Genomic DNA, 288,358 nt, shown 5'->3' on the forward strand with positions numbered 1-288,358 from the left:
CAACCAGACTTACAACTCCAGACTAGGGTAGCAGAATTTCTAAGCATCTGCACCCCAAAACTACTATCAAAAATATATAAATTATTGTCTAAGATAGATGACACAATGTCTCTTCCATCCTCAAAATGGGAGGCAGATTTATCCATCAGTTCTGGTCATAGCTTCTAACCACAAACATGTTTGAAGACCTTCATAATGACTCGAAATCCTAATTTACAGCTCATACAATACAAAATCCTTCATAGAACACACTATACAGGACAAAGGATGTTCAGGATGGGTCTAACACACTCAAACATCTGCTCACATTGCACAGATAACACACCTGATGATTATGCACATGCTTTGTGGTTTTGTGCGCCTGTCCAGAAGTTCTGGCTTGAAGTCTGTGAGGACCTATCAACATGGCTAAAGTGTAGCATCCCTGCATGCCCCACACTGTGCATACTGGGTGACTTAGACAACATCAACATGGAAATTAACTCAGCACACATGGTTCTCACAGTGTTATGTATCGCAAAGAAAACTATTCTCATGAACTGGAAAGCGAAGAACAATCTGTGTATTAACCAGTTTAGAAATTTTCTTTTAGATTATATGAGCATGGAAACAATGTCTGCCTCCTCAAAACATCAATTGGCTGAATTTCATTCTCTCTGGTCCCCTCTGATTAGTTTTATCACATAGTGGTGGTGGTGGGTTGCTGGGTGATGGTGGGTCTCAGGCCCGGGCTGCTGCGACTGGTGTGACCGGGTGGTTTGTTTGATTGTTTTTTTATGTTGTTTGTTTGTTTTTTGTAGAGGTCCTCTGGGGTGGGGTTGGGTTGAGTGGGGTGGGGCGGGATGGGTACCTTCTGGGGGTACAGTAGCTCCCGGAATATGGTCGCTGCAGGCCCCGAGCCTGGTGGACATCAGGCCCTCCTGCCCATTGTTGGCTCCCAGGTAGCAGGGATGCCTATTACAGCCAGTCTCTGGCTGCCCTCTCTGGGGGAGAGTAGCTCCCCCGGTATATATCCCCATACCCCTCTCCCTTCTGGCTCCTGTACACAGCACACACTCACACATGAAGGGTTTTGGGGGCGTGTGTGTTCGGTGGGGTGAAGTGGATGGGGCCACGTAGGTGGTCCCCTTTGGTTGCACTCTGCAGTTCCCTGCCCCTGTTTTAATTACACCTTAGACATTACTACTTATCAAACACACTCACACACACACATTAGGTCTTTTGGGGCGGTTATACTGAGTGGCATGTGGTGGGCGGGGCTCTTTGGGTATGTAGGCTGCCCAGAGTGCCGCGCTCCCAGTTCTACAAGTTTGGCTGCCCCTCAATTTTAATTGCTCGCTATTAGAAAATATTGAAGAGCCAGAAGGGTGAGGGGAGGGGTCTTCTTCGCACACCCCTGCTTCCTGGTGTCTGTTCGGGGCAGGAGGGGCCAGGAGGATTAATTAATTGTTCTGCTGGTTCGGGGTCTGTGGTGGCTGGGGGGTTGCTGGCCCCCTGGTGTGCCCGCTGCACTATACCCCAGCAGAGTCGAGGGAGGTAGGACGTGTGGATGTGTGGATGTATGGGACGTGAAAGTGTGTGTGGTAATGATTGGGCCTGGATCTGGGACTTGCTGTCGCCTGGCCTGCCTGTGCTTCTCCCGATGGGGCGTCAGCGTTGCCTCTCCCCACTGCTCGCGACTTCACCCACCTGTGGGCACGTCTTGACTCCCAGGGCACTTGGCAAGGGGCGCTGGGGCAGGCGCTGACCCACTTTGTGGCTGTCTGGGGCGCTTGGCCCTCCTGGGTATTGGGTGGGGCCTCTGCCGGGGGGTTTGGGGGCTCTCGGGCCCCTGGGGCCCGGGTCCAGTGCACGGCCCATGTCCGGGCGGCTGGGGCCTGGCGGGGTCGGTGGGCTGTTGCCCCTGGCTCCCGGAGGGCCTCTGCCCTATGCTTATGGGGGCTCTTTCCGGGGGCTTCCTCTGCAGTCTTCTGGGTGGATGCGTGGTTGCCCCTGCGGTGGGCTGCCTGGGTTCTGTGCTCTGTGGGGGCTGCTGGTGGCCTGGGTCTTGTGGCCCTCTCTGCCTGCTTCTGATTGCTTGGGGGGGGGCTGTGGATTGTGGCCCTGTACGCTTATACACTCATAACTAAGCACGGTTATCATGTAGGTCCTGTGCCATGGGTGTTGCATGTTCTCACACACACACACACACACACACATTCATTAGTCCAGTAGCATGGTCGCTAAGCAGTTGATGTATTATCATGTCGTCTCAGGTCATCTATATCCACAGCTGTGTTGTATGCGATTGCCGCTTCTTGTGCTTGGTTTTGTTTGTTTGTGTGTTTGTTTTTTCTCTGCTTGTCTGCTTTCAGGTGCTCCTGGTGGCGCTAAGGCTGGATTCCCCTCAGAGGCCATGGATTGTTGTCTGTTTTGTTTTTTACAGGTGTAGCAGCTGGTTGTCTGGTTTTTGTTTCTATTTTTGTTCTGTTTCCTCTTCTTTCCTCTTCTTCTTTCCTTGTCCCCCGGTCCGGTTCAGTTCAGTTCATGTCATATATTGTAAACAGAAATAAATAAATGGGCATCAAGGGGAGCTTTACATTTATAAAACTTCCCTTGGCAAAGCAAATCTGTTTGGCATCAAAGGTATTCAGACTACAATTCTTCTGACATAATGCTGAACAGGACAAGGGGAAAAAAAAAAAAAAAGTAAAGAAGACAGTTCTGCCGACAGTCAGGCACTAGACCTGTTCTAAGTTCTATACTTTTTAAAAGGGGTATGTTTATCAACTATGGAATTAGAAGATTTACAAAAATGGTCAAGTGCTAGATCTTCATCTGAGATTTTAACAGTGTCATATAACTATTCAACAGATCAGTTAAAAAAAAGCCTGCTCATGGAGATGTTTCAGGATCTGGATACCAAGCGTGGACCTAATGTTTTCATTTTTGCAATTCTGATACAGGCTATTGAGCAGTGATAACTAACACCAAGTTCAGATACTGCGGATATTCTACCTTTGATTTGTTAAGATTGAGCCAATCAGGGACAACCTTGAAGGATCTCTTTGGTTTTGTAGGATCAGTAATTACCTGAGAAAGGTTGATATTGGTACACACCTTTTTTAAATGATCAGAGGCAGAGTTCAACTTGTTTAAATTAAAATTGCCACACAGAGATTGGGTTTAGGCCACATGCACACAGAATGACATCAACAAATATAAGAAATATTAAACATTTACACATAGATTTTTTAATACATGTAGAGGAATGATACTTTGAAATGTGCTCATTGCGGAGTTATGATCAGTTGAGTAATGAAGGTTGAACTATATGGGAAAGAGGTTCTATTCCCAGCATCATGATGGACACTCCTGATATAGAAGGTTTCGCTAACGCATTGGAATTGTTTTACTATTTTCATATGCATGTGCAATGAAGAATTGCTTGCTGCTGATAAATGCAAAGAAGAACAGCTTACACATAGATGCTCACATATAGGTTGCTGAATGCAATGAAGACCTGCTTATCCAGTAAAGTTCAATGTCAATGTGTAATATTCAATTAGGATTTGCAAAACAGTGAAGTTAAACAATGAATGGGTCCATAGTCGGTATGAGAAGACTACAGGAATATTTACCTGGGTGTACGTTCAAACAGAGATGAGAAAATTGCGATAAATAATTGTTTGTTTGTTTGTTAGTATGTATATGAATGTTATGTGTATAAACTGTGTTGAGTTATAGTTACTCAGTAGTGTCTCAGTGAAACAACCGACGGGGGAAGCCTTGCGGTGACAACAAAAGCAGTGTTTTACTGATCAGTCAAGTTGCTCCAGTGTACTCCATACAAACTGGTTGGCTACTGAAGGGATAGAAAATGGGGAATTCTTGTTTTAAAGCAAACAAGGAATTAGATGGGAAAAATACATGTTTTAACGGGACCCAGACAATATTAAATACTCAGACAGATGGGATAAGAAGTGTAGTTTTGTAGGAAATCACAAAATTATTACATGAAATTAGTGAAATCAATTGAAGAATGCCTTTCTGAAGAGCTGTTTACCACTGATGAGCAGCTTTGCGACCAAGCACAATGTAGATCGCTTTACTGACAAAATGATCTAATTTAATGGATTGGTTTAGACATGCATAACAGCATTTTAAGAACAAAGAGAGAAACAAAAAGGGACAACGCTTCATGGTGGAAGGTGATGTATAAATAAAAGTGTATATGATGAAGGGGGTGGCAACACCCATTCCGAAATCCCGCCATTCCGACATCCCGCTATTCCGACATCCCACCATTCCGACATACCACCATTCCGACATGCAAACGTCCCACCATTCCGACGTTCAAATGTCCCACCATTCCGACAAGGCTTTCTGTATAAGGAAATGTGTGTTACTCAACAGGTGAGTCCCTTCTTTCTGTTCATGCAATTTATATGTTTAACACATGTTTATAGACAAGCGTTATTAAAAACACAAAGTCTCGGCAACTGGAGGAGGAGAAGCAGTCCGCGGTGGTTTTCAATCACACACTCCAATGCCACTTGTTTCAACTTCCGAAAATTTAATCCAGGAAAAAAAGGCTTACAAACATGGACCAAAACGGCTCCATAACACGCACAAGAATCCAAAAGAAACGAAAATTAACTAAAAGAAAGCAAATAAACAGTATGAAGTGGTCAAAATTGGTTTTACGCATGCCTATGTGCGTCTGGCACATGCGTCTTCGGGCTCTCCCACATTGGTTTGTGGATGAAAGCTATATGTTCAGCTGTAATGTCATGTAAAAACAATCTCTACATGACATTTACTCCCAGGTGTGACCAGTTACGTCCTTAAGATATCAACAGGCTGTATGAAGCCTTGCGCAACGGCTGTGTGTTTGTGCCAAATGCGCAAAGCCCATCCGCGCTTCCCAAAATTGGAGCGAGTACTCATAAATCACGTGAATAACATGAATAAACGTTTTTACTGCATTTTGTTGTGTTTTATACGTTCTATGCTGTCATTTCTCTCTTCTCCTATTGGCAAGGCAAGGCAGAGTGCTCGCAACTGTGTCCTGTGCCGTAGCCGTGATATCTGTTATTGCAATTATTACTTTTGCATATGATGACAGCGTGCAAAAGACGCATGGGCTCTGTGGAGAGCTCCGCTCCAGCTGGCTGCTGTGACAGCTCACTGACAATGTATTTCTGCTTAATCAGTTTCAGTCTCGCCAGAGTTACATTAATATCTGTATTTTTATATTTGAAATTCAGGGGATTTTGATAATAGATTATTAAAGTTTGTTTGCGAGGCTGTGGCCTCTGCATGTGCAGAGCTTGTGCGCCAAACTTTAGGGCGTATTTGCGCCGGCATATCATTAGTGCAAAATGTTTTGGGTAAAAAATAGGCTATTAAAAGGAACTGTCGGAATGGCGGTATGTTAAAAAAAAAAAAAAATACCGCCATTCCGACCATAGGAGGAAAAAAGTGTCGGAATGGTGGGACGTTTGATAAAAAATTAAGTGTCGCCATTCCGACAATTGGAGACCCATGTCGGCGAGATGTCGGAATGGCAGCATGTAACCATGATGAAGGAGAGACCATTTGAGCAGCACAGCCTTTTCGCAGCACAGGGACAGCAGTCCAAGTTACAGGATCTCCCACGTGGTATCACCTGTCACATTGTGTCAAGGCATCAAAAGAAGAAAAAATCACCAAACTCAAGGACAAAAAGACGAAGACGCCGGTGAACGAAGAGAGAATACTGACAAACCAGAAATACAAAAGGATTCTCGATATCAAGATCCAGAAGAAGAGGCTAACAATGCCACGAACACTTACGATGCTGGGAATGATGCCAGCAATGAACAGAGAAGAAGATTCAGTGTCATCAATCTGCAACACGTGCCTCTAATGAGGGGGTGAATATAGAATCCTCAACGATTACAACGTCTCTGGGAACTGTGACAAAAAAACAAGGTTTAAACCATTTTGATATATATTGTAACCTATTGGCTAAGGAATAGTGCTGAAAATGAGGTAAATCTCATCCACCACTGTCCTTGGTCTTCTGTAGGGTTTTTAAACTAATACGTGGTGGTTTGTTTTTCCACAGAAATTTGGAGATGCATGAATCTAGTTACATAAACCAAGTAGCAGATGGTTTTATGGGGATCATTGAGAACAAATAGTTAACTTTTGGTAGTATCATCATTTTAATGGATGTAATTCTCCCCATAAGTGATATAGGTAAGGACTTCCAACGAGAGAGATCGTCCTCTACTGTCTTTAATAATTGCACATAATTTAGCTTTGTTAGCTCTGAGAGCCTGGAGGAAATGTTTATGCCTAAATATCTAATATTTCCTGACTGTAAAGTGATCGCAGGTATATTATGGACCCTACAGTTAATGGGCAGAACTGTGGTCTTAGACCAGTTGATAGAGTAGTCAGAAAGTGTTGAGAATTTATTTATGAGTGTGATCGTGTGAGTGAGAGACGTCTGTGAGTTCTGAAGGAAAAGTAATACATCATCAGCATAAAGACTTATTTTATGCTCAATATTTTGGGATTAATTACTCACAAACGGGTAAGAAAAGGTAGTATTGCCAGACCATACATGATCAAAACAGGGAGTGGAGGTCGTTCAGCTACAAGAAGGTGTGAATGTCCAACTAAAGTTTATAAAAAGCGGGTAAAACAAGGTGCGAATGCCCGACAATGCATGATCAAAAGAGGGAGCGGAGGTTTTCGGCTGCAAGAAGGTCTGAATGTCCACCCATAATTGCTGAAAAATGGGTAAAAAAAGGGTGCGAATGCCAAACCATACATCATCAAAAGCAGGAGTGGATGTGTTCGGCTAGAAGAAGGTTTGAATGTCCGACCATAGTTTGTAAAAAGCGGGTAAGAAAAGGTTCGAATGCCCAAACATAGACCATCAAAAGAGGGAGCGGAGGTGTTCCGCTGTAAGAAGGTGTAAATGTCCGACCATAGTTGGTAAAAAGCGGGTAAGAAAAGGTTAAAATACCCGACTGTACACAATCAATAGCGGGAGCGGAGTTGTTCGGCTACAAGAAGGTGTGAAAGTCCGACCACGGTCTGTAAAAAGCGGGTAAGAAAAGGTTCGAATGCCCGAATATATACCATCAAAAGTGGAAGTGGAGGTGTTCGGCTGCAAGAAGGTGTGAACGTCCGACCAAAGTTTGTAAAAAGCAGTTAAGAAAAGGTTCGAATATCCAACCAAACATAATCAAAAGCGGGAGCAGAGCTGTTCGACTGCAAGTAGGTGTGAATGTCAGATCATAATTTGCAAAAAGCTGATGAGAAAGGGTGAGAATGCCCGGCTATACACCATCAAATGCGGGAGCGGAAGTGTTCGGCTGTGAGTAGGTGTGAATGTCCGACCATAATTGCTGAAAAATGTGTTAGAAGAGACTAGAATGCCGGACAATACATCATCAAAAGCGGGAGAGGTGGTGTTCGGCTGCAAGTAGGTGTGAATGTCCAGCCATAATTACTCACAAATGGGTAAGAAAAGGTAGTATTGCCAGACCATACATGATCAAAACAGGGAGCGGAGGTGGTTCAGCTGCAAGGTGTGAATGTCTGACTAAAGTTTGTAAAAAGCGGGTAAGACAAGGTGCGAATGCCCGACAATGTATGATCAAAAGAAGGAGCAGAGGTGTTCAGCTGCAAGAAGGTCTGAATGTCCACCAATAATTACTGAAAAATGGGTAAGAAAAGGTGCGAAAACCCAACCATACATCATCAAAAGCAGGAGTGGATGTGTTCGGCTACAAGAAGGTTTGAATGTCCGACCAAAGTTTGTAAAAAGCAGGTAAGAAAAGGTGAAAATACCCGACTGTACACAATCAAAAGAGGGAGCGGAGTTGTTCAGCAACAAAGAGTGAAAGTCTGACCATGGTTTTTAAAAAGTGGGTAAGAAAAGGTTTGTATGCCCGAATATACAACATCAAAAGCAGAAGCGGAGGTGTTCGGCTGCTTGAAAGTTTGAACGTCCTACCAAAGTTTGTAAAAAGCAGTTAAGAAAAGTTTCGAATATCCAACCAAACATAATCAAAAGCGGGAGCAGAGCTGTTCGACTGCAAGTAGGTGTGAATGTCAGATCATAATTTGCAAAAAGCTGATGAGAAAGGGTGAGAATGCCCGACTATACACCATCAAATGCGGGAGCGGAGTTGTTCGGCTGTGAGTAGGTGTGAATCTCCGAGCATATTTTGTAAAAAGGGGGTAAGAATAGATTCGAATGCCCGAACATACACTATCAAAAGAGGGAGCGGAGGTGTTCCGCTGTAAGAAGGTGTGAATGTCCGACCATAGTTGGTAAAAAACGGGTAAGAAAAGGTTAAAATACCCGACTGTACACAATCAATAGCGGGAGCGGATGTGTTTGGCTACAAGAATGTGTGACAGTCCGACCATGGTTTGTAAAAAATGGGTAAGAAAAGGTGCGAATGCCCGACAATGTATGATCAAAAGAGGGAGCGGAGGTTTTCGGCTACAAGAAGGTTTGAATGTCCGACCATAAAAAAAAAAAAGCGGGTAAGAAAAGGTTCAAATGCCTGACTATACACCATCAAAAGCGGGAGCGGAGGTGTTCCACTGTAAGACGGTGTGAATATCCGACCATAGTTGGTAAAAAGCGGGTAAGAAAAGGTTAAAATACCTGACTGTACACAATCAATAGCGGGAGCGGAGTTGTTCGGCTACAAGAAGGTGTGAAAGTTCAACCATGGTTTGTAAAAAGCTGCTAAGAAAAGGTTCGAATGCCCGAATATATACCATCAAAAGCGGAAGCGGAGGTGTTCGGCTGCAAGAAGGTGTGAACGTCCGACCAAAGTTTGTAAAAAGCAGTTAAGAAAAGTTTCGAATATCCAACCAAACATAATCAAAAGCGGGAGCAGAGCTTTTCGACTGCAAGTAGGTGTGAATGTCCAGCCATAATTACTCACAAACGGGTAAGAAAAGGTAGTATTGCCAGACCATACATGATCAAAACAGGGAGCTGAGGTTGTTCAGCTGCAAGGTGTGAATGTCTGACTATAGTTTGTAAAAAGCTGGTAAGATAAGGTGCGAATGCCCAACATTGTATAATCAAAAGAGAGAGCGGAGGTTTTCGGCTACAAGAAGGTTTGAATGTCCGACCATAGTTTGTAAAAAGCGGGTAAGAAAAGGTTCAAATGCCTGACTATACACCATCAAAAGCGCGGAGCGGAGGTGTTCCGCTGTAAGACGGTGTGAATGTCCGACCATAGTTGGTAAAAAGCAGGTAAGAAAAGGTTAAAATACCCGACTGTACACAATCAATAGCGGGAGCGGAGTTGTTCGGCTACAAGAAGGTGTGAAAGTCCAACCATGGTTTGTAAAAAGCTGGTAAGAAAAGGTTCGAAGAATGCCAGTCCATACATCATCAAAAGCGAGAGAGGTGGTGTTCGGCTGCAAGTAAGTGTGAATGTCCAGCCATAATTACTCACAAACGGGTAAGAAAAGGTAGTATTGCCAGACCATACATGATCAAAACAGGGAGCGGAGGTGGTTCAGCTGCAAGAAGGTGTGAATGTCCGACTAAAGTTCAAATATATTAACAAAAGCGGGAGGAGAGGTCTTCGGATGAGAGTGGTTGAGAATTTCCAACCATAATCTATAAAATTCGGTGAAAAAAAGGTGTGATAGACCACTAAAAGGTGGAGCGGAAGTGTTCGGCTGCAAGAAGGTGTGAATGTGAAAAGCAGGTGAAGCAAGGTCTGAATGCCCAACCTTACATCATCAAAAGCGAGATCAGAGGTGTTTGGCTGCAAGAAGGCCATAGTTTGCCAAAAGCGGGTAAGCTGCGAATGACCAACTAAATATCAACGAAAGTGGGGGCGGAGGTCTTCGGATGCAACTGGGTGTGAACATCCCACCATACAAGTATGGTGGAGAGGAAGCTATGAACAGCCAACCATAGTTTGCAAAAAGCGGGTGAGAAAAGGTGCGAATGTCCAACCATACATGATCAAAACAGGGAGCGGAGGTGTTTGGCTGTGACAAGGTGTGAATGTCCACCCAAAATTAATGAAAAGCGGGCAAAAAATTAGGTTTGAATGCCCAAGCATACATCATCAAAAGAAGGAGTGGATGTGTTCGGCTACAAGAAGGTTTGAATGTCCGAGCATAGTTTGTAAAAAGCGGGTAAGAAAAGGTTCGAATGCCCAAACATACACCATCAAAAGAGGGAGCGGAGGTGTTCCGCTGTAAGAAGGTATGAATGTCCGACCATAGTTGGTAAAAAGTGGGTAAGAAAAGGTTAAAATACCCGACTGTACACAATCAATAGCGGGAGCGGATGTGTTTGGCTACAAGAATGTGTGAAAGTCCGACCATGGTTTGTAAAAAACGGGTAAGAAAAGGTGCGAATGCCCGACAATGTATGATCAAAAGAGGGAGCGGAGGTTTTCGGCTACAAGAAGGTTTGAATGTCCGACCATAGTTTGTAAAAAGCGGGTAAGAAAAGGTTCAAATGCCTGACTGTACACAATCAATAGCGGGAGAGGAGGTGTTCAGCTGCAAGAAGGTGTGAATGTCCACCCATAATTCCTGAAAAATGGGTAAGAAAAGGTGCGAATGCCCAACCATACATTATCAAAAGCAGGTGTGAATGTCAGATCATAATTTGCAAAAAGCTGATGAGAAAGGGTGAGATTGCCCGACTATACACCATCAAATGTGGGAGCAGAGTTGTTCGGCTGTGAGTAAGTGTGAATCTCCGACCATAATTGCTGAAAAATGTGTTAGAAAAGGTAAGAATGCCGGTCCATACATCATCAAAAGCGGGAGAGGTGTTGTTCGGCTGCAAGTAGGTGTGAATGTCCAGCCTGTTGATATCTTAAGGACCTAACTGGTCACACCTGGGAGTAAATGTCATGTAGAGATTGTTTTTACATGACATTACAGCTGAACATATAGCTTTCATCCACAAACCAACGTGGGAGAGCCCGAAGACGCATGTGCCAGACGCACATAGGCATGCGTAAAACCAATTTTTACCACTTCATACTGTTTATTTGCTTTCTTTTAGTTAACTTTCGTTTCTTTTGGATTCTTGTGCGTGTTATGGAGCCGTTTTGGTCCATGTTTGTAAGCCTTTTTTTCCTGGACTAAATTTTCGGAAGTTAAAACAAGTGGCATTGGAGTGTGTGATTGAAAACCACCGCGGACTGCTTCTCCTCCTCCAGTTGTCTATAAACATGTGTTAAACATATAAATTGCATGAACAGAAAGAAGGGACTCACCTGTTGAGTAACACACATTTCCTTATACGGAAAGCCTTGTCGGAATGGTGGGACATTTGAACGTCAGAATAGCGGGATGTCGCAATGGTGGGATGTCGGAATGGTGGGACGTTTGCATGTCGGAATGGTGGTATGTCGGAATGGTGGTATGTCGGAATGGTGGGATGTCGGAATAGCGGGATGTCGGAATGGCGGGATTTCGGAATGGGTGTTGCCACCCCCTTCATCATATACACAGTTATTTATACATCACCTTCCACCATGAAGCGTTGTCCCTTTTTGTTTCTCTCTTTGTTCTTAAAATGCTGTTATGCATGTCTAAACCAATCCATTAAATTAGATAATTTTGGCAGTAAAGCGATCTACAATGTGCTTGGTCGCAAAGCTGCTCATCTGTGGTAAACAGCTCTTCAGAAAGGCATTCTTCAATTGATTTCACTAATTCTATGTAATAATTTTGTGATTTCCTACAAAACTACACTTCTTCTCCCATCTGTCTGAGTATTTAATATTGTCTGGGTCCCGTTAAAACATGTATTTTTCCCATCTAATTCCTTGTTTGCTTTAAAACAAGTATTCCCCATTTTCTATCCCTTCAGTAGCCAACCAGTTTGTATGGAGTACACTGGAGCAACTTGACTGATCAGTAAAACACTGCTTTTGTTGTCACCGCAAGGCTTCCCCCGTCGGTTGTTTCACTGAGACACTACTGAGTAACTATAACTCAACACAGTTTATACACATAACATTCCTATACATACTAACAAACAAACAAACAATTATTTATCGCAATTTTCTCATCTCTGTTTGAACGTACACCCAGGTAAATATTCCTGTATTCCTCATCCGACTATGGACCCATTCATTGTTTAACTTCACTGTTTTGCAAATCCTAATTGAATATTACACATTGACATTGAACTTTACTTGATAAGCAGGTCTTCATTGCATTCAGCAGCCTATATGTGAGCATCTATGTGTAAGCTGTTCTTCTTTGCATTTATCAGCAGCAAGCAATTCTTCATTGCACATGCATATGAAAATAGTAAAACAATTCCAATGCGTTAGCGAAACCTTCTATATCAGGAGTGTCCATCATGATGCTGGGAATAGAACCTCTTTCCCAGAATAGTTCAACCTTCATTACTCAACTGATCATAACTCCGCAATGAGCACATTTCAAAGTATCATTCCTCTACATATATTCAAAAATCTATGTGTAAATGTTTAATATTTCTTATATTTGTTGATGTCATTCTGTGTGCATGTGGCCTAAACCCAATCTCTGTGTGGCAATTTTAATTTAAACAAGTTGAACTCTGCCTCTGATCATTTAAAAAAGGTGTGTACCAATATCAACCTTTCTCAGGTAATTACTGATCCTACAAAACCAAAGAGATCCTTCAAGGTTGTCCCTGATTGGCTCAATCTTAACAAATCAAAGGTAGAAAATCCGCAGTATCTGAACTTGGTGTTAGTTATCACTGCTCAATAGCCTGTATCAGAATTGCAAAAATGAAAACATTAGGTCCACGCTTGGTATCCAGATCCTGAAACATCTACATGAGCAGGCTTTTTTTTAACTGATCTGTTGAATAGTTATATGACACTGTTAAAATCCCAGATGAAGATCTAGCACTTGACCATTTTTGTAAATATTCTAATTCCATAGTTGATAAACACGCCCCTTTTAAAAAGTATAGAACTTAGAACAGGTCTATCCCTGGCTTTCGGCAGAACTGTCTTCTTTACTTTTTTTTCCCCTTGTCCTGTTCAGCATTATGTCAGAAGAATTGTAGTCTGAATACCTTTGATGCCAAACAGATTTGTTTTGCCAAGGGAAGTTTTATAAATGTAAAGCTCCCCTTGATGCCCATTTATTTATTTCTGTTTACAATATATGACATGAACTGAACTGAACCGGACCGGGGGACAAGGAAAGAAGAAGAGGAAAGAAGAGGAAACAGAACAAAAATAGAAACAAAAACCAGACAACCAGCTGCTACACCTGTAAAAAACAAAACAGACAACAATCCATGGCCTATGAGGGGTATCCAGCCTTAGCGCCACCAGGAGCACCTGAAAGCAGACAAGCAGAGAAAAAACAAACACACAAACAAACAAAAACAAGCACAAGAAGCGGCAATCGCATACAACACAGCTGTGGATATAGATGACCTGAGACGACATGATAATACATCAACTGCTTAGTGACCATGCTACTGGACTAATGAATGTGTGTGTGTGTGTGTGAGAACATGCAACACCCATGGCACAGGACCTACATGATAACCGTGCTTAGTTATGAGTGTATAAGCGTACAGGGCCACAATCCACAGCCCCCCCCCCAAGCAATCAGAAGCAGGCAGAGAGGGCCACAAGACCCAGGCCACCAGCAGCCCCCACAGAGCACAGAACCCAGGCAGCCCACCGCAGGGGCAACCACGCATCCACCCAGAAGACTGCAGAGGAAGCCCCCGGAAAGAGCCCCCATAAGCATAGGGCAGAGGCACTCCGGGAACCAGGGGTAACAGCCCACCGACCCCGCCACGCCCCAGCCGCCCAGACATGGGCCGTGCACTGGACCTGGGCCCCAGGAGCCCGAGCGCCCCCAAACCCCCCGGCAGAGGCCCCACCCAATACCCAGGAGGGCCAAGCGCCCCAGACAGCCACAAAGTGGGTCAGCGCCTGCCCCAGCGCCCCTGGCCAAGTGCCCTGGGAGTCAAGACGTGCCCACAGGTGGGTGAAGTCGCGAGCAGTGGGGAGAGGCAACGCTGATGCCCCATCGGGAGAAACACAGGCAGGCCAGGCGACAGCAAGTCCCAGATCCAGGCCCAATCATTACCACACACACTTTCACGTCCCATACATCCACACATCCACACATCCTACCTCCCTCGACTCTGCTGGGGTGTAGTGCAGCGGGCACACCAGGAGGCCAGCAACCCCCCAGCCACCACAGACCCCGAACCAGCAGAACAATTAATTAATCCTCCTGGCCCCTCCTGCCCCGAGCAGACACCAGGAAGCAGGGGTGTGCGAAGAAGACCCCTCCCCTCACCCTTCTGGCTCTTCAATATTTTCTAATAGTGAGCAATTAAAATTGAGGGGCAGCCAAACTTGTAGAACTGGGAGCGCGGCACTCTGGGCAGCCTACATACCCAAAGAGCCCCGCCCACCAGATGCCACTCAGTGTAACCACCCCCCAAGACCTAATGTGTCTGTGTGAGTGTGTTTGATAAGTAGTAATTTCTAAGGTGTAATTAAAACAGGGGCAGGGAACTGCAGAGTGCAACCAAAGGGGACCACCTACGTGGCCCCATCCACTACACCCCACCGAACACACACGCCCCCAAAACCCTTCATGTGTGAGTGTGTGCTGTGTACAGGAGCCAGAAGGGAGAGGGGTATGGGGATATATACCGGGAGAGCTACTCTCCCCCAGAGAGGGCAGCCAGGGACTGGCTGCAATAGGCATCCCTGCTACCTGGGAGCCAACAATGGGCAGGAGGGCCTGATGTCCACCAGGCTCGGGGCCTGCAGCGACCATATTCCGGGAGCTACTGTACCCCCAGAAGGTACCCATCCCGCCCCACCCCACTCAACCCAACCCCACCCAGGAGGACCTCTACAAAAAACAAACAAACAACATCAAAAAACAAACAAACAAACCACCCGGTCACACCTGTCGCAGCAGCCCGGGCCTGAGACCCACCATCACCCAGCAACCCACCACCACCACTATGTGATAAAACTAATCAGAGGGGACCAGAGAGAATGAAATTCAGCCAATTGATGTTTTGAGGAGGCAGACATTGTTTCCATGCTAATATAATCTAAAAGAAAATTTCTAAACTGGTTAATACACAGATTTTTCTTCGCTTTCCAGTTCATGAGAATAGTTTTCTTTGCGATACATAACACTGTGACAACCATGTGTGCTGAGTTCATTTCCATGTTGATGTTGTCTAAGTCACCCAGTATGCACAGTGTGGGGCATGCAGGGATGCTACACTTTAGCCATGTTGATAGGTCCTCACAGACTTCAAGCCAGAACTTCTGGACAGGCGCAGAAAACCACAAAGCGTGTGCATAATCATCAGGTGTGTTATCTGTGCAATGTGAGCAGATGTTTGAGTGTGTTAGACCCATCCTGAACATCCTTTGTCCTGTATAGTGTGTTCTATGAAGGATTTTGTATTGTATGAGCTGTAAATTAGGATTTCGAGTCTTTATGAAGGTGTTCAAACATATTTGTGGTTAGAAGCTATGACCAGAACTGATGGATAAATCTGCCTCCCATTTTGAGGATGGAAGAGACATTGTGTCATCTATCTTAGACAATAATTTATATATTTTTGATAGTAGTTTTGGAGTACAGATGCTTAGAAATTCTGCTACCCTAGTCGGGGGTTGTAAGTCTGGTTGGTGGAGGATATATCCATCCATCCATCCATCATCTGCCGCTTATCCGGGGGTCGGGTCGCGGGGGCAGCAGCTTGAGCAGAGAAACCCAGACGTCTCTGTCCCCGGCCACTTCCTCCAGCTCTTCCGGGGGGACCCCGAGGCGTTCCCAGGCCAGCCGAGAGACATAGTCTCTCCAACGTGTCCTGGGTCTCCCCCGGGGTCTCCTCCCAGTGGGACGTGCCCGGAACACCTCCCCAGGGAGGCGCCCAGGGGGCATCCTAACCAGATGCCCGAGCCACCTCATCTGACTCCTCTCAATGCGGAGGAGCAGCGGTTCTACTCCGAGCCCCTCCCGGATGACTGAGCTTCTCACCCTATCTCTAAGGGAGAGCCCAGACACCCTGCGGAGGAAACCCATTTCGGCCGCTTGTATTCGCGATCTTGTTCTTTCGGTCACTACCCACAACTCGTGACCATAGGTGAGGATGGGAACGTAGATTGACCAGTAAGTAGAGAGCTTCGCCTTCTGGCTCAGCTCCCTCTTCACAACGACGGGTCGGTGCAGAGCCTGCAACACTGCAGGCGCCGCACCGATCCGCCCGTCAATCTCCCGCTCCATTCGTCCGTCACTCGTGAACAAGACCCCGAGATACTTGAACTCCTCCTCTTGGGGAAGGATCTCATTCCCGACCCGGAGAGAGCATTCCACCCTTTTCCGGCTGAGAACCATAGTCTCGGATTTGGAGGTGCTGATTCTCATCCCAGCCGCTTCACACTCGGCTGCGAATCACTCCAGTGAGAGCTGAAGGTCACGGCCTGACGACGCTAACAGAACCACATCATCTGCAAAAAGCAGAGACCCGATTCTGAGGTCGCCAAATGGGACACCCTCAACGCCCTGGCTCCGCCTAGAAATTCTGTCCATAAAAGTTAGGAACAGAATCGGTGACAAAGGGCAGCCCTGACGGAGTCCAACTCTCACCGGAAACGTATCCGACTTACTGCCGGCAATGCGGACCAAACTCTGGCACCGGTCATACAGAGACCGAACGGCCCCTATCAAGGGGTCCGGCACTCCATATTCCCGGAGCACCCCCCACAGGACTCTACGAGGGACACGGTCGAACGCTTTCTCCAAGTCCACAAAACACATGTAGACTGGTTGGGCGAACTCCCATGCACCCTCCAGGATGCTGCCGAGGGTATAGAGCTGGTCCACTGTTCCACGGCCGGGACGAAAGCCACACTGCATCTCCTGAATCCGAGGCTCGATTATCCGACGGATACTCCTCTCCAATACCCCCGAATAGACCTTACCAGGGAGGCTGAGGAGTGTGATACCCCTATAGTTGGAACACACCCTCCGGTCCCCCTTTTTAAAGAGGGGGACCACCACCCCAATCTGCCAGTCCAGAGGCACTGTCCCCGATGTCCACGCGATACTGCAGAGGCGTGTCAGCCAAGACAGCCCTACAACATCCAGAGCCTTGAAAAACTCAAGACGGACCTCATCCACCCCCGGGGCCTTGCCACCGAGGAGCTTTTTAACCACCTCGGCAACCTCAGCCCCAGAAATGGGAGGCCCCGTCTCCAAGCTCTCCGACTCTGCCTCTTCCGAGCACGTGTTGGTAGGATTGAGGAGTTCCTCGAAGTACTCCCCCCACCGACTCACAACATCCCTAGTTGAGGTCAGCAAAGCCCCGTCCCCACTGTAAACAGTGTTGACTGTGAGCCGCTTCCCCCCCCCCCTGAGACGCCGGATGGTGGACCAGAATCTTTTCGAGGCCGTCTGGAAATCGTTCTCCATGGTCTCACCGAACTCCTCCCAGGCCCGAGTTTTTGCCTCAGCAACCGCCGAAGCCGTGGCCCGTCTGGCCCGTTGGTACCTATCAGCTTCTTCCAGGGTCCCACTGGCCAAAAAGGCCCGATAGGACTCCTTCTTCAGCTTGACGGCTTCCCTCACCACTGGTGTCCACCAGCAGGTTGGAGGGTTGCCGCCACGACAGGCACCGACCACCTTACGGCCACAACTCCGACCAGCTGCCTCGGCAATGGAGTCACGGAACATGGCCCATTCGGACTCAATGTCCCCCACCTCAAATATGGTTGAAGCTCTGCCGGAGGTGGGAGTTAAAGCTCCTTCTGACGGGGGATTCTGACAAACGCTCCAAGCAGACCCTCACAATACGTTTGGGCCTGCCAGGTCTGATCGGCATCCTCCCCCACCAGCGGAGCCAACTCACCACCAGGTGGTGATCAGTTGACAGCTCCGCCCCTCTCTTCACCCGAGTGTCCAGGACATACGGCCGCAAGTCCGATGATACAACCACAAAGTCGATCATCGAACTGCGGCCAAGGGTGTCCTGGTGCCAAGTGCACATATGGACACCCTTATGCCTGAACATGGTGTTCGTTATGGACAGTCTATGACTGGCACAGAAGTCCAACAACATAACACCACTCTGATTCAGATCGGGGGGGCCGTTCCTCCCAATCACACCCCTCCAGGTCTCACTGTCATTGCCCACATGAGCATTGAAGTCCCCCAGCAGAATGAGGGAGTCTCCGGTAGGAGCATTCTCCAGTGCCTCCCCCAGAGACTCCAAAAAGGGTAGGTACTCTGAACTGCTGTTTGGCGCATAGGCACAAACAACAGTCAGGACTCGTCCCCCCACCCAAAGGCGGAGGGAGGCTACCCTCTCGTTCACTGGGGTAAACCCCAATGTACTGGCACACAGCCGGGGGGCAATAAGTATGCCCACACCTGCTCTGCGCCTCTCACCACGGGCAACTCCAGAGTGGAAGAGAGTCCAACCCCTCTCAAGAGTACTGGTTCCAGATCCCAAGCCGTGCGTCGAGGTGAGTCCGACTATATCTAACGGTCTGATGAAGTTTCAACAATAAACAACAAACTTTGTATTATGAGAAAGAACCAGACTCATTCTTTAGGAATCCGAAAATAAGCTCTATTTTACGAGTTATGCACGAATTTGGATTCTCCTATAAAACGAATTCCTTAACTCAAACCAAGTTAAGACTGCTTTGTCCTTCATATTTATTCATGTCTAATCAAGTTTCAATGATAAACAACGTTGTACTTTGTAGAATGAGAAAGAACTTCTTCAGCAATAAGCATCTCTCGACAAATGACGAAATACAGATTTTGCTATAAAATTAATTGCTATCAGCCTGACTTAAAACTGTTTGTCTTCCTTATTTATCCACTTCAAATCAAGTTTCAACAATTAAAAAAATTTTGTAGTTTGAGAAAGAACAACTTGATCTTGAGCAATCAGTATAAAAAGAGGGTAAGCAAAGGTGCGAATGTCAAACCATACATGATCAAAACAGGGAGCGGAGGTGTTTGGCTGAGACAAGGTGTGAATGTCCACCCATAATTAATGAAAAGCGGGCAACAAGTAGGTTCGAATGCCCAACCATACATCATCAAAAGCGGGAGTGGATATGTTCGGCTACAAGAAGGTTTGAACGTCTGACCATAGTTTGTAAAAAGCGGGTAAGAAAAGGTTCGAATGCCCGAACATACACCATCAAAGGAGGGAGCGGAGGTGTTCCGCTGTAAGAAGGTGTGAATGTCCGACCATAGTTGGTAAAAAACGGGTAAGAAAAGGTTAAAATACCCAACTGTACACAATCATTACCGGGAGCGGAGTTGTTAGGCTACTAAAAGATGTGAAAGTCCGACCCTGGTTTGTAAAAAGCAGGTAAGAAAAGCTGCGAATGCCCGACAATGTATGATTAAAAGAGGGAGCGGAGGTTTTCGGCTGCAAGAAGGTCTGAATGTCCAACCATAATTTGTAAAAACCGGGGAAGAAAAGGCTCGAAAGCCCGACTATGCACCATCAAAAGCAGAAGCGGAGGTGTTCAGCTGAAAGAAGGTCTGAATGTCCATCAATAATTGCTAGAAAACATGAAAGGAAATTTTCGAATATCAAACCACACATGATCATAAGTGGGAGAGGAGGTGTTCAGCTGCAAGAAAGTGTGAATGTCCACCAATAATTACTGAAAAATGGGTAAGAAAAGGTGCGAATGCCCAACCATGCATCATCAAAAGCAGGAGTGGATGTGTTCGGCTACAAGAAGGTTTGAATGTCCGACCATAGTTTGTAAAAAGCGGGTAAGAAAAGGTTTGAATGCCCGAACATACACATAGACAATGTATGATTAAAAGAGGGAGCGGAGGTTTTCGGCTGCAAGAAGGTCTGAATGTCAAACCATAATTTGTAAAAACCGGGGAAGAAAAGGCTCGAAAGCCCAACTATGCACCATCAAAAGCGGAAGCGGAGGTGTTCAGCTGACAAGGGCAGAAAAAGACGGAAAAAGACGGAAAAAGACGGAAAAAAAAGCAGTAACATTTCTTGCAGACTGTCAGTATTTTTTTTGGAGAAGTTAAATTCTCTATTCAGACGCAGTCCTCTGCACCTCTACCACAGCACGTGCCAGACACAACGTCATCTTTTCCAGGGACACATCCTACTACACTAGCAGATAAGACACATCTTCCTAACATCACACTCAATAACAGAAGCATGCCATTTAGCAAAATAAAAAACTGACCATTTATACAGATTCAGCATAAACAGCTTAGGCTGTACATGTGGACATGTGTAATTGGAAAAGAAAAGTTTAGATATCTTTGTCATAAATGCTCTCACCCTAAGATTATCTCATCCCAACCCTGCTTCCTTCTTCCCCCATTCAGCCCTGAGAGTGAGGACAGATTCTGATTCATCATGGGCCTGTACTTAAAGAGTACCAGAGTTACATATAGTTATTTAGTCAAAAAATTTACAATGATAATGGAAGTTTTTACTAGAGCATTTATCATCAATTCAATAATTATTTTATTTTTAAATAAATTGGAATGGGAGAAATACCACATTGAATGGACAATCTGAAAACCGCTTTTCAATGCAAGTATTACAGTGAAGAGATAAGAAGCAATACAATGTCCAAAATAAATCCAGGAAGAACAGACTGTTTAAAACTAAACATTAGAACCAGTTTGTTGTTGAATTAAGATTTAACAGCTCTCTTAAAAAGTCAGACAAACAAACATAGCATTTAAATCTTTGATCCTTTAATTGAAAAACTGCCTGAACAAAAGATGTTCTACAAATTGAGACTTTATGATTTCCACCTGAAGCAGGTTTGAGACCGGACAGTCAGACCATATGACATATTAGAAAATATCGGGATTTAACAGCAAGGTCAGGCAGATAGGTGTCAGACAGTTTCTTACCATCTTAAAGCATTAAAGGTTAGCCTTTATTGTGTTAGAGATCACAGTAACATGACTTAAAATTTAGCTGATCTAAATACTTCTCCTCTGCTTATTTTCACCAATTCTGAGTTAATATTTATCATCAGTGTTTATAATTGATCTCATTAAACCATTTAACTATTTAACTGCAGCAGATCTATGAATCAATGGATCTGTTATCTTAACAGAGCAGCAACGTGCTTTATATAAAGGTTTAAAGTGAGTTAGATTATTAGGAAATAAACAAAAACACGGCAATAAAAGGCACAACGAGAGTCAGATATCACCAATGAGTTTCTTGAAGAAGAAAACTCTAAAAGAAATTTAAAGACAGCTGCAGTAAGTCTGAGTCATAACAAGTCAAGTCAAGGTTTGTTTTCATGGCACATTTAAAAAAAGCCACAGCAACCAGAGAGCTGTACAGCTGAACACTATATTAATACTATTAGCAAATTCTAACCCTGCAGATAAATATTAATTAATCTAACAATAAACATTGAATAAATTAGTGAAATAAAAACAGTGTTTACAGTTAAAGACATGCCTCTAAACCAGACATGTGTCACTGGAAAAGGAAAGGCTTTGTGACCTCAGCAGGCACCCCGGTTAAACACTTGAATCAATTACTCGAACTATATTATGCCATACTTGAACCAAAACAAGTTGCTAGAGTCGAGTGCAGAGGACATCAAAAGGGAGATGGGAGAGTAGCGAGAGGCAACAATGCGGCAGATAAGGCAGCAAAAACAAAAGCAGGGTATACTGCATTTAACCAGATGTCTCAGAAAACATTGGAGGAAAAATCACAACGAGAATTATGTTTAGAAAACATTAAAGAACTTCACGAAGCAGCGGCACCATCTGAAAAGCAAGCATGGAACGAAAAAAAAAAGATTCCACAGGACGCTGCTGGAATCATGAAGGCAAAATAGTAGCTCCAACTGGACTACTAAATTTGCTATGTCAAGAAGGACACAGTAGAGCTCACTGTGCTAGCTCAAAAGTAACAGCGCTCATTTCACAACACTGGTGGCACCCCCACCTAAAAGACACAATAAAATATTTTGTGAAATCTTGTGAAATTTGCAAGCTGTTCAATCTCAAAGCAGGACTAGGTAGTTTCCCAGTACCTGATGCCCCTTGGAAACAGATAGTAATTGAGTTTACTGACATGGGAGCAGCGAACAGGACTGAAGGTAAACTATTTCTTCTAGTGTGTGTAGCTCCCTTTTCTAGATGGGTAGAAGCCACACCTACTAAAACCGAAAAAGGAAAAGAAGTCATTAAATGGCTTACAAGAGAAATTATTCCAAGATTTGGGGTACCAGAAGTGATAAGATCAGATAATGGTACTCACTTCTCCAATGAAGAACTAGGAGAAGTGGAAAAATTGTTTGGGGTTACACATAAGCTCGGTGCAGTCTCTCACCCAGCTTTACAAGGACTAGTGAAAAGAGCAAATAGAACCATCAAAAAGGCCGAACAGAAGTCTGTGCAGACACACAGTTAACCTGGGCTGAAGCTCTACGTATTGTGTTAGCCTAAGATTTACTCCAAATGCCACCATGAATGTTGTCATGTTGTCCCACATGAGGTCATGCCAGGGAGGAAACACCCTGTCCATTTACAACTGCACCAACAGGCTCACCCCTTGTTGTACTACAGTATGGAAACTTGTGTGAATGTGAAACAACTGAATAACACGGTGATGAGTATATCTCAGCAGGTTACAGAAATACTCACCAAGGAACAGGACCAGGAAAGTGAACAAACTTAACTGGTCCTCTCCTATATGGACAGGACGCAGAAGCTACAACACATTGTGTAAAGGTATGGTTGACTGAGAATAGACTGAGTAACTGGATCCACAAGGATCACTGTACTCAGGCTCAAGATCCTACCGAAAGAACATTAACTGAGGTCCGGACTGACTTAGGAACCTCACCTGCTGACAAAGACTAGACCACGGGGACTAAAACTCTATCAGAGACTGAACGGACCACTGACGATGAAACCAAAGGAAAACACCACTGTGGAGACTAGACTGTAGAACCACAGTAGCAGAAACAATAAAGGTTACAATAACTAATTTTCACACCTCTCCTGTGTGAAAGTCAGACATTAAAAGCTCAAGTTACAAAGAACTACAACAGTAATCTGGACACACCCTCTCTTCCCACCACTCCACACCAGGTGACTAAAAGATCTCTGGAAAATGGCAACAACCCACTTCAATTACAATTTATTGAGAAACAAGATACAAGGTACAATCCGATCTGTGCTCAGTCATGACATGTTGGTCAAACGAAAAAGATATGAATGGGATGAATAAAATGTTCTGTGAGAACAGTTTTAATCATGTGTTCTGGTTCATTCGAGAATTTACATGGGAGATGACCCAAGTTGTTTAATCTGGTGCAATCAATCAATGAATCAATCAATCAAACTTTATTTTCATAACACTTTTCATAGAAGAAAATGATAGAAGAAAATAAAACAAAGCAGTGAAACCCAAGGCCACATATAGACACACATACACACACGCACATCTATACGTACACATACACCCACATACATCCACACATACTGGAAGGAAGAAGTAAAGATTAAGTAAAACATAATAAACTGAGGCAGAGCTGCTCGAAGTAAGGTAAAGCACAGAGCTTTGAACTGCACGATTAAAGGCCTAATTTATGTCAAGAAAAAACAAGAATGATCCTGAACAATTTAGCTAACATTCCAAAACTGTTATGAGGAAAAAATAAATTAAAAAAAATATTACAAAATAATATCAAGAATCTGGGCCCTTAGGTCAAAGCATGCATGCAAGATAACAGTGATCAATAACCAACCAAAGATCTGAACACAAGCACGATGCTGTGGCACTGCTAAGGAAAAAGTTAGCAGCACAAGGCCACATGGCTCATCTAAAAAATAAATAAATGAGGAATTGAGACAAATAGAAAAATAGAATAAACCTTTGTCTTTGATTCTAATTTGTATGGAAATATGTTATTGTATCATGTGATGTTATAAGAAACTCTGATGTCACACTGTTGGTACCCATGAAGTGTTTCTAATTCAAATGGAGCAGAAAAAACTTAATGCTGATCCTGAACTGTCTGTGGATGGCTCAGCATCACGAAACACAGCCACTGGTAAGAATTGAATAGAATTTAGTATAAAGTAACAAGTGAGAATTAAGCAGATCGTGCTGAAATTTTATCAAAAGCACTCTGAGCTGAATTAAGAGGACAGACAATATTTATCCCAAAAAGGTTATTCAGTTACTCATTGAGAAGAAATGGCTGCTTTCTTGATGCTGTGCTGCTCCCAAAATGAACTCTAACCACAAATATTTCTATCCTGCAGCAGTAACACAGGAGCAGAAACTGCAGTGGAAGAGTTCAGCAGAACTAACATACGGATGAGACTAAGTCTCATCGGGGGGGTGGAGATACAACAATTAATCATAGTTTACTAACACCTCAAGTTTTTCCTTTTGTCTTTTGTTCTATGTTGTCTTGTGTTTTGACTTAGTCTTGCTGTGTTCTCTAAATGGTTTGAAGTTTTTTCCACAGAAAAGGTTGATGGTACTGGATTTCACATTAATGCTGTACAGCAGGTTGGTGAGTCTAAAGGTACTGATTGCTTGGGGGGGCTGTGGATTGTGGCCCTGTACGCTTATACACTCATAACTTAGCACGGTTATCATGTAGGTCCTGTGCCATGGGTGTTGCATGTTCTCACACACACACAGACACATTCATTAGTCCAGTAGCATGGTCACTAAGCAGTTGATGTATTATCATGTCGTCTCAGGTCATCTATATCCACAGCTGTGTTGTATGCGATTGCCACTTCTTGTGCTTGTTTTTCTTTGTTTGTGTGTTTGTTTTTTCTCTGCTTGTCTGCTTTCAGGTGCTCCTGGTGGCGCTAAGGCTGTATTCCCCTCAGAGGCCATGGATTGCTGTCTGTTTTGTTTTTTACAGGTGTAGCAGCTGGTTGTCTGGTTTTTGTTTCTATTTTTGTTCTGTTTCCTCTTCTTTCCTCTTCTTCTTTCCTTGTCCCCCGGTCCGGTTCAGTTCTATTACATGTCATATATTGTAAACAGAAATAAATAAATGGGCATCAAAGGGAGCTTTACATTTATAAAACTTCCCTTGGCAAAGCAAATCATTTTGGCATCAAAGGTATTCAGACTACAATTCTGCTGCCATAATGCTGAACAGGACAAGGGGGAAAAAAAAAAAAAAAGTAAAGAAGACAGTTCTGCCGAAAGCCAGGGACTAGACCTGTTCTAAGTTCTATACTTTTTAAAAGGGGTGTGTTTATCAACTATGGAATTAGAAGATTTACAAAAATGGTCAAGTGCTAGATCTTCATCTGGGATTTTAACAGTGTCATGAGTATAACTATTCAACAGATCAGTTTAAAAAAAAGCCTGCTCATGGAGATGTTTCAGGATCTGGATACCAAGCGTGGACCTAATGTTTTCATTTTTGCAATTCTGATACAGGCTATTGAGCAGTGATAACTAACACCAAGTTCAGACACTGCGGATTTTCTACCTTTGATTTGTTAAGATTGAGCCAATCAGGGACAACCTTGAAGGATCTCTTAAGTTTGGTTTTGTAGGATCAGTAATTACCTGAGAAAGGTTGATATCGGTACAAACCTTTTTTTAAATGATCAGAGGCAGAGTTCAACTTGTTTAAATTAAAATTGCCACACAGAGATTGGGTTTAGGCCACATGCACACAGAATGACATCAACAAATATAAGAAATATTAAACATTTACACATAGATTTTTGAATACATGTAGAGGAATGATACTTTGAAATGTGCTCATTGCGGAGTTATGATCAGTTGAGTAAGAAGGTTGAACTATTCTGGGAAAGAGGTTCTATTCCCAGCATCATGATGGACACTCCTGATATAGAAGGTTTCGCTAACGCATTGGAATTGTTTTACTATTTTCATATGCATGTGCAATGAAAAATTGCTTGCTGCTGATAAATGCAAAGAAGAACAGCTTACACATAGATGCTCACATATAGGCTGCTGAATGCAATGAAGACCTGCTTATCCAGTAAAGTTCAATGTCAATGTGTAATATTCAATTAGAATTTGCAAAACAGTGAAGTTAAACAATGAATGGGTCCATAGTCGGTATGAGAAGACTACAGGAATATTTACCTGGGTGTACGTTCAAACAGAGATGAGAAAATTGCGATAAATAATTGCTTGTTTGTTTGTTAGTATGTATATGAATGTTATGTGTATAAACTGTGTTGAGTTATAGTTACTCAGTAGTGTCTCAGTGAAACAACCGACGGGGGAAGCCTTGCGGTGACAACAAAAGCAGTGTTTTACTGATCAGTCAAGTTGCTCCAGTGTACTCCATACAAACTGGTTGGCTACTGAAGGGATAGAAAATGGGGAATACTTGTTTTAAAGCAAACAAGGAATTAGATGGGAAAAATACATGTTTTAACGGGACCCAGACAATATTAAATACTCAGACAGATGGGAGAAGAAGTGTAGTTTTGTATGAAATCACAAAATTATTACATAAAATTAGTGAAATCAATTGAAGAATGCCTTTCTGAAGAGCTGTTTACCACAGATGAGCAGCTCTGCGACCAAGCACATTGTAGATCGCTTTACTGCCAAAATGATCTAATTTAATGGATTGGTTTAGACATGCATAACAGCATTTTAAGAACAAAGAGAGAAACAAAAAGAGACAACGCTTCATGGTGGAAGGTGATGTATAAATAACTGTGTATATGATGAAGGAGAGACCATTTGAGCAGCACAGCCATTTCGCAGCACAGGGACAGCAGTCCAAGTTAAAGGATCTCCCACGTGGTATCACCTGTCACACTGTGTCAAGGCATCAAAAGAAGAAAAAATCACCAAACTCAAGGACAAAGACACGAAGACTCCGGTGAACGAAGAGAGAGGACTGACAAATCAGAAATACAAAAGGATGCTGTAGCCTATTGGCTAAGGAATAGTGCTGAAAATTAGGTAAATCTAATCCACCACTGTCCTTGGTCTTCTGTAGGATTTTTAAACTAATACGTGGTGGTTTGTTTTTCCACAGAAATTTGGAGATGCATGAATCTAGTCACTTAAACCAAGTAGCAGATGGTTTTATGGGGATCGTTGAGAACAAATAGTTAACTTTTGGTAGTATCATCATTTTAATGGTTGTAACTCTCCCCATAAGTGATATAGGTAAGGACTTCCAACGAGAGAGATCGTCCTCTACTGTCTTTAATAATTGCACATAATTTAGCTTTGTTAGCTCTGAGAGCCTGGAGGAAATGTTTATGCCTAAATATCTAATATTTCCTGACTGTAAAGTGATCGCAGGTATATTCTGGACCATACAGTTAATGGGCAGAACTGTGGTCTTGAAAAAGGTGTGAATACCCCATAGAACACTAAAAGGTGAAGCGGAAGTGTTCGGCTGCAAGAAGGTGTGAATGTCCGACTATATTTGGTGAAAAGCAGGTGAAGCAAGGTCTGAATGCCCAACCTTACATCATCAAAAGCGAGATCAGAGGTGTTTGGCTGCAAGAAGGCCATAGTTTGCCAAAAGCGGGTAAGGTGCGAATGACCGATTATACACCATCAACAAAAGTGGGGGCGGAGGTGTTCAGCTGCAAGAAGGTCTGAATGTCCAACAATAATTGCTAGAAAACATGAAAGAGAATTTTCGAATATCAAACCGCACATGATCATAAGCGGGAGAGGAGGTGGGCAGCTGCAAGAAGGTGTGAGTGTCCAACCATAATTACTGAAAAATGGGTAAGAAAAGGTGCGAATGCCCAACCATGCATCATTAAAAGCAGGAGTGGATGTGTTCGGCTACAAGAAGGTTTGAATGTCCGACCATAGTTTGTAAAAAGCGGGTAAGAAAAGGTTCGAATGCCCGAACATACACCATCAAAAGAGGGAGCGGAGGTGTTCCGCTGTAAGAAGGTGTGAATGTCAGACCATAGTTGGTAAAAAGCGGGTAAGAAAAGGTTAAAATACCCAACTGTACACAATCATTACCGGGAGCGGAGTTGTTAGGCTACTAAAAGATGTGAAAGTCCGACCCTGGTTTGTAAAAAGCAGGTAAGAAAAACTGCGAATGCCCGACAATGTATGATTAAAAGAGGGAGCGGAGGTTTTCGGCTGCAAGAAGGTCTGAATGTCCAACCATAATTTGTAAAAACCGGGGAAGAAAAGGCTCGAAAGCCCGACTATGCACCATCAAAAGCAGAAGCGGAGGTGTTCAGCTGAAAGAAGGTCTGAATGTCCATCAATAATTGCTAGAAAACATGAAAGGAAATTTTCGAATATCAAACCACACATGATCATAAGTGGGAGAGGAGGTGTTCAGCTGCAAGAAGGTGTGAATGTCCACCTATAATTACTGAAAAATGGGTAAGAAAAGGTGCGAATGCCCAACCATGCATCATCAAAAGCAGGAGTGGATGTGTTCGGCTACAAGAAGGTTTGAATGTCCGACCATAGTTTGTAAAAAGCGGGTAAGAAAAGGTTCGAATGCCCGAACATACACCATCAAAAGAGGGAGCGGAGGTGTTCCGCTGTAAGAAGGTGTGAATGTCAGACCATAGTTGGTAAAAAGCGGGTAAGAAAAGGTTAAAATACCCAACTGTACACAATCAATACCGGGAGCGGAGTTGTTAGGCTACTAAAAGATGTGAAAGTCCGACCCTGGTTTGTAAAAAGCGAGTAAGAAAAGCTGCGAATGCCCGACAATGTATGATTAAAAGAGGGAGTGGAGGTGTTCGGCTGCAAGAAGGTCTGAATGTCCAACCATAATTTGTAAAAACCGGGGAAGAAAAGGCTCGAAAGCCCGACTATGCACCATCAAAAGCGGAAGCGGAGGTGTTCAGCTGACAAGGGCAGAAAAAGACGGAAAAAGACGGAAAAAAAAGCAGTAACATTTCTTGCAGACTGTCAGTATTTTTTTTGGAGAAGTTAAATTCTCTATTCAGACGCAGTCCTCTGCACCTCTACCACAGCACGTGCCAGACACAACGTCATCTTTTCCAGGGACACATCCTACTACACTAGCAGATAAGACACATCTTCCTAACATCACACTCAATAACAGAAGCATGCCATTTAGCAAAATAAAAAACTGACCATTTATACAGATTCAGCATAAACAGCTTAGGCTGTACATGTGGACATGTGTAATTGGAAAAGAAAAGTTTAGATAGCTTTGTCATAAATGCTCTCACCCTAAGATTATCTCATCCCAACCCTGCTTCCTTCTTCCCCCATTCAGCCCTGAGAGTGAGGACAGATTCTGATTGATCATGGGCCTGTACTTAAAGAGTACCAGAGTTACATATAGTTATTTAGTCAAAAAATTTACAATGATAATGGAAGTTTTTACTAGAGCATTTATCATCAATTCAATAATTAATTTATTTTTAAATAAATTTGAATGGGAGAAATACCACATTGAATGGACAATCTGAAAACCGCTTTTCAATGCAAGTATTACAGTGAAGAGATAAGAAGCAATACAATGTCCAAAATAAATCCAGGAAGAACAGACTGTTTAAAACTAAACATTAGAACCAGTTTGTTGTTGAATTAAGATTTAACAGCTCTCTTAAAAAGTCAGACAAACAAACATAGCATTTAAATCTTTGATCCTTTAATTGAAAAACTGCCTGAACAAAAGATGTTCTACAAATTGAGACTTTATGATTTCCACCTGAAGCAGGTCTGAGACCGGACAGTCAGACCATATGACATATTAGAAAATATCGGGATGTAACAGCAAGGTCAGGCAGATAGGTGTCAGACAGTTTCTTACCATCTTAAAGCATTAAAGGTTAGCCTTTATTGTGTTAGAGATCACAGTAACATGACTTAAAATTTAGCTGATCTAAATACTTCTCCTCTGCTTATTTTCACCAATTCTGAGTTAATATTTATCATCAGTATTTATAATTGATCTCATTAAACCATTTAACTATTTAACTGCAGCAGATCTATGAATCAATGGATCTGTTATCTTTACAGAGCAGCAACGTGCTTTATATAAAGGTTTAAAGTGAGTTAGATTATTAGGAAATAAACAAAAACACGGCAATAAAAGGCACAACGAGAGTCAGATATCTCCAATGAGTTTCTTGAAGAAGAAAACTCTAAAAGAAATTTAAAGACAGCTGCAGTAAGTCTGAGTCATAACAAGTCAAGTCAAGGTTTGTTTTCATGGCACATTTAAAAAAAGCCACAGCAACCAGAGAGCTGTACAGCTGAACACTATATTAATATGTGTGTCGGGCTTGGAGGTCAGTTTTGGGGGCTTGCGGGTGGGGATGTCTTGCGGTGTGGGGCGGGGTCCCTTAGGTGCCTTGGGGTGGTGGCTGCTGGCTCTGTACCGGGTGGCCGGGCCGCTCTGGCGTGAGTGGTGGTGCTGGGTCTGGGCCCTGGTGGCTGGGCGCTGCCTTGCGCCCGGGGGGTTAGGTTGCCCTGGACATGCCACAGTATGGGTGGGTTGGTGCAGGTCCTGGTGCAAGGCTTTTTGCTCTGGGACCTCCAGGGTGTCCGCAGGTGGTTGTTATCTTAAGGGTGTTGGGGCGTGCGGTGGGGGGGGTGCTTATCCCCTGTTGGGGGGGGGCCTGGGTGATGGTGGGTCTCAGGCCCAGGCTGCTGCGTCTGGTGTGACCGGGTGGTTTATTTGTTGTTGTTTGTTTGTTTGTTTGTAGAGGTCCTCCGGGGTGGGGTGGGGTTGGGTTGAGTGGGGTGGGGCGGGGTGGGTACCTTCTGGGAGTACAGTAGCTCCCGGAATATGGTTGCTGCAGGCCCCGAGCCTGGCCTGTGTTGGGTCCCAGGTAGCGGGGGTGCCTATTGCAGCCAGTCCCTGGCTGTCCTCTCCGGGGGAGAGTAGCTGCCCCGGTATATATCCCCATACCACTCTCCCTTTTGGCTCCTGTACACAGCACACACTCACACATGAAGGGTTTTGGGGGCGTGTGTGTTCTGTGGGGTGTAGTGGATGGGGTCACGTAGGTGGTCCCCTTGGCTGCACTCTGCAGTTCCCCGCCCCTGTTTTAATTACACCTTAGACATCACTACTTATCAAACACACTCACACACATTAGGTCTTGCGGGGTGGTTGCACCGAGTGGCATCTGGTGGGCGGGGCTCTTTGGGTATGTAGGCTGCCCAGAGGGCCGCGCTACCAGTTCTACAAGGTTGGTCACACCCCTGCTTCCTGGTTGCAGCTCGGGCAGGAGTGGCCAGGAGGAATTAATTATTCTACTGGTTCAGGGTCTGTGGTGGCTGGGGGGCTGCTGGCCCCCTGGTGTGCCTGCTGCGCTACACCCCAGCGGAGTCAAGGGAGGGAGGACGTGTGGATGTGTGGATGTATGGGACGTGAAAGTGTGTGTGGTGATGATTGGGCATGTGTCTGGGACTTGCTGTCGCCTGGCCTGCCTGTGCTTCTCCCAATGGGGGGGCGGCATTGCCTCTCCCCACTGCTCTCGACTTCACCCACCTATGGGCACGTCTTGACTCCCAGGGCACTTGGCCAGGGGCGCTTGGGCAGGCGCTGACCCACTGTGTGGCTGTCTGGGGCGCTTGGCCCTCCCGGGTATTGGGTGGGGCCTCTAACGGGGGGTATTGGGGCGCTCGAGCTCCTGGGGCCCGGGTCCGGTGCACGGCCCATGTCTGGGCGGCTGGGGCCTGGTGGGGTCGGTGGGCTGTTGCCCCTTGCTCCCGGGGGGCCTCTGCCCTATGCTTATGGGGTCTCTGTCCGGGGGCTTCCTCTGCTGTCTACTGGGTGTATGCGTGGTTGTCCCTGCGGTGGGCATCCTGGGTTCTGTGCTCCGTGGGGGCTGCTGGTGGCCTGGGTCTTGTGGCCCTCTCTGCCTGCTTCTGATTGCTTGGGGGGGGCTGTGGATTGTGGCCGTGTACACTTATACACTCATAACTAAGCACGGTTATCATGTAGGTCCTGTGCCATGGGTGTTGCATGTTCTCACACACACACACAACACACTTTCATTAGTCCAGTAGCAGTTGATGTATTACCATGTCGCCTCAGGTCATCTATATCCACAGTTGTGTTGTATGCGATTGCCACTACTTGTGCTTGTTTTTGTTTGTTTGTGTGTTTGTTTGTTCTCTGCTTGTCTGCTTTCAGGTGTTCCTGGTGGCGCTAAGGCTGGATTCGCAACAGAGACCATGGGTTATTGTCTGTTTTGTTTTTTTACAGGTGTAGCAGCTGGTTGTCTGGTTTTTGTTTCTATTTTTGTTCTGTTTCCTCTTCTTTCCTCTTCTTCTTTCCTTGTCCCCCGTTCCGATTCAGTTCTATCACATGTTATATATTGTAAACAGAAATAAATAAATGGGCATCAAGGGGAGCTTTACATTTGTAAAACTTCCCATGGCAAAGGAAATCTGTTTGGCATAAAAGGTATTCACAATTCTGCTGCCATAATGCTGAACAGAACAAGGGAAAAAAAAGTGAAGGAATTCATTTTACAGCAAAATCCTGAATCGTGCATAACTCCTCATAAGGAGTGTATTGCTCAAACATAAGTGTGGTTCTTTCTCATACAAGGTTATAAAAAGAAGTTTATGTTTGAAACCAGCTTAAACATTGACAAATATGAAGGACAAAGCAGTTTTAACTTGGTTTGAGTGAAGCAATTCATTTTATGGCAATATCTGAAATCTTGACTATCTCCTTAAAATAAAGGGAATTTCGGATTCCAGAAGAACAAGTGTGGTTATTTCTCATAGAAGGTAATATAAAGAAGTTTATACTTGAAACCAGCGTAGACGTGGATAAATGAGAAGGACAAAGCAGTTTTAACTTGGTTTAAGTGAAGGAATTGATTTTACAGCAAAATCCTAAATCGTGCATAACTCCTCATAAGGAGTGTATTGCTCAAACATAAGTGTGGTTCTTTCTCATACAAGGTTATAAAAATAAGTTTATGTTTGAAACGAGCTTAAGCATGGACAAATATGAAGGACAAAGCAGTTTTAACTTGGTTTGAGTGAAGCAATTCATTTTATGGCAATATCTCCTTAAAAGAAAACAAATTTCGGATTCCAGAAGAACAAGTGTGGTTCTTTCTCATAGAAGGTAATATAAAGAAGTTTATACTTGAAACCAGCTTAGAAGAGTCCCTCCATCTTTCCTCTTCTATGATTCAAGCAAAAGCGTTTTGACTCTGGTACTAGTCTTTCCCATAATATTAACTGGTGAGAAGCACCTTTTATGTTCCTTCCCATAACAAGGAATGGGGAGAGAAGCACCTTTTCCCATAACATTGAATGTTCCTTCCCATAATAATGAATGGTGAGAAAAGGGCCTTTTCTCATAACATTGTGTGATCAGCAAGCATAAACAACATAAATAGCTGGAGCACCATTTTGTCGGGAGACAACTCTGAGCGATCTTCCCGACAGGTTGTGTGGATTTGTGCGGACTTGTCTCTATCTTGCAAGAAATAAATGTTTTGTGTTTATCGTATCCAGCGACTCTGAGCCTAATTTTAAGAGAATTTTTCTAACATAATGGTCCTTCGAGCCGGATTCTAAGTCCTTTCCACCTTCCAGAAACCGTGCACGGGGGAGTCCAGGATTCCTAACTGAAGTCCTCTCAGCACAGTTTCTGATAGAGGCCGGCTGCCACTGGCTGGAGGAAAGGTGACAGGATCTATTTTTGAATCAGTGGACAGACTCGCTGGATTCTTCGTTGTTTAACTTACCAGTGGATTTATGGTAAGGAACCCTTTGTATTACTATTGTTGGTTGGAAATAGTGTGATTATTAGGGAAATTTTTGATTAATTAACTAGCAATTGATGGAAAACTAGAGGCCTTTAAATAGATTGAGTCGTTGCTATTTTCCTAAGAATATACTATTTCGAATGCAACCTAGTAAAGAAGCCTTTTAACTGGTAACTGTGTAAAAGTTATGTTGGATCACTCACAAATGAAGCAGTCAGAAAAAGTAAGCCTTTTAACTGGTAACCGTGTGTAGGTTGTGTTGGATTAACCCATAAAAGAAGCAGTCAGAAAAGGTCATCCTTTTAACTGGTAACTGTATGTTGTATTGGATAACCCACAAATGAAACGGTCAGAAAAGGTTAGCCTTTTAACTGGTAAACATGTGTAGTGGTGGGATTAACCAAGGACAACAAAAATGCAGTCAGAAAAGGTTAGTCCATAATCTGTGTGAGAAGACTACAGCAATAAATAACTCCGCGCCGCGTGTTAGAAACAGAATCTTTCTTAAGAGAGTTTGCGATGAAAGATCGCAAGTTTTAAATCCATGTTAGTTTTTGTTAGTGTTATACGTCTGATCATTTGTTTGTTAAATGGCCTGATTGTTGAATCGTTTGTTTGTGAAATTAATTTTTTTGTTTGTTAAAGGGGCTGGTTGTTGAATTGTTTGTTTGTTAAATTGTTTTTTTTCCTTCTTTGCTGCAGTGTTGTTTTATTTGCTATGTATGTATAAGAGTGAAACAGCTGCTGGTGTGTGATGTTGCTGCTGGTGACGACAGAAAAATGTGTTACTGACTAATTGAGTTGAAGTGAACATTGGAATCTGGTTGTTGCTCGTGACATAGCGACAGAAGTAGTGTTTCATTCAATAGTACTCACAATAACTCCACCAAAAATTGATTAGCTGCAAGAGGACAGTATGGGAAATATCTGTTTTAAAGCTAACCGGGAGTTTCAGAAAAAACCTGATAATATTGAATACTTAGAGAGATGAGAAAATAAATTTGGGTTTGAGGGAGAATTGAACATGGTAAAATTGCCCAATCCTAGAGAAGGGGAATACAAAAGTAATGTACAAAGTAAATCTAGTTTAAAAAAGCACAACAAAAAAAGAACAACAAGGATTAGAGCTAGACATTTGTACAAGTTTGTGTATTAAGATTTAGCAGCTCTCTTAAAGAGTTAAAGTTCAGAAGATCTCAGACAAACAAACAGATCATTTCAAATCTTTACTCATTTCACAGGAAAAACTGTCTGAGCAAAAGATGTTTTACAAGCTGAGATTTTTATCATTTCCATATCAAACCTGCCATTCTTAGGCAAAGTCCTAGGAAAAGTTGTATACCAACAGCTTTCTGACTTTTTCCTGTCTAACAATGCTTTTGATACTTTCCTCTCATAGTCTTGATTTTATGTATTTAACTGAGAGGTGAAACAACAAGACAAGACGAGAGTGGGGAGGGTCTTTGTGCCATATTCAGGGCCAATATACCCACTCACAAGATAAAACATTTATTTTTGTCCTTAATTCAAGCATGTATCATTTAAAAATGGAGATAAAATTATCTTAAATACTTTGTCTCACCGCAGAATGATTTTATTGATGATTTTACTGAATTTCTTTAAATTGTGTGCACTGCTGTTGACTGTTTAGTCATAACAGGGGACTTGAAGGTGCACATGGATGTAGCCCATAATAAGCAAGCTAAAGAACTCACTACTTTCCTTGAAATGTTTGGTCTAACTCAGCGTGTGACTTTGCATAGATGAAGAGAGAGTTATTTTTCTGAAATCATAAAAAAAAAAAAAAACTGCAGTAACAACTCTCATGTCTTGCTTGCTACAGTAAACAGATTAACAAACCCTCCAGGTTGCATTTAGAACTCATTTCTACATATAAGGGTAATGAAGTTGGAATATTCTTTAATGACAAAGTTCAAGGCATTAAAAATGAAATACTTTCCACCTGAAGCAGGTCTGAGACCAGACAGTCAGACCTTTCAGGTGCAGATGATTTTCAAGCCAAACTGAAACATTTTCTAAATTTGAGATTAGCTCTTCTGAAAAAAAATCATAAGTGTATCAGAAACATAAGCCGGAAATAGAGAATTTAACATATTAATGTTAAGTAATGCTATGGTTAAGTAATGCTTCATTACTTCTGATTGACTAACTTCCCTAAAACTTGTGAATTTATGAGCTTAGGAACTGACATCATATTCATCAGAGATTAAAGCATTTATCTCACAGAATGGGAACCAAAAGAGTATTAGTATATATATACATATATATATATATAATATATTTATATATATTTTATATATAAAATATATATTTTTAAAAAACCAACACAGCAATGAAATATGCTATGTGAGTCAGATATCAAACAATAGTTTTCTTAAAGAGAAATTTATAGACAGCTGCAATAAATCAGCGTAATATATGGAGTAATATATTAATACTATAAGCAGTTTCTAAGCCTGCAGATGAATATTAATTAAATTAAACAGAAAGGTTGTGCATGTGTGTTCAACAGGTGCCAAACTAGATGGGTCAAATGCAGAGAGTAATTTTGTCTGACTTGTAACATGACAATAAACAGTCATCTTAATGTGTTTGCACAGCAATGGAATAAAGAGGGAAAGCAGAGGAGCACTCTAACAACAAAAAGAAAAGGAAGAAAGGACTAAACTTTTTGTTGGAAGGGAGAGAAGCAACTATTTAGGTGATGAGGGAAAGCAAAAACACAGATCACAACAGGAGCAGTGACAGAGAAGGAGAGACAGAGCAGGAGGAGATACATGTCGGCTGTGTGGAAGGAGGGGGCATTGGGCGACTGCAGGAGCAAGAATAAGATAGAGGAAGATTTTGGGAGTCAGTTATGACTAGATAAGAAAAAAACAGGAGCTGTAACCAGGATAGAAGCAGAAAAGCCAGAAAAAGTGTTAAACTTAGAGGGAATTGAACTTATCTTATAGTATGACATCAAACCTGAGATTAGATTGAATGTTTCCGGGACGGAGGTAACTTTTCTATGCGACACAGGTGCAAAACGAACTGTAATCCATCCTGATGACATTCCGGGAGTTGAGGAATCCAAAGAAATTATTTGGGTCAAATCAACAAATGGTAAGAGCCATCCTGAGCGTTTATCAAAACTCTTGACAGTAACAGATACACAGAGTGGAGTAAGTTGTCTTGTCCACTCTGTGTCCCTGTAACTTACTGGGAAGGGATTTACTCCATTTATTGAAGCTAAGAATATTTCCAGAAGAAAAAGGGTTAACTGTAGTTCGAATGAAGTCCGCTCAAACAATGATTCAGCATGAGACCACCTTCATACTGGTATAGTTTGGATCTTGTGTCTACAGGCCCCAGCGCTATCACGCTTCCTCTCCTTAAGAAGGCAAAAGAACACGTCTCAGGAAAGCTCACCCTCAGGTCACCACATGAAGTACACTGTACTGTGTATTACAAATATACTCAAGGGGAGGACATATTTAATTTTTTAAACAAATGAGAAAGTTAAAACATGCTGAAGTTAAAACACTTATACTGGAATAAAGAGGGTTGTTGTGCAGTCAGCTGCTTACTCTCCCACAGCATGAGAAAGTTTTTAAGATCATGGAATGCACCCCATATGTCACTCTCCAAACCCACAGATGACCACTGGAGGCGTTTAGGTGTGTTTGTGACTGCATGTGAAGAAGCCTCAGATTGGGAGGAGGTGGATCCAGGAATAGAGTATTCTGAGAAACTGGATGCATATACTAGTCCATTAAATTGGACCATGGATGCAAAACCAAATGTACACTTACAAGGACATATCTGGAAGAATAAAGGTGCCATTTACTATGAAATGTAGAACTTATACTGCCAAAGAGTTTGTTTAAATATGCTTCAGTATCGAGCCATGGAGCACGGCATGTCTCTACAGGAGGGCTGGTAGCAATAATGAACAAGGTTTTTGCAGTGTATGGTTTTATTTATAATAAAATCATAATATCATAATATGATAATAAAGAATTTTTGTCTAACATGTCAAATATGTGCAAATATGATCCATACATATGGCCTAGGACCGGGACGAGGACAGTTCCCGAGGCCGGAGGACCCTTTTCAACACGTTTGTATGGATTTCATTGAATTAAATAAAGGGGTCTCCCTGGTGATTAGTGATGTTTTACCAAATGAAGTGAAGTATTTCCAAATGCACAGGCAGATGTACCCTCAACACTGGTGAATTAAATATTACCTAGATTTGGAATTCCTGAAAAAATCTACAGTGATAACAGGGACGCACTTTGTAAACAATATTATCTTCCTGATGGCGAAGAACTTAAAAGCAAAAAAGGATCTCAGAAACCACTGTGCATATCATCCACAATCAGCAGGTTTGCTGGAAAGACACAATTGAATAATTAGGTCAAGACTGAAGAGACTGGGAAGAATTGGGTTTACTGTTTACCACTAGTAGTCCTAAACATGCATATTACTCTAACTAGCACAGGATTAACTCCATTTGAGATAATGTATAATGTATGACCATTTTTACAACCACAGTTAAAACTATTCACTGGACATGATGAAGAAAGAGAAGAAACCTTAGCAGGATACATGGTTAAAATGTTAACAAGTAGAGAGATCTCTTCTGTCTAGTGTCTGTTCCAGGTGACCCTTTGGAGGAATCTCTAAAACCTGGAGACTGGATCCTCATCAAAGTGATAAAGAAACTGCTCCAGCCCAAGGTGGGAAGGTCCATATCAGGTACTGCTTACAGAAACCACAGCAGCTAAACTAATATATCCTGGATGCACTTATCACACTGTAAACTAGTAAGGCCACGACCTGCAGAAGTAGGGAAAGATTAGTTACCCACCACCGTTCTCTGAGGCATAAGTCTGACTACAAAGGGGAATTCTCTCAACAGGAGGGGGTTCGTCTCAACCTCAGTGAAGAAAACAACGGCTAAAACGAGAACATAGGGTGTGGCTAAAATAAGACAGGGATAGACAGACAGCAGCCGTGGCATCCATTTAAATTACCAGGATTTGTAGGTTAAAAGGAACCAGTTGTGTATTGTTAATCATTATTCTTATTATCGTATTCCTAATTCTATGGGATTAAGCACAGATTAATAAAAAACTAAAAGATAATGCACTACAATGAATCACACGGACACAGACTGACCACAGAGATAGGAGGTCCCTCAGGTCCAACAGACAACTTGTCAACCTATTTTTTTGTTGCAGGAATAGATGGGGTGGCTGACATTGACTTATGCTCAATTATTTTATGTAAAGACAACCAAAAAGCCCATGTGTATTCTGAAAAGTACATATGTGAAATGTATGTTAATACAAGATTTCTGAAGAATCGCCTGTGTATCAGTTGGAATTTTGTTAGAATGTATACAGATTGACAAAATATCCAATCTAATTCTATTGAATGAGCTAAAGCCAGAATATGAATTTAGAAATGAAGCATTACAATTGCATTACAATTGCATAATGAATCTTTTGTACCTAACACAGAGCAATGTAAAACTCTCTCTTTGTTGTTCCCAGCAGTTAAGAAAAGAGACAACTGCCCTCAGCGTTGGCTTATACGGGTAATTTATATATGTTTCATCCACAGGAGTACAGGTAAGAATGTGGGTACACTCATGTCACATAATTGTCAAGAATCCATCTATTGTCACTCAGGACGCAGGTAACTACTCAGCATCTTGGTTTCGGAACCAAACTTCCATGAGAGCAGACCTCTGGTGGCTGTGTGGGGATATGAAACTGAGGTCCGTCCTTCTGCCTAACTGGCAGCTGCACAATAGCCCAACTACTGATGCCTTTCCGTCTGTTCCCTGAGGGGGACTTTAAGGCCTTGGGTGAGAAGCTGCAATGTCTCAAGCATTTAACTGTGTCTGGAGGTTCATTTGACAACAGAGTGTACCTGGATAGCATTGGAATTCTGAGTCCCAGATGAATTTAAAGCTAGAAATCAAGTAACTACAGACTTTGAATCTTTTCTTTTCTGGTGGGCAACAATAAAAAAAAATGTTTATTGGATAAATTACATCTACAAGGCATTGCTGAACAATTAAAATGTTTGGAAATTTATCCTGTTCCTTTATTCCTAACAATACTTCCGCAGATGGCAGAATCACAAAGAGGGACTCGCATCACTCTCTGCAGAGCTGATAGAAAATCAACGATCCCTACACTGACATGATGGAGAAGTGGTTTGGTCTCTGTCTGTTGTCACAGCCATAGTAGCCACCTGTGCTTGATGTTGTATCAAATGCTTGAGAGGACTGTCCCAAAGACTGATTGAAACCATCCGTACCCGCATAATGTATCAACAGGTAGAGGGAGATGATGACAACGAGCGACACATGGATGATGGAGACGATGATACAGATAACATTTAAAGTACTTTGAATGACCCCGAGTGAATTCTCAATGATTTCTTTGATGATTATTTTTGCGTTCATATGAAAGACCAATGAACATGGGAATTGGACCTATTAAAAGACAATTCCTGAATGTAGAGCATTGTAAAGATGATATGTTGCTTCTTCCTGCTAACATTTGTCCACAGTTTGATGAACTGCATCAGCAGCAGAACCACTACAGGACTCAAAGTCAGGTAACTGACCAGGTTTCTGGAATTCTGGAATTCCCATCATGCCAAGATGATGGCGGAACAATCACAAATTTTTATCCACATGTGTACAAAAGGGTGGACGGCGAAGCTAAGCGCTCCACCCCAACCGAATGAAAAGCTGATTTGAAGAGTTCATTCCACCAAGACTGAAAAGGAAATGTCACCCATGAAATCAACAATGCTTTTAGGGACTTCTATAAAACCTTATATTCATCACAAAATGATCCATCAGACAGTAACATAGATCAGTTTCATAGATCATAGACTATTCTACCGTCAACAACCTGGAAACCACAATAGTCTCTCTAGATGCAGAAAAAGTATTTGATCGAGTGAACTGGACATTTTTATTTGCAGCATTAAACAAATTCGGGTTTGGGTCACACTTCATCAACTGGATAAGGATATTATATAGCTCCCCAAATGCAAGTGTCAGGACTAATGATCAAACTTCTCCAAGCTTCAGTCTGCAGAGAGGTACAAGACAGGGTTGCCCACTTTCTCCCTCACTTTTTGCTATTTTCATCGAACCTTTAGCAGCTGCTATCAGACAAGATAGAAATATTAAAGGCATCCAACCCCAAAAATATTGAGCATAAAATAAGTCTTTATGCTGATGATGTATTACTTTTCCTCCAGAACTCACAGACGTCTCTCACTCACACGATCACACTCATAAATAAATTCTCAACACTTTCTGACTACTCTATCAATTGGTCTAAGACCACAGTTCTGCCCATTAACTGTAGGGTCCAGAATATACCTATAACAAAGCTAAATTATGTGCAATTATTAAAGACAGTAGAGGACGATCTCTCTCGTTGGAAGTCCTTACCTATATCACTTATGGGGAGAGTTACAACCATTAAAATGATGATACTATCAAAAGTTAACTATTTGTTCTCAATGATCCCCATAAAACCATCTGCTACTTGGTTTAAGTCACTAGATTCATGCATCTCCAAATTTCTGTGGAAAAACAAACCACCACGTATTAGTTTAAAAACGCTACAGAAAACCAAGGAAAGTGGTGGATTAGATTTACCTCATTTTCAGCACTATTCCTTAGCCAATAGGTTACAGTATATATAAAACATAGTTTGCACCTAGCCCAATAGATGCACCATTGATATATATAGAACAAGCATTGTGGGATAATCTGGAAATCTCTGACCTGCCACTTATTAGTCAAAACGTAAAAAATCACAAATGTTTTAAAAGCATTAACATCAGCACCTCTCTGACAGCTTGGTGGGAATTTCTTAAAATAACAAAGTCTTCACTTGTCCCGTGTAAGCTTACACCCATCTGGAACAATCCTGACATCCTGCAAAACAAAAAAATGCCAAACTTTATTCTGTGGAAGATCAAAGGAATCAAACATCTGGAACATATAATCCAAAATGGAAATTTTATTTCATTTGATGAGCTCATATCACAACATGAGATAGGCAGCAATAAATTCCTAGAATATCAACAACTTAAGTCTATAATAACAAAGAAATATATCCTCCACCAACCAGACTTACAACTCCCGATTAGGGTAGCAGAATTTCTAAGCATCTGCACCCCAAAACTACTATCAAAAATATATAAATTATTGTCTAAGATAGATGACACAATGTCTCTACAATCCTCAAAATGGGAGGCAGAATTATCTATTAGTTCTAGTCATAGCTTCTGGCCACAAACATGTTTGAACACCTTTAGAATGACTCGAAATCCTAATTTACAGCTCATACAATACAAAATTCTTCATAGAACACACTATAAAGGACAAAGGATGTTCAGGATGGGTCTAACACACTCAAACATCTGCTCACATTGCACAGATAACACACCTGATGATTATGCACACGCTTTGTGGTTTTGTGCGCCTGTCCAGAAGTTCTGGTTTGAAGTCTGTACGGACCTTTCAACATGGCTAAAGTGTAGCATTCCTGCATGCCCCACACTGTGCATACTGGGTGACTTAGACAACATCAACATGGAAATGAACTCAGCACACATGGTCCTCACAGTGTTGTTAACCCGATTTTTTCATTGGAAGCCCAAGAATAAGCTGGAGAAATCCATCCATCCATTTTCTATACCGACAGTCCGTTAATCGGGTAGCGGGTGGGCTGGAGCCTATCCCAGCAGTCATCGGGCGAAAGGCGGGGTACACCCTGGACAGGTCGCCAGTCCATCGCAGGGCCACATAGAGACAAACAAGACAAACAACCATGCACGCTCACACTCACTCCTACGGACAATTTGGAGTCACCAATTAACCTGACATGCATGTTTTTGGATGGTGGGAGGAAGCCGGAGTAACCGGAGAGAACCCACGCATACACGGGGAGAACATGCACACGGGGAGACTCCACACAGAAAGGCCCCAGGCAGGGATTGAACCTGGAACCCTCTTGCTGGGAGGTGACGGTGCTAACCACCACACCACCGTGCAGCCCCCAGCTGGAGAAATCGTTTATTAAAAAAGTATTTATTAGTGGTCACAAGTAGAGTATATTGCAGCGCTGGACTCGGAGTGCCAGAGCTCCCGCAGGAAATCCGTCAGGCCGAGCCCCGTTATCCGGAAACATGTCATATTTCTTGTCAGAGTATAATTGGCCAGTTTTGAGTGGCATGATCAGGCCAGCTGCTGTCCTTGTTGTGTTCTTTGGATGTGATAAACAATGTGTGTGTATGTGTGAGTGCTGTTTTAGGTGTCTAATGTACCAGACCTATCTGGCTATAGAGATGTTTTGTCTGACCCAGTTGTTTATGTCATTCTAAGGTCTTGGACCATTTAAGGTCATCTGTTGTGCAGTATGAGCAGAGTGGAAAAGTACCAGCTAGGAACATAGGTTATTTAGTAAAATACAGAAAATGAATTTATAATTTCTAAGAAGAAAGCCAATTATAACAACTCCCCCTTTTGACATGATTTAATCATGTCAACTAAATGAGGTAGGAATGTTATATTCTGTATTGTGTCAGTGTTAGCGGCAGCCAACTTAGCAGGTCCCCAAACTGCAAGTTGCCAACTACCTTGAGGTGCAGCAAAACCAGACAGGAGATTCTTGTTATCCCCCTTTTGATATAACTTCATTATGTGAGCTGTTATGTGTAAGCTGTTCTTCTTTGCAATTATCAGCAGCAAGCAAGTTTTCATTGCATATGCATGTGTAAAATAATTGTAATGCGTTAGCTAAACCTTTCTGTATCAGGAGTGTTTATCATGATGCTGGGAACAGAACCTCTTTCCCAGAATAGTTCAACCTTCATTACTCAACTGATCATAACTCTGCAATGAGCACATTTCTTAAAAGCTATAAGTATCACACCTGTACGTGTATGCAAGGAATAAATTAATAAATGTTTCAATATGTCTTAAAATTAGTGTGTGTATGTGGCCCCAAACCCAATCTCTGTGTAGAATCTTAGTTCATTTTGGCCCAAAACTATATGTGGTTTAAGCAGTGGCAAGACCCTGCTCACCCATAAGTACCATTACAACACATAACAATAATTAACTAAGCTACAACAATTCATAAAATATTGAAACTCAAAAAGTGCTTAAGGCAATTAACATTACCATCAGGATCGTCCACTGTTCGCAGCGAATAGGAGCGAAAAACCCGATGGCTGATATCCGGGAAAATTCTCCTATGGCCCCATTCCCCCTTGGCGACCGACCACTTAATTACCTTTCAGTGCCTAAGGTCCCGCTCCGAACAGCCGATTCACACCAATGGCAATGGACATATGTATGAATTCCTATGATTAGTAATTGGTCTACTTAAAATCATTAAACTAAAGAGGAACATCACAAAACACAAAACAATACAGTACAGACATTTAAACATGACTTGAATATGAAGATATGACCCTGTTGAGAACAGATGAGTAATGATAGATGTAGTGTAAAAACTAACAATTTCTTTTGAGTGAAAATTTTATGATAACATTGTGCAGAGTGGTGTAGTGCAGCTCAGTCTCTTGTGGTCCAATCCTGTCACTGCTTGGTGTTTGGTTGTCCTTCTGGCTGAACCTCAGTTCAGCAGTCTGAGCTAACTAGGAAGGAGAGGTTACCAGCACTTCACTTCCACAAAGGGGTCTTTACCACCCGTTTTCCCTAACTAATCTTTTTCTTTGGGACAATTAAGGAGATAATTCAGATTATTTTGTTGACAGTGGTTGAAGGTTGTATGGTTGTTCAACCATTATCTTGGCATGATGATCGTGCCTCCCAGAATTTCAGACTGACGTCTTGTCAGTCACTTGGCTGTGAGTCCTTTAGAGGTTCTGCTGCAGATGCAGTTAATTTAAGCAGTGGATGAATGTTAGCAGGAGAGAGAACTGAGCAGCACAACATGTCATTTTCACAATGTTTTATATTCAGGAATTGCCTTTTAACAGGTTCAATCCCAGTATTCATTGGTCGACAAATTAAGTTTTCATATGAACCCCAAACAAAAACAAATAAATAAACCGAAAAAAAATAAATAAATGAAATGAAAAACAAAACAACTGGCCAGTTGATAGAAACCATGTTTTAGGACAGTACCTTAGACTCACCAACCTGCTGTACAGCATTAATGTGAAATCCAGTACCATCAACCTTTTCTGTGGAAAAAACTTCAAACCATTTAGAGAACACAGCAAGACAAAGACAAAACACAAGACAACATAGAACAAAAGACAAAAGGAAGACAAAGACTCACAGAATTTTGGGAAAATCTTGAGAAGTGTTAGTAAACTATGATTAATTGTTGTATCTCCACCCCCCCGATGAGACTTAGTCTCATCCGTATGTTAGTTCTGCTGAACTCTTCCAATGCAGTTTCTGCTCCTGTGTTGCTGCTGCAGGACAGAAATGTTTGTGGTTAGAGTTCATTTTGGGAGCAGCACAGCATCAAGAAAGCAGCCATTTCTTCTCAATGAGTAACTGATTAACCTTTTTGGGATAAATATTGTCTGTCCTCTTAATTCAGCTCAGAGTGCTTTTGATAAAATTTCAGCACGATCTGCTTAATTCTCACTTGTTACTTTATACTAAATTCTATTTAATTCTTACCAGTGGCTGTGTTTCGTGATGCTGAGCCATCCACAGACAGTTCAGGATCAGCATTAAGTTTTTTCTGCTCCATTTGAATTAGAAACACTTCATGGGGTACCAACAGTGTGACATCAGAGTTTCTTATAACATCACATGATACAATAACATATTTCCATACAAATTAGAATCAAAGACAAAGGTTTATTCTATTTTTCTATTTGTCTCAATTCCTCATTTATTTATTTTTTAGATGAGCCATGTGGCCTTGTGCTGCTAAATTTTTCCTTAGCAGTGCCACAGCATCGTGCTTGTGTTCAGATCTTTGGTTGGTTATTGATCACTGTTATCTTGCATGCATGCTTTGACCTAAGGGCCAGGATTCTTGATATTATTTTGTAATATTTTTTTAAATTTTCTTTTTCCTGGTAGCAGTTTTGGAATGTTAGCTAAATTGTTCAGGATCATTCTTGTTTTTTCTTGACATGAATTAGGCCTTCAATCGTGCAGTTCAAAGCTCTGTACTTTACCTTACTTCGAGCAGCTCTGCCTCAGTTTATTATGTTTTACTTAATCTTTACTTCTTCCTTCCAGTATGTGTGGATGTATGTGGGTGTATGTGTACGTATAGATGTGCGTGTGTGTGTGTGTGTATGTGTGTCTATATGTGGCCTTGGGTTTCACTGCTTTGTTTTATTTTCTTCTATCATTTTCTTCTATGAAAAGTGTTATGAAAATAAAGTTTGATTGATTGATTCATTGATTGATTGCACCAGATTAAACAACTTGGGTCATCTCCCATGTAAATTCTCGAATGAACCAGAACACATGATTAAAACTGTTCTCACAGAACATTTTATTCATCCCATTCATATCTTTTTCGTTCGACCAACATGTCATGACTGAGCACAGATCGGATTGTACCTTGTATCTTGTTTCTCAATAAATTGTAATTGAAGTGGGTTGTTGCCATTTTCCAGAGATCTTTTAGTCACCTGGTGTGGAGTGGTGGGAAGAGAGGGTGTGTCCAGATTACTGTTGTAGTTCTTTGTAACTTGAGCTTTTAATGTCTGACTTTCACACAGGAGAGGTGTGAAAATTAGTTATTGTAACCTTTATTGTTTCTGCTACTGTGGTTCTACAGTCTAGTCTCCACAGTGGTGTTTTCCTTTGGTTTCATCGTCAGTGGTCCGTTCAGTCTCTGATAGAGTTTTAGTCCCCGTGGTCTAGTCTTTGTCAGCAGGTGAGGTTCCTAAGTCAGTCCGGACCTCAGTTAATGTTCTTTCGGTAGGATCTTGAGCCTGAGTACAGTGATCCTTGTGGATCCAGTTACTCAGTCTATTCTCAGTCAACCATACCTTTACACAATGTGTTGTAGCTTCTGCGTCCTGTCCATATAGGAGAGGACCAGTTAAGTTTGTTCACTTTCCTGGTCCTGTTCCTTGCTGAGATATGAGAGTGGGACAACATGACAACATTCATGGTGGCATTTGGAGTAAATCTTAGGCTAACACAATACGTAGAGCTTCAGCCCAGGTTAACTGTGTGTCTGCACAGACTTCTGTTCGACCTTTTTGATGGTTCTATTTGCTCTTTTCACTAGTCCTTGTAAAGCTGGGTGAGAGACTGCACCGAGCTTATATGTAATTCCAAACAATTTTTCCACTTTTCCTAGTTCTTCATTGGAGAAGTGAGTACCATTATCTGATCTTATCACTTCTGGTACCCCAAATCTTGGAATAATTTCTGTTGTAAGCCATTTAATGACTTCTTTTCCTTTTTCGGTTTGAGTAGGTGTGGCTTCTACCCATCTAGAAAAGGGAGCTACACACACTAGAAGAAATAGTTTACCTTCAGTCCTGTTCGCTGCTCCCATGTCAGTAAACTCAATTACTATCTGTTTCCAAGGGGCATCAGGTACTGGGAAACTACCTAGTCCTGCTTTGAGATTGAACAGCTTGCAAATTTCACAAGATTGCACAAAATATTTTATTGCGTCTTTTAGGTGGGGGTGCCACCAGTGTTGTGAAATGAGCGCTGTTACTTTTGAGCTAGCACAGTGAGCTCTACTGTGTGCTTCTTGACATAGCAAATTTAGTAGTCCAGTTTGAGCTACTATTTTGCCTTCATGATTCCAGCAGCATCCTGTGGAATCTTTTTTTTTTCGTTCCATGCTTGCTTTTCAGATGGTGCCGCTGCTTCGTGAAGTTCTTTAATGTTTTCTAAACATAATTCTCATTGTGATTTTTCCTCCAATGTTTTCTGAGACATCTGGTTAAATGCAGTATACCCTGCTTTTGTTTTTGCTGCCTTATCTGCCGCATTGTTGCCTCTAGCTACTCTCCCATTTCCCTTTTGATGTCCTCTGCACTGGACTCTAGCAACTTGTTTTGGTTCAAGTATGGCATAATATAGTTCGAGTAATTGATTCAAGTGTTTAACCGGGGTGCCTGCTGAGGTCACAAAGCCTTTCCTTTTCCAGTGACACATGTCTGGTTTAGAGGCATGTCTTTAACTGTAAACACTGTTTTTATTTCACTAATTTATTCAATGTTTATTGTTAGAATAATTAATATTTATCTGCAGGGTTAGAATTTGCTAATAGTATTAATATAGTGTTCAGCTGTACAGCTCTCTGGTTGTTGTGGCTGTTTTTAAATGTGCCATGAAAACAAACCTTGACTTGACTTGTTATGACTCAGACTTACTGCAGCTGTCTTTAAATTTCTTTTAGAGTTTTCTTCTTCAAGAAACTCATTGGTGATATCTGACTCTCGTTGTGCCTTTTATTGCCGTGTTTTTGTTAATTTCCTAATAATCTAACTCACTTTAAACCTTTATATAAAGCACGTTGCTGCTCTGTTAAGATAACAGATCCATTGATTCATAGATCTGCTGCAGTTAAATAGTTAAATGGTTTAATGAGATCAATTATAAATACTGATGATAAATATTAACTCAGAATTGGTGAAAATAAGCAGAGGAGAAGTATTTAGATCAGCTAAATTTTAAGTCATGTTACTGTGATCTCTAACACAATAAAGGCTAACCTTTAATGCTTTAAGATGGTAAGAAACTGTCTGACACCTATCTGCCTGACCTTGCTGTTAAATCCCGATATTTTCTAATATGTCATATGGTCTGACTGTCCGGTCTCAGACCTGCTTCAGGTGGAAATCATAAAGTCTCAATTTGTAGAACATCTTTTGTTCAGGCAGTTTTTCAATTAAAGGATCAAAGATTTAAATGCTATGTCTCTTGTAAGCCATTTAATGACTTCTTTTCCTTTTTCGGTTTTAGTAGGTGTGGCTTCTATCCATCTAGAAAAGGGAGCTACACACACTAGAAGAAATAGTTTACCTTCAGTCCTGTTCGCTGCTCCCATGTCAGTAAACTCAATTACTATCTGTTTCCAAGGGGCATCAGGTACTGGGAAACTACCTAGTCCTGCTTTGAGATTGAACAGCTTGCTAATTTCACAAGATTGCACAAAATATTTTATTGTGTCTTTTAGGTGGGGGTGCCACCAGTGTTGTGAAATGAGCGCTGTTACTTTTGAGCTAGCACAGTGAGCTCTACTGTGTGCTTCTTGACATAGCAAATTTAGTAGTCCAGTTGGAGCTACTATTTTGCCTTTATGATTCCAGCAGCGTCCTGTGGAATCTTTTTTTTTTCGTTCCATGCTTGCTTTTCAGATGGTGCCGCTGCTTTGTCAAGTTCTTTAATGTTTTCTAAAAATAATTCTCGTTGTGATTTTTCCTCCAATGTTTTCTGAGACATCTGGTTAAATGCAGTATACCCTGCTTTTGTTTTTGCTGCCTTATCTGCCGCATTGTTGCCTCTCGCTACTCTCCCATCTCCCTTTTTATGTCCTCTGCACTTGACTCTAGCAACTTGTTTTGGTTCAAGTATGGCATAATATAGTTCGAGTAATTGATTCAAGTGTTTAACCGGGGTGCCTGCTGAGGTCACAAAGCCTTTCCTTTTCCAGTGACACATGTCTGATTTAGAGGCATGTCTTTAACTGTAAACACTGTTTTTATTTCACTAATTTATTCAATGTTTATTGTTAGATTAATTAATATTTATCTGCAGGGTTAGAATTTGCTAATAGTATTAATATAGTGTTCAGCTGACTTGACTTGACTTGTTATGACTCAGACTTACTGCAGCTGTCTTTAAATTTCTTTTAGAGTTTTCTTCTTCAAGAAACTCATTGGTGATATCTGACTCTCGTTGTGCCTTTTATTGCCGTGTTTTTGTTAATTTCCTAATAATCTAACTCACTTTAAACCTTTATATAAAGCACGTTGCTGCTCTGTTAAGATAACAGATCCATTGATTCATAGATCTGCTGCAGTTAAATAGTTAAATGGTTTAATGAGATCAATTATAAATACTGATGATAAATATTAACTCAGAATTGGTGAAAATAAGCAGAGGAGAAGTATTTAGATCAGCTAAATTTTAAGTCATGTTACTGTGATCTCTAACACAATAAAGGCTAACCTTTAATGCTTTAAGATGGTAAGAAACTGTCTGACACCTATCTGCCTGACCTTGCTGTTAAATCCCGATATTTTCTAATATGTCATATGGTCTGACTGTCCGGTCTCAGACCTGCTTCAGGTGGAAATCATAAAGTCTCAATTTGTAGAACATCTTTTGTTCAGGCAGTTTTTCAATTAAAGGATCAAAGATTTAAATGCTATGTTTGTTTGTCTGACTTTTTAAGAGAGCTGTTAAATCTTAATTCAACAACAAACTGGTTCTAATGTTTAGTTTTAAACAGTCTGTTCTTCCTGGATTTATTTTGGACATTGTATTGCTTCTTATCTCTTCACTGTAATACTTGCATTGAAAAGCGGTTTTCAGATTGTCCATTCAATGTGGTATTTCTCCCATTCAAATTTATTTAAAAATAAATTAATTATTGAATTGATGATAAATGCTCTAGTAAAAACTTCCATTATCATTGTAAATTTTTTGACTAAATAACTATATGTAACTCTGGTACTCTTTAAGTACAGGCCCATGATCAATCAGAATCTGTCCTCACTCTCAGGGCTGAATGGGGGAAGAAGGAAGCAGGGTTGGGATGAGATAATCTTAGGGTGAGAGCATTTATGACAAAGCCAAGGATATCTAACCTTTTCTTTTCCAATTACACATGTCCACATGTACAGCCTAAGCTGTTTATGCTGAATCTGTATAAATGGTCAGTTTTTTATTTTGCTAAATGGCATGCTCCTGTTATTGAGTGTGATGTTAGGAAGATGTGTCTTATCTGCTAGTGTAGTAGGATGTGTCCCTGGAAAAGATGACGTTGTGTCTGGCACGTGCTGTGGTAGAGGTGCAGAGGACTGCGTCTGAATAGAGAATTTAACTTCTCCAAAAAAAATACTGACAGTCTGCAAGAAATGTTACTGCTCTTTTTTTCGTCTTTTTCTGCCCTTGCTTTCTGCAATAAACCTGCCCCGGTAGCTGAGAGTAGCTGCCCCGGTATATATCCCCATACCCCTCTCCCTTTTGGCTCCTGTACACAGCACACACTCATACATGAAGGGTTTTGGGGGCGTGTGTGTTCTGTGGGGTGTAGTGGATGGGGCCACGTAGGTGGTCCCCTTGGCTGCACTCTGCAGTTCCCCGCCCCTGTTTTATTTACACCTTAGACATCACTACTTATCAAACACACTCACACACATTAGGTCTTGCGGGGTGGTTGCACTGAGTGGCATCTGGTGGGCGGGGCTCTTTGGGTATGTAGGCTGCCCAGAGGGCCGCGCTCCCACTTCTACAAGGTTGGCTGCCCCTCAATTTTAATCGCTCACTATTAGAAAATATTGAAGAGCCAGAAGGGTGAGGGGAGGGGTCTTCTCATACCCCTGCTTCCTGGTTGCTGCTCGGGCAGGAGTGGCCAGGAGGAATTAATTATTCTGCTGGTTCAAGGTCTGTGGTGGCTGGGGGGCTGCTGGCCCCCTGGTGTGCCCGCTGCGCTACACCCCAGTGGAGTCAAGGGAGGGAGGACGTGTGGATGTATGGGACGTGAAAGTGTGTGTGGTGATGATTGGGCCTGGGTCTGGGACTTGCTGTCGCCTGGCCTGCCTGTGCTTCTCCCAATGGGGGGGTGGCGTTGCCTCTCCCCACTGCTCGCGACTTCACCCACCTGTGGGCACGTCTTGACTCCCAGGGCACTTGGCCAGGGGCGCTGGGGCAGGCGCTGACCCACTGTGTGGCTGTCTGGGGTGCTTGGCCCTCCCAGGTATTGGGTGGGGCCTCTAACGGGGGGTATTGGGGCGCTCGGGCTCCTGGGGCCCGGGTCCGGTGCACGGCCCATGTCTGGGCGGCTGGGGCCTGGTGGGGTCGGTGGGCTGTTGCCCCTGGCTCCCGGGGGGCGTCTGCCCTATGCTTATGGGGGCTCTGTCCGGGGGCTTCCTCTGCTGTCTACTGGGTGTATGCGTGGTTGTCCCTGCGGTGGGCATCCTGGGTTCTGTGCTCCGTGGGGGCTACCGGTGGCCTGGGTCTTGTGGCCCTCTCTGCCTGCTTCTGATTGCTTGGGGGGGCTGTGGATTGTGGCCGTGTACACTTATACACTCATAACTAAGCACGGTTATCATGTAGGTCCTGTGCCATGGGTGTCGCATGTTCTCACACACACACACACACACACAACACACATTCATTAGTCCAGTAGCAGTTGATGTATTACCATGTCGCCTCAGGTCATCTATATCCACAGTTGTGTTGTATGCGATTGCCACTACTTGTGCTTGTTTTTGTTTGTTTGTGTGTTTGTTTGTTCTCTGCTTGTCTGCTTTCAGGTGTTCCTGGTAGACAATAGTCTCTCTAGATGCAGAAAAAGCATTTGATCGAGTGAACTGGAAATTTTTATTTGCAGCATTAAACAAATTCGGGTTTGGGTCACACTTCATCAACTGGATAAGGATATTATATAGCTCCCCAAATGCAAGTGTCAGGACTAATGATCAAACTTCTCCAAGCTTCAGTCTGCAGAGAGGTACAAGACAGGGTTGCCCACTTTCTCCCTCACTTTTTGCTATTTTCATCGAACCTTTAGCAGCTGCTATCAGACAAGATAGAAATATTAAAGGCATCCAACCCCAAAATATTGAGCATAAAATAAGTCTTTATGCTGATGATGTATTACTTTTCCTCCAGAACTCACAGACGTCTCTCACTCACACGATCACACTCTTAAATAAATTCTCAGCACTTTCTGACTACTCTATCAATTGGTCTAAGACCACAGTTCTGCCCATTAACTGTAGGGTCCAGAATATACCTGCGATCACTTTACAGTCAGGAAATATTAGATATTTAGGCATAAACATTTCCTCCAGGCTCTCAGAGCTAACAAAGCTAAATTGTCCCGTGTAAGCTTACACCCATCTGGAACAATCCTGACATCCTGCAAAACTAAAAAATGCTAAACTTTACTCTGTGGAAGAACAAAGGAATCAAACATCTGGAAAATGGAAATTTTATTTCATTTGATGAGCTCATATCACAACATGAGATAGGCAGCAATAAATTCCTAGAATATCAACAACTTAAGTCTATAATAACAAAGAAATATATCTTCCACCAACTAGACTTACAACTCCCGATTAGGGTAGCAGAGTTTCTAAGCATCTGCATCCCAAAACTACTATCAAAAATATATAAATTATTATCTAAGATAGATGACACAATGTCTCTACCATCCTCAAAATGGGAGTGAGATTTATATATTAGTTCTAGTCATAGCTTCTGGCCACAAACATGTTTGAACACCTTTAGAATGACTCGAAATCCTAATTTACAGCTCATACAATACAAAATTCTTCATAGAACACACTATACAGGACAAAGGATGTTCAGGATGGGTCTAACACACTCAAACATCTGCTCACATTGCACAAATAACACACCTGATGATTATGCACACGCTTTGTGGTTTTGTGCGCCTGTCCAGAAGTTCTGGTTTGAAGTTTGTACGGACCTTTCATCATGGCTAAAGTGTAGCATTCCTGCATGCCCCACACTGTGCATACTGGGTGACTTAGACAACATCAACATGGAAATGAACTCAGCACACATGGTCCTCACAGTGTTGTTAACCCGATTTTTTCATTGGAATCCCAAGAATAAGCTGGAGAAATTGTTTATTAAAAAAGTATTTATTAGTGGTCACAAGTAGAGTATATTGCAGCGCTGGACTCGGAGTGCCAGAGCTCCCGCAGGAAATCCGTCAGGCCGAGACCCGTTATCCGGAAACATGTCATATTTCTTGTCAGAGTATAATTGGCCAGTTTTGAGTGGCATGATCAGGCCAGCTGCTGTCCTTGTTGTGTTCTTTGGATGTGATAAACAATGTGTGTGTATGTGTGAGTGCTGTTTTAGGTGTCTAATGTACCAGACCTATCTGCCCTAATAGAGATGTTTTGTCTGACCCAGTTGTTTATGTCATTCTAAGGTCTTGGACCATTTAAGGTCATCTGTTGTGCAGTATGAGCAGAGTGGAAAAGTACCAGCTAGGAACATAGGTTATTTAGTAAAATACAGAAAATGAATTTATAATTTCTAAGAACAAAGCCAATTATAACAACTCCCCCATTTGACATGATTTAATCATGTCAACTAAATGAGGTAGGAATGTTATATTCTGTATTGTGTCACACCTGTTAGCGGCAGCCAACTTAGCATGTCCCCAAACTGCAAGTGGCCAACTACCTTGAGGTGCAGCACAACCAGACAGGAGATTCTTGTTATCCCCCTTTTGATATAACTTCATTATGTGAGCTGTTATGTGTAAGCTGTTCTTCTTTGCAATTATCAGCAGCAAGCAAGTTTTCATTGCATATGCATGTGTAAAATAATTGTAATGCGTTAGCTAAACCTTTCTGTATCAGGAGTGTTTATCATGATGCTGGGAACAGAACCTCTTTCCCAGAATAGTTCAACCTTCATTACTCAACTGATCATAACTCTGCAATGAGCACATTTCTTAAAAGCTGTAAGTATCACGCCTGTACGTGTATGCAAGGAATAAATTAATAAATGTTTCAATATGTCTTAAAATTAGTATGTGTATGTGGCCCCAAACCCAATCTCTGTGTAGAATCTTAGTTAATTTTGGCCCAAAACTATATGTGGTTTAAGCAGTGGCAAGACCCTGCTCACCCATAAGTACCATTACAACACATAACAATAATTAACTAAGCTACAACAATTCATAAAATATTGAAACTCAAAAAGTGCTTAAGGCAATTAACATTACCATCAGGATCGTCCACTGTTCGCAGCGAATAGGAGCGAAAAACCCGATGGCTGATATCCGGGAAAATTCTCCTATGGCCCCATTCCCCCTTGGCGACCGACCACTTAATTACCTTTCAGTGCCTAAGGTCCCGCTCCGAACAGCCGATTCACACCAATGGCAAAGGACATATGTATGAATTCCTATGATTAGTAATTGGTCTACTTAAAATCATTAAACTAAAGAGGAACATCACAAAACACAAAACAATACAGTACAGACATTTAAACATGACTTGAATATGAAGATATGACCCTGTTGAGAACAGATGAGTAATGATAGATGTAGTGTAAAAACTAACAATTTCTTTTGAGTGAAAATTTTATGATAACATTGTGCAGAGTGGTGTAGTGCAGCTCAGTCTCTTGTGGTCCAATCCTGTCACTGCTTGGTGTTTGGTTGTCCTTCTGGCTGAATCTCAGTTCAGCAGTCTGAGCTAACTAGGAAGGAGAGGTTACCAGCACTTCACTTCCACAAAGGGGTCTTTACCACCCGTTTTCCCTATCTAATCTTTTTCTTTGGGACAATTAAGGAGATAATTCAGATTATTTTGTTGACAGTGGTTGAAGGTTGTATGGTTGTTCAACCATTATCTTGGCATGATGATCGTGCCTCCCAGAATTTCAGACTGACGTCTTGTCAGTCACTTGGCTGTGAGTCCTTTAGAGGTTCTGCTGCAGATGCAGTTAATTTAAGCTGTGGATGAATGTTAGCAGGAGAGAGAACTGAGCAGCACAACATGTCATTTTCACAATGTTTTATATTCAGGAATTGCCTTTTAACAGGTTCAATCCCAGTATTCATTGGTCGACAAATTAAGTTTTCATGTGAACCCCAAACAAAAACAAATAAATAAACCGAAAAAAAATAAATAAATAAATGAAATGAAAAACAAAACAACTGGCCAGTTGATAGAAACCATGTTTTAGGACAGTACCTTTAGACTCACCAACCTGCTGTACAGCATTAATGTGAAATCCAGTACCATCAACCTTTTCTGTGGAAAAAACTTCAAACCATTTAGAGAACACAGCAAGACAAAGACAAAACACAAGACAACATAGAACAAAAGACAAAAGGAAGACAAAGACTCACAGAATTTTGGGAAAATCTTGAGAAGTGTTAGTAAACTATGATTAATTGTTGTATCTCCACCCCCCCATGAGACTTAGTCTCATCCGTATGTTAGTTCTGCTGAACTCTTCCACTGCAGTTTCTGCTCCTGTGTTGCTGCTGCAGGACAGAAATGTTTGTGGTTAGAGTTCATTTTGGGAGCAGCACAGCATCAAGAAAGCAGCCATTTCTTCTCAATGAGTAACTGATTAACCTTTTTGGGATAAATATTGTCTGTCCTCTTAATTCAGCTCAGAGTGCTTTTGATAAAATTTCAGCACGATCTGCTTAATTCTCACTTGTTACTTTATACTAAATTCTATTTAATTCTTACCAGTGGCTGTGTTTCGTGATGCTGAGCCATCCACAGACAGTTCAGGATCAGCATTAAGTTTTTTCTGCTCCATTTGAATTAGAAACACTTCATGGGGTACCAACAGTGTGACATCAGAGTTTCTTATAACATCACATGATACAATAACATATTTCCATACAAATTAGAATCAAAGACAAAGGTTTACTCTATTTTTCTATTTGTCTCAATTCCTCATTTATTTATTTTTTAGATGAGCCATGTGGCCTTGTGCTGCTAAATTTTTCCTTAGCAGTGCCACAGCATCGTGCTTGTGTTCAGATCTTTGGTTGGTTATTGATCACTGTTATCTTGCATGCATGCTTTGACCTAAGGGCCAGGATTTTTGATATTATTTTGTAATATTTTTTTAAATTTTTTTTTTCCTGGTAGCAGTTTTGGAATGTTAGCTAAATTGTTCAGGATCATTCTTGTTTTTTCTTGACATGAATTAGGCCTTCAATCGTGCAGTTCAAAGCTCTGTGCTTTACCTTACTTCGAGCAGCTCTGCCTCAGTTTATTATGTTTTACTTAATCTTTACTTCTTCCTTCCAGTATGTGTGGATGTATGTGGGTGTATGTGTACGTATAGATGTGCGTGTGTGTGTGTGTGTATGTGTGTCTATATGTGGCCTTGGGTTTCACTGCTTTGTTTTATTTTCTTCTATCATTTTCTTCTATGAAAAGTGTTATGAAAATAAAGTTTGATTGATTGATTCATTGATTGATTGCACCAGATTAAACAACTTGGGTCATCTCCCACGTAAATTCTCGAATGAACCAGAACACATGATTAAAACTGTTCTCACAGAACATTTTATTCATCCCATTCATATCTTTTTCGTTCAACATGTCATGACTGAGCACAGATCAGATTGTACCTTGTATCTTGTTTCTCAATAAATTGTAATTGAAGTGGGTTGTTGCCATTCATTTTCCAGAGATCTTTTAGTCACCTGGTGTGGAGTGGTGGGAAGAGAGGGTGTGTCCAGATTACTGTTGTAGTTCTTTGTAACTTGAGCTATTAATGTCTGAACTTCACACAGGAGAGGTGTGAAAATTAGTTATTGTAACCTTTATTGTTTCTGCTACTGTGGTTCTACAGTCTAGTCTCCACAGTGGTGTTTTCCTTTGGTTTCATCGTCAGTGGTCCGTTCAGTCTCTGATAGAGTTTTAGTCCCCGTGGTCTAGTCTTTGTCAGCAGGTGAGGTTCCTAAGTCAGTCCGGACCTCAGTTAATGTTCTTTCAGTAGGATCTTGAGCCTGAGTACAGTGATCCTTGTGGATCCAGTTACTCAGTCTATTCTCAGTCAACCATACCTTTACACAATGTGTTGTAGCTTCTGCGTCCTGTCCATATAGGAGAGGACCAGTTAAGTTTGTTCACTTTCCTGGTCCTGTTCCTTGCTGAGATATACTCATCACCGTGTTATTCAGTTGTTTCACATTCACACAAGTTTCCATATTGTAGTACAACAAGGGGTGAGCCTGTTGGTGCAGTTGTAAATGGACAGGGTGTTTCCTCCCTGTCATGATCTCATGTGGGACAACATGACAACATTCATGGTGGCATTTGGAGTAAATCTTAGGCTAACACAATACGTAGAGCTTCAGCCCAGGTTAACTGTGTGTCTGCACAGACTTCTGTTCGGCCTTTTTGATGGTTCTATTTGCTCTTTTCACTAGTCCTTATAAAGCTGGGTGAGAGACTGCACCGAGCTTATGTGTAATTCCAAACAATTTTTCCACTTCTCCTAGTTCTTAATTGGAGAAGTGAGTACCATTATCTGATCTTATCACTTCTGGTACCCCAAATCTTGGAATAATTTCTGTTGTAAGCCATTTAATGACTTCTTTTCCTTTTTCGGTTTTAGTAGGTGTGGCTTCTACCCATCTAGAAAAGGGAGCTACACACACTAGAAGAAATAGTTTACCTTCAGTCCTGTTCGCTGCTCCCATGTCAGTAAACTCAATTACTATCTGTTTCCAAGGGGCATCAGGTACTGGGAAACTACCTAGTCCTGCTTTGAGATAGAACAGCTTGCAAATTTCACAAGATTGCACAAAATATTTTATTGTGTCTTTTAGGTGGGGGTGCCACCAGTGTTGTGAAATGAGCGCTGTTACTTTTGAGCTAGCACAGTGAGCTCTACTGTGTGCTTCTTGACATAGCAAATTTAGTAGTCCAGTTTGAGCTACTATTTTGCCTTCATGATTCCAGCAGCGTCCTGTGGAATCTTTTTTTTTTCGTTCCATGCTTTCTTTTCAGCTGGTGCCGCTGCTTCGTGAAGTTCTTTAATGTTTTCTAAACATAATTCTCGTTGTGATTTTTCCTCCAATGTTTTCTGAGACATCTGGTTAAATGCAGTATACCCTGCTTTTGTTTTTGCTGCCTTATCTGCCGCATTGTTGCCTCTCGCTACTCTCCCATCTCCCTTTTGATGTCCTCTGCACTCGACTCTAGCAACTTGTTTTGGTTCAAGTATGGCATAATATAGTTCGAGTAATTGATTCAAGTGTTTAACCGGGGTGCCTGCTGAGGTCACAAAGCCTTTCCTTTTCCAGTGACACATGTCTGGTTTAGAGGCATGTCTTTAACTGTAAACACTGTTTTTATTTCACTAATTTATTCAATGTTTATTGTTAGATTAATTAATATTTATCTGCAGGGTTAGAATTTGCTAATAGTATTAATATAGTGTTCAGCTGTACAGCTCTCTGGTTGTTGTGGCTGTTTTTAAATGTGCCATGAAAACAAACCTTGACTTAACTTGTTATGACTCAGACTTACTGCAGCTGTCTTTAAATTTCTTTTAGAGTTTTCTTCTTCAAGAAACTCATTGGTGATATCTGACTCTCGTTGTGCCTTTTATTGCCGTGTTTTTGTTAATTTCCTAATAATCTAACTCACTTTAAACCTTTATATAAAGCATGTTGCTGCTCTGTTAAGATAACAGATCCATTGATTCATAGATCTGCTGCAGTTAAATAGTTAAATGGTTTAATGAGATCAATTATAAATACCGATGATAAATATTAACTCAGAATTGGTGAAAATAAGCAGAGGAGAAGTATTTAGATCAGCTAAATTTTAAGTCATGTTACTGTGATCTCTAACACAATAAAGGCTAACCTTTAATGCTTTAAGATGGTAAGAAACTGTCTGACACCTATCTGCCTGACCTTACTTTCAAATCCCGATATTTTCTAATATGTCATATGGTCTGACTGTCCGGTCTCAGACCTGCTTCAGGTGGAAATCATAAAGTCTCAATTTGTAGAACATCTTTTGTTCAGGCAGTTTTTCAATTAAAGGATCAAAGATTTAAATGCTATGTTTGTTTGACTGACTTTTTAAGAGAGCTATTAAATCTTAATTCAACAACAAACTGGTTCTAATGTTTAGTTTTAAACAGTCTGTTCTTCCTGGATTTATTTTGGACATTGTATTGCTTCTTATCTCTTCACTGTAATACTTGCATTGAAAAGCGGTTTTCAGATTGTCCATTCAATGTGGTATTTCTCCCATTCAAATTTATTTGAAAATAAATTAATTATTGAATTGATGATAAATGCTCTAGTAAAAACTTCCATTATCATTGTAATTTTTTTGACTAAATAACTATATGTAACTCTGTTACTCTTTAAGTACAGGCCCATGATCAATCAGAATCTGTCCTCACTCTCAGGGCTGAATGGGGGAAGAAGGAAGCAGGGTTGGGATGAGATAATCTTAGGGTGAGAGCATTTATGACAAAGCTAAGGATATCTAACCTTTTCTTTTCTAATTACACATGTCCACATGTAGAGCCTAAGCTGTTTATGCTGAATCTGTATAAATGGTCATTTTTTTATTTTGCTAAATGGCATGCTTCTGTTATTGAGTGTGATGTTAGGAAGATGTGTCTTATCTGCTAGTGTAGTAGGATGTGTCCCTGGAAAAGATGACGTTGTGTCTGGCACGTGCTGTGGTAGAGGTGCAGAGGACTGCGTCTGAATAGAGAATTTAACTTCTCCAAAAAAAATACTGACAGTCTGCAAGAAATGTTACTGCTTTTTTTTTCCGTCTTTTTCTGCCCTTGCTCTCTGCAAAAACCTGCCTCTTTTAGCTTTGCTGTTGCTTGATTCCTACTGCCTGTTGCTTGTTTTGAAAACATAGAGAAATCACTCAGTTGCGGTGGCGCACTTTCAAACCCTCCAAACATTCCTTTCCCTTGCATTTCTCTCATCCAATTTACAAATCTATCTGTCTCTCTTTTTTCGTCTTCTCTTGGAACTTTTTTCTGCCATCTCGTCAACGTGTCAAATAATACCGACCCCAATGAGCCGGGTTTACATGTTTTCCACTTATCAACAAAGGTTTGTGACATATTCAGGTATTTCACGTGTTAATCAGAATGGGTGAATGGTGCAATGCCCGAGTGTTGGACCTGACCAAGAAGCTTCTACACAGAATCTTTTACTCTGTGCGCTTGATCGCTGGGGGCTCTCCCAGTCTCTTCACTCGTTTTAATTCACCAAACTCTGTAACACTAACACTAACTCTAAACTAAATTCCCCTTTATTTTCTAGTCCAATGCCCCCTTTTACAGAACTACTTGAGATCTGTGTCAGTGTAGGAATTCTCCAGCAGTCTCTATTGCTAGATACACTTCCACTAACACAGTAAAATATCAACCAAGTAGCAAACCACCCCACATTTTCATGAAAAATAACCAACTTAGCCCTGTGTCCTTATGCAGAGATAAACACTTAGTGTATCGCCTGTTCACAACAACTGCAGAACCACCGCCGCTTGTGGAAGAAAAAAAAAAAAAAACCCAGACACACCGCCGATTGCAGATTTTACAGTCCAAGTGCCAATTGCACAGAGATTACTTACGCCGCCTATTGTGAAGTAATACAGACCCACCGCCGATTGCAGATAAAGGTCTAAGCGCCCTTGTGCACAGAAATTACTCACGTCGCCTGTTGTGCAGTAATGCAGACCAACCGCCGATTGCGGATTTTACGGTCCAAGTGCCAATTGCACAGACATTACTCACGCCGCCAATTGCGGACTAACAGACCCCCGCTTATTGGCATCTACTTCCTATTCAGTTTAGAAGACAGGATGAATTTTATGTCTTTTATTTGGCCAAATTGTACTAAACTAGGACACATATGACTCTCCCTATGTGAGACTATGTGTTTATACTTTACATGTGACCACCTAGTAAACCTGTAGACACAAATTTTGTGCTTTTAATTTAGTGATCGGAGGACATCCTAATTCAGACAATTTAGTTTAGAATGACCAATGTGCAGAAATTTCACATATCCTGATACAAGAGGTTTTCTGCTCACCTTGTGTTTTAGGCGCCTTGAATTGTCTGAAGATGGGTCCCCTCCAACCAGCTCTGGAAGTTCTCGATCGGACACGGTCTCAGAGTCGGCAAATCCGGGTCACGGCACCAATTGTTAGCCCGATTTTTTCATTGGAAGCCCAAGAATAAGCTGGAGAAATGGTTTATTAAAACAGTATTTATTAGTGGTCACAAGTAAAGTATATTGCAGCGCTGGACTCGGAGTGCCAGAGCTCCCGCAGGAAATCCGTCAGGCCGAGACCCGTTATCCGGAAATATGTCATATTTATATTCAGCTTTATCTCACAGAAGTTGTATTCACACTTGTCAGAGTATAATTGACCAGTTTTGAGTGGCATGATCAGGCCAGCTTCTGTCCTTGTTGTGTTCTTTGGTTATGGTAAACAATGTGTGTGTATGTGTGACTGCTGTTTTAGGTGTCTAATGTACCAGACCTATCTGCCCTAATAGAGAGGTTTTGTCTGACCCAGTTGTTTATGTCATTCTAAGGTCTTGGACCATTTAAGGTCATCTGTTGTGCAGTATGAGCAGAGTGGAAAGGTACCAGCTAGGAACATAGGTTATTTAGTAAAATACAGAATATGAATTTATAATGTCTAAGAACAAAGCCAATTATAACAGTGTTATGTATCGCAAAGAAAACTATTCTCATGAACTGGAAAGCGAAGAACAATCTGTGTATTAACCAGTTTAGAAATGTTCTTTTAGATTATATTAGCATGGAAACAATGTGTGCCTCCTCAAAACATCAATTGGCTGAATTTCATTCTCTCTGGTCCCCGCTGATTAGGTTTATCACATAGTGGTGGTGGGTTGCTGTCCCGTCGCTCTGGGCGGTTGGGTGTGTTCTGTGGGGGGGCTGTGTGACTTCGGGCGTTTGGTGGTCTCTCAGGTCGTGAGGACTGGGTTGGTCATTGCTGGAGGTGACTGTGTGTCGGGCTTGGAGGGCAGTTTTGGGGGCTTGCGGGTGGGGCTGTCTTGCGGTGTCAGGCGGGGTCCCTTAGGGATCTTGGGGTGGTGGCTGCTGGCTCTGTACCGGGTGGCCGGGCCGCTCTGGCATGGGTGGTGGTGGTGGTGGGGGGGGCGGGGGGGGGGGGGGGGGGGGGGTCACAGGCCCGGGCTTCTGCGTCTGGTGTGACTGGGTGGTTTGTTTGTTGTTGTTTGTTTGTTTGTTTGTAGAGGTCCTCCGGGGTGGGGCGGGGTTGGGTTGAGTGCGGTGGGATGGGGTGGGTACCTTCTGGGGGTACAGTAGCTCCCGGATTATGGTCGCTGCAGGCCCCGTGCCTGGTGGACATCAGGCCCTCCTGCCCTGTGTTGGGTCCCAGGTAGCGGGGGTGCCTATTGCAGGCAGTCCCTGGCTGCCTTCTCCGGGGGAGAGTAGCTGCCCTGGTGTATATCCCCATACCCCTCTCCCTTTTGGCTCCTGTACACAGCACACACTCACACATGAAGTGTTTTGGGGGCGTGTGTGTTCTATGGGGTGTAGTGGATGGGGCCACGTAGGTGGTCCCCTTGGCTGCACTCTGCAGTTCTCCGCCCTTGTTTTAATTACACCTTAGACATCACTACTTATCAAACACACACACACACATTAAGTCTTGGCGGGTGGTTGCAGTGAAGGGCATCTGGTGGACGGGGCTCTTTGGGTATGTAGGCTGCCCAGAGGGCCGCGGTCCCAGTTCTACAAGGTTGGCTGCCCCTCAATTTTAATCGCTCACTATTAGAAAATATTGAAGAGCCAGAAGGGTGAGGGGAGGGGTCTTCTCACACCCTTGCTTCCTGGTTGCTGCTCGGGCAGGAGTGGCCAGGAGGAATTAATTATTCTGCTGGTTCAGGGTCTGTGGTGGCTGGGGGGCTGCTGGCCCCCTGGTGTGCCCGTTGCGCTACACCCCAGCGGAGTGAAGGGAGGGAGGACGTGTGGATGTGTGGATGTATGGGACGTGAAAGTGTGTGTGGTGATGATTAGGCCTGGGTCTGGGACTTGCTGTCGCCTGGCCTTCCTGTGCTTCTCCCAATGGGGGGGCGGCGTTGCCTCTCCCCACTGCTCGCGACTTCACCCACCTGTGGGCACGTCTTGACTCCCAAGGCACTTGGCCAGGGGCGCTGGGGCAGGCACTGACCCACTGCGTGGCTGTCTGGGGCACTTGGCCCTCCCGGGTATTGGGTGGGGCCTCTGCCGGGGGGTTTTGGGGCGCTCGGGCTCCTGGGGTCCGGGTCCGGTGAACGGCCCATGTCTGGGAGGCTGGGGCCTGGTGGGGTCGGTGGGCTGTTGGCCCTGGCTCCCGGGGGGCCTCTGCCCTATGCTTATGGGGGCTCTGTCTGGGGGCTTCCTCTGCTGTCTACTGGGTGAATGCGTGGTTGTCCCTGCGGTGGGCATCCTGGGTTCTGTGCTCCGTGGGGGCTGCTGGTGGCCTGGGTCTTGTGGCCCTCTCTGCCTGCTTCTGATTCCTTGACCAACTAAGCACGGTTATCATGTAGGTCCTGTGCCATGGGTGTTGTATGTTCTCACACACACACACAACACACATTCATTAGTCCAGTAGCAGTTGATGTATTACCATGTCACCTCAGGTCATCTATATCCACAGTTGTGTTGTATGCGATTGCCACTACTTGTGCTTGTTTTTGTTTGTTTGTGTGTTTGTTTGTTTTCTGCTTGTCTGCTTTCAGGTGCTCTTGGTGGCGCTAAGGCTGGATTCGCAACAGAGACCATGGATTATTGTCTGTTTTGTGTTTTTACAGGTGTAGATGCTGGTTGTCTGGTTTTTGTTCTGCTCTTCTTTCCTCTTCTTCTTTCCTTGTCCCCCGTTCCAGTTCAGTTCTATTACATGTTATATATTGTAAACAGAAATAAATAAATGGGCATCAAGGGGAGCTTTACATTTGTAAAACTTCCCTTGGCAAAGCAAATCTGTTTGGCATAAAAGGTATTCACAATTCTGCTGCCATAATGCTGAACAGAACAAGGGAAAAAAAAAAGTGAAGGAATTCATTTTACAGCAAAATCCTAAATCGTGCATAACTCCTCATAAGGAGTGTATTGCTCAAACATAAGTGTGGTTCTTTCTCATACAAGGTTATAAAAAGAAGTTTATGTTTGAAACCAGCTTAAAAATGGACAAATATGAAGGACAAATCAGTTATAACTTGGTTTCAGTGAAGCAATTAATTTTATGGCAATATCTGAAATCTTGACTATCTCCTTAAAAGAAAGCGAATTTCGGATTCCAGAGGAACAAGTGTGTTTTTTTCTCATATAAAGTAATATAAAGAAGTTTATACTTGAAACCAGCTTAGACATGGATAAATAAGAAGGACAAAGCAGTTTTAACTTGGTTTAAGTGAAGGAATTCATTTTACAGCAAAATCCTGAATCGTGCATAACTCCTCATAAGGAGTGTATTGCTCAAACATAAGTGTGGTTCTTTCTCATACAAGGTTATAAAAAGAAGTTTATGTTTGAAACCAGCTTAAAAATGGACAAATATGAAGGACAAAGCAGTTTTAACTTGGTTTAAGTGAAGGAATTCATAGTTAGCAGTTCCTTGATGAGGGATATTTCAGACACCAAAATCCACCCCATCACTATCAGTGATCACGCTCCAGTTTCTATCACACTGAAGAATAAAAGAGTTATACCACCAGCTAGGAATTGGAGATTTAATACATCATTACTAAAAGACCATGATTTTATTAATTATTTCAAAATGGAATGGTCTGTATATTTAGAAAATAATGACCTGCCAGGAATGTCACCTTTGCCCTCTGGGAAGCCGGAAAAGTAGTCATGAGAGGCAAAATAATCTCGTTTTCATCAAATAAGAAAAAGAGGGAAAGTTCAAGGATATCAGATTTAGAACTCAGGATCAAATCATTAGAAGTTGTCTACAGTACCTCCAAAGAGGAACACACACTGTATGAACTAAGAAAAGCTAAACTTGAATTAAACAAAATTATTAACAAACAAACACAGTTGCTGATACAAAGACTTTGCTTGGAGAACTTTGAGCATGGCAATAAATCTGGAAGGTTCCTAGCTAACCAACTAAAGAGAAATAAAGAGAAAACAACCAATGAAATCAACAATGCTTTTAGGGACTTCTATAAAACCTTATATTCATCACAAAATGATCCATCAGACAGTAACATAGATCAGTTTCATAGATCATAGACTATTCTACCATCAACAACCTGGAAACCACAATAGTCTCTCTAGATGCAGAAAAAGCCTTTGATCGAGTGAACTGGAAATTTTTATTTGCAGCATTAAACAAATTCGGGTTTGGGTCACACTTCATCAACTGGATAAGGATATTATATAGCTCCCCAAATGCAAGTGTCAGGACTAATGATCAAACTTCTCCAAGCTTCAGTCTGCAGAGAGGTACAAGACAGGGTTGCCCACTTTCTCCCTCACTTTTTGCTATTTTCATCGAACCTTTAGCAGCTGCTATCAGACAAGATAGAAATATTAAAGGTATCCAACCCCAAAATATTGAGCATAAAATAAGTCTTTATGCTGATGATGTATTACTTTTCCTCCAGAACTCACAGACGTCTCTCACTCACACGATCACACTCATAAATAAATACTCAGCACTTTCTGACTACTCTATCAATTGGTCTAAGACCACAGTTCTGCCCATTAACTGTAGGGTCCAGAATATACCTGCGATCACTTTACAATCAGGAAATATTAGATATTTAGGCATAAACATTTCCTCCAGGCTCTCAGAGCTAACAAAGCTAAATTATGTGCAATTATTAAAGACAGTAGAGGACGATCTCTCTCGTTGGAAGTCCTTACCTATATCACTTATGGGGAGAGTTACAACCATTAAAATGATGATACTATCAAAAGTTAACTATTTGTTCTCAATGATCCCCATAGAACCATCTGCTACTTGGTTTAAGTCACTAGATTCATGCATCTCCAAATTTCTGTGGAAAAACAAACCACCACGTATTAGTTAAAAAAAGCTACAGAAAACCAAGGAAAGTGGTGGATTAGATTTTCCTCATTTTCAGCACTATTCCTTAGCCAATAGGTTACAGTATATATCAAAATGGTTTACACCTAGCCCAATAGATGAACCATTGATAAATATAGAACAAGCATTATGTGATAATCTGGAAATCTCTTACCTGCCTCTTATTAGTCAAAACGTAAAAAATCACAAATGTTTTAAAAGCATTAACATCAGCACCTCTCTGACAGCCTGGTGGGAATTTATTGTCTAAGATTATTGTCTAAGATAGATGTCACAATGTCTCTACCATCCTCAAAATGGGAGGCAGATTTATCTATTAGTTCTAGTCATAGCTTCTGGCCACAAACATGTTTGAACACCTTTAGAATGACTCGAAATCCTAATTTACAGCTCATACAATACAAAATTCTTCATAGAACACACTATACAGGACAAAGGATGTTCAGGATGGGTCTAACACACTCAAACATCTGCTCACATTGCACAGATAACACACCTGATGATTATGCACACGCTTTGTGGTTTTGTGCGCCTGTCCAGAAGTTCTAGTTTGAAGTCTGTACGGACCTATCAACATGGCTAAAGTGTAGCATTCCTGCATGTGTAGCATTCCTGCATGCCCCACACTTTCTAAGAACAAAGCCAATTATAACAACTCCCCCTTTTGACATGATTTAATCATGTCAACTAAATGAGGTAGGAATGTTATATTCTGTATTGTGTCACACCTGTTAGCGGCAGCCAACTTAGCAGGTCCCCAAACTGCAAGTGGCCAACTACCTTGAGGTGCAGCACAACCAGACAGGAGACTCTTGTTATCCCCCTTTTGATATAACTTCATTATGTGAGCTGTTATGTGTAAGCTGTTCTTCTTTGCAATTATCAGCAGCAAGCAAGTTTTAATTGCATATGCATGTGTAAAATAATTGTAATGCGTTAGCTAAACCTTTCTGTATCAGGAGTGTTTATCATGATGCTGGGAACAGAACCTCTTTCCCAGAATAGTTCAACCTTCATTACTCAACTGATCATAACTCTGCAATGAGCACATTTCTTAAAAGCTATAAGTATCACGCCTGTACGTGTATGCAAGGAATAAATTAATAAATGTTTCAATATGTCTTAAAATTAGTGTGTGTATGTGGCCCCAAACCCAATCTCTGTGTAGAATCTTAATTCATTTTGGCCCAAAACTATATGTGGTTTAAGCAGTGGCAAGACCCTGCTCACCCATAAGTACCATTACAGCACATAACAATAATTAACTAAGCTACAACAATTCATAAAATATTGAAACTCAAAAAGTGCTTAAGGCAATTAACATTACCATCAGGATCGTCCACTGTTCGCAGCGAATAGGAGCGAAAAACCCGATGGCTGATATCCGGGAAAATTCTCCTATGGCCCCATTCCCCCTTGGCGACCGACCACTTAATTACCTTTCAGTGCCTAAGGTCCCGCTCCGAAAAGCCGATTCACACCAATGGCAGTGGACATATGTATGAATTCCTATGATTAGTAATTGGTCTACTTAAAATCATTAAACTAAAGAGGAACATCACAAAACACAAAACAATACAGTACAGACATTTAAACATGATGTAAATATGAAGATATGACCCTGTTGAGAACAGATGAGTAATGATAGATGTAGTGTAAAAACTAACAATTTCTTTTGAGTGAAAATTTTATGATAACATTGTGCAGAGTGGTGTAGTGCACAGGAGAGGTGTGAAAATTAGTTATTGTAACCTTTATTGTTTCTGCTACTGTGGTTCTACAGTCTAGTCTCCACAGTGGTGTTTTCCTTTGGTTTCATCATCAGTGGTCCGTTCAGTCTCTGATAGAGTTTTAGTCCCCGTGGTCTAATCTTTGTCAGCAGGTGAGGTTCCTAAGTCAGTCCGGACCTCAGTTAATGTTCTTTCGGTAGGATCTTGAGCCTGAGTACAGTGATCCTTGTGGATCCAGTTACTCAGTCTATTCTCAGTCAACCATACCTTTACACAATGTGTTTTAGCTTCTGCGTCCTGTCCATATAGGAGAGGACCAGTTAAGTTTGTTCACTTTCCTGGTCCTGTTCCTTGGTGAGTATTTCTGTAACCTGCTGAGATATACTCATCACCGTGTTATTTAGTTTTTTCACATTCACACAAGTTTCCATACTGTAGTACAACAAGGGGTGAGCCTGTTGGTGCAGTTGTAAATGGACAGGGTGTTTCCTCCCTGGCATGACCTCATGTGGGACAACATGACAACATTCATGGTGGCATTTGGAGTAAATCTTAGGCTAACACAATACGTAGAGCTTCAGCCCAGGTTAACTGTGTGTCTGCAGAGACTTCTGTTCGGCCTTTTTGATGGTTCTATTTGCTCTTTTCACTAGTCCTTGTAAAGCTGGGAGAGAGACTGCACCGAGCTTATGTGTAATTCCAAACAATTTTTCCACTTCTCCTAGTTCTTCATTGGAGAAGTGAGTACCATTATCTGATCTTATCACTTCTGGTACCCCAAATCTTGGAATAATTTCTCTTGTAAGCCATTTAATGACTTCTTTTCCTTTTTCGGTTTTAGTAGGTGTGGCTTCTACCCATCTAGAAAAGGGAGCTACACACACTAGAAGAAATAGTTTACCTTCAGTCCTGTTCGCTGCTCCCATGTCAGTATTACTACCTGTTTCCAAGGGGCATCAGGTACTGGGAAACTACCTAGTCCTGCTTTGAGATTGAACAGCTTGCAAATTTCACAAGATTGCAAAAAATATTTTATTGTTTCTTTTAGGTGGGGGTGCCACCAGTGTTGTGAAATGAGTGCTGTTACTTTTGAGCTAGCACAGTGAGCTCTACTGTGTGCTTCTTGACATAGCAAATTTTGTAGTCCAGTTGGAGCTACTATTTTGCCTTTATGATTCCAGCAGCGTCCTGTGGAATCTTTTTTTTTTCGTTCCATGCTTGCTTTTCAGATGGTGCTGCTGCTTTGTGAAGTTCTTTAATGTTTTCTAAAAATAATTCTCGTTGTGATTTTTCCTCCAATGTTCTCTGAGACATCTGGTTAAATGCAGTATACCCTGCTTTTGTTTTTGCTGCCTTATCTGCCGCATTGTTGCCTCTCGCTACTCTCCCATCTACCTTTTGATGTCCTCTGCACTCGACTCTAGCAACTTCTTTTGGTTCAAGTATGGCATAATATAGTTCGAGTAATTGATTCAAGTGTTTAACCGGGGTGCCTGCTGAGGTCATAAAGCCTTTCCTTTTCCAGTGACACATGTCTGGTTTAGAGGCATGTCTTTAACTGTAAACACTGTTTTTATTTCACTAATTTATTCAATGTTTATTGTTAGATTAATTAATATTTATCTGCAGGGTTAGAATTTGCTAATAGTATTAATATAGTGTTCAGCTGTACAGCTCTCTGGTTGCTGTGGCTGTTTTTAAATGTGCCATGAAAACAAACCTTGACTTGACTTGTTATGACTCAGACTTACTGCAGCTGTCTTTAAATTTCTTTTCTTCTTAGAGAAACTCATTGGTGATATCTGACTCTTGTTGTGCCTTTTATTGCCGTGTTTTTGTTAATTTCCTAATAATCTAACTCACTTTAAACCTTTATATAAAGCACGTTGCTGCTCTGTTAAGATAACAGATCCATTGATTCATAGATCTGCTGCAGTTAAATAGTTAAATGGTTTAATGAGATCAATTATAAATACTGATGATAAATATTAACTCAGAATTGGTGAAAATAAGCAGAGGAGAAGTATTTAGATCAGCTAAATTTTAAGTCATGTTACTGTGATCTCTAACACAATAAAGGCTAACCTTTAATGCTTTAAGATGGTAAGAAACTGTCTGACACCTATCTGCCTGACCTTACTGTCAAATCCCGATATTTTCTAATATGTCATATGGTCTGACTGTCCGGTCTCAGACCTGCTTCAGGTGGAAATCATAAAGTCTCAATTTGTAGAACATCTTTTGTTCAGGCAGTTTTTCAATTAAAGGATCAAAGATTTAAATGCTATGTCTCTTGTAAGCCATTTAATGACTTCTTTTCCTTTTTCGGTTTTAGTAGGTGTGGCTTCTATCCATCTAGAAAAGGGAGCTACACACACTAGAAGAAATAGTTTACCTTCAGTCCTGTTCGCTGCTCCCATGTCAGTAAACTCAATTACTATCTGTTTCCAAGGGGCATCAGGTACTGGGAAACTACCTAGTCCTGCTTTGAGATTGAACAGCTTGCAAATTTCACAAGATTGCACAAAATATTTTATTGTGTCTTTTAGGTGGGGGTGCCACCAGTGTTGTGAAATGAGCGCTGTTACTTTTGAGCTAGCACAGTGAGCTCTACTGTGTGCTTCTTGACATAGCAAATTTAGTAGTCCAGTTGGAGCTACTATTTTGCCTTTATGATTCCAGCAGCGTCCTGTGGAATCTTTTTTTTTTCGTTCCATGCTTGCTTTTCAGATGGTGCCGCTGCTTTGTGAAGTTCTTTAATGTTTTCTAAACATAATTCTCGTTGTGATTTTTCCTCCAATGTTTTCTGAGACATCTGGTTAAATGCAGTATACCCTGCTTTTGTTTTTGCTGCCTTATCTGCCGCATTGTTGCCTCTCGCTACTCTCCCATCTCCCTTTTGATGTCCTCTGCACTCGACTCTAGCAACTTGTTTTGGTTCAAGTATTGCATAATATAGTTCGAGTAATTGATTCAAGTGTTTAACCGGGGTGCCTGCTGAGGTCACAAAGCCTTTCCTTTTCCAGTGACACATGTCTGGTTTAGAGGCATGTCTTTAACTGTAAACACTGTTTTTATTTCACTAATTTATTCAATGTTTATTGTTAGATTAATTAATATTTATCTGCAGGGTTAGAATTTGCTAATAGTATTAATATAGTGTTCAGCTGTACAGCTCTCTGGTTGCTGTGGCTGTTTTTAAATGTGCCATGAAAACAAACCTTGACTTGACTTGTTATGACTCAGACTTACTGCAGCTGTCTTTAAATTTCTTTTAGAGTTTTCTTCTTCAAGAAACTCATTGGTGATATCTGACTCTCGTTGTGCCTTTTATTGTCGTGTTTTTGTTAATTTCCTAATAATCTAACTCACTTTAAACCTTTATATAAAGCACGTTGCTGCTCTGTTAAGATAACAGATCCATTGATTCATAGATCTGCTGCAGTTAAATAGTTAAATGGTTTAATGAGATCAATTATAAATACTGATGATAAATATTAACTCAGAATTGGTGAAAATAAGCAGAGGAGAAGTATTTAGATCAGCTAAATTTTAAGTCATGTTACTGTGATCTCTAACACAATAAAGGCTAACCTTTAATGCTTTAAGATGGTTAGAAACTGTCTGACACCTATCTGCCTGACCTTGCTGTTAAATCTCGATATTTTCTAATATGTCATATGGTCTGACTGTCCTCAGGTGGAAATCATAAAGTCTCAATTTGTAGAACATCTTTTGTTCAGGCAATTTTTCAATTAAAGGATCAAAGATTTAAATGCTATGTCTCTTGTAAGCCATTTAATGACTTCTTTTCCTTTTTCGGTTTTAGTAGGTGTGGCTTCTATCCATCTAGAAAAGGGAGCTACACACACTAGAAGAAATAGTTTACCTTCAGTCCTGTTCGCTGCTCCCATGTCAGTAAACTCAATTACTATCTGTTTCCAAGGGGCATCAGGTACTGGGAAACTACCTAGTCCTACTTTGAGATTGAACAGCTTGCAAATTTCACAAGATTGCACAAAATATTTTATTGTGTCTTTTAGGTGGGGGTGCCACCAGTGTTGTGAAATGAGCGCTGTTACTTTTGAGCTAGCACAGTGAGCTCTACTGTGTGCTTCTTGACATAGCAAATTTAGTAGTCCAGTTGGAGCTACTATTTTGCCTTTATGATTCCAGCAGCGTCCTGTGGAATCTTTTTTTTTTCGTTCCATGCTTGCTTTTCAGATGGTGCCGCTGCTTTGTCAAGTTCTTTAATGTTTTCTAAAAATAATTCTCGTTGTGATTTTTCCTCCAATGTTTTCTGAGACATCTGGTTAAATGCAGTATACCCTGCTTTTGTTTTTGCTGCCTTATCTGCCGCATTGTTGCCTCTCGCTACTCTCCCATCTCCCTTTTTATGTCCTCTGCACTCGACTCTAGCAACTTGTTTTGGTTCAAGTATGGCATAATATAGTTCGAGTAATTGATTCAAGTGTTTAACCGGGGTGCCTGCTGAGGTCACAAAGCCTTTCCTTTTCCAGTGACACATGTCTGGTTTAGAGGCATGTCTTTAACTGTAAACACTGTTTTTATTTCACTAATTTATTCAATGTTTATTGTTAGATTAATTAATATTTATCTGCAGGGTTAGAATTTGCTAATAGTATTAATATAGTGTTCAGCTGACTTGACTTGACTTGTTATGACTCAGACTTACTGCAGCTGTCTTTAAATTTCTTTTAGAGGTTTCTTCTTCAAGAAACTCATTGGTGATATCTGACTCTCGTTGTGCCTTTTATTGCCGTGTTTTTGTTAATTTCCTAATAATCTAACTCACTTTAAACCTTTATATAAAGCACGTTGCTGCTCTGTTAAGATAACAGATCCATTGATTCATAGATCTGCTGCAGTTAAATAGTTAAATGGTTTAATGAGATCAATTATAAATACTGATGATAAATATTAACTCAGAATTGGTGAAAATAAGCAGAGGAGAAGTATTTAGATCAGCTAAATTTTAAGTCATGTTACTGTGATCTCTAACACAATAAAGGCTAACCTTTAATGCTTTAAGATGGTAAGAAACTGTCTGACACCTATCTGCCTGACCTTGCTGTTAAATCCCGATATTTTCTAATATGTCATATGGTCTGACTGTCCGGTCTCAGACCTGCTTCAGGTGGAAATCATAAAGTCTCAATTTGTAGAACATCTTTTGTTCAGGCAGTTTTTCAATTAAAGGATCAAAGATTTAAATGCTATGTCTCTTGTAAGCCATTTAATGACTTCTTTTCCTTTTTCGGTTTTAGTAGGTGTGGCTTCTATCCATCTAGAAAAGGGAGCTACACACACTAGAAGAAATAGTTTACCTTCAGTCCTGTTCGCTGCTCCCATGTCAGTAAACTCAATTACTATCTGTTTCCAAGGGGCATCAGGTACTGGGAAACTACCTAGTCCTGCTTTGAGATTGAACAGCTTGCTAATTTCACAAGATTGCACAAAATATTTTATTGTGTCTTTTAGGTGGGGGTGCCACCAGTGTTGTGAAATGAGCGCTGTTACTTTTGAGCTAGCACAGTGAGCTCTACTGTGTGCTTCTTGACATAGCAAATTTAGTAGTCCAGTTGGAGCTACTATTTTGCCTTTATGATTCCAGCAGCGTCCTGTGGAATCTTTTTTTTTTCGTTCCATGCTTGCTTTTCAGATGGTGCCGCTGCTTTGTCAAGTTCTTTAATGTTTTCTAAAAATAATTCTCGTTGTGATTTTTCCTCCAATGTTTTCTGAGACATCTGGTTAAATGCAGTATACCCTGCTTTTGTTTTTGCTGCCTTATCTGCCGCATTGTTGCCTCTCGCTACTCTCCCATCTCCCTTTTTATGTCCTCTGCACTCGACTCTAGCAACTTGTTTTGGTTCAAGTATGGCATAATATAGTTCGAGTAATTGATTCAAGTGTTTAACCGGGGTGCCTGCTGAGGTCACAAAGCCTTTCCTTTTCCAGTGACACATGTCTGGTTTAGAGGCATGTCTTTAACTGTAAACACTGTTTTTATTTCACTAATTTATTCAATGTTTATTGTTAGATTAATTAATATTTATCTGCAGGGTTAGAATTTGCTAATAGTATTAATATAGTGTTCAGCTGACTTGACTTGACTTGTTATGACTCAGACTTACTGCAGCTGTCTTTAAATTTCTTTTAGAGTTTTCTTCTTCAAGAAACTCATTGGTGATATCTGACTCTCGTTGTGCCTTTTATTGCCGTGTTTTTGTTAATTTCCTAATAATCTAACTCACTTTAAACCTTTATATAAAGCACGTTGCTGCTCTGTTAAGATAACAGATCCATTGATTCATAGATCTGCTGCAGTTAAATAGTTAAATGGTTTAATGAGATCAATTATAAATACTGATGATAAATATTAACTCAGAATTGGTGAAAATAAGCAGAGGAGAAGTATTTAGATCAGCTAAATTTTAAGTCATGTTACTGTGATCTCTAACACAATAAAGGCTAACCTTTAATGCTTTAAGATGGTAAGAAACTGTCTGACACCTATCTGCCTGACCTTGCTGTTAAATCCCGATATTTTCTAATATGTCATATGGTCTGACTGTCCGGTCTCAGACATGCTTCAGGTGGAAATCATAAAGTCTCAATTTGTAGAACATCTTTTGTTCAGGCAGTTTTTCAATTAAAGGATCAAAGATTTAAATGCTATGTTTGTTTGTCTGACTTTTTAAGAGAGCTGTTAAATCTTAATTCAACAACAAACTGGTTCTAATGTTTAGTTTTAAACAGTCTGTTCTTCCTGGATTTATTTTGGACATTGTATTGCTTCTTATCTCTTCACTGTAATACTTGCATTGAAAAGCGGTTTTCAGATTGTCCATTCAATGTGGTATTTCTCCCATTCAAATTTATTTAAAAATAAATTAATTATTGAATTGATGATAAATGCTCTAGTAAAAACTTCCATTATCATTGTAAATTTTTTGACTAAATAACTATATGTAACTCTGGTACTCTTTAAGTACAGGCCCATGATCAATCAGAATCTGTCCTCACTCTCAGGGCTGAATGGGGGAAGAAGGAAGCAGGGTTGGGATGAGATAATCTTAGGGTGAGAGCATTTATGACAAAGCTAAGGATATCTAACCTTTTCTTTTCCAATTACACATGTCCACATGTACAGCCTAAGCTGTTTATGCTGAATCTGTATAAATGGTCAGTTTTTTATTTTGCTAAATGGCATGCTTCTGTTATTGAGTGTGATGTTAGGAAGATGTGTCTTATCTGCTAGTGTAGTAGGATGTGTCCCTGGAAAAGATGACGTTGTGTCTGGCACGTGCTGTGGTAGAGGTGCAGAGGACTGCGTCTGAATAGAGAATTTAACTTCTCCAAAAAAAATACTGACAGTCTGCAAGAAATGTTACTGCTCTTTTTTTCGTCTTTTTCTGCCCTTGCTCTCTGCAATAAACCTGCCTCCTTTAGCTTTGCTGTTGCTTGATTCCTACTGCCTGTTGCTTGTTTTGAAAACATAGAGAAATCACTCAGTTGCGGTGGCGCACTTTCAAACCCTCCAAACATTCCTTTCCCTTGTATTTCTCTCGTCCAATTTACAAATCTATCTGTCTCTCTTTTTTCGTCATCTCTTGGAACTTTTTTCTGCCATCTCGTCAACTTGTCAAATAATACCGACCCCAATGAGCCGGGTTTACATGTTTTCCACTTATCAACAAAGGTTTGTGACATATTCAGGTATTTCACGTGTTAATCAGAATGGGTGAATGGTGCAATGCCCGAGTGTTGGACCCGACCAAGAAGATTCTACACAGAATCTTTTACTCTGTGCGCTTGATCGCTGGGGGTTCTCCCAGTCTCTTCACTCGTTTTAATTCTCTGTAACACCCTAACTAAATTCCCCTTTATTTTCTAGTCCAATGCCCCCTTTTACAGAACTACTTGAGATCTGTGTCAGTGTAGGAATTCTCCAGCAGTCTCTATTGCTAGATACACTTCCACTAACACAGTAAAATATCAACCAAGTAGCAAACCACCCCACATTTTCATGAAAAATAACCAACTTAGCCCTGTGTCCTTATGCAGAAATAAACACTTAGTGTATCGCCTGTTCACAACAACTGCAGAACCACCGCCGATTGCGGAGAAGGAAAAAAAAAAACCCAGACACACCGCCGATTGTGGATTTTATAGTCCAAGCACCAAATGCGTAGTAATAACAGACACACCGCCGATTGCGGATTTTACAGTCCAAGTGCCAATTGCACAGAGATTACTTACGCCGCCTATTGTGAAGTAATACAGACCCATCGCTGATTGCAGATAAAGGTCTAAGCGCCCTTGTGCACAGAAATTACTCACCTCGCCTGTTGTGCAGTAATGCAGACCCACCGCCGATTGCGGATTTTACGGTCCAAGTGCCAATTGCACAGACATTACTCACGCCGCCAATTGCGGACTAACAGACCCCGCCCATTGGCATCTACTTCCTATTCAGTTTAGAAGACAGGATGAATTTTATGTATTTTATTTGGCCAAATTGTACTAAACTAGGACACATATGACTCTCCCTATGTGAGACTATGTGTTTATACTTTACATGTGACCACCTAGTAAACCTGTAGACACAAATTTTGTGCTTTTGATTTAGTGATCGGAGGACATCCTAATTCAGACAATTTAGTTTAGAATGACCAATGTGCAGAAATTTCACATATCCTGATACAAGAGGTTTTCTGCTCACCTTGTGTTTTAGGCGCCTTGAATTGTCTGAAGAAGGGTCCCCTCCAACCAGCTCCGGAAGTCCTCGATCGGACACGGTCTCAGAGTCAGCCAATCCTGGTCACGGCACCAATTGTTGGCCCGATTTTTTCATTGGAAGCCCAAGAATAAGCTAGAGAAATGGTTTATTAAAACAGTATTTATTAGTGGTCACAAGTAGAGTATATTGCAGCGCTGGACTCGGAGTGCCAGAGCTCCCGCAGGAAATCCGTCAGGCCGAGCCCCGTTATCCGGAAACATGTCACATTTCTTGTCAGAGTATAATTGGCCAATTTTGAGTGGCATGATCAGGCCAGCTGCTGTCCTTGTTGTGTTCTTTGGATGTGATAAACAATGTGTGTGTATGTGTGAGTGCTGTTTTAGGTGTCTAATGTACCAGACCTGTCTGCCCTAATAGAGATGTTTTGTCTGACCCAGTTGTTTATGTCATTCTAAGGTCTTGGACCATTTAAGGTCATCTGTTGTGCAGTATGAGCAGAGTGGAAAAGTAACCGCTAGGAACATAGGTTATTTAGTAAAATACAGAAAATGAATTTATAATTTCTAAGAACAAAGCCAATTATAACAACTCCCCCTTTTGACATGATTTAATCATGAGCAATGAGCACATTTCTTAAAAGCTATAAGTATCACGCCTATACGTGTATGCAAGGAATAAATTAATAAATGTTTCAATATGTCTTAAAATTAGTGTGTGTATGTGGCCCCAAACCCAATCTCTGTGTAGAATCTTAGTTCATTTTGGCCCAAAACTATATGTGGTTTAAGCAGTGGCAAGACCCTGCTCACCCATAAGTACCATTACAACACATAACAATAATTAACTAAGCTACAACAATTCATAAAATATTGAAACTCAAAAAGTGCTTAAGGCAATTAACATTACCATCAGGATCGTCCACTGTTCGCAGCGAATAGGAGCGAAAAACCCGATGGCTGATATCCGGGAAAATTCTCCTATGGCCCCATTCCCCCTTGGCGACCGACCACTTAATTACCTTTCAGTGCCTAAGGTCCCGCGCCGAACAGCCAATTCACACCAATGGCAATGGACATATGTATGAATTCCTATGATTAGTAATTGGTCTACTTAAAATCATTAAACTAAAGAGGAACATCACAAAACACAAAACAATACAGTACATACATTTAAACATTATGTGAATATGAAGATATGACCCTGTTGAGAACAGATGAGTAATGATAGATGTAGTGTACAAACTAACAATTTCTTTTGAGTGAAAATTTTATGATAACATTGTGCAGAGTGGTGTAGTGCAGCTCAGTCTCTTGTGGTCTAATCCTGTCACTGCTTGGTGTTTGGTTGTCCTTCTGGCTGAACCTCAGTTCAGCAGTCTGAGCTAACTAGGAAGGAGAGGTTACCAGCACTTCACTTCCACAAAGGGGTCTTTACCACCCGTTTTCCCTAACTAATCTTTTTCTTTGGGACAATTAAGGAGATAATTCAGATTATTTTGTTGACAGTGGTTGAAGGTTGTGTGGTTGTTCAACCATTATCTTGGCATGATGATCGTGCCTCCCAGAATTTCAGACTGACGTCTTGTCAGTCACTTGGCTGTGAGTCCTGTAGAGGTTCTGCTGCAGATGCAGTTAATTTAAGCTGTGGATGAATGTTAGCAGGAGAGAGAACTGAGCAGCACAACATGTCATTTTCACAATGTTTTATATTCAGGAATTGCCTTTTAACAGGTTCAATCCCAGTATTCATTGGTCGACAAATTAAGTTTTCATATGAACCCCAAACAAAAACAAATAAATAAACCGAAAAAAAATAAATAAATAAATGAAATGAAAAACAAAACAACTGGCCAGTTGATAGAAACCATGTTTTAGGACAGTACCTTAGACTCACCAACCTGCTGTACAGCATTAATGTGAAATCCAGTACCATCAACCTTTTCTGTGGAAAAAACTTCAAACCATTTAGAGAACACAGCAAGACAAAAACAAAACACAAGACAACATAGAACAAAAGACAAAAGGAAGACAAAGACTCACAGAATTTTGGAAAAATCTTGAGAAGTATTAGTAAACTATGATTAATTGTTGTATCTCCACCCCCCCGATGAGACTTAGTCTCATCCGTATGTTAGTTCTGCTGAACTCTTCCACTGCAGTTTCTGCTCCTGTGTTGCTGCTGCAGGACAGAAATGTTTGTGGTTAGAGTTCATTTTGGGAGCAGCACAGCATCAAGAAAGCAGCCATTTCTTCTCAATGAGTAACTGATTAACCTTTTTGGGATAAATATTGTCTGTCCTCTTAATTCAGCTCAGAGTGCTTTTGATAAAATTTCAGCACGATCTGCTTAATTCTCACTTGTTACTTTATACTAAATTCTATTTAATTCTTACCAGTGGCTGTGTTTCGTGATGCTGAGCCATCCACAGACAGTTCAGGATCAGCATTAAGTTTTTTCTGCTCCATTTGAATTAGAAACACTTCATGGGGTACCAACAGTGTGACATCAGAGTTTCTTATAACATCACATGATACAATAACATATTTCCATACAAATTAGAATCAAAGACAAAGGTTTATTCTATTTTTCTATTTGTCTCAATTCCTCATTTATTTATTTTTTAGATGAGCCATGTGGCCTTGTGCTGCTAACTTTTTCCTTAGCAGTGCCACAGCATCGTGCTTGTGTTCAGATCTTTGGTTGGTTATTGATCACTGTTATCTTGCATGCATGCTTTGACCTAATGGCCCAGATTCTTGATATTATTTTGTAATATTTTTTTTTATTTATTTTATCCTCGTAGCAGTTTTGGAATGTTAGCTAAATTGTTCAGGATCATTCTTGTTTTTTCTTGACATGAATTAGGCCTTTAATCGTGCAGTTCAAAGCTCTGTGCTTTACCTTACTTCGAGCAGCTCTGCCTCAGTTTGTTATGTTTTACTTAATCTTTACTTCTTCCTTCCAGTATGTGTGGATGTATGTGGGTGTATGTGTACGTATAGACGTGTGTGTGTGTGTGTGTGTGTGTGTGTGTATGTGTGTCTATATGTGGCCTTGGGTTTCACTGCTTTGTTTTATTTTCTTCTATCATTTTCTTGTATGAAAAGTGTTATGAAAATAAAGTTTCATTGATGGATTCATTGATTGATTGCACCAGATTAAACAACTTAGGTCATCTCCCATATAAATTCTCGAATGAACCAGAACACATGATTAAAACTGTTCTCACAGAACATTTTATTCATCCCATTCATATCTTTTTCGTTCGACCAACATGTCATGACTGAGCACAGATCGGATTGTACTTTGTATCTTGTTTCTCAATAAATTGTAATTGAAGTGGGTTGTTGCCATTTTCCAGAGATCTTTTAGTCACCTGGTATGGAGTGGTGGGAAGAGAGGGTGTGTCCAGATTACTGTTGTAGTTCTTTGTAACTTGAGCTTTTAATGTCTGACTTTCACACAGGAGAACCTTTATTGTTTCTGCTACTGTGGTTCTACAGTCTAGTCTCCACAGTGGTGTTTTCCTTTGGTTTCATCGTCAGTGGTCCGTTCAGTCTCTGATAGAGTTTTAGTCCCCGTGGTCTAGTCTTTGTCAGCAGGTGAGGTTCCTAAGTCAGTCCGGACCTCAGTTAATGTTCTTTCGGTAGGATCTTGAGCCTGAGTACAGTGATCCTTGTGGATCCAGTTACTCAGTCTATTCTCAGTCAACCATACCTTTACACAATGTGTTGTAGCTTCTGCGTCCTGTCCATATAGGAGAGGACCAGTTAAGTTTGTTCACTTTCCTGGTCCTGTTCCTTGGTGAGTATTTCTGTAACCTGCTGAGATATACTCATCACCGTGTTATTCAGTTGTTTCACATTCACACAAGTTTCCATACTGTAGTACAACAAGGGGTGAGCCTGTTGGTGCAGTTGTAAATGGACAGGGTGTTTCCTCCCTGTCATGACCTCATGTGGGACAACATGACAACATTCATGGTGGCATTTGGAGTAAATCTTAGGCTAACACAATACGTAGAGCTTCAGCCCAGGTTAACTGTGTGTCTGCACAGACTTCTGTTCGGCCTTTTTGATGGTTCTATTTGCTCTTTTCACTTGTCCTTGTAAAGCTGGGTGAGAGACTGCACCGAGCTTATGTGTAATTCCAAACAATTTTTCCACTTCTCCTAGTTCTTCATTGGAGAAGTGAGTACCATTATCTGATCTTATCATTTCTGGTACCCAAAATCTTGGAATAATTTCTCTTGTAAGCCATTTAATGACTTCTTTTCCTTTTTTAGTAGGTGTGGCTTCTACCCATCTAGAAAAGGGAGCTACACACACTAGAAGAAATACCTTCAGTCCTGTTCGCTGCTCCCATGTCAGTAAACTCAGTGAAGTTCTTTAATGTTTTCTAAACATAATTCTCGTTGTGATTTTTCCTCCAATGTTTTCTGAGACATCTGGTTAAATGCAGTATACCCTGCTTTTGTTTTTGCTGCCTTATCTGCCGCATTGTTGCCTCTCGCTACTCTCCCATCTCCCTTTTGATGTCCTCTGCACTCGACTCTAGCAACTTGTTTTGGTTCAAGTATGGCATAATATAGTTCGAGTAATTGATTCAAGTGTTTAACCGGGGTGGCGGCTGAGGTCACAAAGCCTTTCCTTTTCCAGTGACACATGTCTGGTTTAGAGGCATGTCTTTAACTGTAAACACTGTTTTTATTTCACTAATTTATTCAAGAAACTCATTGGTGATATCTGACTCTCGTTGTGCCTTTTATTGCCGTGTTTTTGTTAATTTCCTAATAATCTAACTCACTTTAAACCTTTATATAAAGCACGTTGCTGCTCTGTTAAGATAACAGATCCATTGATAAATAGATCTGCTGCAGTTAAATAGTTAAATGGTTTAATGAGATCAATTATAAATACTGATGATAAATATTAACTCAGAATTGGTGAAAATAAGCAGAGGAGAAGTATTTAGATCAGCTAAATTTTAAGTCATGTTACTGTGATCTCTAACACAATAAAGGCTAACCTTTAATGCTTTAAGATGGTAAGAAACTGTCTGACACCTATCTGCCTGACCTTACTGTCAAATCCCGATATTTTCTAATATGTCATATGGTCTGACTGTCCGGTCTCAGACCTGCTTCAGGTGGAAATCATAAAGTCTCAATTTGTAGAACATCTTTTGTTCAGGCAGTTTTTCAATTAAAGGATCAAAGATTTAAATGCTATGTCTCTTGTAAGCCATTTAATGACTTCTTTTCCTTTTTCGGTTTTAGTAGGTGTGGCTTCTATCCATCTAGAAAAGGGAGCTACACACACTAGAAGAAATAGTTTACCTTCAGTCCTGTTCGCTGCTCCCATGTCAGTAAACTCAATTACTATCTGTTTCCAAGGGGCATCAGGTACTGGGAAACTACCTAGTCCTGCTTTGAGATTGAACAGCTTGCAAATTTCACAAGATTGCACAAAATATTTTATTGTGTCTTTTAGGTGGGGGTGCCACCAGTGTTGTGAAATGAGTGCTGTTACTTTTGAGCTAGCACAGTGAGCTCTACTGTGTGCTTCTTGACATAGCAAATTTAGTAGTCCAGTTGGAGCTACTATTTTGCCTTTATGATTCCAGCAGCGTCCTGTGGAATCTTTTTTTTTTCGTTCCATGCTTGCTTTTCAGATGGTGCCGCTGCTTTGTGAAGTTCTTTCATGTTTTCTAAAAATAATTCTCGTTGTGATTTTTCCTCCAATGTTTTCTGAGACATCTGGTTAAATGCAGTATACCCTGCTTTTGTTTTTGCTGCCTTATCTGCCGCATTGTTGCCTCTCGCTACTCTCCCATCTCCCTTTTGATGTCCTCTGCACTCGACTCTAGCAACTTGTTTTGGTTCAAGTATGGCATAATATAGTTCGAGTAATTGATTCAAGTGTTTAACCGGGGTGCCTGCTGAGGTCACAAAGCCTTTCCTTTTCCAGTGACACATGTCTGGTTTAGAGGCATGTCTTTAACTGTAAACACTGTTTTTATTTCACTAATTTATTCAATGTTTATTGTTAGATTAATTAATATTTATCTGCAGGGTTAGAATTTGCTAATAGTATTAATATAGTGTTCAGCTGACTTGACTTGACTTGTTATGACTCAGACTTACTGCAGCTGTCTTTAAATTTCTTTTAGAGGTTTCTTCTTCAAGAAACTCATTGGTGATATCTGACTCTCGTTGTGCCTTTTATTGCCGTGTTTTTGTTAATTTCCTAATAATCTAACTCACTTTAAACCTTTATATAAAGCACGTTACTGCTCTGTTAAGATAACAGATCCATTGATTCATAGATCTGCTGCAGTTAAATAGTTAAATGGTTTAATGAGATCAATTATAAATACTGATGATAAATATTAACTCAGAATTGGTGAAAATAAGCAGAGGAGAAGTATTTAGATCAGCTAAATTTTAAGTCATGTTACTGTGATCTCTAACACAATAAAGGCTAACCTTTAATGCTTTAAGATGGTAAGAAACTGTCTGACACCTATCTGCCTGACCTTGCTGTTAAATCCCGATATTTTCTAATATGTCATATGGTCTGACTGTCCGGTCTCAGACATGCTTCAGGTGGAAATCATAAAGTCTCAATTTGTAGAACATCTTTTGTTCAGGCAGTTTTTCAATTAAAGGATCAAAGATTTAAATGCTATGTTTGCTTGTCTGACTTTTTAAGAGAGCTGTTAAATCTTAATTCAACAACAAACTGGTTCTAATGTTTAGTTTTAAACAGTCTGTTCTTCCTGGATTTATTTTGGACATTATATTGCTTCTTATCTCTTCACTGTAATACTTGCATTGAAAAGCGGTTTTCAGATTGTCCATTCAATGTGGTATTTCTCCCATTCAAACTATGCTACTGGACTAATGAATGTGTGTGTGTGTGAGAACATGCAACACCCATGGCACAGGACCTACATGATAACCGTGCTTAGTTATGAGTGTATAAGCGTACAGGGCCACAATCCACAGCCCCCCCAAGCAATCAGAAGCAGACAGAGAGGGCCACAAGACCCAGTTCACCAGCAGCCCCCACAGAGCACAGAACCCAGGAAGTCACCGCAGGGGCAACCACGCATCCACCCAGAAGACTGCAGAGGAAGCCCCCGGAAAGAGCCCCCATAAGCATAGGGCAGAGGCCCTCCGGGAGCCAAGGGCAACAGCCCACCGACCCCGCCAGGCCCCAGCCGCCCAGACATGGGCCGTGCACTGGAACCGGGCCCCAGGAGCCCGAGCGCCCCCAAACCCCCCGGCAGAGGCCCCACCCAATACCCAGGAGGGCCAAGCGCCCCAGACAGCCACACAGTGGGTCAGCGCCTGCCCCAGCGCCCCTGGCCAAGTGCCCTGGGAGTCAAGACGTGCCCACAGGTGGGTGAAGTCGCGAGCAGCGGGGAGAGGCAACGCTGTCCCCCCATCGGGAGAAGCACAGGCAGGCCAGGCGACAGCAAGTCCCAGATCCAGGCCCAATCATTACCACACATCCACACGTCCTCCCTCCCTCCACTCCACTGGGGTGTAGTGCAGCGGGCACACCAGGGGGCCAGCAGCCCCCCAGCCACCACAGACCCCGAACCAGCAGAACAATTAATTAATCCTCCTGGCCCCTCCCGCCCCGAGCAGCAACAAGGAAGCAGGGGTGTGCGAAGAAGACCCCTCCCCCCACCCTTCTGGCTCTTTAATATTTTCTAATAGTGAGCAATTAAAATTGAGGGGCAGCCAAACTTATAGAACTGGGAGCGCAGCCCTCTGGGCAGCCTACATACCCAAAGAGCCCCGCCCACCAGATGCCACTCAGTGTAACCACCCCCCAAGACCTAATGTGTGTGTGTGAGTGTTTTTTTGATAAGTAGTAATGTCTAACACAGGGGAGGGGAACTGCAAAGTGCAACAAAAGGGCACCACCTACGTGGCCCCATCCACTACACACCACCGAACACACACGCCCCCAAAACCCTTCATGTGTGAGTGTGTGCTGTGTACAGGAGCCAGAAGGGAGAGGGGTATGGGGATATACACCGGGGGAGCTACTCTCCCCCAGAGAGGGCAGCCAGGGACTGGCTGCAATAGGCATCCCCGCTACCTGGGAGCCAACACAGGGCAGGAGGGCCTGATGTCCACCAGGCTCGGGGCCTGCAGCGACCATATTCCGGGAGCTACTGTACCCCCAGAAGGTACCCATCCCGCCCCACCCCACTCAACCCAACCCCACCCTGGAGGACCTCTACAAAAAACAAACAAACAACACCAAAAAACAAACAAACAAACCACCCGGTCACACCAGTCGCAGCAGCCCAGGCCTGAGACCCACCATCACCCAAGCGAAAAGCACCCCCCCCCCCCCCCCCCCCCCCCCCCCACCGCACGCCCCAACACCCTGAAAAAAAAACAACCATCTGCGGACACCTTGGAGCGCCCAGCCCCCAGGGCCCAGGCCCACCACCACCACGCCGGCCACCCGGCATAGAGCCAGCAGCCACCACCTCAAGGCCCCTAAGGGACCCCGCCCCACACCGCAAGACAGCCCCACCCGTAAGCCCCCAAAACTGCCCTCCAAACCCGACACACAGTCCCCCCCAGCAATGACCAACCCAGTCCCCACGACCCGAGAGACCACCAGACGCCCGAAGCCACACAGCCCCCCCCAGCACACACCCAACCGCCCAGAGCGACGGAACAGCAACCCACCACCACCACTATGTGATAAAGCTAATCAGAGGGGACCAGAGAGAATGAAATTCAGCCAATTGATGTTTTGAGGAGGCAGACATTGTTTCCATGCTAATATAATCTAAAAGAAAATTTCTAAACTGGTTAATACACAGATTGTTTTTCGCTTTCCAGTTCATGAGAATAGTTTTCTTTGCGATACATAACACTGTGAGAACCATGTGTGCTGAGTTAATTTCCATGTTGATGTTGTCTAAGTCACCCAGTATGCACAGTGTGGGGCATGCAGGGATGCTACACTTTAGCCATGTTGATAGGTCCTCACAGACTTCAAGCCAGAACTTCTGGACAGGCGCACAAAACCACAAAGCGTGTGCATAATCATCAGGTGTGTTATCTGTGCAATGTGAGCAGATGTTTGAGTGTGTTAGACCCATCCTGAACATCCTTTGTCCTGTATGTGTGTTCTATGAAGGATTTTGTATTGTATGAGCTGTAAATTAGGATTTCGAGTCATTCTGAAGGTGTTCAAACATATTTGTGGCCAGAAGCTATGACTAGAACTGATGGATAAATCTGCCTCCCATTTTGAGGATGGAAGAAACATTGTGTCATCTATCTTAGACAATAATTTATATATTTTTGATAGTAGTTTTGGGGTGCAGATGCTTAGAAATTCTTCTACCCTAGTCGGGAGTTGTAAGTCTGGTTGGTGGAGGATATATTTCTTTGTTATTATAGACTTAAGTTGTTGATATTCTAGGAATTTATTGCTGCTTATCTCATGTTGTGATATGAGCTCATCAAATTAAATAAAATTTCCATTTTGGATTATATGTTCCAGATGTTTGATTCCTTTGATCTTCCACAGAGGAAAGTTTAGCATTTTTTTGTTTTGCAGTATGTGAGGATTGTTCCAGATGGGTGTAAGCTTACACGGGACAAGTGAGGACTGTTATTTTAAGAAATTCCAACCAGGCTGTCAGAGAGGTGATGATGTTAATGCTTTTGAAACATTTGTGATTTTTTACGTTTTGACTAATAAGTGGCAGGTCAGAGATTTCCAGATTATCACACAATGCTTGTTCTATATTTATCCATGGTTAATCTATTGGGCTAGGTTTAAACCATTTTGATATATATTGTAACCTATTGGCTAAGGAATAGTGCTGAAAATGAGGTAAATCTAATCCACCACAGTCCTTGGTCTTCTGTAGGGTTTTTAAACTAATACGTGGTGGTTTGTTTTTCCACAGAAATTTGGAGATGCATGAATCTAGTGACTTAAACCAAGTAGCAGATGGTTTTATGGGGATCATTGAGAACAAATAGTTAACTTTTGGTAGTATCATCATTTTAATGGTTGTAACTCTCCCCAAAATAGTGAAGTTAAACAATGAATGGGTCCATAGTCGGTATGAGAAGACTACAGGAATATTTACCTGGGTGTACGTTCAAACAGAGATGAGAAAATTGCGATAAATAATTGTTTGTTTGTTTGTTAGTATGTATATGAATGTTATGTGTATAAACTATGTTGAGTTATAGTTACTCAGTAGTGTCTCAGTGAAACAACCGACGGGGGAAGCCTTGCGGTGACAACAAAAGCAGTGTTTTACTGATCAGTCAAGTTGCTCCAGTGTACTCCATACAAACTGGTTGGCTACTGAAGGGATAGAAAATGGGGAATACTTGTTTTAAAGCAAACAAGGAATTAGATGGGAAAAATACATGTTTTAACGGGACCCAGACAATATTAAATACTCAGACAGATGGGAGAAGAAGTGTAGTTTTGTAGGAAATCACAAAATTATTACATAGAATTAGTGAAATCAATTGAAGAATGCCTTTCTGAAGAGCTGTTTACCACAGATGAGCAGCTTTGCGACCAAGCACATTGTAGATCGCTTTACTGCCAAAATGATCTAATTTAATGGATTGGTTTAGACATGCATAACAGCATTTTAAGAACAAAGAGAGAAACAAAAAGGGACAACGCTTCATGGTGGAAGGTGATGTATAAATAACTGTGTATATGATGAAGGGGGTGGCAACACCCATTCCGAAATTTCGCCATTACGACATCCGGCTATTCCGACATCCCACCATTCCGACATACCACCATTCCGACATACCACCATTCCGACATGCAAACGTCCCACCATTCCGACATCCCACCATTGCGACATCCCGCTATTCTGACGTTCAAATGTCCCACCAATCCGACAAGGCTTTCCGTATAAGGAAATGTGTGTTACTCAACAGGTGAGTCCCTTCTTTCTGTTCATGCAATTTATATGTTTAACACATGTTTATAGACAAGCGTTATTAAAAACACAAAGTCTCGGCAACTGGAGGAGGAGAAGCAGTCCGCGGTGGTTTTCAATCACACACTCCAATGCCACTTGTTTCAACTTCCGAAAATTTAATCCAGGAAAAAAAGGCTTACAAACATGGACCAAAACGGCTCCATAACACGCACAAGAATCCAAAAGAAACGAAAGTTAACTAAAAGAAAGCAAATAAACAGTATGAAGTGGTCAAAATTGGTTTTACGCATGCCTATGTGCGTCTGGCACATGCGTCGTCGGGCTCTCCCACGTTGGTTTGTGGATGAAAGCTATATGTTCAGCTGTAATGTCATGTAAAAACAATCTCTACATGACATTTACTCCCAGGTGTGACCAGTTAGGTCCTTAAGATATCAACAGGCTGTATAAAGCTACAACCGTTGCGGCTGTGTGTTTGTGCCAAATGCGCAAAACCCATCCGCGCTTCCCAAAATTGGAGTGAGTACTCATAAATCACGTGAATAACATGAATAAACGTTTTTACTGCATTTTGTTGTGTTTTATACGTTCTATGCTGTCATTTCTCTCTTCTTCTATTGGCAAGGCAAGGCAGAGTGCTCGCAACTGTGTCCTGTGCAGTAGCCGTGATATCTGTATTTGCAATTATTACTTTTGCATATGATGACAGCGTGCAAAAGACGCATGGGCTCTGTGGAGAGCTCCGCTCCAGCTGGCTGCTGTGACAGCTCACTGACACTGTATTTCTGCTTAATCAGTTTCAGTCTCGCCAGAGTTACATTAATATCTGTATTTTTATATTTGAAATTCAGGGGATTTTGATAATAGATTATTAAAGTTTGTTTGCGAGGCTGTGGCCTCTGCATGTGCAAAGCTTGTGCGCCAAACTTTAGGGAGTATTTGCGCCGGCATATCATTAGTGCAAAATGTTTTGGGTAAAAAATAGGCTATTAAAAGGAACTGTCGGAATGGCGGTATGTTAAAAAAAACAAAAAACATACCGCCATTCCGACCATAGGAGGAAAAAAGTGTCGGAATGGTGGGACGTTTGATAAAAAATTAAGTGTCGCCATTCCGACAATTGGAGACCCATGTCGGAATGGCGAGATGTCGGAATGGCAGCATGTAACCATGATGAAGGAGAGACCATTTGAGCAGCACAGCCATTTCGCAGCACAGGGACAGCAATCCAAGTTACAGGATCTCCCACGTGGTATCACCTGTCACATTGTGTCAAGGCATCAAAAGAAGAAAAAATCACCAAACTCAAGGACAAAAAGACGAAGACGCCGGTGAACGAAGAGAGAGCACTGACAAACCAGAAATACAAAAGGATTCTCGATATCAAGATCCAGAAGAAGAGGCTAACAATGCCACGAACACTTACGATGCTGGGAATGATGCCAGCAATGAACAGAGAAGAAGATTCAGTGTCATCAATCTGCATTACGTGCCTCTAATGAGGGGGTGAATATAGAATCCTCAACGATTACAACGTCTCTGGGAACTGTGACAACAACAAGGTTTAAACCATTTTGATATATATTGTAACCTATTGTCTAAGGAATAGTGCTGAAAATGAGGTAAATCTAATCCACCACTGTCCTTGGTCTTCTGTAGGGTTTTTAAACTAATACGTGGTGGTTTGTTTTTCCACAGAAATTTGGAGATGCATGAATCTAGTGACTTAAACCAAGTAGCAGATGGTTTTATGGGGATCATTGAGAACAAATAGTTAACTTTTGGTAGCATCATCATTTTAATGGATGTAACTCTCCCCATAAGTGATATAGGTAAGGACTTCCAACGAGAGATCGTCCTCTACTGTCTTTAATAATTGCACATAATTTAGCTTTGTTAGCTCTGAGAGCCTGGCGGAAATGTTTATGCCTAAATATCTAATATTTCCTGACTGTAAAATGATCGCAGGTATATTATGGACCCTACAGTTAATGGGCAGAACTGTGGTCTTAGACCAGTTGATAGAGTAGTCAGAAAGTGCTGAGAATTTATTTATGAGTGTGATCGTGTGACTGAGAGACGTCTGTGAGTTCTGAAGGAAAAGTAATACATCATCAGCATAAAGACTTATTTTATGCTCAATATTTTGGGATTAATTACTAGCAAACGGGTAAGAAAAGGTAGTATTGCCAGACCATACATGATCAAAACAGGGAGCGGAGGTGGTTCAGCTGCAAGGTGTGAATGTCTGACTATAGTTTGTAAAAAGCGGGTAAGATAAGGTGCGAATGCCCGACAATGTATGATCAAAAGAGGGAGCGGAGGTTTTTGGCTACAAGAAGGTTTGAATGTCCGACCATTGTTTGTAAAAAGCGGGTAAGAAAAGGTTACCATACATCATCAAAAGCAGGAGTGGATGTGTTCGGCTACAAGAAGATTTGAATGTCCATCAATAATTGCTTTAAAACATGAAAGAAAATTTTCGAATATCAAACCGCACATGATCATAAGCGGGAGAGGAGTTGTTCAGCTGCAAGATGGTGTGAATGTCCACCCATAATTACTGAAAAATGGGTAAGAAAAGGTGAAAATGCCCAACCATACATCATCAAAAGCAGGAGTGGATGTGTTCGGCTACAAGAAGGTTTGAATGTCCGACCATAGTTTGTAAAACGCGGGTAAGAAAAGGTTCGAATGCCCGAACATAGACCATCAAAAGAGGGAGCGGAGGTGTTCCGCTGTAAGAAGGTGTAAATGTCCGACCATAGTTGGTAAAAAGCGAGTAAGAAAAGGTTAAAATACCCGACTGTACACAATCAATAGCGGGAGCGGAGTTGTTTGGCTACAAGAAGGTGTGAAAGTCCGACCACGGTTTGTAAAAAGCGGGTAAGAAAAGGTTCGAATGCCCGAATATATACCATCAAAAGTGGAAGTGGATGTGTTCGGCTGCAAGAACGTGTGAACGTCCGACCAAAGTTTGTAAAAAGCAGTTAAGAAAAGGTTCGAATATCCAACCAAACATAATCAAAAGCGGGAGCAGAGCTGTTCGACTGCAAGTAGGTGTGAATGTCAGATCATAATTTGCAAAAAGCTGATGAGAAAGGGTGAGAATGCCCGGCTATACACCATCAAATGCGGGAGCGGAAGTGTTCGGCTGTGAGTAGGTGTGAATGTCCAACCATAATTGCTGAAAAACGTGTTAGAAGAGACTAGAATGCCGGACAAGACATCATCAAATGCGGGAGCGGAGTTGTTCGGCTGTGAGTAGGTGTGAATCTCCGAGCATAGTTTGTAAAAAGGGGGTAAGAATAGGTTCGAATGCCCGAACATACACTATCAAAACAGGGAGCTGAGGTGGCTCAGCTGCAAGGTGTGAATGTCTGACTATAGTTTGTAAATAAGGTGCGAATGCCCAACAATGTATAATCAAAAGAGGGAGCGGAGGTTTTCGGCTACAAGGTTTGAATGTCCGACCATAGTTTGTAAAAAGCGGGTAAGAAAAGGTTTAAATGCCTGACTATACACCATCAAAAGCGGGAGCAGAGGTGTTCCGCTGTAAGACGGTGTGAATGTCCGACCATATTTGGTAAAAAGCGGGTAAGAAAAGGTTAAAATACCCGACTGTACACAATCAATAGCGGGAGAGGTGTTCAGCTGCAAGAAGGTGTGAATGTCCACCCATAATTACTGAAAAATGGGTAAGAAAAGGTGCGAATGCCAAACCATACATTATCAAAAGCAGGTGTGAATGTCAGATCATAATTTGCAAAAAGCTGATGAGAAAGGGTGAGAATGCCCGACTATACACCATCAAATGCGGGAGCGGAGTTGTTCGGCTGTGAGTAAGTGTGAATCTCCCACCATAATTGCTGAAAAATGTGTTAGAAAAGGTAAGAATGCCGGTCCATACATCATCAAAAGCGGGAGAGGTGGTGTTCGACTGCAAGTAGGTGTGAATGTCCAGCCATAATTACTAACAAACGGGTAAGAAAAGGTAGTATTGCCAGACCATACATGATCAAAACAGGGAGCGGAGGTGGTTCAGCTGCAAGAAGGTGTGAATGTCCGACTAAAGTTCAAATATATTAACAAAAGCGGGAGGAGAGGTCTTCGGATGAGAGTGGTTGAGAATTTCCAACCATAATCTATAAAATGCGGTGAAAAAAAAGGTGTGATAGAACACTAAAAGGTGGAGCGGAAGTGTTCGGCTGCAAGAAGGTGTGAATGTCCGACTATATTTGGTGAAAAGCAGGTGAAGCAAGGTCTGAATGCCCAACCTTACATCATCAAAAGCGAGATCAGAGGTGTTTGGCTGCATGAAGGCCATAGTTTGCCAAAAGCGGGTAAGCTGCGAATGACCGAATAAATATCAACAAAAGGTCTTCGGATGCAAGTGGGTGTGAATATCCCACCATACAAGTATGGTGGAGAGGAAGCTGTGAACAGCCGACCATAGTTGGCAAAAAGCGGGTGAGAAAAGGTGCGAATGTCCAACCATACATGATCAAAACAGGGAGCGGAGGTGTTTGGCTGTGACAAGGTGTGAATATCCACCCAAAATTAATGAAAAGCGGGCAACAAGTAGGTTTGAATGCCCAACCATACATCATCAAAAGCAGCAGTGGATGTGTTCGGCTACAAGAAGGTTTGAATGTCCGAGCATAGTTTGTAAAAAGCGGGTAAGAAAAGGTTCGAATGCCCAAACATACACCATCAAAAGAGGGAGCGGAGGTGTTCCGCTGTAAGAAGGTGTGAATGTCCGACCATAGTTGGTAAAAAACGGGTAAGAAAAGGTTAAAATACCCGAATGTACACAATCAATAGCGGGAGCGGATGTGTTTGGCTACAAGAATGTGTGACAGTCCGACCATGGTTTGTAAAAAACGGGTAAGAAAAGGTGCGAATGCCCGAAAATGTATGATCAAAAGAGGGAGCGGAGGTTTTCGGCTACAAGAAGGTTTGAATGTCCGACCATAGTTTGTAAAAAGCGGGTAAGAAAAGGTTCAAATGCCTGACTATACACCATCAAAAGCGGGAGCGGAGGTGTTCGGCTACAAGAAGGTGTGAAAGTTCAACCATGGTTTGTGAAAAGCTGCTAAGAAAAGGTTCGAATGCCCGAATATATACCATCAAAAGCGGAAGCGGAGGTGTTCGGCTGCAAGAAGGTGTGAACGTCCGACCAAAGTTTGCAAAAAGCAGTTAAGAAAAGGTTCGAATGCCCGAATATATACCATCAAAAGCGGGAGCAGAGCTGTTCGACTGCAAGTAGGTGTGAATGTCCAGCCATAATTACTCACAAACGGGTAAGAAAAGGTAGTATTGCCAGACCATACATGATCAAAACAGGGAGCTGAGGTGGTTCAGCTGCAAGGTGTGAATGTCTGACTATAGTTTGTAAAAAGCGGGTAAGACAAGGTGCGAATGCCCGACAATGTATGATCAAAAGAGGGAGTGGAGGTCTTCGGCTGCAAGGTCTGAATGTCCAACCATAATTTCTAAAAACCGGGTAAGAAAAGGCTCAAAAGCCCGACTATACACAATCAAAAGCGGGAGCGGGAGGTTTTCAGCTGCAAATCCTTCACTCAAACCAAGTGAAAACTGCTTTGTCCTTCATATTTATCAATGTCTAGATCGACTTCAACAAAGAACAACATTGTACTTTGCAGTAAAGAAAGAGCAAATCAAAAGTTTTAGGAATCCGAGAATAAGCTTATTTTCATGAGTTCTGCACGATTATTGATTTTACTATAAATGAATGCTTTCACTTAAACTATGTTAAAACTGCTTTGTCCTTCATATTTATCAATGTCTAGATTGACTTCAACAAAGAACAACACTGGATTTTGCAGTAGAAGAAAGAGCAACACTGAAGGATCAGTAATCCTAGAATAAGCTTATTTTCATACGTTCTGCATGATTTGGGATTTTATGTATAAAATGAATTCCTTCACTCAAACCAAGTTAAAACTGCTTTGTTCTTCATATTTATCAATGTCTAGATCGACTTCAACAAAGAACAACATTGTATTTTGCAGTAGAAGAAAAAGCAACACTGAAGGATCAGGAATCCGAGAATAAGCTTCTTTTCATACGTTCTGCATGATTTGGGATTTTATGTATAAAATGAATTCCTTCCCTCAAACCAAGTGAAAACTGCTTTGTCCTTCATATTTATCAATGTCTATATCGATTTCAACAAAGAACAAGGCTGTATAGGAAAGGCAGTATAGGAAAGAGCAACACTGGAGGATCAGGAATCCGAGAATAAGCTTACTTTCATGAGTCCTGCACGATTTCGGATTTTCCTATAAAATGGGTTGCTTTGCTCAAACCAAGTTAAAATTGCTTTGTCCTTCATAGTTATCCATGTCTAAAATGTATCAAGCATAAAGTTCCTCATATTACCCTGAATGAGAAAGAAGCATCCCTTTGGTTGAGCAATACGTTCCTTTTGCGGAGTTATGCATGATTTCGGATTTTGCTATAAATTTCATTCCTTCACACCTTTTTTTTTCACCGCATTTTATAGATTATGGTTGGAAATTTCAACCACTCTAATCCGAAGACCTCTCCTCCCGCTTTTGTTAATATATTTGAACTTTAGTTGGACATTCACCCCTTTTTGCAGCTAAACCACCTCAGCTCCCTGTTTTGATCATGTATGGTCTGGCAATACTACCTTTTCTTACCCGTTTGTGAGTAATTATGGCAGGACATTCACACCTACTTGCAGTCGAACAGCTCTGCTCCCGCTTTTGATTATGTTTGGTTGGATATTCGAACCTTTTCTTAACTGCTTTTTACAAACTTTGGTCGGACGTTCACACCTTCTTGCAGCCGAACACCTCCGCTTCCGCTTTTGATGGTATATATTCGGGCATTCGAACCATTTCTTAGCAGCTTTTTACAAACCATGGTTGTACTTTCACACCTTCTTGTAGCCGAACAACTCCGCTCCCGCTATTGATTGTGTACAGTCGGGTATTTTAACCTTTTCTTACCCACTTTTTACCAACTATGGTCGGACATTCACACCTTCTTACAGCGGAACACCTCCGCTCCCTCTTTTGATGGTGTATGTTTGGGCATTCGAACCTTTTCTTACCCGCTTTTTACAAACTATGCTCGGACATTCAAACCTTCTTGTAGCCGAACACATCCACTCCTTCTTTTGATGATGTATGCTTGGGCATTCAAACCTACTTTTTGCCCGCTTTTCATTAATTTTGGGTGGACATTCACACCTTGTCACAGCCAAACACCTCCGCTCCCTGTTTTGATCATGTATGGTTGGACATTCGCACCTTGTCTCACCCGCTTTTTGCAAACTATGGTCGGCTGTTCAGAGCTTCCTCTCCACCATACTTGTATGGTGGGATATTCACACCCACTTGCATCCGAAGACCTTTTGTTGATATTTAGTCGGTCATTCGCAGCTTACCCACTTTTTACAAACTATAGTCAGACATTCACACCTTGGTGCTGAACCACCTCAGCTCCCTGTTTTGATCATGTATGGTCTGGCAATACTACCTTTTCTTACCCGTTTGTGAGTAATTATGGCTGGACATTCACACCTACTTGCAGTCGAACAGCTCTGCTCCCGCTTTTGATTATGTTTGGTTGGATATTCGAACCTTTTCTTAACTGCTTTTTACAAACTTTGGTCGGACGTTCACACCTTCTTGCAGCTGAACACCTCCGCTTCCGCTTTTGATGGTATATATTCGGGCATTCGAACCTTTTCTTAGCAGCTTTTTACAAACCATGGTTGGACTTTCACACCTTCTTGTAGCCGAACAACTCCGCTCCCGCTATTGATTGTGTACAGTCGGATATTTTAACCTTTTCTTACCCGCTTTTTACCAACTATGGTCGGACATTCAAACCTTCTTGTAGCCAAAAACCTCCGCTCCCTCTTTTGATCATACATTGTCGGGCATTCGCACCTTTTCTTACCCGTTTTTTACAAACCATGGTCGGACTTTCAAACCTTCTTGTAGCCCAACACATCCACTCCTGGTTTTGATGATGTATGTTTGGGCATTCGCACCTTTTCTTACCCATTTTTCAGTAATTATGGGTGGACATTCACACCTTCTTGCAGCTGAACACCTCCTCTCCCGCTTATGATGGTGTATAGTCGGGCTTTCAAGCCTTTTCTTACCCGGTTTTTACAAATTATAGTTGGACATTCAGACCTTCTTACAGCCGAAAACCTCCACTCCCTCTTTTGATCATACATTGTCGGGCATTAGCACCTTTTCTTACCCGCTTTTTACAAACCATAGTCGGACTTTCACATCTTTTAGTAGCCGAACAACTCCGCTCCCGCTATTGATTGTGTACAGTCGGGTATTTTAACCTTTTCTTACCCGCTTTTTACCAACTATGGTCGGACATTCACACCTTCTTACAGCGGAACACCTCCGCTCCCTCTTTTGATGGTGTATGTTCGGGCAGTCAAACCTTTTCTTACCTGCTTTTTACAAACTATGGTCAGACATTCAACCCTTCTTGGAGCCGAACACATCCACTCCTGCTTTTGATTATGTATAGTTGGGCATTCGCACCTTTTCTTACCCATTTTTCAGTAATTATGGGTGTACATTCACACCTTCTTGCAGCCGAACACCTCCGCTCCCTCTTTTGATCATACATTTTCCGGCATTCGCACCTTTTCTTACCCGCTTTTTACAAACCATGGTCGGACTTACACACCTTTTACTAGCCGAACAACTCCGCACCCGCTACTGATTGTGTACAGTCGGGTATTTTAACCTTTTCTTACCCGTTTTTTACCAACTATGGTCGGACATTAACACCTTCTTACAGCGGAACACCTCCGCTCCCTCCTTTGATGGTGTATGTTCGGGCATTCGCACCTTTTCTTACCCATTTTTCAGTAATTATGGTTGTACATTCACACCTTCTTGCAGCCGAACACCTCTGCTCCCTCTTTTGATCATACATTTTCGGGCATTCGCACCTTTTCTTACCCGCTTTTTACAAACCATGGTTGGACTTTCACACCTTTTAGTAGCCGAACAACTCCGCACCCGCTACTGATTGTGTACAGTCGGGTATTTTAACCTTTTCTTACCCGTTTTTTACCAACTATGGTCGGACATTCACACCTTCTTACAGCGGAACACCTCCGCTCCCTCCTTTGATGGTGTATGTTCGGGCATTCGAACCTTTTCTTACCCGCTTTTTACAAACTATGGTCAGACGTTCAAACCTTCTTGTAGCCAAACATATCCACTCCTGCTTTTGATGATGTATGGTTGGGCATTCGAACCTACTTTTTGCCCGCTTTTCATTAATTATGGGTGGACATTCACACCTTGTCTCAGCCAAACACCTCCGCTCCCTGTTTTGATCATGTATGGTTTGACATTCGCACCTTTGCTTACCCTCTTTTTATACTGATTGCTCAAGATTAAGTTGTTCTTTCTCAAACTATAAAATTTTTTTAATTGTTGAAACTTGATTTGAAGTGGATAAATAAGGAAGACAAACAGTTTTAAGTCAGGCTGATAGCAATTAATTTTTTAGCAAAATCTGTATTTCGTCATTTGTCGAGAGATGCTTATTGCTGAAGAAGTTCTTTCTCATTCTACAAAGTACAACGTTGTTTATCGTTGAAACTTGATTAGACATGAATAAATATGAAGGACAAAGCAGTCTTAACTTGGTTTGAGTTAAGGAATTCGTTTTATAGGAGAATCCGAATTCGTGCATAACTCGTAAAATAGAGCTTATTTTCGGATTCCTGAAGAATGAGTCTGGTTCTTTCTCATAATACAAAGTTTGTTGTTTATTGTTGAAACTTCATCAGACCGTTAGATATAGTCGGACTCACCTCGACGCACGGCTTGGGATCTGGAACCAGTACTCTTGAGAGGGGTTGGACTCTCTTCCACTCTGGAGTTGCCCGTGGTGAGAGGCACAGAGCAGGTGTGGGCATACTTATTGCCCCCCGGCTGTGTGCCAGTACATTGGGGTTTACCCCAGTGAACGAGAGGGTAGCCTCCCTCCGCCTTTGGGTGGGGGGACGAGTCCTGACTGTTGTTTGTGCCTATGCGCCAAACAGCAGTTCAGAGTACCTACCCTTTTTGGAGTCTCTTGGGGAGGCACTGGAGAATGCTCCTACCGGAGACTCCCTCATTCTGCTGGGGGACTTCAATGCTCACGTGGGCAATGACAGTGAGACCTGGAGGGGACTGATTGGGAGGAACGGCCCACCCGATCTGAATCAGAGTGGTGTTATGTTGTTGGACTTCTGTGCCAGTCATAGACTGTCCATAACGAACACCATGTTCAGGCATAAGGGTGTCCATATGTGCACTTGGCACCAGGACACCCTTGGCCGCAGTTCGATGATCGACTTTGTGGTTGTATCATCGGACTTGCGGCCGTATGTCCTGGACACTCGGGTGAAGAGAGGGGCGGAGCTGTCAACTGATCACCACCTGGTGGTGAGTTGGCTCCGCTGGTGGAGGAGGATGCCGATCAGACCTGGCAGGCCCATACGTATTGTGAGGGTCTGCTGGGAGCGTTTGTCAGAATCCCCCGTCAGAAGGAGCTTTAACTCCCACCTCCGGCAGAGCTTCAACCATATTTGAGGTGGGGGACATTGAGTCCGAATGGGCCATGTTCCGTGACTCCATTGCCGAGGCAGCTGGTCAGAGTTGTGGCCGTAAGGTGGTCGGTGCCTGTCGTGGCGGCAACCCTCGAACCTGCTGGTGGACACCAGTGGTGAGGGAAGCCGTCAAGCTGAAGAAGGAGTCCTATCGGGCCTTTTTGGCCAGTGGGACCCTGGAAGAAGCTGATAGGTACTGACGGGCCAGACGGGCCACGGCTTAGGCGGTTGTGAGGCAAAAACTCGGGCCTGGGAGGAGTTCGGTGAGACCATGGAGAACAATTTCCGGACGGCCTCGAAAAGATTCTGGTCCACCATCCGGCGTCTCAGGGGGGGGGAAGCGGCTCACAGTCAACACTGTTTACAGTGGGGACGGGGCTTTGCTGACCTCAACTAGGGATGTTGTGAGTCGGTGGGGGGAGTACTTCGAGGAACTCCTCAATCCTACCAACACGTGCTCGGAAGAGGCAGAGTCGGAGAGCTCGGAGACGGGGCCTCCCATTTCTGGGGCTGAGGTTGCCGAGGTGGTTAAAAAGCTCCTCGGTGGCAAAGCCCCGGGGGTGGATGAGGTCCGTCCTGAGTTTCTCAAGGCTCTGGATGTTGTAGGGCTGTCTTGGCTGACACGCCTCTGCAGTATCGCGTGGACATCGGGGACAGTGCCTCTGGACTGGCAGATTGGGGTGGTGGTCCCCCTCTTTAAAAAGGGGGACCGGAGGGTGTGTTCCAACTATAGGGGTATCACACTCCTCAGCCTCCCTGGTAAGGTCTATTCGGGGGTATTGGAGAGGAGGATCCGTCGGATAATCGAGCCTCGGATTCAGGAGATGCAGTGTGGCTTTCGTCCTGGCCGTGGAACAGTGGACCAGCTCTATACCCTCGGCAGGATCCTGGAGGGTGCATGGGAGTTCGCCCAACCAGTCTACATGTGTTTTGTGGACTTGGAGAAAGTGTTCGACCGTGTCCCTTGTGGAGTCCTGTGGGGGGTGCTCCGGGAATATGGAGTGCCGGACCCCTTGATAGGGGCCGTTCGGTCTCTGTATGACCGGTGCCAGAGTTTGGTCCGCATTGCCGGCAGTAAGTCGGATACGTTTCCGGTGAGAGTTGGACTCCGTCAGGGCTGCCCTTTGTCACCGATTCTGTTCCTAACTTTTATGGACAGAATTTCTAGGCGGAGCCAGGGCGTTGAGGGTGTCCCATTTGGCGACCTCAGAATCGGGTCTCTGCTTTTTGCAGATGATGTGGTTCTGTTAGCGTCGTCAGGCCGTGACCTTCAGCTCTCACTGGAGTGATTCGCAGCCGAGTGTGAAGCGGCTGGGATGAGAATCAGCACCTCCAAATCCGAGACTATGGTTCTCAGCCGGAAAAGGGTGGAATGCTCTCTCCGGGTCGGGAATGAGATCCTTCCCCAAGAGGAGGAGTTCAAGTATCTCGGGGTCTTGTTCACGAGTGACGGACGAATGGAGCGGGAGATTGACGGGCGGATCGGTACGGCGCCTGCAGTGTTGCAGGCTCTGCACCGACCCGTCGTTGTGAAGAGGGAGCTGGGCCAGAAGGCAAAGCTCTCTACTTACTGGTCAATCTACGTTCCCATCCTCACCTATGGTCACGAGTTGTGGGTAGTGACCGAAAGAACAAGATCGCGAATACAAGCGGCCGAAATGGGTTTCCTCCGCAGGGTGTCTGGGCTCTCCCTTAGAGATAGGGTGAGAAGCTCAGTCATCCGGGAGGGGCTCGGAGTAGAACCGCTGCTCCTCCGCATTGAGAGGAGTCAGATGAGGTGGCTCGGGCATCTGGTTAGGATGCCCCCTGGGCGCCTCCCTGGGGAGGTGTTCCGGGCACGTCCCACTGGGAGGACACCCCGGGGGAGACCCAGGACACGTTGGAGAGACTATGTCTCTCGGCTGGCCTGGGAACGCCTCGGGGTCCCCCCGGAAGAGGTGGAGGAAGTGGCCGGGACAGAGACGTCTGGGTTTCTCTGCTCAAGCTGCTGCCCCCGCGACCCGACCCCCGGATAAGCGGCAGATGATGGATGGATGGATGGATATATCCTCCACCAACCAGACTTACAACCCCCGACTAGGGTAGCAGAATTTCTAAGCATCTGTACCCCAAAACTACTATCAAAAATATATAAATTATTGTCTAAGATAGATGACACAATGTCTCTTCCATCCTCAAAATGGGAGGCAGATTTATCCATCAGTTCTGGTCATAGCTTCTAACCACAAATATGTTTGAACACCTTCATAAAGACTCGAAATCCTAATTTACAGCTCATACAATACAAAATCCTTCATAGAACACACTATACAGGACAAAGGATGTTCAGGATGGGTCTAACACACTCAAACATCTGCTCACATTGCACAGATAACACACCTGATGATTATGCACACGCTTTGTGGTTTTTCTGCGCCTGTCCAGAAGTTCTGGCTTGAAGTCTGTGAGGACCTATCAACATGGCTAAAGTGTAGCATCCCTGCATGCCCCACACTGTGCATACTGGGTGACTTAGACAACATCAACATGGAAATTAACTCAGCACACATGGTTGTCACAGTGTTATGTATCGCAAAGAAAACTATTCTCATGAACTGGAAAGCGAAGAACAATCTGTGTATTAACCAGTTTAGAAATTTTCTTTTAGATTATATTAGCATGGAAACAATGTCTGCCTCCTCAAAACATCAATTGGCTGAATTTCATTGTCTCTGGTCCCCTCTGATTAGTTTTATCACATAGTGGTGGTGGTGGGTTGCTGGGTGATGGTGGGTCTCAGGCCCGGGCTGCTGCGACTGGTGTGACCGGGTGGTTTGTTTGTTTGTTTTTTGATGTTGTTTGTTTGTTTTTTGTAGAAGTCCTCCTGGGTGGGGGTGGGTTGAGTGGGGTGGGGCGGGATGGGTACCTTCTGGGGGTACAGTAGCTCCCGGAATATGGTCGCTGCAGGCCCCGAGCCTGGTGGACATCAGGCCCTCCTGCCCATTGTTGGCTCCCAGGTAGCGGGGATGCCTATTGCAGCCAGTCCCTAGCTGCCCTCTCTGGGGGAGAGTAGCTCCCCCGTTATATATCCCCATACCCCTCTCCCTTCTGGCTCCTGTACACAGCACACACTCACACATGAAGGGTTTTGGGGGCGTGTGTGTTCGGTGGGGTGCAGTGGATGGGGCCACGTAGGTGGTCCCCTTTGGTTGCACTCTGCAGTTCCCTGCCCCTGTTTTAATTACACCTTAGACATTAGTACTTATCAAACACACTCACACACACACATTAGGTCTTGGGGGGTGGTTACACTGAGTGGCATCTGGTGGGCGGGGCTCTTTGGGTATGTAGGCTGCCCAGAGTGCCGCGCTCCCAGTTCTACAAGTTTGGCTGCCCCTCAATTTTAATTGCTCACTATTAGAAAATATTGAAGAGCCAGAAGGGTGAGGGGAGGGGTCTTCTTCGCACACCCCTGCTTCCTGGTGTCTGCTCGGGGCAGGAGGGGCCAGGAGGATTAATTAATTGTTCTGCTGGTTCGGGGTCTGTGGTGGCTGGGGGGTTGCTGGCCTCCTGGTGTGCCCGCTGCACTACACCCCAGCAGAGTCGAGGGAGGTAGGCTGTGTGGATGTGTGGATGTATGGGACGTGAAAGTGTGTGTGGTAATGATTGGGCCTGGATCTGGGACTTGCTGTCGCCTGGCCTGCCTGTGTTTCTCCCGATGGGGCATCAGCGTTGCCTCTCCCCACTGCTCGCGACTTCACCCACCCGTGGGCACGTCTTGACTCCCAGGGCACTTGGCCAGGGGCGCTGGGGCAGGCGCTGACCCACTTTGTGGCTGTCTGGGGCGCTTGGCCCTCCTGGGTATTGGGTGGGGCCTCTGCCGGGGGGTTTGGGGGCGCTCGGGCTCCTGGGGCCCAGGTCCAGTGCACGGCCCATGTCTGGGCGGCTGGGGCCTGGCGGGGTCGGTGGGCTGTTGCCCCTGGTTCCCGGAGTGCCTCTGCCCTATGCTTATGGGGGCTCTTTCCGGGGGCTTCCTCTGCAGTCTTCTGGGTGGATGCGTGGTTGCCCCTGCGGTGCTTCTGATTGCTTGGGGGGGGGGGGGGGGGGGGGGGGGGGGGGGGGGTGGGGCTGTGGATTGTGGCCCTGTACGCTTATACACTCATAACTAAGCACGGTTATCATGTAGGTCCTGTGCCATGGGTGTTGCATGTTCTCACACACACACACACATTCATTAGTCCAGTAGCATGGTCACTAAGCAGTTGATGTATTATCATGTCGTCTCAGGTCATCTATATCCACAGCTGTGTTGTATGCGATTGCCGCTTCTTGTGCTTGTTTTTGTTTGTTTGTGTGTTTGTTTTTTCTCTGCTTGTCTGCTTTCAGGTGCTCCTGGTGGCGCTAAGGCTGGATTCCCCTCATAGGCCATGGATTGTTGTCTGTTTTGTTTTTTACAGGTGTAGCAGCTGGTTGTCTGGTTTTTGTTTCTATTTTTGTTCTGTTTCCTCTTCTTTCCTCTTCTTCTTTCCTTGTCCCCCGGTCCGATTCAGTTCAGTTCATGTCATATATTGTAAACAGAAATAAATAAATGGGCATCAAGGGGAGCTTTACATTTATAAAACTTCCCTTGGCAAAACAAATCTGTTTGGCATCAAAGGTATTCAGACTACAATTCTTCTGACATAATGCTGAACAGGACAAGGGGAAAAAAAAGTAAAGAAGACAGTTCTGCCGAAAGCCAGGGATAGACCTGTTCTAAGTTCTATACTTTTTAAAAGGGGCGTGTTTATCAACTATGGAATTAGAAGATTTACAAAAATGGTCAAGTGCTAGATCTTCATCTGGGATTTTAACAGTGTCATATAACTATTCAACAGATCAGTTAAAAAAAAGCCTGCTCATGGAGATGTTTCAGGATCTGGATACCAAGCGTGGACCTAATGTTTTCATTTTTGCAATTCTGATACAGGCTATTGAGCAGTGATAACTAACACCAAGTTCAGATACTGCGGATTTTCTACCTTTGATTTGTTAAGATTGAGCCAATCAGGGACAACCTTGAAGGATCTCTTTGGTTTTGTAGGATCAGTAATTACCTGAGAAAGGTTGATATTGGTACACACCTTTTTTAAATGATCAGAGGCAGAGTTCAACTTGTTTAAATTAAAATTGCCACACAGAGATTGGGTTTAGGCCACATGCACACAGAATGACATCAACAAATATAAGAAATATTAAACATTTACACATAGATTTTTGAATATATGTAGAGGAATGATACTTTGAAATGTGCTCATTGCGGAGTTATGATCAGTTGAGTAATGAAGGTTGAACTATTCTGGGAAAGAGGTTCTATTCCCAGCATCATGATGGACACTCCTGATATAGAAGGTTTCGCGAACGCATTGGAATTGTTTTACTATTTTCATATGCATGTGCAATGAAGAATTGCTTGCTGCTGATAAATGCAAAGAAGAACAGCTTACACATAGATGCTCACATATAGGCTGCTGAATGCAATGAAGACCTGCTTATCAAGTAAAGTTCAATGTCAATGTGTAATATTCAATTAGGATTTGCAAAACAGTGAAGTTAAACAATGAATGGGTCCATAGTCGGATGAGGAATACAGGAATATTTACCTGGGTGTACGTTCAAACAGAGATGAGAAAATTGCGATAAATAATTGTTTGTTTGTTTGTTAGTATGTATAGGAATGTTATGTGTATAAACTGTGTTGAGTTATAGTTACTCAGTAGTGTCTCAGTGAAACAACCGACGGGGGAAGCCTTGCGGTGACAACAAAAGCAGTGTTTTACTGATCAGTCAAGTTGCTCCAGTGTACTCCATACAAACTGGTTGGCTACTGAAGGGATAGAAAATGGGGAATACTTGTTTTAAAGCAAACAAGGAATTAGATGGGAAAAATACATGTTTTAACGGGACCCAGACAATATTAAATACTCAGACAGATGGGAGAAGAAGTGTAGTTTTGTAGGAAATCACAAAATTATTACATAGAATTAGTGAAATCAATTGAAGAATGCCTTTCTGAAGAGCTGTTTACCACAGATGAGCAGCTTTGCGACCAAGCACATTGTAGATCGCTTTACTGCCAAAATGATCTAATTTAATGGATTGGTTTAGACATGCATAACAGCATTTTAAGAACAAAGAGAGAAACAAAAAGGGACAACGCTTCATGGTGGAAGGTGATGTATAAATAACTGTGTATATGATGAAGGGGGTGGCAACACCCATTCCGAAATTTCGCCATTACGACATCCGGCTATTCCGACATCCCACCATTCCGACATACCACCATTCCGACATGCAAACGTCCCACCATTCCGACATCCCACCATTGCGACATCCCGCTATTCTGACGTTCAAATGTCCCACCATTCCGACAAGGCTTTCCGTATAAGGAAATGTGTGTTACTCAACAGGTGAGTCCCTTCTTTCTGTTCATGCAATTTATATGTTTAACACATGTTTATAGACAAGCGTTATTAAAAACACAAAGTCTCGGCAACTGGAGGAGGAGAAGCAGTCCGCGGTGGTTTTCAATCACACACTCCAATGCCACTTGTTTTAACTTTAATCCAGGAAAAAAAGGCTTACAAACATGGACCAAAACGGCTCCATAACACGCACAAGAATCCAAAAGAAACGAAAGTTAACTAAAAGAAAGCAAATAAACAGTATGAAGTGGTCAAAATTGGTTTTACGCATGCCTATGTGCGTCTGGCACATGCGTCTTAGGGCTCTCCCACGTTGGTTTGTGGATGAAAGCTATATGTTCAGCTGTAATGTCATGTAAAAACAATCTCTACATGACATTTACTCCCAGGTGTGACCAGTTAGGTCCTTAAGATATCAACAGGCTGTGTAAAGCTACAACCGTTGCGGCTGTGTGTTTGTGCCAAATGCGCAAAGCCCATCCGCGCTTCCCAAAATTGGAGTGAGTACTCATAAATCACGTGAATAACATGAATAAACGTTTTTACTGAATTTTGTTGTGTTTTATACGTTCTATGCTGTCATTTCTCTCTTCTCCTATTGGCAAGGCAAGGCAGAGTGCTCGCAACTGTGTCCTGTGCAGTAGCCGTGATATCTGTAATTGCAATTATTACTTTTGCATATGATGACAGCGTGCAAAAGACGCATGGGCTCTGTGGAGAGCTCCGCTCCAGCTGGCTGCTGTGACAGCTCACTGACACTGTATTTCTGCTTAATCAGTTTCAGTCTTGCCAGAGTTACATTAATATCTGTATTTTTATATTTGAAATTCAGGGGATTTTGATAATAGATTATTAAAGTTTGTTTGCGAGGCTGTGGCCTCTGCATGTGCAAAGCTTGTGCGCCAAACTTTAGGGCGTATTTGCGCCGGCATATCATCAGTGCAAAATGTTTTGGGTAAAAAATAGGCTATTAAAAGGAACTGTCGGAATGGCGGTATGTTAAAAAAAACAAAAAACATACCGCCATTCCGACCATAGGAGGAAAAAAGTGTCGGAATGGTGGGAAGTTTGATAAAAAATTAAGTGTCGCCATTCCGACAATTGGAGACCCATGTCGGAATGGCGAGATGTCGGAATGGCAGCATGTAACCATGATGAAGGAGAGACCATTTGAGCAGCACAGCCATTTCGCAGCACAGGGACAGCAGTCCAAGTTACAGGATCTCCCACGTGGTATCACCTGTCACATTGTGTCAAGGCATCAAAAGAAGAAAAAATCACCAAACTCAAGGACAAAAAGACAAAGACTCCGGTGAACGAAGACAGAGGACTGACAAACCAGAAATACAAAAGGATTCATGATATCAAGATCCAGAAGAAGAGGCTAACAATGCCACGAACACTTACGATGCTGGGAATGATGCCAGCAATGAACAGAGAAGAAGATTTAGCGTCATCAATCTGCATTACGTGCCTCTAATGAGGGGGTGAATATAGAATCCTCAACGATTACAACGTCTCTGGGAACTGTGACAACAACAAGGTTTAAACCATTTTGATATATATTGTAACCTATTGTCTAAGGAATAGTGCTGAAAATGAGGTAAATCTAATCCACCACTGTCCTTGGTCTTCTGTAGGGTTATTAAACTAATACGTGGTGGTTTGTTTTTCCACAGAAATTTGGAGATGCATGAATCTAGTGACTTAAACCAAGTAGCAGATGGTTTTATGGGGATCATTGAGAACAAATAGTTAACTTTTGGTAGAATCATCATTTTAATGGATGTAACTCTCCCCATAAGTGATATAGGTAAGGACTTCCAACGAGAGATCGTCCTCTACTGTCTTTAATAATTGCACATAATTTAGCTTTGTTAGCTCTGAGAGCCTGGAGGAAATGTTTATGCCTAAATATCTAATATTTCCTGACTGTAAAGTGATCGCAGGTATATTATGGACCCTACAGTTAATGGGCAGAACTGTGGTCTTAGACCAGTTGATAGAGTAGTCAGAAAGTGCTGAGAATTTATTTATGAGTGTGATCGTGTGAGTGAGAGACGTCTGTGAGTTCTGAAGGAAAAGTAATACATCATCAGCATAAAGACTTATTTTATGCTCAATATTTTGGGATTAATTACTCACAAACGGGTAAGAAAAGGTAGTATTGCCAGACCATACATGATCAAAACAGGGAGCGGAGGTGGTTCAGCTGCAAGGTGTGAATGTCTGACTATAGTTTGTAAAAAGCGGGTAAGATAAGGTGCGAATGCCCGACAATGTATGATCAAAAGAGGGAGCGGAGGTTTTCGGCTGCAAGAAGGTCTGAATGTCCACCCAAAATTCCTGAAAAATGGGTAAAAAAAGGGTGCGAATGCCAAACCATACATCATCAAAAGCAGGAGTGGATGTGTTCAGCTACAAGAAGATTTGAATGTCCATCAATAATTGCTTTAAAACATGAAAGAAAATTTTCGAATATCAAACCGCACATGATCATAAGCGGGAGAGGAGTTGTTCAGCTGCAAGAAGGTGTGAATGTCCACCCATAATTACTGAAAAATGGGTAAGAAAAGATGAAAATGCCCAACCATACATCATCAAAAGCAGGAGTGGATGTGTTCGGCTACAAGAAGGTTTGAATGTCCGACCATAGTTTGTAAAAAGCGGGTAAGAAAAGGTTCGAATGCCCGAATATAGACCATCAAAAGAGGGAGCGGAGGTGTTCCGCTGTAAGAAAGTGTAAATGTCCGACCATAGTTGGTAAAAAGCGGGTAAGAAAAGGTTAAAATACCCGACTGTACAAAATCAATAGCGGGAGCGGAGTTGTTTGGCTACAAGAAGGTGTGAAAGTCCGACCACGGTTTGTAAAAAGCGCGTAAGAAAAGGTTCGAATGCCCGAATATATACCATCAAAAGTGGAAGTGGATGTGTTCGGCTGCAAGAAGGTGTGAACGTCCGACCAAAGTTTGTAAAAAGCAGTTAAGAAAAGGTTCGAATATCCAACCAAACATAATCAAAAGCGGGAGCAGAGTTGTTCGACTGCAAGTGGGTGTGAATGTCAGATCATAATTTGCAAAAAGCTGATGAGAAAGGGTGAGAATGCCCGGCTATACACCATCAAATGCGGGAGCGGAAGTGTTCGGCTGTGAGTAGGTGTGAATGTCCGACCATCATTGCTGAAAAATGTGTTAGAAGAGACTAGAATGCCGGACAATACATCATCAAATGCGGGAGCGGAGTTGTTCGGCTGTGAGTAGGTGTGAATCTCCGAGCATAGTTTGTAAAAAGGGGGTGAGAATAGGTTCGAATGCCCGAACATACACTATCAAAACAGGGAGCTGAGGTGGCTCAGCTGCAAGGTGTGAATATCTGACTATAGTTTGTAAATAAGGTGCGAATGCCCAACAATGTATAATCAAAAGAGGGAGCGGAGGTTTTCGTCTACAAGAAGGTTTGAATGTCCGACCATAGTTTGTAAAAAGCGGGTAAGAAAAGGTTCAAATGCCTGACTATACACCATCAAAAGCGGGAGCGGAGGTGTTCCGCTGTAAGACGGTGTGAAAGTTCAACCATGGTTTGTAAAAAGCTGCTAAGAAAAGGTTCGAATGCCCGAATATATACCATCAAAAGCGGGAGCAGAGCGGTTCGACTGCAAGTAGGTGTGAATGTCCAGCCATAATTACTCACAAACGGGTAAGAAAAGGTAGTATTGCCAGACCATACATGATCAAAACAGGGAGCTGAGGTGGTTCAGCTGCAAGGTGTGAATGTCTGACTATAGTTTGTTAAAAGCGGGTAAGACAAGGTGCGAATGCCCGACAATGTATGATCAAAAGAGGGAGTGGAGGTCTTCGGCTGCAAGGTCTGAATGTCCAACCATAATTTCTAAAAACCGGGTAAGAAAAGGCTCGAAAGCCCGACTATACACAATCAAAAGCGGGAGCGGGAGGTTTTCAGCTGCAAATCCTTCACTCAAACCAAGTGAAAACTGCTTTTTCCTTCATATTTATCAATGTCTAGATCGACTTCAACAAAGAACAACATTGTACTTTGCAGTAAAGAAAGAGCAAATCAAAAGTTTTAGGAATCCGAGAATAAGCTTATTTTCATGAGTTCTGCACGATTATTGATTTTACTATGAATGAATGCCTTCACTCAAACTATGTTAAAACTGCTTTGTCCTTCATATTTATCAATGTCTAGATCGACTTCAACAAAGAACAACATTGTATTTTGCAGTAGAAGAAAAAGCAACACTGAAGGATCAGGAATCCGAAAAGAGGCTTATTTTCATACGTTCTGCTTGATTTGGGATTTTGCTATAAAATTAATTCCTTCACTCAAACCAAGTGAAAACTGCTTTGTCCTTCATATTTATCAATGTCTAGATTGACTTCAACAAAGAACAACATTGTACTTTGCAGAAGAAGAAATAGCAACACTGAAGGATCAGGAATCCGAAAAGAGGCTTATTTTCATACGTTCTGCTTGATTTGGGATTTTGCTATAAAATTAATTCCTTCACTGAAACAAAGTGGAAACTGCTTTGTCCTTCATATTTATCAATGTCTATATCAATTTCAACAAAGAACAAGGCTTTATTTTGCAGTATAGGAAAGAGCAACACTGGAGGATCAGGAATCCGAGAATAAGCTTACTTTCATGAGTCCTGCACGATTTCGGATTTTCCTATAAAATGAATTGCTTTGCTCAAACCAAGTTAAAATTGCTTTGTCCTTCATAGTTATCCATGTCTAAAATGTATCAAGCATAAAGTTCCTCATATTACTCTGAATGAGAAAGAAGCATCCCTTTGGTTGAGCAATACGTTCCTTTTGCGGAGTTATGCATGATTTCGGATTTTGCTATAAAATTCATTCCTTCACACCTTTTTTTTCCCACCGCATTTTATAGATTATGGTTGGAAATTTCAACCACTCTAATCCGAAGACCTCTCCTCCCGCTTTTGTTAATATATTTGAACTTTAGTTGGACATTCACCCCTTTTTGCAGCTAAACCACCTCCACTCCCTGTTTTGATCATGTATGGTCTGGCAATACTACATTTTCTTACCCGTTTGTGAGTAATTATGGCTGGATATTCACACCTACTTGCAGCTGAACACAATCTCTCTCACTTTTAATTATGTTTGGATATTCGAACCTTTTCTTTACTGCTTTTTGCCAACTTTGGTCGGACGTTCACACCTTCTTGCAGCCGAACACCTCCGCTTCCGCTTTTGATGGTATATATTCGGGCATTCGAACCTTTTCTTACCAGCTTTTTACAAACGATGGTTGGACTTTCACACCTTCTTGTAGCCGAACAACTCCGCTCCCGCTATTGATTGTGTACAGTCGGGTATTTTAACCTTTTCTTACCCGCTTTTTACCAACTATGGTCAGACATTCACACCGTCTTACAGCGGAACATCTCCGCTCCCGCTTTTGATGGTGTATAGTCAGGCATTTGAACCTTTTCTTACCCGCTTTTTACAAACTATGGTCGGACATTCAAACCTTCTTGTAGCCGAAAACCTCTGCTCCCTCTTTTGATTATACATTGTCGGGCATTCGCACCTTATCTTACCCGCTTTTTACAAACTATAGTCAGACATTCACACCTTGGTGCTGAACCACCTCAGCTCCCTGTTTTGATCATGTATGGTCTGGCAATACTACCTTTTCTTACCCGTTTGTGAGTAATTATGGCTGGACATTCACACCTACTTGCAGTCGAACAGCTCTGCTCCCGCTTTTGATTATGTTTGGTTGGATATTCGAACCTTTTCTTAACTGCTTTTTACAAACTTTGGTCGGACGTTCACACCTTCTTGCAGCCGAACACCTCCGCTTCCGCTTTTGATGGTATATATTCGGGCATTCGAACCTTTTCTTACCAGCTTTTTACAAACCATGGTTGGACTTTCACACCTTCTTGTAGCCGAACACCACCTCTCTCGCTTTTGATGATGTATGGACCGGCATTCTTACCTTTTCTAACACATTTTTCAGAAATTACGGTCGGAGATTCACACCTACTCACAGCCGAACAACTCCGCTCCCGCATTTGATGGTGTGCAGTCGGACATTCTCACCCTTTCTCATCAGCTTTTTGCAAATTATGATCTGACATTCACACCTACTTGCAGTCGAAAAGCTATGCTCCCGCTTTTGATTATGTTTGGTTGGATATTCAAACCTTTTCTTAACTGCTTTTTACAAACTTTGGTTGGACGTTCACACCTTCTTGTAGCCGAACACATCCACTCCTGCTTTTGATGATGTATGGTTGGGCAATCGCACCTTTTTTTTACCCATTTGTCAGGAATAATGGGTGGACATTCACACCTTCTTGCAGCTGAACACCTCCTCTCCCACTTATGATCATGTGCGGTTTGATTTTCGAAAATTTTCTTTCATGTTTTCTAGCAATTATTGATGGACATTTAGACCTTCTTGCAGCTGAACACCTCCGCTCCTGCTTTTGATCATACCTTGTCAGGCATTCGCACCATGTCTTACCCGCTTTTTACAAACTTTAGTCGAACATTTACACCTTTTTGCAGCCGAACACCACCTCTCTCGCTTTTGATGATGTATGGTCCGGCATTCTTTCCTTTTCTAACACATTTTTCAGCAATTATGGTCGGACATTCACACCTACTCAGAGCCGAACACCTCCGCTCCCGCATTTGATGGTGTATAGTCGGGCATTCTCACCCTTTCTCATCAGCTTTTTGCAAATTATGATCTGACATTCACACCTGCTTTTGATAATGTATGGTTGGGCATTCGCACCTTTTTTTACCCATTTTTCAGGAATTATGGGTGGACATTCACACCTTCTTGCAGCTGAACACCTCCTCTCCTTCTTATGATCATGTGCGGATGATATTCGAAAATTTTCTTTCATGTTTTAAAGCAATTATTGATGGACATTCAGACCTTCTTGCAGCTGAACCACTCTGCTCCCGCTTTTGATGGTGTATAGTCGGGCTTTCGAGCCTTTCCTTCCCGGTTTTTACAAATTATGGTTGGACATTCAGACCTTCTTGCAGCCGAACACCTTCACTCCCTCTTTTGATCATACATTTTCGGGCATTCGCACCTTTTCTTACCCGCTTTTTACAAACCATGGTCGGACTTTCACACCTTTTAGTAGCCGAACAACTCCGCACCCGCTACTGATTGTGTACAGTCGGGTATTTTAACCTTTTCTTACCCCATTTTTACCAACTATGGTCGGACATTCACACCTTCTTACAGCGGAACACCTCCGCTCCCTCCTTTGATGGTGTATGTTCGGGCATTCGAACCTTTTCTTACCCGCTTTTTACAAACTATGGTCAGACGTTCAAACCTTCTTGTAGCCGAACATATCCACTCCTGCTTTTGATGATGTATGGTTGGGCATTCGAACCTACTTGTTGCCCGCTTTTCATTAATTATGGGTGGACATTCACACCTTGTCTCAGCCAAACACCTCCTCTCCCTGTTTTGATCATGTATGGTTTGACATTCGCACCTTTGCTTACCCTCTTTTTATACTGATTGCTCAAGATTAAGTTGTTCTTTCTCAAACTACAAAATTTTTTTAATTGTTGAAACTTGATTTGAAGTGGATAAATAAGGAAGACAAACAGTTTTAAGTCAGGCTGATAGCAATTAATTTTATAGCAAAATCTGTATTTCGTCATTTGTCGAGAGATGCTTATTGCTGAAGAAGTTCTTTCTCATTCTACAAAGTACAACGTTGTTTATCATTGAAACTTGATTAGACATGAATAAATATGAAGGACAAAGCAGTCTTAACTTGGTTTGAGTTAAGGAATTCGTTTTATAGGAGAATCCGAATTCGTGCATAACTCGTAAAATAGAGCTTATTTTCGGATTCCTGAAGAATGAGTCTGGTTCTTTCTCATAATACAAAGTTTGTTGTTTATTGTTGAAACTTCATCAGACCGTTAGATATAGTCGGACTCACCTCGACGCACGGCTTGGGATCTGGAACCAGTACTCCTGAGAGGGGTTGGACTCTCTTCCACTCTGGAGTAGCCCGTGGTGAGAGGCGCAGAGCAGGTGTGGGCATACTTATTGCCCCCCGGCTGTGTGCCAATACATTGGGGTTTACCCCAGTGAACGAGAGGGTAGCCTCCCTCCGCCTTTGGGTGGGGGGACGAGTCCTGACTGTTGTTTGTGCCTATGCGCCAAACAGCAGTTCAGAGTACCTACCCTTTTTGGAGTCTCTGGGGGAGGCACTGGAGAATGCTCCTACCGGAGACTCCCTCATTCTGCTGGGGGACTTTAATGCTCACGTGGGCAATGACAGTGAGACCTGAAGTGGTGTGATTGGGAGGAACGGCCCCCCCGATCTGAATCAGAGTGGTGTTATGTTGTTGGACTTCTGTGCCAGTCATAGACTGTCCATAACGAACACCATGTTCAGGCATAAGGGTGTCCATATGTGCACTTGGCACCAGGACACCCTTGGCCGCAGTTCGATGATCGACTTTGTGGTTGTATCATCGGACTTGCGGCCGTATGTCCTGGACACTCGGGTGAAGAGAGGGGCGGAGCTGTCAACTGATCACCACCTGGTGGTGAGTTGGCTCCGCTGGTGGGGGAGGATGCCGATCAGACCTGGCAGGCCCAAACGTATTGTGAGGGTCTGCTGGGAGCGTTTGTCAGAATCCCCCGTCAGAAGGAGCTTTAACTCCCACCTCCGGCAGAGCTTCAACCATATTTGAGGTGGGGGACATTGAATGGGCCATGTTCCGTGACTCCATTGCCGAGGCAGCTGGTCGGAGTTGTGGCCGTAAGGTGGTCGGTGCCTGTCGTGGCGGCAACCCTCCAACCTGCTGGTGGACACCAGTGGTGAGGGAAGCCGTCAAGCTGAAGAAGGAGTCCTATCGGGCCTTTTTGGCCAGTGGGACCCTGGAAGAAGCTGATAGGTACCGACGGGCCAGACGGGCCACGGCTTCGGCGGTTGCTGAGGCAAAAACTCGGGCCTGGGAGGAGTTCGGTGAGACCATGGAGAACGATTTCCGGACGGCCTCGAAAAGATTCTGGTTCACCATTCGGCGTCTCAGGGGGGGGGAAGCGGCTTACAGTCAACACTGTTTACAATGGGGACGGGGCTTTGCTGACCTCAACTAGGGATGTTGTGAGTCGGTGGGGGGAGTACTTCGAGGAACTCCTCAATCCTACCAACACGTGCTCGGAAGAGGCAGAGTCGGAGAGCTCAGAGACGGGGCCACCCATTTCTGGGGCTGAGGTTGCCGAGGTGGTTAAAAAGCTCCTCGGTGGCAAGGCCCCGGGGGTGGATGAGGTCCGTCCTGAGTTTTTCAAGGCTCTGGATGTTGTAGGGCTGTCTTGGCTGACACGCCTCTGCAGTATCGCGTGGACATCGGGGACAGTGCCTCTGGACTGGCAGATTGGGGTGGTGGTCCCCCTCTTTAAAAAGGGGGACCGGAGGGTGTGGTCCAACTATAGGGGTATCACACTCCTCAGCCTCCCTGGTAAGGTCTATTCGGGGGTATTGGAGAGGAGGATCCGTCGGATAATCGAGCCTCGGATTCAGGAGATGCAGTGTGGCTTTCGTCCTGGCCGTGGAACAGTGGACCAGCTCTATACCCTCGGCAGGATCCTGGAGGGTGCATGGGAGTTCGCCCAACCAGTCTACATGTGTTTTGTGGACTTGGAGAAAGCGTTCGACCGTGTCCCTCGTGGAGTCCTGTGGGGGGTGCTCCGGGAATATGGAGTGCCGGACCCCTTGATAGGGGCCATTCGGTCTCTGTATGACCGGTGCCAGAGTTTGGTCCGCATTGCCGGCAGTAAGTCGGATACGTTTCCGGTGAGAGTTGGACTCCGTCAGGGCTGCCCTTTGTCACCGATTCTGTTCCTAACTTTTATGGACAGAATTTGTAGGCGGAGCCAGGGCGTTGAGGGTGTCCCATTTTGCGACCTCAGAATCGGGTCTCTGCTTTTTGCAGATGATGTGGTTCTATTAGCGTCGTCAGGCCGTGACCTTCAGCTCTCACTGGAGTGATTCGCAGCCGAGTGTGAAGCGGCTGGGATGAGAATTAGCACCTCCAAATCCGAGACTATGGTTCTCAGCCGGAAAAGGGTGGAATGCTCTCTCCGGGTCGGGAATGAGATCCTTCCCCAAGAGGAGGAGTTCAAGTATCTCGGGGTCTTGTTCACGAGTGACGGACGAATGGAGCGGGAGATTGACGGGCGGATCGGTGCGGCGCCTGCAGTGTTGCAGGCTCTGCGTACTTACTGGTCAATCTACGTTCCCATCCTCACCTATGGTCACGAGTTGTGGGTAGTGACCGAAAGAACAAGATCGCGAATACAAGCGGCCGAAAAGGGTTTCCTCCGCAGGGTGTCTGGGCTCTCCCTTAGAGATAGGGTGAGAAGCTCAGTCATCCGGGAGGGGCTCGGAGTAGAACCGCTGCTCCTCCGCATTGAGAGGAGTCAGATGAGGTGGCTCGGGCATCTGGTTAGGATGCCCCCTGGGCGCCTCCCTGGGGAGGTGTTCCGGGCACGTCCCACTGGGAGGAGACCCCGGGGGAGACCCAGGACACGTTGGAGAGACTATGTCTCTCGGCTGGCCTGGGAACGCCTCGGGGTCCCCCCGGAAGAGCTGGAGGAAGTGGCCGGGGACAGAGACGTCTGGGTTTCTCTGCTCAAGCTGCTGCCCCCGCGACCCGACCCCCGGATAAGCGACAGATGATGGATGGATGGATGGATATATCCTCCACCAACCAGACTTACAACCCCCGACTAGGGTAGCAGAATTTCTAAGCATCTGTACCCCAAAACTACTATCAAAAATATATAAATTATTGTCTAAGATAGATGACACAATGTCTCTTCCATCCTCAAAATGGGAGGCAGATTTATCCATCAGTTCTGGTCATAGCTTCTAACCACAAATATGTTTGAACACCTTCATAAAGACTCGAAATCCTAATTTACAGCTCATACAATACAAAATCCTTCATAGAACACACTATACAGGACAAAGGATGTTCAGGATGGGTCTAACACACTCAAACATCTGCTCACATTGCACAGATAACACACCTGATGATTATGCACACGCTTTGTGGTTTTCTGCGCCTGTCCAGAAGTTCTGGCTTGAAGTCTGTGAGGACCTATCAACATGGCTAAAGTGTAGCATCCCTGCATGCCCCACACTGTGCATACTGGGTGACTTAGACAACATCAACATGGAAATTAACTCAGCACACATGGTTGTCACAGTGTTATGTATCGCAAAGAAAACTATTCTCATGAACTGGAAAGCGAAGAACAATCTGTGTATTAACCAGTTTAGAAATTTTCTTTTAGATTATATTAGCATGGAAACAATGTCTGCCTCCTCAAAACATCAATTGGCTGAATTTCATTGTCTCTGGTCCCCTCTGATTAGTTTTATCACATAGTGGTGGTGGTGGGTTGCTGGGTGATGGTGGGTCTCAGGCCCGGGCTGCTGCGACTGGTGTGACCGGGTGGTTTGTTTGTTTGTTTTTTGATGTTGTTTGTTTGTTTTTTGTAGAGGTCCTCCTGGGTGGGGTTGGGTTGAGTGGGGTGGGGCGGGATGGGTACCTTCTGGGGGTACAGTAGCTCCCGGAATATGGTCGCTGCAGGCCCCGAGCCTGGTGGACATCAGGCCCTCCTGCCCATTGTTGGCTCCCAGGTAGATGCCTATTGCAGCCAGTCCCTGGCTGCCCTCTCTGGGGGAGAGTAGCTCCCCCGGTATATATCCCCATACCCCTCTCCCTTCTGGCTCCTGTACACAGCACACACTCACACATGAAGGGTTTTGGGGGCGTGTGTGTTCGGTGGGGTGTAGTGGATGGGGCCACGTAGGTGGTCCCCTTTGGTTGCACTCTGCAGTTCCCTGCCCCTGTTTTAATTACACCTTAGACATTACTACTTATCAAACACACTCACACACACACATTAGGTCTTGGGGGATGGTTACACTGAGTGGCATCTGGTGGGCGGGGCTCTTTGGGTATGTAGGCTGCCCAGAGTGCCGCGCTCCCAGTTCTACAGGTTTGGCTGCCCCTCAATTTTAATTGCTCACTATTAGAAAATATTGAAGAGCCAGAAGGGTGAGGGGAGGGGTCTTCTTCGCACACCCCTGCTTCCTGGTGTCTGCTCGGGGCAGGAGGGGCCAGGAGGATTAATTAATTGTTCTGCTGGTTCGGGGTCTGTGGTGGCTGGGGGGTTGCTGGCCTCCTGGTGTGCCCGCTGCACTACACCCCAGCAGAGTCGAGGGAGGTAGGATGTGTGGATGTGTGGATGTATGGGACGTGAAAGTGTGTGTGGTAATGATTGGGCCTGGATCTGGGACTTGCTGTCGCCTGGCCTGCCTGTGTTTCTCCCGATGGGGCATCAGCGTTGCCTCTCCCCACTGCTCGCGACTTCACCCACCTGTGGGCACGTCTTGACTCCCAGGGCACTTGGCCAGGGGCGCTGGGGCAGGCGCTGACCCACTTTGTGGCTGTCTGGGGCGCTTGGCCCTCCTGGGTATTGGGTGGGGCCTCTGCCGGGGGGTTTGGGGGCGCTCGGGCTCCTGGGGCCCAGGTCCAGTGCACGGCCCATGTCTGGGCGGCTGGGGCCTGGCGGGGTCGGAGGGCTGTTACCCCTGGTTCCCGGAGTGCCTCTGCCCTATGCTTATGGGGGCTCTTTCCGGGGGCTTCCTCTGCAGTCTTCTGGGTGGATGCGTGGTTGCCCCTGCGGTGGGCTGCCTGGGTTCTGTGCTCTGTGGGGGCTGCTGGTGGCCTGGGTCTTGTGGCCCTCTCTGCCTGCTTCTGATTGCTTGGGGGGGGGGGGCTGTGGATTGTGGCCCTGTACGCTTATACACTCATAACTAAGCACGGTTATCATGTAGGTCCTGTGCCATGGGTGTTGAATGTTCTCACACACACACACACATTCATTAGTCCAGTAGCATGGTCACTAAGCAGTTGATGTATTATCATGTCGTGTCAGGTCATCTATATCCACAGCTGTGTTGTATGCGATTGCCGCTTCTTGTGCTTGTTTTTGTTTGTTTGTGTGTTTGTTTTTTCTCTGTGTTAGCCCGGTTTTTTCATTGGAAGCCCAAGAACAAGCTGGAGAAATCGTTTATTAAAAAAGTATTTATTAGTGGTCACAAGTAGAGTATATTGAAGCGCTGGACTCGGAGTGACAGAGCTCCCGCAGGAAATCCGTCAGGCCGAGCCCCGTTATCCGGAAACATGTCATATTTATATTCAGCTTTATCTCACAGAAGTTGTTTTCACACTTGTCAGAGTATAATTGGCCAGTTTTGGGTGACATGCTCATGCCAGCTGCTGTCCTTGTTGTGTTCTTTGGATGTGATAAACAATGTGTGTGTGTGTGAGTGCTGTTTTAGGCGTGGATCTACTGTACCAGACCTATCTGCCCTAATAGAGATGTTTTGTCTGACCCAGTTGTTTATGTCCTTCTAAGGTCTTGGACCATTTAAGGTCATCTGTTGTGCAGTATGAGCAGAGTGGAAAAGTACCAGCTAGGAACATAGGTTATTTAGGAAAATACAGAATATGAATTTATAATGTCTAAGATCAAAGCCAATTATAACAACTCCCCCTTTTGACATGATTTAATCATGTCAACTAAATGAGGTAGGACCGTTATATTCTGTATTGTGTCACACCTGTTAGCGGCAGCCAACTTAGCAGGTCCCCAAACTGCAAGTGGCCAACTACCTTGAGGTCCAGCACAACCAGACAGGAGATTCTTGTTATCCCCCTTTTGATATAACTTCATTATGTGAGCTGTTATGTGTAAGCTGTTCTTCTTTGCGATTATCAGCAGCAAGCAAGTTTTCATTGCATATGCATGTGTAAAACAATTGTAATGCGTTAGCTAAACCTTTCTGTATCAGGAGTGTTTATCATGATGCTGGGAACAGAACCTCTTTCCCAGAATAGTTCAACCTTCATTACTCAACTGATCATAACTCTGCAATGAGCACATTTCATAAAAGCTATAAGTATCACGCCTGTACGTGTATGCAAGGAATAAATCAATAAATGTTTCAATATGTCTTAAAATTAGTGTGTGTATGTGGCCCCGAACCCAATCTCTGTGTAGAATCTTAGTTCATTTTGGCCCAAAACTATATGTGGTTTAAGCAGTGGCAAGACCCTGCTCACCCATAAGTACCATTACAATACATAATAATAATTAACTAAGCTACAACAATTCATAAAATATTGAAACCCAAAAAGTGCTTAAGGCAATTAACATCACCATCAGGATCGTCCACTGTTCGCAGCGAATAGGAGCGAAAAACCCGATGGCTGATATCTGGGAAAATTCTCCTATGGCCCCATTCCCCCTTGGCGACCGACCACTTAATTACCTTTCAGTGCCTAAGGTCCCGCTCCGAACAGCCGATTCACACCAATGGCAATGTACATATTTATGATTGGCTATGATTAGTAATTGGTCTACTTAAAATCATTAAAGTACATAGGAACATCACAAAACACAACACACAAAACAATACAGTACAGACATTTAAACATGATGTGAATATGAAGATATGACCCTGTTGAGAACAGATGAGTAATGATAGATGTAGTGTAAAAACTGACAATTTCTTTTGAGTGAAAACTTTATGATAACATTGTGCCGAGTGGTGCAGTGCAGCTCAGTCTGTTCTGGTCCAATCCTGTCACTGCTTGGTGTTTGGTTGTCCTTCTGGCTGAACCTCAGTTCAGCAGTCTGAGCTAACTAGGAAGGAGAGGTTACCAGCACTTCACTTCCACAAAGGGGTCTTTACCACCCGTTTTCCCTAACTAATCTTTTTCTTTGGGACAATTCAGGAGAGCATTCAGATTATTTTGTTGACAGTGGTTGAAGGTTGTGTGGTTGTTCAACCATTATCTTGGCATGATGATCATGCCTCCCAGAATTTCAGACTGACGTCTTGTCAGTCACTTGGCTGTGAGTCCTGTAGAGGTTCTGCTGCAGATGCAGTTAATTTAAGCTGTGGATGAATGTTAGCAGGAGAGAACCGAGCAGCACAACATTTCATTTTCACAATGTTCTATATTCAGGAATTCCCTTTTAACAGATTCAATCCCAGTATTCATTGGTCGACCAATTAAGTTTTCATATGAACCCCAAACAAAAACAAATAAATAAACCGAAAAAAATAAATAAAATAAAATAAAAAAAATAAATAAAAATAAATTAAATGAAAAACAAAACAACTGGCCAGTTGATAGAAACAATGTTTTAGGACAGTACCGTAATACTCACCAACCTGCTGTACAGCGTTAATGAGAAATCCAGTACCATCAACCTTTTCTGTGGAAAAACTTGAAACCATTTAGAGAAAACAGCAAGACAAAGACAAAACACAAGACAACATAGAACAAAAGACAAAAGGAAGACAACGACTCACAGAATTTTGGGAAAAACTTGAGAAGTGTTAGTAAACTATGATTAATTGTTGTATCTCCACCCCCCCGATGAGACTTAGTCTCCTCCGTATGTTAGTTCTGCTGAACTCTTCCATTGCAGTTTCTGCTCCTGTGTTGTTGCTGCAGGACAGAAATGTTTGTGGTTAGAGTTCATTTTGGGAGCAGCACAGCATCAAGAAAGCAGCCATTTCTTCTCAATGAGTAACTGATTAACCTTTTTGGGATAAATAGTGTCTGTCCTCTTAATTCAACTCAGAGTGTTTTTGATAAAATTTCAGCACAATCTGCTTAATTGTCACTTGTTACTTAATACTAAATTCTATTTAATTCTTACCAGTGGCTGTGTTTCGTGATGCTGAGCCATCCACAGACAGTTCAGGATCAGCATTAATTTTTAATTTTTAATTTTTTTTCATTTGAATTAGAAACACTTCATGTGGTACCAACAGTGTGGCATCAGAGTTTCTTATAACATCACATGATACAATAACATATTTCCATACAAATTAGAATCAAAGACAAAGGTTTATTCTATTTTTCTATTTGTCTTAATTCCTCATTTATTTATTTTTTAGATGAGCCTTGTGGCCTTGTGCTGCTAACTTTTTCCTTAGCAGTGCCACAGCATTGTGCTTGTGTTGTCAGACATCAGATCTTTGGTTGGTTATTGATCACTGTTATCTTGCATGCATGCTTTGACCTAAGGGCCCAGATTCTTGATATTATTTTGTAATATTTTTCTTTGCTCGTAGCAGTTTTGGAATGTTAGCTAAATTGTTCAGGATCCTTCTTTTTTTTCCTTGACATGAATTAGACCTTTAATCGTGCAGTTCAAAGCTCTGTGCTTTACCTTACTTTGAGCAGCTCTGCCTCAGTTTATTATGTTTTACTTAATCTTTACTTCTTTCTTCCAGTATGTGTGGATGTATGTGGATGTATGTGTACGTATAGATGTGCGTGTGTGTGTGTGTGTGTGTCTGTATGTGGCCTTGGGTTTCACTGCTTTGTTTTATTTTCTTCTATCTTGTGAAGCACTTTGTGCCACATTTTCTTGTATGTAAAGTGTTATAAAAATAAAGTTTGATTGATTGATTTATTCATTGATTGATTGCACCAGATTAAACAATTTGGGTCATCTCCCGTGTAATTTCTCGAATGAACCAGAACACATGATTAAAACTGTTCTCACAGAACATTTTATTCATCCCATTCATATCCTTTTCTTTCGACCAACATGTCATGACTGAGCACAGATTGGATTGTACATATTGTTTCTCAATAAATTGCAATTGAAGTGGATTGTTGCCATTTTTCAGAGATCTTTTAGTCACCTGGTGTGGCGTGGTGGGAAGAGAGGGTGTGTCCAGATTATTGTTGTAGCTCTTTGTCACTTGAGCTTTTAATGTCTGACTTTCACACAGGAGAGGTGTGAAAATTAGTTATTGTAACCTTTATTGTTTCTGCTACTGTGGTTCTACAGTCTAGTCTCCACAGTAGTGTTTTCCTTTGGTTTCATAGTCAGTGGTCCGTTCAGTCTCTGATAGAGTTTTAGTCCCCGTGGTCTAGTCTTTGTCAGTAGGTGAGGTTCCTAAGTCAGTCCGGACCTCAGTTAATGTTCTTTCGGCAGGATCTTGAGCCTGAGTACAGTGATCCTTGTGGATCCAGTTACTCAGTCTATTCTCAGTCAACCATACCTTTACACAATGTGTTGTAGCTTCTGCGTCCTGTCCATATAGGAGAGGACCAGTTAAGTTTGTTCACTTTCCTGGTCCTCTTCCTTGGTGAGTATTTATGTAACCTGTTGAGATATCCTCATCACCGTGTTATTCTGTTGTTTCACATTCACACAAGTTTCCATACTGTAGTACAACAAGGGGTGAGCCTGTTGGTGCAGTTGTAAATGGACAGGGTGTTTCCTCCCTGTCATGACCTCATGTGGGACAACATGACAACATTCATGGTGGCATTTGGAGTAAATCTTAGGCTAACACAATACGTAGAGCTTCAGCCCAGGTTAACTGTGTGTCTGCACAGACTTCTGTTCGGCCTTTATGATGGTTCTATTTGCTCTTTTCACTAGTCCTTGTATAGCTGGGTGAGAGACTGCACCGAGCTTATGTGTAATTCCAAACATTTTTTCTACTTCTCTTAGTTCTTCATTAGAAAAGTGAGTGAGTACCATTGTCTGATCTTATCACTTCTGGTACCCCAAATCTTGGAATAATTTCTCTTGTAAGCCATTTAATGACTTCTTTTCCTTTTTCGGTTTTAGTAGGTGTGGCTTCTACCCATCTAAAAAAGGGATCCACACCCACTAGAAGATATTGTTTACCTTCAGTCCTGTTTGCTGCTCCCATGTCAGTACAATCAATTACTATCTGCTTCCAAGGGGCATCAGGTACTGGGAAACTTGTCTAGTCCTGCTTTGAGATTGAACAGCTTGCAAATTTCACAAGATTGCACAAGATATTTTATTGTGTCTTTTAGGTGGGGGTGCCACCAGTGTTGTGAAATTAGCGCTGTTACTTTTGAGCTAGCACAGTGTGCTCTACTGTGTGCTTCTTGACATAGCAAATTTAGTAGTCCAGTTGGAGCTACTATTTTGCCTTCATGATTCCTCCAGAGTCTTGTGGAATCCTTTTTTATTTATTTTTTCCGTTCCATGCTTGCTTTTCAGACGGTGCCGCTGCTTCGTGAAGTTCTTTAATGTTTTCTAAACATAATTCTCGTTGTGATTTTACCTCCAATGTTTTCTGAGACATCTGGTTAAATGCAGTATATCTTGCTTTTGTTTTTGCTTCCTTATCTGCCGCATTGTTGCCTCTCGCTACTCTCCAATCTCCCTTTTGATGTCCTCTGCACTTGACTATAGCAACTTGTTTTGGTTCAAGTATGGCATAATAGAGTTCGAGTAATTGATTCAAGTGTTTAACCGGGGTGCCTGCTGAGGTCACAAAGCCTTTCCTTTTCCAGTGACACATGTCTGGTATAGAGGCATGTCTTTAACTGTAAACACTGTTTTTGTTTTCATTTCACTAATTTATTCAATGTTTATTGTTAGATTGATTAATATTTATCTGCAGGGTTAGAATTTTCTAATAGTATTAATATATTGTTCAGCTGTACAGCTCTCTGGTTGCTGTGGCTGTTTTTAAATGTGCCATGAAAACAAACCTTGACTTGACTTGTTATGAGTCAGACTTACTGCAGCGCAGCTGTCTTTAAATTTCTTTTAGAGTTTTCTTCTTTAAGAAACTCATTGGTGATATCTGACTCTCGTTGTGCCTTTTATTGCCGTGTTTTTGTTAATTTCCTAATAATCTAACTCACTTTAATCCTTTCTGTAAAGCACTTTGCTGCTCTGTTAAGATAACAGATCAATTGATTCATAGATCTGCTGCAGTTAAATAGTTAAATGGTTTAATGAGATTAAATATAAATACTGATGATAAATATTAACTCAGAATTGGTTAAAAGAAGCAGAGGAAAAGTATTTAGATCAGCTAAATTTTAAGTCATGCTACTGTGATCTCTAACACAATAAAGGCTAACCTTTAATGCTTTAAGATGGTAAGAAACTGTCTGACACCTATCTGTCTGACCTTGCTGTTAAATCCTGATATTTTCTAATATGTCATATGGTCTGACTGTCCGGTCTCAGACCTGCTTCAGGTGGAAATCATAAAGTCTCAATTTGTAGAACATCTTTTGTTCAGGCAGTTTTTCAATTAAAGGATCAAATATTTAAATGCTGTGTTTGTTTGTCTGACCTTAACTTTTTAAGAGAGCTGTTAAATCTTAATTCAACAACAAACTGGTTCTAATGTTTAGTTTTAAACAGTCTGTTCTTCCTGGATTTATTTTGGATTTTTTTATTTTTTATTTTGTTATCTCTTCACTGTGATACGTGCATTGAAAAGCGGATTTCAGATTGTCCATTCAATTTGGTATTTCTCCCATTCATCCATCCATCCATTTTCTCTACCGTCAGTCCGTTAATCGGGTAGCGGGGGGGGGGAGGCTGGAGCCTATCCCAGCAGTCATCGAGCGAAAGGCGGGGTACACCCTGGACAGGTCGCCAGTCCATCACAGGGCCACACATAGAGACAAACGAGACAAACAACCATGCACACTCACACTCACTCCTAAGGACAATTTAGAGTCACCAATTAACCTAACATGCCTGTTTTTGGACGGTGGGAGGAAGCTGGAGAACCCGGAGAGAACCCATGCATACACGGGGAGAACATGCAAACTCCACACAGAAAGGCCCCAGGCGGGGATTAAACCTGGAATCCTCTTCATGTGAGGCTATGGTGCTAATCACCACACCACCGTGCAGCCCCTTCTCCCATTCAAATTTATTTTAAAATAAATTAATTGTTGAATTGATGATAAATGCTCTAGTAAAAACTTCCATTATCATTGTAAATTTTTCGACTAAATAACTATATGTAACTCTGGTGCTCTTTAAGTACAGGCCAATGATCAATCAGAATCTGTCCTCACTCTCAGGGCTGAATGGGGGAAGAAGGAAGCAGGGTTGGGATGAGATAATCTTAGGGTGAGAGCATTTATGACAAAGCTAAGGATATCTAACCTTGTCTTTTCCAATTACACATGTCCACATGTACAGCCTAAGCTGTTTATGCTGAATCTGTATAAATGGTCAGTTTTTTCTTTTGCTAAATGGCATGCTTCTGTTATTGAGCATGCGTGATGTTGGGGAGAGGTGTCTTATCTTCTAGTGTAGTAGGATGTGTCCCTGGAAAAGATGACGTTGTGTCTGGCACATGCTGTGGTAGTGGTGCAGAGGACTGCGTCTGAATATAGAATTGAACTTCTCCTAAAAATGCTGACAGTCTGCAAGAAATGTTTTTTTTTTTTTTTTTCTTTATCTGCCCTTGCTTTCTGGAATAAACCTGCCTCCTTTAGTTTTGCTGTTGCTTGATTCTTACTGCCTGTTGCTTGTTTTGAAAACATGGAGAAATCCCGTAGTAGCGGTGGAGCACTTTCACCCCCCCCCCCCAAACATTCCTCTCTCTTGCATTTCTCTCATCCAGTTCACAAATCTCTCAGTCACTCCTTTTTCATCTTCTCTTGGAACCTTTTTTTTCCATCTAGTCAAGGTGTTAAACAATACCGACCCCAATGAGCCGGGTTTACCTGTTTTCCACTTCTCAACTATGATTTGTGACATGTTTAAATGTTTTACACGTGTTAATCAGAATGGGTGAATGGCGCAATGCCCGAGTGTTGGACCCGACCAAGAAGCTTCTACACAGAATCTTTTACTCTGTGCGCTTGATCGCTGGGGGTTCTCCCAGTCCCTTCACTCGTTTTAATTCACCAATCTCTGTAACACCCTAACTAAATTCCCCTTTATTTTCTATTCCAATGCCCCCCTTTTACAGAACCACTTGAGATCTGTGTCAGTGTAGGAATTCTCGATCAGTCTCGACTGCTCGATACACTTCCACTAACACAGTAAAATATCAACCAAGTAGCAAACCACCCCACATTTTCATGAAAAATAATAAAACTTAGCCCTGTGTCCTTATGCAGAGATAAACCCTTAGTATATCGTCTATGCACAACATCTGCAGAACCACCGCCGATTGCGGAGAGAAAAAAACAAAAACAGACACACCGCCAATTGCGGATTTTACAGTCCAACCACCAAACGTGAAGTAATACAGACCCACCGCCGATTGCAGATAGAGGTCCAAGCGCCCTTGTGCGCAGAAATTACCCACACAGTCTATTGTGAAGTAATACAGACCCACCGCCGATTGCAGATAAAGGTCCAAGCGCCCTCGTGCGCAGAAATTATTCACGCCGCCTATAGTGCAGTAATACAGACCCACCGCCGATTGCAGATAAAGGTCCAAGCGCCCTTGTGCGCAGAAATTACTCACATCCGGTCATGCAGTAATACCGAGATTACTCACACCGTGATAGCGGACTAATAGACCCCCGCCCATTGGCATCTAATTCCTATTCAATTTAGAAGACAGGATGAATTTATGTTATCTTAATTTATGTCTTTTATTTGGCCAAATTGTACTAAACTAGGACACATATGACTCTCCCTATGTGAGACTATGTGTTTATACTTTACATGTGACCACCTAGTAAACCTGCAGACACAAATTTTGTGCTTTTGATTTAGTGATCGGAGGACATCCTAATTCAGACAATTTAGTTTAGAATGACCAATGTGCAGAAATTTCACATATCTTGATACAAGAGGTTTTCTGCTCACCTTGTGTTTTAGGCGCCTTGAATTGTCTGAAGAAGAGTCCCCTCCAACCAGCTCCGGAAGTCCTCGATCGGACACGGTCTCAGAGTCAGCCAATCCGGGTCACGGCACCAATTGTTAGCCCGGTTTTTTCATTGGAAGCCCAAGAACAAGCTGGAGAAATCGTTTATTAAAAAAGTATTTATTAGTGGTCACAAGTAGAGTATATTGCAGCGCTGGACTCGGAGTGACAGAGCTCCCGCAGGAAATCCGTCAGGCCGAGCCCCGTTATCCGGAAACATGTCATATTTATATTCAGCTTTATCTCACAGAAGTTGTTTTCACACTTGTCAGAGTATAATTGGCCAGTTTTGGGTGACATGCTCATGCCAGCTGCTGTCCTTGTTGTGTTCTTTGGATGTGATAAACAATGTGTGTGTGTGTGAGTGCTGTTTTAGGCGTGGATCTACTGTACCAGACCTATCTGCCCTAATAGAGATGTTTTGTCTGACCCAGTTGTTTATGTCCTTCTAAGGTCTTGGACCATTTAAGGTCATCTGTTGTGCAGTATGAGCAGAGTGGAAAAGTACCAGCTAGGAACATAGGTTATTTAGGAAAATACAGAATATGAATTTATAATGTCTAAGATCAAAGCCAATTATAACATCTGCTTGTCTGCTTTCAGGTGCTCCTGGTGGCGCTAAGGCTGGATTCCCCTCATAGGCCATGGATTGTTGTCTGTTTTGTTTTTTACAGGTGTAGCAGCTGGTTGTCTGGTTTTTGTTTCTATTTTTGTTCTGTTTCCTCTTCTTTCCTCTTCTTCTTTCCTTGTCCCCCGGTCCGATTCAGTTCAGTTCATGTCATATATTGTAAACAGAAATAAATAAATGGGACTCAAGGGGAGCTTTACATTTATAAAACTTCCCTTGGCAAAACAAATCTGTTTGGCATCAAAGGTATTCAGACTACAATTCTTCTGACATAATGCTGAACAGGACAAGGGGAAAAAAAAGTAAAGAAGACAGTTCTGCCGAAAGCCAGGGATAGACCTGTTCTAAGTTCTATACTTTTTAAAAGGGGCGTGTTTATCAACTATGGAATTAGAAGATTTACAAAAATGGTCAAGTGCTAGATCTTCATCTGGGATTTTAACAGTGTCATATAACTATTCAACAGATCAGTTAAAAAAAAGCCTGCTCATGGAGATGTTTCAGGATCTGGATACCAAGCGTGGACCTAATGTTTTCATTTTTGCAATTCTGATACAGGCTATTGAGCAGTGATAACTAACACCAAGTTCAGATACTGCGGATTTTCTACCTTTGATTTGTTAAGATTGAGCCAATCAGGGACAACCTTGAAGGATCTCTTTGGTTTTGTAGGATCAGTAATTACCTGAGAAAGGTTGATATTGGTACACACCTTTTTTAAATGATCAGAGGCAGAGTTCAACTTGTTTAAATTAAAATTGCCACACAGAGATTGGGTTTAGGCCACATGCACACAGAATGACATCAACAAATATAAGAAATATTAAACATTTACACATAGATTTTTGAATATATGTAGAGGAATGATACTTTGAAATGTGCTCATTGCGGAGTTATGATCAGTTGAGTAATGAAGGTTGAACTATTCTGGGAAAGAGGTTCTATTTCCTGCATCATGATGGACACTCCTGATATAGAAGGTTTCGCGAACGCATTGGAATTGTTTTACTATTTTCATATGCATGTGCAATGAAGAATTGCTTGCTGCTGATAAATGCAAAGAAGAACAGCTTACACATAGATGCTCACATATAGGCTGCTGAATGCAATGAAGACCTGCTTATCAAGTAAAGTTCAATGTCAATGTGTAATATTCAATTAGGATTTGCAAAACAGTGAAGTTAAACAATGAATGGGTCCATAGTCGGTATGAGAAGACTACAGGAATATTTACCTGGGTGTACGTTCAAACAGAGATGAGAAAATTGCGATAAATAATTGTTTGTTTGTTTGTTAGTATGTATAGGAATGTTATGTGTATAAACTGTGTTGAGTTATAGTTACTCAGTAGTGTCTCAGTGAAACAACCGACGGGGGAAGCCTTGCGGTGACAACAAAAGCAGTGTTTTACTGATCAGTCAAGTTGCTCCAGTGTACTCCATACAAACTGGTTGGCTACTGAAGGGATAGAAAATGGGGAATACTTGTTTTAAAGCAAACAAGGAATTAGATGGGAAAAATACATGTTTTAACGGGACCCAGACAATATTAAATACTCAGACAGATGGGAGAAGAAGTGTAGTTTTGTAGGAAATCACAAAATTATTACATAGAATTAGTGAAATCAATTGAAGAATGCCTTTCTGAAGAGCTGTTTACCACAGATGAGCAGCTTTGCGACCAAGCACATTGTAGATCGCTTTACTGCCAAAATGATCTAATTTAATGGATTGGTTTAGACATGCATAACAGAATTTTAAGAACAAAGAGAGAAACAAAAAGGGACAACGCTTCATGGTGGAAGGTGATGTATAAATAACTGTGTATATGATGAAGGGGGTGGCAACACCCATTCCGAAATTTCGCCATTACGACATCCGGCTATTCCGACATCCCACCATTCCGACATACCACCATTCCGACATACCACCATTCCGACATGCAAACGTCCCACCATTCCGACATCCCACCATTGCGACATCCCGCTATTCTGACGTTCAAATGTCCCACCATTCCGACAAGGCTTTCCGTATAAGGAAATGTGTGTTACTCAACAGGTGAGTCCCTTCTTTCTGTTCATGCAATTTATATGTTTAACACATGTTTATAGACAAGCGTTATTAAAAACACAAAGTCTCGGCAACTGGAGGAGGAGAAGCAGTCCGCGGTGGTTTTCAATCACACACTCCAATGCCACTTGTTTTAACTTTAATCCAGGAAAAAAAGGCTTACAAACATGGACCAAAACGGCTCCATAACACGCACAAGAATCCAAAAGAAACGAAAGTTAACTAAAAGAAAGCAAATAAACAGTATGAAGTGGTCAAAATTGGTTTTACGCATGCCTATGTGCGTCTGGCACATGCGTCTTAGGGCTCTCCCACGTTGGTTTGTGGATGAAAGCTATATGTTCAGCTGTAATGTCATGTAAAAACAATCTCTACATGACATTTACTCCCAGGTGTGACCAGTTAGGTCCTTAAGATATCAACAGGCTGTATAAAGCTACAACCGTTGCGGCTGTGTGTTTGTGCCAAATGCGCAAAGCCCATCCGCGCTTCCCAAAATTGGAGTGAGTACTCATAAATCACGTGAATAACATGAATAAACGTTTTTACTGAATTTTGTTGTGTTTTATACGTTCTATGCTGTCATTTCTCTCTTCTCCTATTGGCAAGGCAAGGCAGAGTGCTCGCAACTGTGTCCTGTGCAGTAGCCGTGATATCTGTAATTGCAATTATTACTTTTGCATATGATGACAGCGTGCAAAAGACGCATGGGCTCTGTGGAGAGCTCCGCTCCAGCTGGCTGCTGTGACAGCTCACTGACACTGTATTTCTGCTTAATCAGTTTCAGTCTTGCCAGAGTTACATTAATATCTGTATTTTTATATTTGAAATTCAGGGGATTTTGATAATAGATTATTAAAGTTTGTTTGCGAGGCTGTGGCCTCTGCATGTGCAAAGCTTGTGCGCCAAACTTTAGGGCGTATTTGCGCCGGCATATCATTAGTGCAAAATGTTTTGGGTAAAAAATAGGCTATTAAAAGGAACTGTCGGAATGGCGGTATGTTAAAAAAAACAAAAAACATACCGCCATTCCGACCATAGGAGGAAAAAAGTGTCGGAATGGTGGGAAGTTTGATAAAAAATTAAGTGTCGCCATTCCGACAATTGGAGACCCATGTCGGAATGGCGAGATGTCGGAATGGCAGCATGTAACCATGATGAAGGAGAGACCATTTGAGCAGCACAGCCATTTCGCAGCACAGGGACAGCAGTCCAAGTTACAGGATCTCCCACGTGGTATCACCTGTCACATTGTGTCAAGGCATCAAAAGAAGAAAAAATCACCAAACTCAAGGACAAAAAGACAAAGACTCCGGTGAATGAAGACAGAGGACTGACAAACCAGAAATACAAAAGGATTCTCGATATCAAGATCCAGAAGAAGAGGCTAACAATGCCACAAACACTTACGATGCTGGGAATGATGCCAGCAATGAACAGAGAAGAAGATTCAGTGTCATCAATCTGCATTACGTGCCTCTAATGAGGGGGTGAATATAGAATCCTCAACGATTACAACGTCTCTGGGAACTGTGACAACAACAAGGTTTAAACCATTTTGATATATATTGTAACCTATTGTCTAAGGAATAGTGCTGAAAATGAGGTAAATCTAATCCACCACTGTCCTTGGTCTTCTGTAGGGTTTTTAAACTAATACGTGGTGGTTTGTTTTTCCACAGAAATTTGGAGATGCATGAATCTAGTGACTTAAACCAAGTAGCAGATGGTTTTATGGGGATCATTGAGAACAAATAGTTAACTTTTGGTAGTATCATCATTTTAATGGATGTAACTCTCCCCATAAGTGATATAGGTAAGGACTTCCAACGAGAGATCGTCCTCTACTGTCTTTAATAATTGCACATAATTTAGCTTTGTTAGCTCTGAGAGCCTGGAGGAAATGTTTATGCCTAAATATCTAATATTTCCTGACTGTAAAGTGATCGCAGGTATATTATGGACCCTACAGTTAATGGGCAGAACTGTGGTCTTAGACCAGTTGATAGAGTAGTCAGAAAGTGCTGAGAATTTATTTATGGGTGTGATCGTGTGACTGAGAGACGTCTGTGAGTTCTGAAGGAAAAGTAATACATCATCAGCATAAAGACTTATTTTATGCTCAATATTTTGGGATTAATTACTCACAAACGGGTAAGAAAAGGTAGTATTGCCAGACCATACATGATCAAAACAGGGAGCGGAGGTGGTTCAGCTGCAAGGTGTGAATGTCTGACTATAGTTTGTAAAAAGCGGGTAAGATAAGGTGCGAATGCCCGACAATGTATGATCAAAAGAGGGAGCGGAGGTTTTCGGCTGCAAGAAGGTCTGAATGTCCCCCCAAAATTCCTGAAAAATGGGTAAAAAAAGGGTGCGAATGCCAAACCATACATCATCAAAAGCAGGAGTGGATGTGTTCGGCTACAAGAAGATTTGAATGTCCAGCAATAATTGCTTTAAAACATGAAAGAAAATTTTCGAATATCAAACCGCACATGATCATAAGCGGGAGAGGAGGTGTTCAGCTGCAAGAAGGTGTGAATGTCCACCCATAATTACTGAAAAATGGGTAAGAAAAGGTGAAAATGCCCAACCATACATCATCAAAAGCAGAAGTGGATGTGTTCGGCTACAAGAAGGTTTGAATGTCCGACCATAATTTGTAAAAAGCGGGTAAGAAAAGGTTCGAATGCCCGAACATAGACCATCAAAAGAGGGAGCGGAGGTGTTCCGCTGTAAGAAGGTGTAAATGTCCGACCATAGTTGGTAAAAAGCGGGTAAGAAAAGGTTAAAATACCCGACTGTACACAATCAATAGCGGGAGCGGAGTTGTTTGGCTACAAGAAGGTGTGAAAGTCCGACCACGGTTTGTAAAAAGCGGGTAAGAAAAGGTTCGAATGCCCGAATATATACCATCAAAAGTGGAAGTGGATGGGTTCGGCTGCAAGAAGGTGTGAACGTCCGACCAAAGTTTGTAAAAACTTAGCTGTTAAAATGTGTTAGAAGAGACTAGAATGCCGGACAATACATCATCAAATGCGGGAGTGGAGTTGTTCGGCTGTGAGTAGGTGTGAATCTCCGACCATAATTGCTGAAAAATGTGTTAGAAAAGGTAAGAATGCCGGTCCATACATCATCAAAAGCGGGAGAGGTGGTGTTCGGCTGCAAGTAGGTGTGAATGTCCAGCCATAATTACTGAAAAATGGGTAAGAAAAGGTGCGAATGCCCAACCATACATTACCAAAAGCAGGTGTGAATGTCAGATCATAATTTGCAAAAAGCTGATGACAAAGGGTGAGAATGCCCGACTATACACCATCAAATGCGGGAGCGGAATTGTTCGGCTGTGAGTAAGTGTGAATCTCCGACAATAATTGCTGAAAAATGTGTTAGAAAAGGTAAGAATGCCGGTCCATACATCATCAAAAGCGGGAGAGGTGGTGTTCGGCTGCAAGTAGGTGTGAATGTCCAGCCATAATTACTAACAAACGGGTAAGAAAAGGTAGTATTGCCAGACCATACATGATCAAAACAGGGAGCGGAGGTGGTTCAGCTGCAAGAAGGTGTGAATGTCCGACTAAAGTTCAAATATATTAACAAAAGCGGGAGGAGAGGTCTTCGGATGAGAGTGGTTGAGAATTTCCAACCATAATCTATAAAATGCGGTGAAAAAAAAGGTGTGATAGAACACTAAAAGGTGGAGCGGAAGTGTTCGGCTGCAAGAAGGTGTGAATGTCCGACTATATTTGGTGAAAAGCAGGTGAAGCAAGGTCTGAATGCCCAACCTTACATCATCAAAAGCGAGATCAGAGGTGTTTGGCTGCATGAAGGCCATAGTTTGCCAAAAGCGGGTAAGCTGCGAATGACCGACTAAATATCAACAAAAGGTCTTCGGATGCAAGTGGGTGTGAATATCCCACCATACAAGTATGGTGGAGAGGAAGCTGTGAACAGCCGACCATAGTTGGCAAAAAACGGGTGAGAAAAGGTGCGAATGTCCAACCATACATGATCAAAACAGGGAGCGGAGGTGTTTGGCTGTGACAAGGTGTGAATGTCCACCCAAAATTAATGAAAAGCGGGCAACAAGTAGGTTTGAATGCCCAACCATACATCATCAAAAGCAGGAGTGGATGTGTTCGGCTACAAGAAGGTTTGAATGTCCGAGCATAGTTTGTAAAAAGCGGGTAAGAAAAGGTTCGAATGCCCAAACATACACCATCAAAAGAGGGAGCGGAGGTGTTCCGCTGTAAGAAGGTGTGAATGTCCGACTATATTTGGTGAAAAGCAGGTGAAGCAAGGTCTGAATGCCCAACCTTACATCATCAAAAGCGAGATCAGAGGTGTTTGGCTGCATGAAGGCCATAGTTTGCCAAAAGCGGGTAAGCTGCGAATGACCGACTAAATATCAACAAAAGGTCTTCGGATGCAAGTGGGTGTGAATATCCCACCATACAAGTATGGTGGAGAGGAAGCTGTGAACAGCCGACCATAGTTGGCAAAAAGCGGGTGAGAAAAGGTGCGAATGTCCAACCATACATGATCAAAACAGGGAGCGGAGGTGTTTGGCTGTGACAAGGTGTGAATGTCCACCCAAAATTAATGAAAAGCGAGCAACAAGTAGGTTTGAATGCCCAACCATACATCATCAAAAGCAGGAGTGGATGTGTTCGGCTACAAGGTTTGAATGTCCGAGCATAGTTTGTAAAAAGTGGGTAAGATAAGGTTCGAATGCCCAAACATACACCATCAAAAGAGGGAGCGGAGGTGTTCCGCTGTAAGAAGGTGTGAATGTCCGACCATAGTTGGTAAAAAACGTGTAAGAAAAGGTTAAAATACCCGACTGTACACAATCAATAGCGGGAGCGGATGTGTTCCGCTGTAAGACGGTGTGAATGTCCGACCATAGTTGGTAAAAAGCGGGTAAGAAAAGGTTAAAATACCTGACTGTACACAATCAATAGCGGGAGCGGAGTTGTTCGGCTACAAGAAGGTGTGAAAGTCCGACCACGGTTTGTAAAAAGCGGGTAAGAAAAGTTTCGAATGCAAGTAGGTGTGAATGTCCAGCCATAATTACTCACAAACGGGTAAGAAAAGGTAGTATTGCCAGACCATACATGATCAAAACAGGGAGCTGAGGTGGTTCAGCACCAAGGTGTGAATGTCTGACTATAGTTTGTAAAAAGCGGGTAAGACAAGGTGCGAATGCCCAACAATGTATGATCAAAAGAGGGAGTGGAGGTCTTCGGCTGCAAGGTCTGAATGTCCAACCATAATTTCTAAAAACCGGGTAAGAAAAGGCTCGAAAGCCCGACTATACACAATCAAAAGCGGGAGCGGGAGGTTTTCAGCTGCAAATCCTTCACTCAAACCAAGTGAAAACTGCTTTGTCCTTCATATTTATCAATGTCTAGATCGACTTCAAAAAAGAACAACATTGTACTTTGTAGTAAAGAAAGAGCAAATCAAAAGTTTTAGGAATCCGAGAATAAGCTTATTTTCATGAGTTCTGCACGATTATTGATTTTACTATAAATGAACGCCTTCACTCAAACTATGTTAAAACTGCTTTGTCCTTCATATTTATCAATGTCTAGATTGACTTCAACAAAGAACAACACTGGATTTTGCAGTAGAAGAAAGAGCAACACTGAAGGATCAGTAATCCGAGAATAAGCTTATTTTCATACGTTCTGCATGATTTGGGATTTTATGTATAAAATGAATTCCTTCACTCAAACCAAGTTAAAACTGCTTTGTCCTTCATATTTATCAATGTCTAGATTGACTTCAACAAAGAACAACATTGTATTTTGCAGTAGAAGAAAAAGCAACACTGAAGGATCAGGAATCCGAGAATAAGCTTCTTTTCATACGTTCTGCATGATTTGGGATTTTATGTATAAAATGAATTCCTTTACTCAAATTATGTTAAAACTGCTTTGTCCTTCATATTTATCAATGTCTAGATTGACTTCAACAAAGAACAACATTGTATTTTGCAGTAGAAGAAATAGCAACACTGAAGGATCAGGAATCCGAAAACAAGCTTATTTTCATACGTTCTGCTTGATTTGGGATTTTGCTATAAAATTAATTCCTTCACTCAAACAAAGTGGAAACTGCTTTGTTCTTCATATTTATCAATGTCTATATAAATTTCAACAAAGAACAAGGCTGTATTTTTCATTATAGGAAAGAGCAATACTGGAGGATCAGGAATCCGAGAAAAAGCTTACTTTCATGAGTCTTGCACGATTTCGGATTTTCCTACAAAATGAATTGCTTTGCTCAAACCAAGTTAAAATTGCTTTGTCCTTCATAGTTATCCATGTCTAAAATGTATCAAGCATAAAGTTCCTCATATTACCCTGAATGAGAAAGAAGCATCCCTTTGGTTGAGCAATACGTTCCTTAAGCGGAGTTATGCATGATTTCGGATTTTGCTATAAAATTCATTCCTTCACACCTTGTTTTTTCACCACATTTTATAGATTAAGGTAGGAAATTCTCAACCACTCTAATCCGAAGACCTCTCCTCCCGCTTTTGTTAATATATTTGAACTTTAGTTGGAAATTCACCCCTTTTTGCAGCTAAACCACCTCCGCTCCCTGTTTTGATCAGGTATGGTCTGGCAATACTACATTTTCTTACCCGTTTGTGAGTAATTATGGCTGGATATTCACACCTACTTGCAGCTGAACACAATCTCTCTCGCTTTTAATTATGTTTGGATATTCGAACCTTTTCTTTACTGCTTTTTGCCAACTTTGGTCGGACGTTCACACCTTCTTGCAGCCGAACACCTCCGCTTCCGCTTTTGATGGTATATATTCGGGCATTCGAACCTTTTCTTACCAGCTTTTTACAAACCATGGTTGGACTTTCACACCTTCTTGTAGCCGAACAACTCCGCTCCCCCTATTGATTGTGTACAGTCGGGTATTTTAACCTTTTTTTACCCGCTTTTTACCAACTATGGTCGGACATTCACACCGTCTTACAGCGGAACACCTCCGCTCCCTCTTTTGATGGTGTATAGTCAGGCATTTGAACCTTTTCTTACCCGCTTTTTACAAACTATGGTCGGACATTCAAACCTTCTTGTAGCCAAAAACCTCCGCTCCCTCTTTTGATCATACATTGTCGGGCATTCGCAACTTTTCTTACCCGTTTTTTACAAACCATGGTCGGACTTTCACACATTCTTGTAGCCAAACACATCCGCTCCCGCTATTGATTGTGTACAGTCGGGTATTTTAACTTTTTCTTACCCACTTTTTACCAACTATGGTCGGACATTCATACCTTCTTACAGCGGAACACCTCCGCTCCCTCTTTTGATGGTGTATGTTTGGGCATTCGAACCTTTTCTTACCCGCTTTTTACAAACTATGCTCGGACATTCAAACCTTCTTCTAGCCGAACACATCCACTCCTTCTTTTGATGATGTATGCTTGGGCATTCAAACCTAATTTTTTGCCCGCTTTTTATTAATTTTGGGTGGACATTCACACCTTGTCACAGCCAAACACCTCCGCTCCCTGTTTTGATCATGTATGGTTGGACATTCGCACCTTTTCTCACCTGCTTTTTGCAAACTATGGTTGGCTGTTCACAGCTTCCTCTCCACCATACTTGTATGGTGGGATGTTCACACCCAGTTGCATCCGAAGACCTCCGCCCCCACTTTTGTTGATATTTAGTTCGTCATTCGCAGCTTACCCGCTTTTGGCAAACTATGGCCTTCTTGCAGCCAAACACCTCTGATCTCGCTTTTGATTATGTAAGGTTGGGGATTCAGACCTTGCTTCACCTGCTTTTCACCAAATATAGTCGGACATTCACACCTTCTTGCAGCCGAACACTTCCGCTCCACCTTTTAGTGTTCTATCACACCTTTTTTTCACCGAATTTTATAGATTATGGTTGGAAATTCTCAACCACTCTCATCCGAAGACCTCTCCTCCCGCTTTTGTTAATATATTTGAACTTTAGTCGGACATTCACACCTTCTTGCAGCTGAACCACCTCCGCTCCCTGTTTTGATCATGTATGGTCTGGCAATACTACCTTTTCTTACCCGTTTGTGAGTAATTATGGCTGGACATTCACACTTACTTGCAGCCGAACACCACCTCTCTCGCTTTTGATGATGTATGGACCGGCATTCTTACCTTTTCTAACACATTTTTCAGAAATTACAGTCGGAGATTCACACCTACTCACAGCCGAACAACTCCACTCCCGCATTTGATGGTGTGCAGTCGGACATTCTCACCCTTTCTCATCAGCTTTTTGCAAATTATGATCTGACATTCACACCTACTTGCAGTCGAAAAGCTATGCTCCCGCTTTTGATTATGTTTGGTTGGATATTCAAACCTTTTCTTAACTGCTTTTTACAAACTTTGGTTGGACGTTCACACCTTCTTGTAGCCGAACACATCCACTCCTGCTTTTGATGATGTATGGTTGGGCATTCGCACCTTTTTTTTACCCATTTTTCAGGAATTATGGGTGGACATTCACACCTTCTTGCAGCTGAACACCTCTCCTTCTTATGATCATGTGCGGATGATATTCAAAAATTTTCTTTCATGTTTTAAAGCAATTATTGATGGACATTCAGACCTTCTTGCAGCTGAACCACTCTGCTCCCGCTTTTGATTATGTTTGGTTGGATATTCGAACCTTTTCTTAACTGCTTTTTACAAACTTTGGTAGGACGTTCAAACTTTCAAGCAGCCGAACACCTCCGCTTCTGCTTTTGATGTTGTATATTCGGGCATACAAACCTTTTCTTACCCACTTTTTACAAACCATGGTCAGACTTTCACTCTTTGTTGCTGAACAACTCCGCTCCCTCTTTTGAATGTGTACAGTCGGGTATTTTCACCTTTCTTTACCTGCTTTTTACAAACTTTGGTCGGACATTCAAACCTTCTTGTAGCCGAACACATCCACTCCTGCTTTTGATGATGTATGGTTGGGCATTCGCACCTTTTCTTACCCATTTTTCAGTAATTATTGGTGGACATTCAGACCTTCTTGCAGCTGAACACCTCTGCTCCCTCTTTTGATCATACATTGTCGGGCATTCGCACCTTGTCTTACCCGCTTTTTACAAACTTTAGTCAGACATTCACACCTTGCAGCTGAACCAATACTACCTTTTCTTACCCATTTGTGAGTAATTATGGCTGGACATTCACACCTACTTGCAGTTGAACACCACCTCTCCCGCTTTTGATGATGTATTGTCCGGCATTCTAGTCTCTTCTAACACATTTTTCAGCAATTATGGTCGGACATTCACAATTACTCACAGCCGAACACTTCCGCTCCCGCATTTGATGGTGTATAGCCGGGCATTCTCACCCTTTCTCATCAGCTTTTTGCAAATTATGATCTGACATTCACACCTACTTGCAGTCAAACAGCTCTGCTCCCGCTTTTGATTATGTTTGGTTGAATATTCGAACCTTTTCTTAACTGCTTTTTACAAACTTTGGTCGGACGTTCACACCTTCTTGCAGCCGAACACCTCCACTTCCACTTTTGATGGTATATATTCGGGCATTCGAAACTTTTCTTACCCGCTTTTTACAAACCGTGGTCGGACTTTCACACCTTCTTGTAGCCGAACAACTCCGCTCCCGCTATTGATTGTGTACAGTCGGGTATTTTAACCTTTTCTTACCCGCTTTTTACCAACTATGGTCGGACATTTACACCTTCTTACAGCGGAACACCTCCGCTCCCTCTTTTGATGGTCTATGTTTGGGCATTCGAACCTTTTCTTACCCGCTTTTTACAATCTATGCTCGGACATTCAAACCTTCTTGTAGCCGAACACATCCACTCCTGCTTTTGATGATGTATGGTTGGGCATTCAAACCTACTTGTTGCCCGCTTTTCATTAATTTTGGGTGGACATTCACACCTTGTCACAGCCAAACACCTCCGCTCCCTGTTTTGATCATGTATGGTTGGACATTCGCACCTTTTCTCACCCGCTTTTTGCTAACTATGGTCGGCTGTTCACAGCTTCCTCTCCACCATACTTGTATGGTGGGATATTCACACCCACTTGCATCCGAAGACCTTTTGTTGATATTTAGTCGGTCATTCGCAGCTTACCCGCTTTTGGCAAACTATGGCCTTCATGCAGACAAACACCTCTGATCTCGCTTTTGATGATGTAAGGTTGGGCATTCAGACCTTGCTTCACCTGCTTTTCACCAAATATAGTCGGACATTCACACCTTCTTGCAGCCGAACACTTCCGCTCCACCTTTTAGTGTTCTATCACACCTTTTTTTTCACCGCATTTTATAGATTATGGTTGGAAATTCTCAACCACTCTCATCCGAAGACCTCTCCTCCCGCTTTTGTTAATATATTTGAACTTTAGTCGGACATTCACACCTTCTTGCAGCTGAACCACCTCCGCTCCCTGTTTTGATCATGTATGGTCTGGCAATACTACCTTTTCTTACCCGTTTGTTAGTAATTATGGCTGGACATTCACACCTACTTGCAGCCGAACACCACCTCTCCCGCTTTTGATGATGTATGGACCGGCATTCTTACCTTTTCTAACACATTTTTCAGCAATTATGGTCGGAGATTCACACTTACTCAAAGCCGAACAACTCCGCTCCCGCATTTGATGGTGTATAGTCGGGCATTCTCACCCTTTCTCATCAGCTTTTTGCAAATTATGATCTGACATTCACACCTGCTTTTGATAATGTATGGTTGGGCATTCGCACCTTTTCTTACCCATTTTTCAGTAATTATGGGTGGACATTCACACCTTCTTGCAGCTGAACACCTCCTCTCCCGCTATTGATTGTGTACAGTCGGGTATTTTAACCTTTTCTTACCCGCTTTTTACCAAATATGGTCGGACATTCACACCGTCTTACAGCGGAACACCTCTGCTCCCGCTTTTGATGGTGTATAGTCAGGCATTTGAACCTTTTCTTACCCGCTTTTTACAAACTATGGTCGGACATTCAAACCTTCTTGTAGCCGAAAACCTCCGCTCCCTCTTTTGATTATACATTGTCGGGCATTCGCACCTTATTTACAAACTATAGTCAGACATTCACACCTTGCAGCTGAGCCACCTCAGCTCCCTGTTTTGATAGTGTATGTTCGGGCATTCGAACCTATTCTTACCCCCTTTTTACAAACTATGCTCGGAGATTCACACCTACTCACAGCCGAACAACTCCGCTCCCGCATTTGATGATGTCTTGTCCGGCATTCTAGTCTCTTCTAACACATTTTTCAGCAATTATGGTCGGACATTCACACCTACTCACAGCCGAACACTTCCGCTCCCGCATTTGATGGTGTATAGCCGGGCATTCTCACCCTTTCTCATCAGCTTTTTGCAAATTATGATCTGACATTCACACCTACTTGCAGTCGAACAGCTCTGCTCCCGCTTTTGATTATGTTTGGTTGGATATTCGAACCTTTTCTTAACTGCTTTTTACAAACTTTGGTCGGACGTTCACACCTTCTTGCAGCCGAACACCTCCACTTCCACTTTTGATGGTATATATTCGGGCATTCGAAACTTTTCTTACCCGCTTTTTACAAACCGTGGTCGGACTTTCACACCTTCTTGTAGCCGAACAACTCCGCTCCCGCTATTGATTGTGTACAGTCGGGTATTTTAACCTTTTCTTACCCGCTTTTTACCAACTATGGTCGGACATTTACACCTTCTTACAGCGGAACACCTCCGCTCCCTCTTTTGATGGTCTATGTTCGGGCATTCGAACCTTTTCTTACCCGCTTTTTACAAACTATGGTCGGACATTCAAACCTTCTTGTAGCCGAACACATCCACTCCTGCTTTTGATGATGTATGGTTGGGCATTTTCACCTTTTCTTACCCATTTTTCAGTAATTATGGGTGGATATTCACACCTTCTTGCAGCTGAACAACTCCTCTCCCGCTTATGATCATGTGCGGTTTGATATTCGAAAATTTTCTTTCATGTTTTAAAGCAATTATTGATGGACATTCAAATCTTCTTGCAGCCGAACACATCCACTCCTGCTTTTGATGATGTATGGTTTGGCATTCGCACCCTTTTTTTACCCATTTTTCAGGAATTTTGGGTGGACATTCAGACCTTCTTGCAGCCGAAAACCTCCGCTCCCTCTTTTGATCATACATTGTCGGGCATTCGCACCTTATCTTACCCGCTTTTTACAAACTATAGTCAGACATTCACACCTTGCAGCTGAACCACCTCCGCTCCCTGTTTTGATCATGTATGGTCTCTCAGTCACACGATCACACTCATAAATAAATTCTCAGCACTTTCTGACTACTCTATCAACTGGTCTAAGACCACAGTTCTGCCCATTAACTGTAGGGTCCATAATATACCTGCGATCACTTTACAGTCAAGAAATATTAGATATTAAGGCATAAATATTTCTTCCAGGCTCTCAGAGCTAACAAAGCTAAATTATGTGCAATTATTAAAGACAGTAGAGGACGATCTCTCGTTGGAAGTCCTTACCTATATCACTTATGGGGAGAGTTACATCCATTAAAATGATGATACTACCAAAAGTTAACTATTTGTTCTCAATGATCCCCATAAAACCATCTGCTACTTGGTTTAAGTCACTAGATTCATGCATCTCCAAATTTCTGTGGAAAAACAAACCACCACGTATTAGTTTAAAAACCCTACAGAAGACCAAGGACAGTGGTGGATTAGATTTACCTCATTTTCAGCACTATTCCTTAGACAATAGGTTACAATATATATCAAAATGGTTTAAACCTTGTTGTTGTCACAGTTCCCAGAGACGTTGTAATCGTTGAGGATTCTATATTCACCCCCTCATTAGAGGCACGTAATGCAGATTGATGACACTGAATCTTCTTCTCTGTTCATTGCTGGCATCATTCCCAGCATCGTAAGTGTTCGTGGCATTGTTAGCCTCTTCTTCTGGATCTTGATATCGAGAATCCTTTTGTATTTCTGGTTTGTCAGTCCTCTGTCTTCGTTCACCGGAGTCTTTGTCTTTTTGTCCTTGAGTTTGGTGATTTTTTCTTCTTTTGATGCCTTGACACAATGTGACAGGTGATACCACGTAGGAGATCCTGTAACTTGGATTGCTGTCCCTGTGCTGCGAAATGGCTGTGCTGCTCAAATGGTCTCTCCTTCATCATGGTTACATGCTGCCATTCCGACATCTCGCCATTCCGACATGGGTCTCCAATTGTCGGAATGGCGACACTTAATTTTTTATCAAACGTCCCACCATTCCGACACTTTTTTCCTCCTATGGTCGGAATGGCGGTATGTTTTTTGTTTTTTTTAACATACCGCCATTCCGACAGTTCCTTTTAATAGCCTATTTTTTACCCAAAACATTTTGCACTAATGATATGCCGGCGCAAATACGCCCTAAAGTTTGGCGCACAAGCTTTGCACATGCAGAGGCCACAGCCTCACAAACTTTAATAATCTATTATCAAAATCCCCTGAATTTCAAATATAACAATACAGATATTAATGTAACTCTGGCGAGACTGAAACTGATTAAGCAGAAATACAGTATCAGTGAGCTGTCACAGCAGCCAGCTGGAGCGGAGCTCTCCACAGAGCCCATGCGTCTTTTGCACGCTGTCATCATATGCAAAAGTAATAATTGCAATTACAGATATCACGGCTACTGCACAGGACACAGTTGCGAGCACTCTGCCTTGCCTTGCCAATAGGAGAAGAGAGAAATGACAGCATAGAACGTATAAAACACAACAAAATGCAGTAAAAACGTTTATTCATGTTATTCACGTGCTGAACATATAGCTTTCATCCACAAACCAACGTGGGAGAGCCCGAAGACGCATGTGCCAGACGCACATAGGCATGCGTAAAACCAATTTTGACCACTTCATACTGTTTATTTGCTTTCTTTTAGTTAACTTTCGTTTCTTTTGGATTCTTGTGCGTGTTATGGAGCCGTTTTGGTCCATGTTTGTAAGCCTTTTTTTCCTGGATTAAATTTTCGGAAGTTGAAACAAGTGGCATTGGAGTGTGTGATTGAAAACCACCACGGACTGCTTCTCCTCCTCCAGTTGCCGAGACTTTGTGTTTTTAATAACGCTTGTCTATAAACATGTGTTAAACATATAAATTGCATGAACAGAAAGAAGGGACTCACCTGTTGAGTAACACACATTTCCTTATACGGAAAGCCTTGTCGGAATGGTGGGACATTTGAACGTCAGAATAGCGGGATGTCGCAATGGTGGGATGTCGGAATGGTGGGACGTTTGCATGTCGGAATGGTGGTATGTCGGAATGGTGGGATGTCGGAATGGTGGGATGTCGGAATAGCGGGATGTCGGAATGGCGGGATTTCGGAATGGGTGTTGCCACCCCCTTCATCATATACACAGTTATTTATACATCACCTTCCACCATGAAGCGTTGTCCCTTTCTGTTTCTCTCTTTGTTCTTAAAATGCTGTTATGCATGTCTAAACCAATCCATTAAATTAGATCATTTTGGCAGTAAAGCGATCTACAATGTGCTTGGTCGCAAAGCTGCTCATCTGTGGTAAACAGCTCTTCAGAAAGGCATTCTTCAATTGATTTCACTAATTCTATGTAATAATTTTGTGATTTCCTACAAAACTACACTTCTTCTCCCATCTGTCTGAGTATTTAATATTGTCTGGGTCCCGTTAAAACATGTATTTTTCCCATCTAATTCCTTGTTTGCTTTAAAACAAGTATTCCCCATTTTCTATCCCTTCAGTAGCCAACCAGTTTGTATGGAGTACACTGGAGCAACTTGACTGATCAGTAAAACACTGCTTTTGTTGTCACCGCAAGGCTTCCCCCGTCGGTTGTTTCACTGAGACACTACTGAGTAACTATAACACAACACAGTTTATACACATAACATTCATATACATACTAACAAACAAACAAACAATTATTTATCGCAATTTTCTCATCTCTGTTTGAACGTACACCCAGGTAAATATTCCTGTAGTCTTCTCATACCGACTATGGACCCATTCATTGTTTAACTTCACTGTTTTGCAAATCCTAATTGAATATTACACATTGACATTGAACTTTACTTGATAAGCAGGTCTTCATTGCATTCAGCAGCCTATATGTGAGCATCTATGTGTAAGCTGTTCTTCTTTGCATTTATCAGCAGCAAGCAATTCTTCATTGCACATGCATATGAAAATAGTAAAACAATTCCAATGCGTTAGCGAAACCTTCTATATCAGGAGTGTCCATCATGATGCTGGGAATAGAACCTCTTTCCCAGAATAGTTCAACCTTCATTACTCAACTGATCATAACTCCGCAATGAGCACATTTCAAAGTATCATTCCTCTACATATATTCAAAAATATGTGTAAATGTTTAATATTTCTTATATTTGTTGATGTCATTCTGTGTGCATGTGGCCTAAACCCAATCTCTGTGTGGCAATTTTAATTTAAACAAGTTGAACTCTGCCTCTGATCATTTAAAAAAGGTGTGTACCAATATCAACCTTTCTCAGGTAATTACTGATCCTACAAAACCAAAGAGATCCTTCAAGGTTGTCCCTGATTGGCTCAATCTTAACAAATCAAAGGTAGAAAATCCGCAGTATCTGAACTTGGTGTTAGTTATCACTGCTCAATAGCCTGTATCAGAATTGCAAAAATGAAAACATTAGGTCCACGCTTGGTATCCAGATCCTGAAACATCTCCATGAGCAGGCTTTTTTTTAACTGATCTGTTGAATAGTTATATGACACTGTTAAAATCCCAGATGAAGATCTAGCACTTGACCATTTTTGTAAATCTTCTAATTCCATAGTTGATAAACACGCCCCTTTTAAAAAGTATAGAACTTAGAACAGGTCTATCCCTGGCTTTCGGCAGAACTGTCTTCTTTACTTTTTTTTCCCCTTGTCCTGTTCAGCATTATGTCAGAAGAATTGTAGTCTGAATACCTTTGATGCCAAACAGATTTGCTTTGCCAAGGGAAGTTTTATAAATGTAAAGCTCCCCTTGATGCCCATTTATTTATTTCTGTTTACAATATATGACATGAACTGAACTGAACCGGACCGGGGGACAAGGAAAGAAGAAGAGGAAAGAAGAGGAAACAGAACAAAAATAGAAACAAAAACCAGACAACCAGCTGCTACACCTGTAAAAAACAAAACAGACAACAATCCATGGCCTCTGAGGGGAATCCAGCCTTAGCGCCACCAGGAGCACCTGAAAGCAGACAAGCAGAGAAAAAACAAACACACAAACAAACAAAAACAAGCACAAGAAGCGGCAATCGCATACAACACAGCTGTGGATATAGATGACCTGAGACGACATGATAATACATCAACTGCTTAGTGACCATGCTACTGGACTAATGAATGTGTGTTTGTGTGTGTGAGAACATGCAACACCCATGGCACAGGACCTACATGATAACCGTGCTTAGTTATGAGTGTATAAGCGTACAGGGCCACAATCCACAGCCCCCCCCCAAGCAATCAGAAGCAGGCAGAGAGGGCCACAAGACCCAGGCCACCAGCAGCCCCCACAGAGCACAGAACCCAGGCAGCCCACCGCAGGGGCAACCACGCATCCACCCAGAAGACTGCAGAGGAAGCCCCCGGAAAGAGCCCCCATAAGCATAGGGCAGAGGCACTCCGGGAGCCAGGGGCAACAGCCCACCGACCCCGCCAGGCCCCAGCCGCCCAGACATGGGCCGTGCACTGGACCTGGGCCCCAGGAGCCCGAGCGCCCCCAAACCCCCCGGCAGAGGCCCCACCCAAAAGCCAGGAGGGCCAAGCGCCCCAGACAACCACAAAGTGGGTCAGCGCCTGCCCCAGCGCCCCTGGCCAAGTGCCCTGGGAGTCAAGACGTGCCCACAGGTGGGTGAAGTCGCGAGCAGTGGTGAGAGGCAACGCTGATGCCCCATCGGGAGAAACACAGGCAGGCCAGGCGACAGCAAGTCCCAGATCCAGGCCCAATCATTACCACACACACTTTCACGTCCCATACATCCACACATCCACACATCCTACCTCCCTCGACTCTGCTGGGGTGTAGTGCAGCGGGCACACCAGGAGGCCAGCAACCCCCCAGCCACCACAAACCAGCAGAACAATTAATTAATCCTCCTGGCCCCTCCTGCCCCGAGCAGACACCAGGAAGCAGGGGTGTGCGAAGAAGACCCCTCCCCTCACCCTTCTGGCTCTTCAATATTTTCTAATAGTGAGCAATTAAAATTGAGGGGCAGCCAAACTTGTAGAACTGGGAGCGCGGCACTCTGGGAAGCCTACATACCCAAAGAGCCCCGCCCACCAGATGCCACTCAGTGTAACCATCCCCCAAGACCTAATGTGTGTGTGTGAGTGTGTTTGATAAGTAGTAATGTCTAAGGTGTAATTAAAACAGGGGCAGGGAACTGCAGAGTGCAACCAAAGGGGACCACCTACGTTGCCCCATCCACTACACCCCACCGAACACACACGCCCCCAAAACCCTTCATGTGTGAGTGTGTGCTGTGTAGAGGAGCCAGAAGGGAGAGTGGTATGGGGATATATACCGGGGGAGCTACTCTCCCCCAGAGGGGGCAGCCAGGGACTGGCTGCAATAGGCATCCCCGCTACCTGGGAGCCAACAATGGGCAGGAGGGCCTGATGTCCACCAGGCTCGGGGCCTGCAGCGACCATATTCCGGGAGCTACTGTACCCCCAGAAGGTACCCATCCCGCCCCACCCCACTCAACCCAACCCCACCCAGGAGGACCTCTACAAAAAAAAAAAAAACAACATCAAAAAACAAACAAACAAACCACCCGGTCACACCAGTCGCAGCAGCCCGGGCCTGAGACCCACCATCACCCAGCAACCCACCACCACCACTATGTGATAAAACTAATCAGAGGGGACCAGAGAGAATGAAATTCAGCCAATTGATGCTTTGAGGAGGCAGACATTGTTTCCATGCTAATATAATCTAAAAGAAAATTTCTAAACTGGTTAATACACAGATTGTTCTTCGCTTTCCAGTTCATGAGAATAGTTTTCTTTGCGATACATAACACTGTGACAACCATGTGTGCTGAGTTAATTTCCATGTTGATGTTGTCTAAGTCACCCAGTATGCACAGTGTGGGGCATGCAGGGATGCTACACTTTAGCCATGTTGATAGGTCCTCACAGACTTCAAGCCAGAACTTCTGGACAGGCGCAGAAAACCACAAAGCGTGTGCATAATCATCAGGTGTGTTATCTGTGCAATGTGAGCAGATGTTTGAGTGTGTTAGACCCATCCTGAACATCCTTTGTCCTGTATAGTGTGTTCTATGAAGGATTTTGTATTGTATGAGCTGTAAATTAGGATTTCGAGTCTTTATGAAGGTGTTCAAACATATTTGTGGTTAGAAGCTATGACCAGAACTGATGGATAAATCTGCCTCACATTTTGAGGATGGAAGAGACATTGTGTCATCTATCTTAGACAATAATTTATATATTTTTGATAGTAGTTTTGGGGTACAGATGCTTAGAAATTCTGCTACCCTAGTCGGGGGTTGTAAGTCTGGTTGGTGGAGGATATATCCATCCATCCATCCATCCATCATCTGCCGCTTATCCGGGGGTCGGGTCGCGGGGGCAGCAGCTTGAGCAGAGAAACCCAGACGTCTCGGTCCCCGGCCACTTCCTCCAGCTCTTCCGGGGGGACCCCGAGGCATTCCCAGGCCAGGACACGTTAGTCTCTCCAACGTGTCCTGGGTCTCCCCCGGGGTCTCCTCCCAGTGGGACGTGCCCGGAACACCTCCCCAGGGAGGCGCCCAGGGGGCATCCTAACCAGATGCCCGAGCCACCTCATCTGACTCCTCTCAATGCGGAGGAGCAGCGATACTACTCCGAGCCCCTCCCGGAAGACTGAGCTTCTCACCCTATCTCTAAGGGAGAGCCCAGACACCCTGCGGAGGAAACCCATTTCGGCCGCTTGTATTCGCGATCTTGTTCTTTTGGTCACTACCCACAACTCGTGACCATAGGTGAGGATGGGAACGTAGATTGACCAGTAAGTAGAGAGCTTCGCCTTCTGGCTCAGCTCCCTCTTCACAACGACGGGTCGGTGCAGAGCCTACAACACTGCAGGCGCCGCACCGATCCGCCCGTCAATCTCCCGCTCCATTCGTCCGTCACTCGTGAACAAGACCCCGAGATACTTGAACTCCTCCTCTTGGGGAAGGATCTCATTCCCGACCCGAAGAGAGCATTCCACCCTTTTCCGGCTGAGAACCATAGTCTCGGATTTGGAGGTGCTGATTCTCATCCCAGCCGCTTCACACTCGGCTGCGAATCACTCCAGTGAGAGCTGAAGGTCACGGCCTGACGACGCTAACAGAACCACATCATCTGCAAAAAGCAGAGACCCGATTCTGAGGTCGCCAAATGGGACACCCTCAACGCCCTGGCTCCGCCTAGAAATTCTGTCCATAAAAGTTAGGAACAGAATCGGTGACAAAGGGCAGCCCTGACGGAGTCCAACTCTCACCGGAAACGTATCCGACTTACTGCCGGCAATGCGGACCAAACTCTGGCACCGGTCATACAGAGACCGAACGGCCCCTATCAAGGGGTCCGGCACTCCATATTCCCGGAGCACCCCCCACAGGACTCCACGAGGGACACGGTCGAACGCTTTCTCCAAGTCCACAAAACACATGTAGACTGGTTGGGCGAACTCCCATGCACCCTCCAGGATCCTGCCGAAGGTATAGAGCTGGTCCACTGTTCCACGGCCAGGACGAAAGCCACACTGCATCTCCTGAATCCGAGGCTCGATTATCCGATGGATCCTCCTCTCCAATACCCCCGAATAGACCTTACCAGGGAGGCTGAGGAGTGTGATACCCCTATAGTTGGAACACACCCTCCGGTCCCCCTTTTTAAAGAGGGGGACCACCACCCCAATCTGCCAGTCCAGAGGCACTGTCCCCGATGTCCACGCGATACTGCAGAGGCGTGTCAGCCAAGACAGCCCTACAACATCCAGAGCCTTGAGAAACTCAGGACGGACCTCATCCACCCCCGGGGCCTTGCCACCGAGGAGCTTTTTAACCACCTCGGCAACCTCAGCCCCAGAAATGGGAGGCCCCGTCTCCGAGCTCTCCGACTCTGCCTCTTCCGAGCAAGTGTTGGTAGGATTGAGGAGTTCCTCGAAGTACTCCCCCCACCGACTCACAACATCCCTAGTTGAGGTCAGCAAAGCCCCGTCCCCATTGTAAACAGTGTTGACTGTAAGCCGCTTCCCCCCCCCCTGAGACGCCGAATGGTGAACCAGAATCTTTTCGAGGCCGTCCGGAAATCGTTCTCCATGGTCTCACCGAACCCCTCCCAGGCCCGAGTTTTTGCCTCAGCAACCGCCGAAGCCGTGGCCCGTCTGGCCCGTCGGTACCTATCAGCTTCTTCCAGGGTCCCACTGGCCAAAAAGGCCCGATAGGACTCCTTCTTCAGCTTGACGGCTTCCCTCACCACTGGTGTCCACCAGCAGGTTCGAGGGTTGCCACCACGACAGGCACCGACCACCTTACGGCCACAACTCCGACCAGCTGCCTCGGCAATGGAGTCACGGAACATGGCCCATTCAATGTCCCCCACCTCAAATATGGTTGAAGCTCTGCCGGAGGTGGGAGTTAAAGCTCCTTCTGACGGGGGATTCTGACAAACGCTCCCAGCAGACCCTCACAATACGTTTGGGACTGCCAGGTCTGATCGGCATCCTCCCCCACCAGCGGAGCCAACTCACCACCCGGTGGTGATAAGTTGACAGCTACGCCCCTCTCTTCACCCGAGTGTCCAGGACATACAGCCGCAAGTCCGATGATACAACCACAAAGTCGATCATCGAACTGCGGCCAAGGGTGTCCTGGTGCCAAGTGCACATATGGACACCCTTATGCCTGAACATGGTGTTCGTTATGGACAGTCTATGACTGGCACAGAAGTCCAACAACATAACACCACTCTGATTCAGATCGGGGGGGCCGTTCCTCCCAATCACACCCCTCCAGGTCTCACTGTCATTGCCCACGTGAGCATTGAAGTCCCCCAGCAGAATGAAGGAGTCTCCGGTAGGAGCATTCTCCAGTGCCTCCCCCAGAGACTCCAAAAAGGGTAGGTACTCTGAACTGCTGTTTGGCGCATAGGCACAAACAACAGTCAGGACTCGTCCCCCCACCCAAGGCGGAGGGAGGCTACCCTCTCGTTCACTGGGGTAAACCCCAATGTACTGGCACACAGCCGGGGGGCAATAAGTATGCCCACACCTGCTCTGCGCCTCTCACCACGGGCAACTCCAGAGTGGAAGAGAGTCCAACCCCTCTCAAGAGTACTGGTTCCAGATCCCAAGCCGTGCGTCGAGGTGAGTCCGACTATATCTAACGGTCTGATGAAGTTTCAACAATAAACAACAAACTTTGTATTATGAGAAAGAACCAGACTCATTCTTCAGGAATCCGAAAATAAGCTCTATTTTACGAGTTATGCACGAATTCGGATTCTCCTATAAAACGAATTCCTTAACTCAAACCAAGTTAAGACTGCTTTGTCCTTCATATTTATTCATGTCTAATCAAGTTTCAATGATAAACAACGTTGTACTTTGTAGAATGAGAAAGAACTTCTTCAGCAATAAGCATCTCTCGACAAATGACGAAATACAGATTTTGCTATAAAATTAATTGCTATCAGCCTGACTTAAAACTGTTTGTCTTCCTTATTTATCCACTTCAAATCAAGTTTCAACAATTAAAAAAATTTTGTAGTTTGAGAAAGAACAACTTAATCTTGAGCAATCAGTATAAAAAGAGGGTAAGCAAAGGTGCGAATGTCCAACCATACATGATCAAAACAGGGAGAGGAGGTGTTTGGCTGAGACAAGATGTGAATGTCCACCCATAATTAATGAAAAGCGGGCAACAAGTAGGTTCGAATGCCCAACCATACATCATCAAAAGCAGGAGTGGATATGTTCGGCTACAAGAAGGTTTGAACGTCTGACCATAGTTTGTAAAAAGCGGGTAAGAAAAGGTTGGAATGCCCGAACATACACCATCAAAGGAGGGAGCGGAGGTGTTCCGCTGTAAGAAGGTGTGAATGTCCGACCATAGTTGGTAAAAAACGGGTAAGAAAAGGTTAAAATACCCGACTGTACACAATCAGTAGCGGGTGCGGAGTTGTTCGGCTACTAAAAGGTGTGAAAGTCCGACCATGGTTTGTAAAAAGCGGGTAAGAAAAGGTGCGAATGCCCGAAAATGTATGATCAAAAGAGGGAGCGGAGGTTTTCGGCTACAAGAAGGTTTGAATGTCTGACCATAGTTTGTAAAAAGCAGGTAAGAAAAGGTTTGACTGCCCGAACATACACCATCAAAAGAGGGAGCGGAGGTGTTCCGCTGTAAGAAGGTGTGAATGTCCGACCATAGTTGGTAAAAAGCGGGTAAGAAAAGGTTAAAATACCCGACTGTACACAATCAATAGCGGGAGGGGAGCTGTTCGGCTACTAAAAGATGTGAAAGTCCGACTATGGTTTGTAAAAAGCGGGTAAGAAAAGGTGCTAATGCCCGACAATGTATGATCAAAAGAGGGAGCGGAGGTTTTCGGCTACAAGAAGGTTTGAATGTCCGACCATAGTTTGTAAAAAGCGGGTAAGAAAAGGTTCGAATGCCCGAATATATACCATCAAAAGCGGAAGCGGAGGTGTTCGGCTGCAAGAAGGTGTGAACGTCCGACCAAAGTTTGCAAAAAGCAGTTAAGAAAAGGTTCGAATGCCCGAATATATACCATCAAAAGCGGGAGCAGAGCTGTTCGACTGCAAGTAGGTGTGAATGTCCAGCCATAATTACTCACAAACGGGTAAGGAAAGGTAGTATTGCCAGACCATACATGATCAAAACAGGGAGCTGAGGTGGTTCAGCTGCAAGGTGTGAATGTCTGACTATAGTTTGTAAAAAGCGGGTAAGACAAGGTGCGAATGCCCGACAATGTATGATCAAAAGAGGGAGTGGAGGTCTTCGGCTGCAAGGTCTGAATGTACAACCATAATTTCTAAAAACCGGGTAAGAAAAGGCTCGAAAGCCCGACTATACACAATCAAAAGCGGGAGCGGGAGGTTTTCAGCTGCAAATCCTTCACTCAAACCAAGTGAAAACTGCTTTGTCCTTCATATTTATCAATGTCTAGATCGACTTCAACAAAGAACAACATTGTACTTTGCAGTAAAGAAAGAGCAAATCAAAAGTTTTAGGAATCCGAGAATAAGCTTATTTTCATGAGTTCTGCACGATTATTGATTTTACTATAAATGAATGCCTTCACTCAAACTATGTTAAAACTGCTTTGTCCTTCATATTTATCAATGTCTAGATTGACTTCAACAAAGAACAACACTGGATTTTGCAGTAGAAGAAAGAGCAACACTAAAGGATCAGTAATCCGAGAATAAGCTTATTTTCATACGTTCTGCATGATTTGGGATTTTATGTATAAAATGAATTCCTTCACTCAAACCAAGTTAAAACTGCTTTGTCCTTCATATTTACCAATGTCTAGATCGACTTCAACAAAGAACAACATTGTATTTTGCAGTAGAAGAAAAAGCAACACTGAAGGATCAGGAATCCGAGAATAAGCTTATTTTCATACGTTCTGCATGATTTGGGATTTTATGTATAAAATGAATTCCTTCACTCAAACCAAGTGAAAACTGCTTTGTCCTTCATATTTATCAATGTCTAGATTTACTTCAACAAAGAACAACATTGTATTTTGCAGTAGAAGAAATAGCAACACTGAAGGATCAGGAATCCGAAAACAAGCTTATTTTCATACGTTCTGCTTGATTTGGGATTTTGCTATAAAATAATTCCTTCACTCAAACAAAGTGGAAACTGCTTTGTCCTTCATATTTATCAATGTCTATATCGATTTCAACAAAGAACAAGGCTTTATTTTGCAGTATAGGAAAGAGCAACACTGGAGGATCAGGAATCCGAGAATAAGCTTACTTTCATGAGTCCTGCACGATTTCGGATTTTCCTATAAAATGAATTGCTTTGCGCAAACCAAGTTAAAATTGCTTTGTCCTTCATAGTTATCCATGTTTAAAATGTATCAAGCATAAAGTTCCTCATATTACCCTGAATGAGAAAGAAGCATCCCTTTGGTTGAGCAATACGTTCCTTTTGCGGAGTTATGCATGATTTCGGATTTTGCTATAAAATTCATTCCTTCACACCTTTTTTTTATCGCCGCATTTTATAGATTATGGTTGGAAATTCTCAACCACTCTAATCCGAAGACCTCTCCTCCCGCTTTTGTTAATATATTTGAACTTTAGTTGGACATTCACCCCTTTTTGCAGCTAAACCACCTCCGCTCCCTGTTTTGATCATGTATGGTCTGGCAATACTACATTTTCTTACCCGTTTGTGAGTAATTATGGCTGGATATTCACACCTACTTGCAGCTGAACACAATCTCTCTCGCTTTTAATTATGTTTGGATATTCGAACCTTTTCTTTACTGCTTTTTGCGAACTTTGGTCGGACGTTCACACCTTCTTGCAGCCGAACACCTCCGCTTCCACTTTTGATGGTATATATTCGGGCATTCGAACCTTTTCTTACCCGTTTTTTACAAACCATGGTCGGACTTTCACACATTCTTGTAGCCAAACACATCCGCTCCCGCTATTGATTGTGTACAGTCGGGTATTTTAACCTTTTCTTACCCACTTTTTACCAACTATGGTCGGACATTCACACCGTCTTACAGCGGAACATCTCCGCTCCCGCTTTTGATGGTGTATAGTCAGGCATTTGAACCTTTTCTTACCCGCTTTTTACAAACTATGGTCGGACATTCAAACCTTCTTGTAGCCGAAAACCTCTGCTCCCTCTTTTGATTATACATTGTAAGGCATTCGCACCTTATCTTACCCGCTTTTTACAAACTATAGTCAGACATTCCCACCTTGGTGCTGAACCACCTCAGCTCCCTGTTTTGATCATGTATGGTCTGGCAATACTACCTTTTCTTACCCGTTTGTGAGTAATTATGGCTGGACATTCACACCTACTTGCAGTCGAACACCTCTGCTCCCGGTTTTGATTATGTTTGGTTGGATATTCGAACCTTTTCTTAACTGCTTTTTACAAACTTTGGTCGGACGTTCACACCTTCTTGCAGCCGAACACTTCCGCTTCCGCTTTTGATGGTATATATTCGGGCATTCGAACCTTTTCTTACCAGCTTTTTACAAACCATGGTTGGACTTTCACACCTTCTTGTAGCCAAACAACTCCGCTCCCCCTATTGATTGTGTACAGTCGGGTATTTTAACCTTTTCTTACCCGCTTTTTACCAACTATGGTCGGACATTCACACCGTCTTACAGCGGAACACCTCCGCTCCCGCTTTTGATGGTGTATAGTCAGGCCTTTGAACCTTTTCTTACCCGCTTTTTACAAACTATGGTCGGACATTCAAATCTTCTTGTAGCCAAAAACCTCCGCTCCCTCTTTTGATCATACATTGTCGGGCATTCGCACCTTTTCTTACCCGTTTTTTACAAACCATGGTCGGACTTTCACATATTCTTGTAGCCAAACACATCCGCTCCCGCTATTGATTGTGTACAGTCGGGTATTTTAACCTTTTCTTACCCACTTTTTACCAACTATGGTCGGACATTCACACCTTCTTACAGCGGAACACCTCCGCTCCCTCTTTTGATGGTGTATGTTTGGGCATTCGAACCTTTTCTTACCCGCTTTTTACAAACTATGCTCGGACATTAAAACCTTCTTGTAGCCGAACACATCCACTCCTTCTTTTGATGATGTATGCTTGGGCATTCAAACCTACTTTTTACCCGCTTTTCATTAATTTTGGGTGGACATTCACACCTTGTCACAGCCAAACACCTCCGCTCCCTGTTTTGATCATGTATGGTTGGACATTCGCACCTTTTCTCACCCGCTTTTTGCAAACTATGGTCGGCTGTTCACAGCTTCCTCTCCACCATACTTGTATGGTGGGATGTTCACACCCAGTTGCATCCGAAGACCTCCGCCCCCACTTTTGTTGATATTTAGTTGGTCATTCGCAGCTTACCCGCTTTTGGCAAACTATGGCCTTCTTGCAGCCAAACACCTCTGATCTCGCTTTTGATAATGTAAGGTTGGGCATTAAGACCTTGCTTCACCTGCTTTTCATCAAATATAGTCGGACATTCACACCTTCTTGCAGCCGAACACTTCCGCTCCACCTTTTAGTGTTCTATCACACCTTTTTTTCACCGAATTTTATAGATTATGGTTGGAAATTCTCAACCACTCTCATCCGAAGACCTCTCCTCCCGCTTTTGTTAATATATTTGAACTTTAGTGAGACATTCACACCTTCTTGCAGCTGAACCACCTCCGCTCCCTGTTTTGATCATGTATGGTCTGGCAATACTACCTTTTCTTACCCGTTTGTGAGTAATTATGGCTGGACATTCACACTTACTTGCAGCCGAACACCACCTCTCTCGCTTTTGATGATGTATGGACCGGCATTCTTACCTTTTCTAACATATTTTTCAGAAATTACGGTCGGAGATTCACACCTACTCACAGCCGAACAACTCCGCTCCCGCATTTGATGGTGTGCAGTCGGACATTCTCACCCTTTCTCATCAGCTTTTTGCAAATTATGATCTGACATTCACACCTACTTGCAGTCGAAAAGCTATGCTCCCGCTTTTGATTATGTTTGGTTGGATATTCAAACCTTTTCTTAACTGCTTTTTACAAACTTTGGTTGGACGTTCACACCTTCTTGTAGCCGAACACATCCACTCCTGCTTTTGATGATGTATGGTTGGGCATTCGCACCTTTTTTTTACCTATTTGTCAGGAATAATGGGTGGACATTCACACCTTCTTGCAGCTGAACACCTCCTCTCCCACTTATGATCAAGTGCGGTTTGATTTTCGAAAATTTTCTTTCATGTTTTCTAGCAATTATTGATGGACATTTAGACCTTCTTGCAGCTGAACACCTCCGCTCCTGCTTTTGATCATACCTTGTCAGGCATTCGCACCATGTCTTACCCGCTTTTTACAAACTTTAGTCGAACATTTACACCTTTTTGCAGCCGAACACCACCTCTCTCGCTTTTGATGATGTATGGTCCGGCATTCTTTCCTTTTCTAACACATTTTTCAGCAATTATGGTCGGACATTCACACCTACTCAGAGCCGAACACCTCCGCTCCCGCATTTGATGGTGTATAGTCGGGCATTCTCACCCTTTCGCATCAGCTTTTTGCAAATTATGATCTGATATTCACACCTGCTTTTGATAATGTATGAGAGATATAAAAGGACACCTTTATTCAAACTCATTTTGACAGGTGACCTCTGACCTCTTATCGATCAATCAAATTAATATGACAGGTGACCTTTGTTTGACATCCGTTTGCTGACATCTGGGGATATGACTTTTGACCTCTTATCGATCGATCAAGCTATTTTGACGTGTGACCTCTGTTTGACATAGATTAGCCATCTGTTGAAGAGATCTAAGGAAGGAAGGGGGAGTTTATGGCTAGGGTTAAGAATGATTACAGCTAAAGTCAGGAGGTTGTGAGAAATATATTAGTTGAATGTTTAAATAAGAGAAAGGGTTAGGGTTAATAGAAAAGGTTAAGTTGTAGAAGCGGTCAGCATTTTAACAGCTTCAAAGACCGGTCCCTGTAAGGTAAAGATGGGAAAATAATTAGATGTGTGGGGTGGGGTCTGTTAACAGACATCTGGTTGTCTCTGGCTGCACCATACTGTGACACTGAACGGAGGATGGGTTGTTTATAGCAAATAGAGGTAGGTTTAAATTACATGAAAAAGGTTTCCCTCTTAGTTTGCATACATGTTGTATATGGTATCATGGGCTAATCTACAGAGAATTCACTAATAGAACAGGTTGCCCATAAAGTTTACATCTAGTTCTCGCTCTGACTGATCAGCTCATACTATGAGAGCCAACTGCAGGGGGTCGTAAGAATGCATCATGCTGTGGCACTGGGCTGTAGGGGGCAAATGGCCCGGGTCAATAAGAATGCAAAGTACAGTGTGGTAAACAGTATGTGTCCTTGTCTTAGTTCGTAAGTAAACAAATGAACATATATGATGTTCACAAGGATGCACCATGCTGTGTGGGAATGAGATAACATTTTAAGTCTCGTACGAGCAAGGCTCAGGGTGCCGGAAAGTCCTCCTTTTACCAGGTGTTGCTAGCACTGCATGGATTTGGGTGGGGTGGGGGTGGGGGGTGTTAACAGACATCTGGTTGTCTCTGGCTGCACCATACTGTGACACTGAACGGGGGATGGGTTGTTTATAGCAAATAGAGGTAGGTTTAAATTACATGAAAAAGGTTTCCCTCTTAGTTTGCATACATGTTGTATATGGTATCATGGGCTAATCTACAGAGAATTCACTAATAGAACAGGTTGCCCATAAAGTTTACATGTAGTTCTCGCTCTGACTGATACTATGAGAGTCAACTGCAGGGGTCTCAAGAATGCATCATGCTGTGGCACTGAACATTAGGGACAAATGGGTTCATTAAGAATGCAAAGTACAGTGTGGTAAACAGTATGTGTCGTTGTCTTAGTTCGCAAGTAAACAAATGAACATATATGATGTTCACTAGGATGCACCATGCTGTGTGGGAATGAGACAACGTCTTACTTCACAAGTAAACAGAATCAATCTGTTACTAACCGTAGGGTGGATATAAACTAAGTGTGAAGAGCAAATGGGTTGAAATTAGCACTTCAAGAAATTTTTAAAACACTCCCTTATTTCTATGGAGGGGGGTAAGACTATATAAAATGGTTCAGGCATTTACGTCAGGGGCTCAACCGACAGGATAGGAACCATGGACACAGGTACGCAAAAAGTCTCCTTAAAACTTTAAAAAAAAACAAAAAAAAAACCAACAAAAAAAACAAAAAAAAAAAAACCAACAACAAACAACTTTTTTAGGACGGAAAACAAGAGCTGACGTCCATACACAGCCAACCGGCGGTTCTTTGGCACTCTTAGTAGTATTCAACGGTAAGTAAAAAAGATCTGATGTTAAACATATGAATGCGTGTATAATTATATTACCACACCATGACAGAGTGTTAATTTCCAGAGTTGGACGCAGAGGATTTGGATGACTTCATATTGACGCAAGCCGATTATGGTAATGTTACTTTAACTTTAATAACCTTTAACAAGTGAAATGTTTCAATGAAATAACAACAGATGTAATTGTTCACAGATTTACTAAACAGTGTGGAGCAAGGCCGAAAAAAGAAGAACCCAGCCGTGTTCGAAGGTGAATTGACTTTAAACGCGCCGGGAGGGGGAAACGGACTTTCCCTGAATAAATCCCGGCTACGACGAAGACTGCTCCCTGTACAACACAACCAGTTTTCAACTGAGTGTCCGAGTGTTAGTACAGAGGACGGACGGCAGGAAACATCTGTTCTACACACACCTCCGAGTGTACCTTACAGCCCACGAGAAACCCAACGACCCGAGTCGCCTGTGAGCGGCTACCATACCGACACAGCTGCAGGGGCTGAAGGGGCTGTCGGTTTACTAGGCTGCATAACGGCGCAGCTATTAGAGGCGCCAAGCGTTGCTCGCGGGGAGGAGGGACCCCTCGCTAAACAGCCTGATCAGCGGGGTAAGTTTTTAAAAAAAACTCATCACTCATTGTTTTTGTTTTCTCACGTGAGCGCGTAAGCGTCATACGTCATCAACACGGATGTGACGCATAGGGAGAGGGTGAAGGGTGAGAGGGGTTAAAAGAGCGCAGCCTTTTTTTTCCAGTAGAACTCATGTCTGGTGCCTGTAAAACAAGCCAGTTGATATATTATTACTGCTCTGTCCACTTATCCGTGCTGCATTCAACGGGAGCATTACATGGTAACATCTATGCAAATTTCACATAGTGTATACTTAAGCAAGGTTTTTTTTTTTTTTAAATGTATTTATTTATCTATTTTACGCTATTAAACTGTGTTTCAATTTGACAGAATCTGATGTTATAGCTCCCGTGAGGTCCGTGGTGAAGAATCGGCGGTGCAATAGAGTGCGCAACAGACTGTCGCTTGTCGAAGGGCTAATGAAAGGTACAGCCTATTATTATTATTATTATTTTAAATTATTATTATTAATTTTTTTTTAAATTTTTTTATATATAATTTCTTTAATTTTTTTCATTTATTTTAATTTAAATTTTTAATTTTTAATTTAAATTTTTTTTTTTAAACTTTAATTTAAATTTTTAATTCTTAATTTTTTTTATTTTTTTTATTTTTTTTATTATTATTTTTTTTTTAAATTCACAATCACTGAACCAGGTATATTCAAAATACTTTTATGGTTATTTCTCCTTCAACCACAGAGGCCGATCTGTCAATAGAACGGATAAATCCTCCAAGCCGGCCCGACCCTCGTCTGTGGAGGAAAAGAAACGCTACCATCCGACGTGAAAGATCAAGAGCTCGGGCATTCATGAGAAGTAGCGAGATTCTTATACAGAGAATTAACCGTGACTTGGCCGTGATTTCGAAGTAAAGTAAATGTGTGTATATATATATAAGTAGATATCTTAACCCCTCTTAGCCATTCTCAATTCTGTGTAAAGATGGATAATCAAGCAGGCAGAGCTGTGCCGGCTGTAATATCCGAGGCTGTGGGAAATTTGGAAAACATACCCATACCGGTTCATGTGTGGGATTACTTTACACCACTGGAGTATGCGCTCCTTAATATCGATTATCAATCATCTCCTATGAATATTGAAGAAGATGAAAATGGTCAAATTGATGTGTTACATGAATTAGAATCATCAGTCCTGAATTTAAACGGGCCTCCGCCACCCGGCCCGAGTTTACAAAATGAGTCATCAAAACCAGCTCCTTGTGTCACATCACTAGAGACAGCCTCAGCGATTAGTGCTTCTCAATCTTCAGCATCAGACACAGCCTCATCAAATCTGAATTATTTACCTTCTCCAGCTGCAGCAGAGCAAACTCTGCAGCATGGTAGGGGGGTGAATCAGGAGAACGTAGCCGTCCCTGAATTAGAATCGTCAGTCCTGAATTTAAACGGGCCTCCGCCACCCGGCCCGAGTTTACAAAATGAGTCATCAAATCCAGCTCCTTGTGTCACATCACTAGAGACAGCCTCAGCGATTAGTGCTTCTCAATCTTCAGCATCAGACACAGCCTCATCAAATCTGAATTCTTTACCTTCTCCAGCTGCAGCAGAACAAACTCTGCAGCATGGTAGGGGGGTGAATCAGGAGAACGTAGCCGTCCCTGAAACGAGTCGGAGAGCTACACCTCAACCGATTGAGCGGGAACGCTACAATTGTCTTGAAATAAGACGTCCCGTCACAATACCGCGTCCGTGCCCTGATAGAATGCCCAACATCGCTGAGTTCACTTCAGCTGTTATGAGCAATCTTATTGAAGTGGCAGAAACAGCGCGATCACACGCCAGATGTAATGATGTCGTCCAGCTAGAATTAGTAGGTGAGAGTATTTCTCAACATATTACCGTTTCTGTCACAAATGAGTCTGATGTAATCCTGAAAGCCTTTCTGGACTTTTTAGACGAGTTAACTCAATCGAACGCAGAGATTGCCTCTGATACTAACATGGAGTTAGTCCTCCAGGTAGTAAGAAACCCTACAGGGGGCGCCAAACGGAAGGCTTCAAAAACCTTAGAATGCGAATTAATCCATAAGAAAAAACGTCACTTGTACATTACAGATAACTGTGACAATCAGCTCTGTTTCGCCATCAGTCTCGCGCACGTCTCCGGTTCTAAATTTACCGATAGTCAGGCTTCGGCCCAGGCGAGAGAGTGGCAGCGTCAGGCAGGGCTGACTGATCAGACGCCTGTGTCTTTCGGTGATGTTGGAAAATTCGAAAAAATCCTAAACAGAAAAATTGTGGTGTTTCACAGAACCAAGGGTGATCGAGCTCTGTGTAAATTTGAGACTGATTTCAGAGATCGATCAAGCCCTCTCTTTCTGTTATTACTCCAAAACCATTACTATGGAATAAAAAACCTCAAAGGATTTTTAGGGTCGAAGTACATTTGCGAGCACTGCTACACCAGTTACAATGAGCCACACTCACACTACTGTCCTGGTTACTGTCCTGTGTGTTGCGACTCGTCATGTACAAATCAAGAGCTCAGTCCTGTATTTTGTGGCGATTGCAACAGAAGCTGTCGTAACTCGTCGTGCTTCAACAGACACAAAGAACCTCATGAGAGACCCCAAGCCAGAATGCAAGTGAGTCATTGTGATCTGATTAAAAGGTGTCCGACGTGTAAGAGATTTTATCGCGTTGCGATGACTAAGGTAAAAACCCCCCACGTGTGTGAAGGTTTAAAATGTAAAATCTGTGGTGAGAAACTGACCCTCGGTTCTACACCAACTCTCGGTGGACATCAGTGTTACATTCAGCCTACCAGCACCGACGAACGGCTTGACGAAAAACTGATCTTTTATGATTTTGAATCCTTAGTCGGTCAGAACGATGTGCATGTCCCCTTTCTGGTCTGTGCAAAAACGCTGAAAGGTGTGGAGTGGTCTGCCTACGGGTTGGATTGTGTCAAGAAATTCCTCCTCCGTTTCAGGAGACCACGCTACCGTGGATACACGTTTATTGCTCACAACGGACGAGGTTATGATAGTTATCTAATCCTTAACGTCATGGTGCAACTAGGTATGAAGCCCTCTCTCATCACACAGGGGAGTAAAATTCTCTGTTTTACAGACTGTGATTATGGTTTGAGATTCATCGATAGTCTGTCCTTCCTGGCTATGAAACTGAGTATGATGCCGAAAGCGTTAGGTTTCAGTGATCATACCAAAGGTTTCTTTCCCCACAGATTCTCTTCAGAGCAGAATTTGAAATATGTGGGGCCTTTTCCTTCACCGAGTTACTACTCTGTAGAACTCATGAGCCCCAGTGAGCAGGGAGAGTTCTACAGATGGTACGATGGAGTTTGTAAAGGCACCTTTAACTTTCGTGAACAGAGCATGCTTTACTGCAAAAATGATGTAGATATACTGTTCAAGGGGTGTGTCAAATTCCGCGAGCAATTCTTTAACGAGACGCGCGTGGACCCCCTGAAATGCATCACGATCGCGTCGGCCTGTATGAAGGTTTTTACCGCCAACTTTCTGCAGCCTAAAACCCTGGCCATACCTTCACCCGTTGATTACAGTCAGCAGAGTAAGACCTTCTCAAACGCATCCATCCAGTGGCTGGAGTGGTTAGCGTTTAGCAGAGGGATTGAGATTAGCCATGCGTTAAACACAGGGGAAAAAGGAATCGGTCCTTATCACGTAGATGGGTATGCGGAAATTGACGGTGTGAGGGTAGCTTTTGAGTTTTACAGCTGTTTCTTTCACGGCTGCCCCATCTGCTATCAGCCTCAAGACACATGTCCGCTGAGGAAGGAGCCGTTTGAAAAGTTCTATGCAGAGACCCATGAGAGAGAGAGAGAACTTCAGTCAGTGTACGGTCTTCGTCTGCATATCATGTGGGAGCACGAGTGGACTGAGATGAAAAAGTCCCATCCGGAGGTGATTGAATTTCTCAAGAGCTTTAACGCCCCTGAACCTCTCTCTCCAAGACAGGCACTGTACGGTGGTCGGACCTGCGCACTCAGGTTGAGGTACAGTGCGGGGGTAGATGAAACTGTGCACTACGCTGACTTTACATCTCTTTACCCCTATGTAAATTGCAGCTTTCCTTACCCTCTCGGCCATCCCAGAATCATCTGCAGAGATTTTGATGACCCTGACAGCTACTTTGGTTTCATAAGAGCTGTTGTTTATCCTCCGCGTGGGCTGTTTTTCCCAGTTTTACCTTACAAGTCATCTCACGGAAAACTTGTATTCACTCTCTGTCGCACCTGTGCTGAAATGAATAACCAGGCAGGTGCGTGCAGCCACAGCGATGAGGAGAGAGCACTAACAGGTGTGTGGGTGAGTGTGGAGTTTAGCAAGGCGTTAAAGCTTGGTTATCGTCTTGCTAAAATCACTGAGGTGTGGCACTTTGAGAGGACCAGTAGCTCAATCTTTGTAGACTACATACACACATTTCTTAAGGGTAAACAAGAGGCTTCAGGATATCCCGCAGACGCAGTTGATGAGGAGAGTAAGCAGAGGTACGTCAGTGATTACAAACTCCATCAAGGTATTCAGTTGGATACCAGCAAAATAGAGGTGAACCCTGCTAAAAGACAGGTGGCTAAACTGTGTCTGAACAGTTTCTGGGGGAAATTTGCGCAGAGAAGCGACCTCCATCAGACCACCATCGTCACAGACCCGAATGAATTTTTTAATTTCATGTTCTCGGGTAAATACAAGATAGCCTACTTCCACTTTCTAAACCCTGACATGTGCATGTTGCAGTGGACTTACAACAAACGGTGCATCGCTCCACCCAACAAGGTAAACAATGTATTCATTGCAGCATTTACCACCGCATATGCACGTTTAAAACTGTACAGCTGTCTGGAAGTAATGCAGGACAAAATTCTCTACATAGACACAGACAGTCTGATCTATGTGGTGAAAAAAGGTGAGACTCTGGGAAACTATCTGGGGGATTTGACCGACGAGCTGGGAGGTGACACAATTCAGGAATTTGTTGCAGCAGGACCCAAGAGTTACGCCTACCAGACCAGAAATCAGAAAAAAGTATCGATGCGCGTTAAAGGCATCACTCAGACGCATGAATGCAGCGAGAAGGTCAACTTTGACAGCGTCAAAGAGTTAGTGGAGGGATACTTGGCTGACTCCAGAGAAACGGTGATCGAGACCCCTCAGCGTACCATCAGAAGAGATAAAAAGGGGTTTCTGTTAAAAAATGTGACATTCCAGAAAAAGTTCCGGGTGGTGTATGACAAGAGACGCCTTTTTCCTGACGGTACAACTCTGCCTTTCGGTTATTAAGGTATTAAGGTGGTTAAGAGAGGGAAAAAAAAATAAATAAAAATGCCGCAATTTTCTGATATGAAGGAGATTGATTTTGACCCCAGACTAAAGACTCCTTTTTCATGTCTGATTGTGGGGCCCGGCGGATGTGGAAAATCATTTTTTGTTAAAAGTGTTTTAAAAAAGTGTAACCATGTGATGGATGTTGTACCGGATAATATTGTTTGGATTTATACCTCTTTCCAACCACTATATGCTGAACTGCAGCGGTTGAATAAAAACATCAAATTTGTGGAAGGATTGCCTCATTCTTTTGAAGATGAAAATCTGTTCCCTCCTGATCGTAAGCACTTGGTTATTCTGGACGATGTCATTTTTCAGGCTTCAGACCATCCTGAAGTGGTAAAAATTTTCACACAGTACAGACATCACAGAAATATGAGTGTCATGATGTTGACTCAAAATGTATTTCATCAAGGGAAATACAGTCGCACCATCAGCCTGAACAGTAACTACCTGGTGCTGTTTAAGAATCCCAGAGATAGATTGCAGGTGAATATACTAGCCCGTCAAATCTTCCCCTCAGAGAAAGCTATTTTTCTGGAGAGCTTTGAGGACGCCACCAGAGAGCCGCACGGGTATTTAATCGTCGACCTGACCCACTCATGCCCAGAACAATACAGACTGAGAACGGGTTTACTTCCTAGTCAGTGGCCAGTTGTCTATGTTCCGAAAGCATAGTAATTTATCATGTCAGCCCGTATAAAAAGGAATGCTCCGTTACTCCGAGCTCTGTACCACGCCACACCTCAGAAACGTAAGGACATTCTCGGCCATTGTTCACCCGACTTTCTTAAAGCTTTGTGTGAGATTGCTCTGAATATTTTAAAGGGTAACATTAAGCTATCCCCTCCCCAGTATCGGAGTTTGAAAAAGCAAAAGAAAGTTATCAGACTGCTGGCTGATAAGAGAACCGGTTTAAAACGTAAGCAGCTGGCTCTCAAAAGTCAAGGAGGAGGGTTTATTCTCCCCATCCTAACGGCTCTTGCACCCGTAATTGGGGATCTAGTGGCCGGAATCGTTAGAAGATAAGATGTCGCTCAGGACAGCACAAAAGATGTTTCTCATCTCACCTCATCAGTTCAAACACTTGAGTCAGTCAGAGACTTCTATCAGACAGACGGCGGAGGATGATTTGGATAGTAAAATGAGAGCGATACTCGACGAGTCAGGAATGACCTCTTATGAAAAAATTAAGAAATACGACGCCCTGCTGCAAAGATACCTCACCCTAATCAAGCAAGGTCAGATGGAGGAGCCGCGGATGACTGTGACTCTTCAGCGAAACAATCTTAATGATCCAATACCTGAATCAGATTCCCGTGAGACGGATCGTGTTCACGAGCCCGATCAGCTAGAATTGGATGCAACGGCGAGTGAGGTATTAAAAATCCTTCCAAAGCGCGATCGCAGAAATGGTGAATACATCTTGAGGAAATTATCTGAGAGAAATGGCTGGACCACCAGAGGAGAATTTGTTTATCAGGGGCAGGTTGTGAGAGGATCACATTTGGTTGATTTACTTAAAAACCTTCTGCTCCCTTTTAAAAGAAAAGCCCAAACCATGCAACCAGCAGGCTGGACAAGTTTTCTCAATGTTCTGAATGAACTGAACATACCTTTATCCTCTGTGAATAATCCGCAAGCCCGTGAACAATATCGTCGTCTCAAAACAGAGTCGAGCGGAATAGAGAAAATACCATCTGTAAAACCGAAGAAGAAGATAACCCTCTCCCCACATTTTTTAAGATCTGGACATGGTGAGCGAGACGAGGCTGTAGATGAACATAGTCTGCATAAAAAGATAAAACCTCCGCGCTGGGTTACCTTTTCACCATAAATTTCTGTAAGAAATGAATAAAATGATACCGTCATTTGTTCTCAATAAAAAATTTTTATTGATTCCAATTTTCAGAGTCTACAGAGTCATCACTTTCATGCATTCACAATTTATAGCACTCTTTGAACATCTGTAAAGAACAGGCTCCATGATGAAATGAGGTAGCACTGTGCTTTCTGATGCATCTCTGATATTTTTTCACAAAGTTAGATACCATCACATCATTTTTAAGAACATCGTCACTGTAGGAGGATAATACTTGCTGCAGAGACATTCCGCACGCCCGGTGGCAGAGGTAATAAACGCACTGCTGACCGCACACGGTGGACAAGGTGTTCTGAAGTTGGCGATTATGGTACGTTATCTTCAGGGATCGGTCTTTCAGAAATGACACAATGTCTGAGGGGTAGTGAGAAAAATCTGGCGGTAGCCCGTAAGAGTCGAAAAAGGTGGCTTGACCGTTCTCCTCCAGAGTCAGAGCTAGCCAATGCTCCCCAGGCATGTGAGAAGGATGTGTGTTCACAATGAAGTAAGCCGGCTTTGTAAACGTTTGTGTGAGCAAGGGGAGTTGGTCACTAGCCCACACGCCACAAAATAGGTCACCCAGTAGATGGTGCAACAGGCTCTCCAGTTGGTGGTTATTCATGCTTACTCTTTTAATAATAGTCCACCAGCACCTGTCTTCTTGAGTTGATCTCCAAAATGGAATCGTAACATGCGTAGACAATGAGGGTTGTGGTGTGAGGTAGCGGAACTCTAAACCTCGCCTCCAGTCTTAAATTCCCATTAGAAACAGGTGACAAGGCGTCGCTATCCTCACCAGGATTGAGATTAAAGATAAACAGCGAGTAACCGTTGTTAAATTCTTCACGTGTGATACTCAGAGGGAGATCTTTTAAATGACGACCTGTCGCTGTGAACAAATTGTAAAATTCCCGGACTGAAATGCCTTGGTTGAACTGAGGCTGGAACGCCTTGGCGGGAACTTGTTTACCATCCTGACAAAGAGCTAGATACTCTATATCCATATGTTTAAAGTTGAAGGGTGACAAGTCCCTTCTTCCCGTAAATGCCTCGTGGTGCACCATACCTAAAACAATATATTTAGGCATCGCTCCCAAAAAGAGATTCTCCTGATTGCATATCCTCGAATTTTTTGGAGTATGTTTTTACATTCACTCGTGACAGTGGGTAGAGAGCGTTTCCTCTCATTAAGGCCGATGTGTGGCCTAAACGAACAGCGGGGGAGACGGAAACTTTTTTGATAAAAAGAGAGGCTCCTAATATCATTAATCGGTAAGTCGAGTCTCTGGTTCCCATGAGATAGAAGGCCTCACTGGCTCTGGTTAGTTTAACTCTCATATCCACAGAGTTCAGCAGGAGCCTTTCGCAGAAAAAGATATCCCCATGGAGGGGGCCCAATAGGTGTACTTCTCTGGAATTAGCTGTACAGAGAGCCCTCTGCTTTAGCCCTCTGTTTGGCCCATTATTGGTTACTATAGAGTCTATGGCGCCGGCTGTGTCTTTACAATAAAGACCAGCGCTGAACTGACTCTTTAACGTGTCTTCAGAAAAGTTTAGCAGAGTCTCGATCATAGCTCTATATGGGTGGGTGGCACTAGACTGTGAAATTAATCTATCACCCAGAGTAACATCGCATTGACTGAATAGTGTATTGAGAGGATAATTGATGAGACCCACAGGTGCGTCGTTCGCCAAGTTTGTGCCGTCTGCATTGGTGATCTTCACGCGTAGATGTAACAAGGTATCGTTGAGATCCAGATACTTTTCACCATCTCCCGGTATAAAAAACTCAATCAGACCATTCTCAGTAATAGCGGATAGAGGCATAATTTCCGTGTAGATCTTATCCTCGATAGAAAGCTGGGTCATAGGGACTGAAAATAAGTCCAGTTCTGCCAGGGTGCACTCAGGGGATTTGTGATGCAAAAGAGCCATGTTTCACTCTCTTTCTCTCTCTATTTATGATTCAGTGGAATATATCCCTGCTCCGTGCAGACTTCCTCCCTTTAGGCTTGATCCTTCCAACTGACTTCTTTCTTTTGAGCGGCCTCACTATTTGTGACCTCCTCACACGTTCACCCGGCGGCCGCTTTCTTGGTCTTCGTGACAGAACCATGATACCCGATCCTTCTTGTCCTCCCATCTCTGCAGGACCAGAGATCCTTCTCATGGTTTTGCCTATGACATCTGAGGCAATGTTTGTAGCTGCTGTTTTCAGATGAGGCTTAGCTATAGCAAAACCTTTTTTAACAAGGGGGGCTACGAAGCGAAATAATTTTGAAAATATAGAACCTATTCCACGACCGTACATTACAGGTGCTCCATAAAAACCAGGCAGGGTACCTCCGACCTGGTTCTGGTAATAGTTTACGAAGCGGTGAGGATCATCCCTCATGTTTATCTGAACCATGTTGCTTTGTTTTGTCGTCCTCCTCCTGACACAGACACAGACACTGAGGTGACCTCTGACTGAACGTTTGTTTGATAGTGACTAATGAGTCTGTGATCAACTCGTTTTTATATATATATATATATATTACCTCTTACTCTCTCTGTGATATTAGAGTGAATGACCATCATTTCATTACGCGTTGTGATATCACGGGTCGGAAGTGTAGTCTCACAACGGTTTTCCCATAAGTAAAATTTACCGGAGTGTTTTGATCCGTTTTAATCTCTATGTGGATGTTTTCAATATGCCTCTTTGCTACAGGTAGATAGTTGACCGGGTTAAAAGTATGCGTAATTATATCGCCAAACTTACCCTCTACTCTAGCTGTTCGCAAGAGCGGGGCATAAGCATCGCCGACTATCTGAGGAGCAACCACATCGCTTTTACAGTAAAGCTGGTAGAAACCTGCTTTTAAATCCATCGGGTAAGGGGCACTCCTTTTATCAAACACGATCCATTTGCCAGGCTCCACACCTAGCATGTAGCTCAGTGGTGGATAAAAACGCAGGTGGTACTGGCCACCTGCCTGATACACGAGTCTATTTTCCACCGTGTTCACGACTAAATAAATATCAGAACCTATTTTTCTAAGGTGACCCTCAATCTCGGCTTTGAGCTGATTCAAATCCTTGAAATGTCCCCATCCTATATTGTGGCGGTAGAAATTTTCCAGCCCCGCTTTCCTCCATTCAAAAAAAGCCTGGTCCTTGGGGGCGTTATGCCATGTGTACGGATAAGAAATCTCCGTCAAGGCAACCTGCCACGAACCTTCCAAATCGATATGCTGGGCTAAATCCACGCGGAAACTGGAACTGGTATTATTCTTAAAGACGTTGAGACTAGCGTTGGAGGGCAGGGTGATATAAAACCCCTCATCCTCCACCGTTCGGTTCATGGTGTAATGTAGCGGGCTAGGAGTAGCGATGGCCCCCTTTATACCTCGTGAAGGTCACTGGCTCTGACCCAGCTGTTGAATTTCTCAGGCCAGTTTTTCCAACGGACAAAAACCTGTTTTACACCCCTGATGTTGCGTCGTTTTAATATCTTCTCCACTTGATACATCTTGTCTTTATTCAGTTTAACTTTTTGAATCTCCTCCGCGTAAAATGAACCTTCAATAGCTTCTCCATCAAAATCTTTGAGTTTGTACACAGGGGGAGATCGTGCAAGCTGCTCGCTCACTGTAAACACTTCGTCTGTAAAACTTTGTTCATATTTCTTGTCAAACACACCTCGCAGTTTAGATATTCTTACAAGATCTCCTTTTTTAAACTTTATCCTTGAGTCCTTGCAGCATCGATCGCGTGCAGAGCCGTACAGGTTCTGAAAAACTTTAAAGGTGTTTTCTAGAGTCACTTCTACAGGCTTCATTTTGATGCTCGTGTGGTAACTGTGGTTGTAACTTTCCACGAGATCCTGCAGGACGTCGACGTATCGACGTGTGTTATTAGCAGTAAAATATCTCCACATCCTGGTTTTTAACGTGCGGTTAAACCTCTCAATCACAGATGCCTTTACCTCGCTCGGAGTAGCAAAATGCACAACTCTGTGGTTCTCTAATAATGCCTTAAATTTTTTGTTAAAAAATTCTTTCCCGGCATCAGTTTGAAGTTTTTTAGGGGTCTCGCTTTCTCTAAAAACAGATTCAAAAGCCTTTACGACCTCTGCGGCTGTTTTTCTCTTCATAGTGCGAACGTAAGCCTTTTTTGAAAACACGTCAATGACGGTTAATAGATAATTATACCCGTCATTGTACTCAGCCAAGGCCTGCATGTCGCAGAGATCTGCTTGGAATTGTTTTAAGGGGCTGGTGACAAAAACTCTGTTTCTCGGAAAATGTATTCTTGCAGGTTTATGTAGAGTATATGCATCTTGCTCTGATAAGAAGTCTTGCACTTTTTCGCACGCGACTTTCTTACCCGTTTCGTCCTGTACAGCTTTACGCAACCTCTCTACTCCCCCAAAACTACCAGGGTGGATAGGATCGTAGAAAACCTTTTTCATTAACCTCGTTTCAGCCATCTCACCTTATACAAACTCTGGCTTGTAATGACAGAAAACACAAAACGCAAGTATATTTCAACCTTTTATTTTTTCTCTAATGTGTAATAATACACACACACACACACATACAAATTATCACAAAAAGCAGGAATGCTAGTAATATAGGATTTAAGAAAAGTTAAATGTTATAAAAACATCACACGAATACAATATTAGTCTAAACACATCCGGCTGATGGAAAGAAGGAATGTAACACCCCTCTTTTAACCCTCCCAGAACTTTGTCATGGTTTGAAGCTGCTGCAATTTCTTTACATCATCTCCAATCAACTGCTCGTACATATCGTGTATAGAAGTGTTGATTTGTTTCACCAGAGTTAGTTCGTACAAGTAAGCTTCTGCCACAGCCCTGACTCTGGCATCATCTTCACAAATGTTACGCGCAGTTAGAAGATGTTGAATGGAAGCAACGAATCGTTGATTATAAAGTCTCCGCATCAGAGTGTAGTAATGGTCATGAAAAAAGTCGTCCTCGAGGACATCCTTGCACTGATGTTGGCGTAAACTAGGGTGATCGACACTACACCCGTAGCATGATTCAATCATAAATTTTTTGATGGTCTCGTTCAAGAGGTGTATCACTGCAGTTTTCACAACTTTGATGAAACCTGAGGGGACCCATCCATCAAACTCGTCCTCACCCTCTCCTCCGGCATCCTGAGTGTGTGCAGGGGACCCCTGGCCTGGTGGAAGCTGAGAGTCCTCCATTTCGTTAGATTTAGCTTCCTCCGTTGTTACGGCCACGGTGGATCCTATCGGGTAGAGCGTTAAGCAGCGGTCATCAGGCGCCGAATTTGAGAACTCGATCTCGAGAGAAGAGGAGGAGTTGGAGGAGAAGAAAGACTCAGACGAAGTCGCTGGTGAAGGAGGGTGATACGGCTCCAGGTAGTATCTGTCGCTGTCTGGTGATCCAAACTGCGGTGATGTGGATGTTGAAGAAGGACTCCCTGTATGCACCAATAGCGACGGAGAAGCATTCTCCAGATCGCGGTCAGCGATCTCCTCGCACAATGTCTTCTGGACGCTAGTTCTCATCCTGTTCCTCGTGTTGATCGGTGTATGACCTGTGCTGGAGTGTGTCCTTATAAACCTGAAGGGGGTGTGGTTATTGAGGTTGAGGAGGAGGGTTCTCAGCGGAGGGAGGTCTACACAGCCAGGGTTTTCTTGACTGCTAGAATCTCACCCCAGTTCTGGCAACTGCGGAACAGCGTGGAAACTCGATCCGCTATATCATTCATCTTCTCCACCCAGGCTGCATGAGGTATTGCTAACAGCGTCCTAAACACACCACAGTCAGAGTTATAGCACTCAAGAACAAAAAGATCCCCGTCTTCATTCTCATTAGATTTCCGGTGGCTTGCACGGAAGAACCATCGGCCTGTAACGCCTGTTTTCGATTGCCACTCAGCAGTGAAAACCATCCTTGTTTTGGCCAGCTCAGCATCATCCAGAGGATTCCTCAGTCTCGGACTCTCCAGTCTCGGCCGTTTGGCTGCAGACGTTGCCGGGATTTCTTCGGGTTCTTCTTTCACTGTTAACACCTCCTCAGCCGAGCCCATGCCTCCTTCTCTATGACGCGGTATCGCTAGTTTCAACACTCCCCAGTCGTTGGAAGTTAGCATACCCACAGTGGTCAGAGGTCCCGGCTTCTCACCACCCTCGTCAAGCTGATACAGACAGAGGTCACCTGTTTCATACATGAACACATAGCCCCATCTTCCCCGCAGTCCATAAGGCTCCAGTGACCATTCTTCCCGTAGAGACACGGGCGGCGGTTGCTGCGTTCTGCACAGAAACACCATCCTTTTCTTGGGAGCATTAGGTACCAAGGGCTGATCTTCAATTATCGTTACCGGAGTCTCACAAATGAGAGACCGCAGAGCAGACGTCCTCTCCGGGGCCTGCGTAGATTTATCCTCTACACTCACTCTGCTTCTTGTCCTCGGCATCTTGAATCAGCTATCTTTCACCCCAAAGTCGTTCTCTACACACTGACTGTCTCAGGGTTTTTATCCTTTACTCGAAACACCTCCCCTGTCCACCCATTGGCCCTCAAACCTGGGGGTCGAACAATACCCCACCCCACACATCTAATTATTTTCCCATCTTTACCTTACAGGGACCGGTCTTTGAAGCTGTTAAAATGCTGACCGCTTCTACAACTTAACCTTTTCTATTAACCTTAACCCTTTCTCTTATTTAAACATTCAACTAATATATTTCTCACAACCTCCTGACTTTAGCTGTAATCATTCTTAACCCTAGCCATAAACTCCCCCTTCCTTCCTTAGATCTCTTCAACAGATGGCTAATCTATGTCAAACAGAGGTCACACGTCAAAATAGCTTGATCGATCGATAAGAGGTCAAAAGTCATATCCCCAGATGTCAGCAAACGGATGTCAAACAAAGGTCACCTGTCATATTAATTTGATTGATCGATAAGAGGTCAGAGGTCACCTGTCAAAATGAGTTTGAATAAAGGTGTCCTTTTATATCTCTTGTATGGTTGGGCATTCGCACCTTTTTTTACCCATTTTTCAGGAATTATGGGTGGACATTCACACCTTCTTGCAGCTGAACACCTCCTCTCCTTCTTATGATCATGTGCGGATGATATTCGAAAATTTTCTTTCATGTTTTAAAGCAATTATTGATGGACACTCAGACCTTCTTGCAGCTGAACCACTCTGCTCCCGCTTTTGATGGTGTATAGTCGGGCTTTCGAGCCTTTCCTTCCCGGTTTTTACAAATTATGGTTGGACATTCAGACCTTCTTGCAGCCGAACACCTCCGCTCCCTCTTTTGATCATACATTGTCGGGCATTCGAACCTTTTGGTTGGATATTCGAACCTTTTCTTAACTGCTTTTTACAAACTTTGGTCGGACGTTCACACCTTCTTGCAGCCGAACACCTCCGCTTCCGCTTTTGATGGTATATATTCGGGCATTCGAACCTTTTCTTACCAGCTTTTTACAAACCATGGTTGGACTTTCACAACTTCTTGTAGCCGAACAACTCCGCTCCCGCTATTGATTGTGTACAGTTGGGTATTTTAACCTTTTCTTACCCGCTTTTTACCAACTATGGTCGGACATTCACACCGTCTTACAGCGGAACACCTCCGCTCCCGCTTTTGATGGTGTATAGTCAGGCATTTGAACCTTTTCTTACCCGCTTTTTACAAACTATGGTCGGACATTCAAACCTTCTTGTAGCCAAAAACCTCCGCTCCCTCTTTTGATCATACATTGTCGGGCATTCGCAACTTTTCTTACCCGTTTTTTACAAACCATGGTCGGACTTTCACACAGTCTTGTAGCCAAACACATCCGCTCCCGCTATTGATTGTGTACAGTCGGGTATTTTAACCTTTTCTTACGCACTTTTTACCAACTATGGTCTGACATTCACACCTTCTTACAGCGGAACACCTCCGCTCCCTCTTTTGATTGTGTATGTTTGGGCATTCGAACCTTTTCTTACCCGCTTTTTACAAACTATGCTCGGACATTCAAACCTTCTTGTAGCCGAACACATCCACTCCTGCTTTTGATGATGTATGGTTGGGCATTCAAACCTACTTGTTGCCCACTTTTCATTAATTTTGGGTGGACATTCACACCTTGTCACAGCCAAACACCTCCGCTCCCTGTTTTGATCATGTATGGTTGGACATTCGCACCTTTTCTCACCCGCTTTTTGCCAACTATGGTCGGCTGTTCACAGCTTCCTCTCCACCATACTTGTATGGTGGGATATTCACACCCACTTGCATCCGAAGACCTTTTGTTGATATTTAGTCGGTCATTCGCAGCTTACCCGCTTTTGGCAAACTATGGCCTTCATGCAGCCAAACACCTCTGATCTCGCTTTTGATGATGTAAGGTTGGGCATTCAGACCTTGCTTCATCTGCTTTTCACCAAATATAGTCAGACATTCACACCTTCTTGCAGCCGAACACTTCCGCTCCACCTTTTAGTGTTCTATCACACCTTTTTTTTCACCGCATTTTATAGATTATGGTTGGAAATTCTCAACCACTCTCATCCGAAGACCTCTCCTCCCGCTTTTGTTAATATATTTGAACTTTAGTCGGACATTCACACCTTCTTGCAGCTGAACCACCTCCGCTCCCTGTTTTGATCATGTATGGTATGGCAATACTACCTTTTCTTACCCGTTTGTTAGTAATTATGGCTGGACATTCACACTTACTTGCAGCCGAACACCACCTCTCTCGCTTTTGATGATGTATGGACCGGCATTCTTACCTTTTCTAACACATTTTTCAGAAATTACGGTCGGAGATTCACACCTACTCACAGCCGAACAACTCCGCTCCCGCATTTGATGGTGTGCAGTCGGACATTCTCACTCTTTCTCATCAGCTTTTTGCAAATTATGATCTGACATTCACACCTACTTGCAGTCGAAAAGCTATGCTCCCACTTTTGATTATGTTTGGTTGGATATTCAAACCTTTTCTTCACTGCTTTTTACAAACTTTGGTTGGACGTTCACACCTTCTTGTAGCCGAACACATCCACTCCTGCTTTTGATGATGTATGGTTGGGCATTCGCACCTTTTTTTTACCAATTTGTCAGGAATAATGGGTGGACATTCACACCTTCTTGCAGCTGAACACCTCCTCTCCCACTTATGATCATGTGCGGTTTGATTTTCGAAAATTTTCTTTCATGTTTTCTAGCAATTATTGATGGACATTTAGACCTTCTTGCAGCTGAACACCTCCGCTCCTGCTTTTGATCATACCTTGTCAGGCATTCGCACCATGTCTTACCCGCTTTTTACAAACTTTAGTCGAACATTTACACTTTTTTGCAGCCGAACACCACCGCTCTCGCTTTTGATGATGTATGGTCCGGCATTCTTTCCTTTTCTAACACATTTTTCAGCAATTATGGTCGGACATTCACACCTACTCAGAGCCGAACACCTCCGCTCCCGCATTTGATGGTGTATAGTCGGGCATTCTCACCCTTTCGCATCAGCTTTTTGCAAATTATGATCTGATATTCACACCTGCTTTTGATAATGTATGGGTAGACATTCACACCTTCTTGCAGCTGAACACCTCCTCTCCTTCTTATGATCATGTGCGGATGATATTCGAAAATTTTCTTTCATGTTTTAAAGCAATTATTGATGGACACTCAGACCTTCTTGCAGCTGAACACCTCCGCTCCCTCATTTGATCATACATTGTCGGGCATTCCAACCTTTTGGTTGGATATTCGAACCTTTTCTTAACTGCTTTTTACAAACTTTTGTCGGACGTTCACACCTTCTTGCAGCCGAACACCTCCGCTTCCGCTTTTGATGGTATATATTCGGGCATTCGAACCTTTTCTTAGCAGCTTTTTACAAACCATGGTTGGACTTTCACAACTTCTTGTAGCCGAACAACTCCGCTCCCGCTATTGATTGTGTACAGTTGGGTATTTTAACCTTTTCTTACCCGCTTTTTACCAACTATGGTGGGACATTCACACCGTCTTACAGCGGAACAACTCCGCTCCCGCTTTTGATGGTGTATAGTCAGGCATTTGAACCTTTTCTTACCCGCTTTTTACAAACTATGGTCGGACATTCAAACCTTCTTGTAGCCAAAAACCTCCGCTCCCTCTTTTGATCATACATTGTCGGGCATTCGCACCTTTTCTTACCCGTTTTTTACAAACCATGGTCGGACTTTCACACATTCTTGTAGCCAAACACATCCGCTCCCGCTATTGATTGTGTACAGTCGGGTATTTTAACCTTTTCTTACGCACTTTTTACCAACTATGGTCTGACATTCACACCTTCTTACAGCGGAACACCTCCGCTCCCTCTTTTGATGGTGTATGTTTGGGCATTCGAACCTTTTCTTACCCGCTTTTTGAAAAACTATGCTCGGACATTCAAACCTTCTTGTAGCCGAACACATCCACTCCTGCTTTTGATGATGTATGGATGGGCATTCAAACCTACTTGTTGCCCGCTTTTCATTAATTTTGGATGGACATTCACACCTTGTCACAGCCAAACATCTCCGCTCCCTGTTTTGATCATGTATGGTTGGACATTCGCACCTTTTCTCACCCGCTTTTTGCCAACTATGGTCGGCTGTTCACAGCTTCCTCTCCACCATACTTGTATGGTGGGATATTCACACCCACTTGCATCCGAAGACCTTTTGTTGATATTTAGTCGGTCATTCGCAGCTTACCCGCTTTTGGCAAACTATGGCCTTCATGCAGCCAAACACCTCTGATCTCGCTTTTGATGATGTAAGGTTGGGCATTCAGACCTTGCTTCATCTGCTTTTCACCAAATATAGTCGGACATTCACACCTTCTTGCAGCCGAACACTTCCGCTCCACCTTTTATTGTTCTATCACACCTTTTTTTTCACCGCATTTTATAGATTATGGTTGGAAATTCTCAACCACTCTCATCCGAAGACCTCTCCTCCCGCTTTTGTTAATATATTTGAACTTTAGTCGGACATTCACACCTTGCAGCTGAACCACCTCCGCTCCCTGTTTTGATCATGTATGGTATGGCAATACTACCTTTTCTTACCCGTTTGTTAGTAATTATGGCTGGACATTCACACCTACTTGCAGCCGAACACCACCTCTCTCGCTTTTGATGATGTATGGACCGGCATTCTTACCTTTTCTAACACATTTTTCAGAAATTACGGTCGGAGATTCACACCTACTCACAGCCGAACAACTCCGCTCCCGCATTTGATGGTGTGCAGTCGGACATTCTCACTCTTTCTCATCAGCTTTTTGCAAATTATGATCTGACATTCACACCTACTTGCAGTCGAAAAGCTATGCTCCCACTTTTGATTATGTTTGGTTGGATATTCAAACCTTTTCTTCACTGCTTTTTACAAACTTTGGTTGGACGTTCACACCTTCTTGTAGCCGAACACATCCACTCCTGCTTTTGATGATGTATGGTTGGGCATTCGCACCTTTTTTTTACCAATTTGTCAGGAATAATGGGTGGACATTCACACCTTCTTGCAGCTGAACACCTCCTCTCCCACTTATGATCATGTGCGGTTTGATTTTCGAAAATTTTCTTTCATGTTTTCTAGCAATTATTGATGGACATTTAGACCTTCTTGCAGCTGAACACCTCCGCTCCTGCTTTTGATCATACCTTGTCAGGCATTCGCACCATGTCTTACCCGCTTTTTACAAACTTTAGTCGAACATTTACACTTTTTTGCAGCCGAACACCACCGCTCTCGCTTTTGATGATGTATGGTCCGGCATTCTTTCCTTTTCTAACACATTTTTCAGCAATTATGGTCGGACATTCACACCTACTCAGAGCCGAACACCTCCGCTCCCGCATTTGATGGTGTATAGTCGGGCATTCTCACCCTTTCGCATCAGCTTTTTGCAAATTATGATCTGATATTCACACCTGCTTTTGATAATGTATGGGTAGACATTCACACCTTCTTGCAGCTGAACACCTCCTCTCCTTCTTATGATCATGTGCGGATGATATTCGAAAATTTTCTTTCATGTTTTAAAGCAATTATTGATGGACACTCAGACCTTCTTGCAGCTGAACACCTCCGCTCCCTCATTTGATCATACATTGTCGGGCATTCCAACCTTTTGGTTGGATATTCGAACCTTTTCTTAACTGCTTTTTACAAACTTTTGTCGGACGTTCACACCTTCTTGCAGCCGAACACCTCCGCTTCCGCTTTTGATGGTATATATTCGGGCATTCGAACCTTTTCTTAGCAGCTTTTTACAAACCATGGTTGGACTTTCACAACTTCTTGTAGCCGAACAACTCCGCTCCCGCTATTGATTGTGTACAGTTGGGTATTTTAACCTTTTCTTACCCGCTTTTTACCAACTATGGTGGGACATTCACACCGTCTTACAACGGAACAACTCCGCTCCCGCTTTTGATGGTGTATAGTCAGGCATTTGAACCTTTTCTTACCCGCTTTTTACAAACTATGGTCGGACATTCAAACCTTCTTGTAGCCAAAAACCTCCGCTCCCTCTTTTGATCATACATTGTCGGGCATTCGCACCTTTTCTTACCCGTTTTTTACAAACCATGGTCGGACTTTCAGACATTCTTGTAGCCAAACACATCCGCTCCCGCTATTGATTGTGTACAGTCGGGTATTTTAACCTTTTCTCACGCACTTTTTACCAACTATGGTCTGACATTCACACCTTCTTACAGCGGAACACCTCCGCTCCCTCTTTTGATGGTGTATGTTTGGGCATTCGAACCTTTTCTTACCCGCTTTTTACAAACTATGCTCGGACATTCAAACCTTCTTGTAGCCGAACACATCCACTCCTGCTTTTGATGATGTATGGTTGGGCATTCAAACCTACTTGTTGCCCGCTTTTCATTAATTTTGGGTGGACATTCACACCTTGTCACAGCCAAACATCTCCGCTCCCTGTTTTGATCATGTATGGTTGGACATTCGCACCTTTTCTCACCCGCTTTTTGCCAACTATGGTCGGCTGTTCACAGCTTCCTCTCCACCATACTTGTATGGTGGGATATTCACACCCACTTGCATCCGAAGACCTTTTGTTGATATTTAGTCGGTCATTCGCAGCTTACCCGCTTTTGGCAAACTATGCCCTTCATGCAGCCAAACACCTCTGATCTCGCTTTTGATAATGTAAGGTTGGGCATTCAGACCTTGCTTCATCTGCTTTTCACCAAATATAGTCGGACATTCACACCTTCTTGCAGCCGAACACTTCCGCTCCACCTTTTATTGTTCTATCACACCTTTTTTTTCACCGCATTTTATAGATTATGGTTGGAAATTCTCAACCACTCTCATCCGAAGACCTCTCCTCCCGCTTTTGTTAATATATTTGAACTTTAGTTGGACATTCACACCTTGCAGCTGAACCACCTCCGCTCCCTGTTTTGATCATGTATGGTATGGCAATACTACCTTTTCTTACCCGTTTGTTAGTAATTATGGCTGGACATTCACACCTACTTGCAGCCGAACACCACCTCTCCCGCTTTTGATGATGTATGGACCGGCATTCTTACCTTTTCTAACACATTTTTCAGCAATTATGGTCGGAGATTCACACTTACTCACAGCCGAACAACTCCGCTCCCGCTTTTGATGGTGTATAGTCGGGTATTCTCACCCTTTCTCATCAGCTTTTTGCAAATTATGATCTGATATTCACACCTGCTTTTGATAATGTATGGTTGGGCATTCGCACCTTTTTTTACCCATTTTTCAGGAATTATGGGTGGACATTCACACCTTCTTGCAGCTGAACACCTCCTCTCCTTCTTATGATCATGTGCGGATGATATTCGAAAATTTTCTTTCATGTTTTAAAGCAATTATTGATGGACACTCAGACCTTCTTGTAGCTGAACCACTCTGCTCCCGCTTTTGATGGTGTATAGTCGGGCTTTCGAGCCTTTCCTTCCCGGTTTTTACAAATTATGGTTGGACATTCAGACCTTCTTGCAGCCGAACACCTCCGCTCCCTCTTTTGATCATACATTGTCGGGCATTCGAACCTTTTGGTTGGATATTCGAACCTTTTCTTAACTGCTTTTTACAAACTTTGGTCGGACGTTCACACCTTCTTGCAGCCGAACACCTCCGCTTCCGCTTTTGATGGTATATATTCGGGCATTCGAACCTTTTCTTACCAGCTTTTTACAAACCATGGTTGGACTTTCACAACTTCTTGTAGCCGAACAACTCCGCTCCCGCTATTGATTGTGTACAGTTGGGTATTTTAACCTTTTCTTACCCGCTTTTTACCAACTATGGTCGGACATTCACACCGTCTTACAGCGGAACACCTCCGCTCCCGCTTTTGATGGTGTATAGTCAGGCATTTGAACCTTTTCTTACCCGCTTTTTACAAACTATGGTCGGACATTCAAACCTTCTTGTAGCCAAAAACCTCCGCTCCCTCTTTTGATCATACATTGTCGGGCATTCGCAACTTTTCTTACCCGTTTTTTACAAACCATGGTCGGACTTTCACACATTCTTGTAGCCAAACACATCCGCTCCCGCTATTGATTGTGTACAGTCGGGTATTTTAACCTTTTCTTACGCACTTTTTACCAACTATGGTCTGACATTCACACCTTCTTACAGCGGAACACCTCCGCTCCCTCTTTTGATTGTGTATGTTTGGGCATTCGAACCTTTTCTTACCCGCTTTTTACAAACTATGCTCGGACATTCAAACCTTCTTGTAGCCGAACACATCCACTCCTGCTTTTGATGATGTATGGTTGGGCATTCAAACCTACTTGTTGCCCACTTTTCATTAATTTTGGGTGGACATTCACACCTTGTCACAGCCAAACACCTCCGCTCCCTGTTTTGATCATGTATGGTTGGACATTCGCACCTTTTCTCACCCGCTTTTTGCCAACTATGGTCGGCTGTTCACAGCTTCCTCTCCACCATACTTGTATGGTGGGATATTCACACCCACTTGCATCCGAAGACCTTTTGTTGATATTTAGTCGGTCATTCGCAGCTTACCCGCTTTTGGCAAACTATGGCCTTCATGCAGCCAAACACCTCTGATCTCGCTTTTGATGATGTAAGGTTGGGCATTCAGACCTTGCTTCATCTGCTTTTCACCAAATATAGTCAGACATTCACACCTTCTTGCAGCCGAACACTTCCGCTCCACCTTTTAGTGTTCTATCACACCTTTTTTTTCACCGCATTTTATAGATTATGGTTGGAAATTCTCATCCACTCTCATCCGAAGACCTCTCCTCCCGCTTTTGTTAATATATTTGAACTTTAGTCGGACATTCACACCTTCTTGCAGCTGAACCACCTCCGCTCCCTGTTTTGATCATGTATGGTATGGCAATACTACCTTTTCTTACCCGTTTGTTAGTAATTATGGCTGGACATTCACACTTACTTGCAGCCGAACACCACCTCTCTCGCTTTTGATGATGTATGGACCGGCATTCTTACCTTTTCTAACACATTTTTCAGAAATTACGGTCGGAGATTCACACCTACTCACAGCCGAACAACTCCGCTCCCGCATTTGATGGTGTGCAGTCGGACATTCTCACTCTTTCTCATCAGCTTTTTGCAAATTATGATCTGACATTCACACCTACTTGCAGTCGAAAAGCTATGCTCCCACTTTTGATTATGTTTGGTTGGATATTCAAACCTTTTCTTCACTGCTTTTTACAAACTTTGGTTGGACGTTCACACCTTCTTGTAGCCGAACACATCCACTCCTGCTTTTGATGATGTATGGTTGGGCATTCGCACCTTTTTTTTACCAATTTGTCAGGAATAATGGGTGGACATTCACACCTTCTTGCAGCTGAACACCTCCTCTCCTTCTTATGATCATGTGCGGATGATATTCGAAAATTTTCTTTCATGTTTTAAAGCAATTATTGATGGACACTCAGACCTTCTTGCAGCTGAACACCTCCGCTCCCTCATTTGATCATACATTGTCGGGCATTCCAACCTTTTGGTTGGATATTCGAACCTTTTCTTAACTGCTTTTTACAAACTTTTGTCGGACGTTCACACCTTCTTGCAGCCGAACACCTCCGCTTCCGCTTTTGATGGTATATATTCGGGCATTCGAACCTTTTCTTAGCAGCTTTTTACAAACCATGGTTGGACTTTCACAACTTCTTGTAGCCGAACAACTCCGCTCCCGCTATTGATTGTGTACAGTTGGGTATTTTAACCTTTTCTTACCCGCTTTTTACCAAGTATGGTGGGACATTCACACCGTCTTACAGCGGAACACCTCCGCTCCCGCTTTTGATGGTGTATAGTCAGGCATTTGAACCTTTTCTTACCCGCTTTTTACAAACTATGGTCGGACATTCAAACCTTCTTGTAGCCAAAAACCTCCGCTCCCTCTTTTGATCATACATTGTCGGGCATTCGCACCTTTTCTTACCCGTTTTTTACAAACCATGGTTGGACTTTCACACATTCTTGTAGCCAAACACATCCGCTCCCGCTATTGATTGTGTACAGTCGGGTATTTTAACCTTTTCTTACGCACTTTTTACCAACTATGGTCTGACATTCACACCTTCTTACAGCGGAACACCTCCGCTCCCTCTTTTGATGGTGTATGTTTGGGCATTCGAACCTTTTCTTACCCGCTTTTTACAAACTATGCTCGGACATTCAAACCTTCTTGTAGCCGAACACATCCACTCCTGCTTTTGATGATGTATGGTTGGGCATTCAAACCTACTTGTTGCCCGCTTTTCATTAATTTTGGGTGGACATTCACACCTTGTCACAGCCAAACACCTCCGCTCCCTGTTTTGATCATGTATGGTTGGACATTCGCACCTTTTCTCACCCGCTTTTTGCCAACTATGGTCGGCTGTTCACAGCTTCCTCTCCACCATACTTGTATGGTGGGATATTCACACCCACTTGCATCCGAAGACCTTTTGTTGATATTTAGTCGGTCATTCGCAGCTTACCCGCTTTTGGCAAACTATGCCCTTCATGCAGCCAAACACCTCTGATCTCGCTTTTGATGATGTAAGGTTGGGCATTCAGACCTTGCTTCATCTGCTTTTCACCAAATATAGTCGGACATTCACACCTTCTTGCAGCCGAACACTTCCGCTCCACCTTTTAGTGTTCTATCACACCTTTTTTTTCACCGCATTTTATAGATTATGGTTGGAAATTCTCAACCACTCTCATCCGAAGACCTCTCCTCCCGCTTTTGTTAATATATTTGAACTTTAGTCGGACATTCACACCTTGCAGCTGAACCACCTCCGCTCCCTGTTTTGATCATGTATGGTATGGCAATACTACCTTTTCTTACCCGTTTGTTAGTAATTATGGCTGGACATTCACACCTACTTGCAGCCGAACACCACCTCTCCCGCTTTTGATGATGTATGGACCGGCATTCTTACCTTTTCTAACACATTTTTCAGCAATTATGGTCGGAGATTCACACTTACTCACAGCCGAACAACTCCGCTCCCGCATTTGATGGTGTATAGTCGGGCATTCTCACCCTTTCTCATCAGCTTTTTGCAAATTATGATTTGACATTCACACCTACTTGCAGTCGAACAGCTCTGCTCCCGCTTTTGATTATGTTTGGTTGGATATTCGAACCTTTTCTTAACTGCTTTTTACAAACTTTGGTCGGACGTTCACACCTTCTTGCAGCCGAACCCATCCACTTCCACTTTTGATGGTATATATTCGGGCATTCGAACCTTTTCTTACCCGCTTTTTACAAACCGTGGTCGGACTTTCACACCTTCTTGTAGCCAAACAACTCCGCTCCCGCTATTGATTGTGTACAGTCGGGTATTTTAACCTTTTCTTACCCGCTTTTTACCAACTATGGTCGGACATTTACACCTTCTTACAGCGGAACACCTCCGCTCCCTCTTTTGATGGTCTATGTTCGGGCATTCGAACCTTTTCTTACCCGCTTTTTACAAACTATGCTCGGACATTCAAACCTTCTTGTAGCCGAACACATCCACTCCTGCTTTTGATGATGTATGGTTGGGCATTTTCACCTTTTCTTACCCATTTTTCAGTAATTATGGGTGGACATTCACACCTTCTTGCAGCTGAACAACTCCTCTCCCGCTTATGATCATGTGCGGTTTGATATTCGAAAATTTTCTTTCATGTTTTAAAGCAATTATTGATGGACATTCAAATCTTCTTGTAGCCGAACACATCCACTCCTGCTTTTGATGATGTATGGTTTGGCATTCGCACCCTTTTTTTACCCATTTTTCAGGAATTTTGGGTGGACATTCAGACCTTCTTGCAGCCGAAAACCTCCGCTCCCTCTTTTGATCATACATTGTCGGGCATTCGCACCTTATCTTACCCGCTTTTTACAAACTATAGTCAGACATTCACACCTTGCAGCTGAACCACCTCCGCTCCCTGTTTTGATCATGTATGGTCTGGCAATACTACCTTTTCTTACCCGTTTGTGAGTAATTAATCCCAAAATATTGAGCATAGAATAAGTCTTTATGCTGATGATGTATTACTTTTCCTTCAGAATTCACAGACGTCTCTCTGTCACACGATCACACTCATAAATAAATTCTCAGCACTTTCTGACTACTCTATCAACTGGTCTAAGATCACAGTTCTGCCCATTAACTGTAGGGTCCATAATATACCTGCGATCACTTTACAGTCAGGAAATATTAGATATTTAGGCATAAACATTTCCTCCAGGCTCTCAGAGCTAACAAAGCTAAATTATGTGCAATTATTAAAGACAGTAGAGGACGATCTCTCGTTGGAAGTCCTTACCTATATCACTTATGGGGAGAGTTACATCCATTAAAATGATGATTCTACCAAAAGTTAACTATTTGTTCTCAATGATCCCCATAAAACCATCTGCTACTTGGTTTAAGTCACTAGATTCATGCATCTCCAAATTTCTGTGGAAAAACAAACCACCACGTATTAGTTTAAAAACCCTACAGAAGACCAAGGACAGTGGTGGATTAGATTTACCTCATTTTCAGCACTCATCCTTAGACAATAGGTTACAATATATATCAAAATGGTTTAAACCTTGTTGTTGTCACAGTTCCCAGAGACGTTGTAATCGTTGAGGATTCTATATTCACCCCCTCATTAGAGGCACGTAATTCAGATTGATGACACTGAATCTTCTTCTCTGTTCATTGCTGGCATCATTCCCAGCATCGTAAGTGTTCGTGGCATTGTTAGCCTCTTCTTCTGGATCTTGATATCGAGAATCCTTTTGTATTTCTGGTTTGTCAGTCCTCTGTCTTCGTTCACCGGAGTCTTTGTCTTTTTGTCCTTGAGTTTTGTGATTTTTTCTTCTTTTGATGCCTTGACACAATGTGACAGGTGATACCACGTGGGAGATCCTGTAACTTGGATTGCTGTCCCTGTGCTGCGAAATGGCTGTGCTGCTCAAATGGTCTCTCCTTCATCATGGTTACATGCTGCCATTCCGACATCTCGCCATTCCGACATGGGTCTCCAATTGTCGGAATGGCGACACTTAATTTTTTATCAAACGTCCCACCATTTCGACACTTTTTTCCTCCTATGGTCGGAATGGCGGTATGTTTTTTGTTTTTTTTAACATACCGCCATTCCGACAGTTCCTTTTAATAGCCTATTTTTTACCCAAAACATTTTGCACTAATGATATGCCGGCGCAAATACGCCCTAAAGTTTGGCGCACAAGCTTTGCACATGCAGAGGCCACAGCCTCACAAACTTTAATAATCTATTATCAAAATCCCCTGAATTTCAAATATAACAATACAGATATTAATGTAACTCTGGCGAGATTGAAACTGATTAAGCAGAAATACAGTATCAGTGAGCTGTCACAGCAGCCAGCTGGAGCGGAGCTCTCCACAGAGCCCATGCGTCTTTTGCACGCTGTCATCATATGCAAAAGTAATAATTGCAATTACAGATATCACGGCTACTGCACAGGACACAGTTGCGAGCACTCTGCCTTGCCTTGCCAATAGGAGAAGAGAGAAATGACAGCATAGAACGTATAAAACACAACAAAATGCAGTAAAAACGTTTATTCATGTTATTCACGTGCTGAACATATAGCTTTCATCCACAAACCAACGTGGGAGAGCCCGAAGACGCATGTGCCAGACGCACATAGGCATGCGTAAAACCAATTTTGACCACTTCATACTGTTTATTTGCTTTCTTTTAGTTAACTTTCGTTTCTTTTGGATTCTTGTGCGTGTTATGGAGCCGTTTTGGTCCATGTTTGTAAGCCTTTTTTTCCTGGATTAAATTTTCGGAAGTTGAAACAAGTGGCATTGGAGTGTGTGATTGAAAACCACCACGGACTGCTTCTCCTCCTCCAGTTGCCGAGACTTTGTGTTTTTAATAACGCTTGTCTATAAACATGTGTTAAACATATAAATTGCATGAACAGAAAGAAGGGACTCACCTGTTGAGTAACACACATTTCCTTATACGGAAAGCCTTGTCGGAATGGTGGGACATTTGAACGTCAGAATAGCGGGATGTCGCAATGGTGGGATGTCGGAATGGTGGGACGTTTGCATGTCGGAATGGTGGTATGTCGAAATGGTGGTATGTCGGAATGGTGGGATGTCGGAATAGCGGGATGTCGGAATGGCGGGATTTCGGAATGGGTGTTGCCACCCCCTTCATCATATACACAGTTATTTATACATCACCTTCCACCATGAAGCGTTGTCCCTTTCTGTTTCTCTCTTTGTTCTTAAAATGCTGTTATGCATGTCTAAACCAATCCATTAAATTAGATCATTTTGGCAGTAAAGCGATCTACAATGTGCTTGGTCGCAAAGCTGCTCATCTGTGGTAAACAGCTCTTCAGAAAGGCATTCTTCAATTGATTTCACTAATTCTATGTAATAATTTTGTGATTTCCTACAAAACTACACTTCTTCTCCCATCTGTCTGAGTATTTAATATTGTCTGGGTCCCGTTAAAACATGTATTTTTCCCATCTAATTCCTTGTTTGCTTTAAAACAAGTATTCCCCATTTTCTATCCCTTCAGTAGCCAACCAGTTTGTATGGAGTACACTGGAGCAACTTGACTGATCAGTAAAACACTGCTTTTGTTGTCACCGCAAGGCTTCCCCCGTCGGTTGTTTCACTGAGACACTACTGAGTAACTATAACTCAACACAGTTTATACACATAACATTCCTATACATACTAACAAACAAACAAACAAACAATTATTTATCGCAATTTTCTCATCTCTGTTTGAACGTACACCCAGGTAAATATTCCTGTAGTCTTCTCATACCGACTATGGACCCATTCATTGTTTAACTTCACTGTTTTGCAAATCCTAATTGAATATTACACATTGACATTGAACTTTACTTGATAAGCAGGTCTTCATTGCATTCAGCAGCCTATATGTGAGCATCTATGTGTAAGCTGTTCTTCTTTGCATTTATCAGCAGCAAGCAATTCTTCATTGCACATGCATATGAAAATAGTAAAACAATTCCAATGCGTTAGCGAAACCTTCTATATCAGGAGTGTCCATCATGATGCTGGGAATAGAACCTCTTTCCCAGAATAGTTCAACCTTCATTACTCAACTGATCATAACTCCGCAATGAGCACATTTCAAAGTATCATTCCTCTACATATATTCAAAAATATGTGTAAATGTTTAATATTTCTTATATTTGTTGATGTCATTCTGTGTGCATGTGGCCTAAACCCAATCTCTGTGTGGCAATTTTAATTTAAACAAGTTGAACTCTGCCTCTGATCATTTAAAAAAGGTGTGTACCAATATCAACCTTTCTCAGGTAATTACTGATCCTACAAAACCAAAGAGATCCTTCAAGGTTGTCCCTGATTGGCTCAATCTTAACAAATCAAAGGTAGAAAATCCGCAGTATCTGAACTTGGTGTTAGTTATCACTGCTCAATAGCCTGCATCAGAATTGCAAAAATGAAAACATTAGGTCCACGCTTGGTATCCAGATCCTGAAACATCTCCATGAGCAGGCTTTTTTTTAACTGATCTGTTGAATAGTTATATGACACTGTTAAAATCCCAGATGAAGATCTAGCACTTGACCATTTTTGTAAATCTTCTAATTCCATAGTTGATAAACACGCCCCTTTTAAAAAGTATAGAACTTAGAACAGGTCTATCCCTGGCTTTCGGCAGAACTGTCTTCTTTACTTTTTTTTCCCCTTGTCCTGTTCAGCATTATGTCAGAAGAATTGTAGTCTGAATACCTTTGATGCCAAACAGATTTGCTTTGCCAAGGGAAGTTTTATAAATGTAAAGCTCCCCTTGATGCCCATTTATTTATTTCTGTTTACAATATATGACATGAACTGAACTGAACCGGACCGGGGGACAAGGAAAGAAGAAGAGGAAAGAAGAGGAAACAGAACAAAAATAGAAACAAAAACCAGACAACCAGCTGCTACACCTGTAAAAAACAAAACAGACAACAATCCATGGCCTCTGAGGGGAATCCAGCCTTAGCGCCACCAGGAGCACCTGAAAGCAGACAAGCAGAGAAAAAACAAACACACAAACAAACAAAAACAAGCACAAGAAGCGGCAATCGCATACAACACAGCTGTGGATATAGATGACCTGAGACGACATGATAATACATCAACTGCTTAGTGACCATGCTACTGGACTAATGAATGTGTGTTTGTGTGTGTGAGAACATGCAACACCCATGGCACAGGACCTACATGATAACCGTGCTTAGTTATGAGTGTATAAGCGTACAGGGCCACAATCCACAGCCCCCCCCCAAGCAATCAGAAGCAGGCAGAGAGGGCCACAAGACCCAGGCCACCAGCAGCCCCCACAGAGCACAGAACCCAGGCAGCCCACCGCAGGGGCAACCACGCATCCACCCAGAAGACTGCAGAGGAAGCCCCCGGAAAGAGCCCCCATAAGCATAGGGCAGAGGCACTCCGGGAACCAGGGGCAACAGCCCACCGACCCCGCCAGGCCCCAGCCGCCCAGACATGGGCCGTGCACTGGACCTGGGCCCCAGGAGCCCGAGCGCCCCCAAACCCCCCGGCAGAGGCCCCACCCAAAAGCCAGGAGGGCCAAGCGCCCCAGACAGCCACAAAGTGGGTCAGCGCCTGCCCCAGCGCCCCTGGCCAAGTGCCCTGGGAGTCAAGACGTGCCCACAGGTGGGTGAAGTCGCGAGCAGTGGGGAGAGGCAACGCTGATGCCCCATCGGGAGAAACACAGGCAGGCCAGGCGACAGCAAGTCCCAGATCCAGGCCCAATCATTACCACACACACTTTCACGTCCCATACATCCACACATCCACACATCCTACCTCCCTCGACTCTGCTGGGGTGTAGTGCAGCGGGCACACCAGGAGGCCAGCAACCCCCCAGCCACCACAGACCCCGAACCAGCAGAACAATTAATTAATCCTCCTGGCCCCTCCTGCCCCGAGCAGACACCAGGAAGCAGGGGTGTGCGAAGAAGACCCCTCCCCTCACCCTTCTGGCTCTTCAATATTTTCTAATAGTGAGCAATTAAAATTGAGGGGCAGCCAAACTTGTAGAACTGTGAGCGTGGCACTCTGGGAAGCCTACATACCCAAAGAGCCCCGCCCACCAGATGCCACTCAGTGTAACCACCCCCCAAGACCTAATGTGTGTGTGTGAGTGTGTTTGATAAGTAGTAATGTCTAAGGTGTAATTAAAACAGGGGCAGGGAACTGCAGAGTGCAACCAAAGGGGACCACCTACGTTGCCCCATCCACTACACCCCACCGAACACACACGCCCCCAAAACCCTTCATGTGTGAGTGTGTGCTGTGTAGAGGAGCCAGAAGGGAGAGGGGTATGGGGATATATACCGGGGGAGCTACTCTCCCCCAGAGAGGGCAGCCAGGGACTGGCTGCAATAGGCATCCCCGCTACCTGGGAGCCAACAATGGGCAGGAGGGCCTGATGTCCACCAGGCTCGGGGCCTGCAGCGACCATATTCCGGGAGCTACTGTACCCCCAGAAGGTACCCATCCCGCCCCACCCCACTCAACCCAACCCCACCCAGGAGGACCTCTACAAAAAAAAAAAAAACAACATCAAAAAACAAACAAACAAACCACCCGGTCACACCAGTCGCAGCAGCCCGGGCCTGAGACCCACCATCACCCAGCAACCCACCACCACCACTATGTGATAAAACTAATCAGAGGGGACCAGAGAGAATGAAATTCAGCCAATTGATGTTTTGAGGAGGCAGACATTGTTTCCATGCTAATATACTCTAAAAGAAAATTTCTAAACTGGTTAATACACAGATTGTTCTTCGCTTTCCAGTTCATGAGAATAGTTTTCTTTGCGATACATAACACTGTGACAACCATGTGTGCTGAGTTAATTTCCATGTTGATGTTGTCTAAGTCACCCAGTATGCACAGTGTGGGGCATGCAGGGATGCTACACTTTAGCCATGTTGATAGGTCCTCACAGACTTCAAGCCAGAACTTCTGGACAGGCGCAGAAAACCACAAAGCGTGTGCATAATCATCAGGTGTGTTATCTGTGCAATGTGAGCAGATGTTTGAGTGTGTTAGACCCATCCTGAACATCCTTTGTCCTGTATAGTGTGTTCTATGAAGGATTTTGTATTGTATGAGCTGTAAATTAGGATTTCGAGTCTTTATGAAGGTGTTCAAACATATTTGTGGTTAGAAGCTATGACCAGAACTGATGGATAAATCTGCCTCACATTTTGAGGATGGAAGAGACATTGTGTCATCTATCTTAGACAATAATTTATATATTTTTGATAGTAGTTTTGGGGTACAGATGCTTAGAAATTATGCTACCCTAGTCGGGGGTTGTAAGTCTGGTTGGTGGAGGATATATCCATCCATCCATCCATCCATCATCTGCCGCTTATCCGGGGGTCGGGTCGCGGGGGCAGCAGCTTGAGCAGAGAAACCCAGACGTCTCGGTCCCCGGCCACTTCCTCCAGCTCTTCCGGGGGGACCCCGAGGCATTCCCAGGCCAGGACACGTTAGTCTCTCCAACGTGTCCTGGGTCTCCCCCGGGGTCTCCTCCCAGTGGGACGTGCCCGGAACACCTCCCCAGGGAGGCGCCCAGGGGGCATCCTAACCAGATGCCTGAGCCACCTCATCTGACTCCTCTCAATGCGGAGGAGCAGCGATTCTACTCCGAGCCCCTCCCGGAAGACTGAGCTTCTCACCCTATCTCTAAGGGAGAGCCCAGACACCCTGCGGAGGAAACCCATTTCGGCCGCTTGTATTCGTGATCTTGTTCTTTTGGTCACTACCCACAACTCGTGACCATAGGTGAGGATGGGAACGTAGATTGACCAGTAAGTAGAGAGCTTCGCCTTCTGGCTCAGCTCCCTCTTCACAACGACGGGTCGGTGCAGAGCCTGCAACACTGCAGGCGCCGCACCGATCCGCCCGTCAATCTCCCGCTCCATTCGTCCGTCACTCGTGAACAAGACCCCGAGATACTTGAACTCCTCCTCTTGGGGAAGGATCTCATTCCCGACCCGAAGAGAGCATTCCACCCTTTTCCGGCTGAGAACCATAGTCTCGGATTTGGAGGTGCTGATTCTCATCCCAGCCGCTTCACACTCGGCTGCGAATCACTCCAGTGAGAGCTGAAGGTCACGGCCTGACGACGCTAACAGAACCACATCATCTGCAAAAAGCAGAGACCCGATTCTGAGGTCGCCAAATGGGACACCCTCAACGCCCTGGCTCCGCCTAGAAATTCTGTCCATAAAAGTTAGGAACAGAATCGGTGACAAAGGGCAGCCCTGACGGAGTCCAACTCTCACCGGAAACGTATCCGACTTACTGCCGGCAATGCGGACCAAACTCTGGCACCGGTCATACAGAGACCGAACGGCCCCTATCAAGGGGTCCGGCACTCCATATTCCCGGAGCACCCCCCACAGGACTCCACGAGGGACACGGTCGAACGCTTTCTCCAAGTCCACAAAACACATGTAGACTGGTTGGGCGAACTCCCATGCACCCTCCAGGATCCTGCCGAAGGTATAGAGCTGGTCCACTGTTCCACGGCCAGGACGAAAGCCACACTGCATCTCCTGAATCCGAGGCTCGATTATCCGATGGATCCTCCTCTCCAATACCCCCGAATAGACCTTACCAGGGAGGCTGAGGAGTGTGATACCCCTATAGTTGGAACACACCCTCCGGTCCCCCTTTTTAAAGAGGGGGACCACCACCCCAATCTGCCAGTCCAGAGGCACTGTCCCCGATGTCCACGCGATACTGCAGAGGCGTGTCAGCCAAGACAGCCCTACAACATCCAGAGCCTTGAGAAACTCAGGACGGACCTCATCCACCCCCGGGGCCTTGCCACCGAGGAGCTTTTTAACCACCTCGGCAACCTCAGCCCCAGAAATGGGAGGCCCCGTCTCCGAGCTCTCCGACTCTGCCTCTTCCGAGCAAGTGTTGGTAGGATTGAGGAGTTCCTCGAAGTACTCCCCCCACCGACTCACAACATCCCTAGTTGAGGTCAGCAAAGCCCCGTCCCCACTGTAAACAGTGTTGACTGTGAGCCGCTTCCCCCCCCTGAGACGCCGGATGGTGGACCAGAATCTTTTCGAGGCCGTCTGGAAATCTTTCTCCATGGTATCACCGAACTCCTCCCAGGCCCGAGTTTTTGCCTCAGCAACCGCCGAAGCCGTGGCCCGTCTGGCCCGTCGGTACCTATCAGCTTCTTCCAGGGTCCCACTGGCCAAAAAGGCCCGATAGGACCTATACTGATTGCTCAAGATTAAGTTGTTCTTTCTCAAACTACAAAATTTTTTTAATTGTTGAAACTTGATTTGAAGTGGATAAATAAGGAAGACAAACAGTTTTAAGTCAGGCTGATAGCAATTAATTTTATAGCAAAATCTGTATTTCGTCATTTGTCGAGAGATGCTTATTGCTGAAGAAGTTCTTTCTCATTCTACAAAGTACAACGTTGTTTATCATTGAAACTTGATTAGACATGAATAAATATGAAGGACAAAGCAGTCTTAACTTGGTTTGAGTTAAGGAATTCGTTTTATAGGAGAATCCGAATTCGTGCATAACTCGTAAAATAGAGCTTATTTTCGGATTCCTGAAGAATGAGTCTGGTTCTTTCTCATAATACAAAGTTTGTTGTTTATTGTTGAAACTTCATCAGACCGTTAGATATAGTCGGACTCACCTCGACGCACAGCTTGGGATCTGGAACCAGTACTCTTGAGAGGGGTTGGACTCTCTTCCACTCTGGAGTTGCCCGTGGTGAGAGGCGCAGAGCAGGTGTGGGCATACTTATTGCCCCCCGGCTGTGTGCCAGTACATTGGGGTTTACCCCAGTGAACGAGAGGGTAGCCTCCCTCCGCCTTGGGTGGGGGGACGAGTCCTGACTGTTGTTTGTGCCTATGCGCCAAACAGCAGTTCAGAGTACCTACCCTTTTTGGAGTCTCTGGGGGAGGCACTGGAGAATGCTCCTACCGGAGACTCCTTCATTCTGCTGGGGGACTTCAATGCTCACGTGGGCAATGACAGTGAGACCTGGAGGGGTGTGATTGGGAGGAACGGCCCCCCCGATCTGAATCAGAGTGGTGTTATGTTGTTGGACTTCTGTGGCAGTCATAGACTGTCCATAACGAACACCATGTTCAGGCATAAGGGTGTCCATATGTGCACTTGGCACCAGGACACCCTTGGCCGCAGTTCGATGATCGAGTTAGTGGTTGTATCATCGGACTTGCGGCCGTATGTCCTGGACACTCGGGTGAAGAGAGGGGCGTAGCTGTCAACTGATCACCACCGGGTGGTGAGTTGGCTCCGCTGGTGGGGGAGGATGCCGATCAGACCTGGCAGTCCCAAACGTATTGTGAGGGTCTGCTGGGAGCGTTTGTCAGAATCCCCCGTCAGAAGGAGCTTTAACTCCCACCTCCGGCAGAGCTTCAACCATATTTGAGTTGGGGGACATTGAATGGGCCATGTTCCGTGACTCCATTGCCGAGGCAGCTGGTCGGAGTTGTGGCCGTAAGGTGGTCGGTGCCTGTCGTGGTGGCAACCCTCGAACCTGCTGGTGGACACCAGTGGTGAGGGAAGCCGTCAAGCTGAAGAAGTAGCGGGTGCGGAGTTGTTCGGCTACTAAAAGGTGTGAAAGTCCGACCATGGTTTGTAAAAAGCGGGTAAGAAAAGGTGCGAATGCCCGAAAATGTATGATCAAAAGAGGGAGCGGAGGTTTTCGGCTACAAGAAGGTTTGAATGTCTGAGTCGGGCATTCGCACCTTTTCTTACCCGTTTTTTACAAACCATGGTCGGACTGTCACACATTCTTGTAGCCAAACACATCCGCTCCCGCTATTGATTGTGTACAGTCGGGTATTTTAACCTTTTCTTACCCGTTTTTTATCAACTATGGTCGGACATTCACACCTTCTTACAGCGGAACACCTCCGCTCCCTCTTTTGATGGTGTATGTTTGGGCATTCGAACCTTTTCTTACCCGCTTTTTACAAACTATGCTCGGACATTCAAACCTTCTTGTAGCCGAACACATCCACTCCTGCTTTTGATGATGTATGGTTGGGCATTCAAACCTACTTGTTGCCCGCTTTTCATTAATTTTGGGTGGACATTCACACCTTGTCACAGCCAAACATCTCCGCTCCCTGTTTTGATCATGTATGGTTGGACATTCGCACCTTTTCTCACCCGCTTTTTGCCAACTATGGTCGGCTGTTCACAGCTTCCTCTCCACCATACTTGTATGGTGGGATATTCACACCCACTTGCATCCGAAGACCTTTTGTTGATATTTAGTCGGTCATTCGCAGCTTACCCGCTTTTGGCAAACTATGGCCTTCATGCAGCCAAACACCTCTGATCTCGCTTTTGATGATGTAAGGTTGGGCATTCAGACCATGCTTCATCTGCTTTTCACCAAATATAGTCGGACATTCACACCTTCTTGCAGCCGAACACTTCCGCTCCACCTTTTAGTGTTCTATCACACCTTTTTTTTCACCGCATTTTATAGATTATGGTTGGAAATTCTCAACCACTCTCATCCGAAGACCTCTCCTCCCGCTTTTGTTAATATATTTGAACTTTAGTCGGACATTCACACCTTCTTGCAGCTGAACCACCTCCGCTCCCTGTTTTGATCATGTATGGTATGGCAATACTACCTTTTCTTACCCGTTTGTTAGTAATTATGGCTGGACATTCACACCTACTTGCAGCCGAACACCACCTCTCCCGCTTTTGATGATGTATGGACCGGCATTCTTACCTTTTCTAACACATTTTTCAGCAATTATGGTCGGAGATTCACACTTACTCACAGCCGAACAACTCCGCTCCCGCATTTGATGGTGTATAGTCGGGCATTCTCACCCTTTCTCATCAGCTTTTTGCAAATTATGATCTGACATTCACACCTGCTTTTGATAATGTATGGTTGGGCATTCGCACCTTTTCTTACCCATTTTTCAGTAATTATGGGTGGACATTCACACCTTCTTGCAGCTGAACACCTCCTCTCCCGCTATTGATTGTGTACAGTCGGGTATTTTAACCTTTTCTTACCCGCTTTTTACCAAATATGGTCGGACATTCACACCGTCTTACAGCGGAAAACCTCCGCTCCCGCTTTTGATGGTGTATAGTCAGGCGCTTGAACCTTTTCTTACCCGCTTTTTACAAACTATGGTCGGACATTCAAACCTTCTTGTAGCCGAAAACCTCCGCTCCCTCTTTTGATTATACATTGTTGGGCATTCGCACCTTATTTACAAACTATAGTCAGACAATCACACCTTGCAGCTGAGCCACCTCAGCTCCTTGTTTTGATAGTGTATGTTCGGGCATTCGAACCTATTCTTACCCCCTTTTTACAAACTATGCTCGGAGATTCACACCTACTCACAGCCGAACAACTCCGCTCCCGCATTTGATGATGTCTTGTCCGGCATTCTAGTCTCTTCTAACACATTTTTCAGCAATTATGGTCGGACATTCACACCTACTCACAGCCGAACACTTCCGCTCCCGCATTTGATGGTGTATAGCCGGGCATTCTCACCCTTTCTCATCAGCTTTTTGCAAATTATGATCTGACATTCACACCTACTTGCAGTCGAACAGCTCTGCTCCCGCTTTTGATTATGTTTGGTTGGATATTCGAACCTTTTCTTAACTGCTTTTTACAAACTTTGGTCGGACGTTCACACCTTCTTGCAGCCGAACACATCCGCTTCCACTTTTGATGGTATATATTCGGGCATTCGAACCTTTTCTTACCCGCTTTTTACAAACCGTGGTCGGACTTTCACACCTTCTTGTAGCCAAACAAGTCCGCTCCCGCTATTGATTGTGTACAGTCGGGTATTTTAACCTTTTCTTACCCGCTTTTTACCAACTATGGTCGGACATTCAAACCTTCTTGTAGCCAAAAACCTCCGCTCCCTCTTTTGATCATACATTGTCGGGCATTCGCACCTTTTCTTACCCATTTTTCAGTAATTATGGGTGGACATTCACACCTTCTTGCAGCTGAACACCTCCTCTCCCGCTTATGATGGTGTATAGTTGGGCTTTCAAGCCTTTTCTTACCCGGTTTTTACAAATTATAGTTGGACATTCAGACCTTCTTACAGCCGAAAACCTCCACTCCCTCTTTTGATCATACATTGTCGGGCATTAGCACCTTTTCTTACCCGCTTTTTACAAACCATAGTCGGACTTTCACATCTTTTAGTAGCCGAACAACTCCGCTCCCGCTATTGATTGTGTACAGTCGGGTATTTTAACCTTTTCTTACCCGCTTTTTACCAACTATGGTCGGACATTCACACCTTCTTACAGCGGAACACCTCCGCTCCCTCTTTTGATGGTGTATGTTCGGGCAGTCAAACCTTTTCTTACCTGCTTTTTACAAACTATGGTCAGACATTCAACCCTTCTTGGAGCCGAACACATCCACTCCTGCTTTTGATTATGTATAGTTGGGCATTCGCACCTTTTCTTACCCATTTTTCAGTAATTATGGTTGTACATTCACACCTTCTTGCAGCCGAACACCTCCGCTCCCTCTTTTGATCATACATTTTCGGGCATTCGCACCTTTTCTTACCCGCTTTTTACAAACCATGGTTGGACTTTCACACCTTTTAGTAGCCGAACAACTCCGCACCCGCTACTGATTGTTTACAGTCGGGTATTTTAACCTTTTCTTACCCGTTTTTTACCAACTATGGTCGGACATTCACACCTTCTTACAGCGGAACACCTCCGCTCCCTCCTTTGATGGTGTATGTTTGGGCATTCGAACCTTTTCTTACCCGCTTTTTACAAACTATGGTCAGACGTTCAAACCTTCTTGTAGCCGAACATATCCACTCCTGCTTTTGATGATGTATGGTTGGGCATTCGAACCTACTTGTTGCCCGCTTTTCATTAATTATGGGTGGACATTCACACCTTGTCTCAGCCAAACACCTCCGCTCCCTGTTTTGATCATGTATGGTTTGACATTCGCACCTTTGCTTACCCTCTTTTTATACTGATTGCTCAAGATTAAGTTGTTCTTTCTCAAACTACAAATTTTTTTTAATTGTTGAAACTTGATTTGAAGTGGATAAATAAGGAAGACAAACAGTTTTAAGTCAGGCTGATAGCAATTAATTTTATAGCAAAATCTGTATTTCGTCATTTGTCGAGAGATGCTTATTGCTGAAGAAGTTCTTTCTCATTCTACAAAGTACAACGTTGTTTATCATTGAAACTTGATTAGACATGAATAAATATGAAGGACAAAGCAGTCTTAACTTGGTTTGAGTTAAGGAATTCGTTTTATAGGAGAATCCGAATTCGTGCATAACTCGTAAAATAGAGCTTATTTTCGGATTCCTGAAGAATGAGTCTGGTTCTTTCTCATAATACAAAGTTTGTTGTTTATTGTTGAAACTTCATCAGACCGTTAGATATAGTCGGACTCACCTCGACGCACGGCTTCGGATTTGGAACCAGTACTCTTGAGAGGGGTTGGACTCTCTTCCACTCTGGAGTTGCCCGTGGTGAGAGGCGCAGAGCAGGTGTGGGCATACTTATTGCCCCCCGGCTGTGTGCCAGTACATTGGGGTTTACCCCAGTGAACGAGAGGGTAGCCTCCCTCCGCCTTGGGTGGGGGGACGAGTCCTGACTGTTGTTTGTGCCTATGCGCCAAACAGCAGTTCAGAGTACCTACCCTTTTTGGAGTCTCTGGGGGAGGCACTGGAGAATGCTCCTACCGGAGACTCCCTCATTCTGCTGGGGGACTTCAATGCTCACGTGGGCAATGACAGTGAGACCTGGAGGGGTGTGATTGGGAGGAACGGCCCCCCCGATCTGAATCAGAGTGGTGTTATGTTGTTGGACTTCTGTGCCAGTCATAGACTGTCCATAACGAACACTATGTTCAGGCATAAGGGTGTCCATATGTGCACTTGGCACCAGGACACCCTTGGCCGCAGTTCGATGCTCGACTTTGTGGTTGTATCATCGGACTTGCGGCCGTATGTCCTGGACACTCGGGTGAAGAGAGGGGCGGAGCTGTCAACTGATCACCACCTGGTGGTGAGTTGGCTCCGCTGGTGGGGGAGGATGCCGATCAGACCTGGCAGGCCCAAACGTATTGTGAGGGTCTGCTGGGAGCGTTTGTCAGAATCCCCTGTCAGAAGGAGCTTTAACTCCCACCTCCGGCAGAGCTTCAACCATATTTGAGGTGGGGGACATTGAATGGGCCATGTTCCGTGACTCCATTGCCGAGGGAGCTGGTCGGAGTTGTGGCCGTAAGGTGGTCGGTGCCTGTCGTGGCGGCAACCCTCGAACCTGCTGGTGGACACCACTGGTGAGGGAAGCCGTCAAGCTGAAGAAGGAGTCCTATCGGGCCTTTTTGGCCAGTGGGACCCTGGAAGAAGCTGATAGGTACCGACGGGCCAGACGGGCCGCGGCTCAGGGGGGGGAAGCGGCTCACAGTCAACACTGTTTACAGTGGGGACGGGGCTTTGCTGACCTCAACTAGGGATGTTGTGAGTCGGTGGGGGGAGTACTTCGAGGAACTCCTCAATCCTACCAACACGTGCTCGGAAGAGGCAGAGTCGGAGAGCTCGGAGACGGGGCCTCCCATTTCTGGGGCTGAGGTTGCCGAGGTGGTTAAAAAGCTCCTCGGTGGCAAGGCCCCGGGGGTGGATGAGGTCCGTCCTGAGTTTCTCAAGGCTCTGGATGTTGTAGGGCTGTCTTGGCTGACACGCCTCTGCAATATCGCGTGGACATCGGGGACAGTGCCTCTGGACTGGCAGATTGGGGTGGTGGTCCCTCTCTTTAAAAAGAGGGACCGGAGGGTGTGTTCCAACTATAGGGGTATCACACTCCTTAGCCTCCCTGGTAAGGTCTATTCGGGGGTATTGGAGAGGAGGATCCGTCGGATAATCGAGCCTCGGATTCAGGAGATGCAGTGTGGCTTTCGTCCTGGCCGTGGAACAGTGGACCAGCTCTATACCCTCGGCAGGATCCTGGAGGGTGCATGGGAGTTCGCCCAACCAGTCTACATGTGTTTTGTGGACTTGGAGAAAGCGTTCGACCGTGTCCCTCGTGGAGTCCTGTGGGGGGTGCTCCGGGAATATGGAGTGCCGGACCCCTTGATAGGGGCCGTTCGGTCTCTGTATGACCGGTGCCAGAGTTTGGTCCGCATTGCCGGCAGTAAGTCGGATACGTTTCCGGTGAGAGTTGGACTCCGTCAGGGCTGCCCTTTGTCACCGATTCTGTTCCTAACTTTTATGGACAGAATTTCTAGGCGGAGCCAGGGCGTTGAGGGTGTCCCATTTGGCGACCTCAGAATCGGGTCTCTGCTTTTTGCAGATGATGTGGTTCTGTTAGCGTCGTCAGGCCGTGACCTTCAGCTCTCACTGGAGTGATTCACAGCCGAGTGTGAAGCGGCTGGGATGAGAATCAGCACCTCCAAATCTGAGACTATGGTTCTCAGCCGGAAAAGGGTGGAATGCTCTCTCCGGGTCGGGAATGAGATCCTTCCCCAAGAGGAGGAGTTCAAGTATCTCGGGGTCTTGTTCACGAGTGACGGACGAATGGAGCGGGAGATTGACGGGCGGATCGGTGCGGCGCCTGCAGTGTTGCAGGCTCTGCACCGACCCGTCGTTGTGAAGAGGGAGCTGAGCCAGAAGGCGAAGCTCTCTACTTACTGGTCAATCTACGTTGGCCGGGGACAGAGACGTCTGGGTTTCTCTGCTCAAGCTGCTGCCCCCGCGACCCGACCCCCGGATAAGCGGCAGATGATGGATGGATGGATGGATATATCCTCCACCAACCAGACTTACAACCCCCGACTAGGGTAGCAGAATTTCTAAGCATCTGTACCCCCAAACTACTATCAAAAATATATAAATTATTGTCTAAGATAGATGACACAATGTCTCTTCCATCCTCAAAATGGGAGGCAGATTTATCCATCAGTTCTGGTCATAGCTTCTAACCACAAATATGTTTGAACACCTTCATAAAGACTCGAAATCCTAATTTACAGCTCATACAATACAAAATCCTTCATAGAACACACTATACAGGACAAAGGATGTTAAGGATGGGTCTAACACACTCAAACATCTGCTCACATTGCACAGATAACACACCTGATGATTATGCACATGCTTTGTGGTTTTCTGCGCCTGTCCAGAAGTTCTGGCTTGAAGTCTGTGAGGACCTATCAACATGGCTAAAGTGTAGCATCCCTGCATGCCCCACACTGTGCATACTGGGTGACTTAGACAACATCAACATGGAAATTAACTCAGCACACATGGTTGTCACAGTGTTATGTATCGCAAAGAAAACTATTCTCATGAACTGGAAAGCGAAGAACAATCTGTGTATTAACCAGTTTAGAAATTTTCTTTTAGATTATATGAGCATGGAAACAATGTCTGGCTCCTCAAAACATCAATTGGCTGAATTTCATTCTCTCTGGTCCCCTCTGATTAGTTTTATCACATAGTGGTGGTGGTGGGTTGCTGGGTGATGGTGGGTCTCAGGCCCGGGCTGCTGCGACTGGTGTGACCGGGTGGTTCGTTTGTTTGTTTTTTGTAGAGGTCCTCCTGGGTGGGGTTGGGTTGAGTGGGGTGGGGCGGGATGGGTACCTTCTGGGGGTACAGTAGCTCCCGGAATATGGTCGCTGCAGGCCCCGAGCCTGGTGGACATCAGGCCCTCCTGCCCATTGTTGGCTCCCAGGTAGCGGGGATGCCTATTGCAGCCAGTCCCTGGCTGCCCTCTCTGGGGGAGAGTAGCTCCCCCGGTATATATCCCCATACCCCTCTCCCTTCTGGCTCCTGTACACAGCACACACTCACACATGAAGGGTTTTGGGGGCGTGTGTGTTCGGTGGGGTGTAGTGGATGGGGCCACGTAGGTGGTCCCCTTTGGTTGCACTCTGCAGTTCCCTGCCCCTGTTTTAATTACACCTTAGACATTACTACTTATCAAACACACTCACACACACACATTAGGTCTTGGGGGGTGGTTACACTGAGTGGCATCTGGTGGGCGGGGCTCTTTGGGTATGTAGGCTGCCCAGAGTGCCGCGCTCCCAGTTCTACAAGTTTGGCTGCCCCTCAATTTTAATTGCTCACTATTAGAAAATATTGAAGAGCCAGAAGGGTGAGGGGAGGGGTCTTCTTCGCACACCCCTGCTTCCTGGTGTCTGCTCGGGGCAGGAGGGGCCAGGAGGATTAATTAATTGTTCTGCTGGTTCGGGGTCTGTGGTGGCTGGGGGGTTGCTGGCCTCCTGGTGTGCCCGCTGCACTACACCCCAGCAGAGTCGAGGGAGGTAGGATGTGTGGATGTGTGGATGTATGGGACGTGAAAGTGTGTGTGGTAATGATTGGGCCTGGATCTGGGACTTGCTGTCGCCTGGCCTGCCTGTGTTTCTCCCGATGGGGCATCAGCGTTGCCTCTCCCCACTGCTCGCGACTTCACCCACCTGTGGGCACGTCTTGACTCCCAGGGCACTTGGCCAGGGGCGCTGGGGCAGGCGCTGACCCACTTTGTGGCTGTCTGGGGCGCTTGGCCCTCCTGGGTATTGGGTGGGGCCTCTGCCGGGGGGTTTGGGGGCGCTCGGGCTCCTGGGGCCCAGGTCCAGTGCACGGCCCATGTCTGGGCGGCTGGGGCCTGGCGGGGTAGGTGGGCTGTTGCCCCTGGTTCCCGGAGTGCCTCTGCCCTATGCTTATGGGGGCTCTTTCCGGGGGCTTCCTCTGCAGTCTTCTGGGTGGATGCGTGGTTGCCCCTGCGGTGGGCTGCCTGGGTTCTGTGCTCTGTGGGGGCTGCTGGTGGCCTGGGTCTTGTGGTCCTCTCTGCCTGCTTCTGATTGCTTGGGGGGGGGCTGTGGATTGTGGCCCTGTACGCTTATACACTCATAACTAAGCACGGTTATCATGTAGGTCCTGTGCCATGGGTGTTGCATGTTCTCACATACACACACACACATTCATTAGTCCAGTAGCATGGTCACTAAGCAGTTGATGTATTATCATGTCGTCTCAGGTCATCTATATCCACAGCTGTGTTGTATGCGATTGCCGCTTCTTGTGCTTGTTTTTGTTTGTTTGTGTGTTTGTTTTTTCTCTGCTTGTCTGCTTTCAGGTGCTCCTGGTGGCGCTAAGGCTGGATTCCCCTCATAGGCCATGGATTGTTGTCTGTTTTGTTTTTTACAGGTGTAGCAGCTGGTTGTCTGGTTTTTGTTTCTATTTTTGTTCTGTTTCCTCTTCTTTCCTCTTCTTCTTTCCTTGTCCCCCTGTCCGGTTCAGTTCAGTTCATGTCATATATTGTAAACAGAAATAAATAAATGGGCATCAAGGGGAGCTTTACATTTATAAAACTTCCCTTGGCAAAACAAATCTGTTTGGTATCAAAGGTATTCAGACTACAATTCTTCTGACATAATGCTGAACAGGACAAGGGGAAAAAAAAGTAAAGAAGACAGTTCTGCCGAAAGCCAGGGATAGACCTGTTCTAAGTTCTATACTTTTTAAAAGGGGCGTGTTTATCAACTATGGAATTAGAAGATTTACAAAAATGGTCAAGTGCTAGATCCTCATCTGGGATTTTAACAGTGTCATATAACTATTCAACAGATCAGTTAAAAAAAAGCCTGCTCATGGAGATGTTTCAGGATCTGGATACCAAGCGTGGACCTAATGTTTTCATTTTTGCAATTCTGATACAGGCTATTGAGCAGTGATAACTAACACCAAGTTCAGATACTGCGGATTTTCTACCTTTGATTTGTTAAGATTGAGCCAATCAGGGACAACCTTGAAGGATCTCTTTGGTTTTGTAGGATCAGTAATTACCTGAGAAAGGTTGATATTGGTACACACCTTTTTTAAATGATCAGAGGCAGAGTTCAACTTGTTTAAATTAAAATTGCCACACAGAGATTGGGTTTAGGCCACATGCACACAGAATGACATCAACAAATATAAGAAATATTAAACATTTACACATAGATTTTTGAATATATGTAGAGGAATGATACTTTGAAATGTGCTCATTGCGGAGTTATGATCAGTTGAGTAATGAAGGTTGAACTATTCTGGGAAAGAGGTTCTATTCCCAGCATCATGATGGACACTCCTGATATAGAAGGTTTCGCTAACGCATTGGAATTGTTTTACTATTTTCATATGCATGTGCAATGAAGAATTGCTTGCTGCTGATAAATGCAAAGAAGAACAGCTTACACATAGATGCTCACATAGCTCCACAGAAATTTGGAGATGCATGAATCTAGTGACTTAAACCAAGTAGCAGATGGTTTTATGGGGATCATTGAGAACAAATAGTTAACTTTTGGTAGTATCATCATTTTAATGGATGTAACTCTCCCCATAAGTGATATAGGTAAGGACTTCCAACGAGAGATCGTCCTCTACTGTCTTTAATAATTGCACATAATTTAGCTTTGTTAGCTCTGAGAGCCTGGAGGAAATGTTTATGCCTAAATATCTAATATTTCCTGACTGTAAAGTGATCGCAGGTATATTATGGACCCTACAGTTAATGGGCAGAACTGTGGTCTTAGACCAGTTGATAGAGTAGTCAGAAAGTGCTGAGAATTTATTTATGAGTGTGATCGTGTGACTGAGAGACGTCTGTGAGTTCTGAAGGAAAAGTAATACATCATCAGCATAAAGACTTATTTTATGCTCAATATTTTGGGATTAATTACTCACAAACGGGTAAGAAAAGGTAGTATTGCCAGACCATACATGATCAAAACAGGGAGCGGAGGTGGTTCAGCTGCAAGGTGTGAATGTCTGACTATAGTTTGTAAAAAGCGGGTAAGATAAGGTGCGAATGCCCGACAATGTAAGATCAAAAGAGGGAGCGGAGGTTATCGGCTGCAAGAAGGTCTGAATGTCCACCCAAAATTCCTGAAAAATGGGTAAAAAAAGGGTGCGAATGCCAAACCATACATCATCAAAAGCAGGAGTGGATGTGTTCGGCTACAAGAAGATTTGAATGTCCATCAATAATTGCTTTAAATCATGAAAGAAAATTTTCGAATATCAAACCGCACATGATCATAAGCGGGAGAGGAGTTGTTCAGCTGCAAGAAGGTGTGAATGTCCACCCATAATTACTGAAAAATGGGTAAGAAAAGGTGAAAATGCCCAACCATACATCATCAAAAGCAGGAGTGGATGTGTTCGGCTACAAGAAGGTTTGAATGTCCGACCATAGTTTGTAAAAAGCGGGTAAGAAAAGGTTCGAATGCCCGAACATAGACCATCAAAAGAGGGAGCGGAGGTGTTCCGCTGTAAGAAGGTGTAAATGTCCGACCATAGTTGGTAAAAAGCGGGTAAGAAAAGGTTAAAATACCCGACTGTACACAATCAAAAGCGGGAGCGGAGTTGTTTGGCTACAAGAAGGTGTGAAAGTCCGACCACGGTTTGTAAAAAGCGGGTAAGAAAAGGTTCGAATGCCCGAATATATACCATCAAAAGCAGGAGTGGATGTGTTCGGCTCCGAGAAGGGTTGAATGTCCGACCATAGTTTGTAAAAAGCGGGTAAGAAAAGGTGCGAATGCCCAACCATACATTATCAAAAGCAGGTGTGAATGTCAGATCATAATTTGCAAAAAGCTGATGAGAAAGGGTGAGAATGCCCGACTATACACCATCAAATGCGGGAGCGGAGTTGTTCGGCTGTGAGTAAGTGTGAATCTCCGACCATAATTGCTGAAAAATGTGTTAGAAAAGGTAGGAATGCCGGTCCATACATCATCAAAAGCGGGAGAGGTGGTGTTCGGCTTCAAGTAGGTGTGAATGTCCAGCCATAATTACTAACAAACGGGTAAGAAAAGGTAGTATTGCCAGACCATACATGATCAAAACAGGGAGCGGAGGTGGTTCAGCTGCAAGAAGGTGTGAATGTCCGACTAAAGTTCAAATACATTAACAAAAGCGGGAGGAGAGGTCTTCGGATGAGAGTGGTTGAGAATTTCCAACCATAATCTATAAAATGCGGTGAAAAAAAAGGTGTGATAGAACACTAAAAGGTGGAGCGGAAGTGTTCGGCTGCAAGAAGGTGTGAATGTCCGACTATATTTGGTGAAAAGCAGGTGAAGCAAGGTCTGAATGCCCAACCTTACATCATCAAAAGCGAGATCAGAGGTGTTTGGCTGCAAGAAGGCCATAGTTTGCCAAAAGCGGGTAAGCTGCGAATGACCGACTAAATATCAACAAAAGGTCTTCGGATGCAAGTGGGTGTGAATATCCCACCATACAAGTATGGTGGAGAGGAAGCTGTGAACAGCCGACCATAGTTGGCAAAAAGCGGGTGAGAAAAGGTGCGAATGTCCAACCATACATGATCAAAACAGGGAGCGGAGGTGTTTGGCTGTGACAAGGTGTCAATGTCCACCCAAAATTAATGAAAAGCGGGCAACAAGTAGGTTTGAATGCCCAACCATACATCATCAAAAGCAGGAGTGGATGTGTTCGGCTACAAGAAGGTTTGAATGTCCGAGCATAGTTTGTAAAAAGCGGGTAAGAAAAGGTTCGAATGCCCAAACATACACCATCAAAAGAGGGAGCGGAGGTGTTCCGCTGTAAGAAGGTGTGAATGTCCGACCATAGTTGGTAAAAAACGGGTAAGAAAAGGTTAAAATACCCGACTGTACACAAACAATAGCGGGAGCGGATGTGTTTAGCTACAAGAAGGTGTGACAGTCCGACCATGGTTTGTAAAAAACGGGTAAGAAAAGGTGCGAATGCCCGACAATGTATGATCAAAAGAGGGAGCGGAGGTTTTCGGCTACAAGAAGGTTTGAATGTCCGACCATAGTTTGTAAAAAGCGGGTAAGAAAAGGTTCAAATGCCTGACTATACACCATCAAAAGCGGGAGCGGAGGTGTTCGGCTACAAGAAGGTGTGAAAGTTCAACCATGGTTTATAAAAAGCGGGTAAGAAAAGGTTCGAATGCCCGAATATATACCATCAAAAGCGGAAGCGGAGGTGTTCGGCTGCAAGAAGGTGTGAACGTCCGACCAAAGTTTGCAAAAAGCAGTTAAGAAAAGGTTCGAATGCCCGAATATATACCATCAAAAGTTGGAGCAGAGCTGTTCGACTGCAAGTAGGTGTGAATGTCCAGCCATAATTACTCACAAACGAGTAAGAAAAGGTAGTATTGCCAGACCATACATGATCAAAACAGGGAGCTGAGGTGGTTCAGCTGCAAGGTGTGAATGTCTGACTATAGTTTGTAAAAAGCGGGTAAGACAAGGTGCGAATGCCCGACAATGTATGATCAAAATAGGGAGTGGATGTCTTCGGCTGCAAGGTCTGAATGTCCAAACATAATTTCTAAAAACCGGGTAAGAAAAGGCTTTAAAGCCCGACTATACACAATCAAAAGCGGGAGCGGGAGGTTTTCAGCTGCAAATCCTTCACTCAAACCAAGTGAAAACTGCTTTGTCCTTCATATTTATCAATGTCTAGATTTACTTCAACAAAGAACAACATTGTATTTTGCAGTAGTAGAAAGAGCAACACTTGAAGGAACAGGAATCCGAGAATAAGCTTATTTTCATACGTTCTGCATGATTTGGGATTTTATGTATAAAATGAATTCCTTTACTCAAACTATGTTAAAACTGCTTTGTCCTTCATATTTATCAATGTCTAGATTGACTTCAACAAAGAACAACATTGTATTTTGCAGTAGAAGAAATAGCAACACTGAAGGATCAGGAATCCGAAAACAAGCTTATTTTCATACGTTCTGCATGATTTGGGATTTTATGTATAAAATGAATTCCTTTACTCAAACTATGTTAAAACTGCTTTGTCCTTCATATTTATCAATGTCTAGATTGACTTCAACAAAGAACAACATTGTATTTTGCAGTAGAAGAAATAGCAACACTGAAGGATCAGGAATCCGAAAACAAGCTTATTTTCATACGTTCTGCTTGATTTGGGATTTTGCTATAAAATTAATTCCTTCACTCACACAAAATGGAAACTGCTTTGTCCTTCATATTTATCAATGTCTATATCGATTTCAACAAAGAACAAGGCTGTATTTTGCAGTATAGGAAAGAGCAACACTGGAGGATCAGGTATTTTAACCTTTTCTTACCCGTTTTTTACCAACTATGGTCGGACATTCACACCTTCTTACAGCGGAACACCTCCGCTCCCTCTTTTGATGGTGTATGTTTGGGCATTCGAACCTTTTCTTACCCGCTTTTTACAAACTATGCTCGGACATTCAAACCTTCTTGTAGCCGAACACATCCACTCCTGCTTTTGATGATGTATGGTTGGGCATTCAAACCTACTTGTTGCCCGCTTTTCATTAATTTTGGGTGGACATTCACACCTTGTCACAGCCAAACACCTCCGCTCCCTGTTTTGATCATGTATGGTTGGACATTCGCACCTTTTCTCACCCGCTTTTTGCCAACTATGGTCGGCTGTTCACAGCTTCCTCTCCACCATACTTGTATGGTGGGATATTCACACCCACTTGCATCCGAAGACCTTTTGTTGATATTTAGTCGGTCATTCGCAGCTTACCCGCTTTTGGCAAACTATGGCCTTCATGCAGCCAAACACCTCTGATCTCGCTTTTGATGATGTAAGGTTGGGCATTCAGACCTTGCTTCACCTGCTTTTCACCAAATATAGTCGGACATTCACACCTTCTTGCAGCCGAACACTTCCGCTCCACCTTTTAGTGTTCTATCACACCTTTTTTTTCACCGCATTTTATAGATTATGGTTGGAAATTCTCAACCACTCTCATCCGAAGACCTCTCCTCCCGCTTTTGTTAATATATTTGAACTTTAGTCGGACATTCACACCTTCTTGCAGCTGAACCACCTCCGCTCCCTGTTTTGATCATGTATGGTCTGGCAATACTACCTTTTCTTACCCGTTTGTTAGTAATTATGGCTGGACATTCACACCTACTTGCAGCCGAACACCACCTCTCCCGCTTTTGATGATGTATGGACCGGCATTCTTACCTTTTCTAACACATTTTTCAGCAATTATGGTCGGAGATTCACACTTACTCACAGCCGAACAACTCCGCTCCCGCATTTGATGGTGTATAGTCGGGCATTCTCACCCTTTGTCATCAGCTTTTTGCAAATTATGATCTGACATTCACACCTGCTTTTGATAATGTATGGTTTGGCATTCGCACCTTTTCTTACCCATTTTTCAGTAATTATGGGTGGACATTCACACCTTCTTGCAGCTGAACACCTCCTCTCCCGCTATTGATTGTGTACAGTCGGGTATTTTAACCTTTTCTTACCCACTTTTTACCAAATATGGTCGGACATTCACACCGTCTTACAGCGGAACACCTCTGCTCCCGCTTTTGATGGTGTATAGTCAGGCATTTGAACCTTTTCTTAGCCGCTTTTTACAAACTATGGTCGGACATTCAAACCTTCTTGTAGCCGAAAACCTCAGCTCCCTCTTTTGATTATACATTGTTGGGCATTCGCACGTTATTTACAAACTATAGTCAGACATTCACACCTTGCAGCTGAACCACCTCAGCTCCCTGTTTTGATCATGTATGGTCTGGCAATACTACCTTTTCTTACCCGTTTGTGAGTAATTATGGCTGGACATTCACACCTACTTGCAGTCGAACAGCTCTGCTCCCGCTTTTGATGGTATATATTCGGGCATTCAAACCTTTTCTTAACTGCTTTTTGCAAACTTTGGTCGGACGTTCACACCTTCTTGTAGCCGAACACCTCCGCTCCCGCTTTTGATGGTGTATAGTCAGGCATTTGAACCTTTTCTTACCCGCTTTTTACAAACTATGGTCGGACATTCAAACCTTCTTGTATCCGAAAACCTCCGCTCCCTCTTTTGATCATACATTGTCGGGCATTCGCACCTTTTCTTACCCGTTTTTTACAAACCATGGTCGGACTGTCACACATTCTTGTAGCCAAACACATCCGCTCCTGCAATTGATTGTGTACAGTCGGGTATTTTAACCTTTTCTTACCCGTTTTTTACCAACTATGGTCGGACATTCACACCTTCTTACAGCGGAACACCTCCGCTCCCTCTTTTGATGGTGTATGTTTGGGCATTCGAACCTTTTCTTACCCGCTTTTTACAAACTATGCTCGGACATTCAAACCTTCTTGTAGCCGAACACATCCACTCCTGCTTTTGATGATGTATGGTTGGGCATTCAAACCTACTTGTTGCCCGCTTTTCATTAATTTTGGGTGGACATTCACACCTTGTCACAGCCAAACACCTCCGCTCCCTGTTTTGATCATGTATGGTTGGACATTCGCACCTTTTCTCACCCGCTTTTTGCCAACTATGGTCGGCTGTTCACAGCTTCCTCTCCACCATACTTGTATGGTGGGATATTCACACCCACTTGCATCCGAAGACCTTTTGTTGATATTTAGTCGGTCATTCGCAGCTTACCCGCTTTTGGCAAACTATGGCCTTCATGCAGCCAAACACCTCTGATCTCGCTTTTGATGATGTAAGGTTGGGCATTCAGACCTTGCTTCACCTGCTTTTCACCAAATATAGTCGGACATTCACACCTTCTTGCAGCCGAACACTTCCGCTCCACCTTTTAGTGTTCTATCACACCTTTTTTTTCACCGCATTTTATAGATTATGGTTGGAAATTCTCAACCACTCTCATCCGAAGACCTCTCCTCCCGCTTTTGTTAATATATTTGAACTTTAGTCGGACATTCACACCTTCTTGCAGCTGAACCACCTCCGCTCCCTGTTTTGATCATGTATGGTCTGGCAATACTACCTTTTCTTACCCGTTTGTTAGTAATTATGGCTGGACATTCACACCTACTTGCAGCCGAACACCACCTCTCCCGCTTTTGATGATGTATGGACCGGCATTCTTACCTTTTCTAACACATTTTTCAGCAATTATGGTCGGAGATTCACACTTACTCACAGCCGAACAACTCCGCTCCCGCATTTGATGGTGTATAGTCGGGCATTCTCACCCTTTGTCATCAGCTTTTTGCAAATTATGATCTGACATTCACACCTGCTTTTGATAATGTATGGTTTGGCATTCGCACCTTTTCTTACCCATTTTTCAGTAATTATGGGTGGACATTCACACCTTCTTGCAGCTGAACACCTCCTCTCCCGCTATTGATTGTGTACAGTCGGGTATTTTAACCTTTTCTTACCCACTTTTTACCAAATATGGTCGGACATTCACACCGTCTTACAGCGGAACACCTCTGCTCCCGCTTTTGATGGTGTATAGTCAGGCATTTGAACCTTTTCTTAGCCGCTTTTTACAAACTATGGTCGGACATTCAAACCTTCTTGTAGCCGAAAACCTCAGCTCCCTCTTTTGATTATACATTGTTGGGCATTCGCACGTTATTTACAAACTATAGTCAGACATTCACACCTTGCAGCTGAACCACCTCAGCTCCCTGTTTTGATCATGTATGGTCTGGCAATACTACCTTTTCTTACCCGTTTGTGAGTAATTATGGCTGGACATTCACACCTACTTGCAGTCGAACAGCTCTGCTCCCGCTTTTGATGGTATATATTCGGGCATTCAAACCTTTTCTTAACTGCTTTTTGCAAACTTTGGTCGGACGTTCACACCTTCTTGTAGCCGAACACCTCCGCTCCCGCTTTTGATGGTGTATAGTCAGGCATTTGAACCTTTTCTTACCCGCTTTTTACAAACTATGGTCGGACATTCAAACCTTCTTGTATCCGAAAACCTCCGCTCCCTCTTTTGATCATACATTGTCGGGCATTCGCACCTTTTCTTACCCGTTTTTTACAAACCATGGTCGGACTGTCACACATTCTTGTAGCCAAACACATCCGCTCCTGCAATTGATTGTGTACAGTCGGGTATTTTAACCTTTTCTTACCCGTTTTTTACCAACTATGGTCGGACATTCACACCTTCTTACAGCGGAACACCTCCGCTCCCTCTTTTGATGGTGTATGTTTGGGCATTCGAACCTTTTCTTACCCGCTTTTTACAAACTATGCTCGGACATTCAAACCTTCTTGTAGCCGAACACATCCACTCCTGCTTTTGATGATGTATGGTTGGGCATTCAAACCTACTTGTTGCCCGCTTTTCATTAATTTTGGGTGGACATTCACACCTTGCCACAGCCAAACACCTCCGCTCCCTGTTTTGATCATGTATGGTTGGACATTCGCACCTTTTCTCACCCGCTTTTTGCCAACTATGGTCGGCTGTTCACAGCTTCCTCTCCACCATACTTGTATGGTGGGATATTCACACCCACTTGCATCCGAAGACCTTTTGTTGATATTTAGTCGGTCATTCGCAGCTTACCCGCTTTTGGCAAACTATGGCCTTCATGCAGCCAAACACCTCTGATCTCGCTTTTGATGATGTAAGGTTGGGCATTCAGACCTTGCTTCACCTGCTTTTCACCAAATATAGTCGGACATTCACACCTTCTTGCAGCCGAACACTTCCGCTCCACCTTTTAGTGTTCTATCACACCTTTTTTTTCACCGCATTTTATAGATTATGGTTGGAAATTCTCAACCACTCTCATCCGAAGACCTCTCCTCCCGCTTTTGTTAATATATTTGAACTTTAGTCGGACATTCACACCTTCTTGCAGCTGAACCACCTCCGCTCCCTGTTTTGATCATGTATGGTCTGGCAATACTACCTTTTCTTACCCGTTTGTTAGTAATTATGGCTGGACATTCACACCTACTTGCAGCCGAACACCACCTCTCCCGCTTTTGATGATGTATGGACTGGCATTCTTACCTTTTCTAACACATTTTTCAGCAATTATGGTCGGAGATTCACACTTACTCACAGCCGAACAACTCCGCTCCCGCATTTGATGGTGTATAGTCGGGCATTCTCACCCTTTGTCATCAGCTTTTTGCAAATTATGATCTGACATTCACACCTGCTTTTGATAATGTATGGTTTGGCATTCGCACCTTTTCTTACCCATTTTTCAGTAATTATGGGTGGACATTCACACCTTCTTGCAGCTGAACACCTCCTCTCCCGCTATTGATTGTGTACAGTCGGGTATTTTAACCTTTTCTTACCCGCTTTTTACCAAATATGGTCGGACATTCACACCGTCTTACAGCGGAACACCTCTGCTCCCGCTTTTGATGGTGTATAGTCAGGCATTTGAACCTTTTCTTAGCCGCTTTTTACAAACAATGGTCGGACATTCAAACCTTCTTGTAGCCGAAAACCTCCGCTCCCTCTTTTGATTATACATTGTTGGGCATTCGCACCTTATTTACAAACTATAGTCAGACATTCACACCTTGCAGCTGAACCACCTCAGCTCCCTGTTTTGATAGTGTATGTTCGGGCATCCGAACCTGTTCTTACCCCCTTTTTACAAACTATGCTCGGAGATTCACACCTACTCACAGCCGAACAACTCCGCTCCCGCTTTTGATGATGTCTTGTCCGGCATTCTAGTCTCTTCTAACACATTTTTCAGCAATTATGGTTGGACATTCACACCTACTCACAGCCGAACACTTCCGCTCCCACATTTGATGGTGTATAGCCGGGCATTCTCACCCTTTCTCATCAGCTTTTTGCAAATTATGATCTGACATTCACACCTACTTGCAGTCGAACAGCTCTGCTCCCGCTTTTGATTATGTTTGGTTGGATATTCGAACCTTTTCTTAACTGCTTTTTACAAACTTTGGTTGGACGTTCACACCTTCTTGCAGCCGAACACATCCACTTCCACTTTTGATGGTATATATTCGGGCATTCGAACCTTTTCTTACCCGCTTTTTACAAACCGTGGTTGGACTTTCACACCTTCTTGTAGCCAAACAACTCCGCTCCCGCTATTGATTGTGTACAGTCGGGTATTTTAACCTTTTCTTACCCGCTTTTTACCAACTATGGTCGGACATTTACACCTTCTTACAGCGGAACACCTCCGCTCCCTCTTTTGATGGTCTATGTTCGGGCATTTTCACCTTTTCTTACCCATTTTTCAGTAATTATGGGTGGACATTCACACCTTCTTGCAGCTGAACAACTCCTCTCCCGCTTATGATCATGTGCGGTTTGATATTCGAAAATTTTCTTTCATGTTTTAAAGCAATTATTGATGGACATTCAAATCTTCTTGTAGCCGAACACATCCACTCCTGCTTTTGATGATGTATGGTAACCTTTTCTTACCCGCTTTTTACAAACTATGGTCGGACATTCAAACCTTCTTGTAGCCAAAACCCTCCGCTCCCTCTTTTGATCATACATTGTCGGGCATTCGCACCTTATCTTACCCGCTTTTTACAAACTATAGTCAGACATTCACACCTTGCAGCTGAAACACCTCCGCTCCCTGTTTTGATCATGTATGGTCTGGCAATACTACCTTTTCTTACCCGTTTGTGAGTAATTAATCCCAAAATATTGAGCATAAAATAAGTCTTTATGCTGATGATGTATTACTTTTCCTTCAGAACTCACAGACGTCTCTCAGTCACACGATCACACTCATTAATAAATTCTCAGCACTTTCTGACTACTCTATCAACTGGTCTAAGACCACAGTTCTGCCCATTAACTGTAGGGTCCATAATATACCTGCGATCACTTTACAGTCAGGAAATATTAGATATTTAGGCATAAACATTTCCTCCAGGCTCTCAGAGCTAACAAAGCTAAATTATGTGCAATTATTAAAGACAGTAGAGGACGATCTCTCGTTGGAAGTCCTTACCTATATCACTTATGGGGAGAGTTACATCCATTAAAATGATGATACTACCAAAAGTTAACTATTTGTTCTCAATGATCCCCATAAAACCATCTGCTACTTGGTTTAAGTCACTAGATTCATGCATCTCCAAATTTCTGTGGAAAAACAAACCACCACGTATTAGTTTAAAAACCCTACAGAAGACCAAGGACAGTGGTGGATTAGATTTACCTCATTTTCAGCACTATTCCTTAGACAGTAGGTTACAATATATATCAAAATGGTTTAAACCTTGTTGTTGTCACAGTTCCCAGAGACGTTGTAATTGTTGAGGATTCTATATTCAACCCCTCATTAGAGGCACGTAATGCAGATTGATGACACTGAATCTTCTTCTCTGTTCATTGCTGGCATCATTCCCAGCATCGTAAGTGTTCGTGGCATTGTTAGCCTCTTCTTCTGGATCTTGATATCGAGAATCCTTTTGTATTTCTGGTTTGTCAGTCCTCTTTCTTCGTTCACCAGAGTCTTTGTCTTTTTGTCCTTGAGTTTGGTGATTTTTTCTTCTTTTGATGCCTTGACACAATGTGACAGGTGATACCACGTGGGAGATCCTGTAACTTGGATTGCTGTCCCTGTGCTGCGAAATGGCTGTGCTGCTCAAATGGTCTCTCCTTCATCATGGTTACATGCTGCCATTCCGACATCTCGCCATTCCGACATGGGTGTCCAATTGTCGGAATGGTGACACTTAATTTTTTATCAAACGTCCCACCATTCCAACACTTTTTTCCTCCTATGGTCGGAATGGCGGTATGTTTTTTGTTTTTTTAACATACCGCCATTCCGACAGTTCCTTTTAATAGCCTATTTTTTACCCAAAACATTTTGCACTAATGATATGCCGGCGCAAATACGCCCTAAAGTTTGGCGCACAAGCTTTGCACATGCAGAGGCCACAGCCTCGCAAACAAACTTTAATAATCTATTATCAAAATCCCCTGAATTTCAAATATAAAAATACAGATATTAATGTAACTCTGGCGAGACTGAAACTGATTAAGCAGAAATACAGTGTCAGTGAGCTGTCACAGCAGCCAGCTGGAGCGGAGCTCTCCACAGAGCCCATGCGCCTTTTGCACGCTGTCATCATATGCAAAAGTAATAATTGCAATTACAGATATCACGGCTACTGCACAGGACACAGTTGCGAGCACTCTGCCTTGCCTTGCCAATAGGAGAAGATAGAAATGACAGCATAGAACGTATAAAACACAACAAAATGCAGTAAAAACGTTTATTCATGTTATTCACGTGATTTATGAGTACTCACTCCAATTTCGGGAAGCGCGGATGGGTTTTGCGCATTTGGCACAAACACACAGCCGCAACGGTTGTAGCTTTATACAGCCTGTTGATATCTTAAGGACCTAACTGGTCACACCTGGGACTAAATGTCATGTAGAGATTGTTTTTACATGACATTACAGCTGAACATATAGCTTTCATCCACAAACCAACGTGGGAGAGCCCGAAGACGCATGTGCCAGACGCACATAGGCATGCGTAAAACCAATTTTGACCACTTCATACTGTTTATTTGCTTTCTTTTAGTTAACTTTCGTTTCTTTTGGATTCTTGTGCGTGTTATGGAGCCGTTTTGGTCCATGTTTGTAAGCCTTTTTTTCCTGGATTAAATTTTCGGAAGTTGAAACAAGTGGCATTGGAGTGTGTGATTGAAAACCACCGCGGACTGCTTCTCCTCCTCCAGTTGCCGAGACTTTGTGTTTTTAATAATGCTTGTCTATAAACATGTTAAACATATAAATTGCATGAACAGAAAGAAGGGACTCACCTGTTGAGTAACACACATTTCCTTATACGGAAAGCCTTGTCGGAATGGTGGGACATTTGAACGTCAGAATAGCGGGATGTCGCAATGGTGGGATGTCGGAATGGTGGGACGTTTGCATGTCGGAATGGTGGTATGTCGGAATGGTGGTATGTCGGAATGGTGGGATGTCGGAATAGCGGGATGTCGGAATGGCGGGATTTCGGAATGGGTGTTGCCACCCCCTTCATCATATACACAGTTATTTATACATCACCTTCCACCATGAAGCGTTGTCCCTTTTTGTTTCTCTCTTTGTTCTTAAAATGCTGTTATGCATGTCTAAACCAATCCATTAAATTAGATCATTTTGGCAGTAAAGCGATCTACAATGTGCTTGGTCGCAAAGCTGCTCATCTGTGGTAAACAGCTCTTCAGAAAGGCATTCTTCAATTGATTTCACTAATTCTATGTAATAATTTTGTGATTTCCTACAAAACTACACTTCTTCTCCCATCTGTCTGAGTATTTAATATTGTCTGGGTCCCGTTAAAACATGTATTTTTCCCATCTAATTCCTTGTTTGCTTTAAAACAAGTATTCCCCATTTTCTATCCCTTCAGTAGCCAACCAGTTTGTATGGAGTACACTGGAGCAACTTGACTGATCAGTAAAACACTGCTTTTGTTGTCACCGCAAGGCTTCCCCCGTCGGTTGTTTCACTGAGACACTACTGAGTAACTATAACTCAACACAGTTTATACACATAACATTCATATACATACTAACAAACAAACAAACAATTATTTATCGCAATTTTCTCATCTCTGTTTGAACGTACACCCAGGTAAATATTCCTGTATTCCTCATCCGACTATGGACCCATTCATTGTTTAACTTCACTGTTTTGCAAATCCTAATTGAATATTACACATTGACATTGAACTTTACTTGATAAGCAGGTCTTCATTGCATTCAGCAGCCTATATGTGAGCATCTATGTGTAAGCTGTTCTTCTTTGCATTTATCAGCAGCAAGCAATTCTTCATTGCACATGCATATGAAAATAGTAAAACAATTCCAATGCGTTAGCGAAACCTTCTATATCAGGAGTGTCCATCATGATGCTGGGAATAGAACCTCTTTCCCAGAATAGTTCAACCTTCATTACTCAACTGATCATAACTCCGCAATGAGCACATTTCAAAGTATCATTCCTCTACATATATTCAAAAATCTATGTGTAAATGTTTAATATTTCTTATATTTGTTGATGTCATTCTGTGTGCATGTGGCCTAAACCCAATCTCTGTGTGGCAATTTTAATTTAAACAAGTTGAACTCTGCCTCTGATCATTTAAAAAAGGTGTGTACCAATATCAACCTTTCTCAGGTAATTACTGATCCTACAAAACCAAAGAGATCCTTCAAGGTTGTCCCTGATTGGCTCAATCTTAACAAATCAAAGGTAGAAAATCCGCAGTATCTGAACTTGGTGTTAGTTATCACTGCTCAATAGCCTGTATCAGAATTGCAAAAATGAAAACATTAGGTCCACGCTTGGTATCCAGATCCTGAAACATCTCCATGAGCAGGCTTTTTTTTAACTGATCTGTTGAATAGTTATATGACACTGTTAAAATCCCAGATGAAGATCTAGCACTTGACCATTTTTGTAAATCTTCTAATTCCATAGTTGATAAACACGCCCCTTTTAAAAAGTATAGAACTTAGAACAGGTCTATCCCTGGCTTTCGGCAGAACTGTCTTCTTTACTTTTTTTTCCCCTTGTCCTGTTCAGCATTATGTCAGAAGAATTGTAGTCTGAATACCTTTGATGCCAAACAGATTTGTTTTGCCAAGGGAAGTTTTATAAATGTAAAGCTCCCCTTGATGCCCATTTATTTATTTCTGTTTACAATATATGACATGAACTGAACTGAACCGGACCGGGGGACAAGGAAAGAAGAAGAGGAAAGAAGAGGAAACAGAACAAAAATAGAAACAAAAACCAGACAACCAGCTGCTACACCTGTAAAAAATAAAACAGACAACAATCCATGGCCTATGAGGGGAATCCAGCCTTAGCGCCACCAGGAGCACCTGAAAGCAGACAAGCAGAAAAAAAACAAACACACAAACAAACAAAAACAAGCACAAGAAGCGGCAATCGCATACAACACAGCTGTGGATATAGATGACCTGAGACGACACGATAATACATCAACTGCTTAGTGACCATGCTACTGGACTAATGAATGTGTGTGTGTGTGTGTGAGAACATGCAACACCCATGGCACAGGACCTACATGATAACCGTGCTTAGTTATGAATGTATAAGCGTACAGGGCCACAATCCACAGCCCCCCCCCCAAGCAATCAGAAGCAGGCAGAGAGGGCCACAAGACCCAGGCCACCAGCAGCCCCCACAGAGCACAGAACCCAGGCAGCCCACCGCAGGGGCAACCACGCATCCACCCAGAAGACTGCAGAGGAAGCCCCCGGAAAGAGCCCCCATAAGCATAGGGCAGAGGCACTCCGGGAACCAGGGGCAACAGCCCACCGACCCCGCCACGCCCCAGCCGCCCAGACATGGGCCGTGCACTGGACCTGGGCCCCAGGAGCCCGAGCGCCCCCAAACCCCCCGGCAGAGGCCCCACCCAATACCCAGGAGGGCCAAGCGCCCCAGACAGCCACAAAGTGGGTCAGCGCCTGCCCCAGCGCCCCTGGTCAAGTGCCCTGGGAGTCAAGACGTGCCCACAGGTGGGTGAAGTCGCGAGCAGTGGGGAGAGGCAACGCTGATGCCCCATCGGGAGAAACACAGGCAGGCCAGGCGACAGCAAGTCCCAGATCCAGGCCCAATCATTACCACACACACTTTCACGTCCCATACATCCACACATCCACACATCCTACCTCCCTCGACTCTGCTGGGGTGTAGTGCAGCGGGCACACCAGGAGGCCAGCAACCCCCCAGCCACCACAGACCCCGAACCAGCAGAACAATTAATTAATCCTCCTGGCCCCTCCTGCCCCGAGCAGACACCAGGAAGCAGGGGTGTGCGAAGAAGACCCCTCCCCTCACCCTTCTGGCTCTTCAATATTTTCTAATAGTGAGCAATTAAAATTGAGGGGCAGCCAAACTTGTAGAACTGGGAGCGCGGCACTCTGGGCAGCCTACATACCCAAAGAGCCCCGCCCACCAGATGCCACTCAGTGTAACCACCCCCCAAGACCTAATGTGTGTGTGTGAGTGTGTTTGATAAGTAGTAATGTCTAAGGTGTAATTAAAACAGGGGCAGGGTACTGCAGAGTGCAACCAAAGGGGACCACCTACGTGGCCCCATCCACTACACCCCACCGAACACACACGCCCCCAAAACCCTTCATGTGTGAGTGTGTGCTGTGTACAGGAGCCAGAAGGGAGAGGGGTATGGGGATATATACCGGGGGAGCTACTCTCCCCCAGAGAGGGCAGCCAGGGACTGGCTGCAATAGGCATCCCCGCTACCTGGGAGCCAACAATGGGCAGGAGGGCCTGATGTCCACCAGGCTCGGGGCCTGCAGCGACCATATTCCGGGAGCTACTGTACCCCCAGAAGGTACCCATCCCGCCCCACCCCACTCAACCCAACCCCACCCAGGAGGACCTCTACAAAAAACAAACAAACAAACCACCCGGTCACACCAGTCGCAGCAGCCCGGGCCTGAGACCCACCATCACCCAGCAACCCACCACCACCACTATGTGATAAAACTAATCAGAGGGGACCAGAGAGAATGAAATTCAGCCAATTGATGTTTTGAGGAGGCAGACATTGTTTCCATGCTAATATAATCTAAAAGAAAATTTCTAAACTGGTTAATACACAGATTGTTCTTCGCTTTCCAGTTCATGAGAATAGTTTTCTTTGCGATACATAACACTGTGACAACCATGTGTGCTGAGTTAATTTCCATGTTGATGTTGTCTAAGTCACCCAGTATGCACAGTGTGGGGCATGCAGGGATGCTACACTTTAGCCATGTTGATAGGTCCTCACAGACTTCAAGCCAGAACTTCTGGACAGGCGCAGAAAACCACAAAGCGTGTGCATAATCATCAGGTGTGTTATCTGTGCAATGTGAGCAGATGTTTGAGTGTGTTAGACCCATCCTGAACATCCTTTGTCCTGTATAGTGTGTTCTATGAAGGATTTTGTATTGTATGAGCTGTAAATTAGGATTTCGAGTCTTTATGAAGGTGTTCAAACATATTTGTGGTTAGAAGCTATGACCAGAACTGATGGATAAATCTGCCTCCCATTTTGAGGATGGAAGAGACATTGTGTCATCTATCTTAGACAATAATTTATATATTTTTGATAGTAGTTTTGGGGTACAGCTGCTTAGAAATTCTGCTACCCTAGTCGGGGGTTGTAAGTCTGGTTGGTGGAGGATATATCCATCCATCCATCCATCATCTGCCGCTTATCCGGGGGTCGGGTCGCGGGGGCAGCAGCTTGAGCAGAGAAACCCAGACGTCTCTGTCCCCGGCCACTTCCTCCAGCTCTTCCGGGGGGACCCCGAGGCATTCCCAGGCCAGCCGAGAGACATAGTCTCTCCAACGTGTCCTGGGTCTCCCCCGGGGTCTCCTCCCAGTGGGACGTGCCCGGAACACCTCCCCAGGGAGGCGCCCAGGGGGCATCCTAACCAGATGCCCGAGCCACCTCATCTGACTCCTCTCAATGCGGAGGAGCAGCGGTTCTACTCCGAGCCCCTCCCGGATGACTGAGCTTCTCACCCTATCTCTAAGGGAGAGCCCAGACACCCTGCGGAGGAAACCCATTTCGGCCGCTTGTATTCGCGATCTTGTTCTTTCGGTCACTACCCACAACTCGTGACCATAGGTGAGGATGGGAACGTAGATTGACCAGTAAGTAGAGAGCTTCGCCTTCTGGCTCAGCTCCCTCTTCACAACGACGGGTCGGTGCAGAGCCTGCAACACTGCAGGCGCCGCACCGATCCGCCCGTCAATCTCCCGCTCCATTCGTCCGTCACTCGTGAACAAGACCCCGAGATACTTGAACTCCTCCTCTTGGGGAAGGATCTCATTCCCGACCCGGAGAGAGCATTCCACCCTTTTCCGGATGAGAACCATAGTCTCGGATTTGGAGGTGCTGATTCTCATCCCAGCCGCTTCACACTCGGCTGCGAATCACTCCAGTGAGAGCTGAAGGTCACGGCCTGACGACGCTAACAGAACCACATCATCTGCAAAAAGCAGAGACCCGATTCTGAGGTCGCCAAATGGGACACCCTCAACGCCCTGGCTCCGCCTAGAAATTCTGTCCATAAAAGTTAGGAACAGAATCGGTGACAAAGGGCAGCCCTGACGGAGTCCAACTCTCTATCCGACTTACTGCCGGCAATGCGGACCAAACTCTGGCACCGGTCATACAGAGACCGAACGGCCCCTATCAAGGGGTCCGGCACTCCATATTCCCGGAGCACCCCCCACAGGACTCCAAGAGGGACACGGTCGAACGCTTTCTCCAAGTCCACAAAACACATGTAGACTGGTTGGGCGAACTCCCATGCACCCTCCAGGATCCTGCCGAGGGTATAGAGCTGGTCCACTGTTCCACGGCCGGGACGAAAGCCACACTGCATCTCCTGAATCCGAGGCTCGATTATCCGACGGATCCTCCTCTCCAATACCCCCGAATAGACCTTACCAGGGAGGCTGAGGAGTGTGATACCCCTATAGTTGGAACACACCCTCCGGTCCCCCTTTTTAAAGAGGGGTCCCACCACCCCAATCTGCCAGTCCAGAGGCACTGTCCCCCATGTCCATGCGATACTGCAGAGGCGTGTCAGCCAATACAGCCCTACAACATCCAGAGCCTTGAGAAACTCAGGACGGACCTCATCCACCCCCGGGGCCTTGCCACCGAGGAGCTTTTTAACCACCTCGGCAACCTCAGCCCCAGAAATGGGAGGCCCCGTCTCCGAGCTCTCCGACTCTGCCTCTTCCGAGCACGTGTTGGTAGGATTGAGGACTTCCTCGAAGTACTCCCCCCACCGACTCACAACATCCCTAGTTGAGGTCAGCAAAGCCCCGTCCGCACTGTAAACAGTGTTGACTGTGAGCCGCTTCCCCCCCCTGAGACGCCGGATGGTGGACCAGAATCTTTTCGAGGCCGTCCGGAAATCGTTCTCCATGGTCTCACCGAACTCCTCCCAGGCCCGAGTTTTTGCCTCAGCAACCGCCGAAGCCGCGGCCCGTCTGGCCCGTTTGGCCCGTCGGTACCTATCAGCTTCTTCCAGGGTCCCACTGACCAAAAAGGCCCGATAGGACTCCTTCTTCAGCTTGACGGCTTCCCTCACCACTGGTGTCCACCAGCAGGTTGGAGGGTTGCCGCCACGACAGGCACCGACCACCTTACGGCCACAACTCCGACCAGCTGCCTCGGCAATGGAGTCACGGAACATTCAATGTCCCCCACCTCAAATATGGTTGAAGCTCTGCCGGAGGTGGGAGTTAAAGCTCCTTCTGACGGGGGATTCTGACAAACGCTCCCAGCAGACCCTCACAATACGTTTGGGCCTGCCAGGTCTGATCGGCATCCTCCCCCACCAGCGGAGCCAACTCACCACCAGGTGGTGATCAGTTGACAGCTCCGCCCCTCTCTTCACCCGAGTGTCCAGGACATACGGCCGCAAGTCCGATGATATAACCACAAAGTCGATCATCGAACTGCGGCCAAGGGTGTCCTGGTGCCAAGTGCACATACGGACACCCTTATGCCTGAACATGGTGTTCGTTATGGACAGTCTATGACTGGCACAGAAGTCCAACAACATAACACCACTCTGATTCAGATCGGGGGGGCCGTTCCTCCCAATCACACCCCTCCAGGTCTCACTGTCATTGCCCACGTGAGCATTGAATTCCCCAGCAGAATGAGGGAGTCTCCGGTAGGAGCATTCTCCAGTGCCTCCCCCAGAGACTCCAAAAAGGGTAGGTACTCTGAACTGCTGTTTGGCGCATAGGCACAAACAACAGTCAGGACTCGGCCCCCTCACCCAAGGCGGAGGGAGGCTACCCTCTCGTTCACTGGGGTAAACCCCAATGTACTGGCACACAGCCGGGGGGCAATAAGTATGCCCACACCTGCTCTGCGCCTCTCACCACGGGCAACTCCAGAGTGGAAGAGAGTCCAACCCCTCTCAAGAGTACTGGTTCCAGATCCCAAGCCGTGCGTCGAGGTGAGTCCGACTATATCTAACGGTCTGATGAAGTTTCAACAATAAACAACAAACTTTGTATTATGAGAAAGAACCAGACTCATTCTTTAGGAATCCGAAAATAAGCTCTATTTTACGAGTTATGCACGAATTCGGATTCTCCTATAAAACGAATTCCTTAACTCAAACCAAGTTAAGACTGCTTTGTCCTTCATATTTATTCATGTCTAATCAAGTTTCAATGATAAACAACGTTGTACTTTGTAGAATGAGAAAGAACTTCTTCAGCAATAAGCATCTCTCGACAAATGACGAAATACAGATTTTGCTATAAAATTAATTGCTATCAGCCTGACTTAAAACTGTTTGTCTTCCTTATTTATCCACTTCAAATCAAGTTTCAACAATTAAAAAAATTTTGTAGTTTGAGAAAGAACAACTTAATCTTGAGCAATCAGTATAAAAAGAAGGTAAGCAAAGGTGCGAATGTCAAACCATACATGATCAAAACAGGGAGTGGAGGTGTTTGGCTGAGACAAGGTGTGAATGTCCACCCATAATTAATGAAAAGCGGGCAACAAGTAGGTTCGAATGCCCAACCATAAATCATCAAAAGCAGGAGTGGATATGTTCGGCTACAAGAAGGTTTGAACGTCTGACCATAGTTTGTAAAAAGCGGGTAAGAAAAGGTTCGAATGCCCGAACATACACCATCAAAGGAGGGAGCGGAGGTGTTCCGCTGTAAGAAGGTGTGAATGTCCGACCATAGTTGGTAAAAAACGGGTAAGAAAAGGTTAAAGTACCCGACTGTACACAATCAGTAGCGGGTGCGGAGTTGTTCGGCTACTAAAAGGTGTGAAAGTCCGACCATGGTTTGTAAAAAGCGGGTAAGAAAAGGTGCGAATGCCCGAAAATGTATGATCAAAAGAGGGAGCGGAGGTGTTCGGCTGCAAGAAGGTGTGAATGTACACCCATAATTACTGAAAAATGGGTAAGAAAAGGTGCGAATGCCTAACTATACATAATCAAAAGCAGGAGTGGATGTGTTCGGCTCCAAGAAGGGTTGAATGTCTGACCATAGTTTGTAAAAAGCAGGTAAGAAAAGGTTTGACTGCCCGAACATACACCATCAAAAGAGGGAGCGGAGGTGTTCCGCTGTAAGAAGGTGTGAATGTCCGACCATAGTTGGTAAAAAGCGGGTAAGAAAAGGTTAAAATACCCGACTGTACACAATCAATAGCGGTAGCGGAGTTGTTCGGCTACTAAAAAATGTGAAAGTCCGACTATGGATTGTAAAAAGCGGGTAAGAAAAGGTGCTAATGCCCGACAATGTATGATCAAAAGAGGGAGTGGAGGTTTTCGGCTGTAAGAAGGTCTGAATGTCCAACTATAATTTGTAAAAACCGGGTAAGAAAAGGCTTGAAAGCCCGACTATACACCATCATAAGCGGGAGAGGAGATGTTCAGCTGCAAGAAGGTGTGAATGTCCACCCATAATTACTGAAAAATTGGTAAGAAAAGGTGCGAATGCCCAAACATACATCATCAAAAGCAGGAGTGGATGTGTTGGGCTACAAGAAGGTTTGAAAGTCCGACCATGGTTTGTAAAAAACGGGTAAGAAAATGTGCGAATGCCCGACAATGTATGATCAAAAGAGGGAGCGGAGGTTTTTGGCTACAAGGTTTGAATGTCCGACCATAGTTTGTAAAAAGCGGGTAAGAAAAGGTTCAAATGCCTGACAATACACCATCAAAAGCGGGAGCGGAGGTGTTCCGCTGTAAGACGGTGTGAATGTCCGACCATAGTTGGTAAAAAGCGGGTAAGAAAAGGTTAAAATACCCGACTGTACACAATCAATAGCGGGAGCGGAGTTGTTCGGCTACAAGAAGGTGTGAAAGTCCAACCATGGTTTGTAAAAAGCTGCTAAGAAAAGGTTCGAATGCCCGACTATATACCATCAAAAGCGGAAGCGGAGGTGTTCGGCTGCAAGAAGGTGTGAACGTCCGACCAAAGTTTGTAAAAAGCAGTTAAGAAAAGGTTCGAATATCCAACCAAACATAATCAAAAGCGGGAGCAGAGCTGTTTGACTGCAAGTAGGTGTGAATGTCCAGCCATAATTACTCACAAACGGGTAAGAAAAGGTAGTATTGCCAGACCATACATGATCAAAACAGGGAGCTGAGGTGGTTCAGCACCAAGGTGTGAATGTCTGACTATAGTTTGTAAAAAGCGGGTAAGATAAGGTGCGAATGCCCGACAATGTATGATCAAAAGAGGGAGCGGAGGTTTTTGGCTACAAGAAGGTTTTAATGTCCGACCATAGTTTGTAAAAAGCGGGTAAGAAAAGGTTCAAATGCCTGACTATACACCATCAAAAGAGGGAGCGGAGGTGTTCCGCTGTAAGACGGTGTGAATGTCCGACCATAGTTGGTAAAAAGCGGGTAAGAAAAGGTTAAAATACCCGACTGTACACAATAAATAGGGGGAGCGGAGTTGTTCGGCTACAAGAAGGTGTGAAAGTCCAACCATGGTTTGTAAAAAGCTGGTAAGAAAAGGTTCGAATGCTCGAATATATACCATCAAAAGCGGAAGCGGAGGTGTTCGGCTGCAAGAAGGTGTGAACGTCCGACCAAAGTTTGTAAAAAGCAGTTAAGAAAAGGTTCGAATATCCAACCAAACATAATCAAAAGCGGGAGCAGAGCTGTTCGACTGCAAGTAGGTGTGAATGTCCAAGCCATGATTACTCACAAACGGGTAAGAAAAGGTAGTTTTGCCAGACCATACATGATCAAAACAGGGAGCGGAGGTGGTTCAGCTGCAAGGTGTGAATGTCTGACTATAGTTTGTAAAAAGCGGGTAAGATAAGGTGCGAATGCCCGACAATGTATGATCAAAAGAGGGAGCAGAGGTTTTTGGCTGCAAGAAGGTCTGAATGCCCACCCAAAATTCCTGAAAAATTGGTAAAAAATAGGTGCGAATGCCAAACCATACATCATCAAAAGCAGGAGTGGATGTGTTCGGCTACAAGAAGATTTGAATGTCCATCAATAATTGCTTTAAAACATGAAAGAAAATTTTCGAATATCAAACCGCACATGATCATAAGCGGGAGAGGAGTTGTTCAGCTGCAAGAAGGTGTGAATGTCCACCCATAATTACTGAAAAATGGGTAAGAAAAGGTGAAAATGCCCAACCATACATCATCAAAAGCAGGAGTGGATGTGTTCGGCTACAAGAAGGTGTGAATGTCCGACCATAGTTTGTAAAAAGCGGGTAAGAAAAGGTTCGAATGCCCGAACATAGACCATCAAAAGAGGGAGCGGAGGTGTTCCGCTGTAAGAAGGTGTAAATGTCCGACCATAGTTGGTAAAAAGCGGGTAAGAAAAGGTTAAAATACCCGACTGTACACAATCAATAGCGGGAGCGGAGTTGTTTGGCTACAAGAAGGTGTGAAAGTCCGACCACGGTTTGTAAAAAGCGGGTAAGAAAAGGTTCGAATGCCCGAATATATACCATCAAAAGTGGAAGTGGATGTGTTCGGCTGCAAGAAGGTGTGAACGTCCGACCAAAGTTTGTAAAAAGCAGTTAAGAAAAGGTTCGAATATCCAACCAAACATAATCAAAAGCGGGAAGAGAGCTGTTCGACTGCAAGTAGGTGTGAATGTCAGATCATAATTTGCAAAAAGCTGATGAGAAAGGGTGAGAATGCCCGGCTATACACCATCAAATGCAGGAGCGGAAGTGTTTGGCTGTGAGTAGGTGTGAATGTCCGACCATAATTGCTGAAAAATGTGTTAGAAGAGACTAGAATGCCGGACAATACATCATCAAATGCGGGAGCGGAGTTGTTCGGCTGTGAGTAGTTGTGAATCTCCGAGCATAGTTTGTAAAAAGGGGGTAAGAATAGGTTCGAATGCCCGAACATACACTATCAAAACAGGGAGCTGAGGTGGCTCAGCTGCAAGGTGTGAATGTCTGACTATAGTTTGTAAATAAGGTGCGAATGCCCAACAATGTATAATCAAAAGAGGGAGCGGAGGTTTTCGGCTACAAGAAGGTTTGAATGTCCGACCATAGTTTGTAAAAAGCGGGTAAGAAAAGGTTCAAGCGCCTGACTATACACCATCAAAAGCGGGAGCAGAGGTGTTCCGCTGTAAGACGGTGTGAATGTCCGACCATATTTGGTAAAAAGCGGGTAAGAAAAGGTTAAAATACCCGACTGTACACAATCAATAGTGGGAGAGGAGGTGTTCAGCTGCAAGAAGGTGTGAATGTCCACCCATAATTACTGAAAAATGGGTAAGAAAAGGAGCGAATGCCCAACCATACATTATCAAAAGCAGGTGTGAATGTCAGATCATAATTTGCAAAAAGCTGATGAGAAAGGGTGAGAATGCCCGACTATACACCATCAAATGCGGGAGCGGAGTTGTTCGGCTGTGAGTAAGTGTGAATCTCCCACCATAATTGCTGAAAAATGTGTTAGAAAAGGTAAGAATGCCGGTCCATACATCATCAAAAGCGGGAGAGGTGGTGTTCGGCTGCAAGTAGGTGTGAATGTCCAGCCATAATTACTAACAAACGGGTAAGAAAAGGTAGTATTGCCAGACCATACATGATCAAAACAGGGAGCGGAGGTGGTTCAGCTGCAAGAAGGTGTGAATGTCCGACTAAAGTTCAAATATATTAACAAAAGCGGGAGGAGAGGTCTTCGGATGAGAGTGGTTGAGAATTTCCAACCATAATCTATAAAAAAAAGGTGTGATAGAATACTAAAAGGTGGAGCGGAAGTGTTCGGCTGCAAGAAGGTGTGAATGTCCGACTATATTTGGTGAAAAGCAGGTGAAGCAAGGTCTGAATGCCCAACCTTACATCATCAAAAGCGAGATCAGAGGTGTTTGGCTGCATGAAGGCCATAGTTTGCCAAAAGCGGGTAAGCTGCGAATGACCGACTAAATATCAACAAAAGGTCTTCGGATGCAAGTGGGTGTGAATATCCCACCATACAAGTATGGTGGAGAGGAAGCTGTGAACAGCCGACCATAGTTGGCAAAAAGCGGGTGAGAAAAGGTGCGAATGTCCAACCATACATGATCAAAACAGGGAGCGGAGGTGTTTGGCTGTGACAAGGTGTGAATGTCCACCCAAAATTAATGAAAAGCGGGCAACAAGTAGGTTTGAATGCCCAACCATACATCATCAAAAGCAGGAGTGGATGTGTTCGGCTACAAGGTTTGAATGTCCGAGCATAGTTTGTAAAAAGCGGGTAAGAAAAGGTTCGAATGCCCAAACATACACCATAAAAAGAGGCAGCGGAGGTGTTCCGCTGTAAGAAGGTGTGAATGTCCGACCATAGTTGGTAAAAACGGGTAAGAAAAGGTTAAAATACCCGACTGTACACAATCAATAGCGGGAGCGGATGTGTTTGGCTACAAGAATGTGTGAAAGTCCGACCATGGTTTGTAAAAAACGGGTAAGAAAAGGTGCGAATGCCCGACAATGTATGATCAAAAGAGGGAGCGGAGGTTTTCGGCTACAAGAAGGTTTGAATGTCCGACCATAGTTTGTAAAAAGCGGGTAAGAAAAGGTTCAAATGCCTGACTATACACCATCAAAAGCGGGAGCGGAGGTGTTCCGCTGTAAGACGATGTGAATGTCCGACCATAGTTGGTAAAAAGCGGGTAAGAAAAGGTTAAAATACCTGACTGTACACAATCAATAGCGGGAGTGGAGTTGTTCGGCTACAAGAAGGTGTGAAAGTTCAACCATGGTTTGTAAAAAGCTGGTAAGAAAAGTTTCGAATGCCCGAATATATACCATCAAATGTGGGAGCGGAGTTGTTCGGCTGTGAGTAAGTGTGAATCTCCGACCATAATTGCTGAAAAATGTGTTAGAAAAGGTAAGAATGCCGGTCCATACATCATCAAAAGCGGGAGAGGTGGTGTTCGGCTGCAAGTAGGTGTGAATGTCCAGCCTGTTGATATCTTAAGGACCTAACTGGTCACACCTGGGAGTAAATGTCATGTAGAGATTGTTTTTACATGACATTACAGCTGAACATATAGCTTTCATCCACAAACCAACGTGGGAGAGCCCGAAGACGCATGTGCCAGACGCACATAGGCATGCGTAAAACCAATTTTGACCACTTCATACTGTTTATTTGCTTTCTTTTAGTTAACTTTCGTTTCTTTTGGATTCTTGTGCGTGTTATGGAGCCGTTTTGGTCCATGTTTGTAAGCCTTTTTTTCCGGGACTAAATTTTCGGAAGTTAAAACAAGTGGCATTGGAGTGTGTGATTGAAAACCACCGCGGACTGCTTCTCCTCCTCCAGTTGTCTATAAACATGTGTTAAACATATAAATTGCATGAACAGAAAGAAGGGACTCACCTGTTGAGTAACACACATTTCCTTATACGGAAAGCCTTGTCGGAATGGTGGGACATTTGAACGTCAGAATAGCGGGATGTCGCAATGGTGGGATGTCGGAATGGTGGGACGTTTGCATGTCGGAATGGTGGTATGTCGGAATGGTGGTATGTCGGAATGGTGGGATGTCGGAATAGCGGGATGTCGGAATGGCGGGATTTCGGAATGGGTGTTGCCACCCCCTTCATCATATACACAGTTATTTATACATCACCTTCCACCATGAAGCGTTGTCCCTTTTTGTTTCTCTCTTTGTTCTTAAAATGCTGTTATGCATGTCTAAACCAATCCATTAAATTAGATCATTTTGGCAGTAAAGCGATCTACAATGTGCTTGGTCGCAAAGCTGCTCATCTGTGGTAAACAGCTCTTCAGAAAGGCATTCTTCAATTGATTTCACTAATTCTATGTAATAATTTTGTGATTTCCTACAAAACTACACTTCTTCTCCCATCTGTCTGAGTATTTAATATTGTCTGGGTCCCGTTAAAACATGTATTTTTCCCATCTAATTCCTTGTTTGCTTTAAAACAAGTATTCCCCATTTTCTATCCCTTCAGTAGCCAACCAGTTTGTATGGAGTACACTGGAGCAACTTGATTGATCAGTAAAACACTGCTTTTGTTGTCACCGCAAGGCTTCCCCCGTCGGTTGTTTCACTGAGACACTACTGAGTAACTATAACTCAACACAGTTTATACACATAACATTCCTATACATACTAACAAACAAACAAACAATTATTTATCGCAATTTTCTCATCTCTGTTTGAACGTACACCCAGGTAAATATTCCTGTATTCCTCATCCGACTATGGACCCATTCATTGTTTAACTTCACTGTTTTGCAAATCCTAATTGAATATTACACATTGACATTGAACTTTACTTGATAAGCAGGTCTTCATTGCATTCAGCAGCCTATATGTGAGCATCTATGTGTAAGCTGTTCTTCTTTGCATTTATCAGCAGCAAGCAATTCTTCATTGCACATGCATATGAAAATAGTAAAACAATTCCAATGCGTTAGCGAAACCTTCTATATCAGGAGTGTCCATCATGATGCTGGGAATAGAACCTCTTTCCCAGAATAGTTCAACCTTCATTACTCAACTGATCATAACTCCGCAATGAGCACATTTCAAAGTATCATTCCTCTACATATATTCAAAAATCTATGTGTAAATGTTTAATATTTCTTATATTTGTTGATGTCATTCTGTGTGCATGTGGCCTAAACCCAATCTCTGTGTGGCAATTTTAATTTAAACAAGTTGAACTCTGCCTCTGATCATTTAAAAAAGGTGTGTACCAATATCAACCTTTCTCAGGTAATTACTGATCCTACAAAACCAAAGAGATCCTTCAAGGTTGTCCCTGATTGGCTCAATCTTAACAAATCAAAGGTAGAATATCCGCAGTATCTGAACTTGGTGTTAGTTATCACTGCTCAATAGCCTGTATCAGAATTGCAAAAATGAAAACATTAGGTCCACGCTTGGTATCCAGATCCTGAAACATCTCCATGAGCAGGCTTTTTTTTAACTGATCTGTTGAATAGTTATATGACACTGTTAAAATCCCAGATGAAGATCTAGCACTTGACCATTTTTGTAAATCATCTAATTCCATAGTTGATAAACACGCCCCTTTTAAAAAGTATAGAACTTAGAACAGGTCTAGTCCCTGACTTTCGGCAGAACTGTCTTCTTTACTTTTTTTTTTTTTTTCCCCTTGTCCTGTTCAGCATTATGTCAGAAGAATTGTAGTCTGAATACCTTTGCTGCCAAACAGATTTTGCCAAGGGAAGTTTTATAAATGTAAAGCTCCCCTTGATGCCCATTTATTTATTTCTGTTTACAATATATGACATGAACTGAACTGAACCGGACCGGGGGACAAGGAAAGAAGAAGAGGAAAGAAGAGGAAACAGAACAAAAATAGAAACAAAAACCAGACAACCAGCTGCTACACCTGTAAAAAACAAAACAGACAACAATCCATGGCCTATGAGGGGAATCCAGCCTTAGCACCACCAGGAGCACCTGAAAGCAGACAAGCAGAGAAAAAACAAACACACAAACAAACAAAAACAAGCACGAGAAGCGGCAATCGCATACAACACAGCTGTGGATATCGATGACCTGAGACGACATGATAATACATCAACTGCTTAGTGACCATGCTACTGGACTAATGAATGTGTGTGTGTGTGTGTGAGAACATGCAACACCCATGGCACAGGACCTACATGATAACCGTGCTTAGTTATGAGTGTATAAGCGTACAGGGCCACAATCCACAGCCCCCCCCCCAAGCAATCAGAAGCAGGCAGAGAGGGCCACAAGACCCAGGCCACCAGCAGCCCCCACAGAGCACAGAACCCAGGCAGCCCACCGCAGGGGCAACCACGCATCCACCCAGAAGACTGCAGAGGAAGCCCCCGGAAAGAGCCCCCATAAGCATAGGGCAGAGGCACTCCGGGAACCAGGGGTAACAGCCCACCGACCCCGCCAGGCCCCAGCCGCCCAGACATGGGCCGTGCACTGGACCCTGGCCCCAGGAGCCCGAGCGCCCCCAAACCCCCCGGCAGAGGCCCCACCCAATACCCAGGAGGGCCAAGCGCCCCAGACAGCCACAAAGTGGGTCAGCGCCTGCCCCAGCGCCCCTGGCCAAGTGCCCTGGGAGTCAAGACGTGCCCACAGGTGGGTGAAGTCGCGAGCAGTGGGGAGAGGCAACGCTGATGCCCCATCGGGAGAAACACAGGCAGGCCAGGCGACAGCAAGTCCCAGATCCAGGCCCAATCATTACCACACACACTTTCACGTCCCATACATCCACACATCCACACATCCTACCTCCCTCGACTCTGCTGGGGTGTAGTGCAGCGGGCACACCAGGAGGCCAGCAACCCCCCAGCCACCACAGACCCCGAACCAGCAGAACAATTAATTAATCCTCCTGGCCCCTCCTGCCCCGAGCAGACACCAGGAAGCAGGGGTGTGCGAAGAAGACCCCTCCCCTCACCCTTCTGGCTCTTCAATATTTTCTAATAGTGAGCAATTAAAATTGAGGGGCAGCCAAACTTGTAGAACTGGGAGCGCGGCACTCTGGGCAGCCTACATACCCAAAGAGCCCCGCCCACCAGATGCCACTTAGTGTAACCACCCCCCAAGACCTAATGTGTCTGTGTGAGTGTGTTTGATAAGTAGTAATTTCTAAGGTGTAATTAAAACAGGGGCAGGGAACTGCAGAGTGCAACCAAAGGGGACCACCTACGTGGCCCCATCCACTACACCCCACCGAACACACACGCCCCCAAAACCCTTCATGTGTGAGTGTGTGCTGTGTACAGGAGCCAGAAGGGAGAGGGGTATGGGGATATATACCGGGAGAGCTACTCTCCCCCAGAGAGGGCAGCCAGGGACTGGCTGCAATAGGCATCCCCGCTACCTGGGAGCCAACAATGGGCAGGAGGGCCTGATGTCCACCAGGCTCGGGGCCTGCAGCGACCATATTCCGGGAGCTACTGTACCCCCAGAAGGTACCCATCCCGCCCCACCCCACTCAACCCAACCACACCCAGGAGGACCTCTACAAAAAACAAACAAACAACATAAAAAAACAAACAAACAAACCACCCGGTCACACCAGTCGCAGCAGCCCGGGCCTGAGACCCACCATCACCCAGCAACCCACCACCACCACTATGTGATAAAACTAATCAGAGGGGACCAGAGAGAATGAAATTCAGCCAATTGATGTTTTGAGGAGGCAGACATTGTTTCCATGCTAATATAATCTAAAAGAAAATTTCTAAACTGGTTAATACACAGATTGTTCTTCGCTTTCCAGTTCATGAGAATAGTTTTATTTGCGATACATAACACTGTGACAACCATGTGTGCTGAGTTAATTTCCATGTTGATGTTGTCTAAGTCACCCAGTATGCACAGTGTGGGGCATGCAGGGATGCTACACTTTAGCCATGTTGATAGGTCCTCACAGACTTCAAGCCAGAACTTCTGGACAGGCGCAGAAAACCACAAAGCGTGTGCATAATCATCAGGTGTGTTATCTGTGCAATGTGAGCAGATGTTTGAGTGTGTTAGACCCATCCTGAACACCCTTTGTCCTGTATAGTGTGTTCTATGAAGGATTTTGTATTGTATGAGCTGTAAATTAGGATTTCGAGTCTTTATGAAGGTGTTCAAACATATTTGTGGTTAGAAGCTATGACCAGAACTGATGGATAAATCTGCCTCACATTTTGAGGATGGAAGAGACATTGTGTCATCTATCTTAGACAATAATTTATATATTTTTGATAGTAGTTTTGGGGTACAGATGCTTAGAAATTCTGCTACCCTAGTCGGGGGTTGTAAGTCTGGTTGGTGGAGGATATATCCATCCATCCATCCATCATCTGCCGCTTATCCGGGGGTCGGGTCGCGGGGGCAGCAGCTTGAGCAGAGAAACCCAGACGTCTCTGTCCCCGGCCACTTCCTCCAGCTCTTCCGGGGGGACCCCGAGGCGTTCCCAGGCCAGCCGAGAGACATAGTCTCTCCAACGTGTCCTGGGTCTCCCCCGGGGTCTCCTCCCAGTGGGACGTGCCCGGAACACCTCCCCAGGGAGGCGCCCAGGGGGCATCCTAACCAGATGCCCGAGCCACCTCATCTGACTCCTCTCAATGCGGAGGAGCAGCAGTTCTACTCCGAGCCCCTCCCGGATGACTGAGCTTCTCACCCTATCTCTAAGGGAGAGCCCAGACACCCTGCGGAGGAAACCCATTTCGGCCGCTTGTATTCGCGATCTTGTTCTTTCGGTCACTACCCACAACTCGTGACCATAGGTGAGGATGGGAACGTAGATTGACCAGTAAGTAGAGAGCTTCGCCTTCTGGCTCAGCTCCCTCTTCACAACGACGGGTCGGTGCAGAGCCTGCAACACTGCAGGCGCCGCACCGATCCGCCCGTCAATCTCCCGCTCCATTCGTCCGTCACTCGTGAACAAGACCCCGAGATACTTGAACTCCTCCTCTTGGGGAAGGATCTCATTCCCGACCCGGAGAGAGCATTTCACCCTTTTCCGGCTGAGAACCATAGTCTCGGATTTGGAGGTGCTGATTCTCATCCCAGCCGCTTCACACTCGGCTGCGAATCACTCCAGTGAGAGCTGAAGGTCACGGCCTGACGACGCTAACAGAACCACATCATCTGCAAAAAGCAGAGACCCGATTCTGAGGTCGCCAAATGGGACACCCTCAACGCCCTGGCTCCGCCTAGAAATTCTGTCCATAAAAGTTAGGAACAGAATCGGTGACAAAGGGCAGCCCTGACGGAGTCCAACTCTCACCGGAAACGTATCCGACTTACTGCCGGCAATGCGGACCAAACTCTGGCACCGGTCATACAGAGACCGAACGGCCCCTATCAAGGGGTCCGGCACTCCATATTCCCGGAGCACCCCCCACAGGACTCTACGAGGGACACGGTCGAACGCTTTCTCCAAGTCCACAAAACACATGTAGACTGGTTGGGCGAACTCCCATGCACCCTCCAGGATCCTGCCGAGGGTATAGAGCTGGTCCACTGTTCCACGGCCGGGACGAAAGCCACACTGCATCTCCTGAATCCGAGGCTCGATTATCCGACGGATCCTCCTCTCCAATACCCCCGAATAGACCTTACCAGGGAGGCTGAGGAGTGTGATACCCCTATAGTTGGAACACACCCTCCGGTCCCCCTTTTTAAAGAGGGGGACCACCACCCCAATCTGCCAGTCCAGAGGCACTGTCCCCGATGTCCACGCGATACTGCAGAGGCGTGTCAGCCAAGACAGCCCTACAACATCCAGAGCCTTGAAAAACTCAGGACGGACCTCATCCACCCCCGGGGCCTTGCCACCGAGGAGCTTTTTAACCACCTCGGCAACCTCAGCCCCAGAAATGGGAGGCCCCGTCTCCAAGCTCTCCGACTCTGCCTCTTCCGAGCACGTGTTGGTAGGATTGAGGAGTTCCTCGAAGTACTCCCCCCACCGACTCACAACATCCCTAGTTGAGGTCAGCAAAGCCCCGTCCCCACTGTAAACAGTGTTGACTGTGAGCCGCTTCCCCCCCCCCCCTGAGACGCCGGATGGTGGACCAGAATCTTTTCGAGGCCGTCCGGAAATCGTTCTCCATGGTCTCACCGAACTCCTCCCAGGCCCGAGTTTTTGCCTCAGCAACCGCCGAAGCCGTGGCCCGTCTGGCCCATTGGTACCTATCAGCTTCTTCCAGGGTCCCACTGGCCAAAAAGGCCCGATAGGACTCCTTCTTCAGCTTGACGGCTTCCCTCACCACTGGTGTCCACCAGCAGGTTGGAGGGTTGCCGCCACGACAGGCACCGACCACCTTACGGCCACAACTCCGACCAGCTGCCTCGGCAATGGAGTCACGGAACATGGCCCATTCGGACTCAATGTCCCCCACCTCAAATATGGTTGAAGCTCTGCCGGAGGTGGGAGTTAAAGCTCCTTCTGACGGGGGATTCTGACAAACGCTCCAAGCAGACCCTCACAATACGTTTGGGCCTGCCAGGTCTGATCGGCATCCTCCCCCACCAGCGGAGCCAACTCACCACCAGGTGGTGATCAGTTGACAGCTCCGCCCCTCTCTTCACCCGAGTGTCCAGGACATACGGCCGCAAGTCCGATGATACAACCACAAAGTCGATCATCGAACTGCGGCCAAGGGTGTCCTGGTGCCAAGTGCACATATGGACACCCTTATGCCTGAACATGGTGTTCGTTATGGACAGTCTATGACTGGCACAGAAGTCCAACAACATAACACCACTCTGGTTCAGATCGGGGGGGCCGTTCCTCCCAATCACACCCCTCCAGGTCTCACTGTCATTGCCCACATGAGCATTGAAGTCCCCCAGCAGAATGAGGGAGTCTCCGGTAGGAGCATTCTCCAGTGCCTCCCCCAGAGACTCCAAAAAGGGTAGGTACTCTGAACTGCTGTTTGGCGCATAAGCACAAACAACAGTCAGGACTCGTCCCCCCACCCAAAGGCGGAGGGAGGCTACCCTCTCGTTCACTGGGGTAAACCCCAATGTACTGGCACACAGCCGGGGGGCAATAAGTATGCCCACACCTGCTCTGCGCCTCTCACCACGGGCAACTCCAGAGTGGAAGAGAGTCCAACCCCTCTCAAGAGTACTGGTTCCAGATCCCAAGCCGTGCGTCGAGGTGAGTCCGACTATATCTAACGGTCTGATGAAGTTTCAACAATAAACAACAAACTTTGTATTATGAGAAAGAACCAGACTCATTCTTTAGGAATCCGAAAATAAGCTCTATTTTACGAGTTATGCACGAATTTGGATTCTCCTATAAAACGAATTCCTTAACTCAAACCAAGTTAAGACTGCTTTGTCCTTCATATTTATTCATGTCTAATCAAGTTTCAATGATAAACAACGTTGTACTTTGTAGAATGAGAAAGAACTTCTTCAGCAATAAGCATCTCTCGACAAATGACGAAATACAGATTTTGCTATAAAATTAATTGCTATCAGCCTGACTTAAAACTGTTTGTCTTCCTTATTTATCCACTTCAAATCAAGTTTCAACAATTAAAAAAATTTTGTAGTTTGAGAAAGAACAACTTAATCTTGAGCAATCAGTATAAAAAGAGGGTAAGCAAAGGTGCGAATGTCAAACCATACATGATCAAAACAGGGAGCGGAGGTGTTTGGCTGAGACAAGGTGTGAATGTCCACCCATAATTAATGAAAAGCGGGCAACAAGTAGGTTCGAATGCCCAACCATACATCATCAAAAGCGGGAGTGGATATGTTCGGCTACAAGAAGGTTTGAACGTCTGACCATAGTTTGTAAAAAGCGGGTAAGAAAAGGTTCGAATGCCCGAACATACACCATCAAAGGAGGGAGCGGAGGTGTTCCGCTGTAAGAAGGTGTGAATGTCCGACCATAGTTGGTAAAAAACGGGTAAGAAAAGGTTAAAATACCCGACTGTACACAATCAGTAGCGGGTGCGGAGTTGTTCGGCTACTAAAAGGTGTGAAAGTCCGACCATGGTTTGTAAAAAGCGGGTAAGAAAAGGTGCGAATGCCCGAAAATGTATGATCAAAAGAGGGAGCGGAGGTGTTCGGCTGCAAGAAGGTGTGAATGTACACCCATAATTACTGAAAAATGGGTAAGAAAAGGTGCGAATGCCTAACTATACATAATCAAAAGCAGGAGTGGATGTGTTCGGGTCCAAGAAGGGTTGAATGTCTGACCATAGTTTGTAAAAAGCGGGTAAGAAAAGGTTTGACTGCCCGAACATACACCATCAAAAGAGGGAGCGGAGGTGTTCCGCTGTAAGAAGGTGTGAATGTCCGACCATAGTTGGTAAAAAGCGGGTAAGAAAAGGTTAAAATACCCGACTGTACACAATCAATAGCGGGAGCGGAGTTGTTCGGCTACTAAAAGATGTGAAAGTCCGACTATGGTTTGTAAAAAGCGGGTAAGAAAAGGTGCTAATGCCCGACAATGTATGATCAAAAGAGGGAGTGGAGGTGTTCGGCTGCAAGAAGGTCTGAATGTCCAACCATAATTTGTAAAAACCGGGAAGGAAAGGCTCGAAAGCCCGACTATACACCATCAAAAGCGGGAGCAGAGTGGTTCAGCTGCAAGAAGGTCTGAATGTCCATCAATAATTGCTTTAAAACATGAAAGAAAATTTTCGAATATCATCCGCACATGATCATAAGAAGGAGAGGAGGTGTTCAGCTGCAAGAAGGTGTGAATAACCAACCATAATTCCTGAAAAATGGGTAAAAAAAGGTGCGAATGCCCAACCATACATTATCAAAAGCAGGTGTGAATGTCAGATCATAATTTGCAAAAAGCTGATGAGAAAGGGTGAGAATGCCCGACTATACACCATCAAATGCGGGAGCGGAGGTGTTCGGCTCTGAGTAGGTGTGAATGTCCACCCATAATTCCTGAAAAATGGGTAAAAAAAGGTGCGAATGCCCAACCATACATCATCAAAAGCAGGAGTGGATGTGTTCGGCTACAAGAAGGTGTGAACGTCCAACCAAAGTTTGTAAAAAGCAGTTAAGAAAAGGTTTGAATATCCAACCAAACATAATCAAAAGCGGGAGCATAGCTTTTCGACTGCAAGTAGGTGTGAATGTCAGATCATAATTTGCAAAAAGCTGATGAGAAAGGGTGAGAATGTCCGACTGCACACCATCAAATGCGGGAGCGGAGTTGTTCGGCTGTGAGTAGGTGTGAATCTCCGACCGTAATTTCTGAAAAATGTGTTAGAAAAGGTAAGAATGCCGGTCCATACATCATCAAAAGCGAGAGAGGTGGTGTTCGGCTGCAAGTAGGTGTGAATGTCCAGCCATAATTACTCACAAACGGGTAAGAAAAGGTAGTATTGCCAGACCATACATGATCAAAACAGGGAGCGGAGGGGGTTCAGCTGCAAGAAGGTGTGAATGTCCGACTAAAGTTCAAATATATTAACAAAAGTGGGAGGAGAGGTCTTCGGATGAGAGTGGTTGAGAATTTCCAACCATAATCTATAAAATTCGGTGAAAAAAAGGTGTGATAGAACACTAAAAGGTGGAGCGGAAGTGTTCGGCTGCAAGAAGGTGTGAATGTCCGACTATATTTGGTGAAAAGCAGGTGAAGCAAGGTCTGAATGCCCAACCTTACATTATCAAAAGCGAGATCAGAGGTGTTTGGCTGCAAGAAGGCCATAGTTTGCCAAAAGCGGGTAAGCTGCGAATGACCAACTAAATATCAACAAAAGTGGGGGCGGAGGTCTTCGGATGCAACTGGGTGTGAACATCCCACCATACAAGTATGGTGGAGAGGAAGCTGTGAACAGCCGACCATAGTTTGCAAAAAGCGGGTGAGACAAGGTGCGAATGTCCAACCATACATGATCAAAACAGGGAGCGGAGGTGTTTGGCTGTGACAAGGTGTGAATGTCCACCCAAAATTAATGAAAAGCGGGCAAAAAGTAGGTTTGAATCCCCAAGCATACATCATCAAAAGAAGGAGTGGATGTGTTCGGCTACAAGAAGGTTTGAATGTCCGAGCATAGTTGGCAAAAAGCGGGTAAGAAAAGGTTCGAATATCCAACCAAACATAATCAAAAGCGGGAGCAGAGCTGTTCGACTGCAAGTAGGTGTGAATGTCCAGCCATAATTACTCACAAACGGGTAAGAAAAGGTAGTATTGCCAGACCATACATGATCAAAACAGGGAGCTGAGGTGGTTCAGCACCAAGGTGTGAATGTCTGACTATAGTTTGTAAAAAGCGGGTAAGATAAGGTGCGAATGCCCGACAATGTATAATCAAAAGAGGGAGCAGAGGTTTTCGGCTACAAGAAGGTTTGAATGTCCGACCGTAGTTTGTAAAAAGCGGGTAAGAAAATGTTCAAATGCCTGACTATACACCATCAAAAGCGGGAGCGGAGATGTTCCGCTGTAAGGCGGTGTCAATGTCCGACCATAGTTGGTAAAAAGCGGGTAAGAAAAGGTTAAAATACCCGACTGTACACAATCAATAGCGGGAGCGGAGTTTTTCGGCTACAAGAAGGTGTGAAAGTCCAACCATCGTTTGTAAAAAGCTGGTAAGAAAACGTTCGAATGCCCGAATATATACCATCAAAAGCGGAAGTGGAGGTGTTCGGCTGCAAGAAGGTGTGAACGTCCGACCAAAGTTGGCAAAAAGCAGTAAAGAAAAGGTTCGAATATCCAAACATAATTAAAAGCGAGAGAGATTGTGTTCAGCTGCAAGTAGGTGTGAATATCCAGCCATAATTACTCACAAACGGGTAAGAAAATGTAGTATTGCCAGACCATACATGATCAAAACAGGGAGCGGAGGTGGTTTAGCTGCAAAAAGGGGTGAATGTCCAACTAAAGTTCAAATATATTAACAAAAGCGGGAGGAGAGGTCTTCGGATTAGAGTGGTTGAAATTTCCAACCATAATCTATAAAATGCGGTGAAAAAAAAAGGTGTGAAGGAATGAATTTTATAGCAAAATCCGAAATCATGCATAACTCCGCAAAAGGAACGTATTGCTCAATCAAAGGGATGCTTCTTTCTCATTCAGGGTAATATGAGGAACTTTATGCTTGATACATTGTAGACATGGATAACTATGAAGGACAAAGCAATTTTAACTTGGTTTGAGCAAAGCAATTCATTTTATAGGAAAATCCGAAATCGTGCAGGACTCATGAAAGTAAGCTTATTCTCGGATTCCTGATCCTCCAGTGTTGCTCTTTCCTATACTGCAAAATACAGCCTTGTTCTTTGTTGAAATCGATATAGACATTGATAATTATGAAGGACAAAGCAGTTTCCACTTTGTTTGAGTGAAGGAATTAATTTTATAGCAAAATCCCAAATCAAGCAGAACGTATGAAAATAAGCGTGTTTTCGGATTCCTGATCCTTCAGTGTTGCTATTTCTTCTACTGCAAAATACAATGTTGTTCTTTGTTGAAGTCAATCTAGACATTGATAAATATGAAGGACAAAGCAGTTTTAACATAGTTTGGGTAAAGGAATTCATTTTATACATAAAATCCCAAATCATGCAGAACGTATGAAAATAAGCTTATTCTCGGATTCCTGTTCCTTCAAGTGTTGCTCTTTCTACTATTGCAAAATACAATGTTGTTCTTTGTTGAAGTAAATCTAGACATTGATAAATATGAAGGACAAAGCAGTTTTCACTTGGTTTGAGTGAAGGAATTCATTTTATACATAAAATCCCAAATCATGCAGAACGTATGAAAAGAAGCTTATTCTCGGATTCCTGATCCTTCAGTGTTGCTTTTTCTTCTACTGCAAAATACAATGTTGTTCTTTGTTGAAGTCGATCTAGACATTGATAAATATGAAGGACAAAGCAGTTTTAACATAGTTTGAGTGAAGGCATTTATTCATACTAAAATCAATAATCGTGCAGAACTCATGAAAATAAGCTTATTCTCGGATTCCTAAATCTTTTGATTTGCTCTTTCTTTACTGCAAAGTACAATGTTGTTCTTTGTTGAAGTCGATCTAGACATTGATAAATATGAAGGACAAAGCAGTTTTCACTTGGTTTGAGTGAAGGATTTGCAGCTGAAAACCTCCCGCTCCCGCTTTTGATTGTGTATAGTCGGGCTTTCGAGCCTTTTCTTACCCGGTTTTTAGAAATTATGGTTGGACATTCAGACCTTGCAGCCGAAGACCTCCACTCCCTCTTTTGATCATACATTGTCGGGCATTCGCACCTTGTCTTACCCGCTTTTTACAAACTATAGTCAGACATTCACACCTTGCAGCTGAACCACCTCAGCTCCCTGTTTTGATCATGTATGGTCTGGCAATACTACCTTTTCTTACCCGTTTGTGAGTAATTATGGCTGGACATTCACACCTACTTGCAGTCGAACAGCTCTGCTCCCGCTTTTGATGGTATATATTCGGGCATTCGAACCTTTTCTTAACTGCTTTTTGCAAACTTTGGTTGGACGTTCACACCTTCTTGTAGCCGAACACCTCCGCTCCCGCTTTTGATGGTGTATAGTCAGGCATTTGAACCTTTTCTTACCCGCTTTTTACAAACTATGGTTGGACATTCAAACCTTCTTGTAGCCGAAAACCTCCGCTCCCTCTTTTGATCATACATTGTCGGGCATTCGCACCTTTTCTTACCCGTTTTTTACAAACCATGGTCGGACTGTCACACATTCTTGTAGCCAAAAACATCCGCTCCCGCTATTGATTGTGTACAGTCGGGTATTTTAACCTTTTCTTACCCGCTTTTTACCAACTATGGTCGGACATTCACACCTTCTTACAGAGGAACACCTCCGCTCCCTCTTTTGATGGTGTATGTTTGGGCATTCGAACCTTTTCTTGCCCGCTTTTTACAAACTATGCTCGGACATTCAAACCTTCTTGTAGCCGAACACATCCACTCCTGCTTTTGATGATGTATGGTTGGGCATTCAAACCTACTTGTTGCCCGCTTTTCATTAATTTTGGGTGGACATTCACACCTTGTCACAGCCAAACACCTCCGCTCCCTGTTTTGATCATGTATGGTTGGACATTCGCACCTTTTCTCACCCGCTTTTTGCCAACTATGGTCGGCTGTTCACAGCTTCCTCTCCACCATACTTGTATGGTGGGATATTCACACCCACTTGCATCCGAAGACCTTTTGTTGATATTTAGTCGGTCATTCGCAGCTTACCCGCTTTTGGCAAACTATGGCCTTCATGCAGCCAAACACCTCTGATCTCGCTTTTGATGATGTAAGGTTGGGCATTCAGACCTTGCTTCACCTGCTTTTCACCAAATATAGTCGGACATTCACACCTTCTTGCAGCCGAACACTTCCGCTCCACCTTTTAGTGTTCTATCACACCTTTTTTTTCACCGCATTTTATAGATTATGGTTGGAAATTCTCAACCACTCTCATCCGAAGACCTCTCCTCCCGCTTTTGTTAATATATTTGAACTTTAGTCGGACATTCAAACCTTCTTGCAGCTGAACCACCTCCGCTCCCTGTTTTGATCATGTATGGTCTGGCAATACTACCTTTTCTTACCCGTTTGTTAGTAATTATGGCTGGACATTCACACCTACTTGCAGCCGAACACCACCTCTCCCGCTTTTGATGATGTATGGACCGGCATTCTTACCTTTTCTAACACATTTTTCAGCAATTATGGTCGGAGATTCACACTTACTCACAGCCGAACAACTCCGCTCCCGCATTTGATGGTGTATAGTCGGGCATTCTCACCCTTTCTCATCAGCTTTTTGCAAATTATGATCTGACATTCACACCTGCTTTTGATAATGTATGGTTTGGCATTCGCACCTTTTCTTACCCATTTTTCAGTAATTATGGGTGGACATTCACACCTTCTTGCAGCTGAACACCTCCTCTCCAGCTATTGATTGTGTACAGTCGGGTATTTTAACCTTTTCTTACCCGCTTTTTACCAAATATGGTCGGACATTCACACCGTCTTACAGCGGAACACCTCTGCTCCCGCTTTTGATGGTGTATAGTCAGGCATTTGAACCTTTTCTTACCCGCTTTTTACAAACTATGGTCGGACATTCAAACCTTCTTGTAGCCGAAAACCTCCGCTCCCTCTTTTGATTATACATTGTTGGGCATTCGCACCTTATTTACAAACTATAGTCAGACATTCACACCTTGCAGCTGAACCACCTCAGCTCCCTGTTTTGATCATGTATGGTCTGGCAATACTACCTTTTCTTACCCGTTTGTGAGTAATTATGGCTGGACATTCACACCTACTTGCAGTCGAACAGCTCTGCTCCCGCTTTTGATGGTATATATTCGGGCATTCGAACCTTTTCTTAACTGCTTTTTGCAAACTTTGGTCGGACGTTCACACCTTCTTGTAGCCGAACACCTCCGCTCCCGCTTTTGATGGTGTATAGTCAGGCATTTGAACCTTTTCTTACCCGCTTTTTACAAACTATGGTCGGACATTCAAACCTTCTTGTAGCCGAAAACCTCCGCTCCCTCTTTTGATCATACATTGTCGGGCATTCGCACCTTTTCTTACCCGTTTTTTACAAACCATGGTCGGACTGTCACACATTCTTGTAGCCAAACACATCCGCTCCTGCTATTGATTGTGTACAGTCGGGTATTTTAACCTTTTCTTACCCGTTTTTTACCAACTATGGTCGGACATTCACACCTTCTTACAGCGGAACACCTCCGCTCCCTCTTTTGATGGTGTATGTTTGGGCATTCGAACCTTTTCTTACCCGCTTTTTACAAACTATGCTCGGACATTCAAACCTTCTTGTAGCCGAACACATCCACTCCTGCTTTTGATGATGTATGGTTGGGCATTCAAACCTACTTGTTGCCCGCTTTTCATTAATTTTGGGTGGACATTCACACCTTGTCACAGCCAAACACCTCCGCTCCCTGTTTTGATCATGTATGGTTGGACATTCGCACCTTTTCTCACCCGCTTTTTGCCAACTATGGTCGGCTGTTCACAGCTTCCTCTCCACCATACTTGTATGGTGGGATATTCACACCCACTTGCATCCGAAGACCTTTTGTTGATATTTAGTCGGTCATTCGCAGCTTACCCGCTTTTGGCAAACTATGGCCTTCATGCAGCCAAACACCTCTGATCTCGCTTTTGATGATGTAAGGTTGGGCATTCAGACCTTGCTTCACCTGCTTTTCACCAAATATAGTCGGACATTCACACCTTCTTGCAGCCGAACACTTCCGCTCCACCTTTTAGTGTTCTATCACACCTTTTTTTTCACCGCATTTTATAGATTATGGTTGGAAATTCTCAACCACTCTCATCCGAAGACCTCTCCTCCCGCTTTTGTTAATATATTTGAACTTTAGTCGGACATTCACACCTTCTTGCAGCTGAACCACCTCCGCTCCCTGTTTTGATCATGTATGGTCTGGCAATACTACCTTTTCTTACCCGTTTGTTAGTAATTATGGCTGGACATTCACACCTACTTGCAGCCGAACACCACCTCTCCCGCTTTTGATGATGTATGGACCGGCATTCTTACCTTTTCTAACACATTTTTCAGCAATTATGGTCGGAGATTCACACTTACTCACAGCCGAACAACTCCGCTCCCGCATTTGATGGTGTATAGTCGGGCATTCTCACCCTTTGTCATCAGCTTTTTGCAAATTATGATCTGACATTCACACCTGCTTTTGATAATGTATGGTTTGGCATTCGCACCTTTTCTTACCCATTTTTCAGTAATTATGGGTGGACATTCACACCTTCTTGCAGCTGAACACCTCCTCTCCAGCTATTGATTGTGTACAGTCGGGTATTTTAACCTTTTCTTACCCGCTTTTTACCAAATATGGTCGGACATTCACACCGTCTTACAGCGGAACACCTCTGCTCCCGCTTTTGATGGTGTATAGTCAGGCATTTGAACCTTTTCTTACCCGCTTTTTACAAACTATGGTCGGACATTCAAACCTTCTTGTAGCCGAAAACCTCCGCTCCCTCTTTTGATTATACATTGTTGGGCATTCGCACCTTATTTACAAACTATAGTCAGACATTCACACCTTGCAGCTGAACCACCTCAGCTCCCTGTTTTGATCATGTATGGTCTGGCAATACTACCTTTTCTTACCCGTTTGTGAGTAATTATGGCTGGACATTCACACCTACTTGCAGTCGAACAGCTCTGCTCCCGCTTTTGATGGTATATATTCGGGCATTCGAACCTTTTCTTAACTGCTTTTTGCAAACTTTGGTCGGACGTTCACACCTTCTTGTAGCCGAACACCTCCGCTCCCGCTTTTGATGGTGTATAGTCAGGCATTTGAACCTTTTCTTACCCGCTTTTTACAAACTATGGTCGGACATTCAAACCTTCTTGTAGCCGAAAACCTCCGCTCCCTCTTTTGATCATACATTGTCGGGCATTCGCACCTTTTCTTACCCGTTTTTTACAAACCATGGTCGGACTGTCACACATTCTTGTAGCCAAACACATCCGCTCCTGCTATTGATTGTGTACAGTCGGGTATTTTAACCTTTTCTTACCCGTTTTTTACCAACTATGGTCGGACATTCACACCTTCTTACAGCGGAACACCTCCGCTCCCTCTTTTGATGGTGTATGTTTGGGCATTCGAACCTTTTCTTACCCGCTTTTTACAAACTATGGTCGGACATTCAAACCTTCTTGTAGCCGAACACATCCACTCCTGCTTTTGATGATGTATGGTTGGGCATTCAAACCTACTTGTTGCCCGCTTTTCATTAATTTTGGGTGGACATTCACACCTTGTCACAGCCAAACACCTCCGCTCCCTGTTTTGATCATGTATGGTTGGACATTCGCACCTTTTCTCACCCGCTTTTTGCCAACTATGGTCGGCTGTTCACAGCTTCCTCTCCACCATACTTGTATGGTGGGATATTCACACCCACTTGCATCCGAAGACCTTTTGTTGATATTTAGTCGGTCATTCGCAGCTTACCCGCTTTTGGCAAACTATGGCCTTCATGCAGCCAAACACCTCTGATCTCGCTTTTGATGATGTAAGGTTGGGCATTCAGACCTTGCTTCACCTGCTTTTCACCAAATATAGTCGGACATTCACACCTTCTTGCAGCCGAACACTTCCGCTCCACCTTTTAGTGTTCTATCACACCTTTTTTTTCACCGCATTTTATAGATTATGGTTGGAAATTCTCAACCACTCTCATCCGAAGACCTCTCCTCCCGCTTTTGTTAATATATTTGAACTTTAGTCGGACATTCACACCTTCTTGCAGCTGAACCACCTCCGCTCCCTGTTTTGATCATGTATGGTCTGGCAATACTACCTTTTCTTACCCGTTTGTTAGTAATTATGGCTGGACATTCACACCTACTTGCAGCCGAACACCACCTCTCCCGCTTTTGATGATGTATGGACCGGCATTCTTACCTTTTCTAACACATTTTTCAGCAATTATGGTCGGAGATTCACACTTACTCACAGCCGAACAACTCCGCTGCCGCATTTGATGGTGTATAGTCGGGCATTCTCACCCTTTCTCATCAGCTTTTTGCAAATTATGATCTGACATTCACACCTGCTTTTGATAATGTATGGTTTGGCATTCGCACCTTTTCTTACCCATTTTTCAGTAATTATGGGTGGACATTCACACCTTCTTGCAGCTGAACACCTCCTCTCCCGCTATTGATTGTGTACAGTCGGGTATTTTAACCTTTTCTTACCCACTTTTTACCAAATATGGTCGGACATTCACACCGTCTTACAGCGGAACACCTCTGCTCCCGCTTTTGATGGTGTATAGTCAGGCATTTGAACCTTTTCTTAGCCGCTTTTTACAAACTATGGTCGGACATTCAAACCTTCTTGTAGCCGAAAACCTCCGCTCCCTCTTTTGATTATACATTGTTGGGTATTCGCACCTTATTTACAAACTATAGTCAGACATTCACACCTTGCAGCTGAACCACCTCAGCTCCCTGTTTTGATCATGTATGGTCTGGCAATACTACCTTTTCTTACCCGTTTGTGAGTAATTATGGCTGGACATTCACACCTACTTGCAGTCGAACAGCTCTGCTCCCGCTTTTGATGGTATATATTCGGGCATTCAAACCTTTTCTTAACTGCTTTTTGCAAACTTTGGTCGGACGTTCACACCTTCTTGTAGCCGAACACCTCCGCTCCCGCTTTTGATGGTGTATAGTCAGGCATTTGAACCTTTTCTTACCCGCTTTTTACAAACTATGGTCGGACATTCAAACCTTCTTGTATCCGAAAACCTCCGCTCCCTCTTTTGATCATACATTGTCGGGCATTCGCACCTTTTCTTACCCGTTTTTTACAAACCATGGTCGGACTGTCACACATTCTTGTAGCCAAACACATCCGCTCCTGCTATTGATTGTGTACAGTCGGGTATTTTAACCTTTTCTTACCCGTTTTTTACCAACTATGGTCGGACATTCACACCTTCTTACAGCGGAACACCTCCGCTCCCTCTTTTGATGGTGTATGTTTGGGCATTCGAACCTTTTCTTACCCGCTTTTTACAAACTATGCTCGGACATTCAAACCTTCTTGTAGCCGAACACATCCACTCCTGCTTTTGATGATGTATGGTTGGGCATTCAAACCTACTTGTTGCCCGCTTTTCATTAATTTTGGGTGGACATTCACACCTTGCCACAGCCAAACACATCCGCTCCCTGTTTTGATTATGTATGGTTGGACATTCGCACCTTTTCTCACCCGCTTTTTGCCAACTATGGTCGGCTGTTCACAGCTTCCTCTCCACCATACTTGTATGGTGGGATATTCACACCCACTTGCATCCGAAGACCTTTTGTTGATATTTAGTCGGTCATTCGCAGCTTACCCGCTTTTGGCAAACTATGGCCTTCATGCAGCCAAACACCTCTGATCTCGCTTTTGATGATGTAAGGTTGGGCATTCAGACCTTGCTTCACCTGCTTTTCACCAAATATAGTCGGACATTCACACCTTCTTGCAGCCGAACACTTCCGCTCCACCTTTTAGTGTTCTATCACACCTTTTTTTTCACCGCATTTTATAGATTATGGTTGGAAATTCTCAACCACTCTCATCCGAAGACCTCTCCTCCCGCTTTTGTTAATATATTTGAACTTTAGTCGGACATTCACACCTTCTTGCAGCTGAACCACCTCCGCTCCCTGTTTTGATCATGTATGGTCTGGCAATACTACCTTTTCTTACCCGTTTGTTAGTAATTATGGCTGGACATTCACACCTACTTGCAGCCGAACACCACCTCTCCCGCTTTTGATGATGTATGGACCGGCATTCTTACCTTTTCTAACATATTTTTCAGCAATTATGGTCAGAGATTCACACTTACTCACAGCCGAACAACTCTGCTCCCGCATTTGATGGTGTATAGTCGGGCATTCTCACCCTTTCTCATCAGCTTTTTGCAAATTATGATCTGACATTCACACCTGCTTTTGATAATGTATGGTTTGGCATTCGCACCTTTTCTTACCCATTTTTCAGTAATTATGGGTGGACATTCACACCTTCTTGCAGCTGAACACCTCCTCTCCCGCTATTGATTGTGTACAGTCGGGTATTTTAACCTTTTCTTACCCACTTTTTACCAAATATGGTCGGACATTCACACCGTCTTACAGCGGAACACCTCTGCTCCCGCTTTTGATGCTGTATAGTCAGGCATTTGAACCTTTTCTTAGCCGCTTTTTACAAACTATGGTCGGACATTCAAACCTTCTTGTAGCCGAAAACCTCCGCTCCCTCTTTTGATTATACATTGTTGGGCATTCGCACCTTATTTACAAACTATAGTCAGACATTCACACCTTGCAGCTGAACCACCTCAGCTCCCTGTTTTGATAGTGTATGTTCGGGCATCCGAACCTATTCTTACCCCCTTTTTACAAACTATAATCGGAGATTCACACCTACTCACAGCCGAACAACTCCGCTCCCGCTTTTGATGATGTCTTGTCCGGCATTCTAGTCTCTTCTAACACATTTTTCAGCAATTATGGTTGGACATTCACACCTACTCACAGCCGAACACTTCCGCTCCCACATTTGATGGTGTATAGCCGGGCATTCTCACCCTTTCTCATCAGCTTTTTGCAAATTATGATCTGACATTCACACCTACTTGCAGTCGAACAGCTCTGCTCCCGCTTTTGATTATGTTTGGTTGGATATTCGAACCTTTTCTTAACTGCTTTTTACAAACTTTGGTTGGACGTTCACACCTTCTTGCAGCCGAACACATCCACTTCCACTTTTGATGGTATATATTCGGGCATTCGAACCTTTTCTTACCCGCTTTTTACAAACCGTGGTCGGACTTTCACACCTTCTTGTAGCCAAACAACTCCGCTCCCGCTATTGATTGTGTACAGTCGGGTATTTTAACCTTTTCTTACCCGCTTTTTACCAACTATGGTCGGACATTTACACCTTCTTACAGCGGAACACCTCCGCTCCCTCTTTTGATGGTCTATGTTCGGGCATTTTCACCTTTTCTTACCCATTTTTCAGTAATTATGGGTGGACATTCACACCTTCTTGCAGCTGAACAACTCCTCTCCCGCTTATGATCATGTGCGGTTTGATATTCGAAAATTTTCTTTCATGTTTTAAAGCAATTATTGATGGACATTCAAATCTTCTTGTAGCCGAACACATCCACTCCTGCTTTTGATGATGTATGGTAACCTTTTCTTACCCGCTTTTTACAAACTATGGTCGGACATTCAAACCTTCTTGTAGCCAAAACCCTCCGCTCCCTCTTTTGATCATACATTGTCGGGCATTCGCACCTTATCTTACCCGCTTTTTACAAACTATAGTCAGACATTCACACCTTGCAGCTGAACCACCTCCGCTCCCTGTTTTGATCATGTATGGTCTGGCAATACTACCTTTTCTTACCCGTTTGTGAGTAATTAATCCCAAAATATTGAGCATAAAATAAGTCTTTATGCTGATGATGTATTACTTTTCCTTCAGAACTCACAGACGTCTCTCAGTCACACGATCACACTCATAAATAAATTCTCAGCACTTTCTGACTACTCTATCAACTGGTCTAAGACCACAGTTCTGCCCATTAACTGTAGGGTCCATAATATACCTGCGATCACTTTACAGTCAGGAAATATTAGATATTTAGGCATAAACATTTCCTCCAGGCTCTCAGAGCTAACAAAGCTAAATTATGTGCAATTATTAAAGACAGTAGAGGACGATCTCTCGTTGGAAGTCCTTACCTATATCACTTATGGGGAGAGTTACATCCATTAAAATGATGATACTACCAAAAGTTAACTATTTGTTCTCAATGATCCCCATAAAACCATCTGCTACTTGGTTTAAGTCACTAGATTCATGCATCTCCAAATTTCTGTGGAAAAACAAACCACCACGTATTAGTTTAAAAACCCTACAGAAGACCAAGGACAGTGGTGGATTAGATTTACCTCATTTTCAGCACTATTCCTTAGACAATAGGTTACAATATATATCAAAATGGTTTAAACCTTGTTGTTGTCACAGTTCCCAGAGACGTTGTAATTGTTGAGGATTCTATATTCACCCCCTCATTAGAGGCACGTAATGCAGATTGATGACACTGAATCTTCTTCTCTGTTCATTGCTGGCATCATTCCCAGCATCGTAAGTGTTCGTGGCATTGTTAGCCTCTTCTTCTGGATCTTGATATCGAGAATCCTTTTGTATTTCTGGTTTGTCAGTCCTCTTTCTTCGTTCACCAGAGTCTTTGTCTTTTTGTCCTTGAGTTTGGTGATTTTTTCTTCTTTTGATGCCTTGACACAATGTGACAGGTGATACCACGTGGGAGATCCTGTAACTTGGATTGCTGTCCCTGTGCTGCGAAATGGCTGTGCTGCTCAAATGGTCTCTCCTTCATCATGGTTACATGCTGCCATTCCGACATCTCGCCATTCCGACATGGGTGTCCAATTGTCGGAATGGCGACACTTAATTTTTTATCAAACGTCCCACCATTCCGACACTTTTTTCCTCCTATGGTCGGAATGGCGGTATGTTTTTTGTTTTTTTAACATACCGCCATTCCGACAGTTCCTTTTAATAGCCTATTTTTTACCCAAAACATTTTGCACTAATGATATGCCGGCGCAAATACGCCCTAAAGTTTGGCGCACAAGCTTTGCACATGCAGAGGCCACAGCCTCGCAAACAAACTTTAATAATCTATTATCAAAATCCCCTGAATTTCAAATATAAAAATACAGATATTAATGTAACTCTGGCGAGACTGAAACTGATTAAGCAGAAATACAGTGTCAGTGAGCTGTCACAGCAGCCAGCTGGAGCGGAGCTCTCCACAGAGCCCATGCGCCTTTTGCACGCTGTCATCATATGCAAAAGTAATAATTGCAATTACAGATATCACGGCTACTGCACAGGACACAGTTGCGAGCACTCTGCCTTGCCTTGCCAATAGGAGAAGATAGAAATGACAGCATAGAACGTATAAAACACAACAAAATGCAGTAAAAACGTTTATTCATGTTATTCACGTGATTTATGAGTACTCACTCCAATTTTGGGAAGCGCGGATGGGTTTTGCGCATTTGGCACAAACACACAGCCGCAACGGTTGTAGCTTTATACAGCCTGTTGATATCTTAAGGACCTAACTGGTCACACCTGGGACTAAATGTCATGTAGAGATTGTTTTTACATGACATTACAGCTGAACATATAGCTTTCATCCACAAACCAACGTGGGAGAGCCCGAAGACGCATGTGCCAGACGCACATAGGCATGCGTAAAACCAATTTTGACCACTTCATACTGTTTATTTGCTTTCTTTTAGTTAACTTTCGTTTCTTTTGGATTCTTGTGCGTGTTATGGAGCCGTTTTGGTCCATGTTTGTAAGCCTTTTTTTCCTGGACTAAATTTTCGGAAGTTAAAACAAGTGGCATTGGAGTGTGTGATTGAAAACCACCGCGGACTGCTTCTCCTCCTCCAGTTGTCTATAAACATGTGTTAAACATATAAATTGCATGAACAGAAAGAAGGGACTCACCTGTTGAGTAACACACATTTCCTTATACGGAAAGCCTTGTCGGAATGGTGGGACATTTGAACGTCAGAATAGCGGGATGTCGCAATGGTGGGATGTCGGAATGGTGGGACGTTTGCATGTCGGAATGGTGGTATGTCGGAATGGTGGTATGTCGGAATGGTGGGATGTCGGAATAGCGGGATGTCGGAATGGCGGGATTTCGGAATGGGTGTTGCCACCCCCTTCATCATATACACAGTTATTTATACATCACCTTCCACCATGAAGCGTTGTCCCTTTTTGTTTCTCTCTTTGTTCTTAAAATGCTGTTATGCATGTCTAAACCAATCCATTAAATTAGATCATTTTGGCAGTAAAGCGATCTACAATGTGCTTGGTCGCAAAGCTGCTCATCTGTGGTAAACAGCTCTTCAGAAAGGCATTCTTCAATTGATTTCACTAATTCTATGTAATAATTTTGTGATTTCCTACAAAACTACACTTCTTCTCCCATCTGTCTGAGTATTTAATATTGTCTGGGTCCCGTTAAAACATGTATTTTTCCCATCTAATTCCTTGTTTGCTTTAAAACAAGTATTCCCCATTTTCTATCCCTTCAGTAGCCAACCAGTTTGTATGGAGTACACTGGAGCAACTTGATTGATCAGTAAAACACTGCTTTTGTTGTCACCGCAAGGCTTCCCCCGTCGGTTGTTTCACTGAGACACTACTGAGTAACTATAACTCAACACAGTTTATACACATAACATTCCTATACATACTAACAAACAAACAAACAATTATTTATCGCAATTTTCTCTGTTTGAACGTACACCCAGGTAAATATTCCTGTATTCCTCATCCGACTATGGACCCATTCATTGTTTAACTTCACTGTTTTGCAAATCCTAATTGAATATTACACATTGACATTGAACTTTACTTGATAAGCAGGTCTTCATTGCATTCAGCAGCCTATATGTGAGCATCTATGTGTAAGCTGTTCTTCTTTGCATTTATCAGCAGCAAGCAATTCTTCATTGCACATGCATATGAAAATAGTAAAACAATTCCAATGCGTTAGCGAAACCTTCTATATCAGGAGTGTCCATCATGATGCTGGGAATAGAACCTCTTTCCCAGAATAGTTCAACCTTCATTACTCAACTGATCATAACTCCGCAATGAGCACATTTCAAAGTATCATTCCTCTACATATATTCAAAAATCTATGTGTAAATGTTTAATATTTCTTATATTTGTTGATGTCATTCTGTGTGCATGTGGCCTAAACCCAATCTCTGTGTGGCAATTTTAATTTAAACAAGTTGAACTCTGCCTCTGATCATTTAAAAAAGGTGTGTACCAATATCAACCTTTCTCAGGTAATTACTGATCCTACAAAACCAAAGAGATCCTTCAAGGTTGTCCCTGATTGGCTCAATCTTAAAAAATCAAAGGTAGAAAATCCGCAGTATCTGAACTTGGTGTTAGTTATCACTGCTCAATAGCCTGTATCAGAATTGCAAAAATGAAAACATTAGGTCCACGCTTGGTATCCAGATCCTGAAACATCTCCATGAGCAGGCTTTTTTTTAACTGATCTGTTGAATAGTTATATGACACTGTTAAAATCCCAGATGAAGATCTAGCACTTGACCATTTTTGTAAATCTTCTAATTCCATAGTTGATAAACACGCCCCTTTTAAAAAGTATAGAACTTAGAACAGGTCTAGTCCCTGACTTTCGGCAGAACTGTCTTCTTTACTTTTTTTTTTTTTTTCCCCTTGTCCTGTTCAGCATTATGTCAGAAGAATTGTAGTCTGAATACCTTTGATGCCAAACAGATTTTGCCAAGGGAAGTTTTATAAATGTAAAGCTCCCCTTGATGCCCATTTATTTATTTCTGTTTACAATATATGACATGAACTGAACTGAACCGGACCGGGGGACAAGGAAAGAAAACCCCCCGGCAGAGGCCCCACCCAATACCCAGGAGGGCCAAGCGCCCCAGACAGCCACAAAGTGGGTCAGCGCCTGCCCCAGCGCCCCTGGCCAAGTGCCCTGGGAGTCAAGACGTGCCCACAGGTGGGTGAAGTCGCGAGCAGTGGGGAGAGGCAACGCTGATGCCCCATCGGGAGAAACACAGGCAGGCCAGGCGACAGCAAGTCCCAGATCCAGGCCCAATCATTACCACACACACTTTCACGTCCCATACATCCACACATCCACACATCCTACCTCCCTCGACTCTGCTGGGGTGTAGTGCAGCGGGCACACCAGGAGGCCAGCAACCCCCCAGCCACCACAGACCCCGAACCAGCAGAACAATTAATTAATCCTCCTGGCCCCTCCTGCCCCGAGCAGACACCAGGAAGCAGGGGTGTGCGAAGAAGACCCCTCCCCTCACCCTTCTGGCTCTTCAATATTTTCTAATAGTGAGCAATTAAAATTGAGGGGCAGCCAAACTTGTAGAACTGGGAGCGCGGCACTCTGGGCAGCCTACATACCCAAAGAGCCCCGCCCACCAGATGCCACTCAGTGTAACCACCCCCCAAGACCTAATGTGTCTGTGTGAGTGTGTTTGATAAGTAGTAATTTCTAAGGTGTAATTAAAACAGGGGTAGGGAACTGCAGAGTGCAACCAAAGGGGACCACCTACGTGGCCCCATCCACTACACCCCACCGAACACACACGCCCCCAAAACCCTTCATGTGTGAGTGTGTGCTGTGTACAGGAGCCAGAAGGGAGAGGGGTATGGGGATATATACCGGGAGAGCTACTCTCCCCCAGAGAGGGCAGCCAGGGACTGGCTGCAATAGGCATCCCCGCTACCTGGGAGCCAACAATGGGCAGGAGGGCCTGATGTCCACCAGGCTCGGGGCCTGCAGCGACCATATTCCGGGAGCTACTGTACCCCCAGAAGGTACCCATCCCGCCCCACCCCACTCAACCCAACCACACCCAGGAGGACCTCTACAAAAAACAAACAAACAACATAAAAAAACAAACAAACAAACCACCCGGTCACACCAGTCGCAGCAGCCCGGGCCTGAGACCCACCATCACCCAGCAACCCACCACCACCACTATGTGATAAAACTAATCAGAGGGGACCAGAGAGAATGAAATTCAGCCAATTGATGTTTTGAGGAGGCAGACATTGTTTCCATGCTAATATAATCTAAAAGAAAATTTCTAAACTGGTTAATACACAGATTGTTCTTCGCTTTCCAGTTCATGAGAATAGTTTTATTTGCGATACATAACACTGTGACAACCATGTGTGCTGAGTTAATTTCCATGTTGATGTTGTCTAAGTCACCCAGTATGCACAGTGTGGGGCATGCAGGGATGCTACACTTTAGCCATGTTGATAGGTCCTCACAGACTTCAAGCCAGAACTTCTGGACAGGCGCAGAAAACCACAAAGCGTGTGCATAATCATCAGGTGTGTTATCTGTGCAATGTGAGCAGATGTTTGAGTGTGTTAGACCCATCCTGAACACCCTTTGTCCTGTATAGTGTGTTCTATGAAGGATTTTGTATTGTATGAGCTGTAAATTAGGATTTCGAGTCTTTATGAAGGTGTTCAAACATATTTGTGGTTAGAAGCTATGACCAGAACTGATGGATAAATCTGCCTCACATTTTGAGGATGGAAGAGACATTGTGTCATCTATCTTAGACAATAATTTATATATTTTTGATAGTAGTTTTGGGGTACAGATGCTTAGAAATTCTGCTACCCTAGTCGGGGGTTGTAAGTCTGGTTGGTGGAGGATATATCCATCCATCCATCCATCATCTGCCGCTTATCCGGGGGTCGGGTCGCGGGGGCAGCAGCTTGAGCAGAGAAACCCAGACGTCTCTGTCCCCGGCCACTTCCTCCAGCTCTTCCGGGGGGACCCCGAGGCGTTCCCAGGCCAGCCGAGAGACATAGTCTCTCCAACGTGTCCTGGGTCTCCCCCGGGGTCTCCTCCCAGTGGGACGTGCCCGGAACACCTCCCCAGGGAGGCGCCCAGGGGGCATCCTAACCAGATGCCCGAGCCACCTCATCTGACTCCTCTCAATGCGGAGGAGCAGCAGTTCTACTCCGAGCCCCTCCCGGATGACTGAGCTTCTCACCCTATCTCTAAGGGAGAGCCCAGACACCCTGCGGAGGAAACCCATTTCGGCCGCTTGTATTCGCGATCTTGTTCTTTCGGTCACTACCCACAACTCGTGACCATAGGTGAGGATGGGAACGTAGATTGACCAGTAAGTAGAGAGCTTCGCCTTCTGGCTCAGCTCCCTCTTCACAACGACGGGTCGGTGCAGAGCCTGCAACACTGCAGGCGCCGCACCGATCCGCCCGTCAATCTCCCGCTCCATTCGTCCGTCACTCGTGAACAAGACCCCGAGATACTTGAACTCCTCCTCTTGGGGAAGGCTCTCATTCCCGACCCGGAGAGAGCATTTCACCCTTTTCCGGCTGAGAACCATAGTCTCGGATTTGGAGGTGCTGATTCTCATCCCAGCCGCTTCACACTCGGCTGCGAATCACTCCAGTGAGAGCTGAAGGTCACGGCCTGACGACGCTAACAGAACCACATCATCTGCAAAAAGCAGAGACACGATTCTGAGGTCGCCAAATGGGACACCCTCAACGCCCTGGCTCCGCCTAGAAATTCTGTCCATAAAAGTTAGGAACAGAATCGGTGACAAAGGGCAGCCCTGACGGAGTCCAACTCTCACCGGAAACGTATCCGACTTACTGCCGGCAATGCGGACCAAACTCTGGCACCGGTCATACAGAGACCGAACGGCCCCTATCAAGGGGTCGGGCACTCCATATTCCCGGAGCACCCCCCACAGGACTCTACGAGGGACACGGTCGAACGCTTTCTCCAAGTCCACAAAACACATGTAGACTGGTTGGGCGAACTCCCATGCACCCTCCAGGATCCTGCCGAGGGTATAGAGCTGGTCCACTGTTCCACGGCCGGGACGAAAGCCACACTGCATCTCCTGAATCCGAGGCTCGATTATCCGACGGATCCTCCTCTCCAATACCCCCGAATAGACCTTACCAGGGAGGCTGAGGAGTGTGATACCCCTATAGTTGGAACACACCCTCCGGTCCCCCTTTTTAAAGAGGGGGACCACCACCCCAATCTGCCAGTCCAGAGGCACTGTCCCCGATGTCCACGCGATACTGCAGAGGCGTGTCAGCCAAGACAGCCCTACAACATCCAGAGCCTTGAAAAACTCAGGACGGACCTCATCCACCCCCGGGGCCTTGCCACCGAGGAGCTTTTTAACCACCTCGGCAACCTCAGCCCCAGAAATGGGAGGCCCCGTCTCCAAGCTCTCCGACTCTGCCTCTTCCGAGCACGTGTTGGTAGGATTGAGGAGTTCCTCGAAGTACTCCCCCCACCGACTCACAACATCCCTAGTTGAGGTCAGCAAAGCCCCGTCCCCACTGTAAACAGTGTTGACTGTGAGCCGCTTCCCCCCCCCCCCCCTGAGACGCCGGATGGTGGACCAGAATCTTTTCGAGGCCGTCCGGAAATCGTTCTCCATGGTCTCACCGAACTCCTCCCAGGCCCGAGTTTTTGCCTCAGCAACCGCCGAAGCCGTGGCCCGTCTGGCCCATTGGTACCTATCAGCTTCTTCCAGGGTCCCACTGGCCAAAAAGGCCCGATAGGACTCCTTCTTCAGCTTGACGGCTTCCCTCACCACTGGTGTCCACCAGCAGGTTGGAGGGTTGCCGCCACGACAGGCACCGACCACCTTACGGCCACAACTCCGACCAGCTGCCTCGGCAATGGAGTCACGGAACATGGCCCATTCGGACTCAATGTCCCCCACCTCAAATATGGTTGAAGCTCTGCCGGAGGTGGGAGTTAAAGCTCCTTCTGACGGGGGATTCTGACAAACGCTCCAAGCAGACCCTCACAATACGTTTGGGCCTGCCAGGTCTGATCGGCATCCTCCCCCACCAGCGGAGCCAACTCACCACCAGGTGGTGATCAGTTGACAGCTCCGCCCCTCTCTTCACCCGAGTGTCCAGGACATACGGCCGCAAGTCCGATGATACAACCACAAAGTCGATCATCGAACTGCGGCCAAGGGTGTCCTGGTGCCAAGTGCACATATGGACACCCTTATGCCTGAACATGGTGTTCGTTATGGACAGTCTATGACTGGCACAGAAGTCCAACAACATAACACCACTCTGATTCAGATCGGGGGGGCCGTTCCTCCCAATCACACCCCTCCAGGTCTCACTGTCATTGCCCACATGAGCATTGAAGTCCCCCAGCAGAATGAGGGAGTCTCCGGTAGGAGCATTCTCCAGTGCCTCCCCCAGAGACTCCAAAAAGGGTAGGTACTCTGAACTGCTGTTTGGCGCATAAGCACAAACAACAGTCAGGACTCGTCCCCCCACCCAAAGGCGGAGGGAGGCTACCCTCTCGTTCACTGGGGTAAACCCCAATGTACTGGCACACAGCCGGGGGGCAATAAGTATGCCCACACCTGCTCTGCGCCTCTCACCACGGGCAACTCCAGAGTGGAAGAGAGTCCAACCCCTCTCAAGAGTACTGGTTCCAGATCCCAAGCCGTGCGTCGAGGTGAGTCCGACTATATCTAACGGTCTGATGAAGTTTCAACAATAAACAACAAACTTTGTATTATGAGAAAGAACCAGACTCATTCTTTAGGAATCCGAAAATAAGCTCTATTTTACGAGTTATGCACGAATTTGGATTCTCCTATAAAACGAATTCCTTAACTCAAACCAAGTTAAGACTGCTTTGTCCTTCATATTTATTCATGTCTAATCAAGTTTCAATGATAAACAACGTTGTACTTTGTAGAATGAGAAAGAACTTCTTCAGCAATAAGCATCTCTCGACAAATGACGAAATACAGATTTTGCTATAAAATTAATTGCTATCAGCCTGACTTAAAACTGTTTGTCTTCCTTATTTATCCACTTCAAATCAAGTTTCAACAATTAAAAAAATTTTGTAGTTTGAGAAAGAACAACTTAATCTTGAGCAATCAGTATAAAAAGAGGGTAAGCAAAGGTGCGAATGTCAAACCATACATGATCAAAACAGGGAGCGGAGGTGTTTGGCTGAGACAAGGTGTGAATGTCCACCCATAATTAATGAAAAGCGGGCAACAAGTAGGTTCGAATGCCCAACCATACATCATCAAAAGCGGGAGTGGATATGTTCGGCTACAAGAAGGTTTGAACGTCTGACCATAGTTTGTAAAAAGCGGGTAAGAAAAGGTTCGAATGCCCGAACATACACCATCAAAGGAGGGAGCGGAGGTGTTCCGCTGTAAGAAGGTGTGAATGTCCGACCATAGTTGGTAAAAAACGGGTAAGAAAAGGTTAAAATACCCGACTGTACACAATCAGTAGCGGGTGCGGAGTTGTTCGGCTACTAAAAGGTGTGAAAGTCCGACCATGGTTTGTAAAAAGCGGGTAAGAAAAGGTGCGAATGCCCGAAAATGTATGATCAAAAGAGGGAGCGGAGGTGTTCGGCTGCAAGAAGGTCTGAATGTCCAACCATAATTTGTAAAAACCGGGAAGGAAAGGCTCGAAAGCCCGACTATACACCATCAAAAGCGGGAGCAGAGTGGTTCAGCTGCAAGAAGGTCTGAATGTCCATCAATAATTGCTTTAAAACATGAAAGAAAATTTTCGAATATCATCCGCACATGATCATAAGAAGGAGAGGAGGTGTTCAGCTGCAAGAAGGTGTGAATAACCACCCATAATTCCTGAAAAATGGGTAAAAAAAGGTGCGAATGCCCAACCATACATTATCAAAAGCAGGTGTGAATGTCAGATCATAATTTGCAAAAAGCTGATGAGAAAGGGTGAGAATGCCCGACTATACACCATCAAATGCGGGAGCGGAGGTGTTCGGCTCTGAGTAGGTGTGAATGTCCACCCATAATTCCTGAAAAATGGGTAAAAAAAGGTGCGAATGCCCAACCATACATCATCAAAAGCAGGAGTGGATGTGTTCGGCTACAAGAAGGTGTGAACGTCCAACCAAAGTTTGTAAAAAGCAGTTAAGAAAAGGTTTGAATATCCAACCAAACATAATCAAAAGCGGGAGCATAGCTTTTCGACTGCAAGTAGTTGTGAATGTCAGATCATAATTTGCAAAAAGCTGATGAGAAAGGGTGAGAATGTCCGACTGCACACCATCAAATGCGGGAGCGGAGTTGTTCGGCTGTGAGTAGGTGTGAATCTCCGACCGTAATTTCTGAAAAATGTGTTAGAAAAGGTAAGAATGCCGGTCCATACATCATCAAAAGCGAGAGAGGTGGTGTTCGGCTGCAAGTAGGTGTGAATGTCCAGCCATAATTACTCACAAACGGGTAAGAAAAGGTAGTATTGCCAGACCATACATGATCAAAACAGGGAGCGGAGGGGGTTCAGCTGCAAGAAGGTGTGAATGTCCGACTAAAGTTCAAATATATTAACAAAAGCGGGAGGAGAGGTCTTCGGATGAGAGTGGTTGAGAATTTCCAACCATAATCTATAAAATTCGGTGAAAAAAAGGTGTGATAGAACACTAAAAGGTGGAGCGGAAGTGTTCGGCTGCAAGAAGGTGTGAATGTCCGACTATATTTGGTGAAAAGCAGGTGAAGCAAGGTCTGAATGCCCAACCTTACATTATCAAAAGCGAGATCAGAGGTGTTTGGCTGCAAGAAGGCCATAGTTTGCCAAAAGCGGGTAAGCTGCGAATGACCAACTAAATATCAACAAAAGTGGGGGCGGAGGTCTTCGGATGCAACTGGGTGTGAACATCCCACCATACAAGTATGGTGGAGAGGAAGCTGTGAACAGCCGACCATAGTTTGCAAAAAGCGGGTGAGACAAGGTGCGAATGTCCAACCATACATGATCAAAACAGGGAGCGGAGGTGTTTGGCTGTGACAAGGTGTGAATGTCCACCCAAAATTAATGAAAAGCGGGCAAAAAGTAGGTTTGAATCCCCAAGCATACATCATCAAAAGAAGGAGTGGATGTGTTCGGCTACAAGAAGGTTTGAATGTCTGAGCATAGTTGGCAAAAAGCGGGTAAGAAAAGGTTCGAATATCCAACCAAACATAATCAAAAGCGGGAGGAGAGCTGTTCGACTGCAAGTAGGTGTGAATGTCCAACCATAATTACTCACAAACGGGTAAGAAAAGGTAGTATTGCCAGACCATACATGATCAAAACAGGGAGCTGAGGTGGTTCACCACCAAGGTGTGAATGTCTGACTATAGTTTGTAAAAAGCGGGTAAGATAAGGTGCGAATGCCCGACAATGTATAATCAAAAGAGGGAGCAGAGGTTTTCGGCTACAAGAAGGTTTGAATGTCCGACCATAGTTTGTAAAAAGCGGGTAAGAAAAGGTTCAAATGCCTGACTATACACCATCAAAAGCGGGAGCGGAGATGTTCCGCTGTAAGGCGGTGTCAATGTCCGACCATAGTTGGTAAAAAGCGGGTAAGAAAAGGTTAAAATACCCGACTGTACACAATCAATAGCGGGAGCGGAGTTTTTCGGCTACAAGAAGGTGTGAAAGTCCAACCATCGTTTGTAAAAAGCTGGTAAGAAAAGGTTCGAATGCCCGAATATATACCATCAAAAGCGGAAGTGGAGGTGTTCGGCTGCAAGAAGGTGTGAACGTCCGACCAAAGTTGGCAAAAAGCAGTAAAGAAAAGGTTCGAATATCCAAACATAATTAAAAGCGAGAGAGATTGTGTTCAGCTGCAAGTAGGTGTGAATATCCAGCCATAATTACTCACAAACGGGTAAGAAAATGTAGTATTGCCAGACCATACATGATCAAAACAGGGAGCGGAGGTGGTTTAGCTGCAAAAAGGGGTGAATGTCCAACTAAAGTTCAAATATATTAACAAAAGCGGGAGGAGAGGTCTTCGGATTAGAGTGGTTGAAATTTCCAACCATAATCTATAAAATGCGGTGAAAAAAAAAGGTGTGAAGGAATGAATTTTATAGCAAAATCCGAAATCATGCATAACTCCGCAAAAGGAACGTATTGCTCAATCAAAGGGATGCTTCTTTCTCATTCAGGGTAATATGAGGAACTTTATGCTTGATACATTTTAGACATGGATAACTATGAAGGACAAAGCAATTTTAACTTGGTTTGAGCAAAGCAATTCATTTTATAGGAAAATCCGAAATCGTGCAGGACTCATGAAAGTAAGCTTATTCTCGGATTCCTGATCCTCCAGTGTTGCTCTTTCCTATACTGCAAAATACAGCCTTGTTCTTTGTTGAAATCGATATAGACATTGATAATTATGAAGGACAAAGCAGTTTCCACTTTGTTTGAGTGAAGGAATTAATTTTATAGCAAAATCCCAAATCAAGCAGAACGTATGAAAATAAGCGTGTTTTCGGATTCCTGATCCTTCAGTGTTGCTATTTCTTCTACTGCAAAATACAATGTTGTTCTTTGTTGAAGTCAATCTAGACATTGATAAATATGAAGGACAAAGCAGTTTTAACATAGTTTGAGTAAAGGAATTCATTTTATACATAAAATCCCAAATCATGCAGAACGTATGAAAATAAGCTTATTCTCGGATTCCTGTTCCTTCAAGTGTTGCTCTTTCTACTATTGCAAAATACAATGTTGTTCTTTGTTGAAGTAAATCTAGACATTGATAAATATGAAGGACAAAGCAGTTTTCACTTGGTTTGAGTGAAGGAATTCATTTTATACATAAAATCCCAAATCATGCAGAACGTATGAAAAGAAGCTTATTCTCGGATTCCTGATCCTTCAGTGTTGCTTTTTCTTCTACTGCAAAATACAATGTTGTTCTTTGTTGAAGTCGATCTAGACATTGATAAATATGAAGGACAAAGCAGTTTTAACTTGGTTTGAGTGAAGGAATTCATTTTATACATAAAATCCCAAATCATGCAGAACGTATGAAAATAAGCTTATTCTCGGATTACTGATCCTTCAGTGTTGCTCTTTCTTCTACTGCAAAATCCAGTGTTGTTCTTTGTTGAAGTCAATCTAGACATTGATAAATATGAAGGACAAAGCAGTTTTAACATAGTTTGAGTGAAGGCATTCATTCATACTAAAATCAATAATCGTGCAGAACTCATGAAAATAAGCTTATTCTCGGATTCCTAAATCTTTTGATTTGCTCTTTCTTTACTGCAAAGTACAATGTTGTTCTTTGTTGAAGTCGATCTAGACATTGATAAATATGAAGGACAAAGCAGTTTTCACTTGGTTTGAGTGAAGGATTTGCAGCTGAAAACCTCCCGCTCCCGCTTTTGAGTGTGTATAGTCGGGCTTTCGAGCCTTTTCTTACCCGGTTTTTAGAAATTATGGTTGGACATTCAGACCTTGCAGCCGAAGACCTCCACTCCCTCTTTTGATCATACATTGTTGGGCATTCGCACCTTGTCTTACCCGCTTTTTACAAACTATAGTCAGACATTCACACCTTGCAGCTGAACCACCTCAGCTCCCTGTTTTGATCATGTATGGTCTGGCAATACTACCTTTTCTTACCCGTTTGTGAGTAATTATGGCTGGACATTCACACCTACTTGCAGTCGAACAGCTCTGCTCCCGCTTTTGATGGTATATATTCGGGCATTCGAACCTTTTCTTAACTGCTTTTTGCAAACTTTGGTTGGACGTTCACACCTTCTTGTAGCCGAACACCTCCGCTCCCGCTTTTGATGGTGTATAGTCAGGCATTTGAACCTTTTCTTACCCGCTTTTTACAAACTATGGTTGGACATTCAAACCTTCTTGTAGCCGAAAACCTCCGCTCCCTCTTTTGATCATACATTGTCGGGCATTCGCACCCTTTCTTACCCGTTTTTTACAAACCATGGTCGGACTGTCACACATTCTTGTAGCCAAACACATCCGCTCCCGCTATTGATTGTGTACAGTCAGGTATTTTAACCTTTTCTTACCCGCTTTTTACCAACTATGGTCGGACATTCACACCTTCTTACAGAGGAACACCTCCGCTCCCTCTTTTGATGGTGTATGTTTGGGCATTCGAACCTTTTCTTACCCGCTTTTTACAAACTATGCTCGGACATTCAAACCTTCTTGTAGCCGAACACATCCACTCCTGCTTTTGATGATGTATGGTTGGGCATTCAAACCTACTTGTTGCCCGCTTTTCATTAATTTTGGGTGGACATTCACACCTTGTCACAGCCAAACACCTCCGCTCCCTGTTTTGATCATGTATGGTTGGACATTCGCACCTTTTCTCACCCGCTTTTTGCCAACTATGGTCGGCTGTTCACAGCTTCCTCTCCACCATACTTGTATGGTGGGATATTCACACCCACTTGCATCCGAAGACCTTTTGTTGATATTTAGTCGGTCATTCGCAGCTTACCCGCTTTTGGCAAACTATGGCCTTCATGCAGCCAAACACCTCTGATCTCGCTTTTGATGATGTAAGGTTGGGCATTCAGACCTTGCTTCACCTGCTTTTCACCAAATATAGTCGGACATTCACACCTTCTTGCAGCCGAACACTTCCGCTCCACCTTTTAGTGTTCTATCACACCTTTTTTTTCACCGCATTTTATAGATTATGGTTGGAAATTCTCAACCACTCTCATCCGAAGACCTCTCCTCCCGCTTTTGTTAATATATTTGAACTTTAGTCGGACATTCACACCTTCTTGCAGCTGAACCACCTCCGCTCCCTGTTTTGATCATGTATGGTCTGGCAATACTACCTTTTCTTACCCGTTTGTTAGTAATTATGGCTGGACATTCACACCTACTTGCAGCCGAACACCACCTCTCCCGCTTTTGATGATGTATGGACCGGCATTCTTACCTTTTCTAACACATTTTTCAGCAATTATGGTCGGAGATTCACACTTACTCACAGCCGAACAACTCCGCTCCCGCATTTGATGGTGTATAGTCGGGCATTCTCACCCTTTCTCATCAGCTTTTTGCAAATTATGATCTGACATTCACACCTGCTTTTGATAATGTATGGTTTGGCATTCGCACCTTTTCTTACCCATTTTTCAGTAATTATGGGTGGACATTCACACCTTCTTGCAGCTGAACACCTCCTCTCCAGCTATTGATTGTGTACAGTCGGGTATTTTAACCTTTTCTTACCCGCTTTTTACCAAATATGGTCGGACATTCACACCGTCTTACAGCGGAACACCTCTGCTCCCGCTTTTGATGGTGTATAGTCAGGCATTTGAACCTTTTCTTACCCGCTTTTTACAAACTATGGTCGGACATTCAAACCTTCTTGTAGCCGAAAACCTCCGCTCCCTCTTTTGATTATACATTGTTGGGCATTCGCACCTTATTTACAAACTATAGTCAGACATTCACACCTTGCAGCTGAACCACCTCAGCTCCCTGTTTTGATCATGTATGGTCTGGCAATACTACCTTTTCTTACCCGTTTGTGAGTAATTATGGCTGGACATTCACACCTACTTGCAGTCGAACAGCTCTGCTCCCGTTTTTGATGGTATATATTCGGGCATTCGAACCTTTTCTTAACTGCTTTTTGCAAACTTTGGTTGGACGTTCACACCTTCTTGTAGCCGAACACCTCCGCTCCCGCTTTTGATGGTGTATAGTCAGGCATTTGAACCTTTTCTTACCCGCTTTTTACAAACTATGGTTGGACATTCAAACCTTCTTGTAGCCGAAAACCTCCGCTCCCTCTTTTGATCATACATTGTCGGGCATTCGCACCCTTTCTTACCCGTTTTTTACAAACCATGGTCGGACTGTCACACATTCTTGTAGCCAAACACATCCGCTCCCGCTATTGATTGTGTACAGTCGGGTATTTTAACCTTTTCTTACCCGCTTTTTACCAACTATGGTCGGACATTCACACCTTCTTACAGAGGAACACCTCCGCTCCCTCTTTTGATGGTGTATGTTTGGGCATTCGAACCTTTTCTTACCCGCTTTTTACAAACTATGCTCGGACATTCAAACCTTCTTGTAGCCGAACACATCCACTCCTGCTTTTGATGATGTATGGTTGGGCATTCAAACCTACTTGTTGCCCGCTTTTCATTAATTTTGGGTGGACATTCACACCTTGTCACAGCCAAACACCTCCGCTCCCTGTTTTGATCATGTATGGTTGGACATTCGCACCTTTTCTCACCCGCTTTTTGCCAACTATGGTCGGCTGTTCACAGCTTCCTCTCCACCATACTTGTATGGTGGGATATTCACACCCACTTGCATCCGAAGACCTTTTGTTGATATTTAGTCGGTCATTCGCAGCTTACCCGCTTTTGGCAAACTATGGCCTTCATGCAGCCAAACACCTCTGATCTCGCTTTTGATGATGTAAGGTTGGGCATTCAGACCTTGCTTCACCTGCTTTTCACCAAATATAGTCGGACATTCACACCTTCTTGCAGCCGAACACTTCCGCTCCACCTTTTAGTGTTCTATCACACCTTTTTTTTCACCGCATTTTATAGATTATGGTTGGAAATTCTCAACCACTCTCATCCGAAGACCTCTCCTCCCGCTTTTGTTAATATATTTGAACTTTAGTCGGACATTCACACCTTCTTGCAGCTGAACCACCTCCGCTCCCTGTTTTGATCATGTATGGTCTGGCAATACTACCTTTTCTTACCCGTTTGTTAGTAATTATGGCTGGACATTCACACCTACTTGCAGCCGAACACCACCTCTCCCGCTTTTGATGATGTATGGACCGGCATTCTTACCTTTTCTAACACATTTTTCAGCAATTATGGTCGGAGATTCACACTTACTCACAGCCGAACAACTCCGCTCCCGCATTTGATGGTGTATAGTCGGGCATTCTCACCCTTTCTCATCAGCTTTTTGCAAATTATGATCTGACATTCACACCTGCTTTTGATAATGTATGGTTTGGCATTCGCACCTTTTCTTACCCATTTTTCAGTAATTATGGGTGGACATTCACACCTTCTTGCAGCTGAACACCTCCTCTCCAGCTATTGATTGTGTACAGTCGGGTATTTTAACCTTTTCTTACCCGCTTTTTACCAAATATGGTCGGACATTCACACCGTCTTACAGCGGAACACCTCTGCTCCCGCTTTTGATGGTGTATAGTCAGGCATTTGAACCTTTTCTTACCCGCTTTTTACAAACTATGGTCGGACATTCAAACCTTCTTGTAGCCGAAAACCTCCGCTCCCTCTTTTGATTATACATTGTTGGGCATTCGCACCTTATTTACAAACTATAGTCAGACATTCACACCTTGCAGCTGAACCACCTCAGCTCCCTGTTTTGATCATGTATGGTCTGGCAATACTACCTTTTCTTACCCGTTTGTGAGTAATTATGGCTGGACATTCACACCTACTTGCAGTCGAACAGCTCTGCTCCCGCTTTTGATGGTATATATTCGGGCATTCGAACCTTTTCTTAACTGCTTTTTGCAAACTTTGGTCGGACGTTCACACCTTCTTGTAGCCGAACACCTCCGCTCCCGCTTTTGATGGTGTATAGTCAGGCATTTGAACCTTTTCTTACCCGCTTTTTACAAACTATGGTCGGACATTCAAACCTTCTTGTAGCCGAAAACCTCCGCTCCCTCTTTTGATCATACATTGTCGGGCATTCGCACCTTTTCTTACCCGTTTTTTACAAACCATGGTCGGACTGTCACACATTCTTGTAGCCAAACACATCCGCTCCTGCTATTGATTGTGTACAGTCGGGTATTTTAACCTTTTCTTACCCGTTTTTTACCAACTATGGTCGGACATTCACACCTTCTTACAGCGGAACACCTCCGCTCCCTCTTTTGATGGTGTATGTTTGGGCATTCGAACCTTTTCTTACCCGCTTTTTACAAACTATGCTCGGACATTCAAACCTTCTTGTAGCCGAACACATCCACTCCTGCTTTTGATGATGTATGGTTGGGCATTCAAACCTACTTGTTGCCCGCTTTTCATTAATTTTGGGTGGACATTCACACCTTGTCACAGCCAAACACCTCCGCTCCCTGTTTTGATCATGTATGGTTGGACATTCGCACCTTTTCTCACCCGCTTTTTGCCAACTATGGTCGGCTGTTCACAGCTTCCTCTCCACCATACTTGTATGGTGGGATATTCACACCCACTTGCATCCGAAGACCTTTTGTTGATATTTAGTCGGTCATTCGCAGCTTACCCGCTTTTGGCAAACTATGGCCTTCATGCAGCCAAACACCTCTGATCTCGCTTTTGATGATGTAAGGTTGGGCATTCAGACCTTGCTTCACCTGCTTTTCACCAAATATAGTCGGACATTCACACCTTCTTGCAGCCGAACACTTCCGCTCCACCTTTTAGTGTTCTATCACACCTTTTTTTTCACCGCATTTTATAGATTATGGTTGGAAATTCTCAACCACTCTCATCCGAAGACCTCTCCTCCCGCTTTTGTTAATATATTTGAACTTTAGTCGGACATTCACACCTTCTTGCAGCTGAACCACCTCCGCTCCCTGTTTTGATCATGTATGGTCTGGCAATACTACCTTTTCTTACCCGTTTGTTAGTAATTATGGCTGGACATTCACACCTACTTGCAGCCGAACACCACCTCTCCCGCTTTTGATGATGTATGGACCGGCATTCTTACCTTTTCTAACACATTTTTCAGCAATTATGGTCGGAGATTCACACTTACTCACAGCCGAACAACTCCGCTCCCGCATTTGTTGGTGTATAGTCGGGCATTCTCACCCGTTCTCATCAGCTTTTTGCAAATTATGATCTGACATTCACACCTTCTTTTGATAATGTATGGTTTGGCATTCGCACCTTTTCTTACCCATTTTTCAGTAATTATGGGTGGACATTCACACCTTCTTGCAGCTGAACACCTCCTCTCCCGCTATTGATTGTGTACAGTCGGGTATTTTAACCTTTTCTTACCCGCTTTTTACCAAATATGGTCGGACATTCACACCGTCTTACAGCGGAACACCTCTGCTCCCGCTTTTGATGGTGTATAGTCAGGCATTTGAACCTTTTCTTACCCGCTTTTTACAAACTATGGTCGGACATTCAAACCTTCTTGTAGCCGAAAACCTCCGCTCCCTCTTTTGATTATACATTGTTGGTCATTCACACCTTATTTACAAACTATAGTCAGACATTCACACCTTGCAGCTGAGCCACCTCAGCTCCCTGTTTTGATAGTGTATGTTCGGGCATTCGAACCTATTCTTACCCCCTTTTTACAAACTATGCTCGGAGATTCACACCTACTCACAGCCGAACAACTCCGCACCCGCATTTGATGATGTCTTGTCCGGCATTCTAGTCTCTTCTAACACATTTTTCAGCAATTATGGTTGGACATTCACACCTACTCACAGCCGAACACTTCCGCTCCCACATTTGATGGTGTATAGCCGGATATTCTCACCCTTTCTCATCAGCTTTTTGCAAATTATGATCTGACATTCACACCTACTTGCAGTCGAACAGCTCTGCTCCCGCTTTTGATTATGTTTGGTTGGATATTCGAACCTTTTCTTAACTGCATTTTACAAACTTTGGTCGGACGTTCACATCTTCTTGCAGCCGAACACATCCACTTCCACTTTTGATGGTATATATTCGGGCATTCGAACCTTTTCTTACCCGCTTTTTACAAACCGTGGTCGGACTTTCACACCTTCTTGTAGCCAAACAACTCCGCTCCCGCTATTGATTGTGTACAGTCGGGTATTTTAACCTTTTCTTACCCGCTTTTTACAAACTATGGTCGGACATTTACACCTTCTTACAGCGGAACACCTCCGCTCCCTCTTTTGATGGTCTATGTTCGGGCATTTTCACCTTTTCTTACCCATTTTTCAGTAATTATGGGTGGACATTCACACCTTCTTGCAGCTGAACAACTCCTCTCCCGCTTATGATCATGTGCGGTTTGATATTCGAAAATTTTCTTTCATGTTTTAAAGCAATTATTGATGGACATTCAAATCTTCTTGTAGCCGAACACATACACTCCTGCTTTTGATGATGTATGGTAACCTTTTCTTACCCGCTTTTTACAAACTATGGTCGGACATTCAAACCTTCTTGTAGCCAAAACCCTCCGCTCCCTCTTTTGATCATACATTGTCGGGCATTCGCACCTTATCTTACCCGCTTTTTACAAACTATAGTCAGACATTCACACCTTGCAGCTGAACCACCTCCGCTCCCTGTTTTGATCATGTATGGTCTGGCAATACTACCTTTTCTTACCCGTTTGTGAGTAATTAATCCCAAAATATTGAGCATAAAATAAGTCTTTATGCTGATGATGTATTACTTTTCCTTCAGAACTCACAGACGTCTCTCAGTCACACAATCACACTCATAAATAAATTCTCAGCACTTTCTGACTTTTCGTTCACCGGAGTCTTTGTCTTTTTGTCCTTGAGTTTGGTGATTTTTTCTTCTTTTGATGCCTTGACACAATGTGACAGGTGATACCACGTGGGAGATCGTGTAACTTGGATTGCTATCCCTGTGCTGCGAAATGGCTGTGCTGCTCAAATGGTCTCTCCTTCATCATGGTTACATGCTGCCATTCCGACATCTCGCCATTCCGACATGGGTCTCCAATTGTCGGAATGGCGACACTTGATTTTTTATCAAACGTCCCACCATTCCGACACTTTTTTCCTCCTATGGTCGGAATGGCGGTATGTTCTTTGTTTTTTTTAACATACCGCCATTCCGACAGTTCCTTTTAATAGCCTATTTTTTACCCAAAACATTTTGCACTAATGATATGCCGGCGCAAATACGCCCTAAAGTTTGGTGCACAAGCTTTGCACATGCAGAGGCCACAGCCCCGCAAACAAACTTTAATAATCTATTATCAAAATCCCCTGAATTTCAAATATAAAAATACAGATATTAATGTAACTCTGGCGAGACTGAAACTGATTAAGCAGAAATACAGTGTCAGTGAGCTGTCACAGCAGCCAGCTGGAGCGGAGCTCTCCACAGAGCCCATGCGTCTTTTGCACGCTTTCATCATATGCAAAAGTAATAATTGCAATTACAGATATCACGGCTACTGCACAGGACACAGTTGCGAGCACTCTGCCTTGCCTTGCCAATAGGAGAAGATAGAAATGACAGCATAGAACGTATAAAACACAACAAAATGCAGTAAAAACGTTTATTCATGTTATTCACGTGATTTATGAGTACTCACTCCAATTTTGGGAAGCGCGGATGGGTTTTGCGCATTTGGCACAAACACACAGCCGCAACGGTTGTAGTTTTATACAGCCTGTTGATATCTTAAGGACCTAACTGGTCACACCTGGGACTAAATGTCATGTAGAGATTGTTTTTACATGACATTACAGCTGAACATATAGCTTTCATCCACAAACCAACGTGGGAGAGCCCGAAGACGCATGTGCCAGACGCACATAGGCATGCGTAAAACCAATTTTGACCACTTCATACTGTTTATTTGCTTTCTTTTAGTTAACTTTCGTTTCTTTTGGATTCTTGTGCGTGTTATGGAGCCGTTTTGGTCCATGTTTGTAAGCCTTTTTTTCCTGGATTAAATTTTCGGAAGTTGAAACAAGTGGCATTGGAGTGTGTGATTGAAAACCACCGCGGACTGCTTCTCCTCCTCCAGTTGCCGAGACTTTGTGTTTTTAATAACGCTTGTCTATAAACATGTTAAACATATAAATTGCATGAACAGAAAGAAGGGACTCACCTGTTGAGTAACACACATTTCCTTATACGGAAAGCCTTGTCGGAATGGTGGGACATTTGAACGTCAGAATAGCGGGATGTCGCAATGGTGGGATGTCGGAATGGTGGGACGTTTGCATGTCGGAATGGTGGTATGTCGGAATGGTGGGACGTTTGCATGTCGGAATGGTGGTATGTCGGAATAGCGGGATGTCGGAATGGCGGGATTTCGGAATGGGTGTTGCCACCCCCTTCATCATATACACAGTTATTTATACATCACCTTCCACCATGAAGCGTTGTCCCTTTTTGTTTCTCTCTTTGTTCTTAAAATGCTGTTATGCATGTCTAAACCAATCCATTAAATTAGATCATTTTGGCAGTAAAGCGATCTACAATGTGCTTGGTCGCAAAGCTGCTCATCTGTGGTAAACAGCTCTTCAGAAAGGCATTCTTCAATTGATTTCACTAATTCTATGTAATAATTTTGTGATTTCCTACAAAACTACACTTCTTCTCCCATCTGTCTGAGTATTTAATATTGTCTGGGTCCCGTTAAAACATGTATTTTTCCCATCTAATTCCTTGTTTGCTTTAAAACAAGTATTCCCCATTTTCTATCCCTTCAGTAGCCAACCAGTTTGTATGGAGTACACTGGAGCAACTTGACTGATCAGTAAAACACTGCTTTTGTTGTCACCGCAAGGCTTCCCCCGTCGGTTGTTTCACTGAGACACTACTGAGTAACTATAACTCAACACAGTTTATACACATAACATTCATATACATACTAACAAACAAACAAACAATTATTTATCGCAATTTTCTCATCTCTGTTTGAACGTACACCCAGGTAAATATTCCTGTAGTCTTCTCATACCGACTATGGACCCATTCATTGTTTAACTTCACTGTTTTGCAAATCCTAATTGAATATTACACATTGACATTGAACTTTACTTGATAAGCAGGTCTTCATTGCATTCAGCAGCCTATATGTGAGCATCTATGTGTAAGCTGTTCTTCTTTGCATTTATCAGCAGCAAGCAATTCTTCATTGCACATGCATATGAAAATAGTAAAACAATTCCTATGCGTTAGCGAAACCTTCTATATCAGGAGTGTCCATCATGATGCTGGGAATGGAACCTCTTTCCCAGAATAGTTCAACCTTCATTACTCAACTGATCATAACTCCGCAATGAGCACATTTCAAAGTATCATTCCTCTACATATATTCAAAAATCTATGTGTAAATGTTTAATATTTCTTATATTTGTTGATGTCATTCTGTGTGCATGTGGCCTAAACCCATGGCAATTTTAATTTAAACAAGTTGAACTCTGCCTCTGATCATTTAAAAAAGGTGTGTACCAATATCAACCTTTCTCAGGTAATTACTGATCCTACAAAACCAAAGAGATCCTTCAAGGTTGTCCCTGATTGGCTCAATCTTAACAAATCAAAGGTAGAAAATCCGCAGTATCTGAACTTGGTGTTAGTTATCACTGCTCAATAGCCTGTATCAGAATTGCAAAAATGAAAACATGGTATCCAGATCCTGAAACATCTCCATGAGCAGGCTTTTTTTTAACTGATCTGTTGAATAGTTATATGACACTGTTAAAATCCCAGATGAAGATCTAGCACTTGACCATTTTTGTAAATCTTCTAATTCCATAGTTGATAAACACGCCCCTTTTAAAAAGTATAGAACTTAGAACAGGTCTATCCCTGGCTTTCGGCAGAACTGTCTTCTTTACTTTTTTTTCCCCTTGTCCTGTTCAGCATTATGTCAGAAGAATTGTAGTCTGAATACCTTTGATGCCAAACAGATTTGTTTTGCCAAGGGAAGTTTTATAAATGTAAAGCTCCCCTTGATGCCCATTTATTTATTTCTGTTTACAATATATGACATGAACTGAACTGAACCGGACCGGGGGACAAGGAAAGAAGAAGAGGAAAGAAGAGGAAACAGAACAAAAATAGAAACAAAAACCAGACAACCAGCTGCTACACCTGTAAAAAACAAAACAGACAACAATCCATGGCCTATGAGGGGAATCCAGCCTTAGCGCCACCAGGAGCACCTGAAAGCAGACAAGCAGAGAAAAAACAAACACACAAACAAACAAAAACAAGCACAAGAAGCGGCAATCGCATACAACACAGCTGTGGATATAGATGACCTGAGACGACATGATAATACATCAACTGCTTAGTGACCATGCTACTGGACTAATGAATGTGTGTGTGTGTGTGTGAGAACATGCAACACCCATGGCACAGGACCTACATGATAACCGTGCTTAGTTATGAGTGTATAAGCGTACAGGGCCACAATCCACAGCCCCCCCCCAAGCAATCAGAAGCAGGCAGAGAGGGCCACAAGACCCAGGCCACCAGCAGCCCCCACAGAGCACAGAACCCAGGCAGCCCACCGCAGGGGCAACCACGCATCCACCCAGAAGACTGCAGAGGAAGCCCCCGGAAAGAGCCCCCATAAGCATAGGGCAGAGGCACTCCGGGAACCAGGGGCAACAGCCCACCGACCCCGCCAGGCCCCAGCCGCCCAGACATGGGCCGTGCACTGGACCTGGGCCCCAGGAGCCCGAGCGCCCCCAAACCCCCCGGCAGAGGCCCCACCCAATACCCAGGAGGGCCAAGCGCCCCAGACAGCCACAAAGTGGGTCAGCGCCTGCCCCAGCGCCCCTGGTCAAGTGCCCTGGGAGTCAAGACGTGCCCACAGGTGGGTGAAGTCGCGAGCAGTGGGGAGAGGCAACGCTGATGCCCCATCGGGAGAAACACAGGCAGGCCAGGCGACAGCAAGTCCCAGATCCAGGCCCAATCATTACCACACACACTTTCACGTCCCATACATCCACACATCCACACATCCTACCTCCCTCGACTCTGCTGGGGTGTAGTGCAGCGGGCACACCAGGAGGCCAGCAACCCCCCAGCCACCACAGACCCCGAACCAGCAGAACAATTAATTAATCCTCCTGGCCCCTCCTGCCCCGAGCAGACACCAGGAAGCAGGGGTGTGCGAAGAAGACCCCTCCCCTCACCCTTCTGGCTCTTCAATATTTTCTAATAGTGAGCAATTAAAATTGAGGGGCAGCCAAACTTGTAGAACTGGGAGCGCGGCACTCTGGGCAGCCTACATACCCAAAGAGCCCCGCCCACCAGATGCCACTCAGTGTAACCACCCCCCAAGACCTAATGTGTCTGTGTGAGTGTGTTTGATAAGTAGTAATTTCTAAGGTGTAATTAAAACAGGGGCAGGGAACTGCAGAGTGCAACCAAAGGGGACCACCTACGTGGCCCCATCCACTACACCCCACCGAACACACACGCCCCCAAAACCCTTCATGTGTGAGTGTGTGCTGTGTACAGGAGCCAGAAGGGAGAGGGGTATGGGGATATATACCGGGAGAGCTACTCTCCCCCAGAGAGGGCAGCCAGGGACTGGCTGCAATAGGCATCCCCGCTACCTGGGAGCCAACAATGGGCAGGAGGGCCTGATGTCCACCAGGCTCGGGGCCTGCAGCGACCATATTCCGGGAGCTACTGTACCCCCAGAAGGTACCCATCCCGCCCCACCCCACTCAACCCAACCCCACCCAGGAGGACCTCTACAAAAAACAAACAAACAACATCAAAAAACAAACAAACAAACCACCCGGTCACACCAGTCGCAGCAGCCCGGGCCTGAGACCCACCATCACCCAGCAACCCACCACCACCACTATGTGATAAAACTAATCAGAGGGGACCAGAGAGAATGAAATTCAGCCAATTGATGTTTTGAGGAGGCAGACATTGTTTCCATGCTAATATAATCTAAAAGAAAATTTCTAAACTGGTTAATACACAGATTGTTCTTCGCTTTCCAGTTCATGAGAATAGTTTTATTTGCGATACATAACACTGTGACAACCATGTGTGCTGAGTTAATTTCCATGTTGATGTTGTCTAAGTCACCCAGTATGCACAGTGTGGGGCATGCAGGGATGCTACACTTTAGCCATGTTGATAGGTCCTCACAGACTTCAAGCCAGAACTTCTGGACAGGCGCAGAAAACCACAAAGCGTGTGCATAATCATCAGGTGTGTTATCTGTGCAATGTGAGCAGATGTTTGAGTGTGTTAGACCCATCCTGAACACCCTTTGTCCTGTATAGTGTGTTCTATGAAGGATTTTGTATTGTATGAGCTGTAAATTAGGATTTCGAGTCTTTATGAAGGTGTTCAAACATATTTGTGGTTAGAAGCTATGACCAGAACTGATGGATAAATCTGCCTCCCATTTTGAGGATGGAAGAGACATTGTGTCATCTATCTTAGACAATAATTTATATATTTTTGATAGTAGTTTTGGGGTACAGATGCTTAGAAATTCTGCTACCCTAGTCGGGGGTTGTAAGTCTGGTTGGTGGAGGATATATCCATCCATCCATCCATCATCTGCCGCTTATCCGGGGGTCGGGTCGCGGGGGCAGCAGCTTGAGCAGAGAAACCCAGACGTCTCTGTCCCCGGCCACTTCCTCCAGCTCTTCCGGGGGGACCCCGAGGCGTTCCCAGGCCAGCCGAGAGACATAGTCTCTCCAACGTGTCCTGGGTCTCCCCCGGGGTCTCCTCCCAGTGGGACGTGCCCGGAACACCTCCCCAGGGAGGCGCCCAGGGGGCATCCTAACCAGATGCCCGAGCCACCTCATCTGACTCCTCTCAATGCGGAGGAGCAGCGGTTCTACTCCGAGCCCCTCCCGGATGACTGAGCTTCTCACCCTATCTCTAAGGGAGAGCCCAGACACCCTGCGGAGGAAACCCATTTCGGCCGCTTGTATTCGCGATCTTGTTCTTTCGGTCACTACCCACAACTCGTGACCATAGGTGAGCATGGGAACGTAGATTGACCAGTAAGTAGAGAGCTTCGCCTTCTGGCTCAGCTCCCTCTTCACAACGACGGGTCGGTGCAGAGCCTGCAACACTGCAGGCGCCGCACCGATCCGCCCGTCAATCTCCCGCTCCATTCGTCCGTCACTCGTGAACAAGACCCCGAGATACTTGAACTCCTCCTCTTGGGGAAGGATCTCATTCCCGACCCGGAGAGAGCATTTCACCCTTTTCCGGCTGAAAAACCATAGTCTCGGATTTGGAGGTGCTGATTCTCATCCCAGCCGCTTCACACTCGGCTGCGAATCACTCCAGTGAGAGCTGAAGGTCACGGCCTGACGACGCTAACAGAACCACATCATCTGCAAAAAGCAGAGACCCGATTCTGAGGTCGCCAAATGGGACACCCTCAACGCCCTGGCTCCGCCTAGAAATTCTGTCCATAAAAGTTAGGAACAGAATCGGTGACAAAGGGCAGCCCTGACGGAGTCCAACTCTCACCGGAAACGTATCCGACTTACTGCCGGCAATGCGGACCAAACTCTGGCACCGGTCATACAGAGACCGAACGGCCCCTATCAAGGGGTCCGGCACTCCATATTCCCGGAGCACCCCCCACAGGACTCTACGAGGGACACGGTCGAACGCTTTCTCCAAGTCCACAAAACACATGTTGACTGGTTGGGCGAACTCCCATGCACCCTCCAGGATCCTGCCGAGGGTATAGAGCTGGTCCACTGTTCCACGGCCGGGACGAAAGCCACACTGCATCTCCTGAATCCGAGGCTCGATTATCCGACGGATCCTCCTCTCCAATACCCCCGAATAGACCTTACCAGGGAGGCTGAGGAGTGTGATACCCCTATAGTTGGAACACACCCTCCGGTCCCCCTTTTTAAAGAGGGGGACCACCACCCCAATCTGCCAGTCCAGAGGCACTGTCCCCGATGTCCACGCGATACTGCAGAGGCGTGTCAGCCAAGACAGCCCTACAACATCCAGAGCCTTGAAAAACTCAGGACGGACCTCATCCACCCCCGGGGCCTTGCCACCGAGGAGCTTTTTAACCACCTCGGCAACCTCAGCCCCAGAAATGGGAGGCCCCGTCTCCAAGCTCTCCGACTCTGCCTCTTCCGAGCACGTGTTGGTAGGATTGAGGAGTTCCTCGAAGTACTCCCCCCACCGACTCACAACATCCCTAGTTGAGGTCAGCAAAGCCCCGTCCCCACTGTAAACAGTGTTGACTGTGAGCCGCTTCCCCCCCCCTGAGACGCCAGATGGTGGACCAGAATCTTTTCGAGGCCGTCCGGAAATCGTTCTCCATGGTCTCACCGAACTCCTCCCAGGCCCGAGTTTTTGCCTCAGCAACCGCCGAAGCCGTGGCCCGTCTGGCCCATTGGTACCTATCAGCTTCTTCCAGGGTCCCACTGGCCAAAAAGGCCCGATAGGACTCCTTCTTCAGCTTGACGGCTTCCCTCACCACTGGTGTCCACCAGCAGGTTGGAGGGTTGCCGCCACGACAGGCACCGACCACCTTACGGCCACAACTCCGACCAGCTGCCTCGGCAATGGAGTCACGGAACATGGCCCATTCGGACTCAATGTCCCCCACCTCAAATATGGTTGAAGCTCTGCCGGAGGTGGGAGTTAAAGCTCCTTCTGACGGGGGATTCTGACAAACGCTCCAAGCAGACCCTCACAATACGTTTGGGCCTGCCAGGTCTGATCGGCATCCTCCCCCACCAGCGGAGCCAACTCACCACCAGGTGGTGATCAGTTGACAGCTCCGCCCCTCTCTTCACCCGAGTGTCCAGGACATACGGCCGCAAGTCCGATGATACAACCACAAAGTCGATCATCGAACTGCGGCCAAGGGTGTCCTGGTGCCAAGTGCACATATGGACACCCTTATGCCTGAACATGGTGTTCGTTATGGACAGTCTATGACTGGCACAGAAGTCCAACAACATAACACCACTCTGATTCAGATCGGGGGGGCCGTTCCTCCCAATCACACCCCTCCAGGTCTCACTGTCATTGCCCACATGAGCATTGAAGTCCCCCAGCAGAATGAGGGAGTCTCCGGTAGGAGCATTCTCCAGTGCCTCCCCCAGAGACTCCAAAAAGGGTAGGTACTCTGAACTGCTGTTTGGCGCATAGGCACAAACAACAGTCAGGACTCGTCCCCCCACCCAAAGGCGGAGGGAGGCTACCCTCTCGTTCACTGGGGTAAACCCCAATGTACTGGCACACAGCCGGGGGGCAATAAGTATGCCCACACCTGCTCTGCGCCTCTCACCACGGGCAACTCCAGAGTGGAAGAGAGTCCAACCCCTCTCAAGAGTACTGGTTCCAGATCCCAAGCCGTGCGTCGAGGTGAGTCCGACTATATCTAACGGTCTGATGAAGTTTCAACAATAAACAACAAACTTTGTATTATGAGAAAGAACCAGACTCATTCTTTAGGAATCCGAAAATAAGCTCTATTTTACGAGTTATGCACGAATTTGGATTCTCCTATAAAACGAATTCCTTAACTCAAACCAAGTTAAGACTGCTTTGTCCTTCATATTTATTCATGTCTAATCAAGTTTCAATGATAAACAACGTTGTACTTTGTAGAATGAGAAAGAACTTCTTCAGCAATAAGCATCTCTCGACAAATGACGAAATACAGATTTTGCTATAAAATTAATTGCTATCAGCCTGACTTAAAACTGTTTGTCTTCCTTATTTATCCACTTCAAATCAAGTTTCAACAATTAAAAAAATTTTGTAGTTTGAGAAAGAACAACTTGATCTTGAGCAATCAGTATAAAAAGAGGGTAAGCAAAGGTGCGAATGTCAAACCATACATGATCAAAACAGGGAGCGGAGGTGTTTGGCTGAGACAAGGTGTGAATGTCCACCCATAATTAATGAAAAGCGGGCAACAAGTAGGTTCGAATGCCCAACCATACATCATCAAAAGCAGGAGTGGATATGTTCGGCTACAAGAAGGTTTGAACGTCTGACCATAGTTTGTAAAAAGCGGGTAAGAAAAGGTTCGAATGCCCGAACATACACCATCAAAGGAGGGAGCGGAGGTGTTCCGCTGTAAGAAGGTGTGAATGTCCGACCATAGTTGGTAAAAAACGGGTAAGAAAAGGTTAAAATACCCGACTGTACACAATCAGTAGCGGGTGCGGAGTTGTTCGGCTACTAAAAGGTGTGAAAGTCCGACCATGGTTTGTAAAAAGCGGGTAAGAAAAGGTGCGAATGCCCGAAAATGTATGATCAAAAGAGGGAGCGGAGGTGTTCGGCTGCAAGAAGGTGTGAATGTACACCCATAATTACTGAAAAATGGGTAAGAAAAGGTGCGAATGCCCAACTATACATAATCAAAAGCAGGAGTGGATGTGTTCGGCTCCAAGAAGGGTTGAATGTCTGACCATAGTTTGTAAAAAGCGGGTAAGAAAAGGTTTGACTGCCCGAACATACACCATCAAAAAAGGGAGCGGAGGTGTTCCGCTGTAAGAAGGTGTGAATGTCCGACCATAGTTGGTAAAAAGCGGGTAAGAAAAGGTTAAAATACCCGACTGTACACAATCAATAGCGAGAGCGGAGTTGTTCGGCTACTAAAAGATGTGAAAGTCCGACTATGGTTTGTAAAAAGCGGGTAAGAAAAGGTGCTAATGCCCGACAATGTATGTCAAAAGAGGGAGTGGAGGTGTTCGGCTGCAAGAAGGTCTGAATGTCCAACCATAATTTGTAAAAACCGGGAAGGAAAGGCTCGAAAGCCCGACTATACACCATCAAAAGCGGGAGCAGAGTGGTTCAGCTGCAAGAAGGTCTTAATGTCCATCAATAATTGCTTTAAAACATGAAAGAAAATTTTCGAATATCATCCGCACATGATCATAAGAAGGAGAGGAGGTGTTCAGCTGCAAGAAGGTGTGAATAACCACCCATAATTCCTGAAAAATGGGTAAAAAAGGTGCGAATGCCCAACCATACATTATCAAAAGCAGGTGTGAATGTCAGATCATAATTTGCAAAAAGCTGATGAGAAAGGGTGAGAATGCCCGACTATACACCATCAAATGCGGGAGCGGAGGTGTTCGGCTCTGAGTAGGTGTGAATGTCCACCCATAATTCCTGAAAAATGGGTAAAAAAAGGTGCGAATGCCCAACCATACATCATCAAAAGCAGGAGTGGATGTGTTCGGCTACAAGAAGGTGTGAACGTCCAACCAAAGTTTGTAAAAAGCAGTTAAGAAAAGGTTTGAATATCCAACCAAACATAATCAAAAGCGGGAGCATAGCTTTTCGACTGCAAGTAGGTGTGAATGTCAGATCATAATTTGCAAAAAGCTGATGAGAAAGGGTGAGAATGTCCGACTGCACACCATCAAATGCGGGAGCGGAGTTGTTCGGCTGTGAGTAGGTGTGAATCTCCGACCGTAATTTCTGAAAAATGTGTTAGAAAAGGTAAGAATGCCGGTCCATACATCATCAAAAGCGAGAGAGGTGGTGTTCGGCTGCAAGTAGGTGTGAATGTCCAGCCATAATTACTCACAAACGGGTAAGAAAAGGTAGTATTGCCAGACCATACATGATCAAAACAGGGAGCGGAGGGGGTTCAGCTGCAAGAAGGTGTGAATGTCCGACCAAAGTTCAAATATATTAACAAAAGCGGGAGGAGAGGTCTTCGGATGAGAGTGGTTGAGAATTTCCAACCATAATCTATAAAATTCGGTGAAAAAAAGGTGTGATAGAACACTAAAAGGTGGAGCGGAAGTGTTCGGCTGCAAGAAGGTGTGAATGTCCGACTATATTTGGTGAAAAGCAGGTGAAGCAAGGTCTGAATGCCCAACCTTACATTATCAAAAGCGAGATCAGAGGTGTTTGGCTGCAAGAAGGCCATAGTTTGCCAAAAGCGGGTAAGCTGCGAATGACCAACTAAATATCAACAAAAGTGGGGGCGGAGGTCTTCGGATGCAACTGGGTGTGAACATCCCACCATACAAGTATGGTGGAGAGGAAGCTGTGAACAGCCGACCATAGTTTGCAAAAAGCGGGTGAGACAAGGTGCGAATGTCCAACCATACATGATCAAAACAGGGAGCGGAGGTGTTTGGCTGTGACAAGGTGTGAATGTCCACCCAAAATTAATGAAAAGCGGGCAAAAAGTAGGTTTGAATCCCCAAGCATACATCATCAAAAGAAGGAGTGGATGTGTTCGGCTACAAGAAGGTTTGAATGTCCGAGCATAGTTTGTAAAAAGCGGGTAAGAAAAGGTTCGAATATCCAACCAAACATAATCAAAAGCGGGAGCAGAGCTGTTCGACTGCAAGTAGGTGTGAATGTCCAGCCATAATTACTCACAAACGGGTAAGAAAAGGTAGTATTGCCAGACCATACATGATCAAAACAGGGAGCTGAGGTGGTTGAGCACCAAGGTGTGAATGTCTGACTATAGTTTGTAAAAAGCGGGTAAGATAAGGTGCGAATGCCCGACAATGTATAATCAAAAGAGGGAGCAGAGGTTTTCGGCTACAAGAAGGTTTGAATGTCCGACCATAGTTTGTAAAAAGCGGGTAAGAAAAGGTTCAAATGCCTGACTATACACCATCAAAAGTGGGAGCGGAGATGTTCCGCTGTAAGGCGGTGTCAATGTCCGACCATAGTTGGTAAAAAGCGGGTAAGAAAAGGTTAAAATACCCGACTGTACACAATCAATAGCGGGAGCGGAGTTGTTCGGCTACAAGAAGGTGTGAAAGTCCAACCATCGTTTGTAAAAAGCTGGTAAGAAAAGGTTCGAATGCCCGAATATATACCATCAAAAGCGGAAGTGGAGGTGTTCGGCTGCAAGAAGGTGTGAACGTCCAACCAAAGTTGGCAAAAAGCAGTAAAGAATAGGTTCGAATATCCAAACATAATTAAAAGCGAGAGAGATTGTGTTCAGCTGCAAGTAGGTGTGAATATCCAGCCATAATTACTCACAAACGGGTTGAAAATGTAGTATTGCCAGACCATACATGATCAAAACAGGGAGCGGAGGTGGTTTAGCTGCAAAAAGGGGTGAATGTCCAACTAAAGTTCAAATATATTAACAAAAGCGGGAGGAGAGGTCTTCGGATTAGAGTGGTTGAAATTTCCAACCATAATCTATAAAATGCGATGAAAAAAAAAGGTGTGAAGGAATGAATTTTATAGCAAAATCCGAAATCATGCATAACTCCGCAAAAGGAACGTATTGCTCAATCAAAGGGATGCTTCTTTCTCATTCAGGGTAATATGAGGAACTTTATGCTTGATACATTTTAGACATGGATAACTATGAAGGACAAAGCAATTTTAACTTGGTTTGAGCAAAGCAATTCATTTTATAGGAAAATCCGAAATCGTGTAGGACTCATGAAAGTAAGCTTATTCTCGGATTCCTGATCCTCCAGTGTTGCTCTTTCCTATACTGCAAAATACAGCCTTGTTCTTTGTTGAAATCGATATAGACATTGATAAATATGAAGGACAAAGCAGTTTCCACTTTGTTTGAGTGAAGGAATTAATTTTATAGCAAAATCCCAAATCAAGCAGAACGTATGAAAATAAGCGTGTTTTCGGATTCCTGATCCTTCAGTTTTGCTATTTCTTCTACTGCAAAATACAATGTTGTTCTTTGTTGAAGTCAATCTAGACATTGATAAATATGAAGGACAAAGCAGTTTTAACATAGTTTGAGTAAAGGAATTCATTTTATACATAAAATCCCAAATCATGCAGAACGTATGAAAATAAGCTTATTCTCGGATTCCTGTTCCTTCAAGTGTTGCTCTTTCTACTATTGCAAAATACAATGTTGTTCTTTGATGAAGTAAATCTAGACATTGATAAATATGAAGGACAAAGCAGTTTTCACTTGGTTTGAGTGAAGGAATTCATTTTATACATAAAATCCCAAATCATGCAGAACGTATGAAAAGAAGCTTATTCTCGGATTCCTGATCCTTCAGTGTTGCTTTTTCTTCTACTGCAAAATACAATGTTGTTCTTTGTTGAAGTCGATCTAGACATTGATAAATATGAAGGACAAAGCAGTTTTAACTTGGTTTGAGTGAAGGAATTCATTTTATACATAAAATCCCAAATCATGCAGAACGTATGAAAATAAGCTTATTCTCGGATTACTGATCCTTCAGTGTTGCTCTTTCTTCTACTGCAAAATCCAGTGTTGTTCTTTGTTGAAGTCAATCTAGACATTGATAAATATGAAGGACAAAGCAGTTTTAACATAGTTTGAGTGAAGGCATTCATTTATAGTAAAATCAATAATCGTGCAGAACTCATGAAAATAAGCTTATTCTCGGATTCCTAAAACTTTTGATTTGCTCTTTCTTTACTGCAAAGTACAATGTTGTTCTTTGTTGAAGTCGATCTAGACATTGATAAATATGAAGGACAAAGCAGTTTTCACTTGGTTTGAGTGAAGGATTTGCAGCTGAAAACCTCCCGCTCCCGCTTTTGAGTGTGTATAGTCGGGCTTTCGAGCCTTTTCTTACCCGGTCTTTAGAAATTATGGTTGGACATTCAGACCTTGCAGCCGAAGACCTCCACTCCCTCTTTTGATCATACATTGTCGGGCATTCGCACCTTGTCTTACCCACTTTTTACAAACTATAGTCAGACATTCACATTCGAACAGCTCTGCTCCCGCTTTTGATGGTATATATTCGGGCATTCGAACCTTTTCTTAACTGCTTTTTGCAAACTTTGGTTGGACGTTCACACCTTCTTGTAGCCGAACACCTCCGCTCCCGCTTTTGATGGTGTATAGTCAGGCATTTGAACCTTTTCTTACCCGCTTTTTACAAACTATGGTCGGACATTCAAACCTTCTTGTAGCCGAAAACCTCCGCTCCCTCTTTTGATCATACATTGTCGGGCATTCGCACCTTTTCTTACCCGTTTTTTACAAACCATGGTCGGACTGTCACACATTCTTGTAGCCAAACACATCCGCTCCTGCTATTGATTGTGTACAGTCGGGTATTTTAACCTTTTCTTACCCGCTTTTTACCAACTATGGTCGGACATTCACACCTTCTTACAGAGGAACACCTCCGCTCCCTCTTTTGATGGTGTATGTTTGGGCATTCGAACCTTTTCTTACCCGCTTTTTACAAACTATGCTCGGACATTCAAACCTTCTTGTAGCCGAACACATCCACTCCTGCTTTTGTTTATGTATGGTTGGGCATTCAAACCTACTTGTTGCCCGCTTTTCATTAATTTTGGGTGGACATTCACACCTTGTCACAGCCAAACACCTCCGCTCCCTGTTTTGATCATGTATGGTTGGACATTCGCACCTTTTCTCACCCGCTTTTTGCCAACTATGGTCGGCTGTTCACAGCTTCCTCTCCACCATACTTGTATGGTGGGATATTCACACCCACTTGCATCCGAAGACCTTTTGTTGATATTTAGTCGGTCATTCGCAGCTTACCCGCTTTTGGCAAACTATGGCCTTCATGCAGCCAAACACCTCTGATCTCGCTTTTGATGATGTAAGGTTGGGCATTCAGACCTTGCTTCACCTGCTTTTCACCAAATATAGTCGGACATTCACACCTTCTTGCAGCCGAACACTTCCGCTCCACCTTTTAGTGTTCTATCACACCTTTTTTTTCACCGCATTTTATAGATTATGGTTGGAAATTCTCAACCACTCTCATCCGAAGACCTCTCCTCCCGCTTTTGTTAATATATTTGAACTTTAGTCGGACATTCACACCTTCTTGCAGCTGAACCACCTCCGCTCCCTGTTTTGATCATGTATGGTCTGGCAATACTACCTTTTCTTACCCGTTTGTTAGTAATTATGGCTGGACATTCACACCTACTTGCAGCCGAACACCACCTCTCCCGCTTTTGATGATGTATGGACCGGCATTCTTACCTTTTCTAACACATTTTTCAGCAATTATGGTCGGAGATTCACACTTACTCACAGCCGAACAACTCCGCTCCCGCATTTGATGGTGTATAGTCGGGCATTCTCACTCTTTCTCATCAGCTTTTTGCAAATTATGATCTGACATTCACACCTGCTTTTGATAATGTATGGTTTGGCATTCGCACCTTTTCTTACCCATTTTTCAGTAATTATGGGTGGACATTCACACCTTCTTGCAGCTGAACACCTCCTCTCCCGCTATTGATTGTGTACAGTCGGGTATTTTAACCTTTTCTTACCCGCTTTTTACCAAATATGGTCGGACATTCACACCGTCTTACAGCGGAACACCTCTGCTCCCGCTTTTGATGGTGTATAGTCAGGCATTTGAACCTTTTCTTACCCGCTTTTTACAAACTATGGTCGGACATTCAAACCTTCTTGTAGCCGAAAACCTCCGCTCCCTCTTTTGATTATACATTGTTGGGCATTCGCACCTTATTTACAAACTATAGTCAGACATTCACACCTTGCAGCTGAACCACCTCAGCTCCCTGTTTTGATCATGTATGGTCTGGCAATACTACCTTTTCTTACCCGTTTGTGAGTAATTATGGCTGGACATTCACACCTACTTGCAGTCGAACAGCTCTGCTCCCGCTTTTGATGGTATATATTCGGGCATTCGAACCTTTTCTTAACTGCTTTTTGCAAACTTTGGTCGGACGTTCACACCTTCTTGTAGCCGAACACCTCCGCTCCCGCTTTTGATGGTGTATAGTCAGGCATTTGAACCTTTTCTTACCCGCTTTTTACAAACTATGGTCGGACATTCAAACCTTCTTGTAGCCGAAAACCTCCGCTCCCTCTTTTGATCATACATTGTCGGGCATTCGC

Source organism: Leuresthes tenuis, unplaced genomic scaffold (assembly GCF_036924035.1).
Source record: "Leuresthes tenuis unplaced genomic scaffold, fLeuTen1.0.hap1 SCAF_7, whole genome shotgun sequence".
Taxonomy (NCBI): domain Eukaryota; kingdom Metazoa; phylum Chordata; class Actinopteri; order Atheriniformes; family Atherinopsidae; genus Leuresthes; species Leuresthes tenuis.